Raw genomic sequence first — 243,793 nt, 5'->3', positions numbered from 1 at the left:
TCCAGTGATTAGGACTCCATGCTTTCACTGCTGTGGGCCCGGGTTCGATCCCTGGTCAGGGAACTTAAGATCCCACAAGCCATGCCACGAGGCCAAAAATAAAAATTAAGCCAAAAGAAACAACATACCATTAAAAATAAGTTTAAGGCTGTTTACTATAAAATAATTTTATAAAAACTTCAGGCATTTTCCCACAAGAGCAATAGCCAATTAGATAATGTAATTAAAAGGAAAAGATACTATTCACAGTAGCTATGCAAGCTATAAAGTATTTAGTGATTAATCATATCTGTCAATAAAGGATGACAAACAGATGACAAGCTCAGAGAAGATGCTTGTGTAAAACCATCAAAGGATCTATGCCTCGAATATACAAAAACTGCTGAATTGTAAAGAAAACAAAGAATGATAGTTCATAGATGAGGAGCCCAAAAGGGTAACAAATATATGATCATGGGATTTTATAAAAGAGCTGTCACTTTACATCCTTAAGACTGGCCAAAATTAGAAAAATTGATAATGCCAAGTGGTGGTGGTGATGTAGGGACATAAAAACCCTTACATATTGCAAGAATAAGTGTAGAACTGTGTACATCCATTCTGTAGAGCGATTTTAAACATCGAGTTAAAGAAGGTTGATAGTTTTTACTAAGAAATTTCCCCTTTCCTCTCATTAAATAAATGATTGTTATTAAGTGGTCTTTTCTGTGTGTGTGTCCATGTAATTTTTATCCTTATTCATTTGCCAGAATACCTTGATGGATTTTTCTAATATTGAACCATCCCTGCATTCCTTGACGAAATACTAATTAATTGTGATTTTTAAATATATATATATATATATATACACACTATTGGATTAGATATATAATTTTTATCAAGTTAAGGATATTACCTTCCTAGTTTGCCATCAGTTTTTCTTTTAAGTTATGTGTTAAACTTACCAAATGCTTTTTTTTTTTGGATTTCTCTATATAGTCATCTTACTAATCTGTCTTTGTTAATGTTGTGAAGTACATTGAATGGTTCTTGCATCCCTTGGATACACCTTTGTTTATATATATATATATATATATATATACTGTTAGATTTGGCTTGCTAATATCTTACTTAGTTTTTGTTGTGTTTTTACATCTATAATCAAAAGTGAAAAATTTTCTTCCCTTGAATTCTCATCTGATTTTGGAATCATTGTTAGAAAAAGAAGTAGGCAAATTTTATTCTTTTTCCATTTTGTGGAACAATTTATATAAAACTTATATTCTGAAAGTGTAGTCAAACTATAAAACTTTTAATTCAGTTTAAATTCAAAATTCCTCTAAGGGCATGTCTTTGCCATTTTGGTTTATGTAATGCTCATTGGTCTATTCAAGTTCTTGTTGTCAATTTGGATTTTTTATATTTCTCTATAATTTTCTCAGTTTCATCTGTATGTTCAGGTTTATTAGCATATGGTTCATAATTCCTTATTCCATTCTATATTTTTTGTTCTTCTGTTTTGTTTGCATTTTCTTTTTCCTGATCAGTCTTTTTTCTTTTTCTTTTTTTCTTCCTTCTTTTTAAATTTTTATTGGAGTGTAGTTGATTTACAATGTTCTGTTAGTTTCTGCTATAGAGCAAAGTGAATCAGTTAAACATATACATATATCCACTCTTTTAGTTTCTTTCCCATGTAGTTCATCACAGAGTATTGAGTAGAGTTCCCTGTACTATACGGTAGGTCCTTATTATCTATTTTATATATAATAGTGTGTATATGTCAATCCCAATCTCCCAATTTATCCATCTCCCCTTCCCCCCCCCCCCCCCGCCCCGGTAACTATAAGATTGTTTTCTACATCTGTGGCTCTCTTTCTGTTTTGTAAATAAGTTCATTTGTACCATTTTTTAAGATTTCGTAGATAAGCGATATCATATGGTATTTGTCTGATTTATTTCACTCAGTATAACAATCTCCAGGTCCATCCATGTTGCTGCAGATGGCATTATTTCATTCTTTTTTATGGCTGAGTAACATTCCATCGTATATATGTATCACATCTTCTTTATCCATTCATCTGTCGGTGGACATCTAGGTTGCTTTCATGTCCTGGCTATTGTAAATAGTGCTGCAATGAACATTGGGGTGCATGTATCTTTTAGAACTATAGTTTTCTCTAGGTATATGCCCAGGAGTGGGATTGCTGGATCATATGTTAGCTCTATTGTTAGTTTTTTAAGGAACCTCCATACTTTTCTCCATAGTGGCTGTACCAGTTTACATTCCCGCCAACAGTGTAAAAGGGTTCCCTTTTCTTCACACCCTCTCCAGCATTTATCGTTTGTAGATTATTTTATGATGCCCATTCTGACCAGTGTGAGGTGATACCTCACTGTAGTTTTGATTTGCATTTCTCTAATAATTAGTGATGTTGAGCATCTTTTCATTTGCTTTTTAACCATCTGTATGTCTTCTTTGGAGAAATGTCTGTTTAGATCTTTTGCCCATTTTTTGATTGGGTTGTTTGTCTCTTTGTTATTGAGCTGCATGAGCTCTTTGTATACTTTGGAGATTAATCTCTTGTCAGTAGCTTTATGGCAAATGTTTTCTCCCATTCTGTGGGTTGTCTTTTTGTCTTGTTTATGGTTTCCTTTCCTGTGCAAAAGCTTTTACGTTTCATTAGGCCCCATTTGTTTATTTTTGTTTTTATTTTCATTAGTCTAGGAGGTGGATCAAAAAAGATCTTGCTTTGATTTATGTCAGAGAGTGTTCTGCCTATGTTTTCCTCTAAGAGTTTTTTTTTTTTTTTGCAGTACGTGGGCCTCTCACTGTTGTGGCCTCTCCCGTTGCGGAGCACAGGCTCCAGATGCGCAGGCTCAGCGGCCATGGCTCACGGGCCCAGCCGCTCCGCGGCATGTGGGATCCTCCCAGACTGGGGCACGAACCCACGTCCCCTGCATCAGCAGGCGGACTCTCAACCACTGCGCCACCAGGGAAGCCCCCTCTAAGAGTTTTATAGTGTCTGGGCTTACATTTAGGTCTTTGACCTATTTTGTGTTTATTTCAGTGTATGGTGTTAGTGAGAATTCTAATTTCATTCTTTTACATGTAGTTGTCCAGTTTTCCCAGCACCACTTACTAAACAGGCTGTCTTTTCTCCATTATATATCCTTGCATCCTTTGTCATGGATTAGTTGACCATAGGTATATGGGTTTATCTCTGGACTTTCTATCCTGTTCCACTGATCTGTATTTCTGATTTTGTGCCAGTATCATACTATTTTGATTACTGTAGCTTTGTAGTATAGTCTGAAGTCAGGGAGCCTGATTCCTCCAGCTCTGTTTCTCAGAATTGCTTTGGCTATTCGGGGTCTTCTATGTTTCCATAAAAATTGTAAAAGTTTTTGTTCTAATTCTATGAAAAATGCTATTGGTAATTTGATAGCGATTGCATTGAATCTGTAGATTGCTTTGTGTATTATAGTCATTTTGATAATATTGATTCTTCCAATCCAAGAACGTGGTATATCGCTCCATCTGTTTGTGTCATTTTGATTTCTTTCATCAGTGTTTTATAGTTTTCTGAGTATAGGTGTTTTGCCTCCTGAGGTAGGTTTATTCCTAGGTATTTTAATCTTTTTATTGTGATGGTAAATAGGATTGTTTCCTTAATTTCTCTTTCTGATCTTTTGTCGTTAGTATATAGGAATGCAAGAGATTTCTGTGCATTAATTTTGTATCCTGCAACTTTACCAAATTCATTGATGAGCTCCAGTAGTTTTTGGGTGGCATCTTTAGGATTTTCTATGTACAGTATCATGTCATCTGCAAACACTGACAGTTTTACTTCTTCTTTTTCAATTTGGATTCCTTTTATTTCTTTATCTTCTCTGATTGCCATGGCTAGGACTTCCTAAACTGTTGAATAAGAATGCTGAGAGGGGACATCCTTGTCTTGTTCGTGATCTTAGAGGAAATGCTTTCAGTTTTTCACCATGGATAATGGTTTGTCATATATGGCCTTTACTATGTTGAGGTGGGTTCCCTGTATGCCCACTTTCTGGAGAATTTTTTCATAAATCAGTGTTGAATTTTGTCAAAAGCTTTTTCTGCATCTATTGAGATGATCATATGGTTTTTATTTTTTAATTTGTTAACATGGTGTATCAAATTGATTTGCGTATATTGAAAAGTCCTTGCATTCCTGGGATAAATCCCACTTGATCAGGGTGTATGATCTTTTGATGTGTTGTTGGATTTGTCTTGCCTGTATTTTGTTGAGTATTTTTGCGTTTATGTTCATCAGTTATATTGGCCTGTAACTTTCTTTTTTGTGGTATCTGTCTGGTTTTGGTATCCGGGTGATGGTGACCTCATAGAATGAGCTTGGGAGTGTTTCTTCCTCTCCAATTTTTTGAAGAGTTTGAGAAGGATGGATGTTAACTCTTCTCTAAATGATAGAATTCGCCTGTGAAGCCATCTGTTCCTGGACTTTGGTTTGTTGGAAGTTGTTGTTTTTTTTTTGCGGTACGCAGGCCTCTTATTGTTGTGGCCTCTCCCGTTGCGGAGCACAGGCTCCGGATGCGCAGGCTCAGTGGCCATGGCTCACGGGCCTAGCTGCTCCGCGGCATGTGGGATCTTCCCGGACCGGGGCACGAACCCGTGTCTCCTGCATTGGCAGGCAGACTCTCAACCACTGCGCCACCAGGGAAGCCCTGTTGGAAGTTTTTTAAATTACAGTTTCAATTTCAGTACTCGTTATGGGTCTGTTCATATTTTCTATTTTTTCCTGGTTCAGTCTTGGAAGATTGTACCTTTCTAAGAATTTGTCCATTTCTTCTAGATTGTCCATTATATTGGTATATAGTTGCTTATAGTAGTCTCTTATCATCCTTTATATTTCTGTGGTGTCAGTTATAAATTCTCCTTTTTCAGTTCTGATTTTATTGATTTGAGCCCTCTCCCTTTTTTCTTGATGAGTCTGGCTAAAAGTTTATCAATTTTGTTTATCTTTTTAAAGAACTAGCTTTTAGTTTCATTGATCTTTTCTATTGTTATCTTCATCTCTAGTTCATTTATTTCTGCTCTGATCTTTATGATTTCTTTCCTTCTACTAACTTTGAGCGTTTTTTTTTTTCTTCTTCTTTCTCTAGTTGCTTTAGGTGTAAGGTTAGGTTGCTTATTTGAGACTTTTCTTGTTTCTTGAAGATTGTATTGCTATAAACTTCCCTCTTAGAACTGCTTTTGCTGCATCCCATAGGTTTTTTTTGTTTTGTTTTGTTTTTAATATTTATTTGGCTGTGCTGGATCTTAGTTGCAGCACTCAGGGTCTTCGTCTCTGTTTGCAGGATGTTTGTTGCTGCACGCAGGATCTTTTTTTCTTTTTTTTTTTTTTTAAGTTGTGGCATGTGGGATGTTTCAGTTGTGGCATGTGAGATCTTTAGTTGCAGCATTCAGGATCTAGTTCCCTGAGCAGGGATTGAACGCAGGCCCCCTAAGTTGGGAGCGCAGAGTGTTAAGCCATTGGACCCCCCGGGGAAGTCCCCCCACAGGTTTTTTATCGTGTTTTCATTGTCATTTATCTCTTGGTATTTTTTTTATTTTCTCTTTGATTTCTTCGATGATCCATTGGTTGTTTAATAACATATTGTTTAGTCTCCATGTGTTTGTGTTTTTTACAGTTCTTTTTTCCCCTGTAATTTATTTCTAATCTCATAGCATTGTGGTTGGAAAAGATGCTTGATATGATTTCAATTTTCTTAAATTTACCAAGGCTTGATTTGTGGCCCCAATATGTGATGTATCCTGGAGAATGTTCCAATGTGCATTTGAGAAGAAAGTGTATTCTGCTGCTTTCAGATGGAATGTTCTGTAAATATTAATTAAGTCCATCAAGTCTAATGTGTCATTTAAAGCCTGTGTTTCCTTATTGATTTTCTGTCCAGATGATCTGTCCATTGGTATAAGTGGGGTGTTAAAGTCCCCCACTATTATTGTGTCACTGTCAGTCTCCCGTCTTATGGCTGTTAGCGTTTGGCTTATATATTGAGGTGCTCCTATGTTGGGTGCATATATATTTACAATTGTTATATCTTCTTGGTTGATCCCTTGATCATTATGTAGTGTCCTTCCTTGTCTCTTGTAACAGTCTTTTTTTAAAAAAATTATTTATTTATTTAATCTTTGGCTGCGTTGGGTGTTCGTTGCTGCGCATGGGCTTTCTCTGGTTGTGGCAAGTGGGGGCTACTCTTTGTTGTGGTGCGCAGGCTTCTCACTGTGGTGGCTTCTCTTTGTGGAGCATGGGCTCTAGGTTCACGGGCTTCAGTAGTTGTGGCACGTGGGCTCAGTAGTTGTGGCTCATGGGCTCTAGAGTGCAGGCTCAGTAGTTGTGGCACATGGGCTTAGTTGTTCCACGGCATGTGGGATCTTCCCGGACCAGGGCTCAAACCCGTGTCCCCTGCATTGGCAGGCGGATTCTTAACCACTGCGCCACCAGGGAAGCCCTAACAGTGTTTATTTTAATCTATTTTGTCTGAGTACTGCTACTCCAGCTTTCTTTTGGTTTCCATTTGCATGGAATACCTTTTTCCATTACCTCACTTTCAGTCTGTATGTGGGTCTCTTGTAGACAGCATATATATGGGTCTTGTTTTTGTATCTGTTCAGCCAGTCTGTGTCTTTTGGTTGGAGCATTTCATCCATTTACATTTAAGGTAATTATCAATATGTATGTTCCCGTTGACATTTCCTTAATTGTTTTCAATTTGTTTTTGTAGGTCTTTTTTCTTCCCTTCCTCTTTCGTTTCCTTTGTGATTTGAATGACTATCATTGGTGTTGTGTTTGGGTTGCTTTTTCTTTTGTGTGTGTGTATCTCTTGTAGTTTTTTGGTTTGCTGTTCCCATGAGGTTTTGATATAGCCGTCTATATATATAGAAGGTTGTTTTAAGTTGCTGGTCTCTTTCCTGCCTAGAGAAGTTCCTTTAGCATTTGTCGTAAAGCTGGTTTGGTTGTGCTGAATTCTCTTAGCTTTTGCCTGTCTGTAAAGCTTTTGATTTCTCCATCGAATAGGAATGAGAGCCTTGCTGAGTAGAGTATTCTTGGTTGTAGGTTTTTCCATTTCATCACTTTAAATATCGTGCCACTCCCTTCTAGCCTGCAGAGTTTCTGCTGAAAAATCAGCTGATAACCTTACCGGGATTCCCTTGGGTGTTATTTGTTGCTTTTTGATCAGTCTTATCTATCTTAAAAATCTTTTAAAAGAACCATCATTTGGTTTTGTCAGTCTTCTCTTTTCCATCTCTGATTTTATGACTGTTTTTCCTCTCTTTTCTTGTTTTTTTCCCCTGTTGTTTATTCTTTTTTTCCATCATTGTTGCTCTAAATTGCTGTTTTTTTTAAAAAGAATTCATATTGGGTCTTTTAAATTTTTTATACATTTATGTATAGCAGTATAGAGTCATAGATTCCTATTTCATTTATTAGGTTATAATTCAATACTCATTTATTTTGATACTCAAATTGCCCTAGATTTAATCAATGGAAGCCACTTCTGGCTAGCTTCTTCGTCCTTCTGACATGTCCCCATTATTTTTTCAGCATTTAGTTACTCAAAACCAAATATTCCAGCATTATTTTGTACTTTCCCTTCCCCAGTCTTAGACTCAGCCATGAAGCCCTAATGCCTGAGCAATTGGTACGCTTGTTGCTACTAAGATAAAATTGTTCCTATGCCCTGTCAGTGGATAGACTCAATCCATAAGCAAATATATACACATGTTTATATGACTATATACAACTCTACCATCTATCAATCTATCTATCTGTCTATCATCTATCTATCATCTATCTATCATCTATCTATCATCTATCTATCTGTCTATCTGTCTGTCATCTGTCTGTCATCTATCTGAACCTGTGAGTTCATACCAGTTCTTCCAATTTGAGTTCAATACCTCGGGAGAAAGCCTTCTCCCCTTCCATGTTCATAAATCCTTTCTTAAACACTGAGAAATCTGTCTCCCATTATCCTCAATATATATAGTTATTTTCTCAATCAGTTAATGTATTTGCACAACGTAATCAGTCTGCCATTCCAGTCACCCACTGTCTCACTTGCCCTGTTGCTGGGCTGCTTCACTGTGGCCCCCTTCACCAGTGGGCTTCCGTGGGCTCCAGGCCCACCAGTTACTCCCTTTACATGCATTTACTTCCTCAAACACTAATGTCCATTCAGGGAGGGCAAGTGAAGATGGGAAAGAAGGGGTGAGTCTGTCTTCAGTTAAGTTTAAGATGTTTACATTCATTTTAACCACTGCTATTAAACCATATTTCTGCTGTTATTTCACAATTTCTACTTAGTGTACTTTTTTCCCCCTTGCTTTCCACTGAGTAGCAATGGAAAATTTTCTTCTACCTGTTTAAAAGTAATACATTCTACTTTTTTTATTGATGTTAATACTAAACATGCGTGTTTACCCCTATTGGTTTCTTTAACTGTCATCTAAATCTTCTTCCTGGTAAGATTTTGGTCTTCCCAACCCTACCGTGTGGATATTGTTCAGAATTTTGGCTCTGGGTTGTTAATATACTTCATTGTTTTCCTTTCCTTCCCCTTCCTCTCTTCTCTTCCCCCTTCCTCTTCTCTCTTCCCCACTTCTTCTTCTTTCCTTCTAGCTGTTTCAGACTACAGATATTCCTCAACTTATGATGGTGTTATGTCCCAATAAACCCATCATAAGTTGAAAATATTGTAATTTAAAAATGCGTTTAATGGGACTTCCCTGGTGGCACAGTGGTTAGGAATCCGCCTGCCAATGCAGGGGACATGGGTTCGAGCCCTGGTCTGGGAAGATCCCACATGCCACGGAGCAACTAAGCCCGTGCACCACAACTACTGAGCCTGCACTCTAGAGCCTGCAAGCCACAACTACTGAGCCTGTGTGCTACAACTACTGAAGCCTATGCACCTAGAGCCCGTGCTCCGGAACAAGAGAAGCCACCACAATGAGAAGCCCGTGCACCGCAACGCAGAGTAGCCCCCGCTCACCTCAGCTAGAGAAAGCCCGCTTGCAGCAATGAAGACCCAATGCAGCCAATAAATAAATTAATTAATTTTTAAAAATGCATTTAACACACCTAACCTGAACATCATAGCTTAGCCTAGCCTACCTTAAAGGTGCCCAGAACACTTAAATTAGCCTGCATTAACATTAATTGGGCAATACCATCTTACACAAAGCCTGTTCTATAATAAAGTGTTGAATATCTCATGTAATTTATTGAATATGGTACTGAAAGTGAAAAACAGATGGGTTATATGGATGCAAAATAGTTGTGTCGGTGTTTTACCCTTGTGATCGTGTGGCTGACTGGGAGCTGTGGCAGCTGCCACTGCCCAGCATCACGAGAAGGTGTCCTTCCACATATTGCTAGCTTAGGAAACGATTAAAATTCAAAATTCAGGGCTTCCCTGGTGGCGCAGTGGTTGAGAGTCCGCCTGCCGATGCAGGGAGCGCGGGTTCGTGCCCTGGTCTGGGAGGATCCCACGTGCCGCGGAGTGGCAGGGCCCGTGAGCTATGGCCGCTGGGCCTGTGCGTCTGGAGCCTGTGCTCCGCAACGGGAGAGGCCACAACAGTGAGAGGCCCACGTAACCGCAAAAAAAAAAAAAAAAAAAAATTCAAAATTCAAAAGATGGTTTCTACTGAATCTGTATGACTTTCACACCATCATGAAGTTGAAAAATCTTAAACCATCGTAAGTTGGGGACCATCTGTACAAACTTTGCCAAAGTATTTATTTGCTCACCCTTACTTCCTATATGTCTTCCCATGTCTAAATTTATTTTTCATATTTAACCACTTCTAAGTATATTTTAGGTGGATCTATTGTGAAAAAATTCTGAAGCTTTGTATCCCTGAGAATATTTTTTATTCTACTTTCATGTTTAAATGGGTTTGTTTTGATATAAATTTTGAGTTCAAAATTCTTTTACTTCAGCATTTTGAAAACGTGATTCATTTGTCTTTCATCTGAGGATACTGTTAGGAAACCTGATGTCAATCTGATTCTTGCTCCTTTGTAATTGATCTGCTATTTCTCTCTGGGAGCTTTGAGAATTTTTCATTTTCTTAGGTGGTCTTAAATCTCTTACTACAGTGTTTCTGGTTGTACGTTTTCCTTAATCATCCATGAGTTCCTTCATCTTTTCTTTAATTCTGATCAACCTATTCTCATTATTTCTTCAAATATTTCCTCCTTTTTTCTCTTGTCTTTTTAGATGTTGGCACTTCTACTCTACTGCTGGACTGCTCTGTGTGTGTGTGTGTGTGTGTGTGTGTGTGTCTTCTGACCATTTCCTGCTTCCTTTTGGTAAAGGACCTTGAGATGATGCTCCAACTAATTGGTTTTGACCTGTATCTGTCCCTGTATCCCATTCATTATATTTTTCATAATATTTTCACTTGGTTCTTGTTCCTGCTTCATATTGCTAATATTTTCCTGTATTTTTGTTTTCAGTTCTTGGTTAGAGAGTATATGTTTAGTTTGCTGTCTTCGGGGGCCAGGGGTTGTATTCTGGTTATTTTGGCCTGTGAGCTCATGTCCCTCCAGAGCATTAGCTCTTCTGTCTGGTAGTATTTATCGGTGAAAGATCAAGGCCATGCTCTATGCTGTCCCTTTCAATTCAGAAGGGGAAGGTAATGACCTCTGGGTACCTCACAGTCACTGTCAACCACTCTACCAGTAACTGCTCAAAGATTTACTTTCGGAGCCTTAGGAAGAAGCAGTAATTCCTAATTGTCATCTACCAGCCCTGGGGCTTTGGAGTGGGGAAAGGTTTTAATCCGAAGAGCAGCTGCCTAGCCCACCCCCTCTTTTTACCCCAGCAGAGATTTTGGGCTGACTCGGTAGTGTCCCTCTGACGCCAGTGACTTGGCTGTGTGTCTCATGTTCAGCAAGAGTAAACAACTCACTGATGTCCTACCTGCCCTTACAGTTTCTGATGACCTTCAGTGTCCTAGGGGTTCTTAGGATTGGGGGAGATTTCTTGTCGGTTTGGTTTTTGGTGGTGGTTCCTCCGATGTATGCTATTTCCTAAGGTGTATTGTTTTCCTAGGGTTAATTTTTGAGGAAGGGAGCCAGTAGCCTATGCTACTTCATTGTCTTAATAGGAACTAAAACCCCCAGTATATCTTTGCTGTCCTTTTATTTTCAATCTCTGTATGCTATATTTTAGGTGTCTCTTGTGAATATAGTTTTACAGGTATATCCCATCTGTTAACTTCTGTTTGGAGATGGTAGTGGTAGTTGTTTTAGTATTCAATCTGACAACTTCTGCCTATTAAGTGATCAAATTTTTTTTTTTTTTTTTTGCGGTATGCAGGCCTCTCACTGTTGTGGCCTCTCCCGTTGCGGAGAACAGGCTCCGGAAGCGCAGGCTCAGCGGCCATGGCTCACGGGCCCAGCCGCTACGCGGCATGTGTGATCTTCCCGGACCCGGGCACGAACCCGTGTCCCCTGATCGGCAGGTGGACTCTCAACCACTGCGCCACCAGGGAAGCCCAGTGATCAAATTTTTAATGCTGCAGTTTTACCTCTATTCCTGCTTTCTGTTTGGTTGATTGAAGTATTTTTTCCTCTTCTGGTTTAGATATTCTAGTTCTGAATTTTTAGTGGCTTACTCAGTATTTATAACAAGAACATCTGACTTCAACTCTAAAGTTAATCAGCATTTTTACTGTCCTTCTATGAAAGGACCTTATATTACTTTCATTTCAGTTACCACCCTACCTCTATCTTAAATGGCATTCATTGTTTAGTGTTTTAATTCCATCTTTTTATTCTCCCCCTCAAGTAGCACTACCTGGGAGCTTATTCGGCCAGGTTACCTTGGAGTGTCAGCTCAGCGGTGACCAGATCCTCTTCCCTCTTCAGCTGGCGTGTTTTGAGAAGCCACCTCTTCCGCATCCCTGGCTTGGTCAGTCTGTGCTAGGCTCTGTGTTCATCCTAGGCATGCTTTCAAGTGCATGCCAGCCACCGTAAGATGACAATGGGCACTTTTGGAATGCTGAAGTTGACACTGCTTTTCCAAACAAGAATATGGCATTTTGGGGCTTCCCTGGTGGCTCAGTGGTTAAGAATCCACCTGCCAATGCAGGGGACACGGGTTCGAGCCCTGGTCCAGGAAGATCCCACATGCCGCGGACCAACTAAGCCCGTGTGCCACAACTACTGAGCCCACATGTCACAACTACTGAAGCCCACGTGCCTAGAGCCCGTGCTCCACAACAAGAGAAGCCACCGCAGTGAGAAGCCCATGCACCGCAATGAAGAATAGTCCCTGCTCACCACAACTAAAGAAAGCCTGCAGGCAGCAACAAAGACCCAACACAGCCAAAAATAATTAATTAATTAAAAAAAAAAATATGGCATTTAATAGATCCAAAGAATACCATGTTTAAAAGCGCTTCATGCTTTTGATAGAGAGAGCTTGGGATTTTTGAGCGAAGGCAGGGATAGAGTGGTGTCTGTGCTTTCTCCAGAGCTGCCTGTTGTTGGCATTAGTCACTGATGAGCACGTGCAGATTATAGGCAGCATGACAGGAACCCTCTTTGTCTGAAGCACGGGTGTTTGAGACTTGTGTTTTGTCTCCGTGTAACCCACCAGAATCAGAAGAGTGTTATAAAACACGAGATGGCTCCACAGCCTCATGAACTTGTAAGCAAGTAGGAGGCAGGAGGTTGAGTACTGTCCAGAGTGTAGAGGCACATGAGTCACTGTAGCCCCAGATGCAGCCCCGGGTTTTAGAGGAGAGAGATTCTAGGCTGCTAGGAGGCAGCCTACTTGAATCTAGTCTACTTGAAGGCTGGAGGGCATTGCCTGGGGGAAAGCTTAAACGGCTCTAAGGGCATGGCACTTTATCTGCTTCAATTTATTTAGCCAACTAATAAACGCCAAGAAAAAGCATGTGACTCAGATATTCCCATGATTCAATTTCCTGTTTTGGGCTCTACAGTTCAAACTGGGAGCCCAGGTCTGACTCCAAGTGTATATTGACATTGTTTTTCTTAAGGGCACTGGACTTCTTCAGAGATTCAGGGTGTGTGTGGTTACCTGCAGATTACAAAGATAATGACTTTCCTCCATGTAGCCATATTTCCAGTTGAATACTAAAATGCTGTAGTCATTTACAGCACAAAGTTTGAATTAAACACTTTTTGCACTGGATTTGTCCTGGCTCTTCCTTTAAGCTTTTTTTATTTTATTATTATTATTTTTTAATCATAGAAATGGGTGTTTGAAAATCTTCAGTCTTCTGGGCTACAAGATATAGTAACAATTGAGATACCGCCTGTCAACAGATTGGAGGTTCCCCCCCCACAGATCTAGTTTAAGTTTCAGATTGCTGCTGCTTATTCCTCTCCAAGCCCTCAAATTCCCAAACCACACACTACAGGCAATCATACCCCCGAGGATCCCTAAGCATGTTGCCCTTATCCTAAGGGAGGATCTGAGTTATTACTGTCTGCTCTTCAGAAAACAAACAAAGGGCATGTGAACTAGAACTGTATGGCCGCCCCTCCTGCAGCCCACGTGGCTGTCACAGAGCCCTGGGCTGAGGCATCTTTGTCAACCCTGCTAGCTTACTTGGGCCCAGGGAGGCCTGTCAAAGGAGAGCCTGGGCCCACAATCTTAACACCAGCCATTAGTTTTTTTGTTTTTTGGCCGCGCCGCACGTCATGTGGGATCTTAGTTCCCTGACCAGGGATTGAACCCATGCCCCTTGCATTGGGAGTGCAGAGTCTTAACCACTGGACAGCCAGGGAAGCCCCCTACTTTTTAAAAAAAATGCATTGGCTAGTACAATAAAGTTCATTTCTCTCATCGGCCATTCTGGTAGAGCAGCTCTCTTCTAGATGGTGGATTAGGAACCGGGCTCCCTCCACCATGCATGTCTCTCCCATGGCCTCAGAGTTCCCCGAGGGCTCCTCTGCATCTGGCCAGCAAATGGAGGAGGAGGGCATCACACAGAAGTTTCTAATGGGTCAGGGCTGAAGATGGAACACCTCTCTTCTGCCCATATTGTGCAGAAGGCTGGAGATGAAGTGATTTGTGTCCCGGAAAAGCACTCTGGTTTGGCAAGCAGCTGATCTCTGCCACACACAACTTCAAGGGCTTCTCCCTGAGGTGGTTAAGAGGAACTGGGTGTCTGGGTACTTTCCCTCTTTGTCTCCAAATCCAGCTGGTTTGCAAGTCTTTTGGAGCTGAGCTGCTAAGGGCCGTTTTCCCCCTTGTCAAGGGTATGGTATGGGTGCACAAATATTCTGAGGAATTAATAAAAGATCAGTTAAATGACAATAACCTATGGGGTGTGGGTTCCAGGCATCAGTATGTTTTAAAAGTTGCACAGGTGATTCTAATGTGCAGCCAGTGTGAGAACCACTGATGTCGATACACAAGAACGTGCTTAGTTAGAAGTGGGGACCGGGACCTACAGCGTAGCTCAGAATGTGAGACTAGGGCACGGCAATAACCTGCCAGCCAGTGTTTTGTATCTGCACTCAGAACTGGACAGAAGGCTGGCCTTCCCATGAAAGGTAACTTTAGTTTTCTTCCTTGTGACCAAAAAAGCCTGATCAACACCCTCCAATGTCAAACCCCAGCAACTCAGAGAGGCCCCCGGGGTGGGGGAGTTTACCTGTTCGGCAGCACTTGGACACAGAGGCACACACCCCACCTGGGCCTTTGTGGGGAGGCACGAGAGTGGACAGCCCCAGCCCTGGCACTGGAAATCCTGGATATTAAGTAGGCACCACCAGCACCAACCACAAACTGGAGGGTTACGTAGGTGAAAGGGGTCATAATGGTGGCCTGGGTTTTTTTGGCTTTTAAACATTTTTATTTTATTTATTTATTTTGGCTGCGTTGGGTCTTTGTTGCTGCGTGCGGGCTTTCTCTAGTTGTGGCAAGCGGGGGCTACTCTTCGTTGCGGCGTGCGGGCTTCTCATTGCAGTGGCTTCTCGTTGTTGCGGACCACGGGCTCTAGGTGCGCAGGCTCAGTAGTTGTGGCTCACGGGCTTAGTTGCTCCGCGGCACGTGGGATCTTCCCGGACCAGGGCTTGAACCCGTGTCCCCTGCATTGGCAGGCGGATTCTCAACGACTGCGCCACCAGGGAAGCCCGGTGGCCTGGGTTTGACCAGAGACTAAATAGGGGGCTTTAAACCTCAACACAAATTCCACAAAGGAATCAAGGGCCTGATCCATGCTCCTCAAACCCTCCTTCCCAGGGGCTCATGGCTCCTGACTGCACGCACCTTCTTTCCATACCTGTTTGTTCTCAGAGAACAACTCTCAGTGTGTGTGGCCACCTGTGCCGGCTCCCTTCACTGATCAGATAGGCCAATGGGAAGCTGGAAGAACAAGATTCAGAGTCTCCCCCACCTTTGCTCCCTCAGAAGGAAGGCCATGCTGCAGCCTTCCAGCCCGAAGGGTTTTCTTTGAGTGTTGCTTCCTGGTGACTAACTCTCCTCTCCACACATAGTACCTGTGGGCTTCAAGAAATGCGAGGATGCCCTCTATTGGCCTTCCCTCTGGCCATTCTAGAAAATGAAAGATGGAGGCCTTTGAGGGTGGAGGAGTGTTTAGCTAGGTTTGGTCAAGGCAGGGGCTCCCAGGCTCCTGAAATTCAGGATTATTTCAGAAGGGTTCCTTTGGGGTGACAGGGTTATATGGAAGTAGCCTAGCTCTCCCTAAGCAAGCCCAAGGATTTCTGGCTCTTTCATGAGTCAGGCAAGAATAGGGACATGGCAGTCTTCTCGATGCAAGACCCCAAGCCAGGAAAGCAGCACTGGTTTCTGGGTTTTGTCCCTTTTTTGGTGGGAGGAGTAGGGGATGAAAAATTCTTTTATTCATCTGAGACTGAGATAAAAATATATCCTTCAATGAGCTGTGGCTGAGATAAGGTATAGGAATGAGGCCCAAAGAACACAGAAAAAACCTACAAAGCCAGTAAGTTATCAAGTCCTGTAGCTCCTTCATGGATCCTTCAAAGTTCTTCCAATACACCAACCTCACTAAGTCCCGATCGCCTGCCCACCAGCTGCTCTGGGGCAGCCTGGCCTGCACACCCGAGAACACACGCGGCCCTGGCCCACAGTGCGCCCCGGGCAGATTCAAGCTCCCACTCCTCTGAGCTTCCTGCACCCTCGCTCGGGACGGGTCAGCTGCTGCCTCCTATTCATGACACACTGAATGTGCACTTCTAGACCAGCGGTTCTCAAAGTGTGGTCCCCAGACCAGCAGAAGAGCATCTCTGGGAACTTATCAGAAAGGCAAATTCTCGTGTTTCGTCCCAGTCCTACTCAATCAGAAACACAGTGGTGTGGCCCAGCAACCCATTTTTAAAGGTGATTTTGATCCAGACCACGCACAGGCTCTGCTGGGCCTGAGTTTAATTCCGTCATTTACGGTGTGTGGACCGAGTTACTTCTTGTATGCCTCGTTTCTGTTCCTGTAAAAACAGAACCAATACCGCCCACCCTCAGCTGATTTTTGTGCACAGGGCCTTGGGGGAAGAATGAGTTCCACAGTCCTTCTCTCCCCTCCCTTTCCTGGGAGTCCAAGACCGAACAGCAGCCCTCCTTTTATCCCACAAGCTCAGCAAGCTATTCCTCCAACACTGCACGGTGTTCTGGGGGCCCGGGGCCAAGCCCTACTGCTTTGGAAACCCCAAAAGAGAAGGGCAGGGCCCATAAAGGCCAACCTGGGCACTGGGACACGCTGTATCCCCAGCTTGTCCACGGGGTAAGGGTAGGGGTGAGAGGGGGCGGTGGTGTTTGTATGCATCAATTTTGTGTTCACAGAAGGTCGAAGGAAGGACAGAAAAATCCCCTCCCTAAAAGCCACAAGGAGCAGCTGGCCAGCAGGGGCCAGGGCGGTGACTCCTCCATCAGCAGCCACTGAGGCAGGGTCCCAGCACCACACATGCTGATGCCAGGCCCATGACCTCCCTGCCGGAGGCCATCATGTCACAGGAACATACAGGTGCCTGGACCCGTGGTAGAGGCCAGCAATGGAGCACGAAGCGGCACACCCAGCAGGCACATGTACAATTAAATAGCATGTTTAATCATCTCACAACAGACTGTAGTGCAGTAGTATAAACTGTAAGTTTCTTTTTAAAAAGCCACTCCCCCAAAGCTCCCATTCCTCAACACCCAGAAACCATGGCTGAGGAACCAGTGACAGGGCCGGAGGGATTCAGGAAGTCTCTGTTCCATGAAGCTGAAAGTCTTTCCAGGTCAAGGTTGCCTTATGAGTAGCCAAGAGCCCTAGGAGGAGTTGATGCACACACACTCACTCTAACACACACACACACACACACACACACACACACGCACACACACGCAAGGGACACAGAGAGAAGACACTCGGACAGATGGACACAGAGGAGACCGCTGTGGGGCAGTCACACACGTGCACTCTCATGCCATAACATTCCAGTCTGTTTGTGGCTATCTCCTCTGGGCACAGGGAGTGGTGGCCTGATCCCTGAAGCAGCCAGGGTGGTCAGGAGGAAGAGGGGTGGCAGTCTGTGTCCAGCCTGGCTACTCTTAAACAACAGTCCAGCAGCCAGAGGGGCCCCTCTGCATTCCTGAAACAGCCAGCCCTCCCCTAGCCCAGCAGCAGCGGTAAGGAGGAGGCACCACTTCCTCTGGGCCTAGCAAGAGGGCGCACTCCGCCCCAAAGACGAGAACAAAGAACGTGCCTGCAGGCAGGCTTTTGGAGCCAGGGGGCTGGCGGTGCTTGTTTCTGTACCCAGGGGTGGAGGACACAGCCAGGCCTCACTGTGCAGATGCCCCAGAAGCAGCAACCCTGCCAACAAAGAGCTGGAGAGGAGGCCAGGAGCTGCCAGTGTCCATCCTTGGAGCAGAGGAGGGGTTCCAGAAAAGGAGGCCCTGAGGTGAGGACACTTTGTGGGACCTACCAGATGGGTTTAAAGAGGAAACCTCTTCATTCACAGCTTCATTCAGGGGTTCCCGGAGAAGGTCTCTGGATTCAAGTACCAGCAGCTCTAGTTGAGGGTATTAGGGTGGAGTGACCAGCAGATGCCGGGAGAACAGCTGCCCTCAGACATGGGAGGTATGAGAACCAGCCTGGCAATGCCCTGCACCCTAGCACTGCCAACCCCTAACCTGAGGAGACAGACCAGGCGGCTACAAGATCTCCTCCCGTGGGCTCCTGGCCTTAAGCGGGGTCTGCCCATTGGGCACGGAGCCGTTCTGACCATGCAGGAGTTTGCCCTTCTCTCGGTCTGGCCATGTGAAGATGGCGTCGTCACTGTCCAGCTCCGACTCCGAGTGCATCAGGCTGCTGCTCAGCACCGGGCCTTTATGTCTGACACCTGCAAGGGAGTCAAGGGACCCAGCGTCAGAAGCACAAATCTTCTCTTCCTTGAGCCACACCCTGCACCCTCCTCCCAGCCTGAACAGGAGCGGAGGGACAGGGCCAGTCATGGTCCCTCTCCTGAAAAGGAGGCTTCCCAAGTCCTCCCAGCCCTGGCTAGATGGGACAGTCCATCAGGGAAGCCTCAGAGAGCGACCGATCAGGTTCCAGTGGGGATTCTTTATTTTCAGCATCTATTAGCTTTGGTTAGTGCCACCCAACGACATTCTCTTTTCTCTCTCTTCTAAATGTAGAATGTTTTACCCCCCTTTATGCAGAGGGTGGAGTTCTGTGGGGGGCAGGAAATACAAGGAACAAGAGCTTGGGCTCTAGAGAATGAGTTTTGCCACCGTACCCTGGCTCAGTATGGATGTAAAGTGCCTGCCAGAGGTGCTGACACGGAGTGAGGACACAATTTCATTCTACGTAGACGTTTACTCTGGCTTCGCTGAGAGGGTACAAGGGGTGGGAGAGCAGGCATGTGGCCTGGAGAGGCCTCTGCTGCAGAGCCTGACTGAAGCGGGGACTGTCCCAAGCCGTCAGCTGGTCAGAACACACAAACGAGGACCCATAAGAAGCACCTGAGGTCAGAAAAGATGCCTGAGATTTTTTCTTTTTAATAAATTTATTTATTTTTTTATATTTATTTTTGGCTGTGCTGGGTCTTCGTTGCTGTGTACGGGCTTCCTCTAGTTGCGGTGAGCGGGGGCTACTCTTCGTTGCGGTGCACGGGCCTCTTATTGCGGTGGCTTCTCTTGTTGTGGAGCACGGGCTCTAGGTGCGCAGGCTCAGTAGTTGTGGCACACGGGCTTAGTTGCTCCACGGCATGTGGAATGTTCCCGGACCAGGGCTCGAACCCGTGTCCCCTGCATTGGCAGGCGGATTCTTACCCACTGTGCCACCAGGGAAGTCCCAAGATGCCTGAGATTCTATAAGTCACTGTAGTTCCTTCACTATTCATCCTTATGGCTGCAGAGGCCAGACCATACCACGAGGTCTGGTAATAGCTTTAGGGCAGATCCCATCCAACAGCAAGATGGCTGCCCGCTGGGTGGTACAAATACTACTCCAGAGTAAGCAAAAGGTAGGCTGAGACAGCAGAACTAGAAGTGGGAATTGCCAACATCAAGAACCCAGCTTGGGGCTTCCCTGGTGGCACAGTGGTTGAGAGTCCGCCTGCCGATGCAGGGGACAGGGGTTCGTGCCCCGGTCCGGGAAGATCCCACATGCCGTGGAGCGGCTGGGCCCGTAAGCCATGGTCACTGAGTCTGTGCATCCGGAGCCTGTGCTCCGCAACGAAGAGTAGCCCTCGCTCACTGCAACCAGAGAAAAGCCTGCATGCAGCAACGAAGACACAACACAGCCCAAAATAAATAAATAATAAATAAATTAGTTTAAAAAAAAAAAAGGTGACCAGTCAGGTGAGCTGTGTTTGAACCCTCATCCTCCAACAATCACTCTCCCTCCCCCTGGTCCCATCCAGGTCCCCAATAAACACTGAAAGAAGGTCCTGGGATGATTCTCAGGCACTCTGCCCTTTCCTGGCCAGACATGACTTCAGGCTGTGAACGATGAGGGCATCTAGACTCTGACTGCACCTGTCACTCGGGAACCACAGCCCCACAGACCTTGCCCGTGTGCTGGTCATCTGTGCAGTGTGCTCTGGGGCCCAGCTTGCCCATCTCAGGGGCACGGTTCTGGGACATGACTGTGGACGGCCACAACTCCCACTGATTCTCAGGACTGCAGAGCAGCAGGGCCAGAGAAGAACACCAGCTTCCCAGGCTTTTCCAATGTGGTAGGGGACAGTGGCAACATAAGAAGCGTCAAGACCAGGGGAGCATCAATGTTCTCAAAACCTCTGTTTTGCCCCTATAGATGAAATACCCTTTGAGGGCTTTCTCCTCCAGCATCCAAGCACTTGAAGCTTCCCTTGTTCCCTAAAGCCCTTCTGGGCCATAGGTGTGGAGGACAGGAGCTTAAGGGGGGACATGTTGCTGGCTCCAAAGTACACAGCACTCACCCGGGCCCTCCTACCTCTAGCTCCCGCTCTGCTTGAAGAACTGAGTGGGATTCATCCACTAAGCAATACAAGCTAGGAAGCTGGTTATATCAGTGGGTGCTGAACACACACATCTCCTCTGACTCAGCAATCCCGTTCCTAGGTCTACACCTAACAAAAATCCATACACATGTCCGCCAAAGGACATGGGCAAGAACGTTTACAGCAGCACTCCCCATCACAGCCCCAAATGGAAAGAACTCAGCTGCCCATCAACAGTATACCTGACAAATAAATATATTCCTACAAGGGAAATTACACGGCAATGGGAATGAACGAACGATTGCTCTACCTAACAACACGGATGGATGTCCTAAATGTAATGTTGAGGGACAGGCGCCAAGCCCAATGATTCCATTTATATAAACTACTCCAAGATATTAGAAGTAAATTGGGGGGAGGCAGGCAGTGACTGGGAAGAAGCACAAAGGGGGCGCTTCTGGGGGGCTGATTACATGGGTACATTCACTTATGAAATGTGCTTATGATTTTCTGTACACATTAGACTGAATCACAGAAAACTGCTATTTTTATAGGTCAAAAGTCAATTATCAGTAATCTTATATGGTTCAATCTAATAGACTTCAATAGAAAGTCTTGAAAAAAAGTCAACAGAACAGCAAAACCAAACCAAAGCAAAACCCACAACTGCTGAATGTAAACCACGTCTCCTGAGGGTGGGCACGTGTCCCGCTCCGCCTGCTGGCCTTCGGTGCCAGCGGCTCCGAGCTCACTCAGGTGGGCGCACGCCACGTCCAGGTCACTTCCGCACACGTCACGCTCCACTAAACTCACTCTTCTTCCGGCTGAACTTCTTCAGTTCCACACCTTGTACGGTTTGGTCCTGAATCCCATTCTCCTCATCCTACTGGTGACTTCGCTCTGGGTTGCACCCACGAATCCACTGCAGAGCCCAGAACAAGAGCCGGGACTTCTGGCCTGGTCAGACCCACAACAGATGCAAGGCGACTCTCACCGCCTCCTCACGTGGACACCGCGCACAGAAGGGCCTGCCGACCCTCATCTAGTCTCATCTTGGTTACCTGGGAGCAGCTGGCCACCTGCAGCCCTCCCCGCTCCCTCCCTTTCCCCACAAGTCTGCCTTCCCATCCTGCCGTCACCCACCCGCCTGCCTCAGAAGAGGCATCTTAAGCCCTTTACCCACTCCTCCCTCCTCCCTGCCCAGGACCCTCCCCTCTGTCTTCTGCGTCTCTGCCTGCAAACGCGCTCCTGAACCCCGTCCACCCCGTCCTGAATCTCCACTTACTGTCGCTCAACTTCTAAAAGGACTTTTAAGTATTTAGGGCCTCCATTTTCTCACCACCTACGTACTTCCTAAATAAACTGCACTTTGACTTCTGCCATCTATCACTCACCATCTACCCCAGTTCTTTAGGTGACCAGAAACTTCTCCAGTGTCGTGACTGCCGTCATCCCCAATTCTTACCCTCTTCTTCCGCAGCAGCAAGCGCGCTGACTGCTCCCTGGTGACACCCCTCCTCCCTCACCTCAGCTCCGTAGCCCTGGACTCTTCTTTTGTCCCTCGACACTCTCCCCAGAAGGGATGTGATCTACTTTTGCGGAGCCGACCGTCACCAGCATACAGAAGATTCCTATCCAGTCCTGTTCTGCTGAGTTCAATTTAATTCGTCTCCTCTTACCCAAACTGCACCGACTGTCCTAATTCTGTCGTCAGGGCTATCAGTCTCTTGTCTCTCATGTCAGAAGGCAGCCTGGACCTTTCCTGTCCCTCCATCCCACTGATACCAAGCTGTCTGAGCCATCATCATCCCTCCTCGGACCGTCACAAGAATCTCCTTGCTGGCCTCCACCTGCATCAGTATTCTCTTCAATGAATGAAATGTTGTCACTAGACTAATTTTACTATGCCAGCATTTTCAAGATGTCACTTCTCATCACCATCAGAATAAATGCCTAACTCCTTAGGCTGATGTTCAAAACTCCCCATAATTTCATCCTCCAGCCTCATTTCCTCAACCCCATTCATAACTGTTCTAAACCAAATGATCTTCTCCAGTGCTTCTTTTGCATCTAGGGTAATAAAACCACCCAATCCACAGATGCTCAAAGAAGATGCTTGGGCACCATCCTTTACTTCTCCTTTTCTCTCACCCCCCTTGGAAAACATATCATGAACCTCAGCAAGCCTTCCCCCCAAATGTATCTGGAACCCATCTGCCTCTCTCCATCTCATCATCTCTCCACCATAAGGGCATTCTATCTAATCTCCTCTCACCCACTTTTGCCTCTCCAATTCCTTCACATAGCAGCCACAGTTGTCTTTTTAAAATGTAAATCTAACTGCACCATGCACCTCCTTAAAAAAACTACCCATGGCTCCCCATTGCTCTTAGAAGGAACCCACAGCAAGGTCCCTGCTCACCTGTCCAGCCTTGTGCCACTAACCCCATGCTCACCATGTCTTCTTCAAATCCCCTCTGCTCATTCCAGCAGCTGGGCCGTCACCAGCTTTGCCTGCAGTCCTATTTCCCAGAGTCTTCACGTGCCTTACTCTCCTTCTCGTCGTCCCTTGGGTCTCAGCTTAAGTGTTATTCTTTATAAAGACTTCCATTATCACATTTTGTATATTTGTGAACTTGTTTGTTTAATGTCGGCCCAACATAAACTACACGAGAGCAACGTCTTTCTGTTTAGTTCACTGTAATATAACCAGTATCTGGCATAGGGCCTGGTACACAGTGGTATTAATCCATATTTACAGATGAATAAGGTACAGTCCCTACCTAGTAAGCGGACAAACAATAACATAACTGATATAATACAGTGAGAGAAATGCCAAAACAGACATGTGGGAGAAAGATAAGCACGACTTTAATTGGCAGGTTAAGGGAAGGAGGAGAAAGTGCTTTCTGGACAGAAATATGAACCAACAAAATTTGTTTAGAAAAGAGAGATACCAGCAAGGAGGAGGATCTCAGAAAAGCACAGTGACGTAAGCTCACCAGGGCCATGTCTACCAGACCAAAAGTAAGTCGCGAATGACTTCAAGGAGGGGAAAAGCCTTGCCAGAGCAACATAAACACAACCTTGGCTACCCTGTGGACGGTGCTGTACAACGTTCTCCCCTCGAGGCCTCATCCTCAGTATCCTGTGTGCGCTCTGGCTGCGCTTCTGTGGTTCGCTAGGCCCCAGCCTCCAGGCACCGCCCCACAGCGTTCCCTAACCAAGCTGCCTGGGTGCTGACAGAGCCCAGGCTGCCTATGAGCATTTATTCTCTTCTCATATGTCTTCTCCCTCACTACAGTGAAATTATGAGGGCAGCGCCTACGGTTTAGAACTCTCTATAGTCCCCTTACAGCCTCTCCTAATACGAAGCTTTAAGCATGAGAGATGTTTAATAAATACTTTGTATAAAAATAGTTCTACTAGCAGAGTGTTTAGGAATAGCTCTATATAGAGCCCAGCTCCCCTAAAGAGATGAGGCCTGTCCTGTGGCGTCCATGATGAATGGGAACCTCACCAATGACCTAGTCCAGACAAGGACGGAGGGCCTTCTACCCACCCTGGCCCTCCGAGCCCCATCACTGAAAGCCGTCTTAACGCTTGTGCAGCTGGAAATTCTTTGACAGATAAGCGCAGTGCACCTGGAGCCAGCAGGGGAGCTGCCCTCCACCTGCTCTAAGACAATGATGGAGCCTGTGGATCTACCTGACAAATACTGGAGAGAGGAAGATGGGAGAGGATGGCTGGCGGCAAGGAGGCCAGCTGGCAGACACTGGCTTTGATCTCTTCATGGCCTCACCTTGTCTGCCCAGAAAGGACAGACTGATCAGGAATAAGAGACCAAGGTCCCTGAGCCTGACTACAGGGGCAGCTTGAAAAGCTGAACTCCAGGCAGGAACCCTGAGGGGAACGAGCAGGCAAAGGAAAGCAAGGGGCTGAGCCCCTCGGCACAGTCAAAGGACCACTAAGAAGTGAGCCCTGGAGTCCGAGCTTGTCCAGTAGGCAAAGCCGACCCTGAGCCCTCATCGGGGACGGGACAAGATACCTTTCCAGCACAAAGAGCTGCCAACAAAAACACATTTAGGAGGGACTGGTGATGGTGGTGGCTCTTCAGGGAGAGTGCACCAACCTAGACACCCCCGGTTCCCAGTTCCCGGGGCCACTACCTGCTCGGGAGGTTGGCTTCAGTTCCAGGCTTTCCTGATCCGTGGCATCCAGGATCCTGTACTTGCTTTTCCTCTTAGGTTTTCCTTTTTGTCTGAAAAACACAATTCCCTGCTCAGGAAAGAGGTTCTGTGTGAGGTTCAGGTAGCCCACCACAGGGTGGCAGCCAGACTGCATGCAGAGCCCTGTCTTGGGGGATGCTGCTTAATGGAAGGGATGCTTCTCCTTGTTTCTCAGCTGGGAAAGGTAGCAACTGTGATTTGTTATTCAAATAGTCCTCACCGATTTGGGAAAAGGTAAAGGAAACATTATCATTTTATCATGGACTCACCACTCCACAGTGGCAATGACGGAAGGATAGATGGGTTAAAAATGTAAATAAAATGACGCTCCTATGCTGGAAGGGTATAGGGTGGAGGAAAGCATTAAACCAGCAAAACCTTGTTAATGGTGGTTGTCTTAGGCTGGTGGGAATTTTAAAAAATTCTTTTAATTTTCTAAGTTTTATTGTGAGATTATATTGCAGGTTGAACCTCAGTTCTGCCACTTATTAACTGTGTGTCCGTGGAAAATGTCATTTTCCTGAGAAAAGGTTGTTATGCATATTAAAAAAGATATTACCTATAAAATGTATAAAATGTTATACACATTTTATACATTTTTGCTTGGTACACAGTAAACATAGAAATGATACTTATTATTAATAATTAAAAACATAATAAATGTTACCATTAAATATTATAAGACTAGATAGGAAGACTAAATGAAAAAACCTGAATGACTTAATCATGGCTAACCTAAGTCTACAATTACGTAAAAACATGTACACGTGAGAATCCCAAACTGAAAGGAAGGCAAACAAATTAAGAACCCATGTGCTACAGCTACATGTAAAAGAATGAAATCAGAACACTCCCTAACACCATACACAAAAATAAACTCAAAATGGATTAAACACCTAAATGTAAGACCAGACACTACAAAACTCTTAGAGAAAAACATAGGAAGAACACTCTTGGACATAAATCACAGCAAGATCTTTTTTGACCCACCTCCCAAAGTAATGAAAATGAAAACAAAAATAAACAGATGGGACCTAATGAAACTTAAAAGCTTTTGCACAGCAAAGGAAACCATAAACAAGACAAAAAGACAACCCTCAGAATGGGAGAAAATATTTGCAAATGGAGCAACGGACAAAGGATTAATCTCCAAAATATACAAACGGCTCATGCAGCTCAATATCAAAAAAAAAACCCAAAACAACCCAATCAAAAAAATGGGCAGAAGACCTAAATAGACATTTCTCCAAAGAAGACATACAGATGGCCAAGAAGCACATGAAAAGATGCTCAACATCACTAGTCATTAGAGAAATGCAAATCAAAACTACAGTGAGGTATCACCTCACACCAGTCAGAATGGGCATCATCAGAAAATCTACAAACAACAAATGCTGGAGAGGGTGTGGAGAAAAGGGAACCCTCTTGCACTGTTGGTGGGAATGTAAATTGATACAGCCACTATGGAGAACAGTATGGAGGTTCCTTAAAAAACTAAAAATAGAACTACCATACAACCCAGCAATCCCACTACTGGGCATATACCCTGAGAAAACCATAATTCAAAAAGAGTCATGTACCACAATGTTCATTGCAGCTCTATTTACAATAGCCAGGTCATGGAAGCAACCTAAATGTCCAGCGACAGATGAATGGATAAAGAAGATGTGGTACATATATACAATGGAATATTACTCAGCCATAAAAAGGAACCAAACTGGGTCATTTGTAGAGATGTGGATGGACCTAGAGAATGTCATACAGAGTGAGGTAAGTCAGAAAGAGAAAAACAAATATTGTATATTAACGCACATATGTGGAATTTAGAAAAATGGTACAGATGAACCTGTTTGCAAGGCAGAAATAGAGACACAGACGTAGAGAACAAACATATGGACACCAAGGGGGGAAAGGGGTGGTGGGATGAATTGGGAGATTGGGATCGACATATATACACTAATATGTATAAAAGAGATAACTAATGAGAACCTGCTGTACAGCACAGGGAACTTTACTTAATGCTCTGTGGTGACCTAAACAGGAAGGAAATCCAGAAAAGAGGGGGTATATGTATTCATAAAGCTGATTCACTTCGCTGTACAGCAGAAACTAACACAACAATGTAAAGCAACTATACCCCAATTTAAAAAAAAAAGAACCCATGTGCTAAGGTGGTGAGGCTGAGGTGTGGAGTATTAAAGGCCACATACCCTAGAGATAAGAGCCAGGTCCACACCCCAGGCCCTCCCACTCCCACTCCAGCCACAGCCACGTTTTCCAGGTGGCAAATCACTGCAGTGACAGCCACTCAGCCTACAGGAGTGTGCTTCTGCCTTCAGGAGTGTCAGAGGTAAGGAGAACTTTTCTGTGCATGCCGTGGGTGGGCCACGGCATGTAACAGCGATGGGAAGGGAAGAAACCCAGGATTCAGCGCCCTCAATATAGAAGGTGCCAGATACCTCTCTAATGAATAAATATGTAATTAGAAGCACGAACAAATTTCCAGGGAAAGTCCATCTTACCTCTTACAACAACAGATTACAGTCCAGGAGAGGATTCCCAAGGCAACAACAATGACAAAGGAAGCAATGATAACATATAACACGCTCCACTCTGCCAAGAGAAACAAAATATTAAGGGCAGTGAAAAGAGAGGCTAGAAGGGAGGTCTGGGCTGCCCACCTTGGGTAGGAGATGGCTTCGCTCTGTAAACAAGAAGGCCCCTCGGGCTGCCCAGGGAAGGTGAGACCTTGGAGTTAAAGGCAGCTGAAACTTTAAACCTTATGAATTGCCCCTGTTTTCTAGCTGGTGCTCTGAGATCCTGGGGAAGTGGGGCAGGCTGTAAGGAGCTTTAACAGAGGGAAAGAGGGGAATGGACACCTACGGGCTTCCCTGGGGCCAGAGTACACAGGCACTCCAGAAAGACAGGAGGCCATGCGGCTCGTCTGATTTAGGCTGCATTTTGTAGTTGCTCTGATTTAAGCTTGTTTCTTCTTAAACAACTGCTTGAGGGGAGTTCCCTGGCAGTCCAGTGGTTAGGACTCGGCGCTTTCACTGCCAGGGCCCAGGTTCAATCCATAGTCGGGGAACTAAGCAACTAGGATCCCGCAAGCGATGCTGGGAGGCCAAACAAAAACAAAACCAAAAACAAAAAACTGCTTCAGAGCTTTCCTCTAACCTTGAGCAAGTGTGGAGGAAGGAAGTAAACGTCCTCTGCAAACAGAAAATACACAAAGTTCTTCTCCTCGTTGCTCATCTGCCTTGGAAACACCAACACCCACCCACTCAACTCAGAGCCACACTCAACGCCAAACCAGCTGGCACAGTTCCAAGCAGAAAACTCACCACAGTTGCTATCTCCATCCCTCAGCTGCACCTTGATGAAATTCTCCATCCAAAAAGGGTCACAGATACAGCGTTTGGTGAATGAATCACAGTGGCCATGGTCAGAACAGTTCAACTGGCATGCTGAAAGTAGCAGGAAAGGGAAAAAAGTCAAGGGGCGTCAGAGCCAGGGGGTGACCAAATTCCAGTGCCCATGAAGATACGAAGGGATCCCCTGCTCAATGGCCTGTGACGACATTTCCTGGAGACCTGCCCCAAGAACCTTTATAGCTGGACACAGTGCCCATTATTATCATCATGGATAAAACTGGAGCAGTTAGAAAGGCTCCAGACTGTTTTTACTTGCTGTTTCTCCATATCAGCAGTTCTTAACCTTTCATGCCGCACAGACCCCCTTCTCTGAATAACGGCCGAAATAAAACACATAGTGTTACAAAGGAAGGCAATTATACTATACATGTTTTTGAAGTATTTAAGAATACAGAACTTTAAAATAATATGTGCGTCTTTATTAAAATATTAAGTAACAAGATCTAGAAGTGTGTCTAACAACTGTCATAATTTTGAAGTGGTGATGAGTAAAAATGCTAGTTCATTATGTAGCATGACACAAAATTATCTGAGATTTCTATTGCCTTAAAGTCACACGTTCTGTTAATACTAACTGTAGTTTCTTGCCTACCTTCATGATTGAGGAAAACAATAAATTTCAGTTAGAGGTTCGTGAAAATAAAGATGTAATTTTTTTCCCATTCAAACTCACAGCCCCTCTGAATGCTATCTCAGGGGCCCATGGAAGGTTAAGAAGCTCTGCAATGAGTGGAGACTCTTTCAAGAAAAAATGGTAGTTGAGGAAAGTGATTATCTCCTTGTTCCCAGAGAAGAGGAAATGAAGCCCAAGGACAGCAGGGACTGACAGGTGAGCTGTGGACACTGGGTGGACTCTCATTCCCAACTTCCCAGAATTACTCACTGACAGTATTGATTTCCAGGGCTCTGAATATCAGAAAGTCTGCCTTTTGCTTCCGCAGCTCACTCTTGAGCATCACTGCCACCTCATGGCCTTTGAAGATCTGGTGAGGAGGCTCATTTTGAACAAAAAATACCATCTTGGTGCTGCAGAGACATGGAACAGTATGAACGAGCTGAAGCTGTCAACACGATAGCAGCAGCTATCATTTGCTAAGTACCTTCTGTTTGTGCCAGACCCTGTACTAAGTGTTATACACATTCACTCACAGGAAGCCCGTGAGAAAGGGGTTATCAGCATCATCTCCATTTTACAGAGGACAGCACTGGGGCTCAGAGGGGTTAAGTAACTTGCCCAAGGTCACACAGTTAATTATGGCAGAGCCAGATCCCAACTGATATGTCTGACTCTAAAGCCTATGCTTTTAGAAAAGGCCTAAGCTGCCCCAACTAACAAGAAGACCTATTCCAAAACCTAACTGGAGGCCAGAAAAATGGGGATTTGGTTATGGGTACATCCCTGCTGTCAGCCTTTTTTTTTTTTTTTTTTTTTGCGATACTTGAGCCCCTCACTGCCGTGGCCTCTCCCGCCGCGGAGCAACAGGCTCCGGACGCACAGGCTCAGCGGCCACGGCTCTCGGGCGCAGCCGCTCCACGGCACGGGGGATCCTCCCGGACCGGGGCACGAACCCGCGTCCCCCGCATCGGCAGGTGGACCCTCAACCACTGTGCCACCAGGGAAGCCCTGCCAGCCTTTTTTTTTTTTTTTTTTTGTGGTACGCGGGCCTCTCACTGTTGTGGCCTCTCCCATTGCGGAGCACAGGCTCCGGACGCGCAGGCTCAGCGGCCATGGCTCACAGGCCCAGCCGCTCCGTGGCATGTGGGATCTTCCCGGACCGGGGCACGAACCCACGTCCCCTGCATCGGCAGGCGGACTCTCAACCACTGCGCCACCAGGGAAGCCCTCCTGCCAGCCTTTTAACAGCTAAGAGTGTGGTGCTGTTGGGTTTGTGCCTGGGTTATCTATGAGACAAGCCACAGTGCTTTGTAAAATATAAATTGTTGGACAGCATCAAAGCATTATCCGTAGGTCAAAACATAGCCAAAATGATCATTACTATGACAGCAACAATAAAGACCCCACACAATGGTGTGGCCAGTGCAAGATTATGTTATTCTAGGCCCAGAATCTGTTTGTTTTCTGACCGTCAACTTCTGTCCAAGGTAGACCATGTCTGAACTCACTTCTGGGTGGCACAAAATCTGTTCTGCCTTGGCCTCCATTTTCGGCAGCCTGCTTCGTGACTCGTGTTAGTCTCACAAACTGAACTTTCCCAATCAGTGGGTCACATTGGGTTTATAGGTGAGCCCCAGGTATTGATCCCCACAGCACACAGGGTGGCTGGGTGGGACCTGGGTATCCCAGAGGCCCTGGACCAGCTGCTTCCAGTATAACTGTCTATTTATCCCAAAGTGCCATATAAACAGCATCATTTTCTATGGGTGAACTGACATGAAAGTTTGGGTAGCCCTGTCCTAAAAGCCTTTTCAAAGCTTGCTGCATAGTGAGGCTAACAATGGGGTACTATAAACTCCAGAATGAAGAAACAAACCTTTTCCATAAAAGATTTGTGGTCATTTCTCATACATATACTACTATATATAAAATAGATAACTAATGAGAACCTACTGTATAGCACAGGGAACTCTACTCAGTGCTCTGTGGTACCTAAACGGGAAGGAAATCTGAAAAAGAGGGGAGATAGGTATGTGTATAACTGCTTCACTTTGCTGTACAGCAGAAACTAGCACAACATTGTAAAGCAACTAGACTCCAATAAAAATGAATTTAAAGAAATCTGTGGTCATTTCTCATATTTTCTCCTAGTTACCTAATTCATGCTTATAGTTTCAATTTTTGTCTATATACAAATAACCCTCAAATCTTTGTCTCCTCTTCCTATGTCCCTCTTGAGTGACCAAATCTGTATCTGCAAATGCTTGCTAGAATATCTATACCAGATCATCCACAGTCATCTTAAATCCAACATGTTCCAAAATAAACTTATAATAATCACTAACTCATTATGTGTTAGAGACTACACAAACATTATCTTATGTAATCTTCAACAACCCTATAACATGGGTGCTAGCATTTTTATAAGTGAAGAATGGGTTCGGAGAGGTGCAGTAATCTGCCCACTGTCGCAAAGCTGTCACTAACAGAGCAGGGCTCAGAATCCAGGTCTGCCTGGTGTGAGGCCCATGCTCTTTCCCATTGTAATACACTATCCCCCTCCAATCATATCCTCCTCCTGAATTCCTCAGCTAAGCCAATCTAGGCCAAGCCAGAAACCCAGAGTCACTGTGATGCTTCTCTCTTCCTCGTGTCCCAGAGGCAGTGACGGCAAGTGTGCAAGCAAACCCTTCCGCAATGCTCTTACCCGCACTCTCGCTAGTGTCTTCCACTGCTTTGTCCCAGCCAATTCCCACCAGCTTGATCGATCCCAGCAGCCACCTTCCCTTTTCCTATTCCCAGGCTGCTGAGCAGAGGTTAAAAAGAAAGTCCTAATCATCATGCTGTCTCTGACCCACTGAACCCTGACTGCATATTAGATTCACCTGGGGAGTTTTAAAACTTTAGGTGCCCAGACCTCACTCCAGACCAACTGAACCATAACCATAATCATGCGGGGGTGGGGCTTGGGTAATGGTATGTTCATAAAAGCTCCGGGTGACACTACTACGCAGCTGGAGCTGGGAATCGCTGCTCTCACCTCATGTGTCTAACCTTGGTTCAGACTCCAATATTGCTCAAAGCCAGCATCCTTTCCTGGAGCTGCTGTTCTCAACCTTTACCACTTTCCTCAGACTGCCCACCTCATTCTCACCTCCTCAAAGCAGATGGCCTTGCCTCCAGTTTCAGAGAAAAAACAGGACGTTGGTACCAATACGAAAAAACAGGATGTTGGTACCAATACTCTCAAATTTCATCCTTCTCTACTTCTAAATTCACCCATAATAGCACATCTTCCCTCCTTTCCTCCTGCCTCCAGGGAAAGTGGTCTCCTGCTCTGCCCACAGCCAGCGCCCCAGACCTACCTCCATTTATAACCCGCCTCCCCAATCTCCACCATCTACCTTTCCTCTGCACCTTCCCCTCAGTCTATAAAAATGTTCAAGTATTTCCTATCTTTAAAAGGTGTTCTTCTGAGCTTGTCTCCCATACTGTTTTCAACACCAGCCTCTTCAAAGAGGCATTATACTTACCATCTCTGTATCCTCAAACTATGAAAAAAATTTTCTCCCAGCATCTAAGTAAAATGATCTCACTATAGTTCTGATGATCTACTAATTACAAACCCAAAAGCCTGTTTTGCGTGCTCACCACACCTGTCTCTATAGCACCTGAATCCTTTGGCAGCGCCCCTTACTGCCAGCTTGTCCCTTAACTTCCAGCAGACAGCTCCCACCTGGTTTTCCTCCCATCTCTCTGACGGCTGTTTCTTAGTTTCCTTTGCTGGCCCTTCTTTCCTTGCCTCCCCCTTAAATATTGATGTTCTCCACAGCTCTCTCCTCAACCCTCTTGACACTCTCCCAGCGTGTCTCATCCGTCCTCATGGCCTTAACGCCTGCCTGTATGTAGTGATTCCCTACCTCAGGCCTTCACTTCCACCTCAAGTTCCAGCCTATATGTGCTACTACCTGTCCCTATGTAACCCATAAGATATGCCAAATTCAACAGTCAGAACTGAACTCATTATCTTTTCTTTGAAACTGGATCCCTAATCTCAGTTAATGGCATTCACCATCTATCTAGGCATCCAAGCAAAAATCCTCATACTTGATGGCTCACTCACCTTCATTCCCCAAAGGTCACCGAGTCCTACTGATTTACCTCTGAATTTCTTTTAATTTCCTCTTCTCTTCTGCCATTTCCACCACCACTACCTCAATTCAGGTGTTATCACCTTTTTTACTAGACTAGTCCAAAAGCGTCCTGATTGGTCTCCCAGCCTTTGGTCTCTCCCTACTGTTTTTTTTTTTTTTTGGCCGAGCCATGCAGCCTGTGGGATCTTAGTTCCCCAGACCAGGGATTGAACCTGCACTCCCTGCAGTGGAAGCGCGGTGTCTTAACAAATGGACTTCAAGGGATGTCCTGATCTCTCCCTATTTTAGTCTAGCCTCCACACTACCGATCTCCCTAAGGAAAAAAAAAAATCTAATATCCTTGCTTCAAAAACAAAACAAAAAATTCACACATATAAAACCAACTAACTTGAGTCCTCCTATCCGAAGTATTAACACTAAACTGCTTGCTTGTTTATGACTATTCTCAGTCTACAGGGCCAGCCTTATTGTCCCCCATATCCTAGGGCCCGGTAAATGCTCTGAACCCAAGGACTTCTTCCAGAGGAAACTCCGTACTTTCATACCACAGGACCATTGCTCATGCTGTTCCCCTATTCTGAATTTCCTCCTAGTCCTTCTATGCTTCATCAGGGCAAGTTTTACTTCTGGAAAATCTTTGAACTACCTCAACCCTCCTGGAAGAATTAATCGCCCTTGCCTGTGTCTCCATGACTGTGTTACCTGAAAACTGGGTTCTCTACGTGGTGTTGAGCCAAAAGACACAACCAAGTCAAAAACGAGGAGAAGGAAGACTTTTATCACTTGCGGCAAGTAAGGAGAACACCGGGATCTTTCCCAAAGCAGTGTCTCTGTGAGCAGCACAACTGCGGAAGCTTTAAGCTCAGGGTACATGCATATTCGTGAAGGGGCTTGAGCAGAGGAGAATTCAGCATAGAATTGGGACAAAAGTCAACAGAGTCCAAGCTTTAGCTGAGGGTCATGAGGGTCAGAAAAGGTCGATATCATCATTCCTTAGGTTCCAGTTGATCTGGTTGTCAAGTACTTCAGGCTACCTTTACTACTGAAACAGAACTGGGAGTCTTTACAACTGATTTACTATTTTTGCTATTGTTACTTCTCTTGCCTGAAAAGAGTCATTTGTTCCTGCATTCCTTTTTGTTTTGGCCACACCATGCGGCTTGTGGGACCTCAGTTCCCCGACCAGGGATTGAACCCGGGCCAAGGCAGTGAAAGCCTGGAATCCTAACCACTAAGCCACCAGGGAACTCCCTGTTCCTGACTTCTTTTTTTCCCTTAAGATCATTCATTACCGAGACCTGTTCAAGGGCAAGTACTGTGGCCAGGCTTAGATCACAAAATGGCTTAGGCCAAAAATGGCTTTGCTTAGGTCAAGAAAGCCATGCCTGGTTCTCTTTCTCTGAGGACCCCCTACACCATCTGCTTACAATAGCACTTATTCTGTCAAATCCACCCTGTACTGATGCTATATGTTAACTTGATTATCTCCCCTACTAGACTATGGTCTTCAAACATCATAGGCCTCTTCTGACCTTGCACCCTGCTGCAGTGTCTAGTACAGAGCCCATTACCTGTACTAGAAGAGTACATTTCTTCTTCATTAAAAAAATGAACACTGGGCTTCCCTGGTGGCGCAGTGGTTGAGAGTCCACCTGCCGATGCAGGGGACACGGGTTCGTGCCCCGGTCTGGGAAGATCCCGCATGCTGCGGAGCGGCTGGGCCTGTGAGCCATGGCCGCTGAGCCTGCGCGTCCGGAGCCTGTGCTCCGCAACAGGAGAGGCCACAACAGTGAGAGCCCGCGTACCGCAAAAAAAAAATGAACACCATGAGTGGTTCCTGGTCAGAGAGCCCACCCTTCTCTACCTACCCACACTATTTCTCAGCTCAGTCAAGAAGCCCAGGGGACCCCCTGGTCTTTCCTTTTCTCCCCCCATTCGTTGCCCAGCTACCTCTGCTCCGTGTACGGCTGAATCTTTTGCACAATGATGTCGGAATCCAGCACCCCCAGGAGGACCCCAATCTGGCGGATGAACATCCCCTTCAGCCTCTCAGTTAGCTGACTGACGTTGACATCCAAGATGATCTCCACCAGGTTGTTTTTCCTGGGATCTGGAAAGCATGTGGATCAGTCATGGCTTTCGAAGTAGGAGAGTTAACATAGACCTGCCACTGTGCATGTGCTTTGGCCCAGGAGAGAATGTGGTGAGAGCATTCAGAAATGCAACTGCCCTCCTTCAAAATGGAAAGGCACAATAGTGAATTCCCCATTGCTTTGTCCTGGTCCCCAGCAATCTGGGGCTGGCTTGGAGAGCTTCAGAAGCACTCCTGGTCTCTACACCAACCTGGCAATTACCACACATGTGCTGGGGACCAGGCCGAAGTGATGGGGTTTAGTGAAGGAAGTGGGGAACAGAGAAACACTTTAAGGTTTGTTTTAAAAGTCTCTGCCCAGTTGGCTTTGTCGAACTCTCCAGGCCAAGTGGCAGGTAGCTAGCGATCTCTCCTGATCCAATCTGATTTTCAGTAACTTGCTGTACTTTGTTTACAACAATGGGAGGGAAATTTTCCATCTCAACAATCTTATGGGAATGCATCTGCCCTACAGTGTTGAAAACCATAAACACAAAGGAAATACAGGCAGCCAAGAAACAAGGATTTCCTTAAAACAACATCACAGCCGGACGATGTTTTTACAACTCTAGAACTGTAAGACCATTGTGCTTTACACTTTTGATTATGTCCTAAAGACTATTTTACACTTGCCAAGTAAAAAGTGACTATTCAGAATACCTATTCACGTACTTGGATGCACCATTTGCCTGTCCTGATGTATAATTTATATAATTAGTAGACTATCTGTGATCTGATTTTAAACACAGAAGAGACTTTATAGTGTCTTGGCTGTTGCCCTTCAGAGGTAGGACAAGGACTGGAAGACCTGCCAAGGTCCCTTCCCGTCTAAGACATCTGTACATTAGCTTGGCCTAGATAATAAAGAGTAGGTTTAAAGTTAATACCTTCTCATCAGTTGTTCAGGAATTTATAAAGCTCTACCCCACCCTGTATTCACTGCCTCCCTATTACCAAATTAGCCTTGATACAAAACAAAAACATGGTTCTATTTAAGAAAGAAATTTTATTTCTGCAAATCTTAAAAATGTAAAGGATGCCAGTTACTTTACCGTCCCTGGGGGTTGTCAGATAAAGCCTGAGGCTCAACTTACAAAAATAAATCATTTTCTGCAGCTGGGTGCTGATAAGACACCACGACTCAAGTTATTCCTGTGCTCAGATTCCCAAAGCACCCTGGGCCCTCTCTCATCAGTCACACGCAGAGGAGAAAGTGCTGGAGTAGGGGCCCAAAGGCCTGGCTCTGACACAACTGCTGTGTGAAGCTGAGCAAGACCTGCCCTCTCTGAGTTTCTGTTTCTCCGTCTGAGCTAAGTAGGGGGAGGTCCATATTTCTGCGTGGGTAGGAGAGGTCTTGTTGGAACAGAAAGTCTCTAAGGAGCTCTTAGCTTGGGGGTTCTAGATTTTTTTAAAGCTGGATACGCCATCTGGCTCTGTCCATGCTGGGGGAAGGGTCTCAAGATCGAGACCCTGCTAGGCTGATCCAGCAATTCCACCCCGACTCCTCGGTAAGTGAACTCACCAGGTTTCACCTCCACAGTGGTCCGGTCTGTGTCACTCTCGCCCTTCGCATCAGTCACTTTCAGGTGAAATGCGTAGGTTCCCTCAACCAGGTTGGAAAGAAAGAGGACAGGGCGGCGGTCAGAGTGATTTAACACCTCCTGTGCGGTTGAACAACATGGCTATACGGCAGAACAAAACCACACTCCTTTCGTGGAGTCAGCTGTTGTGTCTGTCATAACGAAGTCCCCTCTGGGCTAGACGGCTTTGACTCGGGGCAGTTCCTGCTCTGTGATGGCACTACAGCCCACAGCAACCAGGATCAGGGAAAAGAATCACATTCTGTTCCACACTAGCTTGAGGGGTGACCCTAAGCAAGTCATCTGACCTCCCTGGATTTCAGAGCACAATCCAGGTTTGACATAAGAGACCGCTTGGTTAAAACAGGTACTGGAGTGTTTAGCCCAGTCTCCTCTCCTCACCGCACCACCATGACCTGTGTAGCTCTCCACCTGCTGGCACACTCACCCCCGCAGCTGGGCTCCCCTCGTCTCGAGTCCAGAGGTAGTTGACTATCCCCTTGTCATCTGAGGACTTGGAGCCGTCCAGCTCTGCCGTGTCTGTGGGCAAGGTAATTACCACATTCCCAGTTATCTTGGCTATAGGTGGTTTATTCATTTCTAAACAAAGAGAAACCATGGAAAAAAATGTAACATTCAGAAAAAGAAGAAATGCTTCTCGTGATGCTTATAAGGAAATTAAACTTCAAAATTATCTTAAATGGAGAACTGTTTTAAGTGCTTATCCATGCCCATGCCAGCAACTAACAGTGTAGAGCTAACGCCACCAGTGCCACAGGTCCTGAGGCTCCATTCCCACCCAGAGAAATGTTCCCCTGACACCAGTACAGTAGAGGGGACAAGTATAGTTTCCTCTTGTATTCTCATAGCAGCCTCCCGCAAAGGAACCCATTTCTCTGCTTGGGGATATATGATGATCGGAAACGAAGGCCTAAAGTGGATTAAAGCCCTGAAGTTCAGGTTTCATCAGCTGATACCACAAATTATCTTCAAAATATGGCTGAAAATGTTATTCTCTGAACATCTTTCTTGACTTCTTCCTTAGCACTTTAATAGAGAAAAAGAAGAGAGACACTTTTCTTATTCTGGGCCCCACCTGCAGCTTTGTTTACTCAGTGTGTGCTCTCTACTCACTGAGTTCAGTATACTGTGTTTGGGGATCACCTGCATATCTGATAGCTTTTCCTACCATCAGCTTATAGACCTCTCCTAAGACCATCACTGATCACTGTGCCTGCAAACCAGAGCAAGGCCAATCCACTTTTGCTCAAGTTGGCCTCAGTGTGCATGCTCCTAGGATGAGCACGGGAAGCTCCAGTGCAGGGCAGTCATTCTAAGGTCTGACAGCAGGTGTCACTGTAGCTAGCAGGAGAGTCACAGAAACCCCAGCAGCAGAGGCAAAATAAAAATGCAAGTCTTCCCTGGTGGCGCAGCGGTTAAGAAGCCGCCTACCAATTCAGGGGACGTGGGTTCGAGCCCTGGTCCGGGAAGATCTCACATGCCACAGAGCAACTAAGCCCGTGCGCCACAACTACTGAGCCTGTGCTCTAGAGCCTGCGACCCAAAACTACTGAGCCCGAGTGCCACAACTACTGAAGCCCGCGTGCCAAGAGCCTGTGCTCCACAACAAGAGAAGCCACAGCAGTGAGAAGCCCACGCACTGCAACGAAGAGTAGCCCCTGCTGGCCACAACTAGAGAAAGCCCGCACGCAGCAACGAAGACCCATGGCAGCCAAAAATAAATAAATTTATTTATTTTTAAAAAAATACAAAGGAAAAAAACCTTAATTCTCTCCCTATTCAACTGAGAAGGAAGAGAAGGAAAACAAGAAGTTAAAATTCACCTTAAAAGTCGCTCACTCAAAGGCTGTTGTAGAAAAGCAACTAAGAGTTACCCTAACCTCTAACTTCCTTCCCTACTTTGTCTCTAATCAGTTTCTGCAACCAAACAAGAGATGATGCATTCTTCAGTTATCTGGCCCAGAGGCTGCTGCACCAACCCAAGGCAGTGAGGTACCTTCTTTGACAATGACATTCACAGAGCTCTGGCTTTGCAGGTTCCTCTCATCCTTGACGGTCAAGGTGAAAACGTAGGTTCCCACTTGCAGCCCAGTCACAGTGGCGACACTGCTGTTAGCATTCTCAAGCTGTACCCCGTCAGGTCCCCTGGACAAAGAGAGAAACCAGAGGGTGGAACTGTACCTGTCTACTGCTCTCCTGTCCCCGCAGGAGCAGACAATTATTGCCTCAGCTAAGACATGAACTACTGTTTCTCACACCTTGAGAGGGCATGTTTAAAAATATTCCATTTGGACAGAGTGTCATTTGGCCCCAAAATACAGGCTACCTGCTGATCAGGAAATTCCATTCACCAGCTTTCAAACACATCTAGCCTTATCCTTTGTAAGAGCTTCTAGAACATTCAAACTCTTTGCTGCTCCAGTAAAAGGAAGAAAGTGCTCTGAGCAGGTCTCTGACCAAAAGAATGATTTAAGAGTGATGTTTCTGAAAAGCATTTCTGGCCCAGTGGTTGGTTCAGCTCTTGCCAGAAAAGAAGCAAAATGCATTTCTTAGTCACATGCCAAACTCCCTCTTGCTGAAAAGTCAGGGAAAGGAAATGGGCCAAGGCTACAGAGGAACTCTCAGGGAAAAACCATCCTCTTCTTAGCAGTTCTACAGGCAAAACTCCCTCCAGCTCCTGGACAGGGGCCACAGAGGAACCAGGATGCCCTGTATCTTTCCTTCTCCCCTGTGGCCTCACGCTGCAGGTGAGCGAGCTCTGAGCCAGCATGTAGGCACAACACTGCACATATACCAGACAGTCCTTCTGTTCAAGGGTCAAAATGCCTCAGAGCTTTCCTTAACACTGCAGGACAACCAGAGAAACCTGTAGACTCCCAGGTTTTGCTCTGTTTTGTTTTGCTGTTTAAATGTATAACCCTGACCCTAGCAGCCCCCCTTGAAACAGATTCTCCTCCAAGAAGCTATGCTAAGGATTATTTCTGCTGTAAACACTAATAAAACTGAACTAAAAGGTTTATCTGCTGTATCTTCAATAAACAGTTATAATTAAAACATGCTGGGTTGAGGAAAATTAGGTTCTCCAAAAGATAGAAACGAAAGCTAAGGAAAATCATTTCTAGAATCCAACTCACTAATCGTAAGTCAAGTGCTTTTACAAGTCAAATTACAGCCCCTCCCCACCCATCTCTAACAACCTAGTCAACAACAAAAGCAAAAACAAAAAACCCAGTCTGTCCTATGGTTGCTACCTTTGGAAGTTGGGAATGCTTTTAACTCTTCCTTGGGATTGCTTCCTGTGGGATCCTGCATATAATCTGAGTTCCATTTGTTATGGTTTAAAGGAGCTGAAAGAAACTGTGAGAACCAGGAATGGTTCGATTAGGTAATTCCAATTTAATTAGTATTATTTTGGTTATTGCCTTTGGCCTCTGGCTGACATAAATGGTATATGGTATCTACAAGGAAACAATAACAGAGTAATGCTTTCATTTTGGAGATGAATTTTCAATTCCCCTTAAGAGCTGCTCTGTCCCATCCCCCCTGACAGCCTTACCCAGTTAATTTTGAGCAACAGTATTTTTCTGCTCCATTACCCCTTCCATCCTGCCTCTCAAGTGTAATTAAACTATGCATTTCAGCAAATGGACTGAACCTGTAAAAGCACCAGAACCACAAAGTACTACCTGGGGACAGCTAATGGTAAGCATTCTTTTTTTCCTTCTTACAAAAATTATATTTTTCTTAGAGTTGAAGTTTGGGATTGCAAACATTTCTTTCTCAGTAATCCCCCTTGGATAAGCTAATAAGAGAAAGTAAACTCTTAAAAGCAAATAAAACCTTGCTCTTCAAAGGTCTGGAGCCCTTGCATACATAAGGATTTTGTGTCAATACTCACTGTGTTTTTTCCCAGAGATATGAGATAATTTTCTGATCATCTGAGCTTTTGCTGCCATCCAGGGTTGTGCTATCCATGGGAAGAGTCAGCTCTTTATCTGGACCTGCATCTGCCTGTGGAGGCTTGTTGTTTTCTAGAAGACAAGAGACTTGGGAGTTCAAAAGCAGGCAGTCCAGCTGGGAAAGGAGAGGAAACAATTGGGACATATGTTCTGGAAGCCTCAAGGACTCTCCCTCTCCACTCATAGAACTGTCAGATACTGTGTGAGGTAAGGGTATGGTCAGGGAGCTCGCATGAAGAATATAAGACTGAAACGTATAAAACAACTCTGAAAGAACATGGATTGAAGTATAATGCTATAGGAGTTCAAATGAGAGGGTCTGAAAGATAAGGTAGGGCTTTCTTGAGGAAGTGGGCTTTAAGGTGGCCCTTAAAGGACATGGTGGGAGGAGTTCCCTGGTGGTCTAGTGGTTAGGATTCGGCACTTTCACTGCTGTGGCTCAGGTTCAATCCCTGGTCGGGGAAGTGAGATCCTGCAAGCCGCAGCCAAAAAAAAAAAAAAATAGGACATGGTAAGATTTGGGCTGGCAGAGACTCTATCTGCTAGCTCCCCTTGAAGGCACAATAACTCGCCAAGAGCAAGGGCACAAGCGAGGTTGTGAAATACTCCTTCTCTCTAGCTATGAAGAAAGCACTTGGGGAATGGACAAGAGCAGCTGCCAGGGGCTTGGTGGATTGGTAACTCCCACTTCCACCCTCATGGAGCTCAGAACCCAAACCCTCTTCTCCCCCCAAGGGTCAAGGGACCAGCCAACAGAAGAGCCTGCACCACAAGGTTAGAACTTACCAGGCTGCACAATAACAGTCACTTGAGCAGTGGCCTGCTGTCCTATTGTGTCAGTCACTGTGAGTTGGTAAGTATAGTCTCCTTCTTGCATGGCAGAGAGCTGCAGGGTCGGTGTTCTAACACCCTGGATATATAAATACAGACAAGTGGACTCCCGGAATCACATCATACAAGAAGTCCTACTCTGGTCTAAATGATTTACCCAGTTTTCTAAACCTAGGTTGGTAGTGGGCCATTACCTCCCAATTCAACATAATTACTGAATGCTCAATCAGACACTGTGGGACATCTTGTTAAAAGTTTCACCCTTCAAGGAAATAACCCTCTGACACAGCAACAGTTTCAAATAAAGTCAGAGCTCTCACAAAGTAGACGAGTACAGGAAAATGTGCAGAGATAATCAAGATCCATTTCTATGACCCAAGCAGAGAGAAAACCATTAACATATAGTAAAATAACACAATTTACAAAACAATGTTCTTCCTACTGAAGCTACACAGCGTGACCCTAACAAAGCTGCCTCGATAAAACATGGCAGCAATGACTCAAGATGCTTTGTAATGCTGTGTGTGCCCTTACAGGTCTGTACAGATTCTGCAACAGCGGAGAAACCTAACCTAACACCTTGCAGACATTTTATTTGGCCTTAGGGTTCTTAAAAGTTGGAAAATTTCACATAGAAGTCTAGGTTTCTGTCTTGTCTTGAAAAGCTGGAGGACCTAGCAACACTGGGACGATACTCCAGCGTGGCAACAACCAGCCTGACTGGAGGGCTGCTGACCCCTTTGGTCAGGGCTTACGCCCTCTGGTTTGCCACAGTCCCCATCCAGTTTTCTTCATTTACTTACGTTACCTACCTGGTGACAGATCTAGTCTCTTCTTAAATATCTCCAGAGAGAAGATGCTCACCATCTAGTCAGGCAATCTCCTCCAATTTCTAATAGAGCTCACTAAGATTTGCACTCTTCAGCAGAAACTAACACATTTTAAAGCAACTATACTCCGATAAAAATTATGGAAATATCTTGCTGCAAGTAGAAAAAGGCCTATGGCCCATTAACCAACTGAAAACTCAGAGAAAGCCTCTGTCTGCCTCTGCCAGCAGTAAATCCTAAACACAGAATTGAGAGTTGAGAGCCGTCTTGAGCTTTAACCACTGTTTCCAAATGTTGCTGCTGCATAAATTTGTCATTACGTCACCCAGCCAGCTCCGAGCATGTCACCCGCCGGTGGCCGGAGACCATGGGGGGCTCGGTACAAGGTGTTTCTAACATAGCAAGGGTTTGTGGGTTTTGTTTGTTTGTTTTGTTTATTTGAGAAAAACGGAAAGGAAAATGATGCAGCATCTAAAGCATTCAGATTGGACAACCTGCTTGAATTCTGATCAATGCTTCATTGTTAGCGTTTTGCACATGATTGTAATTTTTATGTCAAAAGAAGCCAAAACTTGCAATACTATTTTTAGCAGACAAAAAAATAAAAGAACTAAATGTAAAATGTATAAATATTTTTGACTTGAACATTTGGATGGCACTGGGTGCAAGTAGACCACTCATCCTTTGGACGGAATGTCTGGGAAAAAAGAGACTTTTGAAAAGGAGACGGTTGCTGTAAAGAGTCCATGGAGGGGTTATGTAGTACTGTAACCCACAACTGTTAAAAATAAATCAATAAATTGTCCTGTGCTGTATAAAAAAAAAAAAAAATTTGCACCCTTGTAGCTTCTAAAGAATTTTACTCCCTGAAATTATCCTAGAGCAGCTACCAGTCTTTTCCTCTAATACTAAACATTTAAGATAAAGTTTTTGCTAATGTGTTAACTAAAGGCCCCTTAATCTTTCTAGATTTTTTTAAAAATTCAAATGTTCTATTCACTAATCTGACTTTGGTTATTAAGATGGAGAAATATAAGCCTTGGATGGGTGACCCAGTCCAGCAGCTCTAATTCCCTGGGCAAGAAAAGACAGAAACTATTCCCTCCTACCTGCATCTCCATCACTTTCCCTTTGCTGTTTGGGCTGAGTGACCACTCATAGCTGGTGATGCCGTGATCATCAGTGCTCTGATTCCCAAAGAGGGTGATGGAGTTTTGGGGCAGGGTGATCACTTGGTTGGGGCCTGCATTGGCCACAGGGGGGTAATCCACAGCCTTGTTCACTGTCAGGCTTGCAGTGGTAGAGTTGGTAGCTCCATCAGAGTCTACTACAGTCAAGCTATCAGGAAAGAGAGAGGAATGCAATCAGGGATGGTCTTAAAGAAAGAGGAATAAACATGGAAGAACTGAAAATCAAGGCTAAAAAATACCAATGTGGCAGGATTACCAATCGGTAACCAATTCTAACGCATTCTTTTTGGAAAGTTAGAATAATACTAGAAGCTAACACCGGCTGAGGGTTTGCTGTGTGCCAGGCACTGCTCTAAGCACTCTGTATCTCATTCAATCCTCACAACAGCTCTATAAAGCACTATCCCCATTTTACTCCTTATACATATGAGGAGGCCGAGGCCAAAAGAGGTAAAGTAACTCGCCCAAGCTTGAAAGCTTGAAAACAGTGGAGGCAGGATCTAAATCTAGACAGTATATCTCCAGCACCATTTCACTCTGCTGCCTGCAAGTGTCTGTGGCTGGGACCTTTATAAGCATTGTCTGATCTGGCCCTCACAACAATCATATAGAATAGGTATCATCAACCTCACTATTATAGAAGCCTTAGAGAGGTAAGAAACCTGCCCAGAGCTAAATAGTGAGCCAACATGCAAGCCCAGTTCTCTGACTCCAAAGCCCAGAACCAAGTCTTAAGAAGCAATAATCCCTGGCCACTATTCCTATGGGGTTCAAAGACGCTACACTAAATAAAGCAAGCTCTGACTGCAGCAGGCTCTCCTCCCATCATCCTGTTTTGGCTGTGTACACAGCACAAGAATGGACTTCCTGGGCAGACAGCCTCTAGGATGGACCAGGGGGGCTAGCTCCAGTAAGATAGAAGCCTGAGATGGAAATGAATTCTCCTACGCAAGCGTCCCACAGTTTGTGCCAGTGTGAAAGAGAATTTGCAAGAGAAAAAAAAATGTTCATTTGTAAGAGCAGGCTTCTACCTAAATGATGCCTTCCAGCTGAACAGCCTAAAGCTTCTCTTGCCACCTCAAAATGTGAGCATAAGCAAGCAAGGAGGTTTGGGCTGCTTCCATTTTGCTGACAGAAAGAGGAAAAGCATATAAAAGACATGTCGTTTGTTTAAATCTCACAACCAGCCACAGAAAGAGCCAGACATCTGTGGGGTTTTTATCCCACAATCTCACTTTTTACCTATGATCTTAAGGGGACTTCTGATATTACAGCTTTTAGAAAAAGAACACAAAAACATCAGACACACAGACATGTGCAAATCAGCAAACATCTGAAAAAGAAAAATCCACAGAAGTTTTCCTCTCTTTCCAGTTTCTCTGTTTCCAGTTTTTTTTTTTTTTTAACATGTCTTATTTGTCTCCTATTTCAGAACAAAGCAAGTTATAGACAGATGGCAAAATGGCAGCTGCCCATTACGCTGACTTTCACCTCAGACAGTCCCTGGCTTGCACACAAAAGTTCTGGAACCAAACAGCAGCTGACCACAGGGCTGGGGAAAGAGGCCACTGCTGTGTAAAAGCAGGGGAGAGGAAAAGGTAAGTGCAATCAAACAGATTGGACCTTAATGCTAATCAAACCCAATCCCATCATTTCATGGACTGAGGCTTGGAAAAAAAGAACTGCACCCAATATCCCATTCACCCAAAACACTCTAGGTTAATACTGTGGTTAAAAGCTCAGACTCTGGAATCAGACAACCTGTGTGACCTTGGGCAAGTTACTTAACCTCTCTGTGACAATATTTCCTAATCTGTAAAATAAGAGCCATTATAATACCAGGTACAAGGGTTAAATGAGCTACTGCGTGCAAAGAGCTCAGAACAGTACTTAACACAGAAAATGTTCAAGAAGCAGTAGCTATTATTGTTACTATTTCAAAAAGGATGAACATCGCCCAGGCTAAATTCCATAAATGTTAAAATTCCTATATTAGAAATCCAAGGCGAAAACCAACTCACATTTCCATTTTAACTCAGTGAGAAGGCTCCTACCTTGTTGTAATAGCAGCTACCCTTCATTCACTTGAAGTCTTGAGTCAGTGAGAGTGTTGCTAAGTCAGAACTTGTATATTTATTTGTATGGTAGGTGCTGTGCTAGGACATTCCTTGCTGCGTCTCTGGTAGTGTCTAAAACGTGGTTAATCTCAGATCCAGTGGGGAAGACAGATACCCATGAACAAGCCGTTGCACCATGGCAGGCACCACATAGAGGCACTGAGTGCAACAGGGAAAGAGGAGGGACATACCCTCTCCTCTCTGGAGGGATCTCAGAGAGCCTCACAGAAAACTGAGGAGGTTCTTAAAGATAGGCGGAGTCCCAACAGATTGAGAAGGGCATTCAAGGAAGCATAAACAAAATACATATAGGCCAAGTCAAGGAGCAGAGTAGAATGAGTCCCGACTTGGGGATTAGAAAATCTGCATTTCAGCTCTAGCTGTGTGACCTCAGAGAAGTTAGTAAATACACCACGCCTCATTTTTCTCAGATGTAATGAGGATGGTATAGTGTACATATGGTGTTTGCGTGACACTCAGGTACGAGTGCTTTGTAGCCTACAGTGAATAATGCAAATATAAGGAGGATTACTCTAGGGTCAGCCTCACACTCATTAATCACAGTCTAGCATATCAACACTAGTTCCCAAAAGAACTATCTTTGAATCAAATTCTCTGAAAAGCCCCAACAGAGAAAGATGCTACAAATCATATTCAAATAAACCACTAAGTCAAAAGTAAAGATTTTGATATATCCTAAGTTGAGGAAGCATTTCCCAAAGGGGAGAGATGAGAGTAGATTCCTTCTAGATTTTTCCTGAGAAAAGGCAAAGGAAGATGGGCCCTTTCACTTAATGACAGAAATTCTAAAAAAAAGTTTGGATATATGCCAAATAAGGCTCTGAGAAGGATTAGCTCTGTGGATCCTGATCTATTACGCAAGAACCTTTGCCCTAAAAAGTTATCACTATTGTGACCACAGTTACAACATGGCTCAAAGAACCAGGGGAACCAAAGGCTATATTATCAGCCAACTCTACAGGGAATTTGATATCTGTCAGAGTGACTCCTATAAGAATGTAAAACCCATAAGGGGAAAAAAATGGCCTATGGTAAACTTGAAGGATCCAAATTTACCTGAAAGTGTAGTTCCCAGGGACGAGCTTACTTAGTTTTAAGATGGCCGTATCTTCAGAAATCTTCTCTTCTCTCAGAGGTCCCTTAAGTTCTTCCCAATGGTACTGGACGATCTTATCATCATCCGTGCTTTCTTGACCATAAAGAAATATCAGTTACAGCAGGAGAGCACTGGGTCTTAGCACTTATCCAGTTTATACAAACCAGGGCAACTACCCAGAGATTTGAGGCTAGGAAAACTTCATGAAATTACAGACTATCTCCCCAGAGTGTTTCTTCCCTCAGATTATTGGGTCATTCTGCCTCTCTATGAATATTCCACTGCGTAGTTTTCCAAGGACTCCAACACAGGCAACCTCTGGTTAAAACGCTACTGTATTAAGTATATGTATAAAAAAAGGAGAATCAAAAGGTCTTAAACACATGAAAAGATATTCAACCTCACCTAAAAAAGAAATGCAAATTTAAATTACACTTGAGATAGCATTTTTTAACCTCTCAAATTGGTAAACACCAAAGTTTCACAACACATTATGTGGGTAAAAAGTGTGGGGAAAGAGGCCCCCTCATAAGTCATGGTGGAAGCATAAATTGATACAACCTCTATAAGGAGCAATTTGGGAAAATTTATCTTTGTCCTTGCAATTCCTCTTCTAAGAATTTAATCCTTCAGATCTACTTGCACTTGTGTTGTGTATCTGTAGGACATCTAATATTTGTGTTAAATGTCATGCTTACAAGATTATTCACAATAATGTTATTTGTAATAGCAAGTCAAAAATAATCTAAATGGTCATCAATAGAGATTGAAAACAAGTACATATTCATACAATGAAATCATATATTCATATCATGGAAGGTCATGTAATCATTAAAGGAAAAAAAGAATGAAGAAGTACTGCATGTATTAATTCAGAAAAATTCTCCAACATATAGAAACAAGCACTGTATGTAACAGTGCACGTAATGTGTTGTCATAAGGACTGTATATGTATTTTCTTAAATACGCATCAAATATCTCTGGAAAGATACATAAGATAATACCATTGGTTGCCTGGAGGAAAACTGGATAGTTGGGAGACCGGGAGGGTAGTGATTCTTTTCACTGTGTACCTTTACATATTATTCAACTTTGATCTAATCAAAAATATAAAATAAAATGGTACTAAGTGAACCCTTTCTGCCACTCTCACAAGTGTTTCTTCCTATTCTGCCTCTTCCTCTTGGCCTGCTACTCTTCTGTCCTCCTCTTCTGGACAGAATCACCTACATGAAAGGTTTAACCCGCTAGAGGTCCCTCTGCTAAAGCAGCAGCTGCCTCTGCCACAAGCCCCTGTTGTGCCAAGACACTCAGGGGTGACGGGGCCTTAACGGGCCTCCAGAGAGACCAAGCCAATGCTGGAGGGCGACAGGCCCGAAACCTCTTGCACACACAGAGCCAAGGCCCAGAAATCGTCTCATGTCACCCATCAGGTGACACTACTCTGAAGGGTGACATGTTAACAATGGGCCCAGGCAGGGGTGTGTGCTCCATTCTGTGAGTCTCTCCAGGAGAAGGCTAACGAGAATCTTGCTAGGCAGTGATAGCTGAGTGAGAGCTCTTTGTCAAGGCTCTCAGTTACTTATCTTGTCATGATAGGAAGGAGCTTTGTTTCCATAGCTAAGGATGGCAACTCCAGGCAAGCGAATTTGAAAACCAGCAAGTCTCAACTAAAATAATGCTAAACACATGAACAATCCTACTTTCTTACCATCTCAGAGCAGAACTATTACTGCAGACAGGCCACACGGGGATTTTTTGTGTGTGTGTGTGGTATGCGGGCCTCTCACTGCTGTGGCCTCTCCCGTTGCGGAGCACAGGCTCCGGACGCGCAGGCTCAGTGGCCACAGCTCGTGGGCCCAGCCGCTCCGCGGCATGTGGGATCTTCCCAGACCAGGGCACGAACCCGTGTCCCCTGCATCGGCAGGCGGACACTCAACCACTGCGCCACCAGGGAAGCCCCACATGGGGATTTTAAACAGGGCCTGTCTGGTTTTTACTTCCTAATCAATTGCTTCAGATGGTTGGTCTTCCCCTAACACGGCCAAGAGGACTGGCCTAAACAGTATGCAGACATAGTTGGCCCCAAACCTTCTACCAGTACACAGTGAAGGCTCTTCTAAAACATCATGCCTAGACAAGTACTCACGGCTGCCATCAATGACTGTAGAAGTGGTTGGCAGAGAGATCTCCTGGAACTGTGGTGACACAATGGCAACAGGAGGCCGATTCTTACGGGGCTCTGCAAGAACATGACCCACAAGAAATTGGAAGAGGGTCTTTATAAATTATAGGAGAAGCAGGCCATATCTGGGTAGATCATAAGTCATTTTCCATTACATAAGTGAGAGCTGAGCATCACCAAATGGTAAAGTCACAGATCAGGTTGCCATTCTAACCTAAGACACCTGGGAGTGTTAAAGCCTCTTCTAAACCTGACGACTGCTAAGGCCATGCCCTGCGCATTCTTTCAATTTCTTTCAATGCTCATGTCCTACTTACTACATCAGAAGTACTACAGCAGCAACTTCCTGCTTTCAAGCAAGCTGAGTAGAGGTGGACAACAAACAAGCTTTGTGAACTAGGAATTGCCCAATACGTAAATATATTACAAAAAAAGAATGAGAATTTAAAACCCCTAAAATCAAATCTCCATCTCCTTGGGAATCCTGCAGAAGGAGCAGTGGAGACATGGCCAGGGCTGGGTAACATACCTGGTTTCACTGTCACATTCACATAGCCTTCCCCGTGGGCATTTTGACCATCTACAATCACTTTGAATTCATACAGGCCTGGAGTGAGCTGCAGAAGTGAGAGAAGATCTTGTAGACAACCACAAACAGCAGCATAATATTTAAAATAACGCATATATCTGAATTTTCCAATGTTGTTTCTTGAATTCTCCTCTTCTTGCACCATTTCCAAAATGGAGAAAGTAAACTAGCTGAAGATATGAAACAATGAATTATAAACTAAAAAACCATAGCTTTTCATGTGAATCTTATTACTAGCTGACTCGGAACAACAGAAGGGATTTCAACATCTCTGTACTCCCATTTTCTTTTCAGAAGAACATTAAGGGCCCAACCATCCTACTTCACAGTTATGAAATTAAAACAATCATCTCTGCAAAGAAAAACATTTTGTAAAAAACACCAAACAGCTCTCAAATATCTGAACATTTCCCCCTCTTGATTTCCACTAACTGTATGAACATTAAAAAAAATCACCCACAATCCCATTGTCCTAACACCCCAATTGATCACATTTTTCTTATTTCCTTCTAATCTTTTACCACATCCAAAAAAAGAGCTATAAACAGTACATCTGTCCAACAAACATGTATTGAGAATCAATTATATGTGGTCATTGTCCTAGGCTTGGGGTTTGGAGAGGAATTAGATAAGGTCCCTACCTTTGAGGAGCTCATAGTTCAGTGGTATTCAGGGCCTAGCTAAAATCACGATATATCAAACTTTTTATTATTCTTTCTTCCATTCATTGAGCATGAACACTTTCCCCATTAGAACAGTCTCTTAAATAGTCATTTTAATGGATGCAGAACAGTACATGAATAAATGTGCCATAATTCACATAAGCATCTCACATTGTTGGATATTTGGGTTGCTTCCAAAATTTTACTATTATAACTAATGCTGTGGTGAACACCTTTCAGGTAAAATGATTTTTTTCTTTCTTTTGAATTATCTTCTTTGGGTAAACGCTAATTGAATGCATGGAGCATTTTTGACCACTTCCTTCTTCTTGTAATGCTCTCCTTCCTTGGCTTTCACTTCTAGGCCTACTCCTCATTTTCTTCCATTTCCTCTTCCTTCCATACCTTTAATGACAGTGTTCCCCAGCATTCCAATTGCAATCCATTTATTACTTCACTCTACACCCTCTCTGGATGTTTTCATCTATTCATGGCTTCAGTTGTCAACTATTTGACGCTGGTGTACAAATTTATCACTCCAGCCCGGACTTGCATCCTGATCTCTAGCCCCTTACCCCCAACTACTTATTGGTCCCTCCACTCAAATGTTTCACAGGTACCTCAAGCTCACTCTGTCCCAGCATGAATTAATCACCTGCAAACCTCTTCCAAACCTGCTCCTCTGTCTATGCTCCTCATTTCAGTGAAGATCACCACAAACATACCAACATCCAACGAAGTGTCTAAGCCAAAAGGCTAAAATTATCCTGGACTTCTCTTCCTCACCACCTCCACCCAATTAATTGACCACCAAGTTGACCTCCATAATATTTCTCAAATCCACCCACTTCTCTCCATTCACACTGTCATCACCTTAGTTTTTAACCATTCATCATAGCATAGTTGTTAAGAGCATGGGCTTAGAGATGGAAAGTTCCAGTTCAAATCTACCATTTCATAGCTTTGTGCACTTTGGCCAAACCACTTTGTTTTTCTAATTTTTATTTTCGTCATTTGTAAAACAAATACTAATATTTACATCTTGGGGTTGTTAGGAAGATTAAATGAAATAACTGCATAAAATAATTTGCACTGTTTCTGGCACATGGTAAGAGCTCAATAGGTGGTTTTTAAGTTTTATTTTATTTATTTAGTTTTTTTTTCACTCAGACTATTATTATCTCACACCTACATTTTTCAATAGATTCCTCCCTGGTCTCCCTAGTTTGAGTCTTATCTCCTCCAACCTGCAGTCAGGGTGATCCTTCTAAACTGAAAATCTGAACATGTCATTCTCCTGCTTAAAACCTTTCAAAGGCGCCATATTCCCTCTGGATAAGAGCCCAAGGCCTCACTCTGGCACACAAGGCTCTGTGCCATCTGGCACCTGCATCTCCAACTTACTTGTGCCACTGCTCCTCTCATACCATGGGGTCCAGTCAGGATGAACCACGTAAAATTCCCTTTTTCCCACATTTCTCTCTATTATTTGGTCCAGTGGACATATTGCTTCCTCTGCTTGGGGTATTACCACTCCACCCTTTACCCAGTAAGCCAGTCACCTTTCATGACCCAACTAGCCAACTCTAAGAAATCTACTCTAACTCTCCAGGGCTTCAATACCCGATGCACTGACCTAGTGGACTCCTGTTATAATTACCTGCTTCTGGTCAGTAGCACCTACTAGGCTGTATTTTCCTTAAATGTTAATATTATGATTAATTCACTAGTAAATCCCCAATACCTGCCACATAACTAGTGTACAATGAACAGTTGTTGAAAGAAAGAGAGGAAAGAAAGGAAGGAAGGATGGACGGAAGGAAGGGAGGGAGGAAGGAAGAAAGAAAGAAAGAAGGAAGGAAGGAAAAAGCAATTGCTTGGCCAAAGAATATGAACATTTTTATGGCTCTTAATAACTACACTGAATCCCAAAAAAAGACTGAGCCAATTTACACAGTCATGTGGCCACAAATAACCTAGCTTATCTCCCAAATTCTAAAATCCTTATGTTACCCTTAAAAGCTGTTTAGTGTGTATTTTCAGCTATCACCACTATGCTTATACAATATTCTCACCATAAATGAAAATTTGAGAATCATACACTAACAAATACTGGATGTCAGCCAGCCAGACTTTTGGAGGATTCGCTTCTGAAAGACTGTTCCTAAGTGTGGACAGAAAATTCTATGTTATACATGTTAGAAAATGGTCAACACCTCTACCCCATCCCTGCAAATAACAGGAAGCAAGTTCACCTTGGATAGTTTGAGGACCTGGGCATGTTTCCCTTCCATTTCCCCACTGTAGTCTTCAGGATGAGTAATCAGCTGCCAGTCGTAGGTGTAGGTCTCTCCTATAGAAGGGCAGTTACAAAAACCATGAAAACACACACCTACACACAAACGGGGCAACCACATAGCTTGTGAGTAACAAAATTTTTCTCAATCTTGACAAGACCTTAGTTTTCAAGATTTTACCCCAAAGCCAAAGGGAAACCAAACATTCTGTTGAAAGAAAAGGTGGATTCTGCTGACTCAACTATACTTAGGGCTTCTTCCAACTCTCTCCCAGCAATGCTCATTCCTGCCCCATACCCACGCTGCTTTGGGCCAATCCTCCCCTAAAATACCAGGTTGCTCATGGTATGGCATCCCAGTGAAAATACATGCCCTACAAACCACTATGAATGAACTCACTGGGAGTAAAGGCCATTTTCTTGCAAAACTTCTTTTGCAACAAAGAACAGCAATGACTTCTAAATAACATGGTTCAAAAATACCTTTTTCAAGAGTGCTAACAATACTCGTCTCACTGAGGTCATCACACCCTGGTGAGTTAAAAGAGCTACTTCATTCCTGCTGAGCTAATAAATAACACACTGCAGAAGGTGGTAGGGGATGGCCCATTTAAAACAGGCCCCAATGAAATTAATTAAGATCAAATGAAGCATTAAATGGTCCTCATTTGTAGCTCAGACTGTATGACTGGGTAGCGTGAGGATAGAATCCTGTTATCTAAATGGAATCCCTCCCCAGTTAAAGTTGTCTTAAATATTTTTTGGAACAAGATGCATTTATGGCTAGGAATGGGTGGGATTCAGTAGGAAGGTTTCATTTAATTTACTACCCAAAAAGGGAAAAATAAAAGGGAAAAAAAAGAAGTCTCAAATGCTTACAGAGAATGGTCACCTTTTTCTTACTTCATGAGTTCAAAAGTTAACACACAGAACTTAATTCCAAACAGTCTTAAGACTAGATTTTACTTTATAAGCCTGAGATACAAGATCTATTACTCTTCCTTCCTCCAGAGAATACTAGCTTTGTTTTGGCCAGTTGTCAGCCCCAGGCAGCTCTCATAAATGTATCTGTAGAAGTTAGGTTACGTGAGGAGCAGGAAAGAAGCAGAAGTAGGACTGGTGCTAAGAGATGACATTTCTTGAACTGTAGTTAGAAACTTTTTTTCCCCACACAGAAAACAGACTCACACTAGCTTGGGAATTGACAATTTTATAACATCTGAGGCTAGCAACACAAGTTGCAACAAATGACAATACTCTTAGAACAGAAAAGCTCAGGGAACGAATTATGCCTTACAGACAGGAATTTGCCTAAGGGTAGGAACAACTGAGTACAGGTCTGTTAGGCAGAATGCTGGTTTTAATGATTTAGGGCAGTGGTTTTCAAATCATGCCTCTGAACCCTAGAGAGATCCTGAGAGGTGCTGCAGGGGCTGCCATAGGAGATGAGAGGAATGAAGAACAGGCAGAGCTGGTCCTGCCTCATCGTCCCCAACCTTTGAAAGTTTGAAACCATCCATCTCATGTATCTGATTAAGACTGAAGAAACTGGGGAGCGGAGAGTTGAAAGAATCTGTTTTTGAACTGATGTGTTTTGGAATACTGATATACAACGTGATATCAACCCACAGAAATGTATATACAAATAGGGGTTAGAAAAGAAAATACAGTAGTGCCAGGATATCTTTCACAGAAGAGTGGAAGCAACGGCAGGTCAAAGCAGTTCTTTCTTTACCTGCATCTTCAAAGGCCACCAAATCCATTCACCTTAACTTATCACCAGAGGAGGAAAGGAATATGTTTCTCTATAGGAAGGTGGAATGAACTGATAAGGAAAACTCAATGTGAGGGCAGAAATAAAGAACAGAGAGGGGGGGCTTCCCTGGTGGCGCAGTGGTTAAGAATCTGCCTGCCAATGCAAGGGACACGGGTTTGTGCCCCGGTCCAGGAAGATCCCACATGCCGCGGAGCGGCTGGGCCCGTGAGCCATGGCCACTGGGCCTGCGCATCTGGAGCCTGTGCTTTGCAACGGGAGAGGCCACAACAGTGAGAGACCTGCATACCGCAAAAAAAAAAAAAAAAAAAAAAAAAAAGAACAGCGATGGGGCTTCCCTGGTGGCGCAGTGGTTGAGAATCTGCCTGCTAATGCAGGGGACATGGGTTCGAGCCCTGGTCTGGGAGGATCCCACATGCCGCGGAGCAGCTGGGACCGTGAGCCACAACTACTGAGCCTGCACGTCTAGAGCCTGTGCTCCGCAACAAGAGAGGCCGCGATAGTGAGAGGCCTGCGCACCGCGATGAAGAGTGGCCCCCGCTTGCCACAACTAGAGAAAGGCCTTGCACAGAAACGAAGACCCAACACAGCAAAAATAAATTAATTAATAAACTCCTACCCCCAACATCTTCTTTAAAAAAAAAAAAAAAAGAACAGAGAGGGCATTTAGGTTCTGCAAAAGTACTTTTTGCATAAATACACTATTTGGTACTAGGCCCAGAAAGTAGGGATATTGTATTGGAAACATGTGTACCTAAAATGCAAGGACCCCATCCTAAATACAGTAAGGCATTTTGCTTAACTAGCCTTACAATGAGCTACTTGATTAACCTTATAATGAGAGTTAACACAAAGCCAATGCAATCATTTTCCATCAACATATGCTTCACTTCATGTCACAGATAATCTTAAGAGAATACGTGTCTATAAGTCAAACTTTGGTATATTAACATGTACTTCAAAGGTTAAAGGGATGCGCATATTACAAAAGTTTTCTTAAGTAATAAATTAATCATCCCCTAATTTATATATTTTATAAATTTGAATATTGTATATTACATTGGGCTTGTCTTTTTTTTTACATGACAAATCTATATTAGTAGTAGTCTTTAATAACTTCTCTACAAGTTCTATATCTGCTACTTACTAGTTGTTTGGCCAAAATAAACAGGTTAACCTGAGTCCCAGTTTTAAATGGGCATAATAAAATCTACATTTAATGAGCATCAGCTATGTGCTAGGCACTGAGGTATATAGGTACGTTATACCATTTAATTTTGCTCTTAAAGTAACCTTATGAAGTAGGAATTATTATCCTCATTTTACTGAGAAAGAAATGGAAACTTAGAGAAGTTAAATAATTTGCTTAAAATCATTCAGCTAATGACTGGCTGAGCTCAGATTTGAACCCAGCCTGAACATCAAAGCCCATGATCTCAAACATTATATTGCCTCTCATATCACATAAATATTTGTGCATGTTCAAGCTATATCTTATTCTCATAGGACTTTTACAGACAGTAAATGTATGTAGATTCCATTATGAATTAAAACATTAACCAAATATAAGTGGATGTTTTACCTGCATCTGGCTCTTGGAGAACATATGCATTTAACTGAACTTCATTCTTAGGCAAGGTAATCTGGACACTGTTTCCAGCAGATACCACCAGTTCCTTTATAACTGGAAATGAAGAAAATACACAAGAGATAAGAAATTAGATCCAGACTATCTCATTTCTCTCCTTCCTTTTGTGGCCAAATTTCTTCTATAAACAATATTCAGCTACTACCTTCATTTCCTCATTATTTACCCACTCTCTAATCCCCTGAAACGTGACTGTGCCCCCACTTTTCCACCGAAAAGGATCCTTAGAGGTCATCAACAAACTGCTTCTTAGCTAATCTAATAGCTGTTTCTCAACCCTCATCCTTCACTTCTGTGGTATCTAATACTGCTGACTGCCTCCATCTTAAAACTCATGGTTATCATGACACCATATTATTCCACTTTCTTCCTTTCTCTCTGAGTTTTTCTCCACTGTATTTTAACTATGATCTTTCCCTAAGCCCTCTTTATATAGTACTTTCCACAGAATTCAATAAACAGAGTTCAACTCTGTTTCAAGGATCATCTTTATGCTGATACATAACTTTCTAATAAAATATATATATAAAGTTCCTAGAGGAAAAGGCAAGTGTTGGCTGCAAGGCCAGCCTTAATTTTCTTTCCATTTCAATTGATACAGCCATAGACTTAGATAATTCCAAGAATCTTAACTGGTCTTCCGTCTGCTAGCTCTCCCCATTCTAATCCATTCTGTCTCCCTAAAACACCCATCACCATGAATTTTTCTAAAATACTCACCCACCATGATAGTCTCCTACTTAAGACCCCCACTCCCACACCATGTTTCAGTCCAAATTCCTAACCTGGCATCAGAGATCCATCATCACCTGATCACATCATCTCACCCTTCCACCCGATTCTGCCTCTAGTTATGCTCATTTTCCCTCTTGTGCTCCACAGAAGTCTACTCTTGGGGACTTCGCTAAAGCTTTTTTCTTCAATTGGGGTGTGTGCTTACTTTATTATAAATACAGTACTTTGTTTCTAGCTTAAAAGCCAGGCTTCTCTCCAAAAAATCTTCCCAGACCATTTCAGTTCGAACTGATCTACTTCCTGAACCACTTCAGCATTTTTGGAACATCCATCAGCTAATAGCTAGATACTAGATTTCTGCTTTTCACCAGCTATTCCATACATGTCAAAGCTTCTCAACTATGGCACAACCAATTCTTTGGACCAATTCTCTGGACCACGACATTTTGGACCAATTCTTTGTGCGTGTTGGGGTTGGGATGCGGGGAGATTGTCCTGTGCACTGTAAGATGTTTAGTAGTATTCCTAGTCTCTACCCACTAGATGTCAGTAGCACCCCTCCTCCACGGTTGTAACAATGAAAAATGTTTACAGGCTGTTGAGAACCACTGATTATATAAATCTTATTTCTCTAACAATAATTGTTCACTTGGTATGAGACCTAGGAACTAGAGAGCTTAAAGCAAACAACTGGCTGGTTCACCCATATTCCAAGACTGGAAGGTGAAAAGGGTTTCCTAGACAAATATGAAATTTGAGATTTATCTGTCTGCTTGGGAACACTGCACCTGGGGAGAAATGAAACCATCCATTATGGAAGCTTCAGCATTTAGACACTCCAGGAGGTGGAATAAGAATTGCTGCAGTAACTTTCAAAAAAAAGAGAAAAGAAAAGAAAGAAAGAAGGAAATCACTATACTTAGAGAAAGTATAATGGTCAAAAATACAGCGCAGGGCTTCCCTGGTGGCGCAGTGGTTAAGAATCCGCCTGCCAATGCAGGGGACACGGGTTTGAGCCCTGGTCCGGGAAGATCCCACATGCCACGGAGCAGCTAAGCCCGTGCACCACAACTACTGAGCCTGAGCTCTAGAGCCCGCGAGCCCCAACAACTGAGCCTGCGTGCCACAACTACTGAAGCCTGTGTGCCTAGAGCCTGTGTTCTGCAACGAGAAGCCACTGCAATGAGAAGCCCGCGCACCACAGTGAAGAGCAGCCCCCGCTCACCGCAACTAGAGAAAGCCCGCATGCAGCAACAAAGACCCAACACAGCCAAAAATAAATGAATAAATTTATTTTAAAAATTATATATATACAGCGCAGCCCAAAACTTTCACAATTACACCAAAAATTACAACCATTCTGCCTGAATACAAAAATTACTTTAGTGCCTCAGGACTGAAACACTAAAATTTTATGTTATATTACCACTGAAGGAAACCTTAGGAAATTAAAAATTGGCAAAAATTCGTTTTCACTGGCTTTGCTTCACCCTGTTGACTTTTTCAGGGGATAAAGATCAACTTAGTTCCCTTGATTAAGCATTTCCTCCTAATACCTTAGAACAGAACTTATGAAGCAGACTTGTTGTTAAGGCAACACTCTGTATAAATCTCCTTCCTATGAGTTGCTTTAAAAATAAAGATGCAAAAAATAGTAATAATAAAAAAAATAAAGATGCAGAATTCCCTGGCAGTCCAGTGGTTAGGACTCGGTGCTTTCATTGCTGTGGCCCCAGTTTGATCCCTGGCCAAGGAACTAAGATCCCATAAGCCACATGGCACTGCCTAAATAAATAAATAAATAAACATTTAAAAAATAAAAATAAAGATGCTATCGAAATCACAGACACAAATATCTGACCCACAATCACCCATTCAGAAGGCAAACAGTTATACACATCCGACTCTTTCTTCCCAGTGGCCTCTGCTTGCTTGGCTCCTTGAACATTACTTAATTGAATCTAGGTACAGTGGAATTTGGCTCTGGAAAGAGCCTCAAAATACCCATAGGCTGGAGCTTATTGAAAAAAGGATTGAGAGACCAAGTCCTATGATTACAGGGACATTAACAGGATTATTATTTTTTTAACCTACAGTATCTAAAAGTCATGCCTCCCTCCTTTCTTTCCATGAACAGGGAACATTTTGATCAAAATCTCTATTTCCCCATCCTATCTCCAAGGACAGAAGAAAAGGGCCTCACCTGGGTATGGTGCTGAGGTGCTCTGGAAAGAGGCCTGAGGGGTAGGGGTGGCATAACTGTAGGAAGGAGCCACTGGCAGAGGGGTAGCAATCAGGATTTTCCCAGGGATTGTTACTTGCTGAATGCTAGGAGTAGCACCCGGGTCCTCTGATGCCTCAGGTTGAACTGATACATTTGACCAACCAGGAATCTTCGCAGTCAGATCTGTGGTTAAGGGATTAGAAATTGTATCTGTGTTGTGGACCTAGAGAAATGCAAAAATTCATTTGAATAGGCAAAAGTTATACAGCCAGTTTTTTAGGTCATGTCTCATGAAATAACTGCATGTTAAATTTTTTTTTTAAAAATGCAAAACTGTCAAAAATATTAAAGAAACTAATCTTATCACCCAAAGTGGTGTTAAAATGTTGATATAAATCTTCCCAGTATTTTTTTTCTATGCGAAGTTTTGCTTAAAACAAAGTAGTAATAATTACACTATGTATACTTTTACCTTCTTTTCTTACTTAATATTTATATTCAATCTTTCTACAAATATGTATTAAGCAACTATTATAAAACAGGCCTGTGGATCCAAAATATAATTAAAACATAATCACTGTGCTCAACAAGCACACAATCTAGTGGGGAAGAAAGGACTAGAAACATAATAAGCCAAAATGGTAAATATACCTATAAGAGCCATGACTGAACCAAAGAAACATAATCGGAGTACTTCTCTTTCTTGGAGAGAGGAAGCATGTGAAGAAGGATGGTTTAAATAAGTAAATAAAGACCCTCTGGAGGTGGAGAGTCCTGAGATGCATTTTAAAGGGTAAACTAGGGAAGAGGCTGAGGGGAGAGATGAGTATAAGCACAAGAAATGAGATTAACATGGCTAGTGTTGGGAAATGAGTCATAAGCAAAGTGACAGGCAGGGAGTAATAGAAGATGAGCTGGGAAGACAGTGAGGGGTCAGACTAAAGAAGACATTAGATGCTACTTTAAGAAGCCAGGTGATGATGACAATTAAAGGGTTATATACAGGGAAGTGACAAGGTAGGTCAGGTTTTTGTTTTAAATGAATCATTCAGGTTGTTGCACAGTTTATGGGTTTGAAGGAGTGAGACAACAGCAGGAATACCCTTTAGGAGGTTACTGCATTCATCCAAGTGAGAAATGATGAGTGGTTAAACAGGGTGGTTGTATGGATTTTTTTAAATCAACTAATTGAAGTATAATACACAAAATAAACGGCACACATTTAAAGTGTATAGGTCAATGAGTTTTGACAAGTGTATACACCCATGTAACCACAATCAAGAGAGAGAATATTTCTATCAGCCACAAAAATTGGTTCATGCCATAGACTAATTTCCATTAATGAAATTATTAAATCAGTAATTTAAAAAACTCCCAGTGAACAAAAGTCCAGGACCAGACAGCTTCACAGGTGAATTCTACAAAACATTTAAAGAAGAAGTAACACGTATCCTTCTCAAAATATTCCCAAAAATTGAAGAGAAAGGAACACTTTTGAACTCATTCTAGAAGGCCAGTGTCACCCTGATACCAAAAACAGACAAAGCCACCACACAAAAAAAGAAAATTACAGACCAATATCACTGATGAACATAGATGCAAAAATTCTCAACAAAGTACTAGCGTACCAAATTCAACATTACATGAAAAGGATCATACACCATGAGCAAGTGGGATTTATCCCAGCAATGCAAAGATGATTCAATATCCACAAACCAATCAATGTGATATACCACATTAACAAACTGAAGAATAAAAATCATATGATCATCTCAATAGATGCAGAAAAAGCTTCTGACAAAAATTCAACATCCATTTATGACAAAAACTCTCTAAAACTGGCTATAGACAGAACATACCTCAACATAATAAAGGCCATATATAACAAACCCACAGCCAACATCATACTCAACAAAAGACAAGGGTGCCCACTCACACTGCTTTTATTCAACATAGCACTGGAAGTCCTAGCCACAGCAATCTGACAACAAAAGGAAATCAAAGGAATCCAAACTGGAAAAGAAGTAAAACTGTCACTGTTTGCAGATGATATGACACTATACATAGAAAATCCTAAAGATGCTACCAAAAAACTATTAGAACTAATAAATGAATTCAGTAAAGTTGCAGGATGCAAAATTAATATAGAGAAATCTGGTGCATTTCTATACACTCATAATGATCTATCAGAAAGATAAATTAAGGAAACAATCTCATTTACAATTGCATCAAAAATAATGTAATACCCAGGAATAAATATAACCAAGGAAGTAAAAGACTTATACTCTGAAAACTGTAAGACACTGATGAAAGAGAAAAGGGAGCCCTCGTACACTGTTGGTGGGAAGGTAAACTGGGGCTACCACTGTATAAAACAGTATGGAGGTTTCTCAAAGAACTAAAAATAGAATTTCCATACCCAGCAATTCCACTCCTGGGTATATATCCATAAAAACAAAAACAAATTTGAAATGTTCAATGCAGCATTATTTACAATGGCCAAGACATGGAAGCAACCTAAGTGTCCATCAACAGATGAACAGATAAAGAAGATGCGGTATATATATACAATGGAATACTACTCAGCCATAAAAAGAATGAAATTTTGCCATCTGCAACAACATGGACAGACTTGGAGGGTATTATGCTAAGTGAAACAAGTCAGACAGAGAAAGGCAAATATTGTATGATATCACTTATACGTTTATGTGGAATCTAAAAAATAAAACAAACTAGTGAATATAACAAAAAATAAAGTCTCATAGATATAGAGAACAAACTAGTGGTTACCAGTGGGGAGAGTGAATGGGGGAGGAGCAAGATAGGGGTAGGGGATAAAGAGGTTCAAAATTCTATGTATTCTATGTATAAAATAAATAAGCTACAAGGATATATTGTACAACACAGGGAAAATAGTCAATATTTTATAATAACTATAAATGGAGTATAACCTTTAAAAATTGTGAATCATCTGAAATTTATACAATACTGTACATCAACTATACCCCAATAATAAATAAATACATAAATAAATATTATGAGGATAAAAAAAAGACATTGATAGGAATTCCCTGGCGATCCAGTGGTTAAGGTTCTGCACTTCCAGTGTAGGGGGCGTGGGTTCGATCCCTGATCAGGCAACTAAGATCCCACATGCAGCATGGTGTGGCCAAAAAAAAAAAAAAGACATTGATGAAAGAAACTGAAGATGACAAACAAATGTAAAGATATCCCATGCTCATGGACTGGAAGAATTAATATTGTTAAAATAACCATACTACCCAGAACAATCTACAGATTCAATGCAATCCTTATCAAAAACAGAACAAAACAAAAAACATTCATTTTTCATAGAACTAGAACAAATAATTCTAGTATTTGTACAGAAACACAAAGACCCTGGATAGCCAAAGCAATCTTGAGAAAGAAGAACAAAGCTGGAGGTATCATGCTCCCTGACTTAAAACTATACCACAAAGCTACAATAATCAAAACAATATGGTACTGGTGCAAAAACAGATACACAGATCAATGGAACAGAACACAGAGCCCAGAAAAAAGCCCATGCTTATATGATCAATTAATCTACAACAAAGGAGGCAAGAATATACAATGGAGAAAAGACAGCCTTTTCAATAAATGGTGTTGGGAGAACTGGACAGCTAAACACAAAAGAATGAAACTGGACTACTTAATCACACCACATATAAAATTAAACTCAAAATGGATTAAAGACTTAAATGTAATACCTGAAACCACAAAACTCCCTGAAGAAAACACAGGCAGTCAGCTATCTGACCTCAGTCTTTTTTTTTTTTTTAATTGGGGTATAGTTGGTTTACAATGTTGTGTAATTTTCTGCTGTACAACAAAGTGAATCAGCCATATATATACACACACACACACACACACACACACACATATATATATATCTCCTCCCTCTTGGACTTCCCTCCCACCCCCTCATCCCACTCATCTAGGTCACCACAGAGCACCGAGCTGAGCTCCCTGTGCTATACAGCAGGTTCCAATAGCTATCTATTTTACACATGGTAGTGTATATATTGACATCGGTCTTAACATAATATTGATTTTTTTTTTGGATATGTCTCCTCAGGCAAGGGAAACAAAAGCAAAAATAAACAAATAGGACGACATCAAACTAAAAAGCTTTTGCACAGTAAAGGAAACTATCAACAAAATGAAAAGGCAGACTACTGAATGGTAGAAAATATTTGCAAATGATATATCTGATAAGGGGTTTACTACCCAAAATATACAAAGAACTCATACAACTGAATATAGAAAAAAAATCCAATTAGAAAGTGTACAGGGGGCTTCCCTGGTGGCGCAGTGGTTGGGGGTCCGCCTGCCGATGCAGGGGACACGGGTTCGTGCCCCGGTCCGGGAGGATACCACATGCCGTGGTGCGGCTGGGCCCGTGAGCCATGGTCGCTGAGCCTGCGCGTCCGGAGCCTGTGCTCCGCAACGGGAGAGGCCACAGCAGTGAGAGGCCCGCGTACCGCAAAAAAAAAAAAAAAATGTACAGAGGACATGAATAGACATTTTTTCCAAAAAAGACATACAGATGGCCAACAGACACGTGAAAAGAGGCTCAACATCACTAATCATCAGAGAAATGCAAATCAAACTGCAATGAGATACCACCTCACAACTGTCAGAATGGCTATCATCAAAAAGACAACAAATAGCAGGTGTTGGTGAGGATGTGGAGAAAAGAGAATCTTTGTGCACTGTTGGTGGAATTGTAAATTGGTGCAGCCACTATGAAAACCAGTATGGAGGTTCCTCAAAAAATTGAAAATAGAACTGCCATATAATCCAGCAATTTCATTTCTGTGTATTTACCCAAAGAAAATTAAAACACTAATTTGTGCCAACAAACACATGAAAGGATGCTCAACATCATTAATCATTAGAGAAATGCAGATCAAAACTACAATGAGGTATCACCTCACACCGGTCAGAATGGCCATCATCAAAAAATCTACAAACAATAAATGCTGGAGAGAGTGTAGAGAAAAGGGAACCCTCTTGCACTCTTGGTGGGAATGTAAATCGATACAGCCACTATGGAGAACAGTATGGAGGTTCCTTAAAAAACTAAAATCAGAACTACCATACGACCCAGCAATCCCACTACTGGGCATATACCCTGAGAAAACCATAATTCAAAAAGAGTCATGTACCACAATGTTCATTGCAGCTCTATTTACAATAGCCAGGACATGGAAGCAACCTAAGTATCCAATGACAGATGAATGGATAAAGAAGATGTGGCACATATATACAATGGAATATTACTCAGCCATAAAAAGAAATGAAATTGAGTTATTTGTAGTGAGGTGGATAGACCTAGAGACTGTCATACAGAGTGAAGTAAGTCAGAAAGAGAAAAACAAATACCGAATGCTAACACATACATATAGAATCCGAAAAAAAAAAAAAAGGTTCTGAAGAACCTAGGTGCAGGACAGGAATAAAGATGCAGACGTAGAGAATGGACTTGAGGACATGGGGAGGGGAAAGGGTAAGCTGGGACGAAGTGAGAGAGTGGCATGGACATGTATACACTACCAAATGTAAAATAGATAGCTAGTAGGAAGCAGCTGCATAGCACAGGGAGATCAGCTCCATGCTTTGTGTCCACCTAGAGGGGTGGGATAGGGAGGGTGGGAGGGAGACGCAAGAGGGAGGAGATATGGGGATATATGTATACATATAGCTGATTCACTTTGTTATACAGCAACAACTAACACAACATTGTAAAGCAATTATATTCCAATAAAGATGTTTAAAAAAACCCACTAATTTGAAAAGACATATGCACACCAATGTTCACAGCAGCATTCCTTACAATAGCCAAGTTATGATAGCAACCTAAGTGTCCATTGATAGATGAATGAATGAATGAAGAAGTGGTATTATATATACAACGAAATATTACTCGGCCATAAAAAATGACATCTTGCCATTTGTGATAACATGGATACATCTAGAGGGTATTACACTAAGTGAAATACGTCAGATAGAGAAAGGTAAGTATCATGTGACCTCATTTATATGTGGACTCTAAAAAACAAACAGATAAACAAAACAAAGACTCACAGATACAGAGAACAAACATATGGTTGCCAGAGGGAAGTGGGTTGAGGGGTGGGGGTGAAAAGGGTGAAAGGGATCAAGAGGTACAAACCTCCAGTTATAAAATAAATAAGCCATGGGGATGTAATATAAAGCACAAGGAATATGATCAATACTATTGCAATAACTTTGTATGGGGACAGTCTGTCACTAGACATATCGTTTCATAAAGCATGCAAATGTCAAATCACTATGTAATATACCCAAAACTAACATAATACTGTATGTCAACTATATTAAAAAAAACAGTTGGTTCATGCCCCTTTGCAGTAAATTCCTGCCTCCAGCCCCAGGCTCAGACAACCACTGATTTGTCTTCTGTCACCATTAGTTAGTTTGGGCAGTTTTTGTACTTCATATAAAACAAATCATATACAAACTATTTTTGTTTCTGGCTGCTTTCACTCAACATAACATTTTTAAGATTCATATCAGTATATCAATAGTTCACTCCTTGTTATTACCGAGTAGTATACCATTATAGAGATATACCAAAATTTCTTTATCCATTCATCTACTGATGGAGATTTAAGTTGTTTTCAGTTCTCAGCTCTTATAAATAAAGCTGCTATAAATGTTAGAATACAAAATGTTTCTGTAAACACATTTTAATTTATCTTGGGTAAATTCTTAGAAATATTTATTGCTAATTACATATATGTTTAACTTTATAAGAATCAGTTAACTATTGTCCAAAGAAGCTGCTGTACCATTTTGTATTTCCACAAGCAATGTATGAGAGCTCCAGTTGTGCCACAAGTTCACCAATACTTAGTATTCTTGGTCTTTTTTCTGTTTTCTTTTTTTTGTCATTCTCATGGTATCTCACTGAGATTTAACTTATACTTTCCTGATGACTAATGAGGTCGAAAATTTTCTCATATGTTTATTGGCCAGATATATATTTTCTTTGAAGTTTATTCAAATCTATGTCCATTTTTTTACAACTTTATTAAGATATAATTGACATAGTAAACTGAACATATTTAAAGTATACAATTTGATAAAACTTGACATATGTGTACACTTATGAAACCATCACCACAATCAAAACAATAAACATATCCATCACTCCCAAAGATTCCTCATGCTCCACTGTAGTCACTTCTCCTCCCCACTCTCACCTCCAAACAACCGCTGCTCTGTTTCTTGTCACTATAGATTAGTTTCCATTTTCTAGAATTTTATATAAGTGGAATCACAAAGTACACACTTTTTTTGTTGGTCTGGCTTCTTTCACTCAGCAAAATTATTTTGCTATTAATCTGTTACGGTGTGTACCAACAGTTCTTTCCTTACAATTGCTGAGGAACATTCTACTGAATGCTACAAATAAAATATACTATTTGAATATACAAATATATTTATTCATTCAGCAATGATGGACATTTGAGGTGATTCCAGTTTTTGGCTATGACAAATTGAGCTGCTATAGATATTCCTCTACAAGTCTCTGTATGAACATATCCTTTCATTTCTCTTGATTAAGTATCTGTAAGTAGAATGCTTGGTCATATGGAAGATGTACCTTTAACTTTTTAAAAAACTGCCAAACAATTTTCCAAAGTTGTGCCATTATATAGTCCCACCACCAGTGTGAGCATTCCAGTTGTTCTATAACCTTGCCAGAATTTGTTATAACTCTTTTAATTTTAGCCAGTTTAATTTGCATTTTTCTAATCGTGAATGATGTTGAGCACCTTTTCATGTACTTACTGGACACCTGTATGAATTCTTTGGTCGACTACCTGTTGAAATCCTTTGTTTCATTATTAATTTTCTAACTGAGTTACAAGAGCTCTTTATATATTCTAGAAACAAGTCCTGTTAGGTATTTAATTTGGAAATGCATTTTCCCAGTCTGTTGCTTGCCTTTTCATTTTTCTTAATGATGTCTTTTAAACAGCAAAAGCTTGTAATTTTGATGAGTTCCAATTTATCAGTTCTTACTTTTATGTTTCATAATGTTAGTGACTTATTTATTTATGTATTTATTGACAAGATCACAAAAATGTGTTCCAGTTTTCTTCTACAAGTTTTATAGTTTTAGCTCTTAAATTTAGGCCTACAATCCATTTTGAGCTAGTTTTTCTGTATTGTATGAGGTAAGGGTCAAGGTTCATGTTTTTCCATATCACAATCCAATTGTTCCAGCACCATTTATTGAAAAGATTATCCTTTCCCACTGAATTGCCTGGATACATCAGCTGGCCATATTTGTGTGTGTCTTTCTCTGGAGTCTATTCTGTTTCACTGGTTTAGTCTACCTTTACACCAATGCCACTGTATTTTTCCTAGCAGGCAAGTAACTTATCTGGATTTAATCTGTAGAGTTTGCTTCCCCTGCAATGTGCAGCAACTGATACCTCTTTGTAATTCTTTTTTTTTGGCAGTACGCGGGCCTCTCACTGCTGTGGCCTCTCCCGTTGCGGGGCACAGGCTCCGGACGCACAGGCTCAGCGGCCATGGCTCACGGGCCCGCGGCATGTGGAATCCTCCCGGACCGGGGCACGAACCCGCATCCCCTGCATTGGCAGGTGGACTCTCAACCACTGCGCCACCAGGGAAGTCCCTCTTTGTAATTCTTGCAGCTACTTTTTCAGGGTTTTCTTGTGAATCTGGTGATTGGCCAAGAATTTGGCCATAGATTATACTCACATTCAGGGCCTGTTCTGACTGAGATTACTCCCTAATTTTTCAGTCTTAGAGTCTGTCCTCTGATACCTCAAGTAAATAAGACATCAGATTTCTGCCACCTGAGTTACATATGGCTGGGTAATGAATTCAGTTTAAAAAAAGCAGCAAACTCACAGAGCTCACCTGGTTTAGGTTCTGTCTTTCAAAGACAGGACTCTGCCTCTCTGATCTCTGTATGCTTTTTCACCAGGCCCTCTGGAATTTCTCCATGTAAGTGTAGTTTAGAGGTTCAGCCAGGGGATTTTAGTGGGGTTTACAGTCAGGTTATGGGTTTCACCTTCTTCTGTGTTGTTTTTTTTTAACTTTCAAGAGCTCCTCCCCTTATGTTTCCAGGTAATTTTTCTACCCTGAACTCTGTTCTTTGCCACCATAAGAAAGTAAAACTGAGGTTTTCCACTGCCACTTTCCTCTGCTATGGGGGTTGATGAATGCCCTCAGGCAAAAATTTTAAAAAGCTGCAAACTCACAATTCTTATCATTTCTAGTTACTGTTTTTCAAGAGTAAACTCTCCTCTAGCTTCTTTCTGCTTTTGGATACTTTCCACTTTATTTAAATATATTTTTTACATATTTTATAATTATTATCTGTGGGAAGGTTCAAGAGACTGCTTTACTCTCCACCATTACTGGAAATTCCCCCTGTGGGATGGATTTTAAAATATTAAGAATCTAATATTTATGAAGCTGAAATGTATCTTGGGCTTCAGGAAAAAAATCTAAGGTGAATCCCACGTTTCTACAAGGATATTAAAATCATTATTATGATTGGATTCCATATGTTCAAAAAGCTTTAGGAAAGACTGCATATATTAAGTAGAGACATGGAAGATATATTTTTAAAAGACCCAAAAAAGCTTCTGGAGATGAATATTACAGTGTCTAAGGTGAAAAATACACTGTAAGAGATTTAATGGCAAAGTAGACAATGCAGAAGAAAACTCAAAGACATATCAACAGAAACTATTCAAAACAAAACACGCAGAGAAAAAAAAAGACTGAAAAGAAAGGAACAGAACATCAGCAAATTGTAGAACAAATTCAAGGGGTCAAAATGCTTCTCATTGAGTTCTCAAAGGAAGGAAGCACAGGGACTTCCCTGGTGGCGCAGTGGTTAAGAATCCGCCTGCCAGTGCAGGGGACACGGGTTCAATCCCTGGTCCAGGAAGATCCCACATGCTGTGGAGCAACTAAGCCCATGCACCACAACTACTGAACCTGCGCTCTAGAGCCCATGAGCCACAACTACCGAGCCCATGTGCCACAACTACTGAAGTCCATGCGCCTAGAGCCTGTGCTCCACAAGAAGAGAAGCCACCAGGTTGAGAAGCCCGCGCATTGCAACGAAGAGTAGCCCCCGCTCGCCGCAACTAGATGAAGCCCACACGCAGCAACAAAGACCCAACGCAGCCAAAAGTAAATTAATAAATTTAAAAAAAAATTTTTTTAAAAAGGAAGGAAGTACAGAAACATATTTGAAGAAATAATTTCCACATATGATAAAAACTATAAACCCACATTTGAACCCAGATTTAAGAAGTTCAACAAGTTCCAAGTACAAGAAACATAAAGAAAACTACAAGTAGTAATATAATCAAATTTCTTAAAACAGTGATAAAGAGAAAATCTTAACAGGAGCAAGAGAAAAAAGACACATTATACATAGAAAAAAGACACATTATACATAAAAATTACAGCAGATTTCTCAATAAACACAAGCAAGAAGAGATTGCTATAATATAATATCTTTAAAGTACTGAAAGCAAAAAAAAAAAAAAAAAGGAACAGAAAACAACAAAAAATAACCCCACAAAAAACCAAAATCCCTGCCAACTTAGATTTACTTAAATACTGAAAATATTTTTCATAGACTAAAGTGAAATACTGAATTTTCAGATATACAAAAGTTGAAAGAATTTATCGCCACAAACCTACACTACTTGAAATGATAAGGGAAGTCCTTCAAGACGTAGAAAATTGATACCAGACGGAAACCTGAATCTATACAAAGTAATGAAGAGCACTGGTAATAGTAACTAACTAGGTGTATATTTTTCTTACTTTCAAATCTCTTTAAAAGATAATTGACTGTTTAAAGCAAAAAAAGTAACAATATACCGTGGAGGCTATAGCATATATAGAAGTAAAATGTATGACGATAACAGCACAAAGGCCAGGAAGAGAGAACGGAAGCGTACTGTTGTAGGGTCTTTACACTATACACGAGCTAGTAAAGTATCAGTTGAAGTTAGGCCTTGATAAGCTAAAGATGCATGCTACAAACTTCACAGCAACCAGTAACACGACGTAAAGAATTATAACTATGTATTAATTTCTCTGTTGTTGCTGTAAAAAGTTACCACACACGTTAGCAGCTTAGACCACACAACTTTATCATCTTAAGAGTTCTATAAGCGAGAAACCCAACAAATACAGACCTCACCGGGCTATACCAAGTGGCTGGCGGGGATGTGCTCCTTTTCGGAGGCTTTAGGACAGAATCCACTTCCTAGCCTTTTCCGGTTTCCAGAGGCCAGGCACTCTCCTTGGCTCAAGGTCCCTTTCCTCCATCTTCAAAGCAAGTAATGCTACATTTCTCTGTGTCCTCCACACATCTTCCTCTTCTACTTTTAGAAGAAGGACCCTTGTGACTAAAATGGGCCTACTCAGAAAATATGATAATCTCCCTATTTCAGAGTCAGCTGTTTGAAAGCCTTAATTCTATCTGCAACCCTAATACCTCTTTGCCATGTAATGTGACATATTCACAGGTTCCTGGGATTAGGAAAGTGACATCCTTGGAGTGAGGGGCGGGGGGTCATTTTTTTGTTTTGTTTTGTTAATTAATTAATTAATTAATTTGGCTGTGTTGGGTCTTCATGTTGCTGCACACAGGCTTTCTCTAGTTGTGGCGAGCAGGGGCTACTCTTCGTTTTGGTGCATGGGCTTCTCATTGCAGTAGCTTCTCTTGTTGCGGAGCATGGGCTCTAGGTGCATGGGCTTCAGTAGTTGTGGCATGTGAGCTCAGTAGCTGTGGCTCGCGGGCTCTAGAGCACAGGCTCAGTAGTTGTGGTGCACGAGCTTAGTTGCTCTGCGGCATGTGGGATCTTCCCGAACCAGGGCTTGAACCCGTGTACCCTGCATTGGCGGGTGGATTCTTAACCACTGAGGCACCAGGGAAGCCCGGGGGGTCATTTTTTAACTATCACAACTGATAAGTCAATAAAAAGAGGTAAAATGGAATGAAAAATAATTAATTCAAAGAAAAGCATAAAAATAGGGATAAATGAACAAAGAACACATGGGACAAACAGAAAACTAAGTAGGTAGATTTGAATCTCATCACATCAATAATCACATTAAATGGTCTGAACAATCCAAGTAATTGACAGAGATTGTCAGATTGGATAAAAAGCAACACCCAGCTCTACGAAAACTATAAGAAAGCCACCTTAAATATAAAGACACAAATAGGTTAAAGGTAAAAGGATGGGAAAAGATATACCTTGCTAATACTAACCAAAGAAAGCCTGACTGGCTATATTAATATCAGACAAAACAGATTTCAGAGCAAATAATACTACCAGAGATAAAGAGGATAAATTTTATCACGATAAAGGGGTTAGTTCATCAAGAAGACAAAACAATCCTAAACATTTATACATCAAATAATAGAACTTCAAAGTACATGAAGCAAAAGCTAATCTAACACTAAGGAGAAACATATATCTACAAATATAGTGTGATATTTCATCACCTCTCTAAATAACTGATAGAAATTAATAGAAAATAAGCATATAGAAGATCTGAACAACACTAACCAATTTGATCTAATTGACATTTATATAACACTTGCCCAACAATAATAGGATACATATTCTTTTCAAGTACACTTGGAACATTCACAAAGATAGACCATATTCTCAGCATTGAAACAGGTCTCAATAAATTTAAAAGGATTCAAGTCATACAATGTTCACTGGCTACAATGGCATTAAATTTCCAATCAATAATACAACAACATCTGGAAAATCCCCCAAAACATTTGGAAACTACATAATATACTTCTAAATAATCCAAAAGTCAAAGAAGTAGTCAAAAGGGAAATTTTAAAGTATTTTGATCTGAATAAACTGTAAACACAATATCAAAATCTGTAGGATGTGGCTAAAACTATACTTAGAGGGAAATTTATAGCACTAAAATACCCATGTTAGAAAAGAAGCAAGTCTCAAATCAACAACCTCAGATTACACCTTAAGAAACTAGAAAAGAGCAAATGAAATCCAAATTAAACAGCAGAAATGAAACAATAAAAATTAGACAGAAATCAATAAAATAGAAAAGCAACAGAGAAAAAGAAATGAAACCAAAGATTGTCTTTGAGAAAACCTAGCCAGTCTGATCAGAAGGAGGGAGAGAATCCATTTCTTAGCCTTTTCCAGTTTCTACAGGCCACGTACTCTTCTTGGCTAATGGTCCCCTTCCTCCATCTTCTAAGCAAGCAATGTTACATCTCTCTGTGTCCTTCCATAATAGTTACATCTTCCTAAGATACAATAAGTAATTGTATTGCTATACACTAGCAACAAACAGAAACTGAATATTTTAAAATATCAATTATAATAGTATCAAAAATGAAATACTTAGGGATAATTCTGACAAAAGATGTGTAAAATCTGTACCCTGAAACACATTGCTGAGAGAAGTTAAAGATGACTTAAACAAATGGAAAGATATACTGTGTTCATGGATCAGTAGACAGACTCACTATTATTATAAGGCTATGAATTCTCCCCAGATTGATCTACAGCCTTAACATAACCCCAATCAAAATTCCAGAAAGCTTTTTAAAAAGAAATTGACAAGATGATTCTAAAATGTATATGGAAATATAAAGGATTTAGAAGAGCCAAAACAATTTTGATAACAAAGAACAAAACTGTAAGATTTACATTATCTGATTTAAAGACTTATTACAAAGCTATAGTTAACAAGACAGTGTGGTATTGATGTCAATATAGACAAATAAATCAGTGGAACCAAATAGTGTCGAGAAATAGATTCATAAACATATGGTTAACTGATTTTCAATAAAAGTGACAAGCAATTCACTTGCTTGAAAATGGATGGTAAAAATACGGTGCTAGCACAATTTGATACTCATATGCCAAAAAACAAAACAAAACCCTCCCATCCACAGCTCTCTCTGTGCACAAAAAAAATTCTAGACCTAAATTTAAAACCTAAAACTATAAAAGCTTTAGAAAACTTAGGAGAACTCTTTCTTAGATACAATATGAAAAGCATGATCCATAAAAAGAAACTGATACACCGGACATCATCAAAATTAATATCTGCTCCTCAAAAGACACTGCTTACAAAATGTCCATTGACAGATGAATGCATAAAGAAGATGTATACAATGGAATACTACTCAGCCATAAAAAGAACAAAATCATGCCATTTGTAGCAACATGGATACAACTAGAGATTATCATGCTTAAGTGAAGCAAGTCAGAAAGAGAAAGACAAACACCAAATGATATCACTTACATGTGGAACCTAAAATATGGCAAAAATGAACCTATCTATAAAACAGAAACAGACTCACAGACATAGAGATCAGACTTGTGGTTGCCAAGAGGAAGGCACGGAGGGAGAGGGATGAACTGGGAGTTTGAGGTTAGCGATGCAAACTATTACATTTAGAATGGATAAACAAGGTTCTACTGTATAGCACAGGAAGCTATATCCAGTCTCCTGGGATAAACCATACTGGAAAAGAATATTAAAAAAAGAATGTATCTATCTATCTATCTATCTATATCTATACATAGATAGATAGATATGTATAACTGAGTCACTTTGCTGTAAAGCAGAGATTGGCACAACATTGTAAATCAACTATATTTCAATTTAAAAATCAATTAAAAAAAAGACACTGCTTACAGAATGAAAAGCAAGTCACAGGCTGAGAGAGAATATTTGTAAATCCCTTATCTGATAAATGACTTACATGCAAAATATATGTGTGTGTGTGTATATATATATATATATATATATATATATATGAAAACAGCCCAATTTTTTTTAATGGGGGAAAATATGAACACTTTACCAAAAACATATGGATGGCAAATAAGCACATGAAAAGATGTTCAACATCATTAGTATTTAGGGAAATGCAAATCAAAACCATAATGAGAATATGGGGATATATGTATACATATAGCTGATTCACTTTGTTATACAGCAGGGACTAACACAAAACCGTAAAGCAATTATACTCCAATAAAGATGTTAAAAATAAATAAATAAAATAAAATAAAATGGCACTATAGAGATACCACAAGGGAATAATGAAAGAAGCATTAAAGTACTAAAAAGCAAAGCTTAAAAAAAAAAAAAAGAGACATACTATTACACACCTATTACAATATCTAAAATGAGAAAGACTCACCATACCAAGTGATGGTGAGAATGCAGAGCAACTGGAACTTTCATACATTACTAATGGGAATGTAAAATGGTACAACTATTTGGGAAACAGTTTGGCAATTTCTTAAAATATTAAATATAGACCTATAAGACCCAGCTATTCCACTCGCAGGTATTTGACCAAGAGAAATTTAAACATATGTACATACAAAGACCACACAAATGTCCACAGCAGCTTAAAAAATCTGGAAACAACCCAAATGTCCATCAACAGGTGAACGGATAAACAAACTATGACATGTCCATACAATGGAACACTATTCAGTAATTAAAAGAACCAACTACTGACACATACTACAACAAGGATGAACATCAAGACATTATGCTAAGTGAAAGAAGCCAGACACAAAAGACTACATGTTGCATGATTCCATTCATATGAAAAGTCCAGAAAAGGCAAAATTTACAGAGACAGCAGATTAGGGGATACCTGGGGTTGGGGGAGGGAGCAGGAATGGCACAAGGGAAGTTTTGGGCAAATGAGCACCAGGGAAGTTTTGGGGGTTATGGAAATGTTAACTAACTGGTTGTGGTTATGATATACAACTCTATACATTTACTAAAGTCACTGAATTGTACACTTAAAAGGAATGGGTTTTATGGTATGTAAATTATACCTCAATAGAATTGTTAAAAAGAAGAGTACATAGGGCTTCCCTGGTGGCGCAGTGGTTAAGAATCCACCTGCCAATGCAGGGGACAGGGGTTCGAGTCCTGGTCTGAGAAGATCCCACATGCCGCAGAGCAACTAAGCCCGTACGCCACAACTACTAAGCCTGCGTTCTAGAGCCTGTGAGCCACAACTACTGAGCCTGCGTGCCACAACTACCGAAGCCTGCACACCTAGAGCCCATGCTCCGCAACAAGAGAAGCCACCACAATGAGGAGCCTGCGCACCACAACGAAGAGTAGCCCGCGCTCACTGCGACTAGAGGAAGCCTGTGTGCAGCAGCGAAGACCCAAAGCAGCCAAAAGTAAATAAATAAAATAAATTTCTAAAAAAAAAAAGAGTACATAATGTAAATATGATTCTGTTTATTTAAAAATCCTAGGAAAAAAAAAGGAAAAAAAAAAAGAAAAAATAAAGGAAAAAATAAAATAAAATAAAAACCCTAGAAAATCTATAATAACCTAAAGCAGATCAGTGGTTGCCTAGGCATAAGGGAGGGAATGGGAAAGACATTACAAAGGGACAGGAGAAAATTTGGGGGGTAATGATATGTTCATTATCTTTCTTGTGGTGATGGTTTTATGGGTATATACATATGTCAAAAATAATCAAATTGTACACTTTAACATATACAGTTTAGGGAATTCTCTAGTGGTCCAGTGGTTAGGACTTTGCACCTCCACTGCAGGAGGCACAGGTTTGATCCCTGGTCAGGGAACTAAGATTCCACAAGCTGCACAGTGTGGCCGATAAATAAACAAATAAACCATTAAAAAAAAAAAAAAATGGGGCTTCCCTGGTGGCGCAGTGGTTGAGAGTCCGCCTGCCGATGCAGGGGACACAGGTTGGTGCCCCGGTGCGGGAAGATCCCACTTGCCACGGAGCGGCTGGGCCCGTGAGCCATGGCCGTTGAGCCTGCGCGTCCGGAGCCTGTGCTCCGCAACGGGAGAGGCCACAACAGTGAGAGGCCCGCGTACCGATAAAAAAAAAAAAAGTATGGTATCCACAGAAGACCAAACATTCCATTCAGTGTAGCTGGAGTGGAAAGTAGAAAGGAGTAACAAAAGAGCCATTCATGCAGCCAAAAATGTATTGTTAATGGCTGCACTATGTCACTTTCCCCTTATTAGATAGACTGCTTCCACTTTTTAATTAAATACCAGCTCACCATTGTAAGTGAAGCTCCTTCTTTATTAAGGAATTACTGCTTTAGAATAAATTCTCAGAAGTAGACACATAGGAATATTTTTAAGTAAGGCAGGCAGATTTTTATTTTTAAAGAAACAGTTTATTATTATTATTTAGTTATTTTTAAAGAAATAGGAAAAGGAGATATAGAGCAAATTATTTTACTTTAGAAACTATGAAGTAATACTGAAAATTTTCAGAAATGGTATAGGGTCAGGGAGACTTGGGTGGAATTTCCTTGGGACAATTTTTTCTGGCACTTGACAGAAATCATAAAAACTAATCCAATTGTGAACAAACCATAAGTCATAAATCATGCCCCAGATGGATACACCTGTTTTTTCTTCAAGGAAGCTTTATTCAGAATGATGAAAGGTTTCTATTCACATTCTTTTTCTCCATCTCTTCATTTCTCTCTCCCTCTTCCTCCTCTCTCCTTCTTCCCCACCTTCACTCTGGGGCTACCCTCTCTAAATATGGCAAGCCAGCCCCATTGATTAATACCATAATTCAAAATGACAAAAAATATCCTCCATCATGAGCTATTCTGTTTTGAGTAGGAGCCTGCAGGGCACACACAGGATGTTCATGCTTATCCAGGCAGTATCACCACAGACCAGGTAGGAGCCCTCCTTGGTAAGACACATGCTACACTAGTGCCTACTTAATATTAAAAAATGACTCACAAAAATTCAGCTTTCAACATATTTTTATTTGAGACACAAATGTATTAAAATAAAACAAGGGACTTTCCTGGTGGCGCAGTGGTTAAGAATCCACCTGCCAATGCAGGGAACACGGGTTTGATCCCTGGTCCAGGAAGATCCCACATGCCCATGCGCCACAACTACTGAGCCTGCGCTCTAGAGCCCACGAGCCACGACTACTGAAGCCCTCATGCCCTAGAGCCTGCACACCACAACCACTGAGCCCACACGCTGCAACTACTGAAGCCTGCACGCCTCTAGGGCCCATGTGCTGCAACTACTGAGCCCACGTGCTGCAACTACTGAAGCCCAAGCACCTAGAGTCCATGCTCTGCAACAGGAGAAGCCACCACAATGAGAAACCCACGCACTGCAATGAAGAGCAGCCCCCACTCACTGCAACTAGAGAAAGCCTGCATGTAGCAATGAAGACTCAATGCAGCCAAAAACAAAACAAAACTGTTATGGTTACTAACAAAAATCCTACTAGAGGAAAGACAGTATCTTTCTGCAGTAGCAAAGCCAGTGGAGCTGAATGATACATCCCAACCCAATTCTCAGTAACATCCCAACCCATATTCTCAGAATATGGCAGGGTTTATCTTTGTAATAGTTAGTTACAAAGTTATGTCTTCTCAGAATCTCCTTGAGAAACTAAGACCACCCATGAAAGGAGAAAGGGGGAGGGATGACAGGAGTGTTAAATAAGATATGGCTGGTTTTGAGACTGTTTTTCCTGTGGCTCAAGTTCTGCCAATTAGCAAGGAGCTGTTAATGGATCCACAACAAAACCCTCTTCACTTCATAACCTAACTTACAAAGTAGTCAACAAACACATTTTCAAATTCATTTCACACAGTAAACAAAACATAATCACATCAACAAAAGACAAAAACCACATGATCATCTCAACAGATGCAGAAAAAGCATTTGATAAAATTCAACATCCATTCATGATAAAAACTCCTACCAAGGTGGATATAAAGGGAACATATCTCAACATAATAAAAGCCACTTAAGACAAACCCACAGCCAACATAATACTAAACAGTAAAAAGCTGAAAGCCTTCCCACTAAATTCTGGAACAAGACAAGTATGCCCACTCTCATCACTCTATTCAAACAGTATTGGAAGTCCTAGCCACAGCAATCAGACAAGAAAAAGAAATAACACATATCCAAATCGGTAGGGAAGAGGTAAAATTGTTATTATATGCAGGTGACATGATACTCTATATAGAAAACCCTAAAGACTCCACACAAAAACTATTAGAGGGGCTTTCCTGGTGGTGCAGTGGTTGAGAGTCTGCCTGCCGAGGCAGGGGACACGGGTTCATGCCCCGGTCCGGGAAGATCCCACATGCCGCGGAGCGGCTGGGCCCGTGAGCCATGGCCTCTGAGCCTGCGCGTCCGGAGCCTGTGCTCCGCAACGGGAGAGGCCACAACAGTGAGAGGGCCGCGTACTGCAAAAAAAAAAAAAAAAAAAACTATTAGAACTGATAAATGAATTCAGCAAGGTAGCAGGATACCAGATTAATATACAGAAACCTGTTGCATTTCTTTACACTAACAATGATATTATCAGAAAGAGAAAGTTTAAAAAATCCCATTTAAAATCACATCATGTGAAGACCAGATACTATAAAACTCTTAGAGGAAAACATAGGCAGAACACTCTCTGACATAAATTGCAGCAAGATCTTTTTTGATCCACCTCCTAGAGTAATGGAAATAAAAATAAAAATAAACAAATGGGACCTAATGAAACTTAAAAGCTTTTGCATAGCAAAGGAAACCATAAACAAAGCGAAAAGACAACCCACAGAATGGGAGAAAATATTTGCAAATGAAGTGAACAACAGGGGATTAATCTCCAAAATATACAAACAGCTCATGCAGCTCAATATCAAAAAAACCAAACAACCCAATCAAAAAATGGGCAGAAGACCTAAATAGACACTTCTCCAAAGAAGACAAACAGATGACCAACAGGCATATGAAAAGATGCTCCATACAGCTAATTATTAGAGAAATGCAAATCAAAACTACAATGAGGTATCACCTCACACCAGTCAGAATGGCCATCATCAAAAACTCTAAAATAATAAATGCTGGAGAGGGTGTGGAGAAAAGGGAACCCTCCTCCACTGTTGGGGGAGGATGTAAATTGGTGCAGCCACTACAGACAGCAGTATGGAGGTTCCTTAAAAAACTAAAAATAGAACTACCATATGATCCAGCAATCCCACTCCTGGGCAGATATCTGGAGAAAACCATAATTCAAAAAGATACATGCACCCCAGTGTTCACTGCAGCACTACTTACAATAGCCAGGACATGGAAGCAACCTAAATGTCCATCGATAGATGAATGGATAAAGAAGATGTGGTACATATATACAATGGAATATTACTCAGCCATCTGCAGCAACATGGATGGACCCAGAGATTGTCATACTGAGTGAAATAAGTCAGACACAGAAAGACAAATATATGACGTCGTTTATATGTGGAATCTAAAAAAAAGGGTACAAATGAACTTATTTACAATACAGAAGTAGAGTCACAGATATAGAAAACAAACTTATGGTTACCAGGGGATGGGGAGGGGGATAAACTGGGAGACTGGGATTGACATATATACAACATCTTATAATAAACTATAATGGAAAAGAATTTTTTTTTTTTTTGCGGTACGTGGGCCCCTCACTGTTGTGGCCTCTCCCGTTGCGGAGCACAGGCTCCGGACGTGCAGGCTCAGCAGCCATGGCTCACGGGCCTAGCCGCTCCGCGGCATGTGGGATCTTCCCAGACCGTGGCATGAACCCGCGTCCCCTGCATCGGCAGGCGGACTCTCAACCACTGCGCCACCAGGGAAACCCCAGAAAAGAATTTTAAAAAGAATGTAGATACATTTATTTATACATATATATGTATAGATATATACATTTATACATAACCAACTCACTTTGCTGTACACCTGAAACTAACACGATAAATCAACTGTACTTCAAAAAAAAAAACAAACCCCAGATAATCAGATAAAAGAGCCAGAAGATTTAGAAGATTAGAGGAGAAAGAGTGCAGGTATAGTGAGAAAAAAATAAGGAAAAAGTATTATGGTTCAGGCACTAATACTTCTGAAAAAGGAAACGTACAATAGCGGGGATTTTTGCATACCCACACACAACAAGGAAACAGGCTGCCCAGTTTTTCTCTTAATGCAACAAGCCACTCATGCAAGATCAGAATGGCGGGGGTTGGGGGGCGTTGAGGGGGCACTTATTGAATATATGCACACAGTACAGGAAGGGTCTAGGTCAGTGAGGGATGAGAAACCCACAAAACTTGTCCAGGCCAGAGGGCTGGAAGGGGGTCTGGGGCTGAAAAATTTTTGGTGTCTGCTGCTCAGATAACTGAGAATGAGAATCTGGAGAAAACTAGGTCCTGAGAGATTCCAAATTTGTCAGGAAGTAATAGCCAGAAGAATAAATGAACCCTTGGTAAAAATTTCACAAGCCTAAAGGATTCAAGGGAAGATTTAAAACAAAAACCAAAAGAAAGCAACCAAGCAAAAAACCTTAAAAAACAAACCAAACCAAAACAAAACAAAAATATGGATGAAGGGAAACAGAACTGCTTGGGTTTCTGTCCTTGGTTATGCAAGGCTCTTCTCTGTTGCTGCCCACACCCCACGCCTCTACCTTGGGATAAGAGCTAAGTAAGTTCCAACCTTCTGTAAAGTCAACATAAGAGTTTTCCTTGGGGATAAAAGGCAGCAGAGAGGTGTCCAAGAGCTTGGCTCACTTATCCTTCTCAGTCATCTGTTCTACAGAAAGCCACCGGCTCGCAGGGGTTGAAATGCTGTAATATTGACTAGAAACGGGGAAATGGTGCCGGTAGAGAAAGGAGCACCTCAGTTAAAGTCAAACCTTACGTGTGGGGATACCTAATTGGACCTTCATTCCCTGGGCTCAAAGAGAACACTCCTCCTTTCACAAAGCAGGATTGGCAGCAATTAACAGCCAGTGGCTCAACTCCTCGTACTGTAAATGTGCCAGTACCCAACTAACAAGCCTTCATGCCCCTCCCGCCAACAATTCAGAGGTTCATGATCCAGAAAGGATGAAGTACTTCAACCAAGCAGTACAAGCCTCTCCTTCTCTAAGTTGAGAAAGGGGAATAAATTGATGACATTCCTTTCCACTTCCGGAATTGCTGAAGGTCCACAATACCTACTCTTGAATGCAATATATATATGTTTTCAAAAGAATGAAAAATGCTACTGACAACCCCATGCATTTGCAACTCTGCAAGCATTTCAGGCAAGACAAGAGTAATATATGATACAATTTCTTCCTCCTTTGGATGCAGACTTGCTTGACCTACCTTAGTGAAAACAGTACAAACTAAAATTTTAGTACAAACTATTGCTTCTAGTCAGTCATCCCCAATTAGAAGGAGATCTGCAGTACATACATTTCTCTTACTCTCCCTAATGTATTGAGCAGAAGTTTGAACTCCAAGTCCTCTCCTAAAAGAAATGCCTAGCAATTAACTATTCTGAATGTACAAGAAGTTCCTACCACCCTTCCAGAGCTATCCATGGCCTTCAGCATGAGAATCAAGCTCCTAAGCATGGCATATAAGGTCAAATGTAACTTGTCTGGATCTGAAGACTTCACTTTGCCCCATTTTTCAGCAATGCCTGCAGTTCCCAACATGTGATGCGAAATGCCTATGTGCGACACTGCACAAAGCCCACTCCCACTCCTAGGGCTTCAAAGTTCAAGTTCAATATTCCTCCCCCCATGTCCACCCACTCTCCATGTTAGACCATAAAGCCTGAGACCCTGTTCACTAGCAGCAATTTATTGCCACTGCCTATGACTGGTGAACAACAAGAAAAAGAACTCCCCAGCCAACACAACTTCAGGATCCTCCCTCCAGCATATAACTGAATTTTGTAAGGCCTAAGTTTGAGTTTTTATCATTTTCCAGAAGACCGTCAGGCCTAAATCTACAATAGTTCTAATTTTACTGGTCCAATTTTATTGATCATCATTATCCTGTGGTGTGCTAGAGCCAGGTCATATGCCGACTGTGTTCATCTCTGCCAACTCTGTGTTCAGTGACTTCATGTTGGTAGCTTGAAATTGGTCACGGTGGTAGTATTTACACCATGAAAACTGGCAAAGTCTACAACTCAGGGCTTGACTTCGTTTTCTGGGGGAAAACCCAGTTGTGAACCATTTACCACACCACACTGTTATCCCTACAATGATCTATACTTCCTCTCCTTTAAAACCCAACCTCCTTTTCTTCCAAATATTCAATTCAAATGATCAGAAAGTCACCTGTACACTCAACCATTTCATGTTTTGTTCCCTATACCTCCTGCAGGAGAGGATACATAAATTTTCAGGATCTGGTGGCAAATGAAAATGTGGGCTTCCATGTTCAAAAATTAAGAATTTCAAGATAATGAGAACAGAGCATTAAATCAAGAACAAGGCCTTTCTAAGTGTGGGGACTGCACAGGTCACATGCCCATAAAGTGATCCCTGATCTTCTACTCTCTTTTTTTTTGGCCGTACCACATGGCACGTGGGATCTTAGTTCCCCGAGCAGGGATTGAACCCAAGCCCCATGCATTGGAAGCTCGGAGTCTTAACCACTGGGGAAGTCCCTGACCTCCTTTTTTTAAACATTCACAGAATTTTTAAAAATTAATTTATTTATTTTTTATATTTATTTTTGGCTGTGTTGGGTCTTCGTTTCTGTGTGAGGGCTTTCTCCAGTTGCAGCGAGCAGGGGCCACTCTTCATCGCGGTGCACGGGCCTCTCACTGTCGCGGCCTCTCCTGTTGCGGAGCACAGGCTCCAGACGCGCAGGCTCAGTCATTGTGGTTCATGGGCCTAGCTGCTCTGTAGCATGTGGGATCTTCCCGGACCGGGGCACGAACCCGCGTCCCCTACACTGGCAGGTGGATTCTTAACCACTGCACCACCAGGGAAGCCCTGACCTCCTATTCTTAAGTGTAAGCCTGCCCTCCCCTGAGGATACTGTTTCCCATCTATCTCTGCAATAGGATGGCTACTTATTCTCCCACACTTTAGGATTAAAGGTAGGCTGCTATTTTATTTGCTCCCCTTCTCAATGCCTTTGCAAATCATTACTCTTCTATCTTCTTTGTAAAAACCTCTTCTCCTTTGCTATCTTGCTGCACAATACTTCAACTCTCATCATAGCTGTCATCTCTCAACTTACTCATTACTCCTCCTACTTTACTGATGGCTTTGACATCTGGATCTCAAAATTCCTCTTCACTGCAAGTCTTGCCTCAAGAGTAAACAGATTAAGAGGACAGACTCCGGATAGAATCAGACTGCTGGGTTCAAGTCCTGGTACTACCACATATAGCTATGTTGCCATGTTCCTTAACCTTTCTTTTCCTGAGTTTCCTCATTTATAAAATAAAGATGGTAATAGTAATTCACAGTATTTGTTGCATAGATTAAAAGGGTTGATTCGTGTACAGGGTTCGAAATAGTACCCTGACATAGTACTAAGTACATAGTACTTACTAATAGTAGTAAGTACTCAGTAAACATTAGCTACTACTGCTGTCATCATTACCATCATCCTTATTAAAGTCTATCTCAATGTCTACATGGATAACTCATTCAACATGTTCTATGAGCTTCCTGTCACCAATAAATTTCTTCTCTGCTCTACCCCAGCAACTCTCTTCCATAGCTTCACCCTAGATCCTCTAATCACCATATCTTCTCCACCTCCAGAATATTAAATTCAAATATCTCACTCTCTGACGACTACCTTCTGTCCTTCCAGCACATTTACCTGTCCCCCTATATCTGCTTCCCATCATCGAACCTCTGAATGCCAGACTCCTCTACTGAATCTCTTTCAGCCCCTCCTATTTTTGTCTCTTTTCCTTTCTTCTTATATCTCTCTTTCATCCACTCTCTTGACAACAACCTCAGTCTCAATGCCCCAATTTCCTTCTATACAAAACTGGCAAAGTTCTAATCTTGGATGAATCAAACTATCAGGCTTTTCTTGACAGGGTTGCTGAGAGCTACTGAGGAGAATCATACAACTATAATTATAAATTCATGGTCTCCACCTTCAATGACACCCAGCAATCTTTCTATTTCCTTACCTAGTTTACAATCTCCTACCCCTCACAATGGCCATTTCAGGCCTTTACCACTCTCTCCAGACCTCTCATTTTTCTGCCTACTACCCACCTAACCCCACTCCACCTACCTCTGCTTCTACTTTCAATAAATGATCTATCCCACTTCAGAAAAAACAAGAATGAGATTAGAACTACCACAATTTCCTCCTATCAAACCTAAAAGTCCACCTTAGCTGCATCTATATCCACCCATTTCTTCCTTCCTATCACAATGAAGGAGATGTCTCTCCTCCTGCTTAAGGCTAATCTTGTGCTCTGGATTCTTTTTTGTTTTTTAATAAATTTATTTATTTATTTTTGGCTGCATTGGGTCTTCATTGCTGCGCACAGGCTTTCTGTGTGTGTGCGTGTGTCAGGCACTGCCTTTTTAAAAACTTTTTATTTTGCAAAGTTGCAAACATAGTATAGAGTTCCTAAATACTCTTCACCTTGTTTCTCCTAAGGTTAACATCTTACATATATATTGAAGCCAGAAAATTAACATTCATATAGTACTGTTAACTAATCACCTTATTTGAATATTGCCTGTTTTCAGTGGAAAAAGTCTTTTTTCTTGTCCATGACTCATCCAGAATCCAACACTGCATTTAGTTGTATCTCCTTTGTTCCCTCCAGTCTATGACAGTTCTGTCTTTCTTTTTCATGATCTTGACATATTTGAAGACTACTAGTTTTGTAGAAGGTCCTTCCATTTGGGTTTTTTTTTTTAACATCTTTATTGGAGTATAATTCCTTTACAATGGTGTGTTAGTTTCTGTTTTATAACAAAGTAAATCAGCTATACATACACATATATCCCCATATCTCCTCCCTCTGTGTCTCCCTCCCACCCTCCCTACCCCACCCCTCTAGTTGGTCACAAAGCACCGCGCTGATCTCCCCATGCTATGTGGCTGCTTCCCACTATCCATTTTACATTTGGTAGTATATATAAGTCCCTGCCACTCTCTCACTTCGTTTCACCTTACCCTTCCCCCTCCCCGTGTCCTCAAGTTCATTCTCTACGTCTGAGTCTTTATTCCTGTTGCGCGGACTTTTTCTCTAGTTGCGGTGAGAGGGGGCTACTCTTCGTTGTGGTGCGGGGGCTTCTCCTTGTGGTGGCTTCTCTTGTTGCGGAGCACAGGCTCTAGGCACGCCAGCTTCAGTAGTTGTGGCTCGCGGGCTCTAGAGCACAGGCTCAGTAATTGTGGCACTCGGGATTAGCTACTCCACGGCACGTGGGATCTCCCGGACCAGGGATCGAACCCGTGTCCCCTGCATTGGCAGGCGGATTCTCAACCACTGCGCCACCAGGGAAGCCCTGTGCTCTGGATTCTAACCCACCTGCCTTATAAGGCATGGTTCTCAAAGTGTGGTTCCCAGACTAGCAGCATCAGCACTCTAGGAACCTGTTACAAATGCAAATTCTCAGGCCCCACTCTAAACCTACTGAATCAGAAACTTTGGAGCTTGGGCCCAGCAATCTGTTTTGAACGAGGCCTCCAAGTGATTCTGACACTTGTTAAAGTTTGAGAACCTCAGCTCTGAGGGAGTATTTATCATTTATCCCCTTTCCCGTATCTTCAACTGCCTTCTTTAGTGAGATGGTTCCCTTGCCTGAAGAGCCTCCTACTTGATTGCTCCATGTACATTCTTGCACTTCTCCAGTCTACTCACCACACAAAACATATCTGATCATTTCATTCCCTGCTTAAGATAAACTAATACTTTAAGAAGGCCTCAAGGTTCTGCACACCTCTGAAGCCTGTTCTTTCTCCACTAGCTCTCCTGCTCTGTCTGCCAAGCAAGACCAGTCTCTCCCAACTTCCTGATCTTCCAATTTTCTAGGGCACCTAACCAACTTTGAAATTGTTATTCCTTCTGCCTGAATTACTCGATGCCTGTTTCTTTTCCGAATTCCTACTTCTACTTTAAGTCTCAGCTTAAGCTTTCCTTACTTAGGGTGGCCTAACTTTACCCCTCAGTCTCAGTTAGGTCTCTGTTAGATGCTCTTAGAGCACTCCACTTACCCTCTCATAATGTGCATCAAGCTTATAATTATTTATCATAAACGTCACGTCTATTTTCCTTGTCAGAGGGTAAGCTCCGTTAGCGCAGGAATCATGATCTTATTTGCTATAATATTCCTAGTGCCTTGCTTTTAGTACAGGACCTTGCAGATAGCAAATGTGTAACCAAGCCTTTGCATACACTGGATCTCCCTCCAGAATGTTTTTTATTACCTTTAAACCCCTAGTGAAATCCTCCACATGCTTCAAGAAATAAGTTAAGCATCTCAGTGAAGTCTTCCCTGTACATACACATCACCTGCCTGCTCAGGAGGATCGCTTCTTCTTTTGTGCTCCTACTGTTCCTAAATCAACTAATGCAATAATTATACACTATCATAAATACCCATCTTCATGCCTGAGTCTCCACTAGACTGTAAACTCCCTGAGGGCACAGATCATGTCTTGTTTACCTTTATCTCTCTAGCGCTTCGAAAAGTACCTGACATTTATAATAAATGTCCATAAATGTTTATGGGCATGTTGAACCTAACACTGTATCTCTAATATTGCACTGAAAGGTTTTTCCTTAATATTAAATCTGGGTTCCAATTCTAACTTTGTTATTCATTAGCTGTATGATCAAATTGTTTAACCTCTTTGGGCCTCAGTTTCCTCACTAGTAAAACGGGGCTAATAATACATACTTGGAAATATTGCTATGAGAATTAAACAAAATGACATAATATAACGATTAGCACACACAGTGCCTAGCATGCAGCAGCCTCCCTAGTATGGCTTCAACTTGATAGAGACAACTAGGACAAAACAAATACAAAAATAAGTCACAGCAATCAAGGGAGAACGAGCACAGAGTGATTCATTCCTTTTAATCATTCGCCCAGGAAGATCAACAATGAAGAAACATAATAAGCAGAATAAACTCTACCAGTGGTATCTCCCTTGGCATACAAAGCTTGGTAAGAATTCACCCGGGACCTCTTGGCTAATGGCCACATCCAGCTCCCCAGCCCGGCAGGTCAGGTCTTCATCTGCAATACCAGGCATGGTTACTTCAGAGTTGAATAGAAACTACCTCCTAAGGAATGTGTTTACAGGAGGGAGATGGGGGAGGAGGAGGAGAACTTGACTGCAACTACATCAATCAAGTGTTCTGCAATCTGGCAGAAAACACTGCAGAATTGTTGGTGGAGACTAACGCCCACACAACTGCACTCACCTGTAGCCAAGAGCCAGCTTAGACTAGATAATGAGCAGCTTTCTGCTTTTACCAAAACAGTGGTCAGACTTGCACGGAATGAACGTCTCTAAGGTCAAATTACCGTGAACATCTGGGCAGCAGCACCTACTAAGATGACACCAAGCAGCTTTATACATACACTCCTCAGCCTAGGAGCACCGCCCACAAGCACCAGCTTCATAGCTCATGTATGCGCCAAATGTAAAAGCAGATTAAACAGTTTCTTTGCTCCTTATTCATAATATGCTTACCTCTGCAGAGCTAGTGGTATTCAGATCACCTCGCTCATTCATTTTAGAAGGCTGTGTCACTGTAGCTACTTCTTCACTGGGACTCTCTCTCTTCCGAAGCTTCCTGATGAAGCTCTGCTGGTCACTGGAAGATAAAGTAGGTCTGAGTGGAGTTCTGGGTGGGCTCTGCCTCCTCCAAGATACCCTGCTCCAAGCTAGCCCCAGAATATGTGGAACATCATCTTCAGGTAGAAAGTCCAGGTCATCTGCAGTTTGGAATTTTTTTAAAAACACCAGCATAGAATTGGAAGAGTCTGTCCTAAAAGCCTGGCAGCTCTGGGGCCTGCTACAGTCTGCCTGAATGCACATCCCTTCTAACCACCAAAAGGCATGACAGGCAGAGTCCTGGCAGCAGGCAGCCCAACATGTCTGCAGAGAGGGGGTTCCTTCAAGAAGCCAGAGGTGATTTTCTCCCCCAGATCTCAGGCCAACTCCAAACTGTGTCTTCGCCTGCTGGCACCTGCTCTCCTTGGCATCTAAAAACAAAGAATGAAAACATTTTAAAATGAAATAAAAACAGAGACTACAGCTCTGTAAAGAGTCCTGAATTCTAACATTTGAGGTTGAAGATTGGTTTTTAAGAGGGTGGGAAAGCTGTCTAGTAAGTGGAATAAAAGACACAAAAGAGAGAGTTTTTTGGCTCAGGATATTTTAGCTTGTAGAAGTACGGCTCCACATTCATCACTGGCTCCCCTCCTCAATGAGTCCCTTGCATGTAGACCTTTTAAACAGAACTCCAGTTCATGAAACAGAAAAAACAAAACAAAAGAGCTCTTCTGATGGAAGTGTACTGAAGGATGGGGGCAGAGTCCCACCACTTGACCTCACATTCACCTCCAAGGCATTTCTCAGGGACAGTATGAAGATTATGGGACCAGAAGAGCAGCCAGCTGAAGAAGATGGAGTACTCTGCCCACTGAACTGGCAGCAACACAAACTGAGTACTCTTGATCTACTGCAGGATTCAGGTTCATCCATTCTCTAATCAATGGTTTACCAAAGTCAGGTGGTTTTGCATATCACAGCATCAACCAGAGCAGTAGTCAGTCAAGCTTACCAAAAATTTTAATCATGAGAGGTATTCTGCTAGAATGAACTTCTAAGTTCTAAGCCGTGTCATAATAAGAAATATTGGAGGCTAACACAACATTGTAAAGCAACCATACTCCAATAAAAATTAATTTAAAAAAAAGAAAAAGAAATAAAGGAATAGAAGTACAACAGTGACATACTGTGGTTAACCTAGATAACATGGTCCAAAATTCCGGCTAACGTCGCTTACAGATAAACTTTTGAGCCATTGAATGTTTTCAGGCATGGTATTGATTTTCCTGAAATATCACCTCATTTCTGTTTTCTTAGATGCAATAAAGTCAAAGCATGGTCTGAATTAAAGTTTTTATACAGAGTTCATTTTAAGGTTTTAGTTATATAGGTGTCTGTAACCAACTATGGTCAGGGTTATACAAACCCAGAACCAGGATGAGGCAAGAGAGATGCCTCAGGCACACTCTTAGAGGAGTCATGTAAGTGCAGGGCTGGCCTACCCTCACCGTTTTTTTTTTTTTTAAATATTTATTTATTTGGTTGCATTGGGTCTTAGTTGCAGCATGCGAACTCTTAGCTGCTGCATGTGGGATCTAGTTCCCTGACCAGGGATCGAACCCCAGCCCCCTGCATTGGGAGTGCAGAGTCTTAGCCACTGGACCACCAGGGAAGTCCCAGCTTACCCCCATCTTGAGAGTGAGTGTTTCCTGAAATTCATACCCTAGGTACCTCTTTCTTCACCCTAGCCCTAGCCCTGGGGTTATAGCATAAAATTTTATTGTAGAATTACATATAGAAAATATATAGTAGAATCAAACCACTGAACAGATGGATAGTCATGTCTACATGTACACATAACTGAAAAAGGGCTAAGACTGACTAAAGCAACAACTGGATAATCTGCCAAAGCCATCGTGACTCCCAGGAAACAATTACTAAATGTGGACACCAGTCAACTGAGAGATAAGAGAAAAACAGGCAGCCTTCTGGATTATGGAGTCAAGCACTATGGAAGCCAATCTGCCACTGTTCTTTCTTTCTTTCTTTTTTAAAATTTATTTATTTTTTATTTATTTTTGGCTGCGTCGGGTCTTCATTGCTGCACGCAGGCTTTCTCTAGTCGCGGCGAGCGGGGGCTACTCTTCGTTGCAGTGTGCATGCTTCTCATTGCGGTGGCTCCTCTTGTTGCGGAGCAAGGGCTCTAGGCGCGCGGGCTTCAGTAGTTGTGGCATGTGGGCTCAGCAGCTGTGCTCGCAGGCTCTAGAGCACAGGCTCAGTAGTTGTGGCGCACAGGCTCAGCTGCTTCATGGCATGTGGGATCTTCCCAGACCAGGGATCGAACCCGTGTCCCCTGCATTGGCAGGCGGATTCTTAACCACTGTGCCACCAGGGAAGTCCCTGCCATTGCTCTTTAAACAAAAAGAGAGAAACATGGGCTCCAACCTAACATCAGACAAGACAATTTAGAGGCCAGAAAAAAATAGAACTTACTTAAGAAAAGATGAATAAATAGAAACTATGAAAAAAATGAAGTTACCAAGAGCTATGGAAATGCTCATTTCCTCATCCACCTTCCTAAAATGAATCTTGGTAACAGCTGAGTGTACAGAGTTTGTTGAAATCAGTAAATTGTTACATCAGTAACTACTTTCAGTTATCTTTATATCAACTTTCCATCATTCTTCTCAGAAAAAGTCTCTCATATTTAATATAGTGAAAAGGTCCACAAAGATGAAAATAGCTTGCAGTTTTCTATAAGCCACTATTTTATTTAATTTTTTTAATGTACTGTAACCTCCACTTCTGCCCTTGAAGGAGAAATTGCCATAGGACTTGCTTTCCTACCATGAGAAACTAGAAAACTACACAAAATATATGCAACAATTGTTTTTGGACACTGAACAACATGTGGTCTGGGGCTGTGATCCCAGAGAGAAAGGAAATAAACAAGGGTGAGCCCTAGGACCACCTTGGCTTTCCATTTACAGGCTAGGCATGCTGCAGACTGTGTAACAGGAAGAACCCAAGCAGAGTAGGGTGGTCTTGCTGAGTTGAGGAAACAGAGTTCAGGGTGACTATGATAGCTAGAGACTACCAGAAAGGAGGAAGCTACACAGAGAAAGACCTCCAGACAGTTGGACAGTGGTTCCCTTGGTATAATACTAATTTACACCAAGTGTAGGTTAAAACTGCATGAAAGTTTAGAAAGTATTTTGAACTAAATGAAACTGAAAACAGAACATATTAAAATTAGTGGGATGCAGTTAAAGCAACGTTTAGAGGGACATTTATAGCTTTAAATGCTTATTTTGGAAAAGAAGAAAAGTCTAAAATCAATGATCTAGAAAGACACATAGGGAGAATGCCATGTGATGACAGAAGCGGAGATTGAAATGATACAGCTGCATGGCAAGGAAAATCAAGGACTGACAGTGACCACCAGAAGCTAGGAAGAGTCAAAGAAGGATTCTACTCAGAGTCTCAGAAGGAACCAACCCTGCCAACACCTTGATTTTGGACTTCTAGCATCCAGAACTATTGGCCTAAGCAGTGTTCTCTGCCCTTGCATGGAAGAATACTTCAGAAGACAGATGGCTCCAAGACTACCAAGAGCCTGGATCTAGGGATTCTTGACATTTGGGGATGAGGCTATGGCCTCTACCCAGATTGAATGAAGATATCTGGATGCCATTCAATGGACATGTACAGAGATATGATGTTGGAAATCTATAGGAATCTGTTGTTATGGGGCTTTTCTCTCTTTCAAACCAAAATTAATAGCCCAACTGGAGCAAGGGGCAGAGCCCTGGATGGAAGTGTGAGAAGTTCCACCAGGTACCTGTGCAGTCCAGGTGTCCTGGTTTGAAAGAAAGATGTCAGCCCTAAAGCAAAATACTTCTGAACCGTCTGCTCTGAAAGGGCAAACAAAAAGTGTCATAATTGATATAGGCCTGAAGTGGGAGGACAGAAGCTCCATAGAGAAGTAGTACTATAATGTAGGAAAGTCTTCAAATTCCTCCTTTATTAGACACCAGAGATATCATACTGGTAAGAAATCCCATAAACATAAACAATGTTTGATAGCCATTATGAGCAGCTCATTTCTTTTAATCATCATAAAATTCACATAAGAAAACAACTTTATAGATGTACTGAATGTGGGAAATTCTTCAAGAAGCACTCAAAATTATTAATCATTAGAGAATTCATTCTAGAGAAAAACCCTATAAATGCAATGCATGTGGAAAAGCTTTCAGAAAGAACTCTATCCTTTTAGGTCATCAGAGAATTCAGACCAGTCAGAAACCCTTACAAATGTAAAGACTGTGAGAAAGTCTTTGCTCAGAAGGCAGCCCTTACTCATCATGAGAGAATATATAGTGGAGAAAGGCCTTTTATATGTAATGAATGTAGGAAAACTTTCAGGGATAACGCAACTGTGTTGGAACATAAGAAAATCCATACTGATGAGAAACCATACTGGTATGATGAATGCAGAAAAGCCTTTAGGAAGAGCTCAACTCTTATTAATCATCAAAGATGCATACAGGAGAGAAACCCTATAGCTGTAGTAAATGTGGAAAATCTTTCAGGTATACATCCTTTGCTGGACATCAGAAGACTCATAGTGGAAATAAACCCTACTGATGTAATGACTGTGGGAAAGCCCATATGAAGAGCTAGCTCAGTTTTTATTGGACATCAGAAAAGCCATACCAGAGAAAAGTCTTATAAACAAAATTAATATGGGAAGATTTTCCCCAAAGTTCAGCCCTTAAACAACAAAAGATAATTCATAGCAAAGAGCGAGCCATGAAAAGTAGTTATTGTGGTAAATCACATAGAAGTAGTTTATTCCTTCTGAGCATCAAAGAGAAGACATTCAATAAATTATACATCTAACAAAAATATTCTGTGTACCTCTATCCCAGAGAACTTCCCACTTGTGAGGACTTCATTATAGTATAGTTTGTACTGTAAAATATTTGAAGAACCTAAATGTCTATCAATATAGAAATAGTTACTACAGAATACTATATAGCAAGTGAAAAGAATTAGGTAGAGTTCTATATACAGCCAAAGAAATATCCCCATGATACCTTGTTAAGTTAAAAAAGCAAGTTGCAGAAAATTTATATATTATGGTCTTATTTATATTCTTTAAAATGAAGCTTTTTTGTTTGTAGATATATGCATTCAAAAAGATCCGGAAAAATAAAGGCCAAACTTTAACAGGAAAAAAAACAATGATCTTATGCTTTCATCATAAAAGACAGAAAAAAAAAGAGTAAAATATATCCAAGATAAGCAGAGAAAGGAAAAGATAAAGATAAGAGTAACCACTGAAACAGAAAACAAACAAAAAACAACAGAGAAAAATCAATGAAACCAAAATCTGGTTGTTTGAAAGGTCAATAAAACTGATAAAGCTCCAGTCAGACTGATGACAGAAAAAAGAGAAAAGTTACAAATTGACAATATCAGGAATGAAAGAAGGGTTATCATTACTGATTCATCAAACCAGGGGAGCCAACTATGGCCCAAGGGCCAACTCCAGCTGCTGCCTATTATTGTAAATAAAGTTTCACTGGAACATAGTCACATTCATTTATTTATGTATTACCTATGGCTGCTTCTGTTCTAATGGCAGAGCTAAGTAGCTGCAATAGAGTTATCTTAAGACCAGTAAAGCCTAAAATATTTACTGTCTGGCCCTTTAAGAAAGTTTGCCAACCCCTGGTGTAAGAGCATATACTTTTGTTTGACTTACTATTTACTATTGAGTAGAGCCTAAATTTAGATGTTAACTTATAGAAGGGATAAGTTCCAAATGACTTTGATTTTTATAGAGATGCAAATTATTTCTGTCTGGTGTGAAAGATAACCTCAAAGCTTAAACTAATAAGGCGCCCTGCCCTTACTTCCCATCTAGCTATTATCCTTATCTCCTTACTCATTCATCCATTCAAAAAAAATTTTTTTTTGGCTTTTTTTGGCCGCACTGAGCAGCATGTGGGATCTTAGTTCCCTGACCAGGGATTGAACCCGAGCCCCCTGCAGTGGAAGTGCGGAGCCTTAACCACTGGACCGCCAGGGAAATCCCCAACAAATATTATTGAACATCTGTTTCATGCTAGGTATCTCTTTGATGGAGCTTATAATTTAGATGGGGGAGACAGTGATTAAATAGACGTAATAAACATAGAACTGCAAACTAATGGAGTGCTATGAAGGAAAGGAATTCAGTCTTTACAGAATAAAGGTAGCTAACTTTGGAACTTATTTATCAGATACATTATCATATATGTGACATGATATCAAAGATAGTTACTGTACATTGTTTGATGAAAAATACTGGAAATAACTTAGACATCCCTCAACAGAGAACTGGTTAAACAAACTAAGGAAGATTTATGCAGTTGCTGGGATGAATAAGGCCACTCTCTATAGTCCTGATATGAAATGATGTCCAGGAAACATTAAAACATTATGTGGAAAAAGAAAGGTGCATAGCAGTGTGTACAGTATGCTACAATTTGTGTGTGGGTAAAAAAGAATACAATTGTGTGTGTGTGTGTGTGTGTATATATGCACAGACTATTTTTGGAAGAATATTCAAGAAACTGGCATGGTTGCCTTTAGGACGGGAAACTAGGTAGATGAGAGACTTGTTTGTTCACTAAATACCCTTTTATACCTTTTGAATTTGTACAATGTATATGTATTATATCTGGAAAAATAAATTTTAAAAATATTAAAATTTTCAATGGTTTCACTCCCTTGAATGAATTAAAATCCTTAACATAACCTAAAAAGATCTTGTATGATCTGGACCCTGCCTACCTTTCTAGCCCCACCTTATATCATGCTCTCCCTCCTTCATCATGTTCCACCACCAGACTTCATTCATTCTTCAAATGGACCACGCTCCCTCTCCTAACTGGGCTTTGTACATGCTGCCCCCGCTATTTGGAATTTTCTTGCCTCCTTTCCTTAACCAGTTAACTCCTCATAGGCGGTTGCAGTCAACCATCATTTCCTCAGAGAAGCCTCCATGCTAAGACAGGTCTCTCTAGTACACCCTTTGGGTCCTGTTGCCTCTCTCCTTCAAAGTAATCATAGCACTTATAAAGTTACATGTATTTGTGTGATCATCTGTTCAATGTCCTTCCCCCACAGCTTCACTGTAAGCTCCAGGATGACAGGACCACATCTGGCTTTTTTCCCCCCCTCACCACTGTTATCTCCAATTCTAGCATAGGACTTGGCACATTACATTGTAGGTGATCAAAAACCCTTTTTGAATGAATGCACAAATAAATGCATGTATGCATGAAGGAAGTATTGAAAGAATGAACAAAGGAACTGTCAGATGGCCAGGTATTGAGAGGGTCATACTGAAGACATCCAGGCTGATGGCAGGATTTATTTATTATTATTATTTTTTTTTGGCTGATTGGGTCTTTGTTGCTGCGTGCAGGCTTTCTCTAGTTGCAGCAAGCAGGGGCTACTCTTCAGTGCGGTGGCTTCTCTTGTTGCAGAGCATGGGCTCTAGGCGTGCAGGCTTCAGTAGTTGTGGCTTGCAGGCTCAGTAGTTGTGGCACACGGGCTTAGTTGCCCTGCGGCATGTGGGATCTTCCTGGACCAGGGCTCGAACCCATGTCCCCTGGATTAGCAGGCAGATTCTTAACCACTGCGCCACCAGGGAAGCCCTGATGGCAGAACTTTGAAAAGAGACGAGGCCCATATGCCACAATAAATGAGAGAGGGTGAATGACAGTTGGTAGGTGAGTAATGATTAGGGGTAAGAAGTGTTATAAACCTCAAAAAGAAGAAGTTTTTACATGAAAGTGGAGGAGTAATGTTCAAGAAATAACAGTGAGGAGTCAGCTCCACCTCCAAACTCAGAGGTAAATGGGATATGGGAGAATGAGCAACCACTGCCTGCAGGCTAGAGAGAAATATGTACTTCCCCAAGAGAAAGCCAGGTCTCAGAACATTCTCTCTATCCAATGTCCTGACTGACGAGTTAGAGTATAGAGAGGGTTTAGTAACTCTGTGGATTCTTGTCACAGTTAAAAAGTTAGGAAGGGAGGGGTGGTAAGTGCCAGTGAGTTGAAAAGCACAAATTTATATGGGAACGTCAAATCAGACTCACACACATTGTAATGGTTAGGGCACTTCACAGCAAGAAAAAAAGAAGATGGAAAAATACGATGAGCAACTGACGACAGGAATGGCTGCCTATCCATCCTTGGTATAAAATGGTGAAAGCTTTCAGGCAAGTTACGGAGGATGTCTTACCAATGGAATGCAGGGGAGAGGGGAACATATTTAGACTCCAGGGAAATGGTCAAGGGGATTTATGGAGATTACAAGGTCGAAGAGAAGGTAGCAAAAAATTCGAATTCCCTAGTTGTTACTAGCAGCTCTGGTTAAATTAAGATCTTGAAAGAGGAGGAGATAAAAGCAGGTGGGGAGAACTTCTTTTGCTTCCATGGCTCCGCAAAGAATGTCGCATAAGCTATACAACTATCTGGTAGTATAAAAGAGAAATGTTTCATAACCCAAACATTCTCCCTGCTTTGTGAGGTGACCTGGAAGCCTCAGTTACAGATCTCATCCACTACTCTGGGCTGGAGAGAACATGTTCAATGAGGGAAGGAACAACCTGTGGGTTCATACAGGATGTTCCAGACCCTCCCTACTTCACTTATACCTCTTGATTTCCAAATTCTTAAAAGTATCATTGGGCTTCCCTGGTGGCACAGTGGTTAAGAATCTGCCCGCGAATGCAGGGGACACGGGTTCAAGCCCTGGTCCGGGAAGATCCCACATGCCGCGGAGCAGCTAGGCCCTTGCACCACAACTATTGAAGCCCGCGCGCCTAGAGCCCGTGCTCCGCAACAGAAGAGGACACCGTAACGAGAAGCCTGCACACTGCAACGGAGAGTAGCCCCCGCTCGCCACAACTAAAAAAAGCCCGCACGTAGTAACGATGACCCAACACAGACAAAAATAAAAATTAAAAAAAAGTATTAGTAAAGCTTAGTAATGGGTAAGATCTCTGATTCTTGTGAGTCTTATCTGACAATTTGATCCTTTGTATAAGCTCAAAGGAATAGAGCCTGGGAGAGAACAGATGATCAGAAGCACTTATATCTTCAACAGTGACCAGGAATAACTGACGAGGAACTGATGACAAGTAATGTCTGGGGGAGGTTAGCTGGCTTCAGTGTTGCTAAAAAAATTAATCCCAATAGTTCCCAATAAGGGGAGGAGGTACTCTGATCTGTGAGTTCATATGTTCAGTTAGTGGGAATTTGAGGGGGTTTTTTAAATTAAATGTTATTTAATGTTGCTCCATTATGTGTTCAATAACAAAAATGCGGGAGAGGGAGCAGTTCTTTTTCATCTATTCAGTGGATCATAATTCTTCCTCTTAGATTAAAAGACAAGGGTTCTAGTTTCAGCTCTAGATCTATCATTTACTAGTAATTTAACCTCTGAAAAGTAATTTAACCTCTCTGAGATTCAGTTTTCATTATTGTTACTCTTGAGAAAAAGGATGCATTAGAGGAGGAAGCAGGGAAGCAGTGGAAGAGTCAATATTGGATTCTACAAGTAACTTGGATAAAAGGTAAGATGAAAATAAGCTCCAGTTTTAGATCAGTTCCTCTCCTGCCCACACGGCCATAGCCTGGCTCTGCTCCCAGGGCCTAAACAAAAGTAATACTAAATCCTTATACCAAAAAGGGCTTACAGTTGGTAGAATCTTAGGCTTTTCCTTTGGGAAAGTCTAGAACTCACTGTTAGTAGGAGCACAGAGAAAGCTTACCCAGGGTGAAAACGAAGGCAGAGCCAATCCCTTTCTTTCTAAAGTCTTGACAAAGCAGAGAATACAGGTCTCTCATATGAATTACCTGGAGGATCCCCAAAACAGGAGGCTCTGGAACTAACAATGCTTACTTAACATTACCACCTCTCAAAAGATAGAATTCTAATAATCTGGCACAAAATCTAGACCAGGTTTCATAATTCCAAGTAGCAGAGTAGAAAAGCCTATAGAATATAAGAATTACTGCCAGAAGGAAATTCATCAAATACTTTTAGAAAGCTGTGAACAACTCTGGAAATATTTAGACAGTGCTGTTGCCTCCGGCATTCTTAAATCTCAGGTAACAAGCTTGACTTCTCCAGCTAACTTGGAAACTGTGCTGGCTGGCAACCAAGAAGGAAGTAGAGACAGAATGCCTGCTATCTTAGGAACTATACGGTTAAGGTCATTTGGGAATTCATACTTTAACCAAATTCATCAAACGGTATCCCAGTGGGAGGTCTGAGATAGTGGGAATGGGAGTAGAGGGAAGGCCCCGCTGGTGTTACCTGAAAAGAAAGCAGCTGATAAACCCCCTGGGGACTGGGGGTGGGGGGTGCAGGGGAACCAAGTTTCTGTGGAAAGCTATACACGGTTAGGATATTTTATAGGCAAAATTTGCACGTACTTTTTTCTTGGGGGGGGTGAATTGCATCTTTATTTTCAATTAAGGTATCAAAGCACTTCCACTGATTATGAATATAGGCAATAAATCACAGTAGTATCAGATGTGTGACTTTGTCACCAAGGGAAACCATAGATGTTCTCGTGTTCCAATTGTCACATCTCAAAATAACATTAAAATTACAGTGGTTATCAGACCTAAAGCTACATCTTTTTTGTTATTACTAGAGTACACATACTACTGTATCACAAATTAGGCCTTTGAATATTATGCTAACTGTATATGACAAATTGGTTTATTTTCTATTTTCATTAACTTTTTCTTTTATTGGAGTATAATTGCTTTACAATGTTGTGTTAGTTTCTGCTGTACAATGAAGTGAATCAGCTATATGTATACATATATCCCCTCCCTCTTGGACCTCCCTTCCACCCATCCCCCATCCCACCTATCCAGGTCATCACAGAGCACTGAGTTGAGCTCCCTGTGCTATACAGCAGGTTCCCACTAGCCACCTATTTTACACATGGTAGTGTATATATGTCAGTCTTAACCTCCCAATTCGTCTACCCCCTCACCCCGCTGGTGTCCACGTCTGTTCTCTATGTCTGCATCTCTATTCCTGCCCTAGAAATAGGTTCATCTGTACTATTTTTCTTTTTAAAAAATTCTCTGTCTACCTATCTATTTATTTATGGCTGCGTTAGGTCTTTGTTGCTGCATGTGGGCTTCCTCTAGTTGCAGTGAGCAGGGGCTACTCTTCGTTGTGGTGCATGGTCTTCTCACTACGGTGGCTTCTTCCACTACGGAGCACAGACTCTAGGAGTGCAGGCTTCCATAGTTGTGGCACGCAGGCTCAGTAGTTGTGGCTCGCGGGCTCTAGAGCGCAGGCTCAGTAGTTGTGGAACATGGGCTTAGTTGCTGTGCAGCATGTGGGATCTTCCCGGATCAGGGATCGAACCCATGTCCCCTGCATTGGCAGGCAGATTCTTAACCCCTGCACCACCAGGGAAGTCCTGTACTTGTACTATCTTCCTAAATTTCACATATATGCATTAATATACAATATTTGTTTTTCTCTTTCTGACTTACTTCACTCTGTATGACAGACTCTAGGTCCATCCACATCTCTACGAATAACCCAATTTCACTCCTTTTTATGGTTAATATTCCACTGCATATATGTACCACATCTTCTTTATCCATTCATCTGTCATTGGACATTTAGGTTGTTTCCATGTCTTGGCTATTGTAAATAGTGCTGCAGTGAACACAGGGGGTACATGTGTCATTTTGAATTATGGTTTTTCTCAGGGTATATGCCTAGTAGTGGGGTTGCTGGGTCATGTGGTAGATCTTAGTTTTTTAAGGAACCTCCATACTGTTCTCCATAGTGGCTGTATCAATTTACATTCCTACCAACTGTGCAAGAGGGTTCCCTTTTCTCCACACCCTCTCCAGCATCTACTGTTTGTAGATTTTTTGATGGTGGCCATTCTGACTGGTGTGAGGTGATACCTCATTGTAGTCTTGATTTGCATTTCTCTAATAATTAGTGATGTTGAGCGTCTTTTCATGTGTCTCTTGGCCATCTGTATGTCTTCTTTGCTGAAATGTCTATTTAGGTTTTCCGCCCATTTTTTGATTGAGTTGTTTATTTTTTTGATATTGAGTTCCATGAGCTGTTTGTATATTTTGAAGATTAATCCTTTGTCCGTTGCTTCATTTGCAAATATTTTCTTCCATTCTGAGGGTTGTCTTTTTGTCTTGTTTATGGTTTCCTTTGCTGTGCAAAAGCTTTTTTTTTTTTTTTTTTTTTTTGGTAGGTTCCCTCTATGCCCACTTTCTGGAGAGCTTTTACCATAATTGGGTATTGAATTTTGTCAAAAGCTTTTTCTGCATCTATTGACATGATCACATGGTTTTTATTCTTCAATTTGTCAATATGGTGTATCACACTGATTGATTTGCGTATATTGAAGAATCCTTGCATCCCTGGGATAAATCCCACTGATCATGGTATATGATCCTTTTAATGTGTTGTTGGATTCTGTTTGCTAGTATTTTGTTGAGGATTTTTGAATCTATACTCATCAGTGATATTGGTCTGTAATTTTCTTTTTTTGTAGTTTCTTTGTCTGGTTTTGGTATCAGGGTGATGGTGGCCTCATAGAATGAGTTTGGGAGTGTTCCTTCCTCTGCAATTTTTTGGAAGAGTTTGAGAAGGATGGGTGTTAGCTTTTCTCTAAATGTTTGATAGATGAAACCATCTGGTCCTGGACTTCTGTTTGTTGGAAGATTTTTAATCACAGTTTCAATTTCATTACTTGTGATTAGTCTGTTCATATTTTCTGTTTCTTACTGGTTCAGTCTTGGAAGGTTATACCTTTCTAAGAATTTGTCCATTCCTTCCAGGTTGTCCATTTTATTGGCATAGAGTTGCTTGTAGTAGTCTTTTAGGATGCTTTGTATTTCTGCGGTGTCTGTTGTAACTTCTCCTTCTTCATTTCTAATTTTATTGATTTGAGTCCTCTCCCTCTTTTTCTTGATGAGTCTAGCTAATGGTTTATCAATTTTGTTTATCTTCTCAAAGAACCAGCTTTTAGTTTTATTGATCTTTGCTATTATTTTCTTTGTTTCTATTTCATTTATTTCTGCTCTGATCTTTACGATTTCTTTCCTTCTGCTAACTTTGGGTTTTGTTTGTTCTTCTTTCTCTAGTTCTTTTAGGTGTAAGGTTAGATTATTTATTTGAGATTTTTCTTGTTTCTTGAGGTAGGCTTGTATAGCTATAAACTTCCCTCTTAGAACTGCTTTTGCTGCAACCCATAGGTTTTGGATTGTTGTGTTTTCATTGTCATTTGTCTCTAGGTATTTTTTGATTTCCTCTCTGATTTCTTCAGTGATCTCTTGGTTATTTAGTAATGTACTGTTTAGCCTCCATGTGTTTGTATTCTTTACGTTTTTTCCTCTGTAATTCATTTCTGATCTCACAGCGCTGTGGTCAGCAAAGATGCTTGATATGATTTCAACTTTCTTAAATTTACTGAGGCTTGATTTGTGACCCAAGATGTGATCTATCCTGGAGAATGTTCCATGCACACTTGAGAAGAAAGTGTAATCTGCTGTTTTGGGATGGAATGTCCTATAAATATCAATTAAATCTATCTGGTCTATTTTGTCATTTAAAGCTTCTGTTTCCTTATTTACTTTCATTTTGGATGATGTCCCTTGGTGTCAGTGAGGTGTTAAAGTCCCCCACTATTATTGTGTTACTGTCAATTTCCTCTTTTATAGCTGTTAGTGGTTGCCTTATGTATTGAGGTGCTCCTATGTTGGGTGCATATATATTTATAATTGCTATATTTTCTTCTTGGATTGATCCCTTGATCATTATGTAGTGTCCTTCCTTGTCTCTTGTAACATTCTTTATTTTAAAGTCTATTTTATCTGATATGAGTATTGCTACTCCAGGTTTCTTTTGATTTCCATTTGCATGGAATATCTTTTTCCATCCCCTCACTTTCAGTCTGTATGTGTCCCTAGGTCTGAAGTGCGTCTCTTGTAGACAGCATATAGGTGGGTCTTGTTTTTGTATCCATTCAGCAAGCCTGTGTCTTTTGGTTGGAGCATTTAATCCATTCACATTTAAGGTAATTAGCGATATGTATGTTCCTATGACCATTTTCTTAATTGTTTTGGGTGGGGTTTTTTGTAGATCCTTTTCTTCTCTTGTGTTTCCCACTTAGAGAAGTTCCTTTAGCATTTGTTGTGAGCTGGTTTGGTGGTGCTGAATTCTCTTAGCTTTTGCTTGTCTGTAAAGCTTTTGATTTCTCCATCGAATCTGAATGAGATCCTTTCTGGGTAATCTTGGTTGTAGGTTCTTCCCTTTCATCACTTTAAGTATATCATGCCACTCCCTTCTGGCTTGTAGAGTTTCTGCTGAGAAATCAGCTGTTAACCTTATGGGAGTTCCCTTGTATGTTGTCACTTTTCCCTTGCTGCTTTCAATAATTTTTCTTTGTCTTTAATTTTTGCCAACTTGATTACCATGTGTCTCAGCGTGTTTCTCCTTGGGTTTATCCTATATGGGACTCGCTGAGCTTCCTGGACTTGGCTGACTATTTCCTTTCCCATGTTAGGGAAGTTTTCAACTGTAACCTCCTCAAATATTTTCTCTGGTCCTTTCTCCCTCTCTTCTCCTTCTGGGACCCCTATAATGTGAATGCTGTTGCGTTTAATGTTGTCCCTGAGGTCTCTTAGGCTGTCTTCATTTCTTTTCATTCTTTTTTCTTTATTCTGTTCTGCAACAGTGAATTCCCCCATTCTGTCTTCCAGGTCACTTATCCGTTCTTCTGCCTGAGTTATTCTGCTATTGATTCCTTCTAGTGTAGTTTTCATTTCAGTTATTGTGTTGTTCACCTGTTTGTTTGCTCTTTAATTCCTCTAAGTCTTTGTTCAACATTTCTTGCATCTTCTCGATCTTTGCCTCCATTTTTTTTCCAGGGTCCTGGATCATCTTCACTATCATTATTCTGAATTCTTTTTCTGGAAGGTTGCCTATCTCCACTTCATTTAGTTGTTTTTCTGGGGTTTTATCTTGTTCCTTCATCTGGTACACAGCCCTCTGCCTTTTCATCTTGTCTATCTTTCTGTGAATGTGGTTTTTGTTCCACAGGCTGCAGGACTGTAGTTCTTCTTGCTTCTGCTCTCTGCCCTTCTGTGGATGTGGCTTATTGTGTGCAGAAGCTTTTAAGTTTCATTAGGTCTCATTTGTTTATTTTTGTTTTTATTTTCATTACTCTAGGAGGTGGGTCAAAAAAGATCTTGCTGTGGTTTCTGTCAAAGTGGGTTTTTCCTATGTTTTCCTCTAAGAGTTTTATAGCATCCTGTCTTACATTTAGGTCTTTAATCCATGTTGAGTTTATTTCTGTGTATGGTGTTTGGGAGTGTTCTAATTTCATTCTTTTACATGTAGCTGTCCAGTTTTCCGAGCACCACTTATTGAAGAGGTTGTCTTTTCTCCATTGTATATCCTTGCCTCCTTTGTCATAGATTAGGTGACCACAGGTGCGTTGGTTTATCTCTGGGCTTTCTATCCTGTACCATTGATCTATATTTCTGTTTTTGTGCCAGTACCACACTGTCTTGATTACTGGAGCTCTGTAGTATAGTCTGAATTCGGGGAGCCTGATTCCTCCAGCTCCCTTTTACTTCCTCAAGACTGATTTGGCTATTTGGGGCCTTTTGTGTTTCCATACAAATTGTAAAAATTTTTGTTCTAATTCTGTGAAGAATGCCACTGGTAATTTGATAGTGACTGCACTGAACCTGTAGATTGCTTTGGGTATTACAGTCATTTTGATAATATTGATTCTTCCAGTCCAAGAACATGGTATATATCTCCATCTGTTCGCGTCGTCTTTGATTTCTTTCATCAGTGTTTTATAGTTTTCTGAGTATAGGTCTTTTGCCTCCTTAGGTAGGTTTATTCCTAGGTATTTTAATCTTTTTGTTGTGATGGTAAATGGGATTGTTTCCTTAATTTCTCTTTCTGATCTTCTGCTATTAGTGTATAGGAATGCAAGAGATTTCTGTGCATTAATTTTGTATCCTGCAACTTTACCAAATTCATTGATGACTAGTTTTCTGGTGGCATCTTTAGGATTTTCTATGTACTGTATCATGTCATCCGCTAACAGTGACAGTTTTACTTCTTCTTTTCCAATTTGGATTCCTTTTATTTCTTTTTCTTCTCTGATTGCCATGGCTAGGACTTCCAAAAGTATGTTGAATAAGAGTGGTGAAAGGGGACATCCTTGTCTTGTTCCTGATCTTAGAGGAAATGCTTTGTTTTTCACCATTGAGAATGATGTTTGCTGTGGGTTTGTCATATATGGCCTTTATTATGTTCAGATAGGTTCCCTCTAGTCCCACTTTCTGGAGAATTTTTTCATAAATCGGTGTTGAATTTTGTCGAAAGCTTTTTCTGCATCTATTGAGATGATCATATGGTTTTTATTTTTTAATTTGTTAACATGGTGTATCAAACTGATTGATTTGCGTATAATGAAGAATCCCTGCATTCCTGGGATAAATCCCACTTGATCATGGTGTATGATCCTTTTAATGTGTTGTTAGATTCTGTTTGCTAGCATTTTGTTGAGGATTTTTGCATCTATGTGTATCAGTGATATTGGTCTGTAATTTTCTTTTTTTGTGATATCTTTGTCTGGTTTTGGTATCAGGGTGATGGTGGCCTTGTAGAACGAGTTTGGGAGTGTTCCCCCCTCCGCAATATTTTGGAAGAGTTTGAGAAGGATAGGTGTTAGCTCTTCTCTAAATTTTTGATAAAATTCGCCTGTGAAGCCATCTTGCACTTACTTTTAACATTCACTGAAACTAAAACTCTTTTCTTGAAATTTCACAATTTTACAATATGGTCAAGAATCCATTCAAAGCATTCCTTTGGTAATCATACCTGCAATAATTATTACCAAGCAGCAAGGCAAAAGCTTTAAATTTGGTGCTTCAGGCAGTGACTGAACTATGGCTCCACACCACCTGTCTTCCTGAAGCTATCATCAGAAGTATGCATGCTCTCAGAAGCAGTAGGTCTCAGCCAATATGGATGCCATATGAAAATGAGACCAGCAGGCATATTATCCATCCCAAAAACAACTCACAGGAACTGTTCAAAAACAAACCACCCCAGGGGGCAGCCTCCACCTTCCTTTTGACTATCAGCATGTCTGTCACCTGCACACCCACTAATAAACAAATACAAAAATGGTTCCATGTTACTCTCCACACCAGTTCTCTCCTGCAGGGGCTTAGCATATTCAGAAAGCAAGGCAGAGGGAGTAACTAAATCCTTTGAAGGGCACAATCAGGTATGAAGTTTGGAAAAAGCCAGGGTAATGACCATTCCCCTCTCTCTTCCTTTTCAAAAGGGCCAATACTTTTTTCCTCGACTGCATACAAGTTAGATTGAAAGGTGGCAGTCCTTAGAAAAGAAAATAATTACTATCGCCTTTGCTGTGTGCCTAGCTTTGTTAAGAGCACAGTTTGTTAAATGTTATGGTTTAGGTGATTTGTTGGAACTAAACTACTGCTAAAGAAGAATCAGTAGTCTTTAAGTCCATATTCTGACTCCTTTCCCTTGACTGGAAAGTTTCCATTTTTCCCAAAGACCATTCTGATCAAAGGCAAAGGCTCCGTGGAACTAGCTGCCCACCAGGTACCTTTCAGCTGCTATTCACATTAACTCTTGATTGTCTGCTAGGTGGAAAAACCAGCTTCCAAGGACTCCATCACAAAACCTGAGCCTTTCAGCACTTCTCTAGTTAAGAATACTTAGAAGAGTAAGCTCTCATCTATAAGACTGTCAATAAAGAAGCCTCAAAGGTACTGGATTGCAGCAAACTGCTGAGGTGAAAAACAGTACCTTAACGTCTCCTTAGAGGAGGGCAATATTTACAGGCAAAAGAGGGGGGAAATGTTCTTTTAATCTACCTATAACTGTACTTTACAGATTAAAGGAACTATGAAAACCACCCTCATTTAATCTTGGTTTAATAAGAAAATACATCCAGCCTCCAAAGTGAGGTTGGAGGTTCATACAGAACCCTCAGAAAATTACATTAAAAATTTTATATCCAGAAGATAATCCCATACCAAGATTAACACCCTTATTCCATCTCACCCCATATTCTGACCCCCACCCCACAAGTCTGGTTAAGACTTTGGCCTCTGAAATAAGACTGCCTGGGTTTTAATATCAATCCAATCAACTTACTAGCTGTGTCATCTTGGGTCAAATATCTTGGTTTCTTCATGTGTAAAAATAGGAATGGTAACAGGTTCATAATAGATATAAAAGGAGATAAGCTATGCAAAGTACTTAACACAATGCCTGGCATGTAGTTAAAGCTCAGTAATTATCAGCTGCCATTACTTTTTGTTGTCGTTACTGCACTTCATTTCAGCTCAGGCACCACTTCTTCCAGAAAGTCTTCCTTGAAACCTTCAACCAAGATTCCTCTCATCTGCATATCCTACATATACCTCTACCATGGCATTTCTCTCACTGGATCATATTCGTTTGTCTACTTCACACACTCTGCCCTCTTTAAGTGCTAGGGTTGTATCCTGTATCTCTGTATTTGTAGGCCCAGCAAAATGCTTGGCACATAGTAGGCATTCAAAGAATTATGTGTTAATTTTTAAAGTTTACCCAACATTTAAATTAATTTATGTTTGTTTGTTTTTTTAACAAAATCTGGCAAAAGATGTCAGTTCTAATATGGAATTACTTAAGTTTTAGTCAGATTCTTAATGTTATTTCATTTCCTTGGCTAAAAGAAGGGAGGGACAGGAGAGAAAAGCAAAGTTCCCAGTTCACTAAGAAATGGGAAAGAGCTTTTTGAATCAAATTGGGGAGAGCACTGAATGGGAGGTATGACGGGAGATGTGCAAAATGAGAAACTAACAAAAAGCCAAATGGATTAAAAAGAGATAAAGGAATCTAACATAACCAGCTAGGAAACAGCCTTTCCTGCCTAAACACTGAACTGAAAAATCTTTTCAAATCACAAAGCAATCTTTCCTCATGAAAGGACCAACCAAATTTTAGTTCCCTGAGCTATCTATTTCAGACCACTCACTCCACTTCACTCAAAGGCAAGACAGGCTTTCACCATGGAACTTTCAGAACAAACAACAGTGGAGAATAGCTTCCCAGTTCACCCAGGCAAATATTCATCCATCACTGATGACATCTAGATCCATTCAATTTCCCTTCTCCTGAGTAATGAGGAAAAGTAAAAGAAAAAAACACATCTAAGTTCTGGTCACCTGGATGAAAAATGTAAACCAGTCTATCACAATTCTAATGCCTTTAATTTCTACCTGATACTTATTAGTAAATCAGAAGTTTGCCTTAATTGGATATGGTTGCTATAAAGTTTCAAAAGACCTATCTGTTAAGGTTTAGTCCAAAGCCATTTTCACAACCAAGTCATAAGTGAGAGTACTAATCGAAACACTGGTATAGCTGAAAATAGCTCTCCTACCATAAAGTCACCTGCTCAGAAATGAGCCAGTCATCAAGGGCTTTATAATATTTAAAAACAGATTGAAGGCAAATGAGTAAACAATGTACTTAAAAAACAAAACAAAACAAAAAAAAACTGTGACTGGGGGTTACAATGCTGCATATAATATTCTCAGAATCTGCTGCTTTGCTTTTTCTCCCACCACTTTATGACTAAAAGACTATGGAGAATCCCGTCAGCAAGGAGAGCACGCCTCCAAGCCACAGCGTGAAGGAGCCCACACCTCTCTGCGAAACACTGTCTTCGTACTTCAAAAAGCACAGGTATCAAATGATAACAGATAAACTTTGGCCTGTAAATAAAAGTGGTCCTAACAAGAAAGACTTTTTTTTCCTAAAGAGAAAAGCCCCAGGATATGATGTCATTAATCTAGCAACTCCCTATATAGCCCACTTGTAGATGTTACTGTTAAGAACCTGCAGTTGGGGGGCTTCCCTGGTGGTGCAGTGGTTGACAGTCCGCCTGCCGAGGCAGGGGACACGGGTTCGTGCCCCGGTACAGGAAGATTCCACATGCCGCGGAGCGGCTGGACCCGTGAGCCATGGCCGCTGAGCCTGCGTGTCCGGAGCCTGTGCTCCGCAACTGGAGAGGCCACAGCAGTGAGAGGCTTGCGTACCGCAAAAAAAAAAAAAAAAAAAAAAAAAGAACCTGCAGTTGATTCCTGTCTCTGACTGCAGGGCTGATAAATTATTTGCATTCACAATCACACCAACCTTCTTTGTAAATCCACACAATAAACCTTGAAACAGAGCACTGTTTTGTTTCGGGAGAAGGTTTTTTGGGTTTTTGGTGGGGTATTCTTTTTTTTTGGTTTTCTTTTCTTTCCTTTCCTTTTCTTTTTTTTTGCTGGCTGGTTTTGTTGTTTCTAAAGAGAAGGTCATTTAGAGGGCTGAAGCAGAGATATGTAAATTAAATAAAACAGCAGTAAGCTTGAGAAGAAATAAGGAAATAATATAGCAAACCATGAAGTGTTACTTCAGCAGATATGGCCAATAGAGGAAAATTTTATGTCAATTTATCCATTAAAAATCTCTCTTTTTGGAGTATTATGTAAGTCTCATAAAAAAAAAAAAAAACCTGCAGTGGGCTGAACTGGGACATGCGAGGACTCAATACAACCAAGCTTCAGATACTTAAATATCTCATACCACTTTTTGCTTATAACAAATAAAATGCAGAGCTACAGATGCTTTCTCATCTGTGTGTAAATGAAAGCGAAACTGTACGAGTAGTTAGAATTCTTAGAATTTTTAAGAGCCAGTTTATTTAAATTAAATCAAAGCCAATCTGTATCTGTACAGAAATAAAAATAAAATTTTCTTAGGGCTCTTATTCTCTAGACTTTACAGAGCTGTATATACTCTTCCCTCCACCCCTCCCTCTGTGATAAAGAAATGAAAGAGCTCTGCAGGTTAAAAACCACTTCAAATGAATCCGAGAGAAGGAAGTTCAAAGGGATTAGAATATCACTTGTCTCACCAGTCTGCTATAGAGTAGGGTTCAGCTCTTCCCTGCCCCACTCTTTGTGCTCCCATAACACATCGTGGAGTTTATCATGCTTTTTTATGTTTCTACATCTATCTCTGCCTCCATAGCGTGAACACTCTGATGGCAGGAACTGGGTTTTATTTAGCCAGGGACAGTCCTTGCTGACAGGAATTGTATGTACATAACACCTAGATACTAATTATCATTAAGTGATTTGAATTAAGCATCCTAGAGAAGGTATTAAAAATGCGGTAAGCATATTTTAAGGCACTGAATATGACCACACGTATAAAGCACCAGAGATCACAAATATTAGAAAATTGTAATCTAGTCAGTCATCAACATAGCCTAGCACTGACATTCAGATAATTTGGCATTGTTTGGTTTATTTACTGCAGATGTGTGGCTTTCAATAACTTCATTTTTATGACATGTACACACACGCGCGCGCACACACACACACACACACACACACATTCTTTCTCCTATACTTCCATCTTCAAGTTGATTGTAATTCACACATTCCACAGAATGTGTGACAGAAATAAAAATCTTGGCAAAATGGTCAACAAACATTCCTTACTATCCAATTATCTAGTACAGACTCTGTCTAGCCACAGAGAAACTGGCCTTTCCTTATCCTCACCTGTAAAACGGCAATATTTCTCTGCTGCTTAAAAGTGACATTAATTCTAGGCAGGGCAACAAGGATGCCCAAATGCGCCTGGTCTCTGTCTCTCTCTCTCCACACACATACACACACCCCGCAAAGGCACACAGAGAAACCCCTAAAGACACACCACACACAGAGGGCCTTCATTCTTTGCCTCTCCCTCCCTCCTGACAGAGGCAGCCGCCACGTGAGACACAAAGGAGTGGGGGCGGAAGAGCTCAATCAAAACAGCTTGGGGAAGGAAAGAAGGGTATGCTCATCAGTGAAAGTCTCCGTGGAAAAGCCAGAAAACCTTCCCTTCCGGCCTGACTATCCTGGGCAAATAACCTTGCTCAAGATCTACTTACTTGAGCTTAGAGGTCAAGCCCTCCCTTAAACCTTTCTGAGAAGGGGTAATATGAAAATTCACCCCATTATTTCAAAAGTGCATTATGAGAAATGTCAGGGTGCAGCTTATACACATACTCTGGGGAGCATAGCTGAGAGCAATTTTGAAAACCAAGCAGTTAGACAGGAAGAGCCAGGAGCTTCTGTCAGGCTGGGACAGGGCCTTTGCAAGAACAGAATATCTCCCTTCTACCAGGTCCAGAGATGGCTGGTGCCATGGCGGCCTCCAGTAACTGAGCAGAGCAAGCAAGCTCTCACAAACAGAACTTCCCCAGCGACACGCCTGAAACTACAGCCTCAGGTTCACAATGGTCATCTCTGGCAATGGAATTCGCAGGATGTAGTTATTTCTATCTGGAATAATCGTTTCCTAAACTTTCTACATTAAGCATGTGTGACTTTTAAAATCAAAAAAGAAAGGGTTAAAGAGGAAGGGAGGGAGGGAGGGAGGAAGGAAGCAAGCTAGAGCAGCCAGAGAGACGGAAGAAGTAGAATGCACAGGCAGAATAGAAGCTTGGCACTGCTTCAGCACAGGGGGCTGTTTTCCTTCAGGCCAAAAGCCACAGACTGACCCAGCAGGATGCAACTTTCACAGGTGGAACCTAGCTCTTCAGCTTCTCTCTACAAGGTTGCTTCATTTATTCTGATTAAGACTCATTCATTCTACCAGGCCTACTTCCATAAGCTTCCAGCTGACTCAGGTTGCCCACAGTTAAGGACAATAAGCACTGAGTTGTATAAAAAAAACAAAAAACAAAAAAAAACAGAGGAGCCCTTTCTTAATAGGCAGAATGGCAGTCCCTTTAAAATTTTAAACCTAAATCTGAAATTAGAGAACAGAAGTAAAATCAAATCAATACAAACTTCCCATCTCCCACATCTGGTAATACGAGTGATTCCCTTTATTACCTAAAAGTGAGAGAATCCATAAGCTTTTACTTTAAATTGCTGCTCGATTAGAATCAAAGCATAACGTTTAAGCCAGTTGGAAGAAAGAAAGCATTCCTAAAAATCCTGTCATTTGCTGGGAGAGTTTTAAAAGGAGAAATGGGATGAGCTACACTAGGCGTCCATCTTCAGGGGCAGAGTCTGCAGTTGGTGGAGCTGGATAGGCCTTGGCCAGCATTCCTCTCTGCTTTTATTTCTCCTAGAACAGCGCCTGTGACAGTTAACTCATCATTCAGGGACATTCATAATTCCATCTCATCTCAGGGTATTTTACAGTTTCCTTTTGTGACTGACCAAAGAAGTTCAAAATTTATATAATTTGGTGCTTGCCTTGCACTGGAACTGTTCACCTGAGGGCCTAAAGTAACAAACCTGATGCAAAAAAGAGTTTCAAGAGCTGACTGACTGGGTATATCTAATACCCATGAAATCACCAGAGGACACACATATACTTCCAAATTGGGGCAAGGGCTGCAGCTGTCGCACTTTTTCCAAATCTCCAGATAACCACCCTCGCTGCTTATTCAGGGATGTGGGTTATTAATGGTGGCAAGAGTGGGCTGGATTGAAAGGAAAGCTGGATATACTGCATTAATAGACAGGGGACTCACCTACATAATTCTTAGCAGATGGTTACTCTATTGAGACCAGCTTGAGACATCAAATTCCCTAGTCTCTTAGGATTCTGCAAGTAAAACTGGGTCTCTCCTGTCATTGAATTACCTTGAGACTCTCAGCCTCTTTGAAGGGAACCTTGATACCAGTAACATCATCCCTCTTGAAGAGAACTTCTGTTCCCTAGTAATGGCCAAGGAATCACTAGACTGCAAGCTCCAAGAGGGCAGAGACCATGTCCATCTTACCACTGCATTTCTAATGCCTAAGATAGTAGGCACCCAATAAATACATTTTGATGTAAGGAAGTAACTCTGCAAGCTACTTCTGACATAAAATCCAAAAAATGCTATTGAAGTAGCCTCAGGCAAAACACTGCCCTGACTAAAAGACAAAGCCAATCTGGCCTAGCACAAGAGTCTGCCAAACATGGGCATATCATCAGTGTTGGGGGAAGTGAACCAGGGCTGAGGGCCAGATGGTGTCATGGCAGCAGAACAAAGTCCTCTTCCAGAGGAAAAGTATCCCTGGCTGAAGGAGGAAACAAGTAGCCAACAAGCAGTCGTGCTCCTTAGTGGCATGTTACAATTACAGGAGATGCACAACACAGCCCACCCTGTCATGGGCTTCAACCAACCTCAGGCCTGAATGGAGGCCTACTTTTCCTGACAATGCAGAAAGGCCAGCTGCCTACAGTATACTTTAAAAAAATGTGGGGATTGACATCCCACTGGACAGAGGTTTAAAAAGCCAGCAGACACCTCAAACCTACTGCCTACGGGGTCACCTTGGGATAAGACACGAGTCTAACCAAACGGGATTTTATGTCATCACATCATGATGACTACTACTGACATTTGCTGAATGCTTATTTACGCACCTGGGAGTAGGCTAAGCACTCTGTGTGAACATTCCATTTAATCTCCGTAACAATCCCATCAGAGGCACCGCCATTCTTGTTTCGTAGATGAGGAACCTGATGAAAGGTGGGTTTCAGTAATACCACCCAGTATATAATAGAACCAGGACCCAGATACAGGCTTGTCTGACTCCTGAGTCCATGCTCCGTGCTCTTGGCCACTCTGCCTCCTGTTTCTTGCTCAGCTGATGAACTAGGTAGGTGGTCAAGACCAATTCTTACAACTTCTCTCTAAAACATATCCAGTAGTGTCTGGAATCAAAAGTGGTTAAAGGATCTTAACCACACAGGCTGACTTTTCTTACGGAAGCTCTTGGATGGAGGATCAGAAAGAAAGTTCAAAGGGCAGGCCCTCAAACCAAGAGCTGTGCATTTTAACCCAAACTGTTCAATACTACTCACCTGAGAATAGATGTCCAAAGAGTAACCACACACACAGTCTTGATCATGTTCCTGCTGATTCCACACAATGTCTGGACCAAGGCCTTGCTTTGGTCCTGCAATTATTCTGTTTTTATAAATTCCTCCACTACTGTATTATTTCCTCTCTGAGGAATTCCTAAGGAGAGTCAATTTAAGACAGCTTTTAAATTGAACTGGATTTACTGCCCAATTATGCCATTTTCTTAACCCTCTTCACTTTATCACACAAGTTAGGAAATAAGTCTGTGTTTGCATAATGTTTCTAAAGGGCAAAAAGAACCCACCAAAATTATAGTTTTCCTAGCTAGAGAGAAGGACTTAAGATGATTATCTTTTACTGAAGAGTATTTAAGCAAGAGACAATTACTTCATTTCATTGGGAGAGAAGCTAACTTTAGATAATTCTGATTGGTCTTACCGAAGTCAATTAAATTGTGATATAAAAAGATCCCATAGACTTGCTCAATGCTAGCTGAATTTTACAATCAAAAAGCTTGCATGGTTTAGGTTAACGACCAGAAAACTCTACCTCCCCCAGCTGTGATGTACTCAAGTCATTATCACAATCTGAGGAGACAGATTTAGGATTAATAATTTATTACCTTCCTGTAGTGCAATGTAGTTAAGAATATAGGACAGTTTGGCAGGAGAAAGTTCCTGCGGAAGGCTCATCGCTATGAGGTGTATTCCATTAGTCATCCACCTTAAATGAGGTGCCCAGCAGATACAAGAAGAGCAGGGATATAATGCCACCCAAAAACTCTCTGGAAAATGCTTTTCTCCTAAAGATAAGACCAATGCATGTTCAAAATATATTATTCTCTTCAACGACAAAAGATACCACTTGGTCTGACTGGTACAACAGGGGCTACAGCCCTCAAAGTACAACTAAAAGGTGGGGGGAAAGGAAGAAAGTGAGTTCAGGTGCCTTCTGTCTGCCAGGGGCAAATGCGAGCAGTTATAAGAACAAAATGAGAATGGCAACTAGTGGAGGAAGACCTCTTGCTAAGCCAGAAGCTGTCTCTGTCCCATCTGCAGTCTCTGTGAGGGCTGAGGGTGATAATTAATCTCTCCCATCCAGAGTTTAGGACTAATGAAAAAAATAAAACCTGGCAGTTAGAGGTAGGTGGAGACCAAAATATCATCTTTGTAAGTGTAAGGTGACTGGAGAACATAACTTAGATGTACAATCACAAATGGGCTTCCTAATACTTTCCTACACTGAATTAAACTTACCAATTGGACAAATGCAGGCTGTCTTGGCATGGGCAGACCAGTTAGAGCATGGCAGGGTGAGAATACATGAAAATCCTGAAGACTAGCCATTCCACACAACAGAATTCTTTTCCAATATCACCAAACAGAAAAACCGCTCTTCCATTCACGGAGAGAGTCAGAGAAAGGTGGGAAAAAAAGAACAAAAATTACCTTCCTGGGAAATGAAGTGCCCACTTAATTGGCCAATACTGAAAAACAGAGTATGAAAGATTGATTCTCCTTAACATGTATATTCCAAGGTGGTCCTATTTCTAGCATTATCTTTAGGTTAACCCAACAAACCTTTATTGCTACCTACTACATGCTATATGTTAGGTATGTAACTATGAGTAAAACAGTTTCATGAAGTAGACACATAAGCAAGTAATCATAGCAGACTTCTGCTCCCAGCCATGATGGAACTGGTACCAGACTCACAATCTACCATAAATGACTACGAAACTGGACAGAATACTTAAGACAATTGTTTTCCATAAGAATATAATAGTCAGTGCAAGATTACAATCTCTGGGAGAAGGGAAACTTGAAGTGAGCCCCATAATTGCCCAGTTCTCTTTTAAGGGACAGCTTCTCAACCACAGCACAGAAAGCTGGACCCCAAACAGAACAGAGGGTTCTCACCAAGCCCAAGGAGCAGAGATCTGAATCTGGCTAGAATTTGAGTGGCAGGACACTGGAGAAGGAGCTGTGAAAAGAGCAGATCCCAAAAGGCTCAGGGCTGGGACATAAAGGCACAGGTTTGTCATATACTAGATGTTACATCGATGAGAAGGAGACAGGATCACTAGAGGTCAAGCAGTGCTGGGGCAGGAGGTAGGAGCATTTTAGAATTCCTGCTCTGCCAAAGTGAAGAAATCACATTAACAACACAGACCAGCAGACACTAGAAAGGCCTTCAGGAGGAAAGACCACATTCTAGGGCAAAACCTACTCTGAACCTCTCCTCACAAAGCCTAAAACCAACACAGTATAATACGGCATAATAATAGAGAAATATATAGACGCTATGAGAACACTAAAGAACAAGTTCAAATCAAGCCTTCAGGGAAAGCACCAGAAAGGAGCTTATGTTGACCTGAATCAGAAAACATCAGGCAGGGACTTCCTTGTTGGCACAGTGGTTAAGAATCCGCCTGCCAGGACTTCCCTGGTGGCGCAGTGGTTAAGAATCCACCTGCCAATGAAGGGAACATGGGTTCGAGCCCTGGTCCAGGAAGATCCCACATGCTGCGGAGCAACTAAACCCGTGCGCCACAACTACTGAGCCTGCGCTCTAGAGCCCGCGAGCCACAACTACTGAGCCCACGTGCCACAACTACTGAAGCCCACACGCCTAGAGCCCGTGCTCTGCAACGAGAAGCCACCACAGTGAGAAGCCCACGCACCACAATGAAGGGTAGCCCCAGCTTGCCGCAACTAGAGAAAGCCTGTGCCCAGCAAAGAAGACCCAACGCAGCCAAAATATATATACATATATAAATAAAATAAAAAATTTTAAGAAGACCCAACGCAGTCAAAAATAAAAATAAATAAATAAATTTATTTTTTAAGAAAAGAATACATCAGAGAGAATGGTAATGGCATAGGCAGAGGAATGGAGTACTCTGTGGAAACATGAAACGGCACTCTATGAAAAGCGATTTGAATGTGGAAGAGAAAAAGGAGTATAGGATGCTTCAGGGATTTCTACCTAAGTATACGAGTAGAGGTGATCTTCGCACCGCTACAGGGAATAAAGGAGGAAGAGGGGTAAAAGATCGTGAGTTCAGTCTTGATATATTAAGTTGGAGGTAGCTGGGAGACATCCAGTTGGAGATGTGTGACATACAGGTGGCTATGTGGTCTGGGGCCCAGGAGAGAAGTGAATGAACACGTATAGGTTTGGGAGTAGTGAACACACAGGTTACAATTATGGGAAAGAATGAGATTGCCCAGGGAGAGCGCAGAAGTGTGAGACAAGAAAGGGTAGAAACAGAACCCTGAAGAACAAAACACTTAAGCGACAAGCTGAGAAGGAAGTGTGGGAAGAATTAGAAAGTGCGATGCATCAGCTGTAAGGGAGAGCAAAGAAAAGCATGCTGTAACTTAAGGCAACTGAGGAAAGGGTATCAAGAAAGTAGTCAAAGGTGTCAAATGCAGCAGAGATGTTAAGTAAGGTAAAAAGTAAAGGTGTCAAGCTAGGGAAGTCACTGGTTACCTTGGTAAAAGCCAAGGTTTAGGCAGAAGCCAGGCCTCACTGGATTCAGAAGAGGACAGAGGTGGGAGAATAGAGACAGCAAATGTGGTCTGCTCATTCCGAAAGTTTCCCTGACTGGGAAGGCTAAGCCAGGAACCTGGCTAGAGGTCCCTCACAAAGAACAGTGCCTGGCTCAATAAACATTTGCTGAATGAATAAGCAATAATAATAAAAATACAACAAATAAATAATCTGTACCCATCTGGTTATTTGACCAGTCCTTGTTTCTAATTGTATCAGTTTGTCTGTCTGCAAAGTGGATATGTATTAGGCCCAAGCCAAGTTCCATTTCCTTCACAAAGCCTTCCCTGATTCTTCTAACCTTCAACAACCTCCTCTATGACAATCAAAAAACAGACAGTAACAAGTGTTGGTGAGGACATGGAGAAATTGGAACCCTAATACATTGCTGGTGGAAATGTAAAATGGTGCAGCAGCTGTAGCAAACAAAAAGTTAAACAAAGAGTTACCATATGATCCAGCAGTTCCACTCCTAGGTATAGATACAATGAAATATTATTCAGCTATGAAAAGGAATGAAGTACTGATACATGTTACAATATGAATGAATCTTGAAAACATTACCCTAAGTGAAAGCAGCTAGACATAAAAGGCCACATATTGTATGAATTCATTTATATTAAATGTCCAGAATAGGCAAATCCATAGAGTCCAAAAGTAGCTTAGTGGGGCTTCCCTGGTGGCACAGCGGTTGAGAATCTGCCTGCTAATGCAGGGGACACGGGTTTGAGCCCTGGCCTGGGAGGATCCCACATGCCGCGGAGCAACTAGGCCCGTGAGCCACAACTACTGAGCCTGCACAGACGTCTGGAGCCTGTGCTCCGCAACAAGAGAGGCCGCGATAGTGAGAGGCCCGTGCACCGCGATGAAGAGTGGCCCCCACTTGCCACAACTAGAGAAAGCCCTAGCACAGAAACGAAGACCCAACACAGCAAAAATAAATTAATTAATAAACAACTTTGAGGAGCTAATTCATATTAAAAAAAAAAAAAAAAAGTAGCTTAGTGGTTTCCAGAAGCTAGGGGAGGGAGAAAGAGGGAATGACTGCTGATGGGTATGAGGTTTCTTTTAGGAGGTGAGTAAACTGTTCTGGAATTAAATAGTGGTATTACACCTCAATTAAAAAAATAAATAACCTCATCTAATCTCTTACTACAGAACTCCTAAATTCTACCCATCTACTTACCCCTAAATCTACTGATTTGCATTGAGTAAAATTACTCTCTCCAGTGAGAGAGAGGTTCCTTGAAGACACAGAGCCTCATCAATTTTCTCCTGGACTACTATTTCATTAGCTTTCTAACAGATATCCTTACCTCTAGCCCTGACCTCCCTCCCCTTTCCATCTTTCTCCCATCCCCACCATTACCATTCTTTCATATTCCAGCAAAAATGTTCTAGAAATTTACCAGTATTACTCTTCTGCTTAAAGTTTTCAATAGCTCCCAATTTCCTAAGGCAATTCTCTCCAAAGTAGAGTTTTTGCTTACCAGAAGTGCACAAAACAAATCATTGGGATATGAAAAGAAAATATTAAAACTATTTATGTTTGTTTTGGGCATCTCTCATAAACATAAGACATTAGTACAATGGTGCTTATTATAATGTATAAACAAACAAAAACTGGGGCACATCTTCAACATTTTTTATGGATATAAGTACATAATCAAGAAAATTTGTAGACCATCTGCCTTAAAAGATTAAAATCAAAGCTTCTTTCCATGGCATACAAGATCCTTCATCACCTGGCCACCATCTACCTCTTCAGGAGTTGCCATTCCAGCTTTGCTCTTTGTATTTCAGCAGCACTAAACTGCGTATAGAGTTTCCTTTATTTACCAAGCTGTTTCATAATTTTGTGCTTTTGCTCTCGCAATCCCATTGCCTGGGAATACCCTTCGAATCCTTCAAATTCAACCTTCAAATTTCTGTTCAGGCATCAGTTTCTCTGGAGAGAATTCTTCAGTTCTCCCCCTTCATCTCTAAGCTAAATGCTTCTCCGGTTGCAGTAGCACTCAGGGCATGGTATCCCTCTGTCTTTTCACTTACCACATCATCGTATTTATACATCTATCTCCCTCATTAAACTGGGAGTTCTTCCAGGGCAGGAATTGTGTTGTACTCATCTTTATTTTATTTTATTTTTAATTTTTATTTTTTTTGCGGTACACGGGCCTCTCACCGCTGTGGCCTCTCCCGCCGCGGAGCACAGGATCCGGACGCGCAGGCCCAGCGGCCATGGCTCACAGGCCTAGCATGTGGGATCTTCCCGGACCGGGGCACGAACCCGCGGCCCCTGCATCGGCAGGCGGACTCCCAACCACTGCGCCACCAGGGAAGCCCTGTACTCATCTTTATTACCCTCATGCTTAGGCCAGGACCAAACTCCTAATAAGTTCTCAAAAATTGGTTCTGAATTGGATTCTTTTTCTCTGTACTCAAAATACTTATTAACTAACTCTGTAATCTATTTCCCAGAAGCAAGGGAATAACAATAAAAGTTTTCATAGCCAATTGTTAGCTTCTGGAGTACATCAGCCTCAGTGACCCTCCTTGGTTTAGGTTTCCAATGCTGGTTCCGGCCCTCTCCTGTGCATGCGCCATATATAACTCTCCAGATGCACACATTCTTTCTTTAGATGTTAAAATATTTGTGAATAGTTTAATCAGATCTTGTTGTTCTCAAAGGCATTATGTCTCTTTAAAGTGCCTTCACATACCCTTGCCTCGATTGTGTTCATTTTAAGCTTTAACTCTCAAACGATAGATTGTGTTGATTAAATTATTGTTTTATTAAATTATTATTTATTTAAATTATTTAAATATTTATTTAAATTATTAAATTATTGTTGATTAAATTGTTGATAGATTGTTGTTGTTTCTCAAAGGACAATTCCCTTATTGCTAAATTATTATTCAGTCAACAAATATTTTTATGGTGCATCTACTACAGGTCAAGCCCTTGGTACTTGCTAGAAATAGCTGGCGTGAGCAACAGGCAAAATCTCTGCTCTCAAGAAGCTGACAACCTATAATAGGAATTTCCAAATTCTTGGGGTCACTTCATGTTTTTCTCCAGATACTGATAATCCCCAGGTCCAAAATGCTATTTTAAGCCATGTAACAATAACGTTAGACAAAAAAATAGTAATTCAATGGCTCACAAGGAAAACACAGAGCATCTTTTATCAAATTGTAATCACTGCTTCCTAGCAGTGGGCTCCAGCACTGAACCCAAAGCTGAAATAAAAAATAAGCCCACTATACATAAGTCAGTGGGTACCTGGGGCTCTCCCAAAGATGGAGAAACTGCTAAGTGATAAACAGGAATGGGGATAATTGGAGAGCTGCTTTGTTTAGTTTTTCAGGAATAATTTCTATAATCCATGAGCTAAAGACAACAGCAAACAATCAAGAATGTATTTTATCAGGGAAAACGTAAGAGCTCAGATAAAAAACAAATTCATAAGTAGATAAATACTGACTCAGGATACCTACAATAGGTTTTTGCTGCTGTTGTTTTGTTGTTGCTTCTTCAGATAGGTTTTACCCCCCCACTTATAAAAAGAGTTAACATGTACCCTGGAAAACACAGAAAAGTATAAAAAGATAATAATTCCACTACTCAAAAAATATATAAACATTTAGTTATATATCTTGTTTCAGACTTTCTATTACATAAAAATATTTTTTTCTTTTCACAAAATTGACACCAATTTTGAATATGAATATGCAACTGTATATCATGCTTTTTCACGCTTAACATTAGGAGCATTTCCCATGTACTTGTTCTTCTACAATGTGAATTTTTAAGTCAGGTAATATTCCACCATGTGGACATGCCATAATCTCACCACTCCTATTGTGGGGCAGGTTGTAGCAAAGTTTTGCAACACAGAATAAATAAGTGTTGATGACTGCTCTCATTCACAACCATCTAAATATGTCCTTGAGGTAAATTCCTAAAGGGGGAATTACTAAGTCAAAGAATATGAACTTTTTAAGGATCTTGATTTATGCCAGAAAGTTCTCTGTTCAAACTCTCCAGCACAATAGGAGGACTACTGGCAGCACTAGATATTTTTACTTTGATTTTCATCAACATGATAGGTTAAAAAGGATTTCTCATCTTAATCCGCAGCTCTTCGGTTAGTAATGAGAATGAACATTTTTTTTAATGTTTTATAAATCATTTTAATTTCTTATGATACTCTGCTTATGTCTCATTCATTTTTGCTATTAGGACACTGTGTTTTTTAAAAAATTGATGTAAAAGAGCTCTGATAAATTAAAATACATAAAAAAATCTGTCTGTCATGTATTGCTTGCATGTTCCCTCAGTTTGAACACATATGGCTCTTGGCTCTTCCATGATAAAAGCTCCAAACTTTTCCAAAATGGAACTGGTACAATCTAATTCCCATCATAACCACTCCTACCAATACCACCTTTGCACCTTTATACTCAATCTGTTCCTTAGGGTGCTGTCTTGAAGCACCAGGCTCAAGGGATACTAAAGAATAGCCCAGTGAGACCACAGTGCCATGTTTAACCAACTAGCTTGGCAAATACAGAAACACTCAGCAATGCTTCTTCCTCCCCTATACTCAGAATCCCTCAAATAACAAGCTCATCCTCGTTCAGGGCAAAAAAACTGTCTTTGGTCCTCCAAAAGATCACCTGTGGTTGGAAGGCAGCATAGCAGAAGAAAAAAAGCGTGAGCTCTAGAGTAGAAAAAGCTGCATTTAGATTCCTGGCTCTGTCATGTTCTTGCTGTATGACCTTGGTCAAGTCATTTTGCCTCCCTGGGCCTCAATTTCCTAACTACAAAATAAAACTATCTGTTTTCAGGTTATCATAAGATTAAATGGAACATGTAATGTTTACAACCAGGGGTCTGGTATGTGGTAGGTGAACTTCAAAAAGTGTGGTTTTCCTATTCTATGATGGTGCTAAATCAGTTACTTATTTAATTCAAATGATCTTACATAAAATGTTGGCTTGAAATAGTTAGCTGTCCCAGCAAAGCATCATCTGGGTAAAAAACATTTAGGTCAGCTTTCTGTCAACTGCAATTTCCACTGCTATAATTATGCAATCATCAACCACCACCGCAAAACAACAAAAACCCCAAAGCTGATGTTACTGAAATTGTTAAATACAGTAATTACTTGATTCTCAAGATCACGGCCACCAACTCCTTTTGGAAAGCAACAGAAACTTTTCTAATTATGGGGGCAAAAGACGGATTAGTTGTCCCAGACAGTGGTCTCTACAACAGAAGTCTTTTGGTCATTGCCCAGAACAGCAACATACTGAGAAGTCATTCTCAAATTGCTGTTTCCTCACATTTCATACTCTGAAAGGTACAATGTCAACAAAAGAATGAAAAGAAAAAAAAAAAAACAGAAAAAAAGGATATTCTTTGAGATTTAGCCTTTTTGGCACTTTTTCCTGGCAAGAGGTAACAGACTGGTGAAATAATCTCTAGGAGGAAAGCATACTCTATAAAATCTATCAGCATAACCCCATTCTACGGAAGAAGCAAGGAACACATTCTCCCTCTAAGTATAGAGTGTAGATTCCTTCAGGAAAGGAAAGAAAGCCAAGTATCACTTATGTTCAGAGAATTGTACTACACGCTTTAATTATATTATGTTTTAAGTCAAGTTATGAGGTAGATCTTATGTTTCCTTACAGACAATAGGTAACTTGCTCAATGTTTTATAGTTATTAAGTGGAAAGAAACATCCAGCTCCAGGACCCAGGTCCTTGTAACTTTGAAACCTTTTCCTTTTCATTACATCTTCATCAAATCTCAAAATGATCATGCCAATCCTCCTTTATGAGAAATAACCCAGGGACTTCCCTGGCGGTCCAGTGGTTAAGACTCCATGCTTCCACTGCACGGGGCACGGATTCAATCCCTGGTGGGGGAACTAAGGATCCCACATGCTGACTGGCAGCGGCCAAAAAAAAAAGAGAGAGAAAGAACCCAATTTAAATTTTGGTTTAAAACAAAACAGACAAATAAACCCAACAAACTAAGTGTCCAGCTAAAGGATGACCACTTCTGTCAATTAGCAGGTTGCTTTTCTGGCTCCTACTAGTCTTTAAAATGAACTGAAAGACTCACACCGAGTACGCTTTTTTAAAAATCTTAAATATATAAAGAAAATGGTACCTGTTGACAGCCACAGACCACTGAAGCAGAAGCAAATATAAAACAGGTACAAGCTTTTCAACCACTTCACAGATGTCTGCCAACAAAATCCTGATAAAATCCAAGAAGCACAGCTTGGCTTGATTCCCAGCTTCTCCATGGCCTTCCAGACAGGCAGAACCAGTCCACTAGAAAGACAGAAAAAGAAGAAATTATATGCCAAGTAATTAATAATTGATTCCTCGAAATGCAGAGTGCTAGAGAGTGTGACAGATTAGGGAGAAGGGAATTTTCAAGTTTGTCTTTCACTGCTCATACCTGCCTATAAATTTCAAAGCTGAGCTTTGGCATAGCCTATAATTATCAGGATAAAAACATAGCCAGGGATATGAAATGAATCCACTGTAAAACTGAAACACTTTATATTCCATATTTTCTAACCTAACATCATCTGTGTGGAACAATGGAAAGCGTACCAGACTGAAAAAAAAGATCTGAACTTCAGTTCCAGTTCTGCTACTAACAGCTTTGTGACTTTATACAAATACGCTTTCTTTTTTTTATGCGGTACGCGGGCCTCTCACTGTTGTGGCCTCTCCCATTGCGGAGCACAGGCTCCAGATGCGCAGGCTCAGCGGCCATGGCTCATGGGCCTAGCCGTTCTGCGGCATGTGGGATCTTCACGGACCGGGACACGAACCCATGTTCCCTGCATTGGCAGGCGGACTCTCAACCACTGCGCCACCAGGGAGGCCCAATACAAATACGCTTTCTTACCCATGAAAAGAAGAGTTTAGAGCATCAGAGGTAAACTAATCTGAAGGCTTTTCTAGCCATGTTCTTTAAAAATTTTAATGTGATTGTCTTTAGGCAGGGCATGCACTCTCCAGTTTGCTACTGTCCCCACCACTCTTATCTTTAAATTCTATCCAGTTTACACTTTGATGTCACCTCCCTGATCCTCAGAATCATTAGCAATTCCTGACTTAAATTCATATAGCCATTCAACAAGGATTTACACAGCCCCTATTTTGTACTAGGCATTGTGCTGGCTACTCCATAATCTAAAGACCAAATGATTTAGGTCCCTTCCAGAAGATAAAATGACTTTCCATCAGTTTCTTCTCTCTTACACAACTTCCCTATATTGTATAAATTATTATATAAACCTTGGCAGTATTACGAGGATTGACTGAGTTCTGAAGAAGCAATTTAAAAATCTTCTGTCCCGGGCTTCCCTGGTGGCGCAGTGGTTCAGGATCCGCCTGCCAATGCAGGGGACACAGGTTCGAGACCTTGTCTGGGAGGATCCCACATGCCGCGGAGCAACTGGGCCCGTGAGCCACAACTACTGAGCCTGCGCGTCTGGAGCCTGTGCTCCGCAACAAGAGAGGCCACGATAGTGAGAGGCCCACGCACCGCGATGAAGTGGCCCCCTCTCGCTGCACCTAGAGAAAGCCCTCGCACAGAAACACAGCAAAAATAGATAAATAAGTAAATAAATTTATTTAAAAAAAAAACTTAAGCCGCAATTTCCTCACAAATGTTTAAAAAAAAAAAAAAAATCTGTCCCGGACTTCCCTGGCCACACAGTGGTTAAGAATCCGCATGCCAATGCAGGGGACTCGGGTTCGAGCCCTGGTCCAGGAAGATCCCACATGCCGTGGAGCAACTAAGCCTGTGCGCCACAACTACTGAAGCCCGTGCCTAGAGCACTTTCTCCGCAGCAAGAGAAGCTACCGCAATGAGAAGCCCACGCACTGCAATGAAGACTAGCCTCCCTGCTCGCCGCAACTAGAAAAAGCCCGCGCACAGCAACAAAGACCTAAGGCAGCCAAAAATAAATAAATAAAAATAAAAATAAAAATCTTCTGTCCTAAATATGCACCTGTCATGCACATCTGGAAAATGGCACAGACTGACAACCCCAGCCCCAGCCAGCACTGTATGGGTTGGATATCAATACTGATTAACACCAGGAAATAGACAAACACACAGAACTGCAAAACTAAGGTAAAGCCCACCCAAGAAAAAGCTTTCACTGAGCCTTAAGCATCTGAAGGACTTCATCTTTCTCATTCACTTCCATCCATTCCTATTTCTAGCGGTTTGTCATTGTATGTTAGGGAGCAGGGGGCAGAAAGGAAGTGTGCAGGTCAGACACATGCTCAAAAGATTATGAAATGGAGCCTAAGTTAGAAAGTATATGCTGCAACTTTTCCAGCCTCCCAAGATGGAATGAATGAGTGTGCATGTGTGCGTGTGTGCGTGTGTGTGCACGTGTGTGCATATAAATCTTACCCAACACATTTCTGCCTACCACAAAACGATTTTAAATTCAAGGTGACTCAACACCTGTCATCAATAGTGTGGCAGGTGGGCGATAGAAGCATAAAAGAAATGAATAGGTTTTGAAATGGAAGTAATAAACACCACTGGATTAGCAAGCTGATTAGAAGGGCAATGTCTCACAAACCATGCATGAGAGAGGCAGTTATTTTCATGTGAACTCCCAACCAGTCATTCCTCTGAAACCTACAATTGCCTAAGGGCACAAATCACTGCTAGGGTCCAGTCAAAGGCTTGCTGACCAGAGGCAGGAACACCACCACATCACCAAGATCCAAATGGCTTGTTATAGAATCAAAGGGAAACAGCCCAGGGAGAGAACACACACCTCCACAATACTTGACAAATGAAAATTTAGAAAAGCTTGCAAGAGTTCTGGCATTTAGGGCGTTACAAGTACACCCGAAATAAAAGCACTCTCTGTTACAGCAGCTGTTCAGACAGCGCAGGGGGTAATGTTTACTTAATGCTTCAGGTTGATGGGGGAATGTATCATAGTTCAGTCTGTCAGCTACATATGTGGAACTCCATTTATGTACCCAGAGATAAGATATGTTTGAACAACGACAGAGCAAGTCTGAAACAGCCTATTCAGCTGGTATGAGTAATTAAGAATAAAGCTCTTAAAAAAAAAAAAAGTCTCAGATATTTGGGAAAGTTACAGAACAGACTGCCATGAATAGCTTTGCTTATATTTGTAGACACTGTTTTCCAAATAGCTGGAAAAATGAACAGATTGTTCTGGGAGGTCGTGTTTCCAATTTGTTCCTAGCTTCCAGTCTGTTCATCAGATAAGAAAGCACAAGGAGAGTCAGCTAATACTCTTCACCAACTGCATCTATCTTCGATTGCGCACAACCACGGTGAGAGGAAAGAAAGCAAAGCTTTCCTGGAATCTCGCCTGAGGTCTTTTCTCTTGACTTCCTTTATTTCACCTTTGTGCTCACTGCAGCCACCACACGACCCCTCGGTAGGGCATAATTTCCAAGTCCTGAATAAGGCAGGTTTCGCATCGTAATTTACACGTAGTGCTCAGCCCCGCCCCCCTTATTCAGCATCAACTTGCTGTCCTGGTGGGGAGAACAAACACCAGAGACTGAAGCTAGCGGGTAGGGAGGAAGAAGGCCAGCAGCGTCTCGCGGCTGGTCTGTCTGTCTGGGGATGGAGGGAGCCGCAAGACCAGGCCCGCGCCCGAAAGAAGCGGGGTTCAGCCTGAGACTCGAGCTCCGCACCTACAAAGCCAGAAGCAGCTGGCTGCCCTAGCCGGGCCAGGAGCGCCACCTCCGGGTCCCAACACCCGGCCAGCGCACCCCCAGAAACAGCCCGTCCCGCTTGCCCCTCCCCTGAGCTCGTGGTACTCGGCCCGGCAGCCAGCCGCCCCCGGCCACCTACCGGGGCTCAAGGCCACAAAGCGAGGCCCCGGCTCTCGGCGGCCTCCGCCTCCTCCAGGTCCATGGGGTCGGGGCCCCAACCTTCGCTCCCCTCACCCGGGGGAGGAGGAAAAGGAAGAAGGCAATGCGGGCTCCCCACCCGGACAGCTCACTCTGGCCTCAGCCTCCCTGGACAGCGACGGCGGCCGGAAACGCCGCCCCCTCCCACCTCCCGGACTCAACCCGGAAACACACTCTTGATGCTAAACAAGCCCTCCTGTCCCCCCGGAAGCTCAATTCCAGCCGCGAGCCCGAGGGGGAGGAGGGGTAGTGCTGGGGGGTAGAACTACGCACGAGCGAAGGAACCTGCGTCCCCAGGCTGTCGCCTCCCGCTCTCCAGAAGCGGTCTGCACCTTCGCCCGCCCTGCGCGAGCCCCAGGCCCCAGACTCTGGCAATACCCACAAGCAAGATGGCGGCAACGGCAGCAGCCCCTACGGCTTAGCGCCCAGCTGTGCCATTGGCTAGAGCCTGGAGTGAGGCCGCCGCGGATTGGCCGAGAGCGCTGCGGGGGTGGGGGTGGAGCTGCAGCAGCCTGGAGCCGGGAGTGGGCAACGCGGCGTGAGCAGCGGCCCCAGGCTCCCGGAGCACCGCGCTCGGAGAAGACTTCGCCGCTCGGGGCCGCAGCCTGGTGAGCTCAGCCCCCTTCAAGCCCTCCCTTACATCCCAGCCGGGGCCACTTCGAGCCGGCGCTTATCGATGCCGACACACCCCGGGGACCCTATCGCGACTCCATCGCGCCATATCGCGACATCATCGTGCCTTGTCGAGACTCCATTTTGCCACAGCCCTTCTCAATATATAGCTATATCTTTTTTAAAATTTTGCTCTGTCATCTTTGGGGGCTGTCCCATGTCGTGGTTTTGCCGTGATCTCTCCGTGACATAACCGCGCCATCGTGAAGTGTGAGCTCATCGCCGCCCTGTCGTGACTTCATCAATGTCGTGTTGTGACCTGGCTGCGGCGGGACAGGTGGTGACCGTCAGGAACCCTCCTTCCCTTCTCATCTCCCCATCTCAGCTGCCCCTCTTCGATTATCCGGCTTTTGGAGTCTCCGTTGTCCTGGGAGCTACCCGGGACCCCTTCTTGCTTCTCCAGCCCCTGCCGGCGTCCACAGGCTGGTAGCCGGGCGGGGAGGGTGAGGAGAGGGAGCGCAAGGGGTTAATTCTGCTGCTGCTTCTGTTGCTCCGCTGCTGCAGCTTCTGCCCGAGGGAGGGAAAGGAGAGGAGGCAAGGAGCCTGCGGGGGCGACTGAGAGCCCTGGCTGGAGGGATGGGGTCTCCAGAGGGCCCTCTGAGCTTTCCCTGGTTAGCACCTTGCTTCCTCCCTTCTGCTGAAGCTTGTCTCCTGTCTCTCCTGAAGAAGGGAGGGGAAAGGAAACCTGGGATGCCCTTTTCCCTCATGCCAGCCTGAGTCCGGATAATCGAACTTCACCCGTGTATGTCTCCATTCCTCCCTGTCTGTCCTCACCACTCCCTCCCTGTACGCCTGGTGGAGGGAAACAAAACCTGGCCTCTGGTGCCAGGGAGCAGCTGAGCAGTGGGGCCAGCCCCCTCCCACCCCCAGGAGACTGGTGAGGAGAGCTGTCCAGCTGAGCAGCAGGATGCATGGTCCTTCTTTCCCACTTTCCGGAGGTGACCTTGGACCAGGGTCCCTTCTTCATCCCTAAGGACTTGAGGGTCCAGCCCCTTAAAGGGGCTCCCCCAAGGGAGGTCAGTCCTGAGGAGTCCATCCCTTCTGATCCTCCCCTCCCTCTGTGCTAATCCCTCCCTCCCTCCCTCCTCCACTCCTCCCTCCTCCACTCCCTCCTCCCCTCCCACCCCTCCTCTGCAGAGGGATGCTCAGTCCCTCTTGTGTTCACAGTTGGGCAAGGCGGGCATCATGGCCTCGGATTGCGAGCCAGCTCTGAACCAGGCAGAGGGCCGAAACCCCACCCTGGAGCGCTACCTGGGAGCCCTCCGTGAGGCCAAGAATGACAGCGAGCAGTTTGCAGCCCTGCTGCTAGTAAGGAACTGACTGACAGTTGGGAGGTGGGAAGGGCTGGGTGGTTGGGCTCCCTAGGAATGGGGTCAACAAGTCCCCAAGGATATATAGGTGGTGTTGGTAACCCTGGAGGCACCAAAGAAGGCCCAAGGCACCTACCTGTGGACTCATTTTGGCTCCCCTGCGTATGGGAGCAAAGGGGAGAATGGGGGTGAATAAAGCTTGTGGCCCTAGGAGCCTTGGAGGAAGCTGAGTGGGTCTGCTCTCTGGGGCGTCCCAGAGCAGATGGGAGCTGACTCATAGGGTTGCAGCAGCAGGCAGTAACTAGTGCAGAATACCTGAGGGCTGGGGATGTTTGTTCTGGAGGTGGAGAGAGTAGCAGACTGGAAGTGACTGGGAAGGGGTCCTAGGGGGTGGCCAGGATGCGTATGTAGGTTGCGGGTGAAGGATCTGGTTCGGGGCTTAGCCCTGGAGGAACCCAAGCTGGGGACAGCAGAACAGGAGCTGCAGTGCTGGGAAGGGGTGGGGGGGGGGTGAAGGGAGGAGGGAGTACAGCCTGCTTGTTTGCCATGGCAACAGGGAGAAGGCTCCAGAGTCAAGGGCTCACACTGCAGCAGAGGAGGTGTTTAGGTGAAATGTAAGGGGAAATGTTTTGACAGGCAGAGCGGCGAGACACAGGAGCCATTTCCCCTGAGAAGGTGGCGGGAGTGGATCAGAGACTTCTCTGGAGAGAGCAATTAGGGAGGGACCCCAAATCCTTGGAGAATTTTAAACACTGAGTTCTAAGCCTCTTCCAACTCAGGATGTGTTGGACATCAGGAAGAATTTAGCTTAGACATCAGGAAGAACTTCCCAACTAACCAGGTAATGAAACAGTAGAGTGAGTAGTTGAGGAGGACCTGACCTCCCTTCCACAGGGATCACAGATGAGGGATCCCAGAGGTCACACCTGTCTGCCTCTGGGGAGAAGGAAGGAGCTGGATGAAGTGATCTCTGGGAGACCTCCTGACCCCAGAGTGAATCTTGTTATATAACCTAGTCCTGCTAATGGTCAACCCCCAGAGTGCAGGGGACAGTCTTTGCCACCCCTTCCTTTCATCCTGCTGATAGCATATACCTCCCTTAGGTGACCAAGGCAGTCAAAGCAGGTGACATCGATGCCAAAACTAGGCGGCGGATCTTTGATGCTGTCGGCTTCACCTTCCCCAATCGTCTCCTGACTACCAAGGAGGCACCGGATGGCTGCCCTGACCATGTTCTCCGGGCCTTGGGTGTGGCCCTGCTGGCCTGCTTCTGCAGTGACCCTGAACTAGCTGCCCATCCCCAGGTCCTGAACAAGATCCCCATCCTTAGCACCTTCCTCACAGCCCGGGGGGACCCTGACGATGCTGCCCGCCGTTCCATGATTGATGACACCTACCAGTGCCTGACAGCTGTGGCAGGCACACCTCGTGGGCCCCGACACCTCATTGCCGGTGGCACTGTGTCTGCCCTGTGTCAGGCATACCTGGGGCATGGTTATGGCTTTGACCAGGCCCTGGCACTCCTGGTGGGGCTGTTGGCCGCTGCTGAGACACAGTGCTGGAAAGAGGGGGAGCCTGACCTGCTGGCTGTTTTGCGGGGCCTCAGCGAAGATTTCCAGAAAGCCGAGGATGCCAGCAAGTTTGAGCTCTGCCAGCTGCTGCCCCTCTTTCTGCCCCCAACAACTGTGCCCTCTGAATGCCTCCGGGATCTGCAGGCCGGGCTGGCACGGATCCTGGGCAGCAAGCTGAGCTCCTGGCAGCGCAACCCAGCACTGAAGCTGGCAGCCCGCCTGGCGCACGCCTGCGGCTCCGACTGGATCCCAGCGGGCAACTCCGGGAGCAAATTCCTGGCCCTGCTGGTGAATCTGGCATGCGTGGAGGTGCGGCTGGCACTGGAGGAGACAGGCACAGAGGTGAAAGAGGATGTGGTGACCGCTTGCTATGCCCTCATGGAGTTGGGGATCCAGGAGTGCACCCGCTGTGAGCAGTCACTGCTTAAGGAGCCACAGAAGGTGCAGCTTGTGAGCGTCATGAAGGAGGCCATCGGGTCTGTCATCCACTACCTGCAGCAGGTGAGGGTGCAGTGCCCCACCCGAGGGGGCCCAGTGTGGGAGGGGGAGCCAGAAGGCAAGGGAAAGGGGGCAGTGAAACCCCGAACCTGGGTGTATGGGGAGACAGAGAAGACGTTCCTACCTACCTACGGAGGGCTGATCCTGCAGCACTCCAGGGAGTAGTGTGTGGCCAAGCCTCCCTCTCCCTCCCTGAGCCTCCACACAAGCACCATACCACACGCCATATGTGCACTCCCATCACAGTACACACACGCACACACACAACACAGAAACCTCCTACTCACAACCCTCCCCCCGGTCCACACACACGAAAGTGAAGCAGTCTGTTCTGTTCAGTCTACAGCATGGCCTTACACACACACACATACAAACTTGTAACAGTACAGGGAAAAGGAGCAGGGCTGCCTGCTTCCTGTCCTCTGTGGCCGGTCTGCTAACTCCATTTGATCACCTGCCCCATCATCCCTCCTGCCTGAGAGTCCAGCTCTCCTGTCCTGCAGATGTTCCCTCAGCACTCCGGTCTCTTTTTTTTTTTTTTTTTTTTTTTTTTGCGGTACGCGGACCTCTCACTGTTGTGGTCTCTCCCGTTGCGGAGCACGGGCTTCAGACGTGCAGGCTCAGCGGCCATGGCTCACGGGCCCAGCCGCTCCGCGGCATGTGGGATCTTCCCGGACTGGGGCACGAACAGTGTCCCCTGCAAAAGCAGGCGGACTCTCAACCACTGCGCCACCAGGGAAGCCCAACACTCTGGTCTCTTTAGTAGCCTGCTCCAGCTGCATACCCCACACACCGTGCCAAGCTCCCATTGTCTCATTCTTTCTGATTTAGCCCAAAGTGGGGCTTCTCTCCTGGCCTCCCACCCCAGGTCAGAGCCACTGTAGAGGGAGTGTTTTCTTAGCTTTGGACCTGTGAGTCTCCTTCTAGCCTTGAGATGCTTTAGAGGCTGAGTCCCAGCGAGTGCAGGGGCATGTTGTCTAAAGTCCAGTTCCCTCAGCAGGCATGCCCTGAGGGCCTGCTCTGTGCCAGCCCCCGGTTGAGTGTGTCCCAACCATGCGCTGGCTTCTGGGTACACAGGGCCTGCCTTTGCAGGGCTCACAGGCCAGCATTCCCTTCCACTTGTGTTATTCCTAGCCTGGCCGGCATGCGGGCCAGGCAGGGGAGGTCCTCTGGTCCTGCTCCATCTCAGGGGAGCCCTTTGGCAACAGGTGGGGCCAGAGAAGCAGAAGGAGCCCTTTGTGTTTGCTTCCGTGCGGATCCTGGGTGCCTGGCTAGCCGAAGAGACCTCATCCCTGCGCAAGGAGGTCTGCCAGCTGCTGCCCTTCCTCGTCCGCTATGCCAAGACCCTCTACGAGGAGGCCGAGGAGGCCAATGACCTCTCCCAGCAGGTGGCCACCTTGGCCATCTCCCCCACCACCCCGGGGCCCACCTGGCCAGGGGATGCTCTCCGGTGAGTTTGTAGTTATGGTCTGTTCAGCCAGAATGTGCTAAAGGAAGGAGTAACACGGATACCTCCCCTCTCCCCACACTGGGCTGTGCTGGGCTTCCTGACGGGGGCCTGAGGTGTGGTAGTATTTCTGTTTGTTGGGGGTGGGGTGAGGGGTTGTTCCCTCAGGACACCTGGGCTTCCTAGTCTCACCTGCCAACCCCAGGTTACTCTGTAAAGAGAGAACTGCTATTGAGCACCTGCTGCCTGCCAGGCATTTTACTGTACCCTTTACCATTTTGATCTCATTTGGTCCACGCAGCAAATCTAGGACAGAAGTCTCATCCACATCTTCAGGATGAGGAAATTGAGACTAAAGGAGGTTAAAGTAACTTACCCACACTCACAGCCCAAGCTTGAGCCCAGGCCTGTGCTCTTTCTGCAGTGCCTACAAAGATGTGTTTTCCTTCTCCCCTACTTCCCTTTCTCTTAGATGGGGTGCCCCCCCAAAAAGGGAATCCTGGTGCCTTCATTTCTCCCCACACACATCTGTCCCTTCTACACCCCCAGGCTCCTCCTGCCCGGCTGGTGCCACCTGACAGTCGAAGATGGGCCCCGGGAGATCCTGATCAAGGAGGGGGCCCCCTCACTTCTGTGCAAGTACTTCCTGCAGCAGTGGGAACTCACATCCCCTGGCCATGATACCTCAGTGCTGCCCGACAGCGTGGAGATCAGCCTGCAGACCTGCTGTCACATCTTCCTCAACCTTGTGGTCACTGCACCGGGGCTGATCAAGTGAGGCCGGGGAGGAATTGGAGGAAGCAGGGGTCCTGCTCAAACTTGCCCCAAATCTCGGTCTCCTACTTTGCTTCCCTGTGCCCATCGGTTCCTATTAGTGTTAGAATGAAAGGGTCTCAGAATGGAAGAGAGAGCCACCCCACACAGGGATTTGGTATATGTGGAAGCCCTCTGGGCATGTATGTCTACCTGCTCCAGCCATAACCCAGTCTCTGCTCCCCAGATGCCACGGATGGGGCCCAAAGTTAACTGTTCACCCTGCTGCCTAATTTCTTGCCAAACCCTGGCCTGGTAAAGCTGGGAGCCCAGCATCCCAGGTTTCCTCAGGGTTGGTCTGGCTCCACTAATCTCCCGCCTCCCATCTTTCACTCCCTTTCTCCCCAGGCGAGATGCCTGCTTCACTTCTCTAATGAACACCCTGATGGCGTCGCTGCCCGCGCTAGTACAGCAGCAGGGGAGGCTGCTTCTGGCTGCCAATGTGGCCACCCTGGGCCTCCTCATGGCCCGGCTCCTTAGCACCTCTCCAGGTAAGCCCTGGGGACCCAGTCCTAACAGATGGAAGCAGAAGACCTGGGTGGACCTGCTGTGTGCTGGGCATAAGTCATCCTTTTCTGAAATTCTGAACAGAATTTTCCAGTCAAGGAAATCTCTGAAGTGCGCCTCCCTCCCCCGCCCCACCCCACCCTTCTTCCCCAAATGATAACGTTTTCTTCCTTCTGAAGCCTTTTAAGGCAAGGTCTGGTGGGTGTAAGTACAGGCCCGCTCGGAGGCACAGGCTTAAGCACCTGGAATCCCCAGCAGCCCAAGGAATCTGAATTCTGTGTTTTCAAGGTGGAGCCGCCCCCTCCCAGGCCTTGAGTCAGAAACATGACTTTTCTCCATTGAGGTTTTTCTGTGCTCGGCACCGCACCTCGTGACAGGCTTCGGTGCTCCTGTGCACTTACCTTCCCCACCTCCCACCTCACTCTGGCTGCATGCGGTAGGGAGGGGCATCCGCTTCAGCCCCCTGCCAGCCCTCTGTGTCTCCCACTTTGGCCGTGGGTGTCTGCTTGGGTCCCTCTGTCCCTGCCTGTTCCCTGTACCCCATCTGTCTGGTTGGAGGAGCGGCACAGATGCCTGGGAACAGGGTGTAATGAGCCTGTACCCTCAGCTGCCTCTGTTCCCTGTGTGGGGGGGCCCCAGTAGGGTACCTGGCAGCTGGAAGGGGAGCACGTCCCAGTAGACCAGGAGCTCCCCCCTTCCCTCTAGCCCCTGAGCTCCCTCAGATCCAGGCTGCATGTCCACAGCCCCTGAGTAGAGCCACAGTGCTGGTTCACCCACAAATGCCACCAGGTTAGCCTAACAGCCCCGGGAGAGCATCTGCAGTGCAGGGGCCGAACCCCTGCAGGCAGGCGAGCCAAGCCTGGACCCCAGCCCATGGCCCCCTCTGGCACCCTCTTCTGGCCTGAGAATCAAATTGCTGCACCCTCCTCAGCCTACAAAGTGCGAGGCCCAGCGGAAGCTCCCATCACTACTCAGGCTACAGGAGGGTCCGACCACGAGGCAGTGTCCCAAGATTATTACATTTCATTCTCACGACAGAGTTCTAAGATTAGCACTATTGGCCCCATTTTACTAGTGAAGAAACAAGACCCAGAAAAGTGAATTAACCAAGGTCACACACTGAAGTCAGAGGGAGGGTTTGAACGCAGGCAGGCTGATTCCAGGCTATGCTTCGGCTCCTGAGTATGCCCACCAGGAAGGGAAGGGGCTGGTGAGGCAGCTCGTTCATGCCCCCCTCCCTCCTTGCCTTCCAGCTCTTCAGGGAACACCAGCGTCCCGAGGTTTCTTCGCAGCTGCCATCCTCTTCCTGTCGCAATCCCACGTAGCACGGGCCACACCTGGCTCAGACCAGGCAGTGCTGGCCCTGTCCTCCGACTACGAGGGCATCTGGGCGGATCTACAGGAGCTCTGGTTCCTGGGCATGCAGGCCTTCACAGGCTGCGTGCCCCTGCTGCCCTGGCTGGCCCCCGCCGCCCTGCGCTCCCGCTGGCCACAGGAGCTGCTCCAGCTGCTGGGCAGCGTCAGCCCCAACTCTGTCAAGCCTGAAATGGTAGCCGCCTATCAGGGTGTCCTGGTTGAGTTGGCACGGGCCAACCGGCTGTGCCGGGAGGCCATGAGGCTGCAGGCAGGCGAGGAGACGGCCAGCCACTACCACATGGCCGCCCTGGAGCAATGCCTGGCAGAGCCCTGAGGGGGCATCCACTGCGGACAGACCCGGGGGCGGGCGGCAAGGGAAGGAGGGAGGAGGCATCTCCCCTGAAGCCCCCAAGTTGGACCCTCTCCCCCAACTTCCCCCCGCTAAACATCCCAGCTTTCTGGCTTTTCCGAGGGTGAGGGCATGGTGCCCATCCTTCAAGTGTAAGGAACTGCGTCACGCCCCCTGGGCCCGCTCAGGGGCAGGGATTGGCTTGGAAATCAGCATGGCTGTTCCCGCCAGGCCAGGGGAGGTTGGAGCAGCCCGCAGGGAGGGCGGCACTAGGTGTCATTGTGCCCGATGTCTGGCTCCCTCGCAGGAGGGAGGCCCCCAGATGGGACAGGGCTGGCAGGAGCTGGCTGCTTCAGCCCATGTGCCCTGCCGGCCAGGGCGTGGGCTCCCCTAGACTGTGGTGCCCCTCTGGACTTCCAGGTCCACGTCCTTTAAATTGGCCATTTGGTTTTTGCCCTTGGCCCCCTTGGGCAGAGAGCAGGCTCAGGCCGTTGACATCACAATTCTTCCTATCAACTTCAGTGACCCAGGGTCTGAACTGCCCCAGCCTTCCAGGGCAACCTGGGGCAGACAGCCCTGGTGGGGGGGTCGGGAAGCCTTCCACCTGAGCTACCTTGAGGGAACCCAGGAGCCCTTGGATCCTGGTCTCTAAGCTTTTGTGTTGTGTTGCAGCAGAGTGACAATGAGGGTTGGGGAGTTATTTATTTTGCCTGCCCTTTTCCCTGCTTGGACACCTGAGCATCTGATCCCTGTCCCCTTGGTGCCATATGGCCTGGCTGGAGATAGGAACCGAAGGGATGCTTACCCAGAATCCGCATGTCTCCCTAGTGACTGCACCCCATCACCATCCTAGTGCCTGGCTTTAACTCCCACCCCTGCTTGTGATTCCTCTCTGCAGAGAGACGCGACTGGCGGCTCCAGCAGGGACTACCTTTCTTATGAACCTGATCCCTTGCTTCCCTCTCCCCTTCCCTCCCCCAGTGCGTTCTGTGATCGCCCAGTTCAAAGCTGTGCACATGTGGACACTCAATAAATGTTCATTGGTGACAAGATGGCTCCTGTGTGGTCTGTCCTGCACCTTCTTCCTTCCAGGCCCCAGCAGCTCACAGCACACATGCCCTGCGAAACACACTTCACAAGTGTCATCTCATTCAGCCCTCCCAAGTATCCAGTGAAGCAAGCGTCGTCCTGATTCTCCAGGTGAAGAAACTCAAGCAGGGGTAGGTGATTTGTTCGAGGTGTTACAGCCAGTACGTGCCAGAGTCAAGGCTCCAGGCGGGCCATCCAACTTCTCAGCCCACACGCTTCAATGCCAGATCAGGTGACACACTCATATGTTGATGTGGCGAGGCCTCTGGGGGGGCTCTTGTGCTCCTGTGTACAAATGAAGTTCCACCCCTCCACGTCAGCAGACTGTGGCCAAGTGGCACTGCCACATCCTCCAATGTTTAAAGGGAAGTCAGAAATCTTAGTGTTTCTGTGAAATCTGATTTTGAATGTTGATATTTTTAATTAAATCAGTACTACCCCAACAGAACAGCTGCAGGCCAAACGTGACTTTCAGGCCACCAGCTGTTTACTTCTGTTCTATGCCAAGTGAGAAGGGGAAGGGTCTGAGAGCTTCGGTGGAGACTGGACCCAAGTACCCACTGCCTCACCAGGCCTGAACCAAAGCTGTAAGTCTGGAGCCAGACCAGCCTCTGGCCCACGTTCTGCAGACTCTTTTCTACCTAGGCCCTCAAGCCTGCAAGCATTGGTTGAGCACATCCTAAGTGCCTACCTGTGGTTGGCTATGCATAGACAGGAACACTCATTTATCTATTGGATGTACTGAAAGTCATGTCCTCGGCATGAAGTCCCTGAAATCCCTGAAAAATATGAAAAGACAAACCCTGCCTGTCGAGCAGCTTAAAATCTAGAGAGGAAACAGACAAGGCAAAGGACAGCTCCTAAAGATGTAAGCCGTTTCTTCCAGGGGAGTCTGAATAAAGTGTGGCTGGAGCATAAGAGCCCCTCAGCCTGGCTGAGTAAGTCCAGGAAAACTCGGAGAAAGTATTTGCGGCGAGACCTGAAGGGAGAAGGAGCTTGCCAGGTAGACAAGCCGAGAGACCGCAGCTTGGGAACTGCAAGTAGGTCACTACTGCTACAGTGGAGAGTGTGAAGTGGGGAGTGGTGGAAGATGAGGTTGGACCAGTGAGCAAGGACCAGATCTTACAGTTCCTGGTGTGCCAGGCTAAGCAGTTTGGATGTGGGGTCATGTTGAGACTGGATTTTTGAGCAGGTGGAATGCGATCCATTTGCATTTCAGAAAGATGACTTCGGCTGCAACAGGGATGACTGAGTCGGGGAGCTCGGAGAGGAGGTAGTAAGTCTGAATTGAGCCAGTGGCGGTGAGGGTGGAGAAAGTATAGGTCAGAGTTAGCTAATTGGGCTTGGTGATTAATTGGAAGTGAAGAGGGATAAAGAGCGAAGGATGACTCCCAGGTTCCTGATCTGGGCCAGTGACTGGATAGTGGGGCCACTCACTGTCACGGGGAACACTGAGAGAAAAACAGGTTTGTGTAAAATATAAGCTCATTTTGGTAAATGGTGAATGCGTATAGCTTATGTCCAGGAGGAAGTGGCTCTCTGCAGTCTGGAACTCAGAGAGAGGCCTGGGCAAGTGACAGATTTAGGAGTTGTCAGTATAGGGGGTCCTTAAAGTCAGGGAAGCGACTGAGATCATCTGGGGAAGTGAAAAGAGAAGAGAAGGGCCCCAAAGCCAAAGGCAACTACCCTTGGTCCTTGCTCTCAAAGTACTCTCCCTTGTGCGGTGGGGAAGAAAAACCCTGCATAAAGCCTCAAAATGCAAGGCAGACTGAGCTCTGTACTTTGGTGAGGGATGGTCAGAGAGTTCCCGGCTCTGGAATGGGGAGGGACTAGGCTAGCAGGGTAAGACCAAGTTTGCTCCTGGTAATTCAGCAGCAAGGGAGAAAGGGGGACCTGAGCTGCAGTTGTGAGATCTAACCACGAGGTGGCGCCTCAGCATCTCCTTGTGCCTGATTTCCCCCACCCTGCAAACAGCCCGGCCCAGAGCAGAAGGTTGTCAAAGGCTGGGAGGAGGGTGGCTGTGTCAACAATAAAGGAGGCCGGCCTGAGTCTTTTCTTAACATAAAGTCCAAACGCAAACTTAGGGCTTTCCTGGTGGCACAGTGGTTAAGATCCCGCCTGCCAATGCAGGGGACACGGGCTTGAGTTCTGGTTCGGGAAGATCCCACATGCCGCGGAGCAACTAAGCCCGTGCGCCACAACTACTGAGACCCGCGTGCCTAGAGCCCATGCTCTGCAGCAAGAGAAGCCACTGCAATGAGAAGCCCGCTCTCAGCAACTAGAGAAAGCCCGCGCGCAGCAACAAAGACCCAATGCAGCCAAAAATATAATTAATTAATTAATTTTTTAAAAAAACCCAAAAAAATGCAAACTCACTTTTTGAAAAGAGAGGGGAAGATTTGAGCCTGGGAGAAGAGCAATACGGCAAGTATGCCAAATGGGAGCCCATGTATGTTTGAGCATGCGTACCTACGTGTCGATATATGTCCTGTGTTTCCATGTATCCCATAAGTGTCTCTGTGCCCTCTGTGTCCAGGGGTGTCTGCACATGTACCCCTGTGCACATTCCAGGGCTCCACATGTGTGCATGTGTTCCAGAGAGTGGGCAACCAACAATGCCCACCTCCATGCCTCAGAAAGTGAGGAGCCCCTTGGTGAACAAGAAGGGCAATAGAGTCTGCAAGCACAGGACCCGGAAGCTTTGAGGAACCCCCAAAGCAGCAGCAGACCATGCAGAACATCCATCTCCCTAGTAGCCATAAGTGAAATCATTCATTTATCAGGTGACCTCCCCAGATTATACCTGGGTTCTATGTCTAGCTACCCAGGGTCATGTTCACATGGAGGCTTCCTAAAGGATGCCTCAGTAGGCTGAGGGATTCATAAACTCATCCATTCATTCATTTGTCATTTATTTAATGAGCGTTTGCTGAGCACCTGCCATGTACCAAGCCCAGCACTAGACTAGACATATTTTCTCTTTCTCCTTTCATCTTCTTCTTGTGAACGGGTTCAATTGGCAGGAAAGGAAGATTAGGTTCAGCTGCAAGGAGCCTAAAATGCTGGTTACAGTGTTTAAAATTTTTCTCCCCAAAGATGAGCCATGAAGAACCGCAGGAGAGTTTTTAGTCAGGAGGTAACATGGTCCAGTCATTTTTGTGGAAGAAGAGATATGAATGAAGGCAGGAGACCATTTGGGGGTGGGGGGTTGTTGCAATGGTCTAGGCAGTGGTACTCAGACTTGACTTTGCTTCTGAGCCACCTTACAGGCAATGGCTGGGCCCCACTCCCAGAGTTACTGATTCAGTGGGTCTGGGTGGGGTCCAAGAACTGGCAAGTTCTTCTAACAAGTTCCCAGATGTCGTAGGTGATGCTGGTCCAGGGACCACACTTTGAGAACTACTGGTCTATGAGGAAGAGTATGGTAGCTTAAGATGCTGACAGAGGATGGAGAGAGATGTTTAAGGATTAGAAATGACAACACTCTATGAGGATTAGCTTATGGAGGTGAGGGAAAGGACAGAGGCTGGGATGGCTCTTCTTAATTTGAAGGATGGTGGTGCCACTTAAAGAACTATAGAACACAGGAGGAGAGGCAGGCTGGGGTTGGTGGTGGGGGTGGAGGAAATGTTGAGTTTAGTTTGGGCCTTGGAAAGTCTCAGATGGCTGCAACAAGGTGTCTGGAGGAAAGATCCAGCTGACAAGTGCATCTATGGGTCTGGATTTTTGGTGAGAGATACAGACTGGAGATAACAAGGTTGGGAGATAACAGCAGACAGGTAGTCATTAAAGTCTTGAGAGGGGATGAACTCACTAGTGAAGAGTGTAGATAGGAAGAAAAGGCAAGAGCTGCAACTCTGGGAATGAATAACTGACCTTAAGGATGTGAGTGAAAAGAGGGGAGATAGAAAAGGAGACTGAGGGACTTCCCTGATGGTCCAGTGGTTGAGAATCCACCTTCCAATGCAGGGGACGTGGGTTCGATCCCTGGTCGGGGAACTAAGATCCCACATGCTGCGGGGCAACTAAGCCCACGCTCCACAACTATTGAGCCTGTGCGCTCTGGAGCCCACGCCACAACTAGAGAGAAGCCCGTATGCCTCAACGAAGATCCCACATGCCACAACTAAGACCCAAAGCAGCCAAATAAATAAATAAATTTTTTTTTTTTTTAAAAAAGAAGACTGAGAAATGGTCAGATTAGAAAGGAGGAGAAAGAAGCAAGAAGAGGTTGTCTTAAGCTGCAGGGAAGCAGGGTGAGGAAACCCAAGGAAGCCACTGGGCAGGCAGCTCTTCCTGTCATTCTGGCCTTCCCAAGCCTACTGGAGAGAGCAGGAGAGCCCCAGAGCTAGGCACAGGCGTCATCAGCCTCGCTGCTCCTGGACGTCTCCCAAAGGGGTCCACCGAGCTGCATGCATTCAGTCACACATACACCTGTCCTGGAGCCCGATATCTAATGTCCTGTGGCTAAAGTTGAGGGTCGGGGGAAGAGGGGTCTCACCATTGACTCACATATCCACACATATAGACACACACACACACACACACACACACACACACACACACACACACACATACTCCTGACCTCTGATCTGTCCTAGGCATGAGGTTGCAGAGCTGCCCAATTTTGCTTCGTCTACCACCCTAGCTGGTGGTTCCACCTTCTGGAAAGTTCTTAGTGATGAAACCTTGCCTGCTTCTAGCCTCCTCATTCCCCCAAAGCCTCCCAGGCTGAGATGACCCAGACCTGAGTTCTGCACCTGCCGTGTGCCTTCTGGGATGCCCTCCTCAAGTCTCCTCCACATACCTCCCATGCGTTAATGGTGTCACCTCTATCTCCCTTTCTCCTCTAATTTAGCTCAATATTTTTACCTTTACTTTCTCATCTTCCACCTCATTAGAAAGGGGCCTAAGAAAACATCTAGCCCTCTCTTCCTTCCCGTACCTTTTTTTAAAAAATAATTTAAAAAAAAATTTTGGCCATGCCGCACGGTGTGTGGGATCTTAGTTCCCTGGCCAGCGATTGAACCCACGCCCCTTGCATTGGAAGCACACAGTCTTAACCACTGGACCGCCAGGGAAGTCCCCCTACCATACTTTTTTATTGTTGTTTGTTGTTGAAGTTGCAGAAACTGAGGTCAGAGAGGAAAAAGGTCTTGCCCAGAATCACACAGTCCATCGGAGTCAGGACTAAATTCTAGGCACCTGAGTCTAAGGCAATATAGAATAGTAATTCTGAACCCAGAAAGAGGCTAGAAGCAGACTACACCAGCTCTGCCACTTAACTAGCACCTTGATCTTGGGAAAGTCATGTCACCTCTCTGTGCCTCACTTTTCTCAACTGAGAATGGGGGTGATAAGGGTTTCTATCTCATAGGGCTGTTGTGAGAGTTAAATAACTCAATACTCATCAAATACTTAGCATAGAGTCTGGCACACTCTGTAATGTTTGCTGTGATTATTTCTACTCTGCCCTGGTCTGAGCATCTTCCCTTTTTTAATTTTTATTTTTATTACTTTCTTTTAGCACCTTCCATCTGCTTTCTTAATTCCCATTCCCCTTAGCATTCCTCTCATTTCCCTTTCTTTAATCCTTGTCCCTGTTCCTTAGGAAGGGAAGGTTGGGTTTTGAAGGAAAGAAAGATAGAGTGACTGCAGGAAGTGGAACATGCTTGAGAGCCAGCCAGTGCCTGCCATGGCAACACACAAACACACAGCCTGCGCATGTTAGTGTAATGAGAGCACGCGGTCCACATGATGTCAGTTACACACAGCTTCACTCAACATCCTCTGGGGGCCCACAATCAGTCAGCCCGGGCCCTCGTGGCTTCAGAAATAGCTTGAGCCCTTCTCAGGTGGAACTCATGATGCCCAACCCCAGTGTCAGGCAACTCTCTCTGTCGGGCCAGTTTGTGTCTCCAACTTCCTCAGACCCTGGCTTGGCACTGGGAGTTACCAGCTGGGGGAAGCCTGAGTGAAGTAAGCACCCTCAGAGGGGCTTTGATCCAGAAATGTGCAGAGAACACACACACACACACACACACACACACGTACTGACATATGTGTGCACATGAGCCAGCAGGCTTGAGTCTGCAGCTCACAAACTTCTTCCACCTTCAAGACTGCCCACCTCATCCATAATCCGGTGAGGCGGTTAGAGAAAGGACTGATACCCATTTTACAGACAGGGGAGCTGAGGCCGAGGAGGAGTAGTGCTTTGCTCAAAGGCAAAGGTGCAATAGAACCGATAGCAAACTAGGGCCCTTATGTCCCAGCCTCGAATCCTTCTCTGTTTCAAGGTGACTGGGAGCTTCGAGCCTAGAAAGCGATCAGACAAGCGCGGGTTGGAATCACAACCCTCTATCCTTCCCAGGGGGTTGCGCCAAAGCTACGCCTCCTCTTGGGCTGTCGCTGGGGAGCTGGGAGAAAGCGGCCCTAGCGTATCTCTTTAATGCGCGCCCCCGGAGGCCCGGCGCGCCCCCGCCACTATAACTGGAGTGCATGGAGCAAGCTGCGTACAGAGGAAGAAGGGCGGGCGCTGGGCGCCCATTGACCGACTTTTCCAAGTGCGATCAGCGCCCGTCCGGCCTACATCCCGCCCCCATGGACCCGCCCGGGGGCGTCCACTGCTGAGGACCCGATGCCTATTGGGCTCCGGGCTAGGTTGCACCCCGCCACTGCAAAGTGACCCTCCACGGGCCGTGCAGGCTCCCAGCACCTCTTCCCGCAGAGCTCGCCGTCGGGCGAGGGCTCCACCGCCGCCACGCCTCGCGCCCCGCGCTGCCCGCCCCATGCTGGTGCACACTTACTCCGCCATGGTGAGTAGTCACGGGCCCGGGGACACCGGGGCGTACCGGGCCGGGATCCGGGAGCCTGAATGCTGGACCTTCCGAACCTCCTCCTCCAACGAAATTTCGGAGGGAGGGGGCCACAGCGACTCCGCCCGCTGAGAACTGTGCGCGCCGGAGACCAATGTCCCCAGCCCAAGGCTCCCGCGCCCACGGGTCATTCAGAGATAGACCTCGGGCCTCGGGAAGCGGGCAGGACGGCAGCTGGCCCCTCGGGAGCTGAGGAGGGTCCTTTCGGGCTGGGTCCTTTCAGCTGCCGATGGGTCGCCTAACGCGCCCCTTTTCTTCCCCAGGAGCGCCCCGACGGGCTGGGCGCAGCGGCTAGCGGGGCCCGCCTGTCGTCGCTGCCCCAAGCGGCCTACGGGCCGGCGCCGCAGCTCTGCCACACGCCAACCGCCGCCGCCGCTGACTTCCAGCCTCCCTACTTCCCGCCGCCCTACCCGCAGCCGCCACTGACCTACGGCCAGGCGTCCGACGCCGCCGCCGCCTTTCCCCATCTGGCCGGAGACCCGTACGGTGGCCTGGCGCCCCTGGCACAGCCGCAGCCTCCGCAGGCTGCCTGGGCCGCGCCCCGCGCCGCCGCCCGCGCCCACGACGAGCCGCCCGGCCTGCTGGCGCCTCCCGCCCGCGCCCTGGGCCTCGACCCGCGCCGCGACTACACCGCCGCTGTGCCGCGGCTCCTGCACGGCCTGGCAGACGGCGCGCACAGCCTGGCCGACGCGTCCCTCGGCCTTCCCGGGCTGGCGGTGCCGCCGGGCCTGGAGGACCTGCAGGTGAGGCCCGAAGGGTCCGGGATGGGCCAGCATCCGCTGCGGTGACTTAGGACCTGGCTGGAGGCAAAGAGTGACCAATGCAGGAACCCGACTTTTCTCCCAGCCTGACACTTCTTGCTCGTGACTCCCAGGATGCGTCCCACGTCCTAAGTTAGACGCTGCCTGGCCTTTCGGGCGGCCTGACACTGAGTCCATGAGCAGGTGCCTGGATGGCGGCGACCCTTCGCCGAGTAAATGGGCAGAGGCCGAACCACTTTTGTCCCTCTCCACTGGGCAACGTAGGGAACCTATGCCCAGTCGCGGTCTACTGGAGCAGCCTGTACCTGGAGCGAAGCGAAGTGGAGGAGTTGCCTGTCTTAAGGTTCCAAAATGCCCTTTTTGCACGGCATGGCGAGGCACCCAGGGCTCCAACTCAGCCGCAAATGGTGGAGCGCCGGTGAATCCTGGTCCCGCCCGTCGCCGGCCACAGGCGACGGGTGGTGCGCGTTGGGTGAAGCAGACAGGACAGGGACCGGGGACAGCAGGGGCTTGGGAAGCGAAAGGAGACTAGATCTACAAGCGCCCTTACCACCACCCTGTCCTATTTGCAGGCCATGGACGAGCCGGGAATGAGCCTCCTGGACCAGTCCGTGATCAAGAAAGGTAAGGAATGGCGTGCATCTGCCAGGGCAGAACCGGGCGAAATGGTGCAGGCCCCGGCACACAGACCCAGTTTCTTCCCCTGTGGCGCGTCCCTCCTGTGCGTCGCCAAGCTCACTCTTTACCAAGGCAAGGGCACTCTTTTGGATCTGGAGTTAATTTGCAAAACGAGTTAAACCACTTCTCTGTTTCCTAAGAGGTGTTAATGGGAGTGCTATTCCCATGGATGTCGTTAAATGATTTCCACTTTACCAAGCCTTATCATTTCCTAGCCTGTCTGGTGCTTTCTGCCCCTCCCTTCCTAGCAGGGCCTTGGGGACCTTGAGGTTTCCCTAGGGAATTTTTTCTCCATTTGGGAGCCTCTTTCAGCAGTTTAGGAATAGGGGAGCTGGTGTGTGACTATTGTGTTGGGCTGTACGCAGGAGGGTCAGGGCTTGGGAGTTGGTGTCTATGTGAGTTTGGGATCCTGTACATGTCTCTATGTTGCTTTCCCAGTATTTCTTGGTGTCTCTTGCTGTGAGTGTGTGACGTGTGTCTGTTATGTTGGTGTAATTTCCATGTGTTTGGGGGTCAGGGTCCCTGTTGTATCCCAGAATTTGTTCTTTGGCACTGAAGATCTTTAAGCATGTAGGGTTGCTCCCTGTGTATTTTCAGGATGTTTGTGTCTCTCTGCCCTTGGAAAAGCCAGGGGTTTGAGATCTGCCCTCCAGTGGATTTTCGGGCCTGTGAGTTCTGACTGTGACAGGGAAAGGTGAGAAAGACAGAGATTCAGAGAGGCCCAGGGATAAATTTGGGGCAGGTGCAGAGAGGAATATGGAGGCACAGACAAGCCCGCTGTACCTGGGGCAAGCACTTGAGCCGAGATTGGCTCAAGTTGTTTTTCAAACGAGTGAATTCAAGCCTGGACTCTGTTTGCCCTCCTTGAGTCCCAGGGAGGTGGGGTGGGGGGAGCTGGATTTCAAAAGTTGAGGCTGAGTTACCTGGGGCTGGGAGTTAGCTGGACCACCTGGTGTACATGTGGGGAAGATGAGGAGACAGGCCTCCCAGAACTTGGGAGAAGGGAGCTCCAGGTATTGGGGCTGTTACCTGGAGCTGGGGGTTTGGGGAGGCTGCCTGCAGTCCGGGCAGGTGTACACTCAGAGCCAGCTCTTTACTGGCGGCCGCTGCCTTGCTTTAGTGGATTATTTGGAACCCGACAGAAGGGAGAGCTCGGTGTGCAGCGGCAAGAGCCTGCCGCTGTGCTGTCCACCCAGAGATTCAACCATGGTCTTGGTCCCCAGTTCTGACTCCTGCCCGGGCTCCACAGGCTACGGGGGCTCGGCTCACTGACTCCCTCAGGGAGGCCAGGACTTTGCATTTTGGGAAGGAGCCTGGGGATTTCTGCCCTGGGGAAGGGTAGAAGGATCAGGTGGGGCTCTGAGTACCTTAAACCCCAATCCCCTGGCCAGAGCCAGGATAAAAGACTGGTTACCAAGAAGGAACCAAAATTGCCTCGAGTTAGTTTCTCTCAAAGGACATCAGCTTTCATAAATCCCGGGTCCTAGGGGTGTGCCGGGATCCCCAAAGAACACAGTGAGTGCAGCCGGGACTGTCCCGAGTGCTGCACACGGGCTCCGGCGGGTGGGGGATGGATGTGGGCGCTGGTGCTGTTCGAGATGTCGCCGACGCGGGCGTGCACACCGGCCGGACACCAGTGTCAGCCCGTCGGTGGCCCAGTGGAGCCCGGCGACCTGAGCTGGGGACTGCGTCCTGGGGGCCCCAACCCGGACGTCGAGTCACAGCCCGGAGCAATGGAGCAAAGGGGGAGGGATGAGAGCCGGGGCTCCCAACGGAAGGAATAGGCTGGTTCCTGAGTCGCGAGCTTGTCCTTCGGCTGGCGTGGCGAGCCTTTGAGGAGGAGAGAGGGTCATTGCGGCAGAGCCGACCTGCGAGGTCCGGACCTCGGAGCGGGGTGCGTGGGCGGGCGACCCAGCTGTGGCTAAGCAGGTGGCCCGGTTGGAGCCCTGCGCCCTGGAGCCTCCACGCCCCACGCGGCGGGTAATTTTCGTTTGGGCCCTCCGCAGTCACTGCGGAACTCCGGCCACGCCGCCAGCCACTTGGGCACAATTGATTAGCGTCCTTCAAGGCATCGGGAGACCCGGTCGAGTCCTGAAGTCCTCCGGCACCTGCCAGGGGCGGTGGAGGACCATCCCACTCAGACCCGGGCCCTGGAATTATAGAAGGTCGTTCTTGGCTAGCTGAAGCAAAGGATTCATTCCTCCAGCTCCTCCCGGCCCTGGCGGGAGGGGCAGCTGTGTCACGGGCGGTTGGAGTCCTAGGCTGTGAAAGGGAGGCGGCCGCAGCCCTACACCAGAAGCAGCCTTGCTACCGCAGGGAGGCCTCGGGTCTCGACTTCGACAGTGCGTCCAGGGAGGTTGTAAAATCTTCACTACTCCAGGCAGGGGAGGGGAGGCAAAGTCCCCGCCCCAACCCCACACTTCCAGGTCGGCAGCCCGTTGTAGCCAGGGCTGCCGGGGCAAGGATGGCAGATGGGGCTGAGGCTGACCCGAAGGGAAGTGGGGAGCCCTCAATTTTCTGCCCACATTTGTCACTTTCAGTTTCGTGACTTGTCCTAGGGGCACAGAAAGCAGGCGGGACTGGCCTGAGAGACAGACATGGACAGGAATATTTCCCAGCCAAGAAAGGCAGTGAACAGGGTCTGTATACCTTGTAGTGGGAGCTCAGAAGAGGAGCAGTGAGTGCCTGAACTTGGGAGGCTTCCTGAGGGAGAGGCAGCAGGGGGCTCAGTAGGTATTCAGATTTGTTGAATGAAGGGTTTGGAAGTCTGAGTGCATTCGGAGAGGGGGTGTACAAAGGGCCGAGCTACTTTCGCTCCACTAGGAACAGCACGTGCCTATGCCCTCTCTTTGGAAAGCCAGACAGGTTTAAAAAGGTTAAAAATCTCCGTGGGTTTCAGGCTATACAGTCACAGCTGGAGGGGAGTGGTTTGGGGATGAGAATTGAGATAATCCTCCTTTCCTCCGAGGAGAGTGGGTAGTTGCCTAATTGGGGGTGGGGAATCCCTCTCTGCTGGGCTCTGTTGTCCAGTCTCAGGGCAGGGGATGATGTAGGTTCTCTGCTCTCCCTGGATCTGGGGAAAGAAAAGGGAGATGGGGAGTTTCTGGGCTTCCAAGTGAATCTACAAGCAGGGCCAGGACCGGGGTGAGGTAAGTGAGGAATTCACTTGAGGCAAGATTTAGGAGGGCGCCTAAAAGCTCAGTAATCAAGGTAAATGATACATCTTAGTGCAATATGTTTAAAATTTTTTAATGCAAAAAATATCCACAATAAACGAAATATCAAAATTTAAGTAAAGATGGAATCTGACCCTGCACTTCTACAACCCTGCCTCGCCTCCCAGGCTACCATTGGCCCCAGAATGAGATAAAAAAACTGGTGCCCATGCAGATAGACTGTGGACTGTACCTGAGGGCAGCATAGAGCAGGGCAGTGAACGGTAGCAGTTATATTTAAAAGAAACCCTCTAGGGGAGAGGGAAGAGGGGAGGGGGAAGATAGATAGGAGTAGGGGATTAAGAGGTACAAACTTACTATGTATAAAGTAAATAAGGTACAAGGATATATTGTACAACACAGGGAACATAGCCGTTATTTTATAATAACTATAAGTGGAATATATCTTTAAAAATTGTCAATCATTATGTTGTACACTTGCAACTTATATAATATTGTACATCAACTATCCCTCAATTAAAAAAATAAAATAAACCCTCTAGCAGTTGGTGAGAAGGAAACTTAACCAGCAGGTCCCACTTGGGGAGATGAGGGGACTCAAGTGGGCTGGGAGGAGGGTCACGACCCCTCCTGTCTGCCTTCCTCCTGCTGCCCCTTCCCCCCAGGCTTTGGACCTTAAGTGGTACCTTAAGTGTGGTCTAAGGAACCACATGCATCAAATCCCCAGGGGTGCTTGTTAAAAAATGCAGATTTCCTGGGCACCATTTCACATCTACTGAATGAGAATCCCTGGAATTATGGCCCTGGAACTTCATTTCTTTAACTGATTGATTGAAGTAAAATGTACATACCTGAAATTCACCCATTGGAAAAGCGCAGTTCAATGATTTTTAGTAAATGTATGGAGTTGTGTAACCATTACCACAGTCTGTTTTAAGACATTTCCAACACCCCCCAAGGTTCCTCCATTCCCAGTTGTAATTAATTCCCACTCCAGGCCTTAGGCAACCACTGGTCTGCTTTCTGTCTATATGTTTGCACATACTGGACACGTTATATAAATGGAACATATAAGTATGCTGACTTTTGCATCTAGCTTCTTGTACTTATAATGTTTTTGAGGTTCATCTGTGTTGTAGGCTGTATCAGTAGGTCATTCCTTTTTTTATTGGTTAGTAGTACTCCATCGTGTGGATGTAACACATTTTGTTTATTCATTCAGCAGTTGATGGACACTGGGGTTGTTTCCACTTTTTGGCTAGGATAAATAATGCTGCTATGATCATTTACACGCATGTCTTTGTGTGAACATACGTTTTCACCGCTCTTGAACTCCTAGGAGGGGAATGTCTGGATTTTATGGTAAGTTTGTCTTTAATTTTTTTAAAGAAACTCCCAAGCTGTTTTCTAAAGTGGCTGTACTGTTTTACATTCCCACTAAGAAAGTGTGAGAGTTCCAGTTTCTCCACATCGTCATCTGCACTTGATATGTCTCTTTTTGATTATAGCCTTCTTGATGGTACCTCAGTATCCTTTTAATTTGCATTTCCCTAATGACTAATGATGCTGAGCACTTTTCCATGTGCTTATTAGCCATTCATATATCATTTTAAGTGAAATGTCTACTCACATATTTTGAACATTTTCTAATTGGGTTGTATATCTTACTATTGGATTATAAGAACTCTTTATGTATTCTGGATACACATCCCTGATAAGATACAGGATTTGTAAATATTTTCTTCAAGTCTATGGTTTGTCTTTTCATTTTCTTAATAGTGTCTTTTCAGGTGCAAAAGTTTTCGATTTTGATGAAATCCAGTTTATCATTATTTTCTTTTATGGATCATGCTTTTGGTGTTATATTAGGAACTCTTTGCCTAACCCAAGGTCATGAAGATTTTTCTCCTGTATTTTCTTCTAGAAAGACTTGCAATTTTAACCAACTTTCCAACAGAGTCTATTGCACACTCCCCAGAATCAGTGGTCAGACCATATCTACCACCTGTGGACAGAGTGTGTAGACTTGTGTGTGTGTGTGAGTCTTGTCTGATAGATTGGCTAACTAGGAGCTCTGTCTGTAGGACATTCCTATGTCTGTAGGAGTGTGTACATGTGAATGGCTTCTGCGTTCATGACCAGGGGGACACCATGGGTAGACCACTTCAGCTTTAGGACACTGTGGTGTGGGAGACAAACACTGGTCCCTCCTTTGCAATCCGTGCTAGTTAATTCCCACCTTCGTGACTGCTCCTGTCCCAGGCTACCTGCTTCCCTAACCCTGGCCTCCAAACCTCTGTCATTTTTGAAGGAAGAAGCTGAGGAAAAGGGTACAGACAAGTGGGGAAAGCAACAAAGTCTGTAATTCATATACACAAACACATGTCCACCTGTCATGCGCTACATTAGCCGCACCTATGTTTGCATAAATCTGGCATATACTCTATGTTTAAATATATCAGCAGGAGCAAAAGCACTTGCAGATAACCTTATGCATGTTGCCACATACTTGCAACAGTCGGGCAGAGCCTATGTGTATATAGCTGGGGCTCGGTATTTGTTGCTGAGTAAGTGTGCATATGCACAGTCTCATCCTCAGTGCTCTATGGCAGGGCATGTAGTTTTTATGTATAGATGTTTGTGTGACACGTGTGCTCACATATGTCCCTGTTTGTACATGCGCAAACAGCTTCACCCAGCTTTGGTCTCTCTCCTCTCTCACAGTGCCTGGCCTCAGAGGTCCCCAGATTTTAATAAAAGCTGGATAGAGGAGGCTGCTGGGGGAGAGAGGAATTTTCTGTTCCTCTGACCATTCCCTCTGGCTAGGAGTCACGGGAGAGAGGACAGTCACTTTGCCCTTCTTGTTAATTTGCTAATTCATAGTTTTAGTTTTTTAAGTCGAGCATGAGGTATAATTTATGTATAGTACAGTTCACCCTTTTTAGATGTGCATTTCTATGAATTTTGACAAATGTAAACATATAGTCAAGATATGAAATATGTTAGAGAATGGTTCCATCACCCCAGAAAGTCCCCTCAAGGCAGAGGGACACAGGTGATGAGGGAGCCCGTGCAGAGGCCTGGGAGACACTGGGGTGGGGGGTGGCATGGCTGCTATTGCGTGTCCAGTGTCAGTGTGTCTGTTGGGTCAGGACATTCATGCTCCTCACTCTGGGGCGGAGGCTGGGATTAGGATAAGAGGAGTGAGGCAGGGTCGTGGAAGAGCAGGATCAGAGCCTGCTTCTATTTAAATTTTTGATATTTTGTCACTGTGGATTTTTACATTAATTTTTACTTTTAAAAATATTGCATTAAAATACTGTTTGCCTTGATTGCTGAGTTTTTTGCTGCCTCCTTAAATTTTGCACCCACGACAAGCGCCTCCCCTGCCTCACCCTAGTTTTGGCCCGGCTCTGGGGACAGGGAACTTGCCTGGGGTAGGGTGTGTGCTGCTACTCTCTCCACCTCCCCCCACCTCTTCACTTCTCCCACTCAGCCCCATCCATGACCTGTTGGCCCTTCCCTGGTGCCTGAATAGGGACGACCCAGGGAGGAAGGGCAGTTTTACCATCAATTGCTAAAAAAGAAATGAGGTTCCCTTTCCGACCCTCCCCCACCCCCACCCCCACCCCATGCATATATTGGCTGTGAGTCTTCACACTTTCTCCCATTCCACGTTTCAAGGGCCCTTGCTTCCCTCATTTATTCTACATTCATTGACACCCCCTTGTGCCAAGACTCTGCTCTCAGGCACTCCCAGTTGGTGGGGAAGACAGAGGAGGAAGCAGACATGAGGTTCAGTGTGGTAAGGACAGCGACAGAGGGTGAAAAGGAGCAGGGGGTGAGGGCTTAGGAAGCTTTGCATTGCGGGTGGTGCCCGGACTGAGGCTTGAGAAGGAGGAGGCCCCGCTTAGTAAAATGGAGAAGGGCTCCTGAGACAGACAGCAAGCAGTTCTGCGGGGCTTAAAGAGCCCACACGCTGGTGAGCTAGTCGTCCCGCATCCCAGGTGGTGCTTCACACGTTCCATGTGACCTGTCCTGGGTTTTTAAATTTTTGAATCAGTTGCCAATGTTTAAAAATCCAGGGACTTCCCTGGCGGTCCAGTGGTTAGGATGCTTCCATTGCAGGGCGCATGGATTCAATCCCTGGTCAGGGAACTAAGATCCCACAAGCTGCACAGTGTGGCCAAAAAATAATAATAATAAAGTAAAAATCCAGAGATTTCACCTAGAAATCTCAAATCCTTGTCTCACCAGCAAAAACAAAAACAAAACAAACCAAGAGTTCCGGCAATGTTGGTGTATCCTGCATGGTAACACTCGGCCAAGTAGCAGGTCTCCCACATCTCACTTACTTATATGTTAACTCCTGTGCTCCCCACCTTTGAAGTCTAGAACTGTGCTGTCCACTGTGGGAGCCACGGGCCACGTGTGGCTATTGAGCACTTGAAATGTGGCTAGTCGGAATTAGGATGGGCTATAACTGTAAAATACGTGTTGAATTTTGAAGACCAAGGACAAGAAAAGAATGTAAAATAGCTCATTAAGGGATTCCCTGGTGGCGCAGTGGTTGAGAATCCACCTGCCAATGCATGGGGCATGGGTTCAAGCCCTGGTCCGGGAAGATCCCACATGCTGCGGAGAAACTAAGCCCGTGCACCACAACTACTGAGCCTGCGCTCTAGAGCCCACGAGCCACAACTTCTGAAGCCCGCGCACCTAGAGCCCGTGCTCCACAAGAGAAGCACCGCAATGAGAAGCTCGCACACAGCAACGAAGAGTAGCCCCCGCTCGCCACAACCAGAGAAAAGCCCACGAGCAGCAATGAAGACCCAACGCAGCCAAAAATAAAATAAATTACAAAAAAAAGCTCATTAATAATTTTTAAAATATCGATTGTATGTTTCAGTGATAATATTTTTATTTTTTATTTATTTAAAAATTTTTAAATTTTTATTATTTTTTTTTTGGCTGTGTTAGGTCTTTGTTGCTGCATGCGGGCTTTCCCTAGTTGCAGTGAGCGGGGGCTACTCTTCGTTGCAGTGCGCGGGCTTCTCACTGCGGTGGCTTCTCTTGTTGTGGAGCATGGGCTCTAGGCGCACAGGCTTCAGTAGTTGTGGCTCGCAGGCTCTAGAGCACAGGCTTAGTAGTTATGGCTTAGTTGCTCCGCGGCATGTGGGATCTTCCTGGACCAGGGCTCGAACCCGTGTCCCCTGCATGGGCAGGTGTATTCTTAACCACTGTGCCACCAGGGAAGTCCCGATAATATTTTTATATATGGGGTAAGTAAAATATATTAAAATTGGTATTAACATGTTTCTTACTTTTTAAAAATAGAGCTACCAGAAGATATAAATTTATATATGTGGCTTACAGTATATTTGTATTGGTCAGTGTGGGTCGAGAGCCTAAAGGGCAGATGGAGGACCAGGCAAAAGGGGTAGGCAGGGCCGGACCACAAAAGAGGGTGAAGGAGGACATTATGACAGTTAAGAATGTGAACTTTAAAGTCCATTGTCAGAGGTCAAGACCCATGTCTGCTCCTTATTGCTGTACTATCTTAACTTGTTTGAACTTTTAGTTTCTTCATCTTGAAATGGGGACAGAAAATAGCATCTCCACAGAGCTGTTAGTGTGAAGCACTTGGTATATAGTTGGCACTCACTGAAGGATAGGCAGCAGCATTCTGCTCAGCTATGGAGCTGGAATTTAATTCTTGGGCACTGACGGGTTCTAGCTGGGGAGTGATGGGTGTTTCAGAAAGATCCCTCTGGAGCAGGGGCTGGGCAGAAATTCAGGTGGGAAATGAGTGAGCGTCCCTGTACACCTGGAGAAGTGGCTGCATCCAGGGCACGTGGAGAAAAGAAAGCCCTAGTACGTGGTGATGGATGGGATGTGGTGGGAGAGGGCAGCGTGGAGGGCCTCACTGAGGTTTCTAGCTGGGCGATGGGATGGAGGGTTTGAATGTGCATCCAGAGAGGAAAAAGCTGGAGGGGCTCTGCCAGGCCAGGGACTGGGCCAGCCTTGCTTACCTCTGCCTTCCCAAGGCTTAGCACAGTTCCTGGCACACAGGTGCTCAGCAAATATTTGCCAAATGGCTGGAGGGCCAAGTGCTGCCTTTGATGCCATAGTCCAGGGCTTGCTACTGGTACTAAGTCTACCAGCTGTGTGATCTCAGCCACATTACTTCACCCCTCTGGGCTTCAGTCTCCTCATCTGTAAAAGGGGAATAATAACATAGCCCCCTGGTGGGTTGTTCTGAGGATTCAGTGAGGTTATCTGTATGGTGAATGCTCAGTGACTGTTGGCCTCAGGCTCCCCACTTGATCCCCCTCCCCAAACACACAAGGCCTGCCTTTTCTACCAAGGCTCTCACTTCCTTGAAAGAAGAGAAGCCCAAGGGGAAGCAAGTGCCTCAGTCAGTCTCCCTTCCCCCTGAGGCTTAGCAGAGAATGGAGGTTAGACTGCAGGAAGAACTTTCTTTTAGAGCCAAGAGTGTCCAAATGGGTGTTAAAAAATAAACTTCTCAGATTTCCCTCCCTGTCCTTCATAGATATTAGTAGATAATTAGAAAGCATTTGGGGGAGGGGGTGATAGAGTGTGTCTCTTCATTCTTGGTCTCCTTGAGCATCCCAGAGAGACTTGGCAGGAAAGGGGCCAGGGCTGGAGGCCTAATGGGGCCATAACCTCCCTGTCCCTGGGATGTGGGAGCCCAAGGGCCCCAGGCCTTTCACTGATCTGGGGCTGTGGGTGAGACGTGGGGATCACAAATGAGCGGGGGTAATCAGGGATCGCCTGTGATTGTGCAGATCTGGCTGAGCTCTGCTGCAGTGACCCAGGAATCCTGCCTCCAGCTCATATTCCATTTCCTTAGTTCCAACTCCCTCTCTGATTACACACGGCAAAACTCCAAGACTGCTGAAGCTGTTTGAGTTTTAACAGGGAACCAGCCTGACTCAGTGAAAGAACAGGGGTTCAAGAGCCAGAGAACTTAGGGTTTAATGTCTACCACCCATTAGCTGAGTGAGCTAGAGTGAGTCACGTTAACCTCATTGTGCTTCAGTCTCTTCCCTTGTAGAGCAGACATAGTAGAACCTCCTTCCACAAGGTGCTGGGACGTACAGATGCAGCTGTGTGTACACAGCATGCTAGAACGGGGCCCAGCACACAGCTGGTGCTTCAGCAATGCGCTCGTGCCACAGCTGGCTAGTGCCCGTGTCCGGTGGTCCCTGGCTCAGTGTTGTCTCTCTCTTCCTTGCTCTTGCTTCTGCTTCACAGTCCCCATCCCCTCCAAAGCCAGCAGCCTTTCGGCCCTCTTATTGGCCAAAGACAGCTTGGTTGGCGGCATCACGAACCCCAGTGAGGTCTTCTGCTCCGTGCCAGGCCGGCTGTCTCTGCTCAGCTCGACATCCAAGTACAAGGTGACAGTGGGGGAGGTCCAGCGGCGACTCTCACCCCCCGAGTGCCTCAATGCCTCTCTCCTGGGTGGTGTCCTTCGCAGGTAGGAAGGCCAGCCCACAGCTTCCTGCACAGTATCAAAGCTAAAATGTGTGGTCGCTTCAGACTTTCTCAGGGGATCGGAGAGGGGCCGGCCCCACCCCAGGCCACAGGGTCATCTCCACCTCAGTCTCCCTGGGGGATTGTGCATGCTCTCTGGGCAGGCCTAGGTCCTCAGCAGCTCCCATGGGTCTGTGGGCTTGGGGGTCACGGGTAGAGAGGAGCCTGGGTACAGAGAAGGGATGGAGGACTCACCCACATTGGGTACGATGGACAAGGCTGGGTCTGGGGAAGGGAGAGTGCCATCTTCACCCCATCCCTCAGGAAAAGGATCCCCGGGACCTAAGGCCCATTCCCTGTGTCAGTATAGGCCTCTCTGGTGCGTGTGTTTTGGGGTGGGGGGCATGGGGTGCATGGTTTGTCTTCATAGTTGTGTCTGTCTCTCTGTGTGCGTGTCCTTGTGCCTGGGTATTTCTGCTTCAGGGCTATCAGCTTTGATATGTTTGAGGATAGTGTTTGTGTGTGTGCATGTGTGCATGTGTGTGTATATGTGGTGTAGGGGTGGCCAGGAGTATATGTTTCCGTGAGTGTGAGTTTCCTGTGTTGCCTTTAGTGAGATGTGTTGGTTACAGTGTGCTACTCTGTGTGAGTGTGTATGTTGTGTGTGTGTGTGTGTGACTGCATGCGCACGTGGAGCTAGACATATGTGTGTTTACCTGTCTGTACCTTTGTGTGGGGCTGCATCTGTGCAGGTGTGGGAGTATCTCCTTATTCCTGGTCTCTTTGAGCATCCCAGAGCGACTTGTATGAGTCTGTGAATGTCTGTACAAATGACCCTGGGATCCTGACTTGGTGTGAACATGTGTCTCTGACTGTGTCCCTGGGTGTTTGAGTCTGTGTGTCTGTCTCTATTGGTGTGTGTGTCTCTCTTCTTGGCCCTCAGTGTGCGTTCATCTGTGTATGTGTCTATGTGCTCCTGGGCAGCTGTGTGTGTAACAGTGTCTCCCCATGTGTCTGTGTTTCCCTGTGTGTTTCAGGGTCTGTGTGTCCCTGGGTAGCTGTGTTGGTGTGCTCAGGTGGGAAAAAGGACCCTAAGATGCTGGTTCATCCTGCCCCACCTTGGGCTGTCCCTGCTATTGAGAGGATTAGGGAGAAGTGAGGGGTTCCTGGAGCTGCGTGCTAGGCCCCCCATTCCCATCTTGGCTGCAAAACCAGTGAGATTAGGAGATTGGGATCAGGTAAATAGAGACCCCAGAGTGTCCCCAGGACCAGACCCAAGCCTCAGCAGGGTTGGTGGAGGCAGGAAGGCCCTGTTGGGTCACTTAGCATACATGCTTCATCTTGTCTTCATAGTGTGTGTCTCTGTCTTTCTGTGTGCATGGCAAGGGCCAAGTCCAAGAATGGGGGCCGGTGCCTGCGGGAACGGCTGGAGAAGATTGGGCTCAATTTGCCAGCTGGTCGTCGCAAGGCCGCCAATGTGACGCTGCTGACTTCACTAGTAGAGGGTGAGGCCTGAGGGGACCTGTGTCATCCAGTGTGACTGTGTGTGGCTGTCTCTAATGCAGGAGGGTGTGTTAGTCATGTGTGTGTTCTCTGTGCACCATGTATAAGTAAGGGGTGTGTGTGATATATGTGTACAGTCTTTAAGTGTACATGGAAGCACACATGTGCATGTGCCGGTGCAGTAGAGAGCATGTGTGCGTGTGTGTGTGTGTGTGTGTGTGTGTGCATGGGGGGAAGAGTGGCCAGTGTTTGGATGTGGTAAAGAGATGAGGGGTCAGAGTCCCTTCCTTGGAGGTTGGGGACTCTCAGCTCGATTATCTTGAGTTCAGGCTCTGGGACAGCTGGTGAGCTCAGCTCCCACCCCTTAGCTCAGAGCCCATCTGAGGTAGCCCCAGGGGAGGGCAGCGGGGTTGTGTCTAGAGCTGAGAGGGAAATCAAGAAAAGATATATATAGAAGCAGGATGGCCCCGGTCAGGGGTTGGAGTGTCAAGGCCATGCTCCAGGCTCAAAGGTACACCTGGCTGTAGTGACGGCTCATCTCTCTGCCTCCCCTCCCTCCTAGGAGAGGCTGTACACCTGGCCCGAGACTTTGGCTACGTCTGTGAGACCGAGTTCCCAGCCAAGGCAGCTGCCGAGTACCTGTGCCGCCAGCATGCTGACCCGGGGGAACTGCACAGCCGCAAGAGCATGCTGCTGGCCGCCAAGTGAGTGAGGGCGCCACGCACTGGCTGTCATGGGTGCCGTGTACAGGCACATGTTGGTGCAATGCACAGACACAGACACCAAGCATGGGCACAATGGATACCACTCGTGTACATGTGATGTACACATGGTACATGCAGCACTGCACACAGGCACACCTAGGTTCCATGCTGTGCACGTGACAGGGCACACATGGATACATGTGAACATATCTGGGTTCTACACATCAGCAAACAGTGTCACAGACAGGCTTACGTAAGTCCACGTGTGGGCACCACCAGCCCCAGTCCCGTCATGAGTCTGAGGTTCTCTGGCCTTGCTCCCCCTGCCTGAGCCTTGCCAATCAGCCCCTCTGCTCCAGTGACCTCCATCAGGGCACCAACACCCACCCAGACCCCTGGGTTGACCCCCCTTTGTTCTTACTTCACATCTGACCCCTCTGCAAGTCTCACTGATGCCTCCCTCGCCACCACTCGCATGCCACCTCAACTCTGGTCTCCCAGTCTCACTCCTGGACGTTCACCCCAGCGCCCCTCTGTTCCCCCAGCCTCCCTGCACATGCACTGATCCCTACCCAAGAGCCCCTTCAATGGCTCCCACTGCTACTGCAATTGATTTTCAAACTAGGTTCTGTAGGGATGCCGCAGGGCCTGTTTAATGAACTGGTGTTCCATTAAGATTTAGTTTTTAGAAAGGGTCCCATTGCAAGAAGAGACAGACATGGGGGCGGGTTTGAGAACCACCATTCTGTCAAGTCCAGACTCCTTTGAGGGCCCCCATAATCTGGTCTGCACAAACTCCACCCGCTCCAACTGACCCACTTGCTCTCTCCTGCCCTCCTGTCCTTGGGCTTGTTCTTCCGCTTAGAACATCATCCAGTCCCCCCACCTAACAGTCCTTCAAATCACAGCTCCATGCTCCCGCCTTCAAGGCTTCCTCAAGTCCCCTAGGCAGAATTGGAATCACAGACTCACGGGACTGCCATGACTCATGGGGCCTTTGAGGCTGCTCATATTGGAGCTGGAGAAACATATCTAGGGCAGGGATCACCTCACTCATTAACCAGCTAACTCATCAAGCACTTTCTGGGTCCCAGTCATGTCTAAGATGCTGACCCGGTTCCTTGGTGATGCAAAGGTGAGACACAAGTGATTCTCCTGCCTGAGCCATATATCCAGCCACATACTGGAGACGGATTCAAATCCCAGCCTAGTCACTTGGGCAGGTCATCTAACCTGTCTGAAACCACCCAGTTTCCTCTTCCATGTGATGGGAATGATAATAACATTATAGATTTGTTGTGAGGATTAAGTGAGATGATACATACAGTGTGCTTGGCACAGCATCCAGGCCTCAATTCATGTTCACTGCTAGCTATTATTTCAGTTATTTAAGGCAGATTCTGGATTGTTCCCCAATAATTTCGTAGACAAACCTCTTGAAGCATTGGCTGTTTTGGGTGGAGGTGGCAGTAAGAGAGGGAATCAAGGAAAGTTTCCTGGATAAGGTAGGAGTTGAGCTGGACTTGGAACGTGGGCAGGACATCCACAGAAAAAGAAATCGTAGGGTATTGGCATGTGCTATTTATTAGGTGTGTGACATTGGGCAAATCAGTTAACTTCTCTAAACCTTAGTTTACTTTTCTCTAACACGGGTATGATCATCATTTGTAGACTGTTGGGTCAGCAATCATATATATAATGTATATAAAGTACCCAGTATGTGGTGGGTCCTTCCCTGGACTCAGACCTTTGTCCTCTAACCTCTGACCCTCCTTCCCCCACCAGGCAGATCTGCAAGGAGTTTGCAGACTTGATGGCGCAGGACCGTTCACCGCTGGGGAACACCCGCCCAGCACTCATCCTGGAGCCCGGAGTGCAGAGCTGCCTGACACACTTTAGCCTCATCACCCACGGCTTCGGCGGGCCTGCCATCTGTGCTGCCCTCACTGCCTTCCAGAACTACTTGCTGGAGTCACTCAAGGGGCTGGACAAGATGTTTCTAAGCAGTGCAGGCAGTGGGCATGGTGACACCAAGGCTTCGGAGAAGGATGCCAAACTTCGGAAGTAACTGCTTCCCCCACCCCATCCCTAAGGGGCTCCCAAGGTCTGAAATGAGGTCTTTGCTCCTGGGGGTGGGCCTGACAGGATTAAAAGGTGGGGTTGGAGTCAGGCCAGAAAGAGAATATTCCTCCAGAAGCCCATGAGTTAGGGGTCTGGGCTGGAGTAAGGGGAGGTGGCCTCTGTGGTGGTTTGTAGATAAGGGCCCAGGCGTCTGCCTCGCGTGTGCAATTTTCTGACCCTTGACTGCTGAGAAAGGCTTGGACAGGAAATTGCATGGAAAAGCCTGGTTCTTGGGGCCAGCGCTGCCCATTAGGGTGATGGGTGCTCCTAGAGGCCAAGGCCTTGCTGTTTTTACTAACAGCAGGAGAGGAATTAACAAACCAGGTGCTACTGAGGAGTTGGTGCCCTTCATCCCAGAATCTCCTACCCCCAGAAAAGGGGTGCTGGCAGGAGGCCCCAGTGGGCTCTTTGGACCCCTGCCACTCTTGGAAAGAAGTGGGCAGGAGGGGCCCTCAAGGAACAGAGAAGATAAACACAAATTGGATAACTTGAATCCAGGCTGCACTTCAGTCCTGTTGCTGTGTCCTATTTATTTATGTTGTAATTTAAAGTTTTAAAATGTTCAGTGCAACTTATTTATCCCAATGAGTTGAGGACTCTTGTTTCAATGTCTTCTGCTTATGCACCACGATGTCCAGCTGGACCAGGATGGAGAGGGTGTTTTTGCTCGCAAAGGGCTGTTGGTGGGCCGGGAGGGAACAAAGATGTCAGGGACCCCAAGGTTGTTGCTGGGATTTTGTATTTGCTGTTGTTTCTCTTGACCCTGCAGTCAATGTACCTCCCCAACTCTCAGATTGCTTTCTCATTCTCTTAATAAAACCTTTTCATTGGATATGAAGCTCTCCCTGTCCTTCTTCAGCCCAAGGTCACGGGGGAGAGGCAGAGCCTGGGAATTGGGGGTGGGGGGGTGGAGTGGGAGGGCGACTATAAGGGGGAAACCTCGGAATGGGCTGTAGGCACCTCTGGGTGAGGGGGTACAGAAGGTGGGTCTATCTGGCTTGTCAGTGTGGCTGCTATTTGTGTGTGTGTGTGTGTGTGTGTGTGTAGTGAATCCTGGGGGGGCTGTATGTGTATTATTGTGACTTACTGGGCCGTGTGTGTGAATGTGTCAGTCCAGCTATTAGGTCTATGTGATGTGTTAACATGACCGTTGGTTACGTGTGTCTATCTGGCTCATTCAAATCCAGCTCTTCTGTCTCCTTGAGGATTTCATTCTTGAGGCCACTTTTCTTTCCTGCACCTTTATTCTCTCCCTCTCTACTGAATCATCTATACTAAATCGTTCCCCAAAGGACACATATTCTATGATCTCTTACCTTACAAAACATAAATCCTTTCTCCATTTACTTCTTTTGCAGTTGGAGAGTTTTTAAAAGATTGCTACACCCCTACCTCCATTTCCTCACCCACCCCCAATTCACTCCTCAACCACTTTAATCTGTCTTCTATCCCTACCAGCCTATGGAAATCCACTCAGCAAGGTCCTCAATGGCCACCTGTCAAACCCAAAGGCCCTTTTTCTGGACTTGCAGCATTTGACATGGCTGACCACTTGCTCTTCTCTGAAATTCTCTCTTCTATTTATGTCCAAAATGGAGTACTTGGGCGTCCCTGGTGGCACAGTGGTTGAGAGTTCGCCTGCCGATGCAGGGGACACGGGTTCGTGCCCCGGTCCGGGAAGATCCCACATGCCGCGGAGCGGCTGGGCCCGTGAGCCATGGCCACTGAGCCTGCGTTCTGCAACAGGAGAGGCCACAACAGTGAGAGGCCCGCGTACAGCAAAAAAAAAAAAAAAAAAAGGAGTACTTGACTCAAGTACTCAAATCTTGACCTCACCACCTTCCTGACCCAGTTGCTCAAGCCAGAAATTAGGGAGTCATATTTGATTCTTTCCCTACACCCAATCCATTAGAAAGTCCACATCCTTTTCTTTCTATCTCCTGTGCTACCACCCTAGTCCTCGAGACTATTACAATAGTCTTCCGACTGGTCCCTCTGTTTTCACTGGTACACCTTCATACTAAAGCCCTGCAACAATCAAAACTTTGCCTACTTCCTCAACCATATCTTAAACTATTCTCTTCATCACTCACTTTGCTCTAGCCACACTGGTTTCCTTCCTGTTCCTCAAATTACCACTTTTATGCCTCAGGGCCACTGCACTTACCGTTCTCTTGGCCTGGAATTCTCTTCCCTCAATTCTTTGTAGGTGTGCTGCCAGAGACAGATGGTCAGGTGTTTTGCAGAAATGAAAGGTCTGGGCGTCATCTCCCAGGGGAAAGGTCCAAAGATGTGATTTCTTCTCCCAAAAAGTTTCCCTGCCTCAGCCCACACATATGAAAGGAGGACTGGAGTAAAGGCTGAAAGTATGTTCTGCTTTAACGAAAGCCCTGGGCCTGCAAGAGACATTCTACTACTAAAATTATTTTACACTATGGGAAGTTGAAGGGATTAAATGAGGTAAGACATATGGCACTTAAACTATTTCAGCACCCTCTTCCATCTCTTAAGGGTTCCTTTTCAGCCTCCCTAACCTCTTCACTAGTCAGAGCTAAGCTTCCCTACCCTGAGGCAAAACAGGTGCTCTCTTCTCCAACCTATCCCCTCTCACCTCAAGCCTGGGAAGGAATAAATTGTTTTCAGTGTATTAATCACCTGAAAGCAGATGGGAACCAATCGGGAGACCATTCTGAGCAGTGTTTGGCCAGGAGTGTTAAAGCATCAGTGCATTCCCAGTGTTTTTCAAACTTGAAATTGATTTAGGACATAGCTGGCATTAAAAAAAACAAAATCTGGTAGAAGAAAACAGATTAGAAAATATCAGAGTGCACTACATCACGACTCAATCATACATATATACACACCTGTAAGAAAAGTTCCAGGAAGCAATGCTTACCCTTCTTACAGTAGGTATATATATATACAGGCGTGAAGTAAAAAATGTATGCTAAGGCCATATCAATTCAGTTGGGTCATGGCTTTATGAGGTACAGAACAGGGAAAGGAAATTGGGGACCTGGGTTGGTAAAGGATTATGAAATGTTTAGCATGTCAAACCAAAAAGGTAGGCTTTATTCTATAAGCAATGGAAAACCATCAGAAAAGTTTTAAGTGAGGAGAGGAATGGACGATCCAATTTTTCGAGTACAGAGAAAAAACTGGAGAGGGAGGAGATTAAAAGTAGAGAGAGCTTCCCTGGTGGCGCAGTGGTTGAGAGTCCGCCTGCCGATGCAGGGGACACGGGTTCGTGCCCCAGTCCAGGAAGATCCCACATGCCGCGGAGCGGCTAGGCCCACGAGCCATGGCCGCTGAGACTGTGCATCCGGAGCCTGTGCTCTGCAGCGGGAGAGGCCACAACAGTGAGAGGCCCGTGTACCGCAAAAAAAAAAAAAAAAAAAAAAGTAGAGAGAAGTTAGGAAGCTGTTAAAATAGTCCAAGAGGGACTTCCCTTGTGGCGCAGTGGTTAAGAACCCGCCTGCCAATGCAGGGGACACAGGTTCGAGCCCTTATCTGGGAAGATCCCACATGCCACGGAGCAACTAAGCCCGTGCGCCACAACTACTGAGCCTGCATTCTAGAGCCGGCAAGCCACAACTACTGAGCCTGTGTGCCTAGAGCCCGTGCTCCACAAGAAGAGAAGCCACCATAATGACAGGCCCGCACACCGCAATAAAGAGTAGCCCCTGCTTGACACAACTAGAGAAAGCCTGCGCGCAACAACAAAGACCCAATGCAGCCATAAATAAATAAATAAATGGGGGGGAAAAAATCCAAGGGAGTTCCCTGGTGGCTTAGTGGTTAGGATTCCAGGCTTTCACTGCCATGGCCTGGGTTCAATCCCTGGTCGGGGAATTGAGATAATGGAGATGGAGATTTTCATTAAAAGATTTAGGAAGGTAAAGCAAGCATACTCCAAAAAAAATTAATAATAATAAAAAAAGATTTAGGAAGTAAAACTGCCAGAACTTGGTGACTATGTGAAGGTTGGAGATAAAGAAGGCATCAAAAATGATGCCCAGCTAAATGCAATATGGTATCCTGGATCATATCCTAGAACAGAAAAAGGACGTTAGTGGAAAAATCAGTGAAATCTGAATGAAGGCTGGAGTTTAGTTAATATCAATACTAATGTGCCAACCAATGTTGGCTTCTTAGTTTTTACAAATGTTAACATGTTAACATCAGGGGAAACTAGGTGAGGGGTATAAGGAAACTGTTATCTTTGCAACTTTTCTGCAAAACCAAATTTATTCCAAAATAAGCTTATCAAAGATAAATGATGCCTAGGTTTCTGCCTTGGGCACTTGGGAGCTGGGGGCTGATGGTAAGGCTTAGATTTAGACATGCTGAGTTTGATGTCCCTATGACCAGAGGGTGAGATACCTAGAATTAAGTGTATCTTGAGCTCAGAAAAGAGATCTGGATTGGAGAAAACAGACTGGAAGTCAGGGTGGGCTGGTGGGCTTGCCTATGAGAGTGCCCTGGGGACACTTATATTCAAAGGCAGAGAACAATTTCATTCCTCGTGAGGCTTGGATGCAGAATAACAAGTTTATCAATAATTATGTACTTATTGAGCACTTACCACATACCAGGCCCTGTTCCAAATGCTTTATATTTGCACATGGAATCCTCATACAATTTTAACCATTCTACAGATGGGAAAACCATGAAGCAGGACTGCTCATGCCTTAGTAGTGGCACTCAACTGGGGCAAGCCTAAGAATCACCTGTGGAGTTTTAAAATAGATGCCTTGGAAAGAGATTCAGGAATCTAGCCCAAAGCCCACACCTATGCATACCGATGGTGGTGTTTGATGATAAACCAGCTGTGGTCATGTGAATCATCTCTTTTGCCCATTTAGTCAATGATTAGCTTGTCATTGGTAAATGATTAGCATTTACCATTGGTGTATTAAAAAGTGTACGACATTCAATTTGATATTAATCCAATACTGTTAATACAAATGTGCTGATCTATACGGAGTATCTTAGAGAGATGGTATATTTCGCCTCAGATAAACCCAAAACCTATTGTATGTGGTATTACGAGTAGCACAGAATGGAATAAAGTAGGGCTTACCTTAGTTTAAGACCAAATGGTGCTCACAGTATGGTTCCCAGACCAGCAGCATCAGCATCAATTGGAAATATTAGAAATGTAAAATCTCAGGCCACACCCTAAACTACAGGAGTAGGACCCAGCAAGCTGTGTTTGTAAGGAAGCTGGGATGCATGCTAAAGTTTGAGGACGACTGCTCCAAAAAAGCTTCAATCTGGTGGTTCTCTATCATCACCTAAGATTAGAAGCTTTAAAAAAATATTCCTAGTTTAGGCCCCAAACCTGTTTGTTAGAATCTGGGAGTGAATGCAGCCTAATCATGTAGACTAAAAAAGAAAACTCCCCAGGTGACTCATACATACATCTGGTTAAGAACCACTGTTTTAGTGGCACCAATCAAAAAATATCTACATTACTCATTTCCAAAAAGCTAGGTTAGGAAGTAAAACAGATACCTGGTTAACCACCTACGGTACACCAATTTCATGGAATATTATCCAACCGTCAACAACAATAAGGTAGTTATTTAGGTACTGATATAAAAACAATCTCCAACACAGTGTTAAATGAAAAAAAGCAATATGCAGAACATTTAAAAATTTTTTAAAAGGGACGTGGGCATGCACGTATTTTATACAAGAACAGCATATCTCTTAAAGGTTAGATAAGAAATTAGTAGCTGAAGTTTCCCCTGGGAAGGGAAGAAGGTGATTAAATTATAGGGATGGGAGAAACATTTTTACTGTGTGTTTTTGTACTGTTTACATTTTTTTTTAATGGCCCAATAACAATTTTTTGGGGGGGGGAGGGTTCTTCTAGACGTTTTACAGTTTTATTTTTTATTTATGTTTCTTTCTTTTTTTTTTAATTGGGGTATAGTTGTTTTACAATGTTGTGTTAGTTTCTACTGTACAGCAAAGTGAAGTAGAGTTCTCTGTGCTATCCACCTGGTTTTTATTAGTTACTTATTTTATACATATTAGTGTATGTATGTCAATCTATAGGTACATATATTACTTATTCAAATTAATTAAGTTAAAAATGTTTAAGCTTAGGGGCAATAAAGAACCACTGCTTTAGAGGGAATGAAACATTAGCAAGCAAGCTGTCAGCTGCTAAAGGGCAATCAGAGCATTAATGAAGGGAAAGGGGCAGGAGGAAAGACAGTCCCGGCAAAAAGTCCAATGCAGGTAATCCTCCCTCCACTTCCTTCCTGAGGTGATGTTAGGTAAACTGAGACTCAACCCAGAGCACTCAATTTATCCATAGTCAGCTTTATTCTGAAATAACCATCTATGGAGAGCACACATCAAAAGAGTAGAAAAAAATAAAGGAGCCCATCAAAAAAAGTTCCCTGGCAAGTGGGAGGGAGGGCATGACGTTAGGAGCCCTGTTTAGGGAAGGAAATGTTGTCCAGGTCGTGGATGCCATTCTTGTCAATGATTCGAACACTGAAGGCTGGCAGATTCAGAATGAAGCGTTTCTGGAGCTGCAGAGAAACATGAAGGAAATCAGTCAACAAGTTTTTATTGAGAACTAACTGTGGTCCAGGCTCTGTTCTAGGCACTGGGCATATAAGCAGATAATAATCTCTGCTTTTGTGCCGCTGGTATCCTATTGGAGGCAGTTGGTACCAGGACACTGAGGAAAGCCCAAACTGCAGGTGGAGGCTGACTGGAAGGTAGTGAGCAAGAGCTGAGGGCTTGACTCTGGTCAGTCAGCTGATGAAGAATGAGACAATCTAATGCTCTATTCCTCACAATTTGCCACTAATTAGCCTGGTAAACAGACTTCTCTTTTAAAGTGTCTCAAGGTAACAAGCCAACCAAGGAGCGACTGCCCTAGGAATAAGCTTTGGACCAAAGCCATGTACTCCTAGGTCCCAACAGTTTGCTCCAGTCACCCGCCCACATTATAAGGACCAGATGTGTATGTGTTTGTGTGTATAGCTGGGGGGTGGTGGGAAGGATGGCCTCAGAACTACTCTTGGAACAACTCCTGCTTCTGTCTCCTCCAATACAAGCTAACCTGTCATTAAAGAAACACCTCTGGGCTTTCATGAGACTCTTTGCTTGAGAGGCTATTCCAAAGGAGCTGTGGTCTATGTGCATAAAACCAGACGGCCCCCATTAACCTGGCTGGAGATTATTGAGAAACACAGCTGGAGGAAATCTTTGCTTCTGTGGGAGACTCTTCCTGGACACCTCACTTAATCTCTAGATAGAAGGCACAAAGCTCCATGTGCTCCCTTAGGGGCATATCCTGGACATGTACACCTCTCCAGGCCTAAGCCCTCTCTCTCTTGATGTTTCCCATCTCCTTTACAGATGAGGACTGGACAGCAAGAACCATTTCCATTTCTACCGTCCTCTCTGGCTGATGACTCCTGTGTCCAGACACCAGCTAAAAGATCAAGAAAAGGTGACAATAAGGAAATGTGGGTTTATAAAATAATCATATTTAGGATCCTTGAGGAATAAAGTCTCAAAGCATTCGATATTCCAGTGGCTTCTTCCTGGCAGCCCCTTGCAACACTTGGGGCTGCTGGACTAATACGGCCTCGTGGCTGAATGGTTAATAAGAAAAGCACATGAGTTTATTCTCAGCTTCTGCTTTGGAAAGGGGATTTACAAACAAGAGGAAAAAGTGGCACTATGGACTGAAAATGACAGGCTTGTGTAAGAGGCAAACTGACATTACTGTCCAATGCTACCACCTGCTCTCAACCTCCTACTCTCTTCTCACTAGACCACGAATTCAAGTTCATCCTTAGGCTACAAGAACAGTAGAAGAATTAAAAAGCCTACAGGAGCTGCTTTCTTTTCCTCCTCATCTTCCATTCATACCCCAGAGCCTTAGACTCCTAGGAGTAGTATTGGAATGGGCAGGGCCTGTGTTCCTGGCCTCATAAACTAAGGGCTGCTCTCCCCTACTGCCCAAAGCCTCTTAGTTACCTTCTATGGCCTCCTGAATTCCCAGCAGAGGCTTTCCCTCCCAAACTTACGTACTATTAAGGGAACAGACTTTTTTTGGGGGGGAGGGGGCTGCATTTGGTCTTCGTTGCTGTATGCAGGCTCTCTCTAGTTGCAGCGAGTGGGGGCTACTCTTCGTTGAAGAGCAGGGGCTCTAGGCACAAGGACTTCAGTAGTTGTGGCTCGCGGGCTCAGCAGTTGTGGCTCACGGGCTCTACAGTGCAGGCTCAGTAGTTGTGGCACACGGACTTAGTTGCTCCACAGCATGTGGGATCTTCCCAGACCAGGGATCAAACCCGTGTCCCCTGAGTTGGCAGGCGGATTCTTAACCACTGCACCACCAGGGAAGTCCCCAAGGGAGCAGACTTTATGACAACTCCAGGTAGCACAAAAATAGAGCAGGTATAAAATCTAGCACAATAGTTCTTAAAGTATGGCTCCAGTTACCACCTGCAGCAAAATCATTTGGGACTGCTGGTTAAAATATTCTCAAGATCTACACCAGGACCACTGAATCAGAATTGGGTGGAGAGTGTGAATCTGCCTTTTTTAAGAAACAAGCTCCCCAGATGATTCTTATACATGCTAAATTTTGAGAACCACTAGTCTGGATGAACCAAAAAGAAAATTAATTAAATTATAAAATTGACATTGATGAGAAGGTGACCCATGAGTGAAAAAAATAAGCTTGTTATGTACCAAACTCTACCCCTGGTAGCAACTTCACATCTGGTTAGTGGATATTTATTATACCTTCTGGCAAGGATCAGAAAAAATGCAACTGAGGAATGGGAACAATATTGGCAAACAGAGAGACAAAACATTCCTTTCAGGATCCCATGGGAGCTACTCACCTCCTCCAGACATTTCCTAAGAAGCTCCACTGCCTTCTCACGTGAGATAGCTGAAAGAGAACACAGAGGCCAGGCACTCAAGGTGCTGACATTAAGTCCAACGCTCTGCTGCAACTTTTGACTAAGTTTCACATGTTTCCAGGTCAGCATATGCCACACAAATGCCACACAACAGAAAAGGCAAAAAAACAACAAAAAAAGCCTAGCCTTCTGGCTTTCAACGAACTTATTCCATATGCAGTTGAGGGTGCCCCACACCCAATGCTCAGGCAGCCACAAGCCATTGCAAATTGATTTGCTACAGAGAAGGGAGAGCATGACGGAATTCTGCCTCCCATGGCCAGGGCTTGCCTCTAGAGAAGTCCAGCGGCCTGCCTCTTCGTTATAGCCCATCCCCCAACTCCCAACGCCCCCAGCCCCCCTTTAGACCAGGGCTTAAATCAGCTCCATCTGCCCTAGCCAGCTGCAAATCAGGGAAAGGGAGGCCAGGGCCAGTATTTTAGCCTCACTTTGCCAGCTGGGCCTCAGTTTAACAATGGAATGAGAATTCATAGGATGGGGCTGAGTCTCTCATAAAATAGGAGCCAAAGGAACTGTCCACAGGCATGGCAAACTGGGATGACATATTACGCAGTTAGGCTTCAGGGGTGGTTGGTGGTTATTTTGGTGGGCAAATCAGCTGTATTACTGACAGACGCCAAATCAAGAAGCAGTCACTAGGAGGCCAGGCTAATTCTTTTTAGGATGTGGCCTGGAGCTCTGGCATGGCTGAGGCTGAGTGAGAGGGCAGCACCAAAAAAGGAATGAACAAGCCAGATTCTTACTATACTGACAGGGATGAATGGAATGTAAGGAGAAAACTGGTTATCTGTGCTACATCTATAGCTTGTAAAAGCTGAGAATCCCGACTGCCTACTGCTCACAGTGGCTGAAGTTGAGGTTAGGATTGGGGTCAGAAAATAGAACTTAACACAAAAGCATCCCAGTGTCTGGAGGTTTGCCAAGCTGATGGTTCATGGACAAGTAGAGAGCCAGCTTTTTCTTGTAGGAGAGGGTAGCCATTAGGTGATAAGAACCAAGGGAACAGCTCAGGCTATGGCCCTAGAAAGCTTTGATATTTAAGAAAAGAAACCCTCAGTTGTCAAGCTGGAGACCTGTTCATCACCACAAGCTCAAAACAAACATTCAAACCACTTGGTTTACTTGCTAATTCTTTACACCTGAGAAGCTAATGAGCACCTAACTAGGGCAAAATGAGTGAAAAAACTGAACTTATGTAACTGAAGAATTATAGTTTTACTCCAACTCCCCTTTAAAACAAAACAAAACCCAGCTCTGGGCATATGCAATACCTCGTTTTATCTGGCAGAAGAGGGAGTTCGATCAGCTTTTCCATAACCCTAATGACCTACAGGAGAAAGCTTCCAGAGGGCACCTGCATGTACTTCTTAGGATCCATCCTCCTTTCAAGCCCTGGCCACCCAACTCCAGGGGGTTGTGCACAAAACCAGGAAACAGCTGAGGACAGGGCTCTGCTACTGCTCCCTACACTTAGAGAGCTGAAACTTACTTGGTGTGTAATACCGGTCCAGGATACTGAGAGTCAGGAAGGCACCATAGCCGTGGGCTGCAAAAGGGGCTTTTGCCAAGGCTGCCAGGTAGTCCATGTAGTAGAGCGCTGGACCCTCATGCTCATCATAGCCAGCCAGGAGGAGGTTGACATGATATGGGGTCTGCAAAGGAAAGACACTGCAAAGTGATGGTCAAAGCGATAACACCAACACCTCTCCTCATGGAAATAGGAACGTTCCAACTCTTGATAAATAAGAAAATAGCAGCAGCTGAGTAAATCATGATGAAAGTAAAGATTTAGACAAATCTAAAGGACCCAGAGTGTGGTCAGAGGTAAAGGGAGGTCAGCTTGTTTTCTCTGAACAGAAGAGTATTTGGAGCACTTTAAGGTATGTGAAAAAGCTGCTGCTTAAAGCCCATGGACCAAAACCTGTTACAAAAGCATTTCAAAGGCAAAGCACGGGTGTTCTTGTATTGTTCCTAATAGCTGAAACCAACACACACAACTCTGAGAGTGTCAGGCCACAGGCTAAAGAAAGCTGCAGCTCCAACCACATCATCCAAAAGAAGAAGGCTCGGTCTGGACAACTGGACCAAAATCTCAAATGGTAAACTGGAAGGAAAGGGAACCCTCCAACACTGTTGGTGGGAACGTAAACTGGTGCAGCCACTATGGAAAACAATATGGAAGTTCCTTTAAAAGCTAAAAACAGAGCTACCATACGATCCAGCTATTCCACACCCGGGTATATGTCCAGAAAAGACAAAACTCTAATTCAATACACGCACCCCAATGTTCATAGCAGCACTATTTACAATAGCCAAGTCATGGAAACAACCCAAGTACCCATCAAGAGACGACTGGCTTAAGAAGATGTGGTACATATATACAATGGACCATTACTCAGCCATAAAAAAGACTGAATTATTGCCATTTGCAGCAACATGGATGGACCTAGATAATACTTAGTGAAGTAAGTCAGAGAAAGATAAATATTATATGATATCACTTATATGTTGAATTTAGAAAATAATACAAGTGAATCTATATACAAAACAGAAACTAACTCACAGACATAGAAAATAAACTTACGGTTACCAAAGGGGAAAGGAAGCGGGGGTATACATTAGGAGTATGGAATGAACAAACTACTACACATAAAATAGATAAGCAACAAGGATTTACTGTATAGCATAGGGAACTATATTCAAAATCTTGTAATAACCTATATTGGAAAATAATCTGAAAAAAATAGTATATATAAAACTGAATCTTTTTTTTTTTTTTTTTTGCGGTACGCGGGCCTCTCACTGTTGTGGCCTCTCCCGTTGCGGAGCACAGGCTCTGGACGCGCAGGCTCAGCGGCCATGGCTCACGGGCCCAGCCGCTCCGTGGCATGTGGGATCTTCCCAGACCAGGGCACAAACCTGTGTCCCCTGCCTCGGCAGGCGGACTCTCAACCACTGCGCCACCAGGGAAGCCCAAAACTGAATCATTCTGCTGTATACCTGGAACTAACATAATATTGTGTATCAACTATAAAAAAAGAAAAGATTTTTTAAAAAAAGAAAAAAAGAAACAAGTCTTGCAGTAGGGAAGGGTAGAAAGTCTCAAACATTTAAGTCAAATCACTAAACTTTTTTTTTGGCTGTGTCACACATCTTGCACGATCTTAGTTCCCTGAGCAGGGATCGAACCCACGCCCCAGGTGGTGAAAGCTCAAAGTCCTAACCACTGGACCGCCACGGAATTTCCAAATCATTAAACTTTTAATGCAGACAGTAATAATGGAAGTTCATAAATACAAAGAAATGTGGTAACTCTAGAAGAACTGTAGATTTAGGTGAAATGCTAATATTTTTCTAATATAATAAGGCTCTGCTAAGGTAACTAAGAAGTAATTTTTATCAGTGAGATAAACAGTACTTATAATAACCTATTTATAGGTATCCTTTCTTTGTATTACCTGCAAGTCTAAAAATGCAAGTTTCTACAGAGAACCTTAACTCTGTCTGCCTTGCTCTTCATCTCCAAATGGATGATTCTTTTTCTACACCAGGTGGGCCATTTACCATGGCCTGTCTATGCTGCCAGGCATCAGCGGTGAGACTCCCATGTAAAATGTCTTCCTTTTTCTGTGCAAAGTGTGTTTTCCCTCTTGCATTTGGCACAGTGGCTAGTGAGCAGGCCTTGCCCATGGTTATATGTCCCTCCCTAAACTTATACATTCGATTAAATGCACATTAAATGAAATCAAATACATTTATGCATCCTATTATGGGGCATAAAGTAATAACAGCTAATGGTCTTAAAAGTGATGCTTTGTATTCTTTGAACACTGATTAACATGGGCACTTGGCAGCCTGAAGAAACATTCTAACTCATGTTAGAAGGACACATGAAAATATCATGTACTTACTTGGAATTCCAAGCCAGCTGTGCTAAGTAATATTTCCCTTAGACTACAGAGTAGCCCTAACCTGCAAACAAGTTTCTGCCTTGGGGATAAGATGGTGAATAGTCTCAGGGCTTAAGAATTGACCAGCAATAGTCAAGTCTTTAGAGAAAATAATCTGCCTATCACATTTCCCAGTAAGTAGCGTGCTACACTTTGCCAGGCTCTGGAATTCTCTGCCACATTCTGTGACTACATTCTTAGTAAGTCTGACCTTAGGCAAGACACTTAACCCCTATGAGCATATGTTTCCTTATGTGTAAAACTGAGTTAATTAATCCTTCCCCTTTCTGTCTTCTATGAAATATGGTGAGAAAAAAATAATAGAGGTGAGGCATCCCAAACTCCGGAAGAAAAAAATGCTACCTGAATTCTTAGTAGATTAGCTATACCCCAGTCTCCTTTTGACAGCTTACCACTTTAAACAACAACAACAAAAAAGTCTAAATTACCTAAAAATAAAAAATATATAATATATATATTTTTAAACTGTGAGAATAGTAATGCAAAGTCAGGCAGATAAAGAATACTGTAGTGTTCTTATAGTTAAAATTCGAATAGCAAAACAGAGAGAGAAATATACAGCAAGGAGATTCTAACTGGTTTCCTTCCCCAAGAGGTTTAATAATATAGTTTCTTACCTATCACAAAGTAAGTTCATCTTTTTGCTATGAGGATAACTCTACTCTTCTCCATTCACTGGAGAATACTCCTCTTACGGCTACCCAAAACAATTTTATCAAGTTGCAATGGTATATTATGGATCCACCAGATAACTAGAGACCTAACCAGCAGAACCCTCATATGCTGTCTCCAGTGAGGCTCTTGCCCACACTTAAACTGTATTTAACACAATTAATGTGATCTTTAAAAGCCACCACCAAAAAATTTTTACATGAAGATGTCAACGGAATTTCAGAAGCAAACTGTATTGCTTAACTGGTCTATATAATATCATTTATTTATGCTTAAGCATCTGACACACACACACATCAAAGCTGGTATTCAGAAGCTATAACACGTGGTATAGAAGATAACTCATAAATTATTCTGTGACTTCGAATCATCAACTTTTGCATGTGTGAGATGCTTAAGCATAGATAAATGGTGTTATTTAGACTAATTAAATCAATACATCTGTGCAACAACTTGCAGTTTCTGAAATTCTTTTGACAATGCTCCATCAAAGATCTCTGGCTCACACTATTTTTTTTCTTTTAATTTCAAATAAAGTCTTGTATACTGCCACTCTCTTACTCCTCTAAGAATCATGACATTCAAAGTGACAAAGCCATAGTGATGGGTCTCTTGACTGTTCCATTTCCTCATATTCTTGATGCAACAGTGTTTTCCTGGAATAAGACAAATTCCAAGCCATTCGATTTTGTGAAACTCTTACAGCATATACATGTGTGACTGTGGTGTGTTTAGGAAAACATATAGTATGTATAAGACACAATCCACCTATTCAAATATTTATACCAATTATAAACTCCATGAAGGCAGGATTGTGTCTGGCTTGTTCAATGATGTATAAGCATATAGTATATGTTCAGTAAATATTTGCTGAGTGAATAATAATCATACCAGAAGGCATTATATATGTTTTTGTTTTGTTTTTTTTTGTGGTACACAGGCCTCTCACTGTTGTGGCCTCTCCTGTTGCGGAGCACAGGCTCCGGACGCGCAGGCTCAGCAGCCATGGCTCACAGGCCCAGCCGCTCCGTGGCATGTGGGATCTTCCCGGACTGGGGCACGAACCCGCGTCCCCTGCATCGGCAGGCAAACTCTCAACCACTGCGCCACCAGGGAAGCCCTATATATGTTTTAATACATATATGGCTAATGCCTAGTATCACAAGAAGAAAGATTAAGAAAATCACTAAACAAATGTCAGAAAGTGATAGGTCCTACTTCTGAGAACTGGTTGAAGCTTAAGTTGACTGCCAGTATCCTATGATTGCACATAATATTGCTGCTTTTTTCTAGGCTCCTAGGTCCTTCTCTTCCTACTTTTCTTTAGACATAGGTTGCTAAGTAAGTAAAAAAATTATGCTACAGGCATTTAGAATTAAATGAAGAGAACGGTAGCTTATATATCTCAGGAAGAAACAGCTGGACTACATTACAGTTAGACCCGAGTTTGAAATCCAGCTCTATTACCAGACGTGTAGCTTTAGAAAAGTTAGTAACCTAACCTCTCTGAAAATGTTTTCATTGAAAACATGGGATAATACCTACTACAAAAAGGCTGCACTGAAGACTCAAAGAGATAATGCATATAAACAAGCATAGTACCCAAAACATAATAAAGCCTCAGTAAATGCTAAAGTAATTACTAGGAAACACAATCACCTATGAAGTTCACAGTGTCCATGAAATAAACAGGGTAAGCACTCAAGAGAAGCCCATCCACTCCTAGCACTGAGATATAAGATAAATTCCTCATATAGTCAAATATACCCCAAAGAGCCAAAACAATCTTGAAAAAGGAGAACAGAGCTGGAGGAATCATGCGCCCTGACTTCAGACTATACTACAAAGCTACAGTAATCAAAACAGTATGGTACTGGCACAAGAACAGACACACAGATTAACAGAATAGAAAGCCCAGAAATAAACCCATGCACTAGAAGTCAATTAATCTATGACAAAGGAGGCACAATGGAGAAAAGACAGCCTCTTCAAAAAGTGGTGCTGGGGAAACTGGACAGCTACATGTAAAAGAATGAAATTAGAATATTCTCTAACGCCATATACAAAAATAAACTCAAAATGGATTACAGACCTAAATGTAAGACTGGATACTACAAAACTCCTAGAAGAAAATACAGGCAGGACACTCTGACATAAATTGCAGCAATATCTTTTTGGATCCGTCTCGTAGAATAATGGAAACAAAAATTAAAATAAACAAATGGGACCTAAACTTAAAAGCTTTTGCACAGCAAAGGAAAACATATACAAAATGAAAAGATAGCCTATGGAATGGGAGAAAATATTTGCAGAAGATGCTACCAATAAGGGATTAATTTCCAAAATATACAAACAGCTCATACAACTCAACAAAAAATGGGCAGAAGACCTAAAGAGACATTTCTTCAAAGATATACTGATGGGGACTTCCCTGGTGGCACGGTGGTTAAGAATCCACCAGCCAATGCAAGGGACATGAGTTCGAGCCCTGGTCCGGGAAGATCCCACATGCCACGGAGCAACTAAGCCTGTGTGCCACAACTATTGAGCCCGCGTGCCACAACTAAAGCCTGTGTGCCTAGAGCCCATGTTCCGCAACAAGGGAAGCCACCGCAATGAGAAGCCCGCGCACCACAATGAAAAGTAGCCCCCACTCACTGCAACTAAAGAAAGCCGGCATGCAGCAACAAAGACCCAATGCAGCCAAAAATAAATAAATAAATAAAAATTTTAAAAATTGGCCATTATTTATTTATTTTTTTTTTTTGCGGTATGCGGGCCTCTCACTGTTGTGGCCTCTCCCGTTGCGGAGCACAGGCTCCGGACGCACAGGCTCAGCGGCCATGGCTCACGGGCCCAGCCACTCCACGGCATGTGGGATCTTCCCAGACCGGGGCACGAACCCGTGTCCCCTGCATCGGCAGGCGGACTTTCAACCACTGTGCCATCAGGGAAGCCCAAAAATTGGCCATTATTATTATTATATATATTAAAAAAAAAAAGACATACTGATGGCCAAAAAGCACATGAAAAGATGCTCAACACTGCTAATTATTAGAGAAATGCAAATCAAAACTACAATGAGGTACCACCTCACACCCATCAGAATGGCCATTATTTTAAAATCTACAAATAATAAATGCTGGAGAGGGTGTGAAGAAAAGGGAACCCTCCTACACTGTTGGTGGGAACGTAAATTGGTGCAGTTACGGAGAACAGTATGGGGGTTCCTTAAAAAACTAAAAATAGAGTTGCCATATGATCCGGCAATCCCACTCTTGGGCATATATTCAAAGAAAACTCTAACTTGAAAAGATACATGACCCCAATGTTCACAGCAGGACTATTTACAATAGCCAAGATATGGAAGCAACCTAAATGTCTATCAACAGATGAATGGATAAAGAAGATGTGGGCTGTGTGTGTGTGTGTATATACACACACACACACACACACATATACATACACACACACAATTATTAATCAGTCATAAAAAAGAATGAAATAATACCATCTGCAGCAACATGGATGGACCCAGAGATTATCACACTAAGTGAAGTCAGTCAGACAGAAAAAGACAAGTATCATATGCTATCACATATATGTGGAATCTAAAAAAATGATACAAATGAACTTATTTACAAAACAGAAACAGACTCAGACATAGAAAACAAGCTTACGGTTACCACAAGGGAAGGGGGGCATATATTTGGAATTTGGGATTAATAGATACAGATATATAAGGATCTACTGTATAGCACAGGAAACTACATTCAGTATCTTTTAATAACCTATAATGGAAAAGAATCTGAAAAAGAATATATATATATATATATATATATATCTGAATCACTTTGCTGTACACCTGAAACATTATAAATCAACTATACGTCAATAATATTTTTTTTAATTTTTAAAGGAAAATAAATAAAATTTTAAAGGAAAATAAACAAACACCTCATATACATCTTCCTAAAGGGATATGGTGGGAATTTTATAAAAAGTGCCCAGCACACTGCCTGACACATGGTAGAAATATATGACAGTTTCCTTCTCTCTCCTTCCTGGACTCTTGGAAGGAGCCCTAAGGTGAAGGTATTCATTGTCACAAACATTCATAAGCACCGACACTTCGAGCATACCTACTTCACAGTACACCCACCCTAACCTATCTTGAAATTGACACAGGCACAGAGACATTTTCCTGGAAGCCTGAAAAAACAAAAACAACAAATCCTACATCCAGATTTGGAGAGCAAATTACCACTTATTAAGTACCTTCATACTATTTCCACCCTTACAGATATGTCCATCCTGAGTGCTAAGCCTCACTTTCTAGCTCCTTTTTCATCAGTTCCCTTCTTTCCCATGATCAGTACAACATGAGAATTTGCCGATTAACCTGAAGGAATGCGAACACTAATCAATCATGATAACATTGCCAGGAATCCTGTATCTTTTACGAAGTAATCCTTATCCTGTGCGTGATACAATCTGTCTTTAGTTGTCTCCACTATTCTAATTATTTAGATAGTAAGTCTAAGTAATAAAGCAAAGTTATGAGGTCCCCAAGGGGAGGAACAGTATCTATACATAACTCTGAACTAACCTAAACATCCGAGTGACCAATAAATGAATTTAAACATTTAGCTTAGACACTCTCTGTCCAATGGCCATGAGGATCACCATCAATGGTTTGCAGTACAAATGCCAACGTTCTTAGTTTTAAAGTTGTATCTATCTGACATACAAAGAAAAAAATTTAAATGATCCATCCTGGGAACTCAAAATGAACTTTAGTTTCTAAAATAAAATACCACCAAAATTTTGCCTCTTTTTACAAGTAGAGAAAGAAGAAAAGAAAAAAACCTAAATTGGTATCTCTTCCTCCCTTAAAAAAATACATGAGGTAAGCTTATATTTAAAATGAAGAGCTTTAAGTCATTTTGAGATTTCCTCATCTATACAACAGGGATAATAAGAGTATCCATCATTACGGGGTTATGGCAAGGTTTAAATAAATAAATGTAAACTGCTCAATGAAATGCCTGTTCCATAGTAATAACACCATCATCACCACCACCACCACCATCATTTTTAGGATCTGACAGCATTATTAACAGATCTGATTAGATAATAATAAGATCAAGAAGATGCACCAGGGAATTCCCTGGCGGTCCAGTGGTTAGGACTCCAAGCTTTTACTGTCAAGGCACTGGGTTCGGGTTCAATCCCTGGTCGGGGAACTAAGATCCCACAAGCCGCAAGGCGAGGCTCAAAAAAAACGAAGAAGAAGATGTACTAACTACCACAGAGTGCCAATAAATTATCCACCTTTTTTTGGTTGCTAAAAGGAATACAATTTAAGCCAGGGGAATTAGCCAATAAGCATATCTCTTATGTCCCTCTCCCTGGGATTGAAATGGACTTCCTAAGTACCCCTGAGCCCTGCAGAACTGAGTTCAGTTTCACTTTGTACATCTGAGCTCAGTTTCCTTGTACATTTGGGAGTGGGGGGTGTACATGGCACACACATGCAAACTTTCCTTCAGTTTGATGGAGCATTTCCTTCCCTCTAACTCTTGTGCATACAACTCCTTGTATATTCTCTCTCTCATGAAAAAGAAACACTGTAGTGATTAAGAAGAGTGTGAAATTCCATAAATTTTACAGCTCAAGAGAACAGTTGTGATAAATACACTGAAACAACAAAATCAGTGAAGAGAGTCTGGGCGGTGACAAGCAGCGGTGTGACATCTGGCGGAAGCCAAAGTCACAGCAAGGGGGAGAGGGGTGGGCGTGAGGAAGCATCCTGCTGAGCGTGGACACAGAAAAGGAGAGGAATTGACAGTCTTCCTTTGGAGCCAGGCCAGCCTTTGCCACCTCTAAATGAACAGGACGACGTCGCTATGAGTCAGGTGCCTCAGAGAACGATGCGGTTTCTTTTGCAATGTGCTGCACACCTTGGAACATTAAGCGTGTGAAGCATAATCCCATTCCTTGTGGGTCGGGAATTTGGTAGGAGAGGCAGAACCACCAACGGGACAAAGGATTTAGCTAATGATGACAGTGTTTCAATAAACAGACTTCTAAACAGAGTCTGGGCTTTGAAGGAAACAGTGCCTGCTCTTTCATTTAGTCCAGCCGATTGCCAAAGCTGCCTAAAATTCCATCTTTGGCACCGAGAATATTTCACAAAAATGCAGTTTACAGAGTTAGAAGGGATCTAAGGGCTCATCTAGTTTATCCAATGTCCCTCTCACAAATGTGGGGACTCGGGTTCAAAGAGGGGACAGTGACTTACCCTAAACCACAGGGCTAATTAGAGTCAGGACCAGAATTCAGGCTTTCTGATCCCAAGACTTGTGTGCTTTTCTAGGAAACGATGCTGCCTCCACAAAATGGAAATTAGTGTGAAAATATGATTCAATATGTAAATGTCAGTTTCACACTCAAATAGTTCAGAATGTACTATTTTGCATACCAGCATCTATTGTCCTCTATTTCATGTATTACATCTTATATGACCGATAATATTTTAAGTTTTAAAAGGGCAGGTTTAACGTCAGACCATTATGACTCCTCTAAAGGGTCTACAACTATGCAAGATATGTAGTAGGTACTAAATAAATAGATGCCAACACCTTAACTGCTTTGCCAATGCCCAGTTTTTCAACTTTGTTAATAAATAAAATGGATCCACTGCTATTTTCTTACACTGGTGCTCTGAACTCTGAATCAGGAGCTTGTTTCCAATAACCAATAGAATTTATTAGCTATCTCCTTTGGCTGGGTTTGGTGCTATAACTTTAAAATTTCAATGTCAATTTTGCCATTTTAATTAAAGAAAGACTTTGTACCTATACTGGAATTTCAATGTTCACTATTTAACACTTTTAAAAAATCTAAAAGATTACGGCAGCTTCCAACTGTCCTTGTGACCAAGTACTTTTCCCAGCTCTAAGAGATGATGGTTCTATGGATGGGGATAGGGCTGGGCAGGGGAAGAACTACTTATCCCTAATGCCTAAGCAATACAGAATCATTTGCACCTTGATTTTAATCCTCTCTGACAGAGTCCTTTTTAAGGAAACCCATCAATCTCTTTTTCTAATAACAGTGGTGACTATGCCTTAAGCAAAAACATAGAGTTTACAAAAGGCCTCAACCAAATCCTGCAAGAGTTCTCCGAGACTGCACAGGATAATTATGAAATGAGTAAATGCCCCAACCAACTTCCCTCTTGCATGTGGAATGTGAATACATTATAAATTCAATAAATGTTATTGAGCATTTACTATGTGAGAAGCATTGTGCCAGGTGACAAAGATGGAAACCTGGATCTGGAAGGAGCTGAGAAGGTAGACTGGAGTAGGAAAGATTTCAGATGGAGGAAACAGCATATGTGAAGGTAAAGAAACATGGAGGAACATGGAATATTTGGGTATTGGTGAATATGGGACATGTATACTTAGTGAATTAGATGATTTCAGTAAGAAGCAGAGAGGAAGTGGGATAACAGGAATTGAAACGATACTGTCACTGGCTTCCTAGACTAAAGAACATGAACTTCAGGGGAGTTCCCTGCTGGCCTAGTGATTAGGATTCTGGGCTTTCACTACTGTGGCCCAGGTCCAATCCCTGGTTGGGGAACTGAGATCCTGCAAGACATGCGGCTCAGCCAAAAAAAAAGAATATGAACATCAGTATGTAAACCATGGAGAAACCAGTGAAAACTGCTCCCATTCCCATGACAATACAAGCCTTTTTCATGTGTTAGAAAATTGCAGAAGCAGTAGGGATGGAGGGGGAGATATGGAATATAAGATATATCAATATTTAGAAAGTAGAATAGATAGGAGTTAATGAATAGTAGAACAGAAGATGAGGGAAAAAGAGGAGTTAAGAGAATGTTCAATAAACGGAAAGGTGGAGGAGCAATGTAAAAAACTCAACTGAGACCGAAAGAGGCTTAAGTTGAGCTGTTCAGAAGTAGCTGGAAAGAAAAAATAATGTATAGCTGAAATCATGAGACTGAATGAAGTCAGCCAGTTGGTAGGTTTTATTTATACAAACACACATTCCTAAGCTCACATGTGGAAGACAATAAAGGAAACAATTACAACAGGACACTATGGCGGAGGTATTCGTAGGTTGCCATGAGAGCACAAAGAAGCCCTCATGAGTGACGAACATATGTGGAGAAATACAGTTTCCCTGGAAAATGATAAACTGAGTTTTAACCAGCAATTAAGAGTTAGCCTTTTGGGCTTCCCTGGTGGCGCAGTGGTTGAGAGTCCGCCTGCTGATGCAGGGGACACGGGTTCGTGCCCCGGTCCGGGAAGATCCCACATGCCGCTGAGCGGCTGGGCCCGTGAGCCATGGCCACTGAGCCTGTGCGTCCGGAGCCTGTGCTCCGCAACGGGAGAGGCCACAACAGTGAGAGGCCCGCGTACCGCAAAAAAACAAAACAAAAAAAAAAAACAGCCTTTGGAGATGTGGAAGTACATTCAGGGGAGAATGACCAGCAAAGTGCTGGAGTAGGCAAAGGCAGAGATACAAGAGAGAACACACAGCAGGTTAGGGGAAGTACAAGTAATTCAGTATGAAACAGAGAATGCCAGTGAGAAAGGGGTGACAGGTAGGTCTGGAGACAAAGCAGAGGAATAAGTGAAAGAAGAGAGATGAAGCAGAGAGGCTAATTTCGAAGACTGTGTACACCTAAGTTGAAGAGAGCAGTTCTGGGAGCTGAGAAAAAACTGGCCTATTGCTCCTTCATGATCACAAGCTGGGACCAGTCCTGTTACCTACGGTTACCACTCAGAGGAAAAAAAGGAGGTACAATGTTGGAAGTTGAAAATAGTTTCCTCTTAATCTTGTGATGGAAAAAATAGTATGAGTTCAAACTGATCAGAATCAGAATACTAGACTGAGCTTCACCACAGAGAAGTTAAATTAAACTGACTTTCCTCATTCTTTCCTGCTTCAGATACACTCATCTTCTGTTGCACTAAAACACAAACCAGCCCATGTTTATAAATTCTCACACTAAATTAAAAAATAAGGAAGCAAGTGTGCCTCAAATGAAGCAAACCTTTTATTTCCAGAAGCCCAAGACAAAATAAAAGAAACTTACTCTGAAAATGAGGCTGTCTAACCAAGGTTTCCCATTTCTTTTGTCTGCCTTAGTTAATTCTCTGAAAGTGTATTTGGCATACTCGTTTGATGCTGGCAGATGCAAAGGCATAATATAAAAATTGTGTTCATTCTCCTTTAACAATGATTAGCTCATGTTCAAATATTTTTGCTTAACACACTGGCAAAAATTCTTATAATGGATGATTTCTTGAACTTAAGCTCAGGAACGTCACTGCATTTACAACCAACATTTTATTTTATTTTTATTTTTGGCCGCCCCGCGCAATTCCCTGACCAAGGACTGAACCTGTGCCCCTGGCAGTGAAAGTGCAGAGTCCTAACCACTGGACCACCAGGGAATTCCCACAACCAACATTTCAAACTTTAAAAGCAAAACACCTTTTAAATTATTATTTGAAAAACCTATGTTTTTAAAATGCCGTTAAGTCAAAAGTTAGGCATGTGTTTTTGTGAAAAAAAATAATAAAGGCTCAAGGTCAAAAGTGGCTTTATCGCTTTACGGTTGTGCTACAAAAGACAGTCCACTTGGTCTTGAAGTCTCAAGTGCCCCATTTGAACGTGGAGGACAGTATTGCTTGCCTGATAGCTGTGAGGGATGAAAAGTACTCATCTGTGTTAAAGTTCCTAGAAGAAGGCCTAGGAAGTAGTAGGTGCCCAATAAATGTCAAATGAATCTGAATTTTAGAAGCAAAAAATTAAACATTGTGTATATCTCAATTTTTAGCAAAATTATATTTTAAAGTTACCCCACAATAATTATGAAATTTCTGTAAATTTTACTTTCTAAAACCATCACTAACCCGAAGTTTGAATGGTTCTTCTATGAAAGTTGTAATCTTCTCGTAATTAGAAGTTTAGAAATTTAATGAGTTGAAATGCAACAAGGCACAGATGCCTTATTATACCAACTAGTTAACACAGTATTTGTTTTCTACATTAACTTTACTTGCTAATCAAAAATACTGCTTTCTCCCAAACATCAAAATAAAATCGCTGATTGTGCAATGGTAAAACCAACGATACCATGTCCGCAACAAGGCCACCTGAATTTTTTTTCATGAGCTGGCAGTGTCCAGGGAAAATATAAGACTCCATATACCTTTAAGTCAGTTCTCAAAAAATTCAAGTGCAGAAGCCACGCTCTGTACACCCCAAGGCATATGTATATTAAGTTGTACATGCTAAGCATGCCCATGAATATCTTTGTTTTGAGGGGTTTTTTTTGTTTTTTTTTGTGGGGGGGAGTTTGGCTATGCCACTCGGCTTACGGGATCTCAGTTCCCCAACCAGGGACTGAACCTGGGCCACCACAGTGAAAGCCCGGAATCCTAACCACTAGGCCACCAGGGAACTCACACCCATGAATATCTTTGCATGTTGAACATCTGAGCTGATTCATCTCCCTGAGTTAAGAAGTAAGTCTGCTGCTAAAGACTATTTAGGACTATATATAATTGTATATGTTTTCAGATGTCCACAGCAACTAGGAAATCCTGGGGAAAAGACTATTTAGAAGCCCTTCTAGGGACTTCCCTGGCGGTCCAGTGGTTAGGACTCTGTGCTCCCAATGCAGGGGGCACAGGTTCAATCCCTGGTCGGGGAACTAAGATCCCGCATGCCGCACAGTGCAGCCTAAAAAAAAAAAAAAGCCCTTCTATTAGAACACAGTGCTCCCCATTAGCAGCCTAGGTCCAACACAAGTTACTCCTACCTCTTCAATGGACATGAAAGCTCCACACTGGTCTCCCTGCTTTCTTCTACTTTCCCTAAATGCTCTACCAAAGAGTAGCCAATGATCTAACCAAATCTCATCTGATCATGTTAACCCCCTCTTAGCCAACAAGCTTCCAGAGAGGCCCATTGCTTTTAGCACAATGCTTTTTCATCAAAGTCCTCGTAACACGGACTACCTCTCTAGTTTCAATCTCTTACCATTCCCCTAAAACCCTGAGCCATATTTAACAAACTACTTGAGATTATGGATTTTGTATATGTGTTTATAGTAAAAACTATATAAGGCTATTTATTTCTATTCGTTTTCCCATCAACAGAGCCCTACTTTGTATTCTGTACTCCACTAGTTAAAACAGATAAAAAATTAGGAATAGGAGGTTCAGAGAACTATTTGTGCCTGCCCCAAACATCATTAGAAAATCACTGTGCCTAACCTAACCTGCTCTCTCACACTCCTTCAGGTCTGCGCCTCCAGTTTTCCTTTCTGTTTCATCTTTGCTTTAATGACAGCTGGTCCTTCAACGCTCAAGTTAGGCTCTATTCGCAGAGCAACTACCTGTAAGGCTACTGCAGTACTTGTCACTCTGCAGTACAGTTGACTATTTACTTCTCTATTGCCCCATCTGAAGGCACACACTGAGCTTTGCACCTCTGTTTCCTCAGCCCCAAGGACAATGCAGGCTGTAGATTTGTTGAATGGATGGCTATCAGCACCTATGGAACTTCTCAGCTGTACAAAACTGTACAAATTAGGAGGCATCATAAAGGGAAATGTGGAATTCTGGCAGGGCATTTCAGTTTATAAGGATTCAGAGATTATTTCCTCTCCCTTCCCTTTTTCTTTCCAATCTAGTTCATGCTATCTGCTCTATTGTCTACACTCAAAAGTAATGGTAAATCTGAACTTTTTTTCATTTTTAGCTCTTAAAAAATGTGTTACGCTTTCCTACCCCTTTACTCTTCCGTTTTATTCTCTTAAACTTTTTTGGTGGAACAACACACTCACATAAAAGTATGTAAAATATACATGTACAGCTTAATGAATAAACTGAACATACATTTAACTACAACCAAGGTCAAGAAACAGAACAGTCAACTATTTCTCCCTCCAAAGGCTTTCCATTCCCCTTCATTTTAGATAACTGTGGGAGAGAATAAAGAAAACCTCACAGTTTTTTGGATCAGCCCCTGAATTCATATCTCTGCGTGATCCTGGGCTACGGCAGGTAAAGAGAAGCAGTAAGATGCCAGGGTACATGTGTATTTCTATCTGTGAGTATGTGTGAGGGCGTGCCCCCACAGGCCAAGGCACTGGTTTAAAGCAATCTTAAAAGGTAGGGTAAATCTGTACTTCTAATGGTAAACACTCTGCGGCTTGGTAAAGCTGTACTCTGCTGCTTACAGCTTAAACCAAACCTTAACAGGAAACCACATAATTTTCAAGACACAAGTTTCAAAACAACACAAATTTAAGACCAATTACCTATGTTTGCTTCATCCCCATTGTGGATAGGAAAGATGCTTTAAGTGAAAAGTTGGCATTATGGGGTCACACAATCCCAGCCACCCAATAGGCTCATTCCATTCAACCAGAAGAGGGGTTCTCTATGCTCACAGCAGGCATACAACAGGGTAGCACATATATGCTCTCTGAGTGAGAAAGCAACACCTTCTCACATACAGCCCCCTGGAGAGAGATGGGGAAGGGGAGGGGGGAGGGCTTTACACCTGCAAACTCCTAACTCTGTCAGCGCTAGGACTGGGAAAAACAGCACATATTTTAAAAAAAGAAAAAAGGTTTCCTGATAAAGCCAGTAACTTTTTTTTTTTTTTTTTTGGCTCACGGGCCCAGCTGCTCCGCGGCATGCGGGATCCTCCCGGACCGGGGCACGAACCGGCGTCCCCTGCATCAGCAGGCGGACTCCCAACCATTGCGCCACCAGGGAAGCCCCAAAGCCAGTAACTTTTAAAGAAGGATGTTCTTAAGCCATTTTTTTCTAGGAGACTATTAAGTGTAATGACTCAACATCCAAGTCTTTGTCTCCTTAATGGAATGAGTCAAGCCCTAATGACTGTATAAGCAAACTGCTTAAAAGGGCAGGTGTCAGAATTCTTATTCTTCTTGGCAGAAAAACACTATAAGCACAAAGTGTTGTCATACTAATTAAGGCATCTCAACTTCAAGGCACATCTGTCCCTGGGCCTTTGGATAATCAAAATGACCACTGAAAATAGAACAGTGGTATCTCCAATGGGGCAGATATGAGCCACTCCCAATCCTAAGAGACTCCAGTGAGATGTGACCTGGGATGCACATGTCTTACAATACCATTGAATGTCCATCTATATGTAGCCATATGTTTTAAGTTTTTACTTTATGTTCTATTAAGGTTAGTAGACAAAAGTAATTAGCAGACATTTAACTCTTGGCCCATAGTGAAAATCCAGCTAGCTGACTAGCTAACTGAGGTCTGGCAGGGAAGAAAACTGCTCTCCAGGTCTAAAAACAACACTGCTTGCATTGAAACTCCCTGAGTTTCATGATGAACATCTTGGTATTTTTTTTCAATTTCCTCATCACCAAAAGTAAGCCAGCTCTGTCTGTCAAGATGCCCAGGCTGCATGGCAGCAGTGTCAAAGGCTGCCATTTGCTTCAAGGCACTGCCATATGCTGGAGCACAACATTTTGTCTCTGGAAAATAAACACATCTGCCTTTGCCAGTGTCCTCCCACTGCGCCACCCATCTGGAGCAGGTGAGCTGGAAGACAAGCCTGGGCATGGGTGAGACAGGGGTGAGCAGGGGAGATGAGGCCTCAAGAGAGATGGCACATGGAGGAAGAAGGCAGTGCTGTGTCATGTCACGTCCTGCTAACCACGTTTGCCAAAGCTTGTGAAATTACCCTTGTTAGTGATATTTTAATCACATGTAACAAATGGTTGGTTGTTTTTAGGGGACAAGACCTGCAAAGTCAAGGTTCCACCTGGGCCATCTGTTCACAAGGTCACATGACCTCACTGATACCAATAAACAGATATCTTTGGGCCAGCCACCAAAGGCACGAGGACAATATTGTCCTTTGAATAGAAGGCTCAAAGCAACAGGGTTCTTCTAGGACAGGACCACACAATACCTGCCTAATATTAACCAGACCAAACACACTCAAATTCAGGCCAGAGTGCTGAGACGAGTCACGTCTGGAAATGACTGATACCTGAAATTCTCTCCTTTATATTCTTTCCCTTTCACTGAAAAAAATAAATTCAAGTCAGGTTATGGTCCTGGCATCAGATCTTTTTTTTTTTTTTTAAATTGAAGTATAGTTTTGATTTACAAGATTGTATTCATTTCAGGTATACAGCAAAGTGATTCAGCTATATATATTTTTTTCAGATTGTTTTTCATCATAGGTTATTACAAGATCTTGAATATAGTTCCCTGTGTTATATAGTAAATCCTTGTTCCTTATCTGTTCTATGTAGAGTAGTTTATGTCTGTTAATCCCATACTTCTAATTTAACCCCCACTCGTCCCCTTCTCCTTTGGTAACCATAGTTTGTTTTCTAAGTCTGTGAGTCTGTTTCTATTTTGTATATAGGTTCATTTGTATTATTTTTTTAGATTCCACATATAAATGATATCATAAAATATTTGTCTTTCTCCACCTGACTTACTTCACTTAATATGATATTCTCTAGGTCCATCATTGTTGCTGTGAATGGCATTATTTCATTGTTTTTTTAAGGTTGAGTAATATTCCACTGTGTATATATACCACATCTTCTTAAACCAGTTGTCTGTTGATGGGCACTTGGGCTGTTTCCATGTTTTGGCTGTTGTAAATAGTGCTGCTATGAACATCGGGGTACATGTATCTTTTCGAATTAGAGCTTTTGTCTTTTCTGGAAATATGCCCAGGAGTGGGATTGCTGGATCATATGGCAACTCTATTTTTAATTTTTTAAGGAACCTCCATAGTGTTTTCCATAGTGTCTGCACCAATTTACATTCCCACCAACAGTGTACAAGGGTTCCCTTTTCTCCACACGCTCTCCAGCATTTATTATTTGTAGACTTTTTGATGATAGCCATTCTGACTGGTGTGAGGTGATACCTCATTATAGTTTTGATTTGCATTTCTCTAATAATTAACAATGTTGAGGGCTTCCCTGGTGGCACAGTAGTTAAGAATCTGCCTGCCAATGCAGGGGACACAGGTTCAAGCCCTGGTCTGGGAAGATCCCACATGCCGAGGAGCAAGTAAGCCCGTGCACCACAACTACTGAGCCTGTGCTCTAGAGCCCGCGAGCCACAACTACTGAGCCCGTGTGCTGCAACTACTGAAGCACGTGTGCCCAGAGCCTGTGCTCCACAACAAGAGAAGCCACCACAATGAGAAGCCCATGCACCACAACCAAGAGTAGCCCCCGCTCGCCTCAATTAGAGAAGCCCGTCCGCAGCAACAAAGACCCAACACAGCCAAAATTAAATAAATACAATAAATAAATTTATAACACACAAACAAACGAAAAAACAATGTTGAGCATCTTTTCATGTGCCTGTTGGTCATCTGTATGTCTTCTCTGGAGAAATGTCTATTTAAGTCTTCTGCCCACTTTTTAATTGGGTTGTTTGTTTTTGTGATATTGAGTTTTATGAGCTGTTAGTATATTTTGGCTATTAACCCCTTGTCAGTAGCATCATTTGTAAATATTTTCTCCCATTCCGTACTTTGTCTTTTTGTTTTGTTGACGGTTTCCTTCACTGTGCAAAAGCTTTTAAGTTTGATTAGGTCCCATTTCTTTATTTTTGCTTTTATTTCTTTTGCCTTGGGAGACTGACCTAAGAAAATATTGCCACAATTTATGTCCAAGAATGTTTTGCTTATGTTCTCTTATAGGAGTTTTATGGTGGCATGTCCTGTATTTAGGTCTTTAAACCATTTTGAGTTTATTTTTGTATGTGGTGAGAGGGAGTGTTCTAATTTCACTGACGTACATGTAACTGTCCAGCTTTCCCAATACCACTTGCTAAAGATTGTCTTTTCTCCATTGTATATTCTTGCCTCCTTTGTCATTGATTAATTGACCATAGGTATGTGGGTTTATTTCTGGCTCTCTATTCTGTTCCATTGATCTATATGTCTGTTTTTGTGCCAATACCACGTTGTTTTGATTACTGTAGCTTTGTAGTATTTGACATCAGATCTTTAAATCATGCTATTTGGGAGCTGGAAGAAACCATAAAAATTACCCATATGCTTTTTCTCCCAAGGTTTTTCATCTAGCTCATGGGAGAGCTAGTGCTATACCTCCTGCAGCAATTATACTAGTTTTCAGACTTCAGTAGGAAAGGGACAGAGAAGTCACTTTTTCAAATAAAATCTTACATGGAATTCCTATATATAAAATAGATAAAAGTTGGGAATGCTCTGGTGGTCCAGTGGTTAGGACTCGGTGTTTTCACTGCCAGAGCCCGGGTTCAATACATGGCCAGGGAACTAAGATCCCACAAGTCATGCGGCGTGGCCAAACAAGAAAAAAACAAAGCAAAAAAATTAAAATAGATAAAAGTTGAGCTGATCTATATGAAACAGAGCTAAAGTTTCATTACACTGGTCTTCCTTGGTGAGTTTCCTGAGGCAGCTTCATGTAATAAAGTTTGAAAACCACCATACCAGGCTGGATGATATTTTTCCAACATTATTTCTATTGTTTGCTTGCTAAACATTTACAGGTATAGCCCCATAAGAAGATAAATTACCAAAGGCTCATCAAGCACTTCAGAAAAGGTTCTCTGAAAACACTTTGGCCAGTGAATAGCAGTATAGTAAAGCCCTGAAGATTACACACCATGGAGGCCAGCATTCTACTCTAAGTCTTGTCACAAACTCTGCGTTCCCCAAGTATATCAAATCCGGCTGGTTCATCTCTCAGTTCCCACATATGTAAAGTGGAGATCTCCATGGATAATAACAGATAATTTTAGGGCATTCATATGGACTACACCAAATGTGCCACATAATTCATTTCAAGCAAGAAATAGCTCCATAATTCATCACTCTCCCTTCTGTAGTCCATTAATCAAATCATAAGAAGTTAAACAAGCATCATGCAAACTATGCCTGTAAGTCATTACAAATTTTTCAAAATAATCCTGTTAAAAATCTAGCAGTTCCTTAATGATGGAGTCATTTATTAAATACTTATTATTTTTCAGGGAGTTACCATTCACTCATTCAAAATATATTTTATTAAATTTATTAAACCAATGGCATATATAATTTGCCACAACTGATCACTCCTTCCTTCTTAACAGATGAAGAAAGTGAGGCTCAGGAAACATAAGTAACTTATTCAAGATTACACAAGCTAGTACATACCAGAGAAGAGACCAGAACTTTGGTATATCTGACTCCAAAATCCATGCTCAAAGAAGCCTCATAAGCATTTAAGATTGGGGGAAAGGGCTTCCCTGGTGGTGCAGTGGTTGAGAGTCCACCTGCCGATGCAGGGGACATGGGTTCGTGCCCTGGTCCGGGAAGATCCCACATGCCGTGGAGCGGCTAGGCCCGTGAGCCATGGCCGCTGAGCCTGCGCGTCTGGAGCCTGTGCTCCGCGACGGGAGAGGCCACAACAGTGAGAGGCCCACATACCGCAAAAAAAAAAAAAAAAAAAAAGATTGGGGGTAAAAAAATATTTGAAATTGGGGAGTCAAACCTATAGCAAAATCCTAATAAGCCCTTTCTCGTTCGTTGGGGTCTAACCAGGAGCAGACCAACTTAATTGTACACATGCGTCTAAATAAAAACTAAAACGAAGGCTCTTGATTTTTTCCTCCAATCTGTGTGTCTTTTTCATCTTCTCCTGCTGATTTCATATCTTTAATTCTTACATGAAGAAGTAACACCTATTCATTAAGAATACTTTAATAAAATTCCCTTCCAGTGTATAAATGCACAATAACATTTTCAATGGTATATGTGGACCTAACTGGATGACATTTATTCAGCAAACATTTATTGAACACCTACCATGGGCACATATTTATACCTTAACTATATAATCCTATGTGGAAATCTTGACTTTTTAGTAGAACTGAACATTTCATGCCTCCCCAAATGAACAAGCACACTTGTACATTAGTCCAGTAACTAATAAAGGAGATAGTATGAAACAGTATGGTATTTGAAGTTAAGAGTCTTACTTCAGCCTTTTATAGATGATATATGTGCCTCTGGTATACTTGGACACATAAGAGAAATATTCCTCTCGTATACTTGGACACATAAGAGAAATATTTAACCCTTCTATTAACCAGTCTTAGCACCTCTGTAAGCAAAATGGGACTAACTCAGCTTATGGTATCATAAGAAGCATTAAATAAGGTCCCATATATGGTTATCTAGGATAGCACTGTCCAAGAAAACTTTCTATGATGATGAAAATGCTCTATATCTGTAATGTCCAATATGGTAGCCATTAGCCACATGTGGCTATTGAGCAGTTGAAATGTGGCTAATGTGACTGAGGAACCAAAGTTTTTTAAAGAAACAAAAATTTATTTCTCTTTCAAAGTCCAGGAGACTCTCACCTAGGAACTGAATTTTAAACTAAATTGAAATAAAATTTTTTATTGAAACAGTTGATTTACAATATTATATTAGTTTCAGGTATCTAACACAGGGATTCAATAGTTTTATACATTATACTCCATTTAAAGTTATTACAAAATAATGGCTATACTTCCCTGTGCTGTACAATATATCCTTGTCGCTCATTTATTTTATACATTGTAGTCTGTATCTCTTAATCCCATACTTCTATCTTGCCTCTCCTCTCTTCCCTCTCCCCACTGGTAAGCACTAGTTTGTTCTCTGTATCTGTGAATCTGTTTCTGTTTTGTTGTATACATTTGTTCTATTTTTTAGATTCCACATATAAATGATAAGAGTACTTGTCTTTCTCTGACTTATTTCACTAAGCTTAGTACCCTCTAGGTCCGTCCACATTGTTGCAAATGGCAGAATTTCATTCTTTTTTATGGCTGAGTAATATTCCATTGTGTGTGTGTGTGTGTGTGTGTGTGTGTGTGTACCATATCTTTTTTATCCATTCATCTATTGATAATTTTAATTATTTTAAATTTAATTAGCCACATATGACTAGTGGCTACCGTACTGGACTGCGTCAATCTAGAAAAAAGCCTAGCACATAATAGATGGTCAATGTTGGTTTATTTCTATTTTCCTTATCAATACCAGTATCCCACTCTTTACCAGCAAATCAGTTCAACTAAAATAGCACAACAATCTCCAATAGGAAAATAACTTATAGCTATTAAATTGTTACTTTGACCAAACAGTAAGAGCAGCATAAAAACAAAAGTGAATTTATTAATTAGGTCTATGTGCCATACACTGTGCTAACAACTTTGCATGATTACCTCATTTAATCTTTATAATAACTCTATGAAGTAGGTGCCATTATTTTATAAGTAGGGAAATTAAGCTTAGAATTTGTCCAGAGACACATAGCTAGCAAGTCAGTGGGCAAAGATTTAAACCCAGGCAGTGTAACTCCAGACACTGTGTTTAACCAACAAGCTAAACCACCTACATCTTAAAGAACCAATTTACAAAAAATTGGCAAACAGCACAGTACACAGCAAACCGGAAATCAAACAATTTGAGCTACAGACACAAAGTTACACATGCTAACTGGCTGACTTAAAGTAAGTCTCATGTGCTAACTGGTGTGACTATACAAACGTACCAAATCTAGTGACTTTTTAGTTATTAGAAAGACTGAAAAACTACCATCACCTCTCTCCCCATAATAAAATGACTGAAATATGAAACAGTATTTTAGAACTAACAATCTATTTTGACTGGAGGGTGGGGGAGCAGGGATTGGACCTAGAAGCACAAGGCAGAGGTAATCAATATTTACAAGAGCCCCATGTCACTGTCTACAAGGGATATTTATTTGTTAAGACATCAAACATTTCTGCTAGGAGATTAACCGGATTCACTACATTTGCATGAAGCACATTGCCACTCTTATCTCAATTCTAAAAGAAGCTTAACTCACTTATGTCTGTAGCATTTAAGACAAGTGTTTATTGTGCCCAAAGCTGGAATTCTTATTCCAATTCTGCTTGACAAGTCAGAGGAATATTTTACACAACAAGCCACAGCACACTCTTTACTGAATACCACAGGAAATTCTAAGTGGCAGGAAAGGTCATATGTGATTCATTTTCCTCTCTGGTGGAGAAATGAACAAAAAAGGCCACTGACTTTTCACCCAGATCAAAACAATGCATGTAAATGTGTCTCCTCTCCCCTACGCATCATGTTTCTAGCTTCTCTTCAAACTTCATAATCCTTCATATTGCACAAACCCCTTGGTCAAAGACAGAAAAAGAGATCCTATTTATTGAAGATAACTAATGAGAACCTACTGTATAGTTCAGGGAACTTGACTCAATGCTCTGTGGTGACCTAAATGGGAAGGAAATCCAAAAAAGAGAGGATATATGTATATGTATAGCTGATTCACTTTGCTGTACAGTAGAAACTACAACAACATTGTAAAGCAACTATACTCCAATAAAAATTAATTAATTTTAAAAAAGAGATTCTATTTATTGAGTTCTCAATTCAGCATTATTAGGCACTAGAAAATAAACTGCTTTAAAGATCTGTAAAAAATAACTAAAATAAACCAAAAGCCTGTACTTGTTTTGATTTCTGTCATAACTCAGCTTAATCAAGTCCAAATGGAAAAGAAAAAAAAAAAAACCTATGTTCTAGAAATATTACTGAAAAACCAAGGAGCTGTCAAGGCAGAGCAGGCAAGTAATTATGGCACCATTAGTGTAGCTTTTGCCTGACCTGCTGTGTGACCTGGAGCTAATCCCTTTGCCACTTTATGCTTTTCATTCCGTATCATTGATAGAGAATTAACTGCTATATATCTCAGCGGACTAGTGAGTAGATTAAATTATTAAGCAAAATGCTTTGGGCAAAAGTCATATGAATGTTAAATATTATGATTTACAAGCATTCATTTTCCTAGCACTCCTGCGGGGTTAGGAAGTTATCTCGATTTCATAGATGAGTAAACAGGCACAGGGGGTAAGGCCACATGGTAAAGCTCCGTTTACAAACTCCCTGTGGGAAGGGAATACACACCTTTAGCAATCATACGAACATTCTTAGCACATCCTATACAATCTTTAATACAGTCAAGCCTTTTTTTCCCCTTTCTTTCTTTCTTTTTTCATTCAATCCTTAACTTAATGTTGCATCTTTTAACATGCTGTCAATGGAACAGTGACAGCTCTAAGGTAACAACAAGGCCAGAATAAGTGAGAAAGAATAATTCTGTGTGCATAGGCAAGAAGAGCCATTGAAAGACAGTTAATCTCAAAATGAAATTTGCATTATTATTTTTAAGGTTTTATCTCTACTACCGAGTAATTCAACCATGGAAATAAGAAACATGGTTTGCTATGAAAACACTGAAAACAAATTAAAAGGCCATCACAGGGCCTTCCTGTTGGTGTACCCCATCCAAATTCTCTGCAATGTATATTCACCCCTGGGCTTTAATTAGCAACTATGCAGAAAGAAAAAACAAATCCAACAAGACTGAAAAATAACAAGTAGCAATGGTAAGGGCTCAGGAAGGCCAAATAGGGCAAAAATACTACTCGTGTGTAACAGGAACAGAAAAGAAGCACAGATTTCTCTGCTCCTAAGGCTGCTTGCTATATTGCTTACCCGACTCCGAAGATAGTCAGCCAGGTTTCGGCGAGTGAAATTAGCTGCTGCTGTGGGAGACAATTCATAACCTGGTATGAAAGATAAATAATCATATTTAAAGTGAAGCAGAAGGAATATCAGTACAAATCCTTCCACTACTCCTGTTCTTACAGCCTACCACCCTCTGGACATTCAGAGTATACACCGAATAAAGAGTACAATCATACTTCTTGTCAACGGCTGTGAAATAGCTAGTTAGTACTGGCAGTAATTACTGTTCATAAAACAGAACCACGGTAATTATTCTACAGTGAGATCAAATTCATAGCCTTGCTCAAGCTATTCCTTCATCAACAGACTGTGGTTTCCTCTGTAGAAGGAAAGAGGTACAAATACACAGGTGTTGGAAAAAAAGAAAGAGGTCTTGAGATGACAACTTTTAAAATTTATATAAAAAGGAATATCGGGAAAAGAGAGGCTGGAAATTAGGATAGCCTCAGAGACATAACTTTATACGGTTTTCTTTTCTTTAAAAAAAAAGACATTTTATTAAGAAGTGTAATATTTTCAAAAGTACAAGCCACAGGGAAAAAATGTTTCTATCACTATCTACAATATTTTAAAAATAGAGGATCTCGGGCTTCCCTGGTGGCGCAGTGGTTGAGGGTCCGCCTGCCAATGCAGGGGACATGGGTTCATGCCCCGGTCCGGGAAGATCCCACATGCCGCAGAGCGGCTAGGCCCGTGAGCCATGGCCGGTGAGCCTGCCCGTCCAGAGCCTGTGCTCTGCCACGGGAGAGGCCACAACAGTGAGAGGCCTGCGTACCGCAAAAAAAAAAAAAAAAAAAAAAAGAGAGGATCTCCAGCATAAAACCTCTAAATAAAGTTGTAATGCCAGCAAAAGTACAGCCCAGAGGAATGGCGTCAGGTGTGCATTAACAATGCACTCACTTTGGGAATTAATTCCCCAGTAAAATGGGGCTAGTGCCAAAAGACACAAGAATGACCCACAACTCAGTAGACCCACACAGAATATGCCAGTTTGGAAAGAGAGCATGTGGTTATTTCCTACAACATTCCAAACACCAGTGTCACAGCAGGTAAGATGTAGATTAAAATTCTAACAAATATTTATACAACAGCTACTGTGTTTCAGGGTCTATGCTAGGTGCTTTCACATACAATACTGAATTTCATCCTTATAAAAAGTCTACTAGTACATGTTAAACTATAATGGAAGCAATTCTGAATAAGCAGGAATGCTTTTCAATTCTCTACCTAACCCTCTATAAACTAAGGATTTGACAATTATCTTAAAGGCAGAACGTCTGATGCCTGATCATCTGCATACAGATTTTTCTTTCTTTCCCTTATTTTGGCTCAGTTCTTAAATTTTAATACGCATAAGAGTTACTGTGTAAGGATACATGCAAAAAACTATACTTGACAGGTAACTTAAGGGTTTTTTTTTTTTTGGCTGCACCACACAGCATATGGGATCTTAGTTCCCCGACCAGGGATCGAACCCATGCTCCCTGCATTGGAAGCGTGGAGTCTTAACCACTGGACCACCAGGGAAGTCCCCCGCTTAAGGGGTTTAGTCATATACAATTTTTAGTATATGACTTACCTTAATTTTAGTCACATACAATTTTTGTTTTATGCACTGACTTTAGACCCTGACAGCTACGTAACAGAACCTCTCTTGTTTATTCCTTCTCCCTCTCCTGGGACAGGACAGTGAAGTATTGCTCTACTGACTGTACTTCAGAAACACGGGCATCCTTCGCAGGCCACGCAGGCAATAAGTAGAGTCATTAAAAAATAATTATTAAACTATTCTAAACTTGCTTAAACCTAAACACCATGTACTTTAGGTTCCTGAATGGCAGGAACTGAACCATATTCATCTTTGAATTCTCTGTGGTACTAGGCAGAGTGCTTAACATAGATGAGGCCCTCAAAAATATTTACAGAATTTAATGCATGATGCTAAGTCTGCTGCCTAAAAAACTATACAAATAGATCATATCTAGTCATTTTACACATACAATTATATTCAAATTAAGCTCCTTCACAGTGCCACATTATAGCAGTGCTGTGTATAACAGTATTATTGCACTGTGAAGTAAGTAACTGGAAGGAAGGTTCTTTCTGCTGGAGCATCACTATACACTTCCCTGGATCAGAGGGCTAGTGGCTAGTATTATTTCACAGGGAGGCTTTCCCAGTGGATAAGAGTTCATTAGCCGCAGAGAGAGCTCACAAAATATCTCACAAAAATCCTAATTATCTCCCTAGACAAGAACCTACCAGAGAGGCAAGGCAGAACCCTTTTATGACACAGTAAATCTCCTACAATTACACAGAGTTTAAATTTTGTTTAAAAACAAATATGCATTTTCATACATATTATTCATTAATATTATTATAATACCATTTTATTTGTTTGTTTGTTTGTTTTTTGGCCATGCCACACGGCTTGCAGGATCTTAGTTCCTCAACCAGGGATTGAACCCGTGCCCCCTGCAATGGAAGCATGGAGCCCTAACCACTGGACTGCCAGGGAATTCCCAATAATGCCATTTTAGAGATAAGGAAAATAAAGGTTCAGAGAGGATAAGTGATTTGTCACATTAAGTTTAACTTAGGTCTTTTAGCTCTGAGATTTCAGATATACTTTAGCTCAAATCACATTCTCTAAAACTTAAAAAGTCTGATATTAACATGCTCATTTTTCAAGATGGTATTAGCTTTATCCCCCAAGTATTAGTGTTGTAATGGTTCTCTTTTCTGCTCTGGGATTTTTGTAGAAAATCTTTAGGATCAGAAGGAGGATCTAGCTAAGGCTTCAAAAATAAGAAGACTCAAATAAAAATAAGACCACATTGGTTTGCTCATGTATAGAACTGTAGAGAATATCCTCTTTCAATACAAATTTAAAGACAAACCCACCAAAGCCATTTTCTAAGTATTACCCACCATTTCGCATCTTATAGAGCTGCACGTTTTTCTGAATATATTCTGCAAACTGTACAGTGTCTCCAGCCTCTCCAACACATAGGAGTAAGATTTTTTCACTCATCTTAAACATCTTGTCATGATCTGCTCAAAATAAAAAACACACACTGTTAGAAACTGCCTTATCAGAAATTTATTCTTATTACACAGGCAACCATAAACAGGTTTAACAATTACTATACTGAATAATTTTATGAATCACTGTTTTTAGAAGACTTTAATGGGCAACTGTATCAATTACTCTTACTCTGCATGTTAAATTCATCTGCATATTTTATTACTATCAATTTCAGCTGGAGAATATATGTAAAAGCTGATAACTGAAAATATACATAAAAACATCAAGGCACTTGAAATACAATGAACAACAATTAAAGAAACTGAAGGAATCAAGCCAATGGCCATTATCTTTAGGCTCATGATTACAAAGCCCTGAAATGTCTCTACAAATACAAATGTTAATTATTACATATACACATACAAAAACATATATGAAAACTACCGGTGCTACAATTAAGGAACCATGTCAAGAAAGAACAAAAAATCAACTGAGAATATAAATCACCATAGAAAGTAAACCAACTCCATTTCCAAAGCAAAGAGAAAGTTAAAATGAATGCCAAAGCAAAAATTCTAACAAATATTGTAATACTAAGCTATTTAAAAACACCTCAAAAAACCCAATGCTCTAATCTTATCTAACTGAACCAGACTCATTCAGATTAAACAGATAAATAAATATTCAGATAGCAATTAATGCCCAAGGAAGAAAACTCCATATTCAGTCTGTAGCTTCAGAAAAAGGCTAAATCTCCCTATCTTACTCTCACTTTCACTTTTCATTTTTCAAATAGTGCTGAATAATCTTCCCTGGGAGACATGCTTCCTGTTTGAAAGCTTCTGAAATGTCAAAATCTCTTAATAGGATTTTAAAAACAGAATGCTACAGTTAAGTACTTTACAAGTGTTTGAGAGTTGTAGATACCAGTAATTTGGTTTCCTAGACTTTGCGGGGGGGGGGGGGGGGGGACCACATAAAATGTGCCTGTAGATAGTATCAAATTGCCTTGAAACTCCTAAATAAACACACTTTTATTTGTTATAGGCTACAGGAGACTTAGAGACTATTAATTTGCAAAACTGTTTATGACAGAAAAAAATTCACTTATAAATATATTATCTATGCAAAGAAAAAGAACCAAAAGAGAATTAGATGCCACTGGCATCTGAGTTCTTGCCAGTGGCAAAAGTACAGGCAATTTTTATTTCCTTCATTATGCTTATGAGTATTTCCTAAAATGTCTATACTTAATATGCATCATCTTTGTAAGAAAATATTACTTAATAAGTTTATTACCATAATGAGAAAAAAAGCTGTTCTTATTTCAGGGGGGCGGGGGGAGCTTGTTTACAAAGAATTTATGTTACAATTAGAAGAAATGCTAAATTTTGAGACACTAAACTGTTCAATTTTAAAATGAACTTAATTCAAGGCCAAAAGTGTTTTTTAAACATCTATTGTGTGGCCAGTGACTGGTGAAGGGGGATATAAAAAAAAAAAAGTGATAGATGCTAATTACTCCTTGAGTTATGCAGGAAATAGCCTATGTAGCTCTAGGAAATTTCTGATCCTTGACAAAGAACTTAAAAGATCCACATACATGATACAAACGGACAACAAAATAAGCAACATGAGTGTACAATACTCGAGACTGGAACCCAATAGACCTTGGTTATAATCTGGGTTCAGCACTCTGAACTCGGGCAAATTATTTGCCCTTTCTAAGCCAGTTTCCAAGTGTGTAACATGGTAATACTATCACTTACACCTGCCTAACTCATAGGTGGGGAAAACTGTACATGTACAATATTATCATACTCAGTGTGAGACAATGTAGTTCAGATTATACATGTTACAGGAATTCAGAAAAAAGAGCAATCTGTGTGGGCTGAGGTACTGCAATTTAAAAGCAATCCTATACAGGCCAGAAGAGAAATGAAATGTGGCATATAACCAAACTGAAGAATTGTGCCATTTTAATAAGCAAGCAATCTCTGGGAAATATCTCCTCTATAGTATCAAAATATCTTACAAAGTGACAAACCAAAAAACTGATTGGAAGTATCACTCTCATTTTATACCTGGAGAAAAATGAATCTCAAAAGGTTATTCATTTTCAGCATTCTTGCCTACTCTACACAGTTCCTTCATGAAAAGAAAGGTAGGAAAAAGTCCTCATGCTACTCCAAAGCTTCTACCATAAACATTTTCCCCCCCCCCCAGTATCCAGGCCTCTCACTGTTGTGGCCTCTCCCGTTGCGGAGCACAGGCTCCGGACGCGCAGGCTCAGCGGCCATGGCTCACGGGCCTAGCCACTCAGCGGCATGTGGGATCTTCCCGGACCGGGGCACGAACCCATGTCCCCTGCATCGGCAGGCGGACTCTCTACCACTGCGCCATCAGGGAAGCCCCATAAACATTTTTATATCGTAAAACACTATAGGGAAAATCAGAGCTGAGTACAGTTATTTCCAACCATTTTCAAGAACTAGCTCAAATTCATCTTTCTTCTATAGACCACAGTGATTTCTTTTCTCTGAATACCATAAGGATTTACTTTTGAAACCACTGATTTAAAAATTAACCTAATACTTACTAGTGATACTTCTTTCATCATATAAAATCATCTTGTAGTATTTATTTCATGTTTTTTTAATGTCTTAGATACCTTTATGGATTATACCCAATACACTGCATACCCTATAACACCTAGAAGTACTGTGTATGTAGGTAGGCTTAAAACACATTTTATTTTTCAAAATGATTTCATATTCATTAATGTGATGAAACAGAACACCTATAAATGTACTGACTTTGTTATAGCTCTATCTAGACACTACTGCATGCTCAACTCACTTGCATGTCAAAGGTCTTAATATTCAAAATAATGGACAGATTTACCCTCAAAAAAACAAATTGACTCTTTTGGAAAACATGGTTTACAAATAAAACTTCTACAAACTAATCATGGAATTTCATAATCTGACTTGAGGAACAATCCATACCATAAATGTTTTAAAATTTAATAATTTTTCTTTCTTTAAGCCCAAAATGAACTGTTATCTGCTCTCAAAGCTTCCCCTAGTCTCTACAACTAGAATCTCTTCTTCCTCTGGAGTACCTAAAAACAACTCTGCTTCCTCTGCACTACCTGAGAAGCTTGATTGTACTTTTCATATGCAGCATCATTTTCTAGCTTGTGTCATAATTATCTGTACTAATATCTGAATCCCTTATTAAACTGTAACTTCTAAGATAAGGACCACATCTTATTCTTCTTTGCATCCCTTTAGCACCTAGCACTGTAATGGACACATAGGTGCCCAAAACCTATTTATCAAATGAACATTAAATCATCTGAGCCAAAGTATAATACTCTTTTAACAGCAGTATGCCTATGATCAATCACGAAAACTCACTCTTCAATTCCACAGATCAGCAACCAAAATCTTTTTTAAATTATTTATTGAGTACTGACTGTAGGGAGACAGTATAGTATAGCAGTTATGGCAAAAGATATGGAGTCAAACTGCATAGGTTTGAACCTGGGTTCTGCCACTTGTGGCCTTAGGCAAGTTTCTTAACCTCTATGCCTCAGAACTGTCATCTGTAAAGTGGCAATGTAATAGCACCCATTTCAAAAGGGTAAATGAATTAATGTAAACTGCTTAAAATAATACATACATAAGTGCTTAGTATGTTTACTACTAAGTATTTGTCATGGTGTTAAACATTTGCACAAAACTTTTTCACTCAATCCTCCCAACAAGCTTTTGAGGTTGGTATTACTAACCCGATTTAGCAGATGAGGAAATCTGGGCACTGAGAAAAAACTTGTACAAAGTCATAAAGCAAGTAAGTGACAGGGCTCCTGTTTCCTAACTCCCCTAGCTACATAAATGTAAGGAAAACTAGGCAGCCAGTGCCCTGGAAAAGAAGGATCAGAGCTAAGACTCGGGAAGATACAGGCCGCGGAAGGCAAATGCCAGGTTTCTAGCCCCACAGTCTCTCACTCTCCCCAAGATCCCACCTTATGCTGCCAGCAAACTAACGTCATCAGCCCGACAACAGGAAATTTATCAGGGATTAGGGGATCTAGGAATCCTGGAGCCAGGCTGGCGCTTAGACACTTCAAAACTTAATTCCCTTAAGCAACTCTCGCCCAGCAAGCATACAGCAAAAGCCAGAGAAGAGTACTGACCCAGGAGCCCTGGGAGGAGCGAAAGTCAAGGCCCTAAACTTGTCTTCCTGTTTCCTAATTCTAAAACTAAGCAAGTGCAGACCAGGGCAGTCAGGGTTCCACCTCCCAGACCTCCCTGGTACTCACCCAACCGCCCCCCCACGAACTCCTCCCGGCTGCCCCTATACCCAGGCCCGGGCCTCCCCTGTTTCCTCTCACCGTCCTTCATCTGGACAATATTGCTAGCGGCCACCCGGTCGGAGGCGACAAGGACATAGTCAGGGCCCTGGATGCCGATGAGGTACTCCATGGTGGCAGGAGGCCGGGGACTGCAGGTTCAATGGAGCCCGGGACTGGCGGGCTTCTCGGCCTCACCGGTGAGACAGCACAACCGAGCGAAGATCCGCGCGACGCAGACCTCGCTAGCGTCCCGGCCAACGGCGCTCTCGGATGACGTACAACTGTCGCGAGAGTTTGGAAAGTGGGCGTGTGTGAAAAATCTTTCCTCGCCTCTTGGCCCTGTCCAGGTCTCTTGCAATCCCGGCAGTACAGATCACTTCACTTACGTAATGCCTAGTTTCTTTATTTATAACTGAGAGTTTAAAACTCGCTTGAGGAGGGAATCATGCACTATATGTAAAGTGCCGAGCACACGTGTGTGCCAAAAGGCATGCGTCTCTGGATGGCCGTTTCCCTTCGATGCTCGGTAAAATATCGCCAGAAACCCCTTCCCTGCAAGCTAGTAGGAAAAATAAAAACGTGAAAGGACCCCTTTTTACATGTTACATAAAAGTAAAATATGAATGCGTTAAAGATCTAAGCATGAAGACTAAAATCGTAAAAGATCTTTTTATGATGTTCCAACCTCAAATTGTATGTAGTTGCTACCTCTGGTGACGGTGATTTGAAGGAAGCACTTTCACTTTTTATTTTGTACACATCTGTATTATTTGAATGTTTCACAATGCTCACGTATTACTCATATTTTAATAGGAAAAAGCACAGCCATCCCTTTATATGTTGCAGACATTCCGGGGAAAGCTGATATATTCCATGATTAGTTTCTGACATTTGAATGGTTTCACAATTGAGTCTTCATACTAGCCATACTAGCTGCCTCAGAAATGGAAAACCGGTTGCAATTGTATCTCCAGACACAACCGTGCAATTCACTTGCTTCTGCAGAAATGTGTAGTCCTTACTCCCTTCTGAATGTTTCTTCCAGCTCTCTGCCCATGAAGGAACACAGAGCCTGAGGAGTTTGGGGCAGCCCATCTATCACGGGATGATGCCAGAGGCAAGTGAGGTCATTAAGTCAAGCATTCCACTATGAACACAGATGCATCCATCATCCTAGAAAGATCCTTTTTTAAACACCACTGGGAAAGAAGACTCTCAAGCCTCTCTCCCTTTCTCTTTCTCTTTCTCTGTCATTTTGCTTGCTTTTTACAATTGCAAAAATTACATAGTTATACTATACACACACACACACAAAAAAATAATACAAAAGCGAAGAGTGAAATATTTCTCCTCCCACTCGAGGTAACTACTCACCAAATGTCTGTATCCTTCCAGACCTTTTTTCCTTTGTATATACCGAAATTCATTCATTCATTCATAAAGGCTGCAGAATTCTGAATTGGAAAATCTAATTTTTAAAAAGGACCCAAGTTGGGCTTCCCTGGTGGCACAGTGGTTGGGAGTCCGCCTGCCGATGCAGGGGACACGGGTTCGTGCCCCGGTCCGCGAAGACCCCACATGCGGTGGAGTGCCTAGGCCTGTGAGCCATGGCCGCTGAGCCTGCGTGTCCGGAGCCTGTGCTCCGCAATGGGAGAGGCCACAACAGTGAGAAGCCCACATACCGCAAAAAAAAAAAAAAAAAGGACCCAAGTATCTTTTAAACCGGCTCTTTCCTCCTCCTCCCCAGGATTCTTGAAATCCCCTCTAGCTAAGTCAAACTAAAGATTCTCTAACTTCTCATTAATATAAAAGAAAGTAGATTTTCAAGACATAACTTGTTCTATTTTACTAAGAATTAGGGAGAATCCCTCCTTCAATTAAAGTCTTAGAATAACCAAACCTTAGATTAGAAAAAGTGTCTGTGGAGGTTCCAGAAACAGCATGATGTAGTCAGTTTTTCTGTAAAGGGCCAGATAGTAAATATTTTGGGCTTTGTAGGCCATAAGGTATCTGCCACAACTACTCAATGATGCCATTGTAGTGCAAAAGCAGCCATAGCCAATATATAAATCAGTGAACATGCAATGTTCCAATAAAACTTTATTTACAAAAACAGGTGAGGGGGAGAGGTGGATTTGGCTCATGCAACATAGTTTTCAGACCCCTGAAGTAGTGGGAGACCTGTAAATCAACAAATAACTCTGGTCCCAGCTCCACCTCTTCCAACCTTGGTGCAAAATTCATTGAGCCTCAGTTTCCTTATTTATAAAAGGAACATTTAGGAGAGAGATTTGCTTTGTATTTCTCTTGAGATGGGAAGGAGTTGCAGGTTTGGTTGGCTCCATGAGTATAAGAAATCATATCCTGCTCCTTCATGAATGCTGGGAAGTTTAGCAGGACCATAAAGAAGAATGACCACATTGTACCTAGGGAATGTGGCCATACTACGGGAGGCTACCAGCCTTGCCAAGACTCCCAAGCTTGACATGGAAGCATCAGCACACCCCATACTCAAAAGACTCTGTGAGCTTAGATAGTAAGGTTGGGACAAAGATAGACTGGAGATCAGTGGCCCACCCCTAAATATTCAGAGATGTTAATGTATCAGATACTGTTGATGCCCTGCCCATAACCTTTTTACCTACTTATGGTAGCTGCCATCCCCTAGCTGCTGTAAATCTTGATTAATAAAAACTCACAGCTTTGCCCTTCTTCAGAGAATTTCCCTTAACCACATGAGAAGCATCTTCGCCTGCGAGGCTATGCACCTATTCCCACTCCCCAGCCATTGACTGACTGACACAGGGATAAAAGGTCAATTCCCTTAACTTAAAGTGGGATATAATTTGTCCTCCAGAGTTTCCCTGTGGATCAGTCTAAAGCTAAGCTCCACCCAAGACCACATTCTTGCTTAGCTTTATTCCCTGCCCTATCTTGCTTCTGTTACTCCCCTTCTCCTACTACAGAAGCTAAAAGGAATTCTTTAGCAGATATTAATGTTAACAAGCTGCTGTGTCTAAAGTCCTTAGGCAAGAATCTCTTATAGAACAGAAAAACAAAATTATGGAGAGGTTCACATATTACATCATAGGTACACAAAATCTGGCCCCCAACTTCATATTTTACATCAATTAACATCACAGGGAAATGGAACAATTTACATCTAAGCTAAAAGAAAACACAGCCTGGCTATCTAAGGTAGACTCAAGGAGTTGTTTGAACATGTTTTCTTGGTAAGGCCTGAGAAATCTTGGATCACATTTCTCCAGTGACTTCAAAATTCCTTTTATGAGTTTTGGCTGAGGGAAAATCAAAAGGGAAAACAGAATTTAAAAGTTCCCACATTATTATGAAAAGACTGATTGTTTTCTGAGGTGATGGTATCAAGCAAGAATCTGTTTCAAACCTGTCTAATCAATAAATGAGAGTTCTATACCCTTGGTAACAAATCACCAGAATGTTTTTTTTAATCAATCAATATTGATATATCAATTACCTAATGCACATGTTTTTGCAAGCCAACCACTCAGTGACAACTCCTTATCTCTAAAAGTCAGCCAATCAAGATCTGACTGATTCCAATGAACATACTTCTGAATGCCAACTAATGAACAGACTCACCCAAGTAACCACACTTATTAGGATTATGTCAACCCCCTCATGCCTCTGAAAATCCACCCATCTCTGAATTCCATGCTTTCCCAAAACTCTAAGATCAGAAGTCTGCTCTTCTTGGAGAAACTAAGCCTGATAAGCATGTACTTAAGTAAGCAATACATTAAGCTTTGTATTTTTTGTTTTAGATGTTGATTGGTGGTCTCATCTATCGACATGTGGAGGGTCTCTAGCTCTGAGTGGGTCCAGAACAAGAAAGTGCTCTTCAGCAGTGTCAAGCTACAATATAAGCAGCCTGGCTACTTGGGCCATTTGCTCTCAGTTGACTGCATGTTACTAGAGTTGTCTTTGGTAAAGAAATATGCCATCTGGAACTTCTGTTAATCCACAGTGGGAGAGTTGTAGCTCAGACCTCTATGATTCTAGAGCAAGGGCATACCATCTTGGTAGAAGTGTCTGATCATAGGACATCAAATGACCATATAGTTAGAACTTCTCATTATGACCTGAGTTCTATCTAACCCCCCAGATTATAAGGTGAAGTGGGCCCAGCAGTAACACATCATAAAATGAAAGTGATACATCTAGGATCACGTCTGAGCAGGTCCAGAGATCACAAGTAAACTGCACAAATAGTTGGCAGGGATAATTGATCCTAATCATCATGAGGGGATAGGGCTGCTGCTACATAATGAGGGCACAGAGGAATACGTTTAGCACTCAGGTGATCTACTGGGGCATCTCTTGGTACTCCTATGCCCAGTTGAACTATAAGTGGGCAATTATAGCAACCATGGCCTGGTAAGGGTCTGGTGACCAGGAGACCAGACACCTTAGAAATGAGAGTGTGGACGTGTATCAAATTATCACATTATACACCTTAGACTTAAACAATATTATATGTCAATTATATCTCAATGAAGCTGGAGGTAAAAAGAAATTAGGATGTGGGTCAACTTACCAGGTAAGCCAAAGGGGAGGGAGATCTAAAATGAGTGGTGGTGGGACTTCCCTGGTAGCACAAGTGGTTAAGAACCTGCCTGCCAATGCAGGGGTCATGGGCTCACGCCCTGGTCCGGGAAGATCCCACATGCTGCCTAGCAACTAAGCCTGTGCGCCACAACTACTGAGCCTGCGCTCTAGAGCCCATGAGCCACAACTACTGAAGCCAGCGTGCCTGGAGCCATGCTCCACAACAAGAGAAGCTACCGCAATGAGAAGCCTGTGCACGGCAACGAAGAGTAGCCCCCGCTCGCCGCAGCTAGAGAAAGCCCGCATGCAGCAATGAAGACCCAACACAGCGAAAATAATAATAATAATAATTTTTAAAATTTTTAATAATAATAAAAAATAAAATGAGTGGTGGTAGAGGGAGATGATGACTGTCAGTTACAGCTCATGGACCAAATGCAGCAACAGGGGCTGTCGTTCATTCCACTAACCCTCCTCTTGTAAGTTTCCTCAGATTTGTGACCAACCAGGGTCCTGGAGAAGCTATGCCTGGACAGAGTGAAATTAATATGAGAAGAAAGTGGAGCTGACTGGGGCAAGGGGTGGACTATAGAGGCTTTATTAGGGTAAACATCCCCCAGCTATCTTGGTTAATAACAACTCACAGCTGCTGTATTAATTTGCTTGCGCTACAGTACAAAATATTACGGCCCGGGTGGCTTAAACAACAGAAATTTATTTTCTCACTTCTGGAAGCTAATAAGTCCAAGATCAAGGTGCCAACATGGTTCAGTTCCCGGTGAGAGCTCTTTTTCAGGGTTACAGATGGCTGACTTCTCACTGTCTCCTTACATGGCCTTTCCTCTGTGTGGAGAGAGAATCTTCCTCTTCTCTTCTTATAAGACCTCTCAGCCCATCATGAAGGCAAACACTCGTGACCTAATCTAACCCTAATTACCTCCGTGCAAAGGTTCTGTCTCCAAGTATAATCACATTGGGGGTTAGGGCTTTAACATATGAATTTTGTGGGGGACACAAACATTCAGCCCAGAACAGCTGCCCTCTCTTCTAGAGAACTGTCTTCCCCTCACTCGGGAGGCTGCATCCCACCTTGAGCAATAACTCATTGACACAGGGATAAAAAAGACTGGCTCTTTTGCCTCAATGGGTAACTAATTCTGAGTTCTATTTTGTGCTCCAGAGCTTTCTTGTAGAATCAGCTGAGACCACATTCTTTCCAGCTCTTTACTCTCTGTCCCATCCTGCTTCTCTCACACCCTCTCTCCAGAAATCACTCCCCAAATAAGTCACTTGAACAAGAATCCCTGTCTCAGACTCTGCTTCTAGGAAACCTAATCCAAGCCGCTGTACATTGCTCAGAATTTTTGTGTGGTCTTAGGGAGAGGGAGAGTCCCCAAAAACATTTCTGAAATTGAATTTCTTATTAACCAGGGTGAGTGAGGGCTCACGTGATATTTATCTAATGTAGAAAAATGCACCACTTCTTACGTGTGACAGTTGTAGGGTAAAATTCACACCCATTACAGGTGTATATCTCTTGTCCTGTGGTTTGCACCACACCCCTTCCAGCAGATGAATTTATTTTGAACAAGGTACATCCTTCCGTTGCCAGATGCAAGTCAGTACTTTTAAAACAATCCACAATGTGATAGGAAACTGTCTCTTAATAGCAAGGCACCATCTACCAGAACCATGCTTAACTAAATGACTGTCCCCCTCTTCAGTCTTCCATGTTTCCTGTTTCATTTGCTTCTGCCAGTCAGAGCCCGTTCCCTTGGTACATTCTGACTGACCTTCAGTGACTGTAGCTTCCCCTTTGGCCCTACCTTTGCCTCATAGGTTGGTCGCGATATTCAGCCACTGATATTCATTAGTTATCTTTGGCTTCACCTCTCAATGATGACCTTGCCTCCTTGATTACATCTGACATATGCTCCCTGCCCCTCTGGAATGGGCCCTGATACTCCCAAGGTTCTGGGCTTATCAGGCCCACTCTGTATAAACCACTCTCTTACACATTCAAGTCCCATTCTTCTCAGCCTTGGTGGTACCTCTGAGGTTGTCCACCCCAGATGGATAAATATGTCATTTAAATAGTTCATTTTTTGTCATCCATATTTTATTGATGATTAGACACTTGAAATCATAAGCAGCATTTCTAAATCCTCGTCCTTTTCTACAAGGCACCTTTCTATATCACATCTTTGGCCTTCATGGTATCTACTTTTACTTCAGCCTGGATGTTCATCTCTCCTCATCACATTTCTGTTTAGCACCTTCTGCATCAGGTCAGGAAGATTTCTTCCAAACACATGTTTCCATAAAATGGTCTCTATGCTTTTACCACTGATGTTTGTCACGTTCCAGAAAACTCAATTCCTCCAACTTGGATAGACAGTGCAAATGGTGGTTAAAAGCTTATATTTAGAAATAAAACAAACCCAAGTTTCAATCCTGGCTCTACCACTTACTAGCTGGATCATCTTGACCAAGATGTTCAACTTTTTTGAGTCTTAATTTCATTACCTATAAAATGGGGAATGAACGTGATAGCATTTAGAGAGTTGTTGTGAGGATGAAATGAGATAAAACAAAGTGTTTAGCCTAGTGTCTGGCATACAGTATGCATTTAATAAATGATATCATTATTACGTATTCACCATCTTCAAAGTTAGCTGTTCAAGTCCCAGAGCTGTCTGGTAGTTATGCAAATGGCCAATCAATGCATAGTAAGAACTATCCATCAGGGCTTCCCTGGTGGCACAGTGGTTGAGAGTCCACCTGCCGATGCAGGGGACGCGGGTTCGTGCCCCGGTCTGGGAAGATCCCACATGCCGTGGAGCGGCTGGGCCCGTGAGCCATGGCCGCTGAGCCTGCGCATCCGGAGCCTGTGCTCCACAACGGGAGAGGCCACAACAGTGAGAGGGCCGCGTACCGTAAAAAAAAAAAAAAAAAAAAAGAACTATCCATCAGAGCCATTCACCACTGTGGGAGGTGGATGTACCAAGGATGTACCAGAAGGAAGTTCATTACAGGAGAGGTTAGGCCAGAGGGGAGTCAGTCCAGACAGAATGCAGGGTACCAAACCAAAGCATCGAAGGCAGAAGGCAGCCCACCCAAGCCTCAACTGGAGAGGAAGGGCAGGGGAGAAGGCCAGGGATGAATGAGGGTATGTTTGGGGTAAACAGAGAAAAATTAAAGTACAAATGGGTGAACTGCACGGATTTGGAATGAAAACCCCAAAAAGCAATGTCCTTCCTGGGCAAGATACCCTGAGGTGATAGAAGCAATCTTAGAGAAAAAGATGCAGGACAGATAAGAACCTTCTCAAACTTCAAATTCTCTTTCCTGCTTCCCCACTACTGACCTGGGAAAAAGAAGTTTCGCTTTCAGTTAGAAGGCTTTGGGATGGAGCCAGTCCTAGGGAAGAGGTTAAATTAAAAATAAGGAACCTAGGGATCGGACAAACTCTATGAATACATCTTGTGCTCCAGGCCTTAGCATCTCCGTCTGGAAAGAAAGAATTTTTCCTGGAAAATCTCCCATACCTCCCCGTCCCTGGGTTGTGTGATTGGCCTAAAACACAAACACCAGGGCTGGCTGGTGCTTTCAGCAACAGGCTCCAGCATCCTGGAAGCTGTCAGACAAATGACACCTTTCTCCTCCTTGCATTACCCCCAGGGACCAAAGTGGTCACATCTGCTGATGGCCAAAAACACAACTCTTCTTTTAGGTCCCACAGGAGCTGACGCAGCCCCAGTAGAATTGAAGTGGTCCATGATCAGAGACCTGTTGCTGTCTTGTACTGTCTGAAACTGACAGCACCAAGCATGCCACTGGCACATAATTTCTATTTACCACCTATAACTGTTTTAACCTCTTGCCCAGAGGACGGGGAGAGGACCTGATGACTTTTAGAGAATTCCAGTGACCCAAGAAGCCTGTAATCATTAAATACAGCGATTCTGGGATCCTTTAGGAAAAGTCATAGAGGACTTATGAGAATTCTGCATAAACATCAGAAGTATCATTTGTGCCATCTGATTTTTCGTCCCCAAGGAGATTAAACAGAATCAGGAAGCCTGGTGTATCTCCTCCCAGGGCTTGGAAAAATAAAGGAATTCAGGACCATGTTAAGCTCTGCCTTACCTGTCCCCCTCCCATTCTCATCCCAAATCCATCTTCCACCTGGAGCCCACCCCTAACTATCCCATCACCCACTCAGGCTCTGAGTCAATGAAAGTTGATGAGCTCTCTTGATTAGGGCCCTTTAATCTAATGGTTCCTGCTCCAAAGCACCCTCTTCTATATTCCTGCTCTCTGATATATCTAGGGCTTTGGACTGTGGAGACAAGAGTAAGATACCAATGTGCCCTGACTCCAGCTACCCAGAACTGATGTTTGGATTGTTGAGACTCTGGGCTAAAAGCCCTTCCTGAGCCTGGTCCTCCTTGCTGCTCATCTTCTGAAAGCATTTGCTTCCCTGATGCTTCTCCTGCCATGAGGAAGTATGGCAGGCCAACTTGCTGCTGGCACCTGCCACACTGTAGCATAACACAAACACCAATGGCAGAAATAATCACAGTGACAACGGCTTGGTCTACACGCAGAAGGTACTTGTCATCTCCCCAGGAGCCTCTTGGCCTAGGGCTCAACTGTGATGATGTACCTGGCCCCTGGCCCACACTGTCATAGGCACACACCAGATTCACACACTGAATGGTTGACATTATCATTACTGTCAGCACCATTCTTGATAACTATTCATTTATTCCTGCGAAACACATTTGCTGAGGACAAACTGCCTGCCAGGTACTGTGCAAGATTCTAAAGGAGCTACAAAGACGAACAGTTTCAAGGAGGAGGCACCAGAGAAGAGAGAGATCAACAAATAATTCCAATATAGGGTTGTACAGATGGCTGTTGTAGGTGGATGGATTCTCAGTGCCTAGAAAAATGATTGGCCATAGTGAGTGCTCAATAAATATGTTTCAATGAAGAATAAATAAATGAGTGAATGGATTGATTGATTAATTAATTAACTGGTTAAGAACATGGAGTCTAGATTCAGAGTGCCTGGGTCTGAATACCAACTCTGTGTGGTTTGGGACAGGTTACTTGACTTCTCTATGCCTTAGTTCCCTTATCTGTAAAATGGGTTAATAACAGTACCTTCCTTATGGGGGTGTTGTAAAGATTATTGTAAGGTGTTTAGAACATAGCACTATTACTGCATAAGTAGTAACACACAACACTACATAAGTGTTTGGTAAGTAAAAACAACTGGCTAAGATCTCATCAAGTTGACAGGGTAGAAAGTCAAGGGTGTAAAGAAAAACATTCCAAACAATGTGATGGTATTGAGGTTTCCAACAGATGGCATCTTCAAGAAATGTTTCCACTAAAGGGAACATCCTAAAGGGAGGCACTGCTTTTAAAGCAAGAGCATGACTCAGTCAAGGATGCATTTGAGAAAAGTTGTTGTGGCTGTTGTGAAGAGGAAGAATTGGAGGGAAAGAGACTTGACCCCAGAAGACCAATGAGGGGGCTGTTAGCATCACCCGGTGGGAAACAATGCAGTCAGGACAGAGGCTGATAAGGAAGGCATGGATGTGAGAAAACTTCTGAATCAGAGCAGCTGGCGATAAATGCTCTGGAAGAAAAAGAAGCAAGAGCAAAGTCAGAAGATGCAGGCCCTGGGCTGGGCAGCCCGCTCTTTGAGGCATTTGCCAAGCAGCTATCCATGTGAGTGACTTAGCATCTCTCACCAGGAAGCTCTCTGGAGAGCTCAGCATGCAGGCAGGTCTGGGGAGTTCAGATGGCTGTGCAGAGCCCAGGGTAGGATGAGCAGTGGCCAGGGCTCCTTTCCAGTACCCTGGACCCAAGTTTTGTGCACTGCTTTGGCTCCAGAGGTAGCTGATGAAGTGCTCCGCTCTTCATGACCTGTTAAATCTGCTCAGCTTCCTGGCTCTCATCTGGGGAAATGGGCCCAGGTGAGACCAGGGGAACTGATGCAGATTCATCTCTGACTTAGGATGTTATTCATTTGTACTGATAGTGTGATGTAATGGTTAAGTGCATGGGTGATTAGCACCAAGCAGACTGGGTTCAAATCCCAGATTCAACACTTAACTGTGTGACCTTGGGTAGGTTACTTAAGTTCTCTGTGCCTCCATTTTCTAATCTGTAAAACAGAGATGATAATAGTATCTACCTATAAGGATGATGTAAGAATTAAATGAGGTAATTTGTTTATGAAGAGAACCTATTACACCTTTTAAGATATATTAAATCCTATGTATGTATTTAAATTGTTTGATTATCGTGTTTAAATTAAATGTGTTTTGGTTATTTAATACTGCTACTATTTCCATTTTCTATATGAGAAAAAGTGAGCCCAACAGAATGCAAGCTTCATATGAACAGAGTTTGTATCGCTCCCATTGTATCCCCAGTCCGTAGTAGGGTACCTGGAACCGTATTACTTGGTATTTACTGAATACTTTTTGAATGAGTGAATGATTGGTACTCCACCTCCAGGATACATGGGGTGTACAGATGCTAGTTGAGAAGCACTTTGGTAGAATTGTTCCACGGCCAAACAACTTCCATTTCGGTTTTTAGTAATTGTCCCACTTAACGTGTCAATATTAGCAGTAGGTGTCTAAAAAAGAAAAAGTTAAAGCACTGGTTGCACACTTGAGGTCTGCTCTAGAGGGCTATTTGGCAGCAAGGAAGAGAAATCTGCCCAATCCAGCTTAATAAAGTGTTTTTTTACATTGGAAGAACACAGGAGAAACTCATTGAACCCACCTCCAACAAGTCCAGTCAATATGCTTGGTAACTAAGAAATCAGCAGTAACCCCCCCATTTCTGTCTCTTAGAGCCTCCTAATTTTCTGCCTCTATGTTTTTCTGCATGTCTGCTCCATTCTTCTCCCAGAGACTGGTTTCCTCTGTTTCCACATACACTATTATGGCTGCCCCAATACACAAGAAGTGAGAAAGAATCTGACTGGCCCAGCTTTAAGCAACTGTTCCCTACTCCCATCTAATCATCTATGACTAGGAGGTAGGATTGAGGGATTCAGAGGACTCCTGCTTTTGGAAGAGGATATCCACGAGAAGAATATGAAGGGCACGTCTAGAACATAGTCCTTTCCCCGGAAATTAAATAAGACTGATGAGCACTGACAAAGTATCTGTCCTTATGGGTGAGCTTTCTTTTTTGTGAGTAGGATGTAAGCCCAGAAATTTACCCAGAGTCTTAGACACATCCTTTCCGCAGGCACTCCACCAGGCTTAGTTGAGTTCAGCTCCTGCCTGCCTGGTTTCTGCTACTTCCAAGCTCAGTTTCCAGAACCCAGTGGCCTTCACCAGAAGATCTGATCATGCCAGGAAAACAAGGACCCAAGAGCTGTTTTTGACTACTTAACATAACCCAAGAGAGGAGATAAACCTCTCATAGAGCTGTGTCAACAGAACTTGCCTCCCAGAATTGTCAGATCTCAAGGTTAGGGCTTGGGGTGAAGGGGGAAGACCAGGTTTGGGGAAATAACCTATTCTTCTAGCCTGTGCTTTACATTAGCTACATTTTGCAGTGTTTCCCAACTTTACATTCAGTAGATATAGCTGGGGTCCTCACGATGATCCTGCAGATATGAAATTTTTATCCTCATTACACAGCTGAGAAATATTGAAGTTGGAAGAGGTGAGGTGACTTGTCCAAAGTCACACAGTTAGGTGCTGATCTGAAACTGGAACCCAGGTCTGTTGGATGCCCAGCCCAGAGTTCCACTGTACCGCTAGCTGGCAATGGTTTGGGGAGTGAGATTATCTGGGGAAAATACAGAGAAGGCCAAAGCTTGCAGGTGGCTGGAGATGCAGAGTTAATTCAGCATCTCAGCCCCTCAGGGACGGACGGCCTGATGAAGCTGGTCAGGGACTACAGAGAATGAGGAATTGATCTGCCGTTTCATGTGAAAATGGATTGTAGCCCCAACCTGTGTGTGTCACTGGAGCTGATTAGCACTTGTGTGAGTCTCCAGCCGTCGATTGGCAGGTGAGAATCATTCTGGGAGCGGCAGGGAACCAGTCCTCTCCCACCTCCATCCGCACCAGGTTCCTCCCTCCACAGAGGTTTCCTCCCCCTCCCTGCTACCTGAAGTCTCCAAACCTCCTCCAGCTGCCAGGCCTAATGTGTGCTCAGAGCTCCTCTACCTGCTTTTGACCAAAAGAGGAGGCATGGCTGGTACTTACCTCATTCAGCTATGCTAGGTGCAGCTGGTAGAAAGGCAGCTGGCCTTTCCAGAATGTACTGCCTGCTTGGAGGATAAAGTGTGAGTGAGTGGGCGCAGGGTTCAAGTTGGAGCTTACACCATGCAATGGAAAAAGCAAGGGCTCTGACACATATTGACCGTGTGACCTTAGGCAAATCATTTACCCCTCTGGGCTCCGGTTTCCCTATGTATATGTGTGAAGGTTAATTTTGTGTGTCAACTTGACTGGGCTAAGAGATGCCCAGATAGCTGGTAAAACATTTCTGAGTAAGCCTGTGAGGGTGTTTACAGAAGAGATTAGCATTTGAATCAGTAGACTGAGTAAACAGGGTCTACCTTCACCAGTGTGGGTGGACATCATCCAATCTGTTGATGGGCGCAAATAGAACAGAAAGATGGAGGAAGGGTAAATTCTCTCTCTCTCTCTCTCTCTCTCTTCTTAAGTTGAGACATCCATTTTCTCCTGCCCTTAGACATCAGAGCTCTTGGTTCTCAGGCCTTCGGACTCAGGCTGAATTATACCACCAACATTCCTGGTGCTTCAGCTTGCAAACAACATATTGTGGGACTTCTCGGCCACCATGTGAGCCAATTACTATAATAAATATCCTCATATATGTGAATATGTATATCCTATTGTTTCTGTTCTTGGAGAGCCCTGACTAATACAGTACGGGATAAAAATAGCTTTCTCACTGGATTGTTTGGATTAAAAAAGGAAGTGTGTGGGGACTTCCCTGGTGACACAGTGGTTAAAAATCTGCCTGCCAATGCAGGGGACACGGGTTCGAGCCCTGGTCCAGGAAGATCCCACATGCGGCTGAGCAACTAAGCCCTTGCACCACAACTACTGAGCCTGTGCTCTAGAGCCTGCGAGCCACAACTAATGAGCCCACATGCCACAACTACTGAAGCCCGTGCGCCTAGAGCCCATGCTCTGCAACAAGTGAAACCACTGCAACAAGAATCCCACGCACCACAACGGAGAGCAGCCCTCGCTCGCTGCAACTAGAGAAAGCCCGCGCACAGCAACAAAGACCCAACGCAGCCAAAAATAAATAACAAAATAAATTTATTTAAAAAAAAAAAAGGAAGTATGTGAAAAAGTATTTTGCAGTCCCTGACACATAGTAGGAATGTTATTTGGAAATTGACTCTCCACTCTCCTCAAGAGGCACCCACTCTGGGAAGCCTTCTCTGGTTGATCCAACTTCTATCTCTCTTTTCATCATTTGAGTGTCATGCGCAAGTGACAACAAAAGCCTCAGTGTTTTCCCTGACCTGGAGAAGTTCTGCCTCCAAGGCAGCTCAGCCCATAGTATTGAGCTGCCTTTGGGTGAGTGAACAGTCAAGTTCCAACAAGGGAACCAAACAGGCTCAGATTCATCACACACACCCCCACCACCACCAGTCTATCTGGACTTAGAGGTTCTATCCTAAGCTTGTCACATGGTATCTAGGGATGCCCTGGGCGTTCTTGTACCTGTCAGGCTGTGACCTCTTTCACTGCCTCCAGGTGTACTTGGTCCACATGGCAGACTTCCTTCATTAGTTTTCTCTCCTGTTCCTCCAAGGCTGGAGCTCTGCCCAGTTGGTAGTGACCTTGATTTTCTGCCTTGATCTTGCCAGACTTCTCCTTAGGGGCCTGGACTTGCCTACTGATGGCTGGCCTTCTGCCCCAAGTTGTTTATGCCTTCTGTTACCAGAGCTTGGCCTCAGCCTTGCCTGAATTGGGCACTTCATGACCATCAAAGGTGGCTACAGCCAGAGAGTAGGGGGTTCTTGAGTTCCCAAATTTGGAAAGTGTGGCTAAGCTCTGTTACTGACTCCTAGGGCTGTAGTGGCAAATGAAGATTGTGGTCAGGACCATGGACAGAGCCCACAGTGTCCAGAGTGCCTGTGGTTGAGGATGGATTTCATGTCCCTGACTCCATGCTGAAGAAGTGAATAGGGGCACACAGTCAGCACCACAAACAGAGGCTCTGTTGTCCTGGAAGTAGTCTTTAAGACGGTGGATTAGTCAAGATTCTTCTGACTACAAGAAATGGAGACCTATTTCAAACTAGCTTAAGCTAGTCTTTGAATGAGCCAGATGAGAGAGATGGTGGAACTGAGTGCTGAGACTTGATGCAACAAACAGTGGGAAGTAATAGGCACATCCCCCTTTACCTTAAAACAAGATGTGGTTTCTTTTTTTTTTTTTAATTTATTTATTTATTTGTTTATTTTTGGCTGTGTTGGGTCTTCGTTTCTGTGCGAGGGCTTTCTCTAGTTGTGGCAAGCGGGGGCCACTCTTCATTGCGGTGCACGGGCCTCTCACTATCGCGGCCTCTCTTGTTGCGGAGCACAGGCTCCAGATGCGCAGGCTCAGTAGTTGTGGCTCACGGGCCTAGTTGCTCCGCGGCATGTGGGATCTTCCCAGACCAGGGCTCGAACCCGTGTCCCCTGCATTAGCAGGTAGATTCTCAACCACTGTGCCACCAGGGAAGCCCAAGATGTGGTTTCTTTAACAGACATGGGGCTATTCAAGCTATCTATTTCTTCTTGAGTAATTCAAGGAAATCGTATTTTTATCCAAGTTGTCAAATTTATTGGTGTAAGGTTGTTCATGGTACCCCCTTATTATCCTTTTAATTTTTCTAGGATTTATAGTAATTAACCTTTCTCTGTTTCCTGATATTGCTGTTGGTAATTTGTATACTCTCTCCATTTTTTCTGATTAGTCTGACTAGAGGTTTATAAATTTCATTTATTTTTTCATTATTCCTGCCACTGCCTCCATCATGCCAGTTTAGAACATTATCATTTCATTGTGGCAACCTCCTAAGAAGTGTTTATGCCCCAGTCTCCCACTCCAGTACACTCTGCATACTGCTGCCAAATGAAGCATCCTAAAAGGCCTTTCATAGGAAGATTTTCAATGACTCTACATTGCTTTTGAATAATTTCCAGGCCCCTTCACTTGACATTCAAGTCCCTCCCCCACCATCTGACAAGCATTCACATCTCCAGAGTTGTTGTCCACTCCTCCCCTGCATGAGTCCTCCTCTTTTCCAGCCAAACAGATCCATTTGTCATTCCCATTAAATCTAGGTGATTTCTCAGCTCTGTGCTTCTACAATTCTTCAAATGTCAGCTGCTGAAGGAAGAACACCAGACTTGGAGTCTGAAGACCAAAATTGGAATCCCATTTATGGGCTATATGGCCTCAATTTTTTCATCTGAAAAATGGGATAATGCTTGTCTTACAGAGTCATTCCTAATTCGTTCAGCAAGTACTTGAAGGAATATGCCCTGAGACTTACTGCGTACTTGTGTGCATGTGTGTGCACATGTGCACATGCATGATGAGAAGTAATGCTATTGCTCCAGCATGAAGGGATGTGCCCTGAAGACAAATACAGAGAATAAAATAGATAGCATTTATTGACTCCTTACTGTACTTGTTTATTGAGTCACTACTATTCTAGGCTCCAGGGACATAGCAGTGAGCAACAGACAAAACTCCCTGTTCTCTTGGAGTTTACATTTAATCCCTACATTCTAATCCTACACTTAACCTTTTGGAAATCTAAGTCAAAGGCTGCATTCTTTATTTTAATTAAAAATTTATTTGTAGTAAAATATATATAACAAAATTTACCATATTAACCAATTTAAAAATTACTTATATATTTTACATTGTGGCAAAATAAACATAAAATTTACTATCATAATCATTTTTAAGTGTGCAATTCAGCAGTATTAAGTATATTCACATTGTTGTGTGACCATTACCACCATCCATCTCTAGAACTCTTTTCATATTGCAAAACTGAAACTCCATACTCATTAAACAATAACCCCATTCCCCCTGCCCCCTAGCCCCTGGAAGCCACCATTCTACTTTCTGTCTCTGCGAATTTGACTACTCTACCTCATATAAGTGGCATTACACAGTATTTGTCTTTTTTGTAACTGACTTATTTCACATAGCATAATGTCCTCAAGGTTCATCAATATTGTAGCATTGTCAGGATTTTCTTCTTGTTTAAGGCTGAATAATATTCCATTGCATGTTTCTTTTTTTATTTTTAAAGCAAATCAATACATGTACATAGTTTTAAAAAGTCAACCAGTACTACAAGTCTTATCACAAAAGACAGTAGTCCATACCCCCCACACAAGTCTTACTCCTCAAGGCAACCATTTAAAATCACTTTAGCTGTGCCTACTGGTATTTACCTCTGAGCATCTAAATAATATGCTTTTTATGTTATTTCTTAATCTACTATAAAAGATAATAACTTAATATTCTTGTAGCACACCCACACCTCTCCCTCTTGCATCCTTCTAGTATAATTATATAACAATTTTCATCAAATCAACATTCAGGATTTACCTTATTGATTTTGCACACATGGTTCACTGCCAAAACTAATGTTGTGTAACATTTCTTGTACAGATTTTTCTGTCTTTCCTTATGTTAATGGCTTTTTTTTCTTTCTCCCATTTTCTTTTTTTTAAAGATTCTCTTTTTATTTAATTTAATTAATTAATTTATTTATTTTTGCCTGTACTGGTTCTTCGTTGCCGCGTGTGGGCTATCTCTAGTTGCGGCAAGCAGGGGCTACTCTTCATTGTGGTGTGCAGGCTCTAGGCATGCAGGCTTCAGTAGTTGTGGCGCACGGGCTTAGTTGCTCCACAACATGTGGGATCTTCCCGGACCAGGGCTCGATTCCGAGTTCCCTGCACCGTCACCAGGGAAGTCCCTCTTTCTCCCATTTTCTTAGTTTTCTATATCCTCATCATGAATTCTTCCCAAACTCCTTAACAGAATGCAAAACCTTCTAAATGCTAATTTCCACATGGTGAAACACATCAAGTAATCTATTAATTCCACCGTTTTGTTTTTCCTAAAGGCATCGTTCCTGGAGTCTTCCATCTCCCTGCTCAATATGTACAGCTATCCCTTGGTATCCTTGAAGGATTGGTTCAACAACCCCCACAGATACCAAAATCCACCAATGCTTAATAAATGGCAGTGTATAAAATGGCACAGTATTTGTATTTAACCCATGCATGTTTCCCACATACTTTAAATCATCTCTAGATTATTACCTTAATACAATGTAAATGATATATAAACAGTTGTAAATACAGTGTACATGCTATTCAGGTTTTGCTTTTTGGAACTTATTTTTTTCAAATATTTTTTATCTGCAGTTGGTTGAATCCACAGATGTGGAACCCACGGATATGGAGGGCTGACTGTAGTTACTCTCTGGTCCTTCTTCACAGCCATCATTCAGGGGATTGCCTTTGTAATTTTTATGGGCTGTATCCCCTTTTCCAGGACCCACAACTTTTTTTTTTTCTTGGCTTAGTCCTTCATTTTGATGGAGCACAACCTTCAGTAACTTCCTGAGGAAGAATAGATGAAAAGTAAAACATTTGAAATCTTGAATTTCAGAAAATTCTTTATTCTACCACACAGTTGATTCATAGCTAGGCTGGTATAAGAATTCTTTAGAATTTGGAAGGCATTGGTCCAGTATGGCTATTGAGAAGTCCATTGCCATTACTGGCTTTACGTTATACTTTGTGTGTACCTGTCCTTTCCGTATGGAAACTTTTAAGATTTTATCTGTATCCTTGCCCATCTAAAAGTTCATGCTAATGAGACTTGGTATGTGCCTATTTTCATTTAATTTATTTGTCACACCTTTTGTAGGCCTTTTCATTCAGGAAGCTCATGTCTTTGAGCTCTGAGAAATTTTCTTCTATTATTTCTGTGAATCTCTTCTCTCCATTTTATCTGATCTCTCTTTTAATATCTAAAGATATTTTCTATGCTCAGTTTCTCCAGTGAAGAATCCGCCATTCCCCACCTGAGAGGTTATGCACCTGAGCATGAGCATTCTAGAAACCGTGTCTCATGGGCCCTAGAGGCTCACTGTTCACGTTCCCCCACAATGTCTCTCTTTTTATTATGACATTCTCCCCTGATTTCCACTGTGCCCAGTGTTCCTGGCTAGAGTTTTTGTGGTTCACTTTTCTTAAATTGAAGTATAGTTGATGTACAATATTATATGTTACAGGTTTATAATATAGTAATTCACAGTTTTTTGTGTGTTTTTTTTGTTTTTGCGGTACGTGGGCCTCTCACTGTTGTGGCCTCTCCCGTTGTGGAGCACAGGCTCCGGACGTGCAGGCTCCGAGGCCATGGTTCACGGGCCCAGCCGCTCCATGGCATGTGGGATCTTCCCGGACCGGGACACGAACCTGTGTCCCCTGCATCAGTAGGCGGACTCTCAACCACTGCGCCACCAAGGAAGCCCGATTCACAGTTTTTAAAGGTTACACTCCATCTATAGTTATAAAATATTGGCTATATTCCCCGTGTTGTACAATATATACTTGTAGCTTATTTTATACATAATAGTTTGTATTTCTAGTTCACTTTTTAAGCAGAATAAAACCTCCAGTCCCTGCCAGGGTGTGGAAGATATAGTCAGCTGTCTGTGTGTGATAGGGAAGGGACTTGCTTCTTATGCAGACTTTCAACCCGTTCCCATGTTCTTAGCCCCATGCCTCATTCCCACCTTCTGTGATAAGTGTTGCCTCCAATTCCTTTGTTGTTCCACTGGTTCTGGGTCTCTAATTGGCTGACTCCTCTTTGGCATCCTTTGCTGTAGCACTTAGTATGTAGCTATCTCAGCTCTGCCAACTCTTCCATCCACTTGCCATCTTCCAAAAATGTGTTGACATCTGTGGTCCACCACGGCCTCTTTTATATTCCTTTACTTTTATTTTAGCGAGGATTTTAAAAAGGAGCAGATATAAATGCATGTATTCCATCTGCCACATTTAACCAGAAATCCAAGGACGGCACTCTTAATTACTACGCTATATTGTCTCTCAAATGAGACAGTACCTCTGGGAACCTACATCCCAATGAGGATGAAATGAGACTACATATGTGAACATACTTTGTAAGCTCTGAAGAGCTATGTGAACGAGAGGGTCTATATTAAATTCCTCTACAAAGTGCCCTCCTTCCTTTTCTCTGCTCTCTGATTCTTCCCCTTCTCCAAGGTACAACTCAAGCTTTTCTTCTCCTTGGGGCCTTCTCTGATCAACCCAGCTAACAAGGATGTCCCTGAGCCCTGAGCCACCACAGGAGTCTCTGTGCACCTCTCTTGGCCCTAAGCAAAGCTGCTTTATTTGACTATGGGCACAGAGTTCCTGGCCAAGATACATAGTCAAATTTGGACCTTTCAGTGTGCAAGAAAAAAGCTTTCCTTGGACACCAGGTGTGTGTGCACACAGAGGAAAAATGCCATATGAGGACACAGCGAAAAGGCAGCCATCTGCAAGCCAAGGAGAGAGGCCTCAGGAGAAAACCTTCCAACACCTTGATCTTGGACTTGATTTTGGATCTTGATCTTGGACAGGATTGAGAGAGAGGAACCAAGATGGAGGAGTAGAAGGACGTGCTCTCACTCCCTCTTGTGAGAACACCAGAATCACAACTAGCTGCTGGACAATCATCGACAGGAAGACACTGGAACTCACCAGAAAAGATACCCCACATCCAAAGACAAAGGAGAAGCCACAGTGAGACGGTAGGAGGGGCGCAATCACAGTAAAATCAAATCCCATAACCACTGGGTGGGTGACTCACAGACTGGAGAACACTTATACCACAGAAGTCCACCCACTGGAGTGAAGGTTCTGAGCCCCGCGTCAGGCTTCCCAACCTGGGGGTCCGGCAACGGGAGGAGGAATTGCTAGAGAATCAGACTTTGAAGCCTAGTGGGATTTGATTGCAGGACTTCAACAGGACTGGTGGAAACAGAGACTCCACTCTTAGAGGGCACACACAAAGGAGTGTGCTCATCGGGACCCAGGGAAAGGAGCAGTGACCCCAGGGGAGACTGAACCAGACCTACCTGCTAGTGTTGGAGGGTCTCCTGCAGAGGCGGGGGAAGTCTGTGGCTCACCGTAGGGACAAGGACACTGACAGCAGAAGTTCTGGGAAGTACTCCTTGGCGTGAGCCCTCCCAGAGTCTGTCATCAGCCACACCAAAGAGCCCAGGTAGGCTCCAGGGTTGCCTCAGGCCAAAAAACCAACAGGGAGGGAACCCAGCCCCACCCATCAGCAGACAAGCAGATTAGAGTTTTCCTGAGCTCTGCCCACCAGAGCAACAGTCAGCTCTACCCACCACCAGTCCCTCCCAACAGGAAAGTTACACAAGCCTCTTAGATAGCCTCATCCACCAGAGGGCAGACAGCAGAAGCAAGAAGAACTAAAATCCTGCAGCCTGTGGAAGGAAAACCACATTCACCAAAAGATAGACAAGATGAAAAGGCAGAGGGCTATGTACCAGATGAAGGAACAGGATAAAACCCCAGAAAAAAACAACTAAATGAAGTGGAGATAGGCAACCTTCCAGAAAAAGAATTCAGAATAATGATAGTGAAGATGATCCAGGACCTCGGAAAAAGAATGGAGGCAAAGATCAAGAAGATGCAAGAAAGTTTTAACAAAGACCTAGAAGAATTAAAGAAAAAACAAACAGAGATGAACAATACAATAACTGAAATGAAAACTACATTAGAAGGAATCAATAGCAGAATAACTGAGGCAGAAGAATGGATAAGTGACCTGGAAGACAGAATGGGGGAATTCACTGCTGCGGAACAGGATAAAGAAAAAAGAATGAAAAGAAATGAAGACAGCCTAAGAGACCTCTGGGACAACATTAAATCCAACAACATTCACATTATAAGGGTCCCAGAAGGAGAAGAGAGAAAGAAAGGACCAGAGAAAATATTTGAAGAGATTATAGTCGAAAACTTCCCTAAGATGGGAAAGGAAATAGCCACCCAAGTCCAGGAAGCACAACGAGTCCCATACAGGATAAACCCAAGGAGAAACACGCCGAGACACACAGTAATGAAATTGGCAAAAATTAAAGACAAACAAAAATTATTGAAAGCAGCAAGGGAAAAACGACAAATAACATACAAGGGAACTCCCATAAGGTTAACAGCTGATTTCTCAGCAGAAACTCTACAAGCCAGAAGGGAGTGGCATGATATACTTAAAGTGATGAAAGGAAAGAACCTACAACCAAGATTACTCTACCAGGCAAGGATCTCATTCAGATTCCATGGAGAAATCAAAAGCTTTACAGACAAGCAAAAGCTAAGAGAATTCAGCACCACCAAACCAGCTCTACAACAAATGCTAAAGGAACTTCTCTAAGTGGGAAACACAAGAGAAGAAAAGAACCTACAAAAACAAACCCAAAACAATTAAGAAAATGGTCATAGGAACATACATATTGATAATTACCTTAGACGTGAATGGAATAATGCTCCAACCGAAAGACACAGGCTTGCTGAATGGATACAAAAACAAGACCCATATATATGCTGTCTACAAGAGACCCACTCCAGACCTAGGGAGACATACAGACTAAAAGTGAGGGGGTGGAAAAAGATATTCCATACAAATGGAAATCAAAAGAAACCTGGAGTAAGAATACCCATATCAGATAAAATAGACTTTAAAATAAAGAATGTTACAAGAGACAAGGAAGGACACTACATAATGATCAAGGGATCAATCCAAGAAGAAGCTATAACAATTATATATGCACCCAACATAGGAGCAACTCAATACATAAGGCAACTATTAACAGCTATAAAAGAGGAAATCGACAGTAACACAATAATAGTGGGGACTTTAACACCTCACTGACACCAATGGACAGATCATCCAAAATGAAAATAAATAAGGAAACAGAAGCTTTAAATGACACAATAGACCAGATAGATTTAATTGATATTTATAGGACATTCCATCCAAAAACAGCAGATTACACTTTCTTCTCAAGTGTGCATGGAACATTCTCCAGGATAGATCACATCTTGGGTCACAAATCAAGCCTCAGTGAATTTAAGAAAATTGAAATCATGTCAAGCATCTTTTCTGACCACAGCACTGTGAGATTAGAAATGAATTACAGGGAAAAAAAAAAACACAAAAAACACAAACACATGGAGGCTAAACAATTGGTTACTAAATAACCAAGAGATCACTGAAGAAATCAAAGAGGAAATCAAAAAATACCTAGAGCTTTCCCTGGCGCAGTGGTTAAGAGTCCACCTGCTGATGCAGGGGACACGGGTTCGTGCCCCGGTCCGGGAAGATCCCACATGCCACAGAGCGGCTAGGCCAGTGAGCCATGGCCGCTGAGCCTGTGTGTCCGGAGCCTGTGCTCCGCAACAGGAGAGGCAATAACAGTGAGAGGCCCATGTACGGCAAAAAAACAAACAAACAAACAAAAAAAACAAAACAGGGCTTCCCTGGTGGCGCAGTGGTTGAGAGTCCGCCTGCCAATGCAGGGGACACGGGTTCGTGCCCCGGTCCGGGAGGATCCCACATGCCGCGGAGCGGCTGGGCCCATGAGCCATGGCCGCTGAGCCTGCGCGTCCGGAGCCTGCGCATCCAGAGCCTGTGCTCCACAATGGGAGAGGCCACAACAGTGAGAGGCCCGCGTACCGCAAAAAAAAAAAAAAAAACAAAAAACCTAGAGACAAATGACAATGAAAACACGACAATCCAAAACCTATGGGCTGCAGCAAAAGCAGTTCTAAGAGGGAAGTTTATAGCTATACAAGCCTACCTCAAGAAACAAGAAAAATCTCAAATAAACAATCTAACCTTACACCTAAAAGAACTAGAGAAAGAAGAACAAACAAAACCCAAAGTTAGCAGAAGGAAAGAAATCATAAAGATCAGAGCAGAAATAAATGAAATAGAAACAAAGAAAACAATAGCAAAGATCAATAAAACTAAAAGCTGGTTCTCTGAGAAGATAAACAAAATTGATAAACCCTTAGCCAGACTCATCAAGAAAAAAAGTGAGAGGATGCAAATCAATAAAATTAGAAATGAAAAAGGAGAAGTTACAATGGACACCACAGAAATACAAAGGATTATATGAGACTACTACAAGCAACTCTATGCCAATAAAATGGACAACCTGGAAGAAATGGACAAATTCTTGGAAAGGTACAATTTTCCAAGACTGAACCAGGAAGAATTAGAAAATATGAACAGACCAATCACAAGTAATGAAATTGAAACTGTGATTAAAAATCTTCCAACAAACAGAAGTCCAGGACCATATGGCTTCACAGGTGAATTCTATCAAACATTTAGAGAAGAGCTAATACCTATCCTTCTCAAACTCTTCCAAAAAATTTCAGAGGAAGGAACACTCCCAAACTCATTCTATGAGGCCACCATCACCCTGATACCAAAACCAGACAAAGATACTACAAAAAAAGAAAATTACAGACCAATAACACTGATGAATATAGATTCAAAAATCCTCAACAAAATACTAGCAAACAGAATCCAACAACATATTAAAAGGATAATACACCATGATCAAGTGGGATTTATCCCAAGGATGCAAGGATTCTTCAATATATGCAAATCAATCAATGTGATACACCATATTAACAAAGTGAAGAATAAAAACCATGTGATCATCTCAATAGATGCAGAAAAAGCTTTTAACAAAATTCAACACTCAATTATGATAAAATGTCTCCAGAAAGTGGGCATAGAGGGAACCTACAAAAAAAAAAAAAAAAAAAGATTTGCACAGCAAAGGAAACCATAAAGAAGACGAAAAGACAGCTCTAAGGATGGGAGAAAATATTTGCAAATGAATCAATGGACAAAGGATTAATCTCCAAAATATATAAACAGCTCATGCAGCTCAATGTTAAAGAAACAAACAACCCAATCCAAAAATGGACAGAAGACCTAAATAGACATTCCTCCAAAGAAGACATACAGATGGCCAAGAAGCACATGAAAAGCTGCTCAACATCACTAATCATTAGAGAAATGCAAAACAAAACTACAATGAGATATCACCTCACACCTGTTAGAATGGGCATCATTAGAAAATCTACAAACAACAAATGCTGGAGAGGGTGTGGAGAAAAGGGAACCCTCTTGCACTGTTGGTGGGAATGTAAATTGATACAGCCACTATGTAGAACAGTATTGAGGTTCCTTAAAAAACTAAAAATAGAATTACCATATGATCCAGCAATCTCACTACTGGGCATATACCCTGAGAAAACCATAATTCAAAAAGGCACATGCACCCCAATGTTCATTGCAGCAGTATTTACAATAGCCAGGTCATGGAAGCAACCTAAATGCCTGTCAACAGACGAATGGATAAGGAAGATGTGGTACATATATACAATGGAATATTACTCAGCCATAAAAAGGAACGAAATTGAGTCATTTGTTGAGACGTGGATGAATCTAGAGACTGTCATACAGAGTAAAGTAAGTAAGAAAGAGAAAAACAAATATCGTATATTAACACATGTATGTGGAACCTAGAAAAATGGTACAGATGAACCAGTTTGCAGGACAGAAGTTGAGACACAGATGTAGAGAACAAACGTACGGACACCAAGGGGGGAAAGCCGTGGGGGTTGGGGATGGTGGTGTGCTGAATTGAGCGATTGGGATTGACATGTATTCACTGATGTGTATAAAATTGATGACTAATAAGAAGCTGCTGTATAAAAAATTAAATTAAATTAAATTAAAAAAATAAAAGCTTTCCTTCTTCTTCCTATGGGTAGGAGCTTTGCTAAACAATGATGAGCTTTGGGGGTAGAGAAAGAAGTGTTTTGTATCTTTGGTAGTGAGTTTAAGGGTTAAAGTGGCTTCTGTTGTCCTGCAGTCTGAGCTGTGGCCATGGCCCTCAAAGCTCACCTTCTTCCTCTCACCTCCTCTTCCCTCTCCAGACCTCTCCTCCAAGCAGTGGGGGCAGTGTCAGCGACTGCACCAGGTCTGTGCCACTGGTCCAGAGGCTGTGTCCTTTCACTCCCTCCCTTTTACCAGAGCTTCCATGTGCATTCTGAGAGATTCAATTCATATTCGCAGAGAACTTAAGCCAGAATGGCAGTGGAAACAGATGGGTCTCTGGCTAGAAGCAGTTATTCTTGGCCTCAAAAAAAATTCCTGATTAGTTTTTTCTTTTTTTCTTATTTATTTATTTTTTTTATTTATGGCTGTGTTGGGTCTTCCTTGCTGCGCGGGTTTTCTCTAGTTGCAGCGAGCAGGGGCTACTCTTCATTGTGGTGCGTGGGCTTCTCATTGAGGTGGCTTCTCTTGTTGCAGAGCACAGGCTCTAGGCGCACGGGCTTCAGTAGTTGCGGCTTGCAGGCTCACTAGTTGTGACTCACAGGCTCCAGAGCACAGGCTCAGTAGTTGTGGCGCTCCGGCTTAGTTGCTCCGTGGCATGTGGGATCTTCCCCGACCAGGGCTCGAACGCATGTCCCCTGCATTGGCAGGCGGATTCTTAACCACTGCGCCACCAGGGAAGCCCCCGATTAGCTATTATTGACAATAACTAAAATGTGAAAGCAAGCCAAGTGTCCACTGATGGATGAATGAATAAACAATATGTGTATATACATATTGGAATATTATTCAGCCTTAAAAAGGAATGCTACAACAGGGAACCTTGAGGACATTATGCTAAGTGGAATAAGCTGGTCACAAAAAGACAAAAACTGTATGATTGCATGTATATGAAGTACCTAGACTAGTCAAATTCATAAAGACAGAAAGTACAATGGTGGTTGCCAGGGGCTGGAGGAATGGGGAGTTATTGCTTAATGAGTAATTGAACAGTTTACAAGATGAAAAAGTTCTGGAGGTGGATAATAGTGATGGTTGCACAACAATATAAATGTACTTAATACCACTTAACTGTACACTTAAAAGTGGTTAAGATGGTAAGTTTTATGTTATATATTTTTTACCACAATAAAGTAATTGGAAAGAGAAAAGATCCTGATTATTTTCTGAGACAGATTCCATCTGACAGTCCTTACAGAACATTCCACTGGAGTGAAATGTGCCATCTCTTGTACATTGCCTGATATGATTCTTATGAAGGAAACAGCTTTTCACAAGGACTGCAGCTGCAGGGAGCTCTCTGAGGGTCAGTGCTCATGTCCTGGAGCACCTCTGAAACACACAGGAGCATAGATGCACTCCCACACGCAGACAGCAGGGCACAGCTCTGTGTATAGCAGTGGCACTGCCCTGCCCCAGGTTGTATGCACCAGGGCAGAAATCCAGTCCCTCTGGATTCTCCTCTGTCCTTCCCAGACCCTTCATCTTGGAGACCGGTGAAGCTAAGGCTGATTGGGCTGGAAATTTCCAGGAGGCGTGGCTTAGGTGGGAGAATGGCCAAGGAGAGAAAAGCAATGAGGAGGTCATGTCACTTGGGTCTGTCTCCACCCTGCTGCAGATTGCTCTAGGGCTTAGGATCTCAGTCCCCCACTTTTTTTTCTGTCTAGAGCTGTATCGTCCAATATGGGAGCAACTAAACCTGTGTGGCTATTGAGCGCTTGAAATACAATTATTCCGAATTGAAAGGGGCTGTAAGTGTAAAATACATACCAGAATTTAAAGACTTAATGCAAAAAAAGGTAAAATAGGGCTTCCCTGATGGCGCAGTGGTTGAGAGTCCGCCTGCCGATGCAGGGGACACGGGTTCATGCCCCGGTCCGGGAAGATCCCATGGCCCGTGTACCGCAAAACAAACAAACAAACAAAAAAAACGTAAAATAGCTCATGAAAAAAATTTTATATTAATTATATGCTGAATGATAGCCTTTTGGGTCAAATAAAATATATTACTAAAATTAATTCCATCTGTTTATTTTTACTTTATTTAATTACATTTGTGGTTTGCATTATATTGCTGTTGGAAGCACTAGTCTGCAGCCTGTCCTGATCCCAGACTGCTTGTCTGGGCCCTGATCCCCCACTTGAATCTTATTCCTTTCCACACAAATTGGGACTCTTGTCACCGTTGGGGTCCCTTGTTGAATGGAATAATAAATGGAATAATGTACCCACCTGATGTGACATCACCTCCTACCTGGACTCCTTCCCACTGTTCCTTCTGGTCTGAAGGCCAGAGCACTCCCTCCCCTCCTCCCCAGCATCTATTCTGTTTGAAGTCCCAGCAGATGCAGGGTTGCTGGACTAGACACAGGTCCAGAACTCTCCACGAAGCCCTGTATAGGCTGGACCCACCTATCTGCCAGGGTAAGGGCAGGTGGCCAGAAAAGTCATGTCTTTTTCTTATTTTTCCTCCTTCCCTCTTATTTGCCCTCTCCTCTTCCCAACCTTCTCTTTTTCAAAAGTCTAATTCTGAGCAGCCGGCTCTGTTCAGCCTGACTGGTTTGTTATGGCTTCTAATCTGCGCCAGGATTAATTAGCTAATTACTGACAAACATCCGCTGGCAAGATCCTGCTGCAGCTTGTCAGCTTGAAGTGTTGAATTATTTTAATCATTGACTTTCATCTTCAAAATTGATGCTGCCTAGAGACTTGTAGGGCATCTTTTAATTATGATTTGCAGTTTCTGCTGGGCTATGTTCTGTTCCTGGGGATAGGGGATAGTTGTTTTTTTTTTTTACTAGTCTTCCACCAAGGCCTGAACACCTTCTACCCCAGAGCCTGGAGTCATGCTCCATGGATGGGAGGTGAGGAGGGAACCCAGATCATCTCTGGACACCGCCCCTTCTGTATCCCCAGAACACATGCATGGGAGCATAGTGTAAATTTGCATTTTGTAAGTTGCTATTGTGTGTTGGACACCATGCTAGTCATTTCTTCTTTTTTTTTTCAATTTGTATATTTTTGGCTGCATTGGGTCTTCGTTGCTGTGCGCCGGCTTTCTCTAGTTGCGGCCAGCGGGGCCTGCCCTTCATTGCGGTGCGCGGGCTTCTCATTGCGGTGGCTTATCTTGTTGCGGAGGACGAGCTCTAGGCGCAAGGGCTTCAGTAGTTGCAGCACGCGGGCTCAGTTGCTGTGGCTCGTGGGCTGTAGAGCGCAGGCTCAGTAGTTGTGGCTCACGGGCTTAGTTACTCCACGGCATGTGGGATCTCCCCAGACCAGGGCTCGAACCCGTGTCCCCTACATTGGCAGGCAGATTCTTAACCACTGCACCACCAGGGAAGTCCCTAGTCATTTCTATTATTTCACATTTGTGAGCATTTGTGAGCACAGAGAGTATGGAAACGGCCTGAGAGCTGGACAGAGTGGCCTGGAGTGATCAGTGGTGAGAAGAAAAGTAAGGAATGGGTTTATTTACTTGTTTGCCTATGGCCTAATTTAATTATAGTAAAGTGAGATTATCTTAAATGTAAAACTTGGGTATACATATGTGTACACCTCCCACCATATCAAGGTAGCCTAGAGACTCCCTCTTGCTCCCCCCAAATCAATATCTCCCAAAGGTAAGCACTTCTGACTCCTTTCACCATAGATTTGTTTTTTCTAGTCTTTCACTTTCATATAAATGGAATTATATGGTATATCCTCTTTTATGTGTGACTCCTTTCACTCAACGTTTTGACTGTGAAAGGAAAGGTTCTTTAATATAAATCATCTTACCTGACCAAGATTTTGGTTTGGGTCCAACTAAGAGATTCAACCCAAGTCCTTAGAGACGTTGCCTCTGACTCCTTGCTTACTAGCATGGTCCTGAAATCAGTTTGGATGTGACTTTTCTCCCACATTCCCTCTCCTCCTCTACTTCTTCTTTCCTCTCTTCCTCCTCCTCTCCTTTCTCTCCCCACTGGCAATAGACATGTCTATCACCATGTTGTACTAGGAAGTCATTTCTGAGCTTTAGTTCTTGCCATTCTGGATGCAAAGGTGTTTCCTAAAGACACGGTGCTCAGAGCGGGATTGAGAAGGGCAAAAGATTGTCCCCTGTTATAGGTTGGATTCTGTCCTCCAAAAGAAGGATGTTGAAGTGCTAGCCCCAGTATGTCAGAATGTGACCTTGTCTGGAAATAGGGTCTTCACAGAGGTAACCAAGTTAGAAGGAGATCATTAGGGTGGGTCCTAATTCGGTAAGACAGGTGTCCTTATAAAAGGGGGAAATTTGGACACAGACACACTCAGGGAGAATGCCATGTGAAGATGAAAGCAGAGATGGGGTGATATCTCAAGCCAAGGAATATCAAAGATTGCCAGCAAAGCATCAGAAGCTGGGAAAGAGGCATGGAACAGATTCTCCCTCACAGTGCTCAGAAGGAATAATCCTGCCTATACCTTGATCACAGACTTCTAGCCTCCAGGACTCTGAGACCACAAATTTCAGCTGTAGAAGCCAGTCAGTCTGTGGTACTTTGTTAAGGTAGCTCTAGCGAACTAATATACCCCCAAAGGGAGCTCTGATCATTTTTTTTTTTTCTAAATTTGTGTCATGGGACCAGCAGCAATCTCTGCAGAATCCTCTGTGCTGGAGCCACCAGACGTTAACTCAGCCCCAGGATGGGAGTGACTGAGGCGACAGCTCAGAGCTGGGAGACTGAGGAGAGGAGAAAGATCAATTTAATGAGCTCAGCAATGCCATTAATGAGGCACCAGGCAACATCCAGGGGGCTTCCGTGAAGGCTTACACCAGGGCAGGACAAGCTGAAGGATGCCATGAGCCAGGCCACGCCGGGTTCTGATGTGATGTGATCTGTCCTCTTGATGCCTTCCTTCCACAGGGCCCGGGATGGAGATGGGAGTGGACACAGAAAGTCCAGATGCATTGGGACTCCCGTCCCATTCTCTGGATTTGGGGCCTGGTCCTGTGCATGGCATCACACTCTCTAATACATCTCATACCTGAGTCCACCCTTATACACACCTGCACGCGACCGTGCCAGGCTTGGCAAAGGCAACTCTGCTATGTATGTGTTTCCCTCCTCCTATTCCCACCCACCTTTGAAGTTCCATCTGGAACAGTTTGCTTCATAGGAGTATGACTGAGTATCTTGCTAGCCTGTCTGGCAAATGCATAGGGAGCTTCCTGTCCAAATCCTACACGTTCTTTTTTTTTTTTAATTTATTTATTTTATTTATTTATTTTGGCTGTGTTGGGTCTTCGTTGCTGTGCACGGGCTTTCTCTAGTTGCAGTGGGTGGGGGCTCTCTTCGTTGTGGTGCGCCGGCTTCTCACTGCAGCGGCTTCTTTTGTTGCGCAGCACGGGCTCTAGGCACACAGGCTTCAGTAGTTGCAGCACGCAGGCTCAGTAGTTGTGGCTCACGGGCTCTAGGGCACAGGCTCAGTAGTTGTGGCGCATGGGCTTAGTTGCTCCGCGCAGGTGGGATCTTTCCGGACCAGGGCTCGAACCCGTGTCCCCTGCATTAGCAGGCGGATTCTCAACCACTGTGCCACCAGGGAAGCCCTACACCTTCTTTCCCTGCTATTTCATGCTAGAAATCCCACCCCCATGTTCTATCCCTAAGGTCAGAGCCAGACCTCACTGCTTTCTACCAGAGCCAAAGACTCTGACCAACAACCTCCCTCCTCACCTACAGCTAAGGGCTCCCCCTATTCTGTCCCTGGAGATCTGGGTGGGGTCTGAGTCCCTGACTCAGGCTGTGTCTCCTATAACTGAATCTAGCCTATGATGATTTGCATGATGAGGGGGCGTGGGGCAGACCCCCACCATGAGCTATCTTAGAATCTCAATCACAGGTGAGCCTGAGGCCTGTGCCTGGGGTCCTTATAATGAAGTAAGCAGTGAGGAGAGAAGCAGGATGGGACCTGAGTTGTAGCCCTGGTTCTGCCTTTAGGGAAAGCCACTTCCCTTCAAAGTCTCAGATGATTTCTAAGTCTCACCTGAAAAATTAGGACAATAATCTCTACTATATAGAATTATGCAGATTAAGTATATAAAATATTAGTTGCATGTGGTGTACACATACAATAGAATATTATTCAGCCTTAAGAAGGAAAGAGATTTTGAGACATGTTACAACATGAATGACCCTTAAGGATATTATGCTAAGTGAAATAAGTCAGTTATATGAGGTACCTAGAGTAGTCAAATCCATGGAGACAGGATGTAGGATGGTGGTTGTCAGGGGCCGAGAGGAGAGAGGAATGGGGAGTTATTGTTTAATAGGTACAGAGGTTTTTATGCAAGATGAAAAGAGTTCTGGGGCTTCCCTCGTGGTGCAGTGGTTAAGAATCTGCCTGCCAATGCAGGGGACACGGGTTCGAGCCCTTGTCCGGGAAGATCCCACATGCGGCAGAGCAACTAAGCCCATGCACCTCAACTACTGAACCTGGGCTCTAGGACCAACGAACCACAACTACTGAGCCCACGTGCCACAGCTACTGAAGCCTGCCCACCTAGAGCTCGTGCTCCGCAACAAGAGAAGCCACCACAAGAAGCCCACGTACCGCAATGAAGAGTAGCTCCCGCTCGCTGCAACTAGAGAAAGTGCATGCACAGCAACAAAGACCCAACACAACCAAAAATAAAAATAAATAAAATAAATAAATTTATAAAAATAAAAAAAGAGTCCTGGAGCTGGATGGTGGTGATGGTTACATGACAATGTGAATATGAGAAGGGGGAGTGGAGTCCAATAGGAACAGGATAAAAGTGTCCAGATTGCAAGTGAGACATCTGGGCAGCAGACAGACTAGTGAGTTGGAAGAACATGACTTGGACATAGGTGAGATTTATAGATAAAAGGAGAAGCAAATTGGAGCCCACCCCAATATTTGAAGGGTGGGTGGAGGAAATGGAGCACAGGACCAAGAATGAGGTCTCACAGAGGAGGAAGAGGATGAGCATAGAGCATTGTCATAGAAGGTAAGGGAGGAGAGGGTCTCAGGAGAAACACAGGCAACTGCAGTGTCAGATGTTTCGGACAGGTGGTGAGAAAGGCCATCAGGATGGATATTTGTACTTACTGACAACTCTATCAAGAGTGGTGGGGCAGAAGTCAGGTAGCCAGGTGTGGAAGAGAGAATGGAAGGGGAGGAAGTGTATCCATTGACCGCAACTATTCTTGCAAGAATTTTGGTAACAAAGGGAAGGGGGGGATTTGAAATGATGGCTTGAGGAGAGATAAGCCTGTTTGTAATGGAGAAAACCTAGGCAAGTTTATAGGCTAAAGAAGAGGCAGTAGATCAGGAGAAGGTGAAGATACAGATTGAAGGCACAGAAGAGTAAAGGGTTGACCGAGGGCCAGATATGTCCAGGCTTCCTACAAGCATCCCCTGCCCACCCTGTGTGTGCAGTGAGAGAATCCAGACCAACCCAGGCTCCACCTGTGCTGACAAGAGGGCACCCCTTTGCTCTTTTTTTTTTTTTTTTGCGGTACGCGGGCCTCTCACTGTTGTGGCCTCTCCCGTTGCAGAGCACAGGCTCTGGACGCACAGGCTTAGCGGCCATGGCTCACGGGCCTAGCTGCTCCGTGGCATGTGGGATCTTCCCGGACCGGGGCACGAACCCGTGTTCCCACACGAACCTGCATCGGCAGGCGGACTCTCAACCACTGCGCCACCAGGGAAGCCCCCCCTTTGCTCTTTGACAAGGACAGATGTGGGTGTGTCGAGACTATGAATGGGGTGTGCTTGTGTCAGTGGCTACACTGTCCACACTGAGATTGACCACATACACCCTCCCTCCCACACCCGGCCTCACATACACCCTTTCCAACACACTACTGGTACATAGTAGACATAACTAATTTACATGGGATTTTTGTTGAATATTCTATCTTATGGTCTTCACGAGGTTGTGAGGATCAAGTGAAAAGCATATCTAAATGCTCTGTAAAACTATGAATAATACAAATATTAGGAATTATTATTATTGAGAAACAAGCTTCACACACGTAAGCCCATGAACACACACTGAGGTTCTCATATATCAGCCTTGCACACACAGACTCACAAGCTCATACTGTTTGGCTAGGGCATGTATGCTCACATGGACCCATGAATCCGCTAAGACACACTCACACACTCCCCTGTAGGCCTACACAAATATGTTTGGGCTCATACACACAGTCCACCAAATTGCCCTACAGACTCACACACACCCAAGTTCATAAGCACACTCTCACAGACAACACACTCATATATGCCCGCTTAGTTTCACATACGTGCAAGTACATACACACACACACACACACACACACACACACACACTGGAAGAATGAGAATCTTCCAGCCCGAAGAGAGCTGAGTTAACTTGACATCCATGAGCCAGAGGAGGACTTCTCAGTTAGTAAGTGATTTCACCAACCTGCTGCTTTGCTCCAAGACATCAGTATCAGCAGAGAATCAATCTGTCTGGGGCCAAGGCAGGCAGGGAGGCAGAAAGAGAGGAAGGGGTTTGTAAGAACAGAACTCTCCCCTCTCCCTCCTTGTCTGTCTCTCTCCAGATGCCCACGGCACCTCCCCCCATGTCCCTGAGCAGAAGCTGGGGATGCTCTGAGCCACAGTTCCTGTCTTTGGAGAGCCCTCAGCCCTCAGGCCAATGCCACACTCATCAAAAATATCTCATAGAACATCTGCACAAACTCAGCCGCCCCAAGCCCCTTTCTCCTTTCCTGGTTCCACTGCTGCATGCCCCACAGGTGGGCAGTGCACAGATGGGTCCCCACTTGGGTGATGCAAACACTGAGTTCGGGAAGAGGAAGAGCTTTATCCAGGGAGCACGTGTTTGTTGTGCTGTCATCAGGGCCTCAGCCTTGCACGTGGCCTTTCACAAGCCCCAGTCAGTTACCAGCCATTCTCCATAACAGCTGCTTCAAACCTTCTTGTCAAGCCCACATCTCACCACCCCCTGGCTTCACTCTCAGGACATCATTCTCTTGAATGTTGAGAGAGAACATCACCTCTTTCTTTACAGAGAACATAAATAGATTAGGGACCATCAGAAGCAAAACTTTTAACTTCATGAACCCCTTCCAGTAGAAACCCAGTCACATTTGTTCTCATCCTTATCGCCTCCCATCTCAGCAATGTCCACAGCTAATTGCTTACTGTTGCTCTGTATCCCACTCCCACCTCTTCTAGAAACCTTCTCCATCAACTATCCCCCCGTCTCCTGTATCTTCAGTCTCTCGCTCTTTATTAGATCTTTCCCTTCACATATAAATATGCTCACCCTCTCTTCCATCTTAAGAAATATGTTGTTCTTCTATACAGCATTTCACTATCTGTCACTCTGTCTCTCTCCTTCTGTTCATTGACAATATTCTTGAGTTGTCTCCACTCACTTCTCCTCTTCTTACTACACTCTTTCTTTTCCCAGCTCACTGCTGTCTTCTGCGCAAGATCCTATCCCCTTTCCACCCGCATACAACTGTCCCTCCAAGAGCACCAGCCATCTCGTTTGAGTTAGACCCAGTGTCCACTTCACAGTCCCTATAGTTGGGACCTCTTGGCGACATGGGATGTTGTTGACCATTCCCCAATACTTGAGACTCTCTCCCCGCTGGCTGTCTTCTCTCTTGGCAAGTATTGACTCTTTCTCATCTTCTTCTTACCTCTCTGAACACCCATTATTGGCCTCTTCTTCCTCTACCTTATTCTTAAACTTCCCATGTCCAATCAATATTAATTCTGTAGCTTCTACCTTCTAAAGATTTCTAAAAGAAAGCCACTTCTCTTCTTCACAACTGAGACTCTCAGCTTTAACCTGAATTCAAACAACACCTCCCTAACTGGGTTCCCTGGACCCACTCTTGCCTTTTCTGAGATCTTGCGGGATCTCAGTTCCCTGACCAGAGATTGAACCTGGGCCATGGCAGTGAAAGCCCGAAATCCTAACCACTAAGCCACCAGGGAACACCCTAAGTGATCCTTTTAAAGTATAAATCTGGGACTTCCCTGGTGGCGCAATGGTTAAGAATCTGCCTGCCAACGCAGGAGACACGGGTTTGAGCCCTGGCCTGGGAAGATCCTACATGCCGCAGAGCAACTAAGCCCATGTGCCACAACTACTGAGCCTGTGCTCTAGAGCCCGTGAGCCACGACTACTGAGCCCGCGTGCTGCAACTACTGAAGCCTGTGCACCTAGAGCCCGTGCTCCGCAAGCCCCCGCTTGCCGCAGCTAGAGGAAGCCTGCGCACAGCAACAAAGACCCAACACAGCCAATAAATTAATTAATAAACTTATTTTTTAAATAAATAAATAAATAAAGTGAAAATCTGACTGTATCTTTTGTTGCATAAAATCTTTCGTTTGCCCATAGGATAAAACCCAAACTCTGAGAGAGTGCTTAAGGAGACCCTCTATTCTCAGACCCTACCTTCCTCTGTACCTCACCTCTCACACCTACCCCTTTGCCTTCTACATGCCTTCTCTGTTCAGCTGAACCATTTTCAGCCCTTCAAATACAGCAGGATTTGGGCTTTTAAACACTTCTGGGCATTTAAACGTGGTATTATCTCTGCCTAGAACACCCTCCCCTACCCTTGCTTCCCCTCTGTACCTAAGCATTGTCCTTCTGGACTCAATTCAGCCATCAATTCCTCCTTAAAACCACGCCTCCCATCCATCCATGTATTCACTTGTCCATTTATTCAGTAAGGGTAGCCACTTGTAAACTTTAAGAGCCTCAAGAAGAATGCTCAGTCCACCCATGGACCCTCTAGCAAAGTGAGGAAAGTGGAGGAAGAGGACTGTAGGGTCCTAATAATTTGACGGGAGTCAAAGCTACTGAGAAAACAAGGGTTCACTGAACATAGAATGATAGTACTACATAGAAAAATAGAAAGCCAATAAGGAGAGCTATGGGATCCCTCCTGTGTATGTTTTAGTTAAAGGTTCTCCTCTGGCCGTAATGAACTTACAAAGGGCGTAGAGAATCCTACACTGACCAGGAAAGCAGATTTAATAACAAGTCATAGTTATTGGGCACTACAGGTACTAGATGAAGCATGTAATGTACATTATCTGACAATCCTTGGGACAAGATAAGTATTACTATTCTCATTTTGCAGAGGAGGAAAGTAAGATTCAGAAGGTTAAGTGGTTTGCACAAATTCTCACAGCGAATTAGTGGCAGAGTCAAAGTTCAAATGCAAAGTCTCTCTGAACCCAAAGCCAAGTTCCTGACCTTGACATTCTTCTGCCTGTGATTACTTACCCGCGGTGGGTTTGGAGGGAGGTTCAAATATGCCAAGGAGATGGGGAGCCCATCGGTAATTCCCACAGTTAATGTCCCCATGGCACCCATCCTGTGTGTGCTGACAGTTTGACAACTTACACAGCTGCTGGTTTGCTTGGAGGAGATCTCTGTTAATTAAAATAGCACAAAGGGAGAGCAGCACACAAACCATGTCAGTGGGTAATTAATGCAGAGGAGGGCCCAGGCACACAGGAATGCTCAGCCTTTACCTGCCAGAACCCATCTTCACTCGCATCTCCCAGCCTAAAGTTGCCACTTTGTCCCTCTGGCCATGAGCTGCTGCCTGCTTGCCTACCTCCATGGATGGGGAAGGGAGGACCTGTCCTCTGGGGACAGAACCTGGGCTTCTACTCTCACTGGACTCTGATCCTTCAACCTCCTCTTAACTATCCATGTCTCCCAGGAGATCCAGAAGGACAGGATGAGCCAGAGATAAGCCATCCACGGCCCAGGGCTTTGGGGCATCATTTCTGAGGAAATGTTAGTCTCTACCTGCCCCTGCCCCAACAAGAAGATCACTGCCTTATCTCCCACGGCAGGGGTCCTGAGTCAGCCTGCTTCTGTATACAGTGTATTGGGATGAACTGAACCCATCTTCTCCACTGCCTCTCCCAGGGTTTGTGCTTGCTTCCCTACGGGACCTACAGCCTGGTCCTGAATCTCACTGCTCTGCTGGGGTCCTGACCTCCTTCCTGTCCCTTCTCTCATTTCATTATCACCATATCCCCAGCAAGTACACTTCAAAAGGATGTTTCTCCATTACACAGATGAAGTTCAGGGCAGCAAGGTAGCTTGTTCAAAGGTAACAGAAGTTTTCCTTTCTTTGTTCAGATGCTGCACTCTTCTGGGTTTCCAGCTTATCCAACAGATAAGCATTCTTGCTTATCTGTTTTTAACAAACTTTTTATTTTGGAATAACTTTAGATTTACAGAACAGTTACAAAAGATAGTACAGAGAGTTCCTGTATACCCCTCACTCAATTTCCCCATTATAACATTTTATATTGCCATGTTGTATCTGTCAAAACTAAGAAATTGATGGTGTGTACCTAGTTTTGAATCAGGCATTTTTTTTCTCCCTAGGAGATGAGCTCCAAATTTCTCTCTTCTCCATCCAGAGATCCAATGAAGAGTGTGGACGCTTGCAATGTGACCCCTTCCGTGCCAGCACAGCCCCCCTGCATCCCTACACTGCCCAAACCACCTCCCCACAAATAAAGCCAGAAAGACCGTCCAAGGAGAAACACCTACCAGGACCAGAGGCTCAAACTCCCAGGCAGTGTCCTCCAGGTGCCCTACTCATCAAGTTCCTCTTTCCATAAGTTCCCCAAAGCTACCTCTTGCCCATAAACACTCCCTTTTCTGCTAATTTCTTCACTAACTCTACCGTGGATCCTCGTGAGCATCCACCCAATACCAACTCTATCTTCAAAGCTCTCAATCAGATTCAATGCAGCAAATATTTACCGAAGCACAGAAACAGTTCCAATCCAGCCCCTGACCTTGAGCAGCTCTTGCTCTCTTGGGAGAATTAGACAGCTCTGCCTATGATGAAAACAGCAGTTAGTAGGTGAAGCAGTGGAGCACTGTGGTTAAGTGCTTGAAGTCTTCAGTCAGAAAGCTGTGCGACTTCGGGTTAGTGATGTTAGTTTCCATGAGCATCAGTTTTCTTAACTCTAAAATAAGAAAAAGAGTAGAACCTACTTCGTAAAGTGTTTATAACCATTTAATTGCAAAAAGTTACCTATCATTTATTGAGTAGTTACTATCTGCCAGGCACTGTGCCAATTGTTTTGCCTTTTTATTTATTTATTTATTTTTGTGGTACGCGGGCCTCTCACTGTTGTGGCCTCTCCCGTTGCGGAGCACAGGCTCCGGACGCGCAGGCTCAGCGGCCATGGCTCACGGGCCCAGCTGCTCCGCGGCATGTGGAATCTTCCCAGACCGGGGCACGAACCCGTGTCCCCTGCATCGGCAGGCGGACTCTCAACCACTGCGCCACCAGGGAAGCCCTGTTTTGCCTTTTTAAAGTCAAGGCTTACTAATCAAATCTTACTTGCCTTTACAGTCAAAGCTAGAGATGATGGTGGCCTGAATGAAGGCAATGACTTGGGGAAGGAAAGATGGATTTAATAAACATTTTACAAGTAAGTAACCTATAGTATTTAGGGAGAGTGAGTCGAGCATGATGTCCAGTTATGTAGCTTAGGCCCCTGAGCAGATGCTGGTGCCATATACTGTGAGAAGGAAACTGGAGGAGGAGTAGGTTTGGAGATGGTGGTGAATTCTGCTTGAGCATGATGCAGTGAAGGAGTCTTTGGGACATTCAAATAGAGATTCCTTCAGACAGTTGCATATATGTGCCCAAAGTCAAGAATAGAAATAAAGTCTTTGAGGGACTTCTCTGGTGGTCCAGTGGTTAAGAATCCGCCTGCCAATGCAGGGGACATGGGTTTGAGCCCTGGTCCAGGAAGATCCCACATGCCGTAGAGCAACTAAGCCCGTGCATCACAACTACTGAGCCTGCACTCTAGAGCCCGCGTGCCACAACTACTGAGCCCACGTGCCAAGAGCCCGTGCTCCACAGCAAGAGAAGCTGCCACAATGAGAAGCCCACGCACCACGACAAAGAGTAGCCCCCGCTCGCCGCAACTAGAGAAAGCCCACGCACAGCAATGAAGACCCAACGCAGCCAAATAACTAAATAAATAAATTAATTTTTTAAAAAAAGAATCCACCTTCCAATGCAGGGGGGCACAGGTTCAATCCCTGGTGGTAGAACTAAGATCCCACATGCCACGGGGCAACTAAGCCCGCTCACCGCAACTACTGAGTTCTTGCACTCTGGAGCCCACACGCTGCAAACAGAGAGAAGCTCTCATGCTGCAACTAGAGAAGCCCACGTGCCACAGCTAAGACCTGACATGGCCAAATTTTTTTAAAAAGTCTTTTGAGGGCTTCCCTGGTGGCGCAGTGGTTGAGAGTCTGCCTGCCAATGCAGCAGACACGGGTTCGAGCCCTGGTCCGGGAAGATCCCACATGCCGCGGAGCGACTGGGCCCGTGAGCCATGGCCGCTGAGCCTGCGCGTCTGGAGCCTGTGCTCCGCAGCGAGAGGCCGCGACAGTGAGAGGCCCACGCACCGCGATGAAGAGGGGCCCCCGCTTGCCACAACTAGAGAAAGCCCTCACACAGAAATGAAGACCCAACACAGCCAAAAATAAATAAATAAATAAATTTATAAAAACAAAAAGGTCTTTTGACACATCAGTTTATAGATGATAGTTGAAAGCATTTGTGTGGATATGACTGCTCAAGTAGAATCAGAAAAAAAAAAGACAGAATTCGAAGGAGCAAAAATATTTAAGAAGTAAATAGAAGAGCAGTCTCTCAAGAGGTGAAAAGTTTTTTTTGATATTTGGAAACATTTTTAACATTATCGCTTCTTGCATCCTACACCTTCTTTCTGGATTTAATATCTTTCTTGCTGACATATATCCTTTAAAAATTATTTTAGAAAGATTGTCTTTGTCTTCATGTGACTGAAATAACTTTATTTTGCTCTCACCTTGCTGTGACAGGTCAGTGAGGTATAGAACTCTAAGTAGACAGTTGTTTTCTTTCAGCACTTTGATATTATTCCATTACCTTCCAGCATCTATTGTTGCTGTTGGGAATTTGGCTGCATTGGGTCTTCGTTGCTGCACACGGGCTTTTTCTAGTTGCAGCGAGCAGGGGCCACTCTTCGTTGTGGTGCGTGGGCTTCTCATTGCGGTGGCTTGTCTTGTTGCGGAGCATGGGCTCTAGGAGTGCGAGCCTCAGCAGTTGTAGCATGCAGGCTCAGTAGTTGTGGCTCGCGGGCTCTAGAGCACAGGCTCAGTAGTTGTGACACGGGCTTAGTTGCTCCGCGGCATGCGGAATCTTCCTGGACCAGGGTTCGAACCCATGACCCCTGCATTGGCAGGCAGATTCTTAACCACTGTGCCACCAGGGAAGCCCCCACTGTTATTATTTTATAATGTTATATATATGCCTCAAATATTTTCTTTCTCTCTTTGAACACTTAAAAATCCTATTAGATTATTCTATTACCTCTGCTTCGCAGACTATCTCTTATGATATTTGATTTCTTTACTTGATTTGTCATTTTTATTTATGACATCTTCTGGGAAATTTTCTCCCATGGGAGTCTATAAACACCCTGGGTTGTGCACTAGGTTGTGGATTACCTATGACCAAGGTGGTTCATTGGATCTGGATCAATTTTTTTCTTGGGTTGGGGCTATTTTGAGGTTAGGCTTTCTGTATCAGGAAGGTAATGAAGAATTGTAGCCCTCTACTCACATATTGCTCAGGCCAGAGGTTCAGAGTTCTCAGGGTTGACATGAACACCTCCCCTAAGCTGGACTAAGTGGCCCATTTCCACTTCTGTCCATATCCCCCAGGCAATGGGCAGGTAGAGAGTTTGTAAGTCCAAATTAACAGACCGCACAGCCCTTTCCTGCTTCCAGTTTTATGCAGAGAGCCCAATTCTCGCCTATGGTCTTGCCTCCTGCCCCAGCATGTAGTGTTGTAAGCCCAGCCCCAAAGCTTAGATCTCAACTTCTTCATGGGCAACAGAGCTTTGGCTCCAACTCACCCCTGAAGGAACTGTAGTGTTGTTCTGGTATTTGAAATTTTACCTTTGTTGCTTTCAAGCTCAGCTATACACTCTTTATAACTGGAAGAAAAAAAAAACAAAACTAAAAGCTTCTGTCTCACATTTCTATGTTTTTGGAGCAAAATGACAGCTCAGTCTGACATCTTAAGCAGAAATGCTGGGAAGAAACTATTACAAAGGTATGGTGAGAACATGTAGACAATGATGTCCCAGAAGACAACAGATAAAAAGGTTTCAAGAAAGGGAATCAAATGTATCATATTGATGGGCTTCCCTGGTGGCGCAGTGGTTGAGGGTCCGCCTGCCGATGCAGGGGACACGGGTTCGTGCCCCGGTCTGGGAAGATCCCACGTGCTACAGAGCGGCTGGGACCGTGAGCCATGGCCGCTGAGCCTGCGCGTCCGGAGCCTGTGCTCCGCAACGGGAGAGGCCACAACAGTGAGGGGCCTGCGTACCG

At 43.7% G+C, this 243,793-nt stretch overlaps 4 protein-coding genes across 9 annotated transcripts; 2 read left to right on the top strand and 2 right to left on the bottom strand.

The window, feature by feature from the left end:
* Nucleotides 1–12,473: 12,473 nt before the first annotated feature.
* Nucleotides 12,474–126,482, bottom strand: KIAA0319L (KIAA0319 like). Of its 2 annotated transcripts, none has more exons than XM_022575209.3 (21): nucleotides 126,369–126,482; nucleotides 122,317–122,483; nucleotides 87,440–87,954; nucleotides 58,770–59,013; nucleotides 55,766–55,867; nucleotides 52,369–52,466; nucleotides 49,392–49,479; nucleotides 48,827–48,919; nucleotides 46,638–46,770; nucleotides 43,363–43,591; nucleotides 41,379–41,502; nucleotides 40,532–40,664; nucleotides 38,630–38,778; nucleotides 37,061–37,212; nucleotides 36,555–36,693; nucleotides 34,852–35,011; nucleotides 29,015–29,157; nucleotides 28,042–28,164; nucleotides 27,220–27,310; nucleotides 24,638–24,729; nucleotides 12,474–18,383 (listed from the first exon to the last, which is right to left on the bottom strand). In XM_022575209.3, the coding sequence occupies exons 2-21, from the start codon at nucleotides 122,453–122,455 to the stop codon at nucleotides 18,196–18,198; spliced, it is 3,135 nt and encodes a 1,044-aa protein (XP_022430917.1). In that variant the 5' UTR covers nucleotides 122,456–122,483; nucleotides 126,369–126,482; the 3' UTR covers nucleotides 12,474–18,195. The 2 variants fall into 2 exon arrangements, with proteins under 2 accessions (XP_022430917.1, XP_022430916.1); XM_022575208.3 differs by lacking the exon at nucleotides 126,369–126,482 and adding an exon at nucleotides 126,037–126,246.
* On the top strand, nucleotides 126,270–135,668 carry NCDN (neurochondrin). 3 transcript variants are annotated; one of them, XM_022575211.2, is made up of 8 exons: nucleotides 126,271–126,703; nucleotides 126,977–127,044; nucleotides 127,935–128,075; nucleotides 129,181–130,149; nucleotides 131,355–131,596; nucleotides 132,143–132,367; nucleotides 132,755–132,897; nucleotides 134,167–135,668. In XM_022575211.2, the coding sequence occupies exons 2-8, from the start codon at nucleotides 127,012–127,014 to the stop codon at nucleotides 134,601–134,603; spliced, it is 2,190 nt and encodes a 729-aa protein (XP_022430919.1). In that variant the 5' UTR covers nucleotides 126,271–126,703; nucleotides 126,977–127,011; the 3' UTR covers nucleotides 134,604–135,668. The 3 variants fall into 3 exon arrangements, with proteins under 3 accessions (XP_022430920.1, XP_022430919.1, XP_089752412.1); XM_022575212.2 differs by lacking the exon at nucleotides 126,977–127,044 and having other exon boundaries at nucleotides 126,270–126,703; XM_089896286.1 differs by having other exon boundaries at nucleotides 126,271–127,044.
* Nucleotides 135,669–142,115: 6,447 nt separating this feature from the next.
* TFAP2E (transcription factor AP-2 epsilon) lies at nucleotides 142,116–159,857 on the top strand. The gene is made up of 7 exons (XM_022574960.3): nucleotides 142,116–142,525; nucleotides 142,849–143,328; nucleotides 143,919–143,970; nucleotides 154,479–154,701; nucleotides 156,084–156,202; nucleotides 156,763–156,904; nucleotides 158,690–159,857. Exons 1-7 carry the CDS (start codon nucleotides 142,499–142,501, stop codon nucleotides 158,970–158,972), a joined length of 1,326 nt encoding a protein of 441 aa, XP_022430668.1. The 5' UTR covers nucleotides 142,116–142,498; the 3' UTR covers nucleotides 158,973–159,857.
* Nucleotides 159,858–165,341: 5,484 nt separating this feature from the next.
* On the bottom strand, nucleotides 165,342–202,011 carry PSMB2 (proteasome 20S subunit beta 2). 3 transcript variants are annotated; one of them, XM_022575213.3, is made up of 6 exons: nucleotides 201,782–202,010; nucleotides 197,283–197,405; nucleotides 194,319–194,389; nucleotides 169,484–169,646; nucleotides 167,914–167,963; nucleotides 165,342–165,576 (listed from the first exon to the last, which is right to left on the bottom strand). In XM_022575213.3, the coding sequence occupies exons 1-6, from the start codon at nucleotides 201,870–201,872 to the stop codon at nucleotides 165,469–165,471; spliced, it is 606 nt and encodes a 201-aa protein (XP_022430921.1). In that variant the 5' UTR covers nucleotides 201,873–202,010; the 3' UTR covers nucleotides 165,342–165,468. The 3 variants fall into 3 exon arrangements, with proteins under 3 accessions (XP_022430921.1, XP_089752462.1, XP_089752452.1); XM_089896336.1 differs by lacking the exon at nucleotides 201,782–202,010 and adding an exon at nucleotides 192,995–193,034 and having other exon boundaries at nucleotides 197,283–197,396; XM_089896326.1 differs by lacking the exon at nucleotides 167,914–167,963 and having other exon boundaries at nucleotides 201,782–202,011.
* Nucleotides 202,012–243,793: the final 41,782 nt, after the last annotated feature.

Source organism: Delphinapterus leucas, chromosome 1 (genome assembly GCF_059928025.1).
Source record: "Delphinapterus leucas isolate spDelLeu-1000000601 "Yukka" chromosome 1, BTC_Dleu_Yukka2, whole genome shotgun sequence".
NCBI classification, from domain to species: Eukaryota; Metazoa; Chordata; class Mammalia; order Artiodactyla; family Monodontidae; genus Delphinapterus; species Delphinapterus leucas.
Note: the sequence above shows the minus strand (reverse complement) of the source record. Positions and strands in the feature narration are given on the sequence as shown.

Coding starts and splice junctions, on each gene's coding strand:
- KIAA0319L (XM_022575209.3), bottom strand. CDS start 122,455: ATGGAGAAGCTGGGAATCAAGCCAAGCTGTGCTTCTTGGATTTTATCA. Junction 59,014..87,439: donor ATACCACTAGCTCTGCAGAG/GTAAGCATATTA, acceptor GCATTTCTCTAG/GTCCACAACACAGATACAAT. Junction 41,503..43,362: donor GGAAAGTGATGGAGATGCAG/GTAGGAGGGAAT, acceptor TTATATATCCAG/GGTGTTAGAACACCGACCCT.
- NCDN (XM_022575211.2), top strand. CDS start 127,012: ATGTCGTGTTGTGACCTGGCTGCGGCGGGACAG. Junction 128,076..129,180: donor AGTTTGCAGCCCTGCTGCTA/GTAAGGAACTGA, acceptor TACCTCCCTTAG/GTGACCAAGGCAGTCAAAGC. Junction 132,368..132,754: donor ACTGCACCGGGGCTGATCAA/GTGAGGCCGGGG, acceptor CTTTCTCCCCAG/GCGAGATGCCTGCTTCACTT.
- TFAP2E (XM_022574960.3), top strand. CDS start 142,499: ATGCTGGTGCACACTTACTCCGCCATG. Junction 143,971..154,478: donor CCAGTCCGTGATCAAGAAAG/GTAAGGAATGGC, acceptor TCTGCTTCACAG/TCCCCATCCCCTCCAAAGCC. Junction 156,905..158,689: donor AGCATGCTGCTGGCCGCCAA/GTGAGTGAGGGC, acceptor TTCCCCCACCAG/GCAGATCTGCAAGGAGTTTG.
- PSMB2 (XM_022575213.3), bottom strand. CDS start 201,872: ATGGAGTACCTCATCGGCATCCAGGGCCCTGACTATGTCCTTGTCGCC. Junction 197,406..201,781: donor TATTGTCCAGATGAAGGACG/GTGAGAGGAAAC, acceptor TATTTTGAGCAG/ATCATGACAAGATGTTTAAG. Junction 167,964..169,483: donor GGACCGGTATTACACACCAA/GTAAGTTTCAGC, acceptor GTTCTCTTTCAG/CTATCTCACGTGAGAAGGCA.